Source organism: Bos mutus, chromosome 17 (genome assembly GCF_027580195.1).
Source record: "Bos mutus isolate GX-2022 chromosome 17, NWIPB_WYAK_1.1, whole genome shotgun sequence".
Classification (NCBI taxonomy): Eukaryota; Metazoa; Chordata; class Mammalia; order Artiodactyla; family Bovidae; genus Bos; species Bos mutus.
The window spans coordinates 21,561,904-21,820,589 of NC_091633.1; the positions used below are offsets into that span (position 1 = coordinate 21,561,904).

Here is a 258,686-nt window from a genome sequence, read left to right on the forward strand (position 1 = left end):
CCTCTCTGGAACGAGCCTAGATGTTCCCCCGCTAAGGGTTTTTCTGGCATCGCAGGGCACGTGCTGGTGTGCGGGACCTCTTTCTGGATGGAGCTGGGATTGAGTTGGGAGTAAACAAACTTTTCAATCTCAGATGCTCCAGAATCAGGACCCATCTGTATATTTGCTTGAAAATGACGTTCCTCAAAGCTGGTTTCCCCAGCATGATTTCCAGAAAGGATACAAGACAGCAGGAGTCTCTGGACTTCCCTGATGGTCCAATGGTTAAGACTACACACTTCCAATGTAGGGGACCCAGGTTCAATCCCTGCTCAGGGAAGTTCCACATGTCACACAGTGCAACCAAAAAAATAAGTAAAATAAAAATAAAGATGCACATACCTTTAAAAGGGGCTTCCCTGGTGGCTCAGATGGTAAAGAATCTGCCCACAATGTTGGACACCTGGAGTCAATCAGTGGGTCAGGAAGATCCTCTGGAGAAGAGAATGGCTACCCACTTCAGTATTCTTGCCTGGAGGATTCCATGGACAGAGGAGCCTGGCGGGCTACAGTCCCTGGGGTCGCAAAGAGTTGGACCCAACTGAGCAACTGACACTTTCAATTTACTTTCATACCTTTAAAGGTGGGGCGTAGCGGGGGCAGTATTTTCCTGGTGATCCAGTGATTAAGACTCTGATCTTCCAATGCAGGGTTCCCAGGTTTGATCCCTGCTCAGAGAACTAAGATCCTGCATGCCACATGGTACCACCAAAAATATATATGTATACATATATTTTTTAATTAAAAAAGAGAGAGTAGGAGTCTCTGACAAACAACAGTCATGAGTCCTGGTTAACTGGACCACGAGGAGATGCGCTGGGTGACAGATGAGCACGCATGCCCTGGACCCAGCTACTGAGCCTAAAATCTGGACTCTGACACTTAGCAGCCATAAGACCTTGGGTGTTTACTTATCCTCTCTGCACCTGTCTCATCTGTAAAAAGATGGTGATGATAAGAACGTTCACCTGGGTTATGAGGGAAATGAGACGCCCTCGTACGAAGAGTTTAAAGCAGGGCATGGTACATAGGAAGCATTCAGTTCATGTTAGCAGCAACCTGTTTCAGGAGATGAAACCAGTCCACCAGAGCCCGGCTCTGGGCCAAGAGTCCCCAGCATCTGCGATTTGAGTGAGGCTCAGGCCCATCTCTGGTGGGGCGGGGTGGGGGTGGGGGGGTGGTCAGCCATGAGGCCTGGAGCCACCAGGAGCCACTCTCCAGACCAGGTTGAAGGCACTGTCCTGGAACCCGGGCCACCCAGATTGAAAGAATCATAGTTATTACCCGTCAGCCAATCCGGCCCTCTGTGGACATTGCTAATTAATAACTTTACAGACCCTGTAACTTCACACGAGAATACTGCAGAGCATTTTTTATGTGTAGAAACTCTTAATATGTACAATGGAGAAACACAAGGAGCACAGGTTATGCAGCGCTGATCTGTCGATCTTTCTTCTTTTTCTTTTTTTCCACTCTTGAAAAAAAAAACAAAAACAAAAAACAAAAAACAGACGTGGCTCAGGCCCCTCTCAACTGCCAGAAAGGCCCAAGTTGAGCCCAGGTCTTTGAATACATAACCAGGAGCTGCCCTTCAGAGGGCGGGCCCATGGCGCCCCCTGGTGGCCAACGTCTGCACTTCCAGCATCTGGCGGGGCCCTGGGCGGGCTCTGGGGCTTCAACACAAGGTGGGGATGGGAGAGAGAAGGGAGGGGTGCAGAGCGAGGCAGCTGGGCATGCGCGGGCTCTGCACTCTGCCCTCCCTCAATCACATCTCTTACGTTCACCACTCCCCCATCATTCGTTCGTTTATTCCACAAAGCCTTTGCGCACCCACTTTCCTGCCAGGCACTGTGCCAGACTCCAGGAATACAGCTGGTACCCCCTACAGACCAAGTACATGCCCTCAGGAGCTTAGAGTCTAAGGAGGGAGGCAGAGCGTGATTAAATGCTTACACACACAAAAAAAGATCAAACTGCAAGGGCAAGACCTTGAGAGTGAAGAGCCAAAGGCAGACGGCCTCCCCTCAAGGGATCACCCAGGAAGCAAAAAAGACGAAGTAAGGAATGTGTTTCAGTTTCCCCACTGGTAAATCCGGCCTGATTCTCCTGCCCCGGCCACTCCACGAGCGCTCTGAGTGTTCCATGGCAAGGGCAGGGGGGAAAGGGAGGTTTTATAAACTGTAGCGTGCCTCCTGCCACCTATCTCTTCACCCACCTGTGCCCCCACCGTAATTTCCCACACAGCCAATCAGCGATCACCTTGCTGCCCAGCTTAAAACGCTCCAATGACTCCCACTATACTTAAAATCCAAACTCCAGGGCCCTGCCGGATTTAGCCCCCGCCCAGTTCTACAGCCTCCTCTGCCTCTGTGTTGGGTACACTCCAGCCACGCCCCATTCATTTCCTGTCTGTCTGCTGCTACCTCAGGACCTTTGCACGTGCAGACCTTCTCGATTCTTAAAGGGCTCTTTTTCCTTCAAATCCTTTGGGAAACAGCATAAATAGCCCTTCTCAGAGCACATCTAAGTAGCACCCTTCTCATCTAAGTAGCACTCCTGCCCCCGCCACACACACAACAAACACTTCCTCTCCTCATGTCACCTGTTTTACTTCTTTCCTGGCACCTGTCACTTCTGGTGTTATCTTACTCACTTACTTGTTCACTGTCGCCCCCACTAGAATATAAACCACGGGGCAGGGACCTCTCCTGCTTTGTTGACCTCTCCTGCTTTGTCCACCACCACACACACACACACACACACACACACACAGTTTGTGATTGGCCTGGGTCTTCCTTGCTGGCTTTCTCTAGTCGCAGGCGAGCAGGGCTTCTCTTTGCAGAGCACAGGCTCTAGGGTGCAGGGACTCAGTACTCGTGGTGCGTGTGCTTATTTGCCGCACAGCAGGTGGAATCTTCCCGACCAGGTGTCACACCTGTGTCCCCTGCATTGGCAGGTGGATTCTTATCTATTTACCGCTAGGGAAGCCCCCAACCGCTGTGTTTCTGAGGCAGATAGCACTGGTACTCTCACAGATCCAAACAGATCCCTTTTGACTGTTTCTGTGTTCCCCCTGGCTTCTGGGTACTTTCCCCCCAAAGCCCAGTGCCTGCTGGTCTTCCTTGAAAAACTACCCTCTCTGGCTGCTGGACCCCAGTTTGCCCTTCTGGGACACCCCTTGGCCAGGAGTCTCTGTGTCAGCGTCTCCAAGCAAGACAACTCCCAATGTGTGTACTCAAGCACCTGACACACAGTTAGCACCCAGAAAATATTAGCTGAATGAATGTATCCATCTACATAGCCCTTTGAGAGAGACTCCCTCTCAGTGCCCGCCCAGTGCTCTGCACACAGTAGGTATCTAATAAATGCTTGCTGGAGGCTCAGTAGCTGAGATCTTTCACAATAGTCCTGGACCCTGTATGTTCACACATTCATTTCTATTCCACCTTCATAAGGCTTCTCAGGAATTCATAGAGCAACAATCTTTACTCCCAAGGGCAGGAAACTCAAGGTTCAGAGAGGTTACAGTTCTCCAAGGCTGCCCAGCAACGGGTACAACTGAACTCGTGTGCAGGTGACCTGCCTCCAAGATCAGAGCCCTTTCCTCTTCATGTTAAGGAAGCATGAATATCCCATGAACCTAGTTTTATTTTAGGAGTCTCACTCTTGCTCAGAGGAAACTTGGAGGTCAAGACCCCTTTGAAAATCTGAAGAATATTAAGGAATCGCTTCCCAGAAAATATGGTTTTTCCAGTTGTCTTGTATGATGTGAGTTGGCCCATAAAGAAGGCTCAGTGATGAAGAATTGATGCTTTTGAACTGTGGTGTTGGAGAAGACTCTTGAGAGTCCCTTGGACTACAAGGATATCCAACCAGTCAATCCTAAAGGAAATCAACCCTGAATATTCATTGGAAGGACTGATGCTGAAGCTGAAACTCCAATACTTTGACCACCTGATGCAAAGAACTGACTCACTGGAAAAGACCCTGATGCTGGAAAAGATTGAAGGTAGGAGGAGAAGGGGACGACAGAGGATGAGATGGTTGGATGGCATCACCGACTCCATGGACATGAGTTTGAGCAAGCTCCAGGAGCTGGTGATGGACAGGGATGCCTGGCATGCTGCAGACCATGGGGTCACAGAGTCGGACATGACTGAGCGACTGAAACTGAGGCATAAAATGAAATTTCTGGAGGTTGCAAGTTTCTGAAGCCAGACTGTGACCTGCCGAGGTCCAGCCCTGGCTGATCCAGGGTATTCGAAGCAGGGACGGCGTCAGCGACCTATTTATTTATAAATATTTATCAAAGATACAAAGAGTAATAGAATGAGGATAGCTCAGTAGGAAAATTCAGTGGAGAAAAGAGGCTGAGTAGCTTGGTTTATGTGGGAGACCAATAAAACTTCAAGACAAGAAGTTTGCACCACTTACGTAGGCCACAGGCGTCCTTCCGTTCTCCCGAAGGAGAGGAGACACTGAGGCCTCCCTGGTCAGATCTTAGAAGCCCAGGCATAATTAGCAAGCATGGCGGATTCTGCGCTCCAGATGGAGACTCAGCCAGAATTTGAGAAAGACAGCAACATGGGGAGACCAAGTTTCGGTGAACAAGGCCCGCACTTTATTTTCCACAGTAGTTTTTATACCTTAAGTTGTGCATAGAGGATAATGGGGGAAGGGGTGGAGTCATGCAAGGACAGCAGTTCCTGGTTCTACTCGAAGCCAGGCTTTCAAACTTATCATATGCAAAAGTTCAGGTGATTTACATCATCTTCTGGCCAGGAGGCCTGTTAACATTTTAAGAAACTTATCTTTCTCTAAAGGTGATTATTCCAAAGTCAGGCACCAGCCTCCAAAAAAGCATTGGACAAAGCTGCATTCCTATAGGGCAAAGGTGAGGTGGGCTCAATCAAGAAAAGAATTAACTCAAGGGTCCAAGGTTATAAACATTGAGGCTACTACTTACATTTCTATACACCCATTGTATCAATCAATACACTGCCAAGGACACAGTAGGCAAGGAGTATGGAGACTTAGCAGCAAACATTGGCCCAATAAGTGAAAAACCCTTCACCAATACAATTTCTAATCAATCTTTTAACTACTCAAAGGAATCTGTGTTTAGACAGTTTAGAACATCTGCCTCTCACAGTTGGGAGGCTCTGAACAATCACATGTGGCTGGAAAAACCTATTCAGGCAGGCTAGAGGATTGCCAAAGGAGTTTGTAGGTTAAACACTGTCACACCCAGGAATTATTAACTGGAGCTGTAAGCTAACTCTTTTTCAGAGAGAGGTCATGGGGGACAGCCCCCCGTAAAGTCAGAGGTGTAGGTGAAAGCACAAAGCAGAAAGTAGGAAGACTCTGGTTTTGGGGGTAGATGCTCGAGAACTTCCAGGGGGACTCCTGAGGCTCGAGCCCGCCTTTGCGTAGGCCGAGCCTCCTTCCTCATGACCTTTGCCATGGGCGGAGCTCCTCACGCTGGCTCCTGGCAGTAATAGACTTCCAGCTGAGCTATTCCAGATCCTGAAAGATGATACTGTGGAAAGTGCTGCACTCAATATGCAATATGCACTCAATATGCAATATGCCGGCTCCCGGCAGTGACCCCTGCATTTCTCCCCTTTCATTGTAAGGAATTTAAGAGGTGATCTCAGCACCTCTGAGAATGAGAACCCAGACCTCCTAACCACCTGTGTGCGCAGCTCGCCCTCCAGTGGCCAAACCTGTAATTGCCCAGAAGCCCAGCATCACAGCCTGAAAAGGGGAAGGATTTTCCTATCAGCCTGCGAGAAGGGGACTGACCCTCCAGGTGGGGAAAAACCCAGTAAGGATTTAAACAAAAGATGAGTGTGGTGATAGTTTACATTTCAGGAGGGCCTCTCAGGGCTTGCTTGAGGAAGGGACCGCACAGGACAAGCGTGGGACCCAGATGGACCAGGCTGCCAGAGCCTCCTCCAGGCGAGAGACCCCAGGGGCTCTGGAACTGGAGGGTTGAACGCAGGGTCCCCAGCCCTGAACCCACAAATCGGGTCCACCCATTTTTTTGAGCTCCGCACTGACTTTGCCAAGAAGGTATTCTTCTTCTTCTTTTTTTAAATACTAGGAAAACCACCCTAATAGCTTCATTCTCAGTGTGTAGCAAACACTCCATAAATATTGGTTGAAAGAGTGACCATCTGAATGAGCAAAGGAATACATGGGAATGTGAGTAACCATCTTGGTTAAAACTAGTTTCTGGTGAGGTGGCAGGGCTTACATTACAGGCTCTCGGGGTTTAGGGACTCCAGTAACTGGGGTTAGGACTTCCAGTATTCTAGAACATTCTAGTATCGTCTAGGGTACAGACACAGCAACTCAGGAATCCCAAGCAGGGGGTTGAGGGGGGAGCTGAGTGAGCACAAGAGATCAGGGAGGCTTCCTGGAAGAGGGGGCATGGCTGGAATTGAGTCTTTGATGATGGCCAGGACTGAGCCAGACACTTATTCCTCAGGCAGAGTGAGTGGTAAGAGGAGGAAGTGGAGGACACAATAAGGCACAGTATAGAGTTCCTGAATTAGGCAGGTCTGGTGGTACCCGGATGAACATCTTTAAGCTTTAATAGTTAAGTATTTTTTAATATTTTTTCCGATTGTGGTGCCGTTGATGTACAATATTATGTAAGCTTTAGGTGTACAACAGTGGTTCACAATTTTTAAAGGTTATATTCCATTTATAGTTATTATCAAATATTGGCTATATTATCAAATATTGGCTATATGTACAGTATATCGTTGCAGCTAGTTTTTTAATACATAACAGTTTGTACCTCCTACTTCCCTAACCCTATCATGCCCCTCCCCCGATTCCCTTTCCCCACTGGTAACCACTGGCTTGTTCTCCACATCTAAGAGTCTGTTTCTTTTTTGTTATATTCACTAGTTTGCTTTATTTTTTAGATTCCACGCAGTTACGTCTTTGTTGGTGGCTCAGAAAGTGAAGAGTCGGCCCGCAATGCAGGGGACCCGGGTTCGATCCCTGGGTCAGAAGCTCCCCTGGAGAAGGGAATGGCAACCCAACTCCAGTACTCTTGCCTGGAGAATTCCACAGACGAGGAGCCTGGCGGGCTAAGGTCCATGGGGTCGCAAAGGGTTGGACACGACTAAGCTACTAACAACAACAACAAGAAAAATGTAACTTGCCTGTTGGACCCACAAGTTCAGATAAAACTTTTTAAAAGACCAAATTTTTTTAAAGAAAATTTCTTTTAAGTCAAAAAAGTGGATCAAATTGAAGAAAAATATTGTTAGCCAAGTCATATTGTAGGCGGGGTGGGGTTACAGTGTAAAGTGAGAGGGTAGGAATAAAGCCTGAGTCAAAGGCACTCCAAGAACTCCCGAGGCCCTGGCCGTGTTAAAGCCTGATGCTGTGTCTCTTAAGGTGGCCTCGAAGCCCATCCTTCCCCTGTGAGGCCAGAGGGCAATTCCTCTCTGAATCCTCAATGAAGTCAGTGGCTGGGTTTAAGGACCAAGCTTGTACCAAAAAAACAAATTAGCTTGAACTTTACCAAGATATTCAGAAGCAAGATGTTCACATAATGATATGCCTGGAGGCTTAATTCACCTCTTCCATCCTGTGATCACTTGGGGACACACACACACACACACACGGCAGAATGGTTTGTGGAGACTGTCTCTTTTTTCCTTCATGGGCACGCAGGGCTGAACGCAAAAGTTGCAAGTGTCTGTGATGAGGCTTGGACACGGGAAAGTCAGCAGTCTTCTCAGTGGTCCTCAAACTCAAGCTGAGGAATACTTGTCACCTGTGAGTCTCCCCAGAAGCAGGCAGCAAGCTCTCTTCCCTGGGCCCCTTCACAAGCTCCTCACTCTGAAGCAGGCAGGTGCAGCCCTTCCCGGCCATTCAGCCCCCACCAGAGGCACACTCTCAAATACTGGTTTCCAGAACTGATCTAAAAGACTGTGTAACCCTTTTGCAAGTCGGTGGTTTCCACTTTGTAGCCTTCTACGAATGTGAAGAAAGGTCAGATGGAGGTGTCAGTTGATAGATCATTAAAAATACTTTTTGGATGATAGATCACCACCCTATTTTTGCCCATTACTCAGCAGTCTAAAAATTGAGTGAAGGACCTCCTGTATAGCATGAGGAACTCTGCTCAATACTCTTAATGATCTACATGGAAAAATAATTTGGGAAAAAAAAATGCGTGTATGTGTGTGTATAACTGAATCACTGTGCTGTACACCTGAAACTAACACAGCATTGCTAATCAACTGTGCTCTAATCTAAAATAAAAATATCCTCATCTTTTAAAAATAAAAAAATGTAAATAAAAGAATTGAGTGACTCTGCTATCAGAATATTCCTTCTACTTCCAGCTATTTATTCATGTAAACAAGGCTTCTCTGCACTTATGCAAAACAAGAATAGGATTGATGACAAAATTGGTCCCATTCTGGCAGTCGCAGTCATTCATGGATACATAAATTAGCTGAGAGTGAAGAGGAAACCACCATCTCATTAGCAAATGTACTTCCATGCAAATAAAAATCACAAAAAAATGTGATACCACTACAAATGATAATGATTTTTTAAAAACCCAGAAGTACCAAGGTATACCTAGATGGTGGGAATGTAGAACGGCGCAGCTACTGTGAAAAAGGTTAAACACAAACTTATGTGTTACCATGTGACCTAGCACTCTCATGCCTACCTATTTTCCTTAAGAGAAATGAAAATCGGGAATTCCCGGGTGGTCCAGTAGTTAGGACTCTGTGCTTCCCCTGCTGTGGGCCCCAGTTCAATCCCTGGTTGGGGAACTAAGATCACAAGAGCAAAAAAAAAAAAAGAAGGAAAAGAACAAATATATGTTCACACAAAAACCTGTATTTTCGTGTTTGTAGCAGCTTTCTATGCATAATCACCAAAAACAGGACATATGTGAAATGTCCTTCAACTCACAAATGGTTGGAAACCTGTGGTACGTACCTATGAGGGAATTCTACTCAAAAATCAAAAGGTGGGTCAAAAGATGGGGTGGGGATAATGGTTCACATGGATGCTATTCTTTCTTAAGGGGAACTGAATTCATGCAGAATTTATATAAAATGTTAAATATACACAAGTTGGAATTCTTAAAACAGTGGAAAGGCAGGCCTGCAGCCCAGTCTCTGAGAGGCACTCATGGCAGTAACGAGAAATGAGATACTGGCTAAAAAGAGCCTGGGGCTTCCCAGATGGCGCTAGTGGTAAAGAACCCGCCTGCCAAAGCAGGGGATGCAAGAGATGCAGGTTCGATCCCTGGGTTGGGAAGACCTCCTGGAGGAGGAGATGGCAAGCCGCTCTAGTATTCTTGCCTGGGAAGCCCCATGGGCCAGAGGAGCCTGGCAGGCCACAGTCCATAGGATCGCACAGAGTCAGACACAACTGAAGTGACTTAGCACTCGAGAAGAGCCTAGAACTTCCAAAGGAACCGCACCCCCTCGCCAACCCAGCCTCCCATAAACAGGCTGTTACAGACTCAGGCAATCACTTTTTAAAAAGGTTTATTACTTCAATTGTGAATTATTTTTAAAAGATGATATTCAGTTTTTCTTCCAGTAGAAAAGAGACAAAGGCTTGTCCCAGAGACCAGGAGTCCCAGACAGATGGGTCTCCTGACCAGACACCCAGGCTGACGTCCCAGACGGAGCCTCTCTACCTCTGCCCTGGCACCTAGTAGCTGCAGACCTTGGTGGGGGGCAGCTCAGGGCACAGCCTCCTGCCACCCCAGTCAGGAAGTGACCAGCTCAGTATACAGGATGATGTCAGTTTAGGCTGGAGGGAAGGGACCCGCACACCCAAACCCATGATCCTGCAGGGGGTTTAGGATGCATCTCCGTTTCTGAGGCCCAGATGGCTGTCCAGTGGCTACAGCTTTGGTCCGGGCTGGGTGCTGAACCACAAAACCTTGCCCACCAGGTTCAGGCACAAGAAGTCAGCACTCCTAGGCTGGATTTGGGGACAGTGGCGGCCTCTCAGGGCAAATGCCCTGTCCTGCATGGATGAGCCACCAGGAAGGGGCTGCAGTGTTTCACAGATGGAGCGGGCCGCTGGGGAGAGGTGACGTGAGTCACTAAGAGCCTGGGCTAGGGGACCCCGTGCCCATAGCACCTACGGTCAGGCCTGTGGATTACTTGGAGAGCAGTTTCCAGAACAGTCCTTGTTGACCAGTCTTTCCCCCAAGTCTCTCAGCAGCGGCTCCATCCCTGAGTATCTGCACACACCTGTGCACACGTGTGGACACGTGCCAGGGGCATGTGTGTGTGTGTGTGTGTGTGCGCGTGCGTGCGTGCAATGTGCAGGAGGTGGGGGGCTCAGACTTTGGGACTGGTGGGCTGTCCACGGAGCGAGTCCTGAAGAAGCGGGGTGTAGGGGCTGGGAAGTTGGTCTGGCTGAGTGGCCAGACAGGGCTGGCTGATGGCATCTTTGGAACCCTGTGGAGAAAAGGCAGGGCACGCTGCATCACTAAGGCCGGCCACCAAGCCCCGCCCATGCCAAGCCCCGCCCACAACCCACCCCGCCCCTTCACATCCTCCACCAGAATGGAAACCCCCCTGGGAGTCCCCATCAGCAGTCCCCACCAATCAAGCCTGAGATGAGAAAAGACTGGAGTGACCTACAGACTCCTGGGCCGCAACTGCAAGGGTCTCCCCATCTCATGAAACACCATCCCGCCCTGCCCTCACCCCATTTTAGAGATGGGGAAACTGAGGTCCAAAGGGACTCGCCTAATACAGAGAAAAGGGCAGAGCAAGGTATTCAGGGCTTATATAAGCAATACTGTCGACACAGGAAAATTGGAAACCGCCTAAACGTCCACTGATATCATAATGCATCAAAACGTAGAGTCGCAAAGTGGTAGTCAACCTACACAGCTGTCACAAACAGAAAATCGAGAAAGGGAAAGCCAGCTGCAGAGTGATTCACATAGCATGCCCTCCAGAGATGTTTCAAAAACTGATCTGTTGCTCATGGATACAGATTTAGAAGGGGAAAACAGGCACACACCAAATTCCTAGAAATGACTGTCTTGGGATAGGGGGAGGGGCTGTGGGGCTTGGTGGGGTGGGGGCAAAGGGCACACAGTGAAATGGAGAACTGGGACAAGATGTGAACAATTAATGCTGCTGAGTCTGGGTGAGAGGGAACTCGGTGTCGTTCATCTAGCTTTACCTTTTTTTTTTAATTTCACAATTTAAGGAAATTTCATGAAATTAAAGAGACATGGATGGACCTAGAGCTGGTTATACAGAGTGAAGTAAGTCAGAGAGAAAAACAAATATCGTATATGAACGCATGTATGTAGAATCTAGAAAAAAAATGGAACAGATGAACGTATTTGCAGGGCAAGAATAGAGAAGCAGATGCAGGGAGCAGACATGCGGACCCAGGGGAAGGGGAGGGCGGGCCGAGCTGGGACACCAGGACCGATGTGGGCACTGCCATATGTAAAACAGATAGCCAGTGGGAAGCTGCTGCATAACACAGAGAGCTCAGTTCGGGGCTGTGTGCTGACCTAGACGGGTGAGATGGGGGTGTGGGAAGGAAGCTCAGGAGGGAGGGGATATATGCATGCATATAGATGAGTCACTTGGTTGTACAGCAGATACTGGCACAACATAGTAAAGCAATCATACTCCAACAAAAAAAAAAAAATTAAAGGTAAGCTGTGATAATAAAAACTGGGGGTAACTTTTCATCCCCCTAAGCCTTCTATCTTCATTCCCCTTGAAGAATGGAGAGAGATGCCTTCTTGCCCAGCAGCTGTGGCTGGAAAACCCCCAAAACCCCTGCCCGCTTGGACCTTGCGCACAAAGCCCAGAGGTCTGCTTCACTGCGGGGTGGGGAAAAATCAAACTCCACTCTGGGCAGGACCAAGGGGAAGGTGAAACTCCCGGCTCCTCTCCTGTGGGACTGATCTCAGGCTACCCAGACTGAGCCACATTCCAGCCAGGAGCAAGGAGGGGAGGTGGTGGGGGTACGGTGTCAGAACAAGACCAGTGCCCCCCGCTGACCCACACTCCCACATACAGGCAGCACGCGACAGTCGGGGTGGTGGGTGGAGGGCAGATTCTCAGCAATGTGGATCCAAAGAACTAAGACTGGAGACAGCCTCGCTCAAAAGTGATCAGTTCTAATGAGGTGGATGAAACTGGAGCCTATTATACAGAGTGAAGTAAGTCAGAAAGAAAAACACCAATACAGTATATTAACCCATATATATGGAATTTAGAAAGATGGTAACGATGACCCTATATGCAAGACAGCAAAAGAGACACAGATGTAAAGAACAGACTGTTGGACTCTGTGGGAGAAGGCAAGGGTGGGATGATTTGAGAGAATAGCACTGAAACATGTATACTATCATATGTGAAACAGATCGCCAGTCCAGGTTCAATGCATGAGGCAGGGTGCTCGGGGCTGGTGCACTGGGATGACCCTGAGAGATGGGATGCGGAGGGAGGTGGGAGGGAGGGTCAGGATGGGGAACACATGTACACCTATGGGTGATTCATGTGAATGTATGGCAAAACCCACCACAACACTGTAAAGTAATTAGCCTCCAATTAATTTTTTTTTTAAGTGAAAAGGGGAAACTGCTTTTTCAAGAAAGACACATGTAACAAACCCTCAAGGAAGCAGAACCTGAGACAGATTCCTCCTCCTCCTCCTGTTCCCTAACACTGTCCTTTAACTGAGGAATGAGGACTTGGAAATAATGAGACTCATAAGAAGGTAAGAAAGATCCAGGAACATGCCCTGCAGGGCTGCCTAGTACAGTTGTCCAGGTTGATCACTGTACAAAGGCACTCAGCCAAGGGGGCTATACATGGGTTGTATTCTGTGTTCTAAACCTTCAGTCCTAAAGCAGGCCATGTCTGCACAGAGGGGCTGTATTTTTCTTACTCACATAAAGACATCTTTCTGGGCTAGCAGCTAAAGGCCACCCCATGCCCAAGTGCAAGGCAAGGTGTGGGATCTCCCCCAGGTGTTCAAAAAAGGTTAGAGGCTTCCCTGAAGGGATTCTAGGTCTTCTGGACCACTAGCAACTTCTCAGGTGCCTGCCTGGCCCCCTAAAACAGCATGAACAGGACACTGCCTTCCCCAAGCACACATGACTGGGGATAGGGGTCTCATCTGGGCTCAGCCTTCCAGAAGGCAAGGCAATAGAACCTCTTTAATCAAAAACTTCTCTGGGACTTCCCTGGTGGTCCATAAGACCATGCTGCCAATGTAGGGGGCGCAGGTTCGATTCCTGGTCAGGGAACTAAGATCCCACATGCTGTGTGGTATGGGCAAAAGATTAAAAAAAAAAAAAAAGCCTTCCCTGATAACTTGAAGCTTGAATTCTGTTGGTAAAGTCAAGAGGAGACTCCAATGTTTGGTGTGGATTTTTTTTGGAGGGGGGCGGGGCAGGGAGTGGTGGGCAGGATGTCCTGGCTGCGTCCAGGGAGGCATAGCCACAGGGCTGAGACCTCACAATCACCAGCTCTATCTTTGCTAAAAGCCAATAACACCCTTCTAGGAAGACCTCACCCTTACACCCCCAGAACACCAAACAAGTTTCTGCAGAAGGGAATTTTGGCTGGAAGGGGGAGGGGTATCCAAGGGGCCAAACTGTACCTAAGAAGGCGTCCCAGAGGAATTCTGGGAGAGAGGAAGGAAAGCGGGGTACCCATCTCTGGCTAGGATGTCCTGCTCCCAAGCTCAGGAGGACACCCCCTTAACACTCAGCCCTGACGTGGTCAGGCTCTCTTATCCCCAGATTGGCAGGAGGAGCCCCCCAGAATCTGGCTGGGGACACAGCTGTCCCTCCCTTCTGCTCCTCGCAGGGACTGGCAGCGCCTGCCAGCAAACACACCCACGCCAGCACTTGGCGTGTTCCGTTTTCTCTCCTCCTCCAACCCTGGCAGTCGAAGCAAACTGGAGCAGCCAACTGGCCCCAAAGAGAAGGGCTGTCGACTCGTCCTCAGGCTTAGCTCTGAAGAAAGCTATTTAAACCCGGGCAGGCACAGCCCAAGAAGCTGGCGAGGGCGGCACATTTTTCAGAAACCAAAATAACAGCTATGATCAGAGGCACAACCATAGTGCGACTGACTCACTGCTGCCCAAACCCCAACAGTAGGGCTAAGAGCTCTGCCTGTCACCTCCCCTGGCTGGACTTAGCTCTCCTAAGACCTCAGACCTAAAGGAACACAGCCCAGAGGAAGGTGAACCCACAAGGCACCAGCCTACTTCTTCTGCAGGTAGGCTGTCAGATACAGGGAGGGCAGCTCGTTAAATGTGAATTTCAGGTAACCAACGAACAGGTTTTCAATATAAGCGTGTCCCGACAATTGCATGGGACACACTTAGGCAAAAAATCATTCACTGTTTACCTAAAATTCACATTTAACTGAGCATCTCTTTGCTGCTGTTATTTCTTGGGAGTTTTTTTGGTTTGTTTTTGCTCAATCTGGCAATCCTACCTTCAGACTGAGTCCTGGATATATAGTGGGTGCCCAGGTGATGCCTAAATTGTTTCTTCCTTGGTCAGTCATCCCAGATTCACTTAAACCAATCTATATCAGGGACTTCCCTGGCAGTCCAGTGGCTAAGACTCCACGCCTCCAATACAGGGACGTGGGTTCGATTTCTGGTTGGGGAACTAAGATCCTACACTCCGCAGGGCGCAGCCAAAAATAAATAAATAGACCAATCTACTCATAATCCCCTTGGTTCGTGTGCGCTTAGTCGTGTCTAACTCTTTGCGGCCCCATGGACGGTAGCCCACCAGGCTCCTCTGTCCATGGGGTTTTCCCAGGCAAGAATGCTGGAGCAGGATGCCATTTCCTTCTTCAGGGGATCTTCCCAACCCAGGGATCAAACCCACGTCTCCTGCACTGGCAGGCGGATTCTTTACCACTGAGTCACCAGGGGATTAAAATAACACATTCCCGGGGCCTGTCCATGATTCTATTTCAGGAGGTTTAGAAGAATGTCCTCAGATCTTCATTTTTAGCAGACTTCCCCAGAAGAGTCAATTGCACCGGAAGTCTGAGAAGCAGCTGACCTAAACCTCGATCCTGCCTTTTTAAGACAAACTTGAAAATAAGACACCGGCCCCACTAATCGCCCTCCATCCCCTACCACATCTGGGATCACTCAGAATGTAAGAAGACAGCAAAGTACACATTTTCAGTCTGTAGACAGGTGAAGTGCAGGCTGAAGAGATGGATGAGATCCAAAGCCTTTAAGGGTGCCAGAGTTCTACTCACTACGGGAGGAGGTGGGGAGTGGGGGGGCATTACCTGGTACCCACCTACAGTCTTGCTTCTTGCAGTACAGTCCCCTTGGGAGCTGATGTCATCAGGAATTCAGAATAGGCCTGAACGGCCTCCTTATCCTTTGAGCCCTTTTTAAAACTAATCCAAAATAAATAGCATTTCTCCTAGAAGATAACCAAGCTAATTTATAGTTGCCGTCGCAGCTGAACACACACGGGTTTTATAGGTTTCTTCAATTTGCAGGGTTCTTCAAAAAGCAGAGGGTGGGGTACAGAACTTTCACGTCCAACCACCATTAATGATTGCAATTGGGAGATCTGGGAAGTGATAGTGCCCTTCACCCAAGACACGTACACCAGCATCTTCAGGAAACACATTTGGTCAGATGGGCAAACTAAAAAGGGTCTTTCGGCCTGAGAATTTAGGCCAAGTTGAGCAGGGCAGATGGGCTATGGTGCTCATGGCGGCTCAGCCTAGTCTCAGAGAGGTGAGCAAGTGGCATGTGGAGAATTTCATGCTGTACTGACTGAGCCAGCAGGTGGCATTTTAAATAGACCAGAAACAGAGGTGTTTCTGTTTAAAATAATTTTTTTTTCAAGAATGACTTGAACAAAAAAAACGTCTTTGAAGAGAAATTAAAATATGTTGAGTTTAACGACGTGCCATTCTTTTTTTTTTCCCCCAGGGGAAATATATAAAAACACAAAAGGCCTAACCCTTGCTAAACCAAAAATTACACGTGTTTGTCATTCAGCTGTGTCCAGCTCTTTGCGACCTCATAGACTGTAGCCTGCCAGGCTCCTCTGTCCAAAACACACAATGGGATAAATTTCATTGATTGGGCCTCCACTATAACCTGCGGGGAAGGAGCCTCACCATAATTAATAGAAAGGATGAATAATCTTATGGGACTTGGGGGACAAGGATGGGGGGTGAAGCAGGGAAGTGTTCACATCCTGCATCCTCAGTCTCCTCCCCCTTCCCCTTCTAATAGACCATTAGGAGAGAGACAGAGGGGACAGAGGGCGGGGGCTGTCTGGCCCCGCCCTCACCAGCTGCTTCCCCTGGCCCCGTCCACCTCACCCCCACCCCCCGCCTGTGTGGCTGTGTATGTCTTCACTCCTGGAAACGCACAGTGATGCTGGGCCTGGGGAGTCATCCACAGACTGGGGGCTAGGGCCTCTGGTCCCCTCTGTCCTCCAGCATAATTCATTCCAAACACCATTGGGAGTTCCCTTCTGCTCTGGCTGGGACAGTGACAGAGGACAGGGTCCCCAACGTTCATTGGGGGCTCAAGACACCAGAGGCCCTGGTACCCTCACATCAGTGCAAACCTTTTCCCCCGAAGGATGGGGAATTTGGAAGAGAAATGGTGATAAAGGTCTGAAAGCCCAGGTTAAGAGCCTGGAAAGGTTTAATATCGCCCCAGCTACCAACAAGCAAGCAAGCATGCAATCTGCCTCCGAGAAAAAGGCAAAAGAGAAAAGGCTGTTTGCCAAAGCTAAAGCAAGAAAGCGGGTGTTGCAGGTGGCCCGAGGGGGCAGCAGAGAAGCTGGGCAACCCCCCTCCGAGGCCCAGGCCTGGGGCTCCAGGAAAACTTGGAGGGGGGTGCCCCACAGGGGGGTTTCTGGTTCATGGATTCAATATGGCCTTGCAAGACTCTGCCACTGAGTGGTGTCCGCTGTCTACCAGCTAGCTACTCACCCAAGTCCTCTGCCCTGGGGACCCTTGTCACCATGTGATGGCAGTAACCTGCCTAAAGCCCCCTGGTCTCCAGACCTCACATCCTATTCAGGTCTGTACCCCCCAAACTGTGCAGTGTCCCCTCAAAATAAGCTGTGAAAGTGTCAGTTAATGCCATGAATGAATTCCTGAATGATGCCAAATCAGAAAGGGGTTTTCCTTGGGACTTCCATGGCAGTCCAGAGGTTAAGACTATGTGCTTCCCCTGCAGGGGGCAGAGGTTCAATCCCTGGTTGGGGAACTAAGAGCCCGCATGCCCTGCCGCAAGGCAGAGGGAAAAAAAGACCAAGGAAGAAAGAAAAGAAAAAAAGAAAGGGGGTATTTGTTGTCCCCTGATCTTCTTCCAGACTTTGAATGGCAGATGCCCCAGGACTGGTTCTTCAGGGCTCTTGTTCCTGAATACTTGCTCCCATTCTGGTCCAAGCCAGAGTATCCTAGCTCACCTGGGCCTCCCCACTGGTCCCCCTGCTTCTGCTCTCTCATTGGAAGGCCTATTAATAGTTGCCACATGTCAACCGACCCAGTCACTCCTCTCCTTAAACCTATTATTGACCAGAGACGTATCAACATGTTTTTAGAGAGTGAATTAACATGTTTAAAAAAAAAAAAAACACATTAATACAATTAACATCACCATGCGAAGTTGTTAGAGCTTAAAATTGATTAAGGGCTCATTATACAGCTTATGATTGTCATTATCACTCACGGTTTGCTTCATTAAGGTTTTTGTTCCAATCCTGTTTATATTATAAACGTAAAATTTTCCCCAAAATGACACATTGTGAAATTTTGAGTGAAGAATAATTTTTTGGTGAATTTTAGGCAGATACTTTCTCTGACTGTCTGCACAACATATATACTAGTGTCTCAGAAGACAGAACATAGTTCTGATTCAGACAATGTGAATATTAGACCAACAAAGAGACAAAAAACCTTAGTGATTGATTTTGATGCAGAAAGTGAAAACATAACTCACGATGCTAGAGAATGCTCCTTTGTTTCTACAGAGGAGTGGGTTGAAGACAACATTTCATGAAAATGAGAAGACTGTACAGGTGTGTCAGGGGTAACTATTGATTGCAATAACCTACACACAGTCAAATAACAGAATTAATTTTTGGCTGGCCAAAATAAAAATCGCCGGCTACAGGCATTTGTTTCTGCAAAAATTCCCCAGTCAATAATGAGTTAAAAGCTTCCAGTCATCCCTTGGAATCAGTTCCAAGCCGCTCACCCTGAGTTACAGGGCCAGGAATGACCTACCTCTGCCTCTGAGATACCACCTCCCCTGCTGCCCCTACAGCCAATCTAGTGTGGCAGGATCCTCCAATACAGCCCCACCCATTCCTGCCTCAGGGCCTTTGCACTGGCCATTCCTCCACCTGCAGCAGTCTTTCCATGACTCTGTGCTGAGCATTCACATCTAAGCCTAAATTCAACCTCTTCAGAGAAACCTCTTCTGACATTATTGCTATCACTGTCCCCAACCTCCCTGGATACTGTGGAGCCCAGTCTAGCAGCCAAATGTGGCTGTGGAGGCTTTGAAATGGGGTGAGTCCCAATCAAGATCTGCTGTAAGTGTCAAATACACACCGATTCCAAAGACTGCACTCAAAAACATAATGCAAAAGTACTTAATTTTTTTATATTGATTGCAGATTGAAATGGTAATCTTTTGGATATATCCAGGTTAAATAAAAGATATGATTGAAATTAATTCCCTTTTACCTAACGTGGCTATTAGAACATTTAAATTTAAAATCACACATGTGGCTCGTGTGGTATCTGTCCTGGACAGCACTGCCCTGAGCCCATCACATTCTCTATCATCTTTATCATTGGTGAAATCACTTCTTCTGTTTAGTTACTTGACTCCCACCTGTCTTTCCAACTAGAATGCTGGTCCCCGCATGCCCATCAACAGGAACTGTCTTGTTCACTGTTGTACGCGCTGTACCTGCCAGAACCTGGCAGCCAGCAGCTGCTGACTAGAGGAACAAACCATTCGAGTACCAGGTCTCATGATCCAAAACCACTGCAGTGCCTCTAAAGTTGGGCCCCCTAGCCTCCCAGAACAGGCAGAGAAGTGGTAACAGAAGGTGCAGGAAAGGCAAGGATGCAGTGATGGATGGCTCCCCAGCCCAAGCAGAGACCTAGGACTGCTGCTCGAAGTGGGTGCAGGCTGAGGGTGCAGGCTGTGTCCATGGGCACAGCAGGAAGGGACAGTTGGGGAATCTGACTTAAGCCCCTCCTTCCCCCAAGCAGGCAAGCAAGGGACCACTCAGCCCAGGCCATGCTCTGACCACTACTTACTTGGCTCCGGATTTGGTAGATGATGGGGATGAGCAGTAGGACGCAGCCCAGGGCAACGAGCACATACTGGGCATAGTGTAGCACTTTGGGCATCAACACCAGCTGGATATAGAACGTCTCAAGGGTCTCACCCTCCATTGCTCCACTCTGGGGAAGAAGGACAAACAGATGGACTAGGGCCACATGCTATAAGCTGAGGGTGCAGATGCCACTCTATCCCTTCCCCATCCCAAGACCACTGGCCAAAGCATGCCATTAGCCAGCCTCTATGTCCTCCAGGGCCACACAACAGGACTATATTTCCCAGACTCCCTTGCAGCTAGGCAGGCCCATGTGACTTCTTCTGGCCAATGGGATGTGGGCACAAGGATGTTACAATTTCCACGCCTGGCTCCCATGTGATTCTCTCCATCTCTTTGCCAATTTACTGAATGGAAATGGATTCTGAGGATCTCCGAAAGGTCAGGACCAAACGATGGAAGGAGCCCAGATGTCCCCAAATGTCTGCATGGAGCAGAGCTCCACCTCCCCCCTCCATCAGACTGTGATGTGAGCAGGAAGCGAATTTGACATTTGGAGACTGTCTGTTCCGGCTGTTAGCTCACCCTAAATTAAAATGAACTAAGCCAGAAGGAATCTTGAAAAGCTGGGAGAAAAGGAAGTTCAATAAAAAGCTGACACACTGAAAACGAACTTCCCTTCATCTTTGGAGAAGTGGTCACATGCATTAGCAAAATTATTTTATACCCTGACCAGGGACTTTACAATCTCAGGCAGCTTCGTCTTTCTCATCTCAAGTGAGCCTTTCAGTCCAGTGGCATGATTGACATAAGGTGCTTGGAGAGGGTGAAATTTCTAATAGACTGTTCTGCATCACAGAGTCCAGCCACCCAGTCCCGCCTCCCCACCACACACAGCCTCTTGCCTCAAATGCCCACATCAGCTCCTCACTGAGGCATCAGACACCATGACCACAGGTACCTGATACCCAGGGAGAGGGAGGCAGCCTTACCTCTTCGAACCACATTAGCGGCAGGACCACTGGCTGGATGTTCCCAGTTTGTCTGGAAATAAGGGAGATCAAGCAAGTGAGAAGTTTTGTCAGGGTGCCTCAGGTCAGACAGCTCTGGACCTGTGATTCTACAACGACTATATCGGCGTGGTCTTGAGGAATGGGTATCTCCTGATGGGAAGCAACCTGACAATCTGACAATATCTTTTTAAATGAAAACTTCATGTCTTCTATGTGGTAGGTGCTGCCAGGGACCTAGCTGATGTGCATTTCTTCCTCTTTGAAACAGAATGCCAGTTTTTTGCAGGATGGCAATGTACCCAGCTAACAAACAATGTGGTTTATGCTGATCCCCTGCTTTCCTTCAGGGAGTCTGGAATTTGGGTGCATACCAGGCAGAAAGCGCCGATGTGACCAGCCCCCAGTAAACATCCCCTGGGAAGAGTTTCTACTGGGCATCCCTGGTAGGGGACACTTCACACATATCACAACTCATCACTGGGAGGAGGAAACATGTCCTATGTGACTCCCCTAAGAGAGGGCTCTAGAAGCCTCTGTCTGGTTCCCCCAGACTTCACCCTGTGAGCCTGTCCCCTTTGCTGGTTATGTTTTGAATATTTTCTATATAATAAATCACAGCCGAGTCTTCCCAGTGAATCATCGAACCTGAGAGTGGTCCTGGGAACCCCCGACACAGTCAGTTACCAACAAGCTGTGTGACCTCGGGCATGCCCCTTACCCTCTCTGTGCTTCCTCTGAAAAATGGGGATTATAATGAATTCCCCACAGGGTTCTAGTGAGGACTGAATGTGGATACATGAAAAATACCCAGCATATAGAAAGTGTTCAGTGTTTATTACTGTTGTCTAGTTGTTAAATGGCTTTCCAGGTGGGTGGTTCCATGGTAAAGAATTTGCCTGCCAGTACAGGAGACTCAGGAGACACAGGTTTAACCCTTGGGTTGGGAAGATCCCCTGGAAGAGGAAATGGCAATACATTCCAGTACTCTTGCCTGGAAAACTGCATGGACAGAGGAACCTGGAGGATTAAAGTCCACAGTGTTCTAAAGAGTCAGACATGACCTAGCGACTGAGCATGCAGCTGTTAAATGCCAGGAAACAACAGAACAAACAAATATTCCGTAACTTCACCTTCCTGAGTCTGCTTAAAGAAGGCACAGCTGGAGGGGAGATGGAACCCACTAGGGGGACAGGCACTAGAGTCGGCACAAAAGGCCCAAATCCTCAATCACAATTCTCAAAGATCACTTATTAAGGAGAGTGCTGGGTAGTGAAATGAATTTACACAGTATCACCTGCAGAGGAGACAGACATGGAAAACATTCTAGAAATACAAGGGGGGTCCACCTTCACTTCGGCCTCTTTCATCTGAGTTTCTAAGAACTGATGTCAATTAAATGCACAGACCGTGCAACCCTCGTGCCTCTATCTTGTGACCAAACAGCACAGAAGTTCCTCGGAGAAGTCACAGCTTGATGGCTCTGTTTCTGGAACAGCTGTGTTTCTAGACTTTGCCCACACTGGTTCCTCAACAGCCCTCAGGGATGTTGATAAACACCATCTTTGAGACCACCACCCCAGCCCACAGCAGCTCTGAACAGCTGGGGACACAGAGCCCCAGAGAGATCAAAGTAGCAGTGTGTGGCCACCAACAAGCAGAATCCAGCCACCCAGAGAGACTGACCGCTGGCTTGGGCAACATTTGTCAGAATGAACTCTCAACAGGTGAAACTGAGGTGTTAAAATCCAGATTCTGAAACCTGCGTTTGCAAATGCATCGGATGTGGCCACACTGAGCCCGAGGCCCCTGGTGCTCTACAGAGACTGGCCCTTGGCCCCTCCCCACCCAGCCTGTCCGGTTCCTCTGTCCTAGTCACCTGCCCGCCCTGAGCATGAAGTTAGCAGACCAGGCATTGAGTGATGGGGGGCCCTCCGGAACTCCAGCCTGAGCAGCAGACGCCTAAGGCCCAACATGGGGCTGTCTCACCAGCCACAAACACTTCAGGAACAAACTCTCTGAGCAGACTCAAAAGGTAAAGATGGAAAGCTTGGACTTGTTGGCGGTCCAGTGGTTAAGAATCCACCGGCCAAAGCAGGGGACACAGGTTCAATCCCTGGTCGGGAACATTCCACTTGCTGTCGAGCAACTAAGCCAGCACACCACAACTACTGAGTCTGCCCTCTAGAGCCCGAACTCTACAACAAGCTAAGTGACTGCAACGAGAAGCCTGTGCACCGCAACGAGACAGCAACGAAGACTTAGCAAAGCCAAAAAATTAAAAACTAATTAATTGAATTAAAAAAAAAAAAAAAAGCCAGCAGAGGAGTGCAGATGAGCTATACGAATGATCCCCAGTGCACTCAGACAAAGTGTTATTATTCTTTCCAGCTGAAAGACATCTCACAAAGCCAAACAGATGCTCACATTCCTGCAGCCCAGGAATCTTTCTGAAGGATTTTTTTTTTTTTTTAATGGAACCATTTCAAACACACTAAGTACAGACCCTGACAGAACAACCAATCAGCATGCTCCCTCACCCGGCTCTATCCTGAATGAGTGAGTGAAAGTTGCTCAGTTGTGTCCAACTCTTTGCCATCCCATGGACTGTAGCCCACCAGGCTCTCTGTCCATGGAATTCTCCAGGCCAGAATACTGGAGTGAGTTGCCATTTCCTACTCCAGGAGATCTTCCTAACCCAGGGATCGAACCCGGGTCTCCAGCATTGCAGGCAAGATTCATTCCCAAGTGATGTTATAGCAAGAGTTGGCGAGGACATGGAGATGCTGGCACCCTCCCACGCTGCTGGTGGGAGTGTGAAATAGTGCAGCCGCCCTGGATAACAGTCTGACGGTTCCTCAAACGGTTAAACATAGGGCCACCAGAGGACCCAGCAATTCTGCTGTAAGATATCTATCTACCCAAGAGAAATGAAAACATACATCCACATACTCAGGCATAAATATTCAGAGCAGGACTTCCCTGGTGGTCCAGTGGTTAAGAATCTGCCTGCCAATGCCGGGGACCCAGGTCCCATCCCTGGTCCAGGAAGACTTGACGTGCCAAGGGGCAACTAAGCCGGTACACCCCAACTACTGAGCCTGTGAGCCTAGAGCCTGTCCTCCACAACAAGAGAAGCCACCGCAACGAGAAGTCTGTGCAACGCAACCAGAGAGTAGCCCCTGCCCGCTGCAACCAGAGAAAGCCTGAACACAGTAATAAAGACGTAGCACAGCCAAAAACGAAAGACACAAACTTTTTTAAAGATTTAGAGCAGCATTATTCATAACGGCCAAAGAGCAGAAACAGCCCAAATGTCTATCAGTTGATGAATAAAAGCACGGTCTTGCCAGGCAATGGCATATTATTCAGCAGTAAGATGGACTGAAGTGCTGACACCTGCTACAACATGGATGAGCCCTGAGAACCCCAGGCTAAGTGAAAGAAGCCAGTCACATACAACTCTGTTCACATAAGATGGCCCAAATGGGTAAATCCAGAGAAATGGTAAGTAAATTAAGGGTTGCCTGAGGCTGAGGGAAGTGGGGAGTGACGGCTAACGGTGCAGGGTTTCTTCTGTGGGTTGATGGAAAAGTTTCAAAATGGACTGTGGTGATGTCGTCCAACTCTGTGAATATCCTACTGCACTGTATGTTCTTAAAGGGTGAGTTTGGTACCGTGTGAATTAAATCTTGATGAAGCTGTTACTGGAAAAACAAAAAAACAGAAAAAGAAAACCTGTGCTTAAAAAATTTCTCCTGTCTACCATATGACCCAGCAAGCCCACTCTTGGGCATATACCCAGAGAAAACAGTAATTCATAAAGATACATGCACCCCAGTGCTCACTGCAGCCAAGACACAGAAGCAACCCAAATGTTCGTCAATAGAAGAATGGATAAAGATGTGCTGTGTGTGTGTGTGTGTGTGTATATATATATATATATATATATGAATATTACTCAGTCATAAAAAGGAATGAAATTGTGCAGTTTGCAGAGACACGGATGGGCCTAGAGACAGTCACACAGAATGAAATAAGAAAGAGAAACACAAATGTTGTATATTAACACTTATATATGGAATCTAAAAAGATGGGACAGATGAATCTATTTGAAAAGCAGAAATAGAGACACAAACATTAGAGAACAAACGTATGGATTCCAAGGAGGGAAGGGAGCTGGAATCAGCTGGGAGATTGGGATTGACATAAATACAATGGATACTATGTGTAAAATAGATAACTAGTGAGAACCTGCTTTACAGCGCAGGGAACTGTACTCAGTGCTCCATGGCGACCTGAACGGGAAGGAAACCCAAGGAAGAGGGGATGAACGCACACACAGAGCTGAGTCACTCTGCTGTACGGCAGAAACAAAGCAACATCGTAAGGCAACTACACTGCAATTAAAAACATAAAAAAACACCTCTCCCCCCTCAGGTGAATGGTCTCACTAGAGAATGAGGTTGGCCAAGTTTCCATTTTCAAACACGGTTTTAATTTTTGCTACCCTGTCAAGGGAGAAACAGCTTGGATAGAATATTCTGACTAACGGGGGACAAACGTCAACAGAGAAAAGGCAAGGGTGTCAGGATGTGGTCTGGACTCAGCTCAGAGCTAAGATTCCCCTTAGGAGTTCAAGGGGCAGGGACCAAATCCCACATCCCTCCCCAGACTTCGAGTTCCCAAGAACAAGGCCAGAGTCTCCCTGAGTCCCCGATCTCTCAACCGCAAGGCAGCCCCTGCTCACAGACCCCACTCACCCGATGCCTTTCACAGACTTAAGGAAGAGGCTCAGCTGCAGTTTCACAGAGCAGTTCATGGGGATTCCGGTGACCTGCGGCAACAAGCACAGTGAGGGGCTAGCCCTTCCTGGACCCCCGAGAATCCCTTCTAATCCCCCTCTCCCTGGTCCCATTCAAGAAGGTGCATGTCCCAGGTGAAGTGCCCATCTGCTGGGGTCTCCTCTACCCACTCTAACCCCTGATGGGTAAAAACATATTCCCCAAATGGCTCTTATGTCCACAACGTTGAGGGAACCCCTCCAGAGAACCAGACTATCTCTGGATGGGAAAAAATAATCCTTTCCATCTTTCCACTCATACAAGGCATTCCTGAGTACAGAAGGATATTTCTCAGTCATTGCCCCTCCCTCCAGCCTCCAAATAAAATAGATTTGCACGTTGATAAAGTCACTATCTTCTCCAACCCCCCACCCCTCTCCATTCCCTCCTGCCAGCATCTGAAAGAGAAAGTCTGAATCAGGAAGCATGCCTGGTCCCTACTGTTTACTCCCTCAGTCGTGTCCGACTCTCTGTGACCCCGTGGACTATAGCCCACCAGCCTCCTCTGTCCATGGGATTTTCCAGGCAAGAATACTGGAGTGGGTTGCCATTTCCTTCTCCGGGGGAATCTTCCCCACCCAGGGATCAAATGCGCTTCTCCTGCATTGACAGGAGGATTCTTTACCACTGAGCCACCGGGGAAACGTGGCTAGTCCCTAGTGCCTCTGAAATACAATTTCATGGAATCTCTATTTCAACAGAGCTCATGCCAAGGGCAGGCGATGATATTTCACAGAGAGTTTAGTGATACTTTTTCTTTGTGTTTAATTTTATGTTAACCTTCTTAGAGAAAATTTTTTTCCTTTTGTTTTTTTTTTTGGCTCCACTGCACAGCTTGCAGAATCTTAGCTCCCCGACCATAGATCGAACCCCAGGCCACCACAGCAAAAGGGTGGAGTCCTAACCACTGGACTGCCAGTGAACTCTCCATTTGGAGAGAATTTTTTTTTTTTGGCTTTGGGATCTTAGTTCCCTGACCAGGGATCAAACCTGTGCCCCTGTATTAGAAGCACAGAATCTTAACCACTGGACTGTCAGGGAAGTCCTGGAGAAATTTTTAATTTCCAATTTGAAAGCTTCCTTTGTACAGGATTTTTTTTTTTTAATGAGATCTTGTTTTTTAAGCAGTAAGTCAATAACGGGAGAAGTGACACACATCTAGAACCAAAAACCAGGAAGGTGGTACCAGAATGGTGTCAGGAAATGAGACTGGAGGGACTTTCCTGGTGGTTCAGGGGTTAAGAAACTGCCTTGCAAAAAAAAGAATCTGCCTTGCAATGCAGGCGACACGGGTTTGATCCCTGGTGGGGGAACTAAGATCCCACATGCCTCGGGGTGACTGAACCCTCGTGCCACAGCTACTGAGCCCGTGCCACAACTAGAGAATCTGTGTACCATGAAGGACCACATGACACACCCAAGACCCAGTGCAGCCAAATAAATTTTTTTAAAGAAAGGAAATGAGAATGGAAAGGAATCTAGGTTTGAGGACAGACTGCTGCTTCTCAGCTGAGACTCTTTCTCATCTGAAAAGTGGAGACAGCTCTGCCCACCTCGTAGGGTTTCTGCAAGGGCAAAGTCAGGGATGCAAGACAGCCACACTCAGGGCCATAAACGCTGCGTCGTTATCACAGACACCAGTGGGAACAGGCATTATCTTCTAGCATAGCCCAGCATCCTGAGGTCTTCTGGGGCCCCAGGGCACAGAGGAACTGGCCAAAGGCCATGCTGCCATGGCCGGGGAGAGTTTGAACTTGAGAACCTGGCAGGATGTGAGTGAGATCCCCCATGTATGAAAAAGCGTTCATCCGGTGGGCCTGAGGCTGCCCTCCTGGCATGGTGGCCCCTGTTTGGCCTCTGGGATCCTAGATTTCAGGGGGCTCCCATCTCTCCCTGACAGATAAGAGGGGCTCCCTGGGCCTAGAGGGTTTGTAAAACAGGTTAGTTTATGCTGACACCTACTTTCCTTCCTGGAGTCTGGAGTCCGTGCCAGGCAGAGGGTGCCCGCAATAAACACCCTGGGCGCTGAGTCCTGACTGAGCGTCCCTGGCTGAGGACACCTCACACGGGGTGCGAAGTGTGCCCTGTGTGATGCCCCAGGAGAAGGCTCTGGGAGCCTGTGCCTGGTCCCCGCAGACTTCACCCGCCGTGCCTTCCCCCTTTACTGACTGTGCTTTCTGTCCTTCACCGTGACACATCACAGAAGTGAGTGTGACTACCTGCTGGGTCCTGGGAATCCTTCTAGCAAATCCTCCAATTTGAGGGTGATCCTGTAGACCCCGACACATCCTGCTCTCCAGACTCTACATGCTGAGGTCTCTGCTCGGGCCACTTCCTTCCCCAGGAAATATGTCTCCTTCCCTCCCTGGCTGTCCCTCCAGCTGCTGTCTGGCCACCTCTTCTTGAGCAAAGCCCTGCCTCTCCCCCTCATCCCAACCCCACAGAACAGATACTTGCCCCACGAGCCCACATCTGTCAGGGGTTTCCCTCCCCCAGTTTCCGGAGCAGAAAAGCAGGCCACAGAGAAGCCGCTGCCAGGAGGCATTCTGTTTTCAAAGCTAATGAGAACAGAAATCAGCAGATCCACCCCCATGCTCATCCTCCCCAAATCAACAACAAATCCGAGGCCACTTCCTCTCCCTGTCTGCCTCCGGCCTGAAACGAGAACTAGGAGAAGACTACTTCTGCATCTGCTGATTCACTGCTGCAAAATAACTCTTTGCATCTCTCCAGCCTCCCAGACTTAACTTTCTTTCTCAATGTGGGGGAGAAAAAGAAAGTCCATACGCTAAAATGAAAGTCACCAGTGAGAACAGAGAAAAGTCAGCAGAGAGAAAAAAAGGAATAGAGAGAGAGAAGCCGTGAAATGAATGAACTAAAAACGAACGTGGAAAACCATTTGTTAGATTTCTAATAAAAGCCTTTGTTTTTTCTTTCGGCCATACCGCATGGCACCTGGAATCTTAGTTCTCTGACCAGGGATCAAGCCTGTGTCGCTTGCATTGGGAGTGCAGAGCCTTAACCAAAGGACCACCAGGGAAGTCCCTAATAAAAGCCTTTTAAAAACTGGTTAAAAGTTTAAGACAATATGGAAAAGCCTTAACATGTCTAACAATAAAGACTGAATTTAATCTAGAACATGTAATAGAATCATATTAATTATGATCAACTTAATTCATTAATACCCACTTCATCAACTGAATATTAATACAGGACAGAAGGTAGTGGGCATTAAAAGACCTGTTTGTATAGTCAATACTTTAAATTAAGTAACTGTAAGTGTAGTATAAACTTTAAAAATTGTGAATCACTGTATTATACACTGGGGCTTCCCAGGAGACTCAATGGTAAAGAATCTGCCTGCCAATGCAGAAGACCCAGGTTGGATCCCCGGGTCAGGAAGATCCCCTGGAGGAGGAAACGGGAACCCACTCCAGTGTTCTTGCCTGGAAAATCGCATGGACAGAGGAACCTGGCAGACTACAGTCCATGGGGCCGCACAGTCAGACACGACTGAAGCAACTGAGCACAAGCACTTATTATACACTTGTCACTTGAATAATACGGTCTATTAATTATACTTCAGTTTTTTTAAAAGGTTACATCCTCGAGGGTTCCAACTATATGACATTCTGGAAAAGGCAGAACTATAGAGATACAAAAGATCAGCTGCTGCCAAGGGTTTGATGGGAGTGAATGTAGAACGTAGTCGGGGGATAAATCGATAGAACACACGGGATTCTGAAGGCAGTGAAACCATTCTTAGGAGACTGAATGGTGGACACAGGTCATCATGCATTTGTCAAAACCCATAAACCTGAACAACACAGAGTGAAGCGTAGTGTAAGCTACTGACGTTAGTTAATAACAACATTCATTCATCCATTGTAACAAACTTGGTGCCAGGGGAAAACGAGGTCTAGGAACTCTGTATTTTCTGCTCAGTTTATCTGTAGGCCTAAAACTAATCTAAAAAACAAAACAAAAACAAAGTGGGGACTTCCCTGGAGGTTCAGTGGTTAAGACTCCGTACTTCCACTGCAGGGGGCAAGGGTTTGATCCCTGGTCAAGGGAACTAAGATCCGACGCGGTATGGTCAAACAAAAAACAAAACAACATCAAAAAACAAAGTATATTATTTTTTAAAAGACAGACATATGCAAATGATACTCAGGTTTAAAGAAAAAACATTTTGAAATAATAAAAAAATTTTTAATTAAAAAAGAAGACCTATGTTTGAATTCAGCCTTATCCCTTGCTTACTCTCAACCACTAGGATCTCAGTAAATCAAACCCATGTTTACTGAGATATAAGTACTTCTGTGCTAACCGCTAGAATTCAAGCAATTAACAGGACAGAACAGCTCTTTCCCTGATGGAGCCAAGAACCCCATTTACTAGCTGGAGCACTTAACCTCTTTGGGCTGCAGTTTACCCATCTGTAAAATGGGAATGGCAATGCCCACCTCCCCGATTATTATGAAAATTAAATGAGTTGGTGCATGTGGATGAATAGGATTATGTCTGGAGCATAATGAGCATTCTAGAAATATGAATGTGAAGTGTGTGCAGTCATGGCTGACTTCACTAACCCAGATTTATTTTATTTTATTAATTTGGCCAAGCCATATAATTTTCGGGATCTTCGTTCCCCAAACAGGGATTGAAGACACACCCTCGGCAGCGAAGGCATGGAGTCCTAACCACTGGACAGCCAGGGAATTCCCAGTCTGGATTTTTAGTGAAAAAAGAAGAGAGAGCTAGAAGGTGGAGTGCTAGGGGCTGTGGGTTGAGTCAGTGACTAAGAAAATCTGAGTAGTACCAAGGAAAACAGCATGAAAAAGCATCAAGGAGAAGAGCTTCCAAAAAGGCCTATGGAGGGAGACCACGAATGTCCACTCCAGAAACAGAAACCCAAAGAATTTTTTTAACTAACGATAAAGCCACCAAGTCCAAAAGGGCAAATTTGCAGTGAATGGAGGCCCTAAGAGAAGAAGCAACAGGGTAAAGACATGCCCAAGGGAGGGTCACGTGTGCAGGTCTGATATGCTCCTGGTCCCTGTTTGTAGACAAAACATCACACAGGACAAATTCCCCCGAACCCAGTTTATCTGCAAGACGTGCCAGGTTCTTGTCGGTACCTAAAGATCTTTATGGTATGTTGGCACAGCCAGAGGGCTGCCTCTGGCTAATTTACAGGTTGATAACTCCTAATTAATTTACTGTATTATGATCTTTTTATAGAGACAATTCCCTTATGAAGAGATAATAAAGTCCTTGCACTATGGAGTTGGGCAAACTTTGATGACTTGATAGCCTAGAAGCTATCAATGCCAAAGAAACCCAGGCTTCCCATCCCCACCCTGGAACAGCCTGGTACCTGGCAGGGAGAGGAGAAAGTTGAGTGCGCTCCAAACAGAAATTCCCCCCACCCCCACCCACAGGCTGACAGGAAGGGGCTCACCGGGTGGATGTCCAGGAACAAGGAATGTTCTTTTGGGTTAGGATGGAGGCCAGACACTGCCTCTGCCAGGACTGGGTCAGCGTTGTAGAAGTGAGGATGGGAGAGAAACAAGGGCGCATCTGGAAAGCAAAGGGGCAGAGAGGGGGTGTCAGACAAAGGCAGCACGTTTGCACATCCAGAGACCTGCTCACGTCATGCCCTGAGCTGGGTGAAGGGAGGCACAGGCGACGAAAACACAGCCACTGCCCGCAGTGCACCCACTCATGATGATGACAAGATGCAAACAGCAGTAACTAGACAGAGCTCATTCGGTGTGTGATTATTTACCAAGCACCCAAGAGGCACCAGGAACTGGAACCCACCCAGCAAGGGACAAGCTCGGTGCCATAGGAATGGTAAAGGAGGAGAAATCAAAGCAAGGAGAAGATGCTGGCTCAAAGATACCGGCAGAGGAGTTCAGGGGATGGCATTCCAGGTGAAGGGACGGCAGAGGTGAATGCAAGGAGATGAGGAAACGCACAGTGCGTATGGAGCAGACAGTGCCTGGAAGGAATGATGGAAACTGAGGATAGAAAGACTTGAACTTGGGTGAGAGGAAGGGCCTCTGGATTGCCAAGCCAAGCAGCCTGGACTGTCTTCGGCAGGCAACACAATGATCAGAGTTGTTCGGGTGTGCACACCTCAGGTCTCCCTAACGTCCACGGGAGGGGAGAAGACACACCTGCTTCGTTCCTTCTCTCCCAGCAGCTGGTCTGTGGGATGAAGGCCAGTGTGTGAGAACAGACCCTGACTCGGATCCCTCCGAGTGAGGAATTCACACCCAGATACCTGAAGCTGAACCTCTCCGTCAACCGACCGAGAGAGGCAAACACCAGGGCATCCTCATGTGCTCAGGACAACAGACAAGCCTGACCGACAGTGAGTCAAGGAGGAAAAGAATAAGCCTCCCGCAGAAACCGGCAAAGGTCAAGAATGGGCAAATCACAGAGACAGAGCACAGCCGGCAGTGACAGGGGCCGGGAAGAGCAAAGATGGGGAGTGCTAAGGGGCACTGGGGCTCCTCTGGGGTTGATGAGAACGCTCTGGAACTAGACCGCGGCGGACGCTGCACGACATTTTGAATGTACTAAACGTCACCGAATCGTAAACTTTAAAATGGTTAACTGGATATTACAGGAACTTCACCATGATGCTAAAAAAAAGAAAGAACAAAACTCACAAGGTCTCGTCCCCTAAAACCAGCAGCCCATCAATTGCCAGCCAAGTGACCCACATTCCTGTTTGTGTGTGCCTGGCAACCTCAAATGTCTAGGTTCTTTCTGCTTTTCTTAGCAAAGCCAAGCACCGGTTTAAAATAAAAGCTGGGGTTTCACTGCTGTCTGACTTCATTTTTCCCAGAGTCCTTTCCCATCCATTGCCTTCAAGTTTCTCAACATTAATTTATTCTTCCCAGTATCTCTCTGATGTGTTGCCATATCCGGATACCCCCTGCACTGTTACATAATGTGCTTCTTTGAAGCAGCTGCTATTGCTTTATTTCAACAGCTATATTTTAAAGATGCTTGCTATCTGAGGCATAACTGGTAAACACTTGCTGGAATTAGAAAATAAATACAGGAATAAATACAATGTGAACAAATGAATGCTGTAGATTCTATCCAGAGACTGTTACCTGCATGAAAAGAAGAGTCTGGCACCCTCAGACTTGCTTTTTCTCTGTCAAAAAGGACACATGAGTGTTAGAAAGGCACTCAAGCCCTCTTAGCACCAACACTTTCTCCTGGAGATAGTCAGGAGGAGAAAAAGAATGGAAAACAGAAGTCGTATCTCACCCTATCTGCGCGCCTGCACACACTCAATTGTGTCTGACTCTGTGATCCCATGGACTGTAGCCCACCAGGCTCCTCTGTCCATGAGATTTTCCAGGCAAGAATACTGGAGCAGGTGGCCATTTCCTTCTCCAGGAGATCTTCCTGAGCCAAGGACCGAACCCTCCCCTCTTGCATCTCCTGCATTGGCAGGTGGGTTCTTTACCAGTTGAGCCACCCCAGAAGACCCCCTCGCACCATGTAAGTCAATTTTATTTAAAGCTGCCTCCTTGAACCTTTGGGGTCTTGGGCACCACCAAGGACAAGGTTTCACAATTTGAAAAACCTTGCTTCCCATTCTCCCATCTCTACCATGAGAGGAAATCAACGGAGCAAACACACGAGGAACGCCTCCCCCTCGGTAAGGGAAGCAGTCACTGAGCCAGGCCCTAGAAGATGATGAATCTCAAACAAGCTCCATCACGCCTGCAAGGCTCGGGGGAGACTGAGATGGGCTAGACCAATTTGCCATCACCTGCTCTTGCTTCAGCTTGCTTGGTTTTTTAATAGCATGTACGCATGTACATGTTTTTTCTATTTTATTTCCAAACAGATTGAGAGAGACAACGCCCAGGTAATAAGTGGTAATTAATTTATGGCTTTATGACACATCTAACCAGACCTAATTGCCCAGGATCACCATGGATTACAATTAAGGGGCTCCAGTGAGCAAGTTTCAGGACCTTACACAGCACGGAGGTTGGAGGAGAGACAGTTTTCTGAGTCCAAGAACTCCTCAAGGCCCAGAAAGGGAAATGAGTGGGTATTTCTTATCTTCAGATAAAAGACCACAGAAATACACACACAAGTGCACCCAAAGACATGTATGAGAACATTCCTAGCGCTACTAGAGTAATGGTCAATGAGCAGAGTCTTATTGGATGCCCATGAACAGTACAAGAGGTAAGGAAATGGAAGTGCGGTCCCACTGAAATACTATACAGCAATGAAAAGAGCTCTCACAACAATGGGGATGGTCTTCACCAATTCGAAAATGGGTGAAAGAAGCCAGAAATAGAGAACAAGAAATATATGCTTTATGACTCCATTTACATAAAGACCAAAGGCAGGCAAAGCCGTGGTGCTGGAAGTGAGGCCAGCGGCTGAGAGGATCACTCCTGCTCTCTTTCTCCATCCCTTTGTGGGCTTTCAAAGTGCGTATATCAGTTGGGTATCTTTCTTGTATATGTTATTTCAATGTAAAAGAAAAAATTGTATTTACATAATGCATACATAATTCCCTTGCACTTCTGAAGTTCTTTTGGCACACGTGCTAAGATGAGGCAGTGTAATTCTCAAGCCTAGCCCTTGGCAGTGGATGGATATGTTGTTTCTGCCTGCCCCGTATGCACCATCTCCTAGAACCTAGGCTTCAATTAAGCCCCTCCCCTACTTTCAGCCTCTTGCCATGTGGGTGCTGGCTCCACTCACTGGAACCAGGGGCTGAGCAGGTGCTACAGCCTGCCCAATCTGCATAGCCCACCCTTGGCCACTGATTGGCTCACAGCCAGTCATGTGATATAAGCCAGCCCAATCAGAGCAAACTCTGGGACTTTTGCTGGACTACAGAGGAGCCACAGGCCCCCTTTCTGCTGGGAGGAGGTGAGCCTGGACCCTGGAGCCAAAAGCCTCCCTGGCAATGAAACCAGTCCAGAGGAAAATCGAGCTGGCCCATGGCAAAAGGCAGCTTTGGACCACAGCTGAGCTCTGGAGCCATGCCTAATACAAAGATAAACCAAGAAGTGCCCTTTTCGGCCTAATCAAGCTGGTATAGCATCTGCCACTTGCTATGGCAACTGTGTAGCACACAGCCTACCAGGTCTCTGCACTGTCAGCTCACCTACAAGCAGAAATTCCCATAGACACCAGTGAAGAAAGAAGCAAACAGAGGAAAAGGGCAGGAGGGCCAGAAACGGCCATGCCAGAAATGGGCACTTCCAGGTCCCAGCTTCAAACACGAAGTACCTCATTCTGCCTGAACTTGGGGAAACCGTCCAACCTGCTGACAGTCCCTCCTCCCAACCCTCCTGCAAACAACCCCTCCCAAATCCCCATCTCCAGCTGACAACGTGGCTCTAATCAAACAGGCCCCAAAAGACAAGACCTAGAAAGATGAGGAATGGCTTCTTGTCCTACCAGCCCTATGAGCTCAGTCACACCCCAGCCTTGAGCCTCAATTTCCTAAGTAAGATACACCCACACATCCCTACGTTTACACACTGCGTGAGTCCCCACTACATACCGAGCACAATTCTAGAAGCTGAGGACACAGACCTGCCTACAGTGTTTACCGTCCAGTGGAGACACTTTCAGTGATTTCAGGGGGTGATGAGCACCAGGATGATAATAAAGGGTGAAAAGACAGAGTATTTGGGAGGTGGGGTGGGGAGAGCAACTTTAGAGTGGCAAATCAGAGCAGGCCTGCTGGAGGAGGTGCCATTGGAATAGACCAGGAGGAGGTGAGGGAAAGACCCATAGAGATCTACAGCAGCCTGGGGAATAGCTGATACAAAAGCCCTGAGGCAGGACCAAACAAGATATATCTTAGAAAGAGGGCAAAGGCAGTGGGGCTAAAGAATAGTTAAGGGGAAAGTACGGGAAGAAATCACATTAGAGAGACCAGCAGAGGCCACATCCCGACAACAGTGGGCCCCCCGTAAGGACTTCGCTCTACATGCATGGGTTGGACATTTAAAGAAAACGGTTAGGTTGCCAATCAGAGTCTCGGAAAGGCCCCCTGGGCGGCTGGCTGGAACCATGTCCAATAGAACTTCCTATGATAATGAAAATATTCTCTTTCTGTACTGTTCATCCCATAGGACAGTCATTCGACTCAGCACATGAAGGTGGGGACCATCTGAAATATGGCCAATGAAATAAGGCACTGCTTTTTTAATTTGATTTCAATCAAACCAATTTCAATTTATTGATTTCTTTTTTTGTTTTTTCTGGCCATGTCATGTCATATGCAGGATCTTAGTTCCCCGACCAGGAATCGAACCCACACCCCTTGGAGTGGAAGCCTTAACCACCGGGCCACCAGGGAAGTCACCGATTTCAATTTAAATAGCCACATAAGGGGAACACACTGGGAATTCTGAGAAATGGGTGGCACAGAGGGTAGCCACAATGCAAGAGGAAGGCCAACTGAAGGGCCCTGGACCATGAGGCAGCAGGAAGACAGGAAGGACTCAGGAATTAATTTGAAGGCCGGGCTTGCCAGTGACCTGGACGAGGGTCAGGAGAGGGAGATTGCGCTGACATCCAAGTCTCCACAGTAAGCACATGAGGCGGGGTGCCTCGAGGACTGGCACACAACCAGAAAACACTGACGATGCTAGAGGACAATGCGGCAGCGCCAGCGGCCACACCCAAGCCCGTAACTGCACGCCGCTGAACAAGGTTTTTTTAATTAATTATCTTTTGTGGTTTTTTGGCCATGCCATGCGACAGGCATGCTGGATCTTAGTTTCCTGATCAAGGATCGAACCTGAGCCCCCTGCAGCGGAAGTGCGGAGCCTTAACCACTGGACAGCCAGGGAAGTCCGACGCTGAACAAGATTTCATGGAACTCAGGCCGTTGCCAGCTTCCTTTCCTCCCCAGATGAGGGGAAAGGTCCTCCCTACGATGCCTCATTTTTAAGCTACCTATCATGGCCGGGGAGGCAGAATGATGCCCCTCCCAAAGATGTCTGCTTCCTAACCCCTAGGACCTGTGGATTACAAAGGTTACAAAGGGAATTAGGCTACAGGAGGGATGAGGGCTGCTAATCAGCTTAAAATAGGAGTGTGGCCTAGATTATCCAGGTAGGCCAGATATAGTCTCCAGGGCCCTTAAAACTGGAAAAAGGAAGCACAAATGTATCAGAAAAAGAAATGTGACCACAGGAGTGGGATCAGAGAGCTCTGATGTTGCTGGTTTTGAAAATGGAGGAAGGGAACCCTGAGCGAGGAGTTCTAGGGGTCTCTGGAAGCTGGAAGCAGTGACAGATTTTCTTTTCTGGGGCTCCAAGTCACTGCGGATGGTGACTGCAGCCTTGCAATTAAGAGATGCTTGCCCCTTGGAAGCAAAGCTATGACAAACCTAGACAAGGTATTAAAAAGCAGAGACATCACTTTGCCAACAAAGGTCCATCTAGTCAAAGCTATGGTTTTTCCAGTAGTCATGTACAGATGGACCATCCACACATGAGAGTTGGACCATAAAGGCGGCTGAGTGCTGAAGAATTGATGCTTTGGAAGTGTGGTGCTGGAGAAGACTTTTGAGAGTCCCTTCGAATGCAAGGAGATCAAATTAGTCAATAATGAAGGAAATCAGTCCTGAATATTCATTGGAAGGACTGATGCTGAAGCTCCAATACTTTGGCCACCTGATGTGAAGAGCTGACTCACTGGAAAATACCCTGATGCTGGGAAAGATTGAGGGCAGGAGGAGAAGTGGGTGGCAGAGGATAAGATGGTTAGATACCATCACCGACTCAATGGACATGAATTAGAGAAAACTCCGGGAGACAGCGAAGCACAGAGGAGCCTGGAGTGCTGCAGTCTATGAGGTTGCAAAGAGTCCGACACAACTGAGTGACTTAACAACAAAAACTAGAAGCTGGAAAAGGCAAGGAAACAGAGACACCCCTTCTACCTCCAGAAAGGAATGCAGCCTGCTGACACCTGGCTCTTAGCATGGGGAGGCCTGTGTCGGACTTCTAAACCACAGGAGTCCTTAAGATCGTAAACCTGTGCTATTCCAGGCCACCAAGTTTGTGGGAATTTATTACGACAGCAACAGATACACATGGCACATTTTTTTTTTGAGTTATCTTCCTGGCCCCTCACTATCTCTGGACTAATGGAATTATCAAAGGTACAGAGGCCAGGCATTAAAGAGACAGACAAGCCCCCCGGCACGGGCCCCACCTCCCGCCCTCCCACAGGGACGACACGTACTGAACCTGCAGGTGCTGACGTTTTGGATTCCGGACTCCCGGCAGGGGCAGAAGCCCTCGTTGGGCGGGTAGACGGACCCGTTGGCAAATAAGGTGCTGGGAGCCACGAAGCGAAAGGTGGGGATGCCTCCAAACACCCCCTGCTCCTTGTAGACGAGCTTCATGGACCTGCAGGGACAGATGATGTAGGATGACATCCCAGCAGGCGGTGACCGGAACTGGGTGGCCTGAGTAAACTCACTCCCCACAGGCACGGCCACCCCCGTTCCCCGCCTCGTCCCAGTTTGCTCCGTCTCTCCCTGGCAAATTACAACAACCTCCTTATGTGTCTCCCTGCCTCCACCACCTACACCAATCCATTCTCCACAAGCTTTAAAACAAGGACAAAATATATCACAACAACCCCGCATAAGACTGCAACTACTTCCAGTCTAGAATAAAATCCAACGTCATCACCATGGCCACAGGCTTCTATAGGATTCAGCCCCTGCTAACTGGAGAAGACTCTTGAGAGTCCTTTGGACTGCAAGGAGATCATCAGTCAATCCTAAAGGAAATCCACCCTGAATATTCACTGGAAGGACTGATGCTGAAGCTGAAGCTCCAATACTTCAGCCACCTGATGCAAACAGCTGACTCACTGGAAAAGACCCTGATGCTGGGAAAGATTGAAAGCAAAAGGAGAAGGGGGCCGCAGAGGATGAGATGGTTTCACAGCGTCACTGATTCAATGGACATGAATGTGAACAAACTCTGGGAGATAGTGGAGGACAGAGGAACCTAGCGTGCCGCAGTCCATGGGGTCGCAAAGAGTCGGACACAACTTTAGCAACTGAACAATAACCCGGCAACACCATGTACTGCACCCCAGGGGCCTCCTGGCCATTATTCCCACATGCTCCCTCCTGCCCCAGGGCCTTTGTACCTGCTGCTCCCAGTGCCTGGAATGTTCCTCCCTCTTATTCCCACATCAGACTTCAGTTCTTCACTCAGGTCCTGTTTCGGCTGTCACCTCCGCAGGGAGCAGCACCATCACCCACCCCCATTCACCCTCTTTCCGTTCACCTGGCCTTATTGCTCAAAGGCGCTTCTAAACTTGAACATGGCCTGTGGATCAGAACCAGCCCACCTGTCCTATCCACGGGGTCCACTCAGCATACATGGCCTTGGAGCCCTTGAAATGGGGCCAGTCCAAGTTGGGATGTGGCTATGTCAAATACACTCCAGATTCCTATGGCTTGATACCTCCAAACAATTGGGTAAACAATTGAAAACAGCTCTTCAATATTTTTCTTTCTCTTTTTTTTTTTGCCACACTGCATAGTTTGTGGAACTTCCCTGGCCAGGGACAGAACCCATGCCCCCTGCAGTGGAAGTGTGGAGTCTCAACCACTGGACCCCCAGGCAAGTCCATCTTTAGTATTTTACATTTGTTTACCCACTGTGACATGATACCATTTTGGATCTCCTGGGTCCAATAAAACATCATTAAAATGACTTTACCTGATTTTTCCTTAATGCAGCCATTAGGAAATTTAAAATTGTGGATGGGACTTGTATTATATTTTTATTGGAGAGTATCACCCTAGACAATAGTATCAGGTCAATGCTAAATTTTCTCATTATGGTGGTTTGAGGTGGTTACATAAGGAAATGCCCTTGTTTTTAGAAAACACCCACTGAAGTATTTAGGTGTCCAACATACTCTCAAAGGGTCCAGAAAAAATATACAGAGAGAACAGAGGGAGGGAAGGAGAGAGAGAGGGAGAGAGAGAAGTCAGGAGGATAAAGCTGATGGGGCAAAAGAAACAATCAGGAAAACTGGAGAAGGGAATGCAGAGAAACAGCTTCCCTCGTGGCTCCGAGGTAAAGAATCCGCCTGCCAAGCAGGAAATGCAGGAGACGAGGGTTCCGTCTCTGGGTCGGGAAGATCCCCTGGAGAAGGAAATGGCAACCCACTCCAGTACTCTTGCCTGGAGAATCCCATGGACAGAGGAGCCTGGCAGGCTACAGTCCACGGGGTGACAAAAGAATCAAACACGACTTAGCGACATTTTAAACAACAGCAAATGCAGAGAAAACTGCACTTTCTGGGAACACTTCTCTAAGTTGAAATTTCTAATTTCAGGAAGTGAACACACACAGAACAGAAACACCTCCACTCTCTGACCCTCCCCTGCAGGTCCATGGGCCTGAGTCCCCTGCCAGGACACAACCCCCAGGGACCAAGGACCCAGCCATCCTGTCTCTGCAGGGACCCCAGTGCCTCGCGCAGACAGGGCTGTGTCAAGATCTGCTAGGGTGGCAGGTGAGTCTCTTGAATTCACATCAGTGAAATCCCAAGCAAAGGATTTTTCCAGAGTGGCCTCAACAGAGGAGCCGAGGACAGGGAAACACCCAGAGAACGGCTCTAGGAGCCGCTGTCTCTTCTCATCCCTCTGCCGGGGCCACTGGAATTGTTTAGCCCCAAGCTGACCTCCGAGGCTGTACTCTGGAAAGTGGAGGGGCTGCAAGAGAGGCATCCGGGCCTCTCAGCACCCAACTGGAAACAGGGCAGCTGGCCCAGGGAGCCCATCGTTGCCTTATTCCACGGCCCCTTGCCATCTTGCCCATTTTCTGTCCATCACCACCACCAAGCCCCAACAACCGCCAGCAGCCTCCCTGGGCCTTGCAAAAGCACCACCAGTTGGAGTTCGGCTCTTCATGGAGCAGCCAAAGAGAATTCAAGCGGGCGCCAGGGGCCAGTGGACATGCAGAAGAGCCAGGCGCTTTCCAAGCACACGCCACAAGCCACTTGGTTCGGCTCTGAGCATCCACAAAGCAGAAGGAGGCCCTGTCACACATCAGGGCAATTACCGGCAGGCCTCAGGGCTGTAAAATTCCAGCGAGGATTCAGGGGTCATAAATGGTGCCCACATCTGCCCGGAAGTTCCGTTAATCATGTTGCACTGATCGGAATGCCAATAGTTGACCTGTGGGGAAGCATTTAAACACGGCCTCTTAGTCAAGCAAGAACTCATAAAGACTTGGACACTGCCCACGTGACTTGGAGCTCCGACTTCACACACCATGTGAAGTCACCACCCAATTGAGAGAAGCCAGTCCTCCTGGATAGACGTCCTGGTGCAAGGAGATCAGGCTGTGTAGACAGACAGCCAGAGAGACTATCGATGGCAGCTCCCCATTCCCTGACCGTGCGTCCCTGAACGTACAACTTTGCTGGGGACTCAGTAACTTCATCTGTAAAGCGGACCTGTCACTCACACCTCCAAGGAGCACAGTGAGCGGGAGAGACAGACATCATCACCTCTCAGACAGGAAGTGGGCAGACACGTCATCAAAACAGTCAAGTGAGAAGGTAGTTCCATAAGTAAAATATTTAAAATCATAATGGTCGCTACCAGGAGATTACAAAAACCGTAGTTGCTTCTGGAGAGTGACACTCGGACAGAAAAAAAAAAAACTTCTCACTTTTTACCCATCTGTCCCAGTAGAAGGTTTTTAAGCATATGTTCATATGTGTGTATGTGTGTATGTGTGTGTGTGTATATATGTACATCATATTGGGCCTCCCTGGTGGCTCAGTGGCAAGGAATCCACCTGGCAATGCAGGAGACACGGGTTTGATCCCTGGGTCGGGAAGATCCTCTGGAGAAGGAATTGACAACCCACTCAGGTATTCTTGCCTGGGAAATCCAATGGACAGAGGAGCCTGGTGGGTACAATCCATGGGGTCGCAAAAGAATTGGACATGACTTAGAGACTACACAACAACCACATACATATACACACACACATATTTTGGCCACACCATGCTGCATGTGGGATCTTAATTCCCCGACCAGAGACTGAACCCGGGCCCCCTGTAGTGGAAGCTCAGAGTCCTAACCCCTGGACCACCTGAGAAGTCCCTGTACATTTTTATCTTGAGAAAGCAAGCCAAAGAGAATTTCCACAGTGTCCATTCAGAATGGTTATTGCTGGTTGCGATGGTAATCCTGTCAGTCCGGGCCCTGATGGGGGATAATCTGTCCCCAGCCCTCAGCCCAGAGGATAATCTATTACAGCCCTCTCTGCAACCGTCACCCTGATGAGCGTTTGGAAGGTGTGGGCACCACCACCACATAATCATTTTCATGAGAAATGCTGAAAGGCCACTCAGGTGAAAAAAGCAAGTTGCAAAACAATGCACACAGTATGATTTCATTCTGCTCCTAGAAGAAAAAAAAAAAATCGCACCTCAAATGGATAAAAATACACAGGAAGAATATACCCAATACCGATAACTGTGGGTTTCCTCTGTAGTTCGGGTGGGAATGGGGCTGGGCGTGTGAAGACATACAAAGTGCACTTTATATCTGTCTCTATTATTTTATTTTTTAATGTGAATGTCTTCCTGTGTTTCTAGTGCAATTTTTTTTTTTACTCAATCTTTTAGTACAAAGGATGGCTGTATCTTCAGTGTAATATTTTTGAAGCATTCTTGTAAGTGAAGCACCAAAGGAAAGAAACAATGGGGTCCCTAGCATACAGTAGGTGCTAAATAAATGATATGCCCCACCCACCCACTGGGAACCAAGAACTAGTTTTCCTTTTGTTTCGTTTTGGCCACGCCTTGCTGCAAGTGGACAGAACTTCCCCCAGGAGGGATCGAACCCACCTCTGCTGCAGTGGAAGGGCAGAATCTTAACCACCGGGCTGCCAGGAAAGTCCTAGCTGAGGCTTTGCTTGCTTGCTCAATCCTGTCTGACTCTTTGCAACCTCATGGACTGCAACACACTAGGCTCCTTTGTCCATGGGATTTTTCAAACAAGAAAGAATACTGGAGTGGGATTGCATTTCCTTCTCCAGGGATCTCCTACTTGGCAGGCGCGTTGTTTACCACTAAGCCACCTAGAAAGTCCTGCTGCTGCTGCTAAGTCACTTCAGTCGTGTCCGACTCTGTGTGACCCCATAGTCGGCAGCCCACCAGGCTCCCTCGTCTCTGGGATTCTCCAGGCAAGAACACTGGAGTGGGTTGCCATTTCCTTCTCCAATGCATGAAAGTGAAAGTGAAGTCGCTCAGTTGTACCCGACTCTTAGTGACCCCATGGACTGCAGCCTACCAGGCTCCTCCATCCATGGGATTTTCCAGGCAAGAGTACTGGAGTGGGGTGCCATTGCCTTCTCTAGTTGAGCCTTAAACACAGATAAGGTCTGGGACTCAAGAGCATCTCCCCTACAGATGCAATCCCCTCCTCTGTTTTGTTTCTTTAACTGAAGCATAGCTGATTTATAATGTTGTGTTAGTTTCAGGTGTACAGCAAAGTGATTCCACTTTACATACACATGTATCTATTCTTTTTCAGATTCTTTTCCCATTTAGGTTATTAAGGAATATTGAGCAGCACTCCCTGTGCTACACAGGAGATCCTCGTTGGTTGTCTGTTTTAAATATACCAGTGTGTACACGTCAATCCCAAACTCCTGTTTTAAGAGGAAGAAGGTGCTCTGGGCGGTGGATCCCAGCCCTTGCCACCCCCACCTGGTCCCTGCACAGGATGGCTGTCACCTCTTGCCCTCACCTTGCTGACTCCATTCCACTTGTCCACGAGGTGGATCCTGCTGAAGTTTTTGACCCCTGTGAACACGGTGAAGAGGCCAGAATCGGAGTTGTTGAGCTGCAGACAACAGCAGAGAATGACATCTTTAAGCCCCAGGATGGAGGTAAAGGACATGGGGAGTCAATACTCAGGCCCCCCACAGGCTGCTCCCCCTTCACCCAGAGAACAGGGGCCTCATTGTCTTGTTCACCGCTGCAAGTCCAGCACTGGGGGAGTCGAGAGGAGGAGGACTTGAGGGCTTTCTAGGAGGGACACTCCTCTGAACACCACATCCGTCCTAGAAAACGTCCCATTTTCCCTTCCTAACTCCAGGAAAGTCTGGTTCTCCTCTCAGGTGAACGGTAGGGTCACCCCATCCCATTCCCCAGATTACAAGAAAGCATGGCCACGTGACCTCTTCGATCAGTGAAAACAATCAGTGAGAAAGGAGAGAAAGGATAATGTCACTTCCGGGTGGGAGCTTTAAGAGCTGATCATGCACATGTCACTGTGCTTTCTATCACTGCTATCGAGACCAGAGAAGCATGTATCCAGCAGAAGCCTCCCTCAGCCTGGGTCCCTGAGTGACCACAAAGAGCAGAGGAGCCCTGGTCACCCACACTAGAACTGGCATACAAGTAAGAAATTAACCTTTGCTGTTCTAAGCCATGGAGATCTGGGGGCTGCTTAACCTGGCCTATCCTGAAACATACAGGCAAAGAGAACTTGATGTTTATCAAGTTCTTTCCAGACAGAAAGTCCAGGCTTTGGCACCCTGAGGGAATTTCTTAGAAAAAGATTTCTAATTCAAAGCAAAACTGTGCAAAGCACACACAAAAAAATCAGTGGCCGCTGGGTAAAATTTAGAAAGCACCCTTTTACTTCTGAGGATGCGGTATAATGTAAGGTACAGCACCCGTGAGGAACTCAGTAGGGGTTGTTTACCGGCCAAATAGCTACATTGATTACTGACTGGGTAAGCCAACAGGGCCTAAGTTCAAAGCCTGCTCTAGCTTCCTGATATCAGTGTGCCCTGTCATTTGTCCATTCAGAGCTTCAAGAGCCCAAACTTCAGCCAGTATAAAGAGACAGTAACAGACACCACTACAAAGAGACACTGGGAGTGTTAAAAGACCTAATGTGTAAAAACTGTTCAGGATAGTGCCTAAGAAATAGTAACATCTCCAAATGCTAGCCTTTATTTTTATTATTGCTGTTATTATTATTAATAAATGCTCACCCAAAATAATACTATCATAATAATTATAACCAAATGTATCAGAGACTTCTAGTTACTCCCCAGAGTCCATTCTCCCCTTTCTCCTTCATATCAAAACCCAAACCTTACTCAGAGCATCAACACACTAGCTGTAAGTTAACATTTTCCAGCTTCCCTTGCAGCTAAGTGTAGCCACAGGTCTAGTTCTGGCTAACGGAAAACAAGTGGAAATTGGTTTTCTCTGTCCCAAAGAGGGAAACAGCCAGGACATGTTGCTTTGTCCTCAACTCCCCCGACTGCCCCTAAATCCCCTACCACTTCTTCCTTCCTGCTGCTACCTGGAAAGTGAGTGTGATAGCTGGTGCCCCAGCAGCCTCTTGGACCATGCAGTAATCTTGAGTATGGAAACCACACTCTAAGGTGAGAGCAGAGTAGTAAAATTCTAGATCCCTGAAGAGTGGGAAGCCACCACACCAACACTGCTGGGCTATTGCTTTGGAATTTCCACTATACCTAGTCAAAAATAGTTTATAAGCATGTGACTCAATCTCTAATAACTTTCATTTGTTTACCAGTTTACAGTTTGCTTTGACAAGAATCATGTCACTTACCTTAAACCTGTCAACTTATCCACACACCCAGAACCTGTCATCCTGCTCAAAAATGTACTGAGCAGCTATCACATGCCTATAACTGAATCATGATTTCTCCCTCCTACTACCCCCAACACCAGATCAGCAGAGCCCCAAAAGGAAACTCAGGCTGGAGCAACTCAGAGGGCTGTTTACAATCTGTGATTGAGGGAGCCAAGGTCAGGGATCAGAGGTCAGGGATCTAACTCTACATCAGATCATGACTCAGGATCCCAAGCACTGACACCACTAGGTTATGAGGGATCACGATTAAGATAAAGCAGGCAACTCAGAGCAAAGCAATAGTTGGCATTTTTGACCTGCCTCCCCAGCAGCCATTCCCCTTTCTTCCAGCACCAACCTCCAACCATCTAAGCTCAGCCCCAGTCACATCATTTGAGCCTGGATCAAACTGTGCCTGAATCTCCCTACAGTTTTCAGTTATATGAACCAATAAATCAATAAATAGAATTTAACTGAAACTGGCTTTGGCTTAAGCCAGTTTCAGTTAGGTTTTCTGTCACTGACAACCCACAGCTCCTGGGGCCTCTGCCAGCTCCAAAAGCAAGCTGGTAACTGGTTTCCAGGCTGTGTCAGTGGGGGACAAGACAGCGGCCCTGAATTTCTCACTGGGCCACACTTACCTCAGCAAATAAGCCGAACTTGCCCTTGAAGGGGAGCGAGTTTGGGAAGTACTGATTGATGAGGTGGATTAAGGGGTCGTCATAGCCCCACATGATCTCGCCAACAGTGCGGTTCATGAAGGCACGCTGGCCAAGCGTGCTGAACGCCAAGGTCATCATCAGCTTCAAGAGCCCGGGCCTGTTCTCCATCATCATCGATGCACTCTGCAGAGCCAGGGGACACCACAGGTTAGAGGCTAGACACAGCTTGTCTGCCCTCCCTGGACCTCAAGCCAAGCTTCAAGGCACAGCCATCCCGGGACGTGGTCAGGCCTAGAAGGATCCCTGCAGTGGGCATCTGGGGCATCCGGAACCATTCCCTGATCCTTCAGTAACAGGACCACCTGTGCTCTCGGGTTCAGGCTGACTTAACTCCACCCCGAGCCCCAGAGGCAGTCGTGTGCCTTAGTCCTGGTTAATCAGAAACCTTCCTCTCTCTGGCTTCAGTGATTGATCTGGGAATATGTATGCAGCCCCATCAGAACCAACAAGCCACAAGGAGCAAACCAGCTGGGGTTGTGGGGTAGAGAGGGAAGGTGGTTCTGGCTGCCTTTGAACGTGGTGTGTGTAAGACTGCAGCCACCCTGAGGGGTGGATCTACCAGAACATGGAACCGACACAGATCTGGGCAACCTCATTTGCACTCTGGATCAAGCCACACCTGAAACCAGGCCAACTCCTGCCCTTTCAGTAACATGAGCCCATAAATGCCCTTTTTACTTATGCCAATTTAGAGTACCTTTCACTGTCACCTTATAGGCAAAGAATCTTAATGCAGACTGTACTCTACTTCCTTAGCATCTCCCTTCCAAACTCCAAGAGCCCCAAGCACCAGTTCTACCTAGTATCTGGGTGCTTAGAATATGGGTAATTTATTTTGAATTTTTTTTTCCTCTGGAGATAACATCTTGGCACTTGGTTTACTTTTTAAAGGTGCCTCATCCAATGACTGTGTGGATCACAATAAACTGGAAAATTCTGAAAGAGATGGGAATACCAGACCACCTGACCTGCCTCTTGAGAAATCTGTATGCAGGTCAAGAAGCAACAGTTAGAACTGGACATGGAACAACAGACTGTTCCAAATAGGAAAAGAAGTATGTCAAGGCTGTATATTATCATCCTGCTTATTTAACTTATATGCAGAGTACATCATGAGAAACGCTGGACTGGAAGAAACACAAGCTGCAATCAAGATTGTCGGGAGAAATATCAATAACCTCAGATATGCAGATGACACCACCCTTATGGCAGAAAGTGAAGAGGAACTCAAAAGCCTCTTGATGAAAGTAAAAGTGGAGAGCGAAAAAGTTGGCTTAAAGCTCAACATTCAGAAAACGAAGATCATGGCATCCGGTCCCATCACTTCATGGGAAATAGATGGGGAAAGAGTGGAAGCAGTGTCAGACTTTATTTTTCTAGGCTCCAAAATCACTGCAGATGGTGACTGCAGCCATGAAATTAAAAGACGCTTACTCCTTGGAAGGAAAGTTATGACCAACCTAGATAGCATATTGAAAAGCAGAGACATTACTTTGCCAACAAAGATCCATCTATTCAAGGCTATGGTTTTTCCTGTGGTCATGTATGGATGTGAGAGTTGGACTGTGAAGAAGGCTGAGCGCCGAAGAATTGATGCTTTTGAACTGTGGTGTTGGAGAAGACTCTTGAGAGTCCCTTGGACTGCAAGGAGATCCAACCAGTCCATTCTGAAGGAGATCAGCCCTGAGATTTCTTTGGAAGGAATGATGCTGAAGCTGCAACTCCAGTACTTTGGCCACCTCATGCGAAGAATTGACTCATTGGAAAAGACTCTGATGCTGGGAGGGATTGGGGGCAGGAGAAGAAGGGGACGACAGAGGATGAGATGGCTGGATGGCATCACTGACTTGATGGACGTGAGTCTGAGTGAACTCCAGGAGTTGGTGATGGACAGGGAGGCCTGGCGTGCTGCAATTCACGGGGTCGCGAAGAGTCGGACATGACTGAGCGACTGAACTGAACTGAACATCCAGTATCTGAGCTTCCCTGGTAGCTCAGCTGGTAAAGAAACTGCCTGCAAAGCAGGAGACGTTGGTTCGATTCCTGGGTTGGTAAGTTCCCCTGGAGAAGGAATATGCTAGTCACTCCAGTATACTTGGGCTTCCCTGGTGGCTCAAATGGTAAAGAATCCACCTGCAATGCAGAATACCTGGGTTCGATCCCTGGGTTGGGAAGATCCCTTGCAGGAGGGCATGGCAACCCACTCCAGTATTCTTGCGGGGAGAATCCCCAAGGACAGAGGAGCCTGGTGGGCTACAGTCCATGCGGTCACAAATAGTCAGACGCGACTGAACAATAAGCACAAACACATCCAGTATCTAATCTCTACCTGTAGAAAGGGGAAGGGAACCAGCATTTTCTTAAACATAAAGGTCTGATTTCATAAGAATTCACAAGGGTCTCTTAACATTATAATTTTTAGGGTAATAAATAGATGGGTTTCATTTATTTTGTATGAATACTGGCATCGTGTTTCTCTAAGTCAGTATTTCTTCTTTTTCTTTCCTTTTTGGCTGTGTCAGGTCTCAGTTGCGGCATGCAGAATCTTTCGTTGTGGCGCGTGGGCTTAGTTACCCCACGGCATGTGGGATCTTGGTTCCCCGGCCAGAGATCAAACCTGTATTCCCTACACTGCAAGGTGGATTCTTAACTACTGGACCACCAGGGAAGTCTCTTAGATGGTTTTTAAAAATCGTAAAAGGATATAAAGTAAAAGTCCCTCTCTAACCTGTGACCCTCCTCTTCCTAATCTCCTCCCCCAAGACAACCCACTGCTCTGGGTTCTTGAGTATTCCTGGAGGAAACATCAACGCCAGAAGTCAGCAAGCCGTGGTCCACGGGCCAAAGCCAACCCATGGCCTGCTTTTTACAGTCCAGGAGCTAAGATGTTCTGTATGTTTTCAAATGGTTGAAAGAAAAACAGAAGAAGACCGTATGAAAAACATGAAAATTATATGAAACTCACATTTCAGTATATCCACAAAATAGGTCTCTTGGCATATAGCCACGCCCACTCATTTGTTTTTGTCTTGGGCTTCTTTTGCATTTTAAAAATATTTATTTATTTATTTGGCTGCTTCAAGTCTTGGTTGAGGCATGCAGGATCCTTCATTACAGCATATGACCAGGCGCCATCCCTGACCAGGGGTCGAACCCAGGCCGCCTATATTGGGAGCTCGGAGCCTTAGCCATTGGACCACCAGGGAAGCCCCTGCTTTTGCATTATAATGGCAGACTTGAACAGCTGCAACAGAGAACATCTAGCCCTCAAAGCCTAAAACATCTGTTATCTGGCCCTTTATAGAAAAAGCCCAGCTGGTCGAGGCATGTACAAGCACGTGTGTAAGTGAGTGTGTGCATGCATGCAAGTATTTCTCCTTCAGAAACAGTAAGTAGGGGCACTATGCTTGTGTTCGATTTTCCATAGTTAGACATAACTAAGAGACTGCTCCACGACACCCTCTGCAGCCCTGCCTCCTTTTGCTGGATGTATACTAATCCACTGCTCGTCTGCAGTAGATATCACAACATAACTCCCCATGATGATCAGTAGATGTTTGCTCTGAAAACGTTGCTGAAATAAACATCCTTGAGAACAAACATCTTTGCCCACATGTGTTATTCTACCAAGAGGACACATTCCTACCTATGGAAACTTCTGAAGTCAGGGGCACATGCAATTTACATCGAAAATCACTTCAATTTAAGTTGAAAATTACCTTCCAACAGCTCATACCAGTTCCGTTCCTAACGACAGTGTCTGTTCCCACAAACGCTCCTACGCCCTGGGCATTTATCACACAGTCTTTGCCAACCTAATTGGTGGGGGAAAGTGACTTCACTGCCTAAACACACACATCTGACTCTGAGGGAGGCAGCAGCAAGGCTTCAGGCTGTATTTATCTGAGCTTTCATCCTGTCCACCCAACAGACTTCGCAGGTGCATTCACATCTGATCCTGAGCCCAGACTGGGGCCAGCCCCGGGGCACACAGCTGCTGACCCTCAACTGGGTGGACAGAGGATTGAATGGGAGGCTGAGTGCCACAGAGTGGCAGCCTCATAGACCAAACTAGTTTCAAAACCCTAACCTGCTACCTGCTAGTTGAGTGACTTTAGATAAGTCACCTAACCTCTCTGTTCTTCAGTTTTCCTCTTCTACAAACAGAAAATAATAGTACCTAATGATCGTGGGATTGCTGACAAGTAAACAGGTAGTATGTGTGAAGCCTGACACACAAGTTCTAACACGTAGTGTCAGCAAGATGCTCACACAGCAGACCTGAGACAGTTCTCTCTAGAAAGGCCTGACCCTTGCTGGCGTCTGAGATCCTGATGTTAGGAGGGCTCCCACCGCTTCCTAACTGATAAGAGGGGTTCACTGTGCCTGGACTGTACCACCTGCTTTCCTGGAACGCAGATCCGTGCCAGACAGAGGGCATCTCCGTGACGAGCCCCCAATAAATACCCACTAGGCGCTGAGTCTCTGTAGTGAGCATTCCTGGTAGGGGAGACCTACCTGTGTGTGGTCATAAATCACCGCTCAAGGAATGAAGCGTGACTCCCCTGGGAGGTGGCTCTGGAAGCCTGCGTCTGGTCACCATCCCACGTGCCCTTTCCCTCTGTGGATTCTCTTCTGCCTCCTTCCACTCTACCAAACTACAGCCAAGAGCACAACCATATACGCCGGGTCCTGCGAGCGCTACGAATGAGTCAGCGAACCTGGGGGTGGTCTTGGGGGCCCCGGCACACATGGCAGGCAGGCAGTAAGCCCAGCTACTTCTGTGACTCTTACCTGCAGAGAATGGACATCCTGTCCACAATCTCCCTCCAAACACCACAGACAAGCACACAGCACCCCCATTCAGCTTCCCACAAGTACTCCCTTTTGGAGAGTCTAGATTTGTATTTGTTGTTGTTGCACACGATTAGGGGTTTAACCCGCGTACCCCTGCAGTGGAAGTCTTAACCACTGGACTACCAGGGAAGTCCCTAGATCTGCAGATTGAAAAGGGAAAGGCCATGACTTTGACCAATGCTCCCAACCAGAGACCAAGGTGCACCCAGGAAGCCCGCCGAGTCAACCCAGGAGCCACAGATTGAGCCCTCAAGGGACCGCCCAGTGCAAGGGGCAGGCGGAGAGACGACCAGGGGTATCTCACCAAGACCAGGATGTTGGGCATGACGATGTAGTCGCTCTCCTGGCCGAGGGACTTATCCGGCTGGAACTGGTAGCTGCGGTACTCCAGGAAGGACACCGTGTCATTGTTGTTGAAGGTGATGTTGCTCTTGTGCCTGAACTCCCTGTGGGGGAGGGAGCCGGTGGGTCAGCTGCCAGGAGCCCGGGGGCCCCTCGGCTGTCTGTGTGCCGAGCTTGACTGCCTCCTACACGTCTGTTCCACCACCCACCCACTGTGGTATGTGCTTAGTCGCCTCTTTGTGACCCCAAGGACTGTATGTAGCCCTCCAGGATCCTCTTAAAGTGAAAGTATTAGTCACTCAGTTGTGTCCGACTCTTCAGGACCCCATGGACTGGGGCCTGCCAGGCTTCTCTGTCCATGGGATCTTCCAGGCAAAAATACTGGATTGGGTTGCCATTTCCTTCTCCAGGGGATCTTCCTGAGCCAGGGGTCGAAGCCGGGTCTCCTGGGTCTCCTGCATCGGCAGGCGGATTCTTTACCACTGAGCCACCTGGGAAGCCCACCTACTGCAGGACAAGCACAGAAGCCTCTTGTCGCCAAACCCCACATGCTCCTCCCCCTGGGCAAGCTGCCACCATCCCTCCGTCCCTCATCACCCTCCCCCTGGGCATCCTAGCTTTTCCGAGGGAGGCGGCGAGGATGGTGGGTAGGAATATGCACTCTGAAGACAGAAGGTAGGGGGCCCGAATCCTGTCTCCATCACTTACTACTCAAGCCTGTTTTCCCATGTTTAAAATGGGAGTAATGGGACTTCCCTGGCAGTCCGTGGTTAAGGCTGCATGCTTCCGCTGCAGGGAGCATGGGTTCAATCCCTTGATGGGGAGCTAAGATCCTGCATACCACGAGGTGCAGCCAAGGAAAAAAAATAAAATGGGAGTAATAAGCAGACTTATGTCATTAGGTCCCTACTTGTGAGAATTGGTGAGCTAATGCATGTCAAGCAACTAAAACGATTGCCTAATGCACAGAGAAAAGCATGTATCAGCTGCAGTTTTTATTGCTGTTATGCTCTTTATTCCATCATGCTCTGCAATCCATTCTCTGCAGAGCATCCAGAAGAATCTTTGAAAAGGGGAAATCAGATCACGTCATCCTCTCCCCCAAACCCTCCTTTGCACACAGGATAAAACTGAGCTCCTTCTGTGGGCTCCAGGGTCCTCACCATCCGGCCCCGTCCAACTCTCAGGTCTCCTCTCTCCCACTCACTCTCCCCTCGCTCCTAACACACCAGCCACACACGCCTTCTCCCCTCCTAGACTACCCTCCCGCCTCAGGCCCTTCGCACCCGCTGCTTTCTGTCCAGGACTCACTTTCCCCCAGATCCTCACACTGCAGTGCCCGCTTCTCACCATCTGGGTCTAGGAAAGTGTCCCCCTTTGTCAAGGTCCTCCCTGACCCTGCAGTTAGACCAGCCCCCGCCAAGCCCTGCCTCCAGCACTCTCCACGGCTTGACCTGCTTTGTTGGCACCACGCTTATGCTGCTGGGTTTCCCCCCATCTGTTCACTTGTTCATTCTCTCCTGATGGGAATGTCAGCTCTGTAAGGCAGGGGCTCTTGTCTGCCTTTAACAGTGAACTGGCACAGTGTCTGGCATACAGGAGATGTTCAGTACTCCATAAAGGCTTATGAAATGAAGAGATAAGTAAGAACTTTGGCAAACCAGGCTCAGCTTCGATGCAGAAGTCTTTATGAGCTAAGCCAGGATTGCAGTTTCCTGAGGGCAGAATGGGCAGCACCAGAAATTGGGTCTTGTATTCCAGGGAGCCCCTTCCCCAATGTCCCTGTGGAGTCTGTGATGCAGGTTGGCACCTGGCAGCTCTTCTGGAGCCTTGTGGCAGAGCGTCTCTTGGAAAACTGCTCCAGCCAATGCCAGGCAGCCCAGTAGCCACTGGAGAGCTTCACCCTCCCAAAGAAAATGATCAAATGAAGAAGTTGTGACAGCTGTGGTCATAAAGAAAGACAGCAGGACCCTGTGGGGCCCTCCCAGGTAAAAATCCTTTTCCGTGTCCCCAGTTTTTGTGTAGGGAATACACTTCATTCAGCCTCTTTGACCTTCCCTGAGTTCCAGGGGGCAGATTCAAAGAGTTGTTTATCAGGGGAGGGAGGGGACGCAGAAGCAAAGGAGGGGCAGTCAGGAAAAAATAGTGCAGCCTTGGGGCAGGGTCCTGGCTCCTCCTCAAGGGATACACAGAACAGTATCTCTGAGTTCTTCTGCAGGAACTAAGGCCCCCACCAAGGTGGAGGATGGTACCCTCTGCCGAGCAGAAGACTCCCAGAACACCTCCCTTTAACTGCACCACCAACCAATCAGAACAAAGTTTTGCACACAGTGGAAGAAGATAAAGGCCCTGACCTTTTCTCCAAAAGATTCTCCCTTTAAAAACTTTCATGGTTGAGCAGAATCTTTAGAGTTGGTTTTTGGACATGAATCCGCCTTCTCCCCACATTGCTGGCCTCCTAAATAAAGCAATCTTTCCTTTCCAACCAGCACTTGCCTTTTTTTTTTTAAACTTTTTGGCCATACCTCGAAGTTCCTGTCTTAGTTCCTTGACCAGGGATCAAACCTGCGCTCCCTACAGTGGAAGTGCCCATTCTCAGCTGTGGGACTGCCAGGGAAATCCCAACACTTGCCTTTTGAGTGGCAAGCAGCCAAACTCAGGTAACGATAATGTGTTAATAACTAACATTTACTGATCACTTACTGCATGCCAGGCACTGTGCTGGGCTCCACATAATCTCATCCAATCCTCATAACCACTCCACCATGGATACGGTCATCCCCATTTTACAGAAGGGGACATTGGAGGACAGGAAAGCAAAGGCCCTTGCCCATAGTCAGAGACCTGCTGAGTGGCAAAGCCAGGCAGCCATTCCCAAGTCTCAAGCACTGGAGCACCAGATTGGAGCAAGCAGATTGGCCCTGAATGAGCCCTTCTGCAAGGGGCCTCAGTTTCCTCATCTGTAAAATGGGGTGATGACCTGAGTCCCAGCCCAACCCCCTCCATCCTCACCTGTACACATAAGGCCCGCGCTCCTGCACCTGTGGCTTCTGGCCTTGGATGATCCCCTCAGGGTTGACGATGTTGAAAAAGTAGACAGAGAGGTAGAAGGGGACAGGGATTTCCTTCCACATGTTGAAAGACAGGCTGTTGGGGTCGATGCGCACATTCTGTGGGGGACGAGACAAACAAGCTCATGAGGAAGAGGGCCAGGGCCCCCACCCACCCACCTGCCCTACCACAAGGCTCCAAAAGGGCTGCTTAGTGCCAGCCTGCATCACAGACTCCACAGGGTCATTGAGGAAGGGGCTCCCTGGAGATGTTCTAGGAGCAGGAGGAGGTGGGAAAGCTGTTGACACATGCTGCTCCAGAGTTGACATATGACATAATTAATGTTAATAGTTGATATTATTTGTATGCATTATTTTTAAATGTGTTATAATAACAACAGCCTGATCAAGAGACTGGGAGGTGGCCACTGCTCAACCACAGCTCATGACACCTGGTGGGAACTGAGCTCCGTGTGTCAAATTCATCATTCATTCATTCACTCATTCATTTAACACACATTTTGAAAAACTGAAGTATAGTTGATTTACAATGTTTCAGGTGTACAGCAAAATATTCAATTTTATATATATATATATATATTATTTTTCAGATTCTTTTCCACTATAGGTTATTATAAGATATTGAATATAGTTCCTTGTGCTATATAGTAAGTCCTTGTTGTTTATCTACTTATATATAGTCGTGTGTATCTGTTAATTCCTAATTTATCCCTCCCCCCTTCCCCTTTGGTAACCCTAAGTTTGTTCTCCATGTCAATACACATTTACTGAACACCTACGACATGCCAGACCCTCTTTTAACAGCTGGTGTTAGAAAAGCGAACAAGACAAACCCAGATCTCTAACTTCACGGGGCTTTTATTCCAGTAGAGGAAAGACAGGTCATCAACAATTAGGGTACAACATGTGGTGTATGAAAGGACATAGTGAAAACACAGCAGGGACTGGGAGGAGGACTGCAATTTTAAACAGAGGAGCCAGGCAGGTGAAAATGTAAGGAAAAACAAAGCAAAAAAAACTAAACCAAAATTAAAAACTAAAGGCACTGGAGGGATTTAGTGGTGGTGGGTAATTTCATGCATAAGATACAGCCTGTGCAAAGGCCCTGGGGCTGGGAGAACTGAGACAGAGCAATGGGGAACAGCCAGGAGGCCAGTGTGGTGGGGAGCAGAGCCTGGGAGTGGGAGGGCAGGAGATGAGAACAAGAGCAATTTTCAATGAAAAGCCAGATATACAGAAATTTATGTGCTGTGCTCTTGTGCTAAGTTGCTTTGGTCATGTCTGACTCTTTGTGACCCTATGAACTGTAGCCTGCCAGGCTCCTCTGTCCATGGGATTCTCCAGGCAAGAATACTGGAGTGGGTTGTCATTTCCTCCTCCAGGGGATCTTCCCCGACCCAGGAGTCAAATCCGTGTCTCCTGTGTCTGCTGCACTGGCAGGCAGGTTCTTTATCACTAGCGCCATATGAACTATAAATCTCCAGGTTTATAAAGCTTGGCAAAAACCCCTTGCCACCTAACCCCGCTCCCAACCTGACCAGCCCATCAGGTAGTTGCTCCATGTTGCAAAGCCAAGTGTCTGGAACAGCTTGCGTCACCTTCACTTTTTCTTTGAATGTGGCCTCCCAGGACAAGGACAGCCACTCCCACTGTCCCCAGACTGTCCCAGAACCGGTGGGCAGGGGCTCTGGAGAAGGAAGAAGACTGGAGCTGGCCAGTGAGGCCCAGCCCCATGTCCCTAACTGGTAGATTTTGGGAAGAAGTGGATTTGGAGAGAGTCAGACCTGAGGGCAAGTTGGCCAGCCCTGAACCTCAGTTTTCCCATCTGTGCAATGGGGCCAGTGACTCTGTAACCTCAACTGTGCTTCATTTGATCTACATGGCACTTCAATGAAGAAAAGTTGAACTCATTGTCAAGAACAACAAAAAAAAATGATTTAACATAAAACCTGGATTTCAAAGTTCTCTTGAAAATATCAGATTAGAGACTTGCCTTCGGGTGTAACAATCCTTTATTGATGAACACATCTTCCTACCAGCTACAAGAGTCACAAGGATCATTTTTTTTAAGGTTTTTAAAATTTATTTATTTATCTTTGGCTGCATTGAGTCTTCACTGTTGCATGCAGACTTTCTCTAGTTGCAGGGAGCAGGGGCTACTTTCTAGTTGCAGCGGTCAGATTTCAGTAGTTGTAGCACGCAGGCTCAGTATTTGTGGTCCACAGGCTCAGCTGCCCCACAGCATGTGGAATCTTCCCAGACCAGGGATCGAACCCACATCCCCTGCACTGGCAGGCATATTCTTAACCGCTGAACCACCAGGGAAATCCAGGATCATTTTTATAACCTGAGCATCGAGTACATGCAAATAAAGGTGACGAGAAAATGTGGTTTGTACAAAGCAACACACAAATGAGCGTTTCCTTGCTGAAGAGGGTGTGGAGAAAAAGGAACCCTCCTACACTCTTGGTGGAGATGTAAACTGGTGCAGTCACTATGGAGAACAGTATTGAAATTCCTCAAAAAACTAAAAATAAAATTACCATATGATCCTGCAATCCCACTCCCGGGCATACATCTGGACAAAACTCATTCGAAAAGATACATGCACCCCAATGTTCACTGCAGCACTATTTACAATAGCCAAGACATGGAAATTACCTAAGTGTCTACTCACAGATGAATGGATAAAGAAGTTATGGCATATATACAATGGAATATTCTCACCATAGAAAAGATGAAATAATGCCATTTGTGGCAATGTGGATCAAACTAGAGATTGTCACACTAAGTGAAGTAAGTCAGACAAAGAAAGACAAATATCCTATGATATCACATGAGGAATCTTAAAATATGATACAAATGAACTTATTTGTAAGACAGAAACAGACTCATAGACACAGAAAACAAGCTTATAGGTGCCAGGGAGGAAGGGTGGGGACAAGTATTTATTAGGAGGTTGGGATTAACACACAGACACTACTGCATACAAATTGCTGTGCTGTACACCGGAAACTCACATAACATTGTAAATCAACTTTATACCAATATAAAATTAAAAAAAAAAAAACACAAGCATTTCCCAGGGATTGCCTGTGTGTCAGGTGCTGTTCTAGGCTCGTCACATCATTGTCACCTCCCCAACCAACACCATGACCCCTCGAACCAAGAGGGTCATGGCCCTCACCTTCAACAAAGGCAGCAGCTGCAACTCCCTTCTGGGCCCCGAGGTCCCTGGGGCTCAGGTTTTTCCAGCTCCTCCCAAATTATGTGAGCTGCCAGAAACCCAGATGTTTCTATGGCATCTCCCGATTGTTTCAAGAGCAACACGGTATTATTCAAAATCAACACACCCGGGAGGCAGATGGCGCATCTTCAGGCCACGGCTGGACCCCAGGAGACCCCTTTGCCACACTTGCCAGAGCACCTCACCCAGACCATCTCCCAGAGCGGAGGACCTCTCCGTGTCACAGGCAGGGACACTGGGGCCCGGCGAGGCTGTGTGGCTCCTCTCCAGCCCCGCCACCCGCCCCCTCAGCACGGGCTTGGTGAATGAGGTGAATGCTTGCCCCGTCATGTCCGACTCTTTGCAACCCCATGGACTGGGGCCCGCCAGGCTCCTCTGTCCGTGCGATTTCCCAGGCAAGAGTACTGGAGTGGGTTGCCATTTCCTCCTCTAGGGGATCTTCCTGACCCAGAGATCGAGCCTGCATCTTCTGTGTCTCCTGCATTGCAGGCAGTTTCTCTACCACTTGAGCCACTGAGGAAGCCAAGAAAGTGGAATTCCGACCTCAGCCTGGAAGTTGTTGGTGGGTTTGGGGGTCGGATGGAAACCTTCAAATTTTAATACGAAGGAACAAAGACAGGCCCACAGGCGGAGGCAGTCTGTCGTGCCCTCTCTCCATCCCCTCATCCACAGAATAGCGGTCAGAAGAAAACACATCAACCCAGTTTCCTTCTTTTTACATGTTTGTAATAAAACACATAAGCTCTAACCTCTTAGCAAATATTTAAATATACAATGCAGTGGGTTTTCTATTTTTTGCTGTGCTTGTCAGACCGTAGTTCCCCAACCAGGGACCAAACCTGGGCCCTGGGCAGTGAGAGCACAGAATCCTAACCACTGGACCGCCAGGGAGTTCCCTACCATGTGGCACTGCTAACTCTAGGCACTATACAGATCTTTTATTCATCATGACTAATAATAATATTATATAATGTTGGAAATATAATTGTAAAAGACCCTGATGCTGCGAAAGATTGAAGGCAGGAGCAGAAGGGGACGACAGAGGATGAGATGGTTGGATGGCATCATCGACTCAATGGACAGGAGTTTGAGCAAATTGCGGGAGATAGTGAAGGACAGGGAAGCCTGGCGTGCTGCAGTCCACGGTGTTGCAAAGAGACAGACACAATTTAGCGACTGAACAACAACCATAAATAAAAAGGAAGGAAGGAAACTTTCAGAGGTGATGGACATGTTTAAACGTAGATTGTGGTGATGGCTTCACTTCTCTGTAAACTCATCCGGTTGTATACATGCTTAGTCGCTCAGTCGTGTACGATTCTTTGCAACCCCATGCACTACAGCCCGCCAGGCTCTTCTGTCCATGGGATTTCCCAGGCAAGAATACTGGAGTGGGTTGCCATTTCTTTCTCCAGGGCCTCTTCCTGACCCAGGGATTGAACCCCACGTCTTGTGTCTCCTGCATTGCAGGCAGATTCCTTACCCGCTGAGCCATTAGGGAAGTTGTATAATTATATACATACAACTAATTTATTATGTTAATCATACAGCAGTAAAGTGGCTTAAAATTAAAACAAAAAACAGTTTCCAGTTCCTGCCTCCCTCCCCCAGCCCTGTTTTTAAGCAAAGGTACAGTGACCCAGAGAAGCCTGGAGAAGCCTTTGAAATTCCGGAATTCTGCTGTGCTTTCCTAATCTCCTGGTCTTCCCACCTAATTCAGGGATAAATCAAGGTCGAATCAATGAATCACCAGATGAAGGCTTACGTTTCTCTCTTCAACAGAAGGGGCTGTGGGGTTCTGGGGCTCCACTCCGTTCGTGGGTACTCACTCACAGGGAATCTCCCATGAGCCAGCTTTGCCTTATGGATACGTTTTTAATCCTTTCTGTGCCTCAGTTTCCTCATCCATAAAATGGGTGCAATGATAGCATCCATCTCATAGGTCTGGTGTGAGGTTTAAATGCCTTTGTAAAATGCTTAGAAGAGGGGCAAGTAGAGCCTAGGGACCCAGCAGGTCAGCCAAGCAGTCACCTGGCACAAAGTGACCAGCCCTTCCCCCTCCCCCATTGCTGCCCCACCTCTGGTGGGGGTTGGACTTTGTACCGCTTACAATCAGAGGGATAACTTTCTTTCGGTCACACTGGACCAGAAGCATTAGGACCAGGCAGCTGATTAGATAACAGTGCGCAGGCCAAGCTCACGGCCTTTTGCCCAACATAGCTGATTCTATCCCTGCCCCCATCCCCCAAGGTCAAAGATCACAGCCCACACACAAAGACCAAGAGAGAAAGCCAAGGTGATCCCTTCCTGGACGCAGCTCCCTCTTATCCAACCAGATTCTCTGAGCTCATTCTGGACAGGCAAGAGGGCTGCCTGGAAGAGAGGGCATGTGAAAGAAAGAGTTGGGCTTTGTCATGAAAAAAAGACGAGGAGGGTGTTACTGGCAGGGGACACAGCCTGTGCAAAAGCTAGGTAGCTTCTAAGAACGTGATCTACCTTAAAATCCACCAATCCCAAATATGCTTTTAAAACAACTCAAATGTTCACGATGGATAAACCAACTCTGTGTATCTATACAACGGAATAGATAGATAAAAAGGAGAACCGATGCTTTCAAATTATGGTGCTAGAGGAGACTCTTGAGAGACTCTTTGCAACCCTATGGACTGTAGCCCTCCAGGCACCTCTGTCCATGGGATTCTGCAGGCAAGAACACTGGAGTGGGTTGCCATGCAGGGACTGAACCTGCATCTTTTACGTCTCCTGCTTGGCAGGCAGGTTCTTTACCACTAGAGTGACCTGCGAAGCCCTGTAAAGAGAATCATACAAGTCTTCAAATGTACCCATAATTCTCTATTTCTTGAAAACAAGCAGAGATACAAAAGACCATAAACGTCTCCTTTTACTTAGCAAAATATTTTTGAGGTCCTGATCATTAATCTTTTTAAAGCGTAGTTTGCTGACTCTGTTGTTGTTGTTTTAATGTGTTTGCTCCAGTCTCAGTTGCAGCATGGGTGATCTTTTAGGTGCAGCACGCAAACTCTTAGGTGTGGCACGTAGGACCTAGTGCCCTGACCAGGGATCAAACCCAGGCCCCCTGCAATGACAGCAAGGTATCTTGGCCAACGAGGAAGTCCCAGTTTGTTGACTTTTATCAAATGCACATACCTCACCTGTCTGGCAACAAGAAATGGGACATCTTCATCACGCCTTGCTTAAAAGGATGCGTATGAGCCTTTCTGTGCTCCTGGCAGCATTATCTATAAGAGCCAAAAGGTGGATGTGACGCGAGTGTCCACTGACAGATGAATGGATGAATGGAATGTGCTGTAGCCAAGGTTATGCAGCCTTAGGAAAAAAAAGGGAATTCTCCTCTGTGCTACATCATAAGGGAACTTTTAAAACATTACTAGAGGCAATGAGACAGTAGAAAAAAACACGTATTATACGATTCCATTTGTGTGAAGTGTCTAGAACAGGCAAGGGAGTTCCCTGGCAGGCTAGTGGTTAGGATTCCGGGCTTTCAGGGCTGTGGCCTGGGTTCAATTCCAAGTCGGGAAACTGAGATCCCATAAGCTGTGCAAGATGGTTAAAAAAAAAAAAAAAAAAAAAGGCAAATCTATAGGGACAGATCTATAGAAGAAGATTCTGGAGAGTCCCTTGGAATGCAAGGAGATCAAACCAGTCCATCCTAAAGGAAATCAAGCCTGAATATTCATTGGAAGGACTAATGCTGAAGCTGAAACTCCAATACTTGGGCCACCTGATGTGAAGAACCGACTCACTGGAAAAGACCCTGATGTTGGGAAAGATTGAAGGCAGGAGGAGAAGGGGACAACAGAGGATGAGATGGTTGGATGCCATTACCGACTCCATGGACATGAGTTTGAGCAAGTTCCGGGAGTTGGTGAAGAACAGGGGAGCCTGGCATGCTGCGGTCCATGGGGTCGAAAAGAGTCGGACTGAACTGAACTGAACTGATAGGCGCAGAAAACTGAACTGAACTGAACTGATAGGCACAGAAAACAGTCTGGGAGTTGCCAGGGGAGCATGGGGAGTGACTCCTTAATAGCTACAGGGTTTCCTTTTGGGGTGATGAAAATATTCTGGAACTAGACATGTGTGTAATGGTTATACAACATTGTGAATGTCCTAAATGTCACTCAATCGTATGGTTTTTAATGGTTTAAATGGTGAGTTTTTTATTAACTGAAACTTGAAAAAAGAAAGTGAAAGTGAAAATTGCTCAGTTGTGTCCAACTCTTTGGGATCCCATGGACTACTCCAGGCCAGAATGCTGGAGTGAGTAGCCTTTCCCTTCTCCAGGGTATCTTCCCAACTCTGGGATCAAACCCAGGTCTCCCACACTGCAGGAGGATTCTTTACCAGCTGAGCCACAAGGGAAGTCCAAGAATACTGGGTGGGTACCTCAGCCCTTCTCCAAGGGATCTTCCCAACCCAGGAATAGAACCAGGGTCTCCTGCATTGCAGGCAGATTCTTTACCAACTGCAAAATCAGGGAAGCCTTGACACAACTTTAAAAAAAGAAAAAAAAAGACTAACTGCAAATTAAAACAAGATCACTTCCCAAAAGATGGACACAAATTAAGTCACCTGAGAAAAACAAGCCCAGGAAAAGGTGTGGGGAGACAGAGATGCCCAAGAATGTGAGCACACCGCCCCCGCCTTCGTGACTGTACAGCGCCCTGCTTGGCACACTGGCTTTCAGACACTGCTGACCCTGCCCAGGATCACTGCCTGCACACATTGGGTGACGGAAACAAGCTTCAGGAACGAACTCCCGCCTTTCCAGCACGATGCTACTTACACTCCCAAAGGATTATCCGCTACTCAGATATTCTCTCCTCGTCCGTTTTGTTCTTACAGTGCTGGTCCCCACTCACGCCAGTCATCTCGCATCCCAAGATAGGATCGCATGCAGCCCAGAGCTGGACAACTGTGCCCTACAGATTCCCACATGCGTACAAGATGGCTGAAAAACAATCACTGAAGGACTTTCCTGGTGGTCCAGTGGTTAAAATTCCATGCTTCTCATGTATGGGTTCAATTCCCGGTTGGGGAACTAAGATCCCACATGCTTTGTGGCAGACAGAAACCTAAGTCAGAAAAAGACAAGCTGCAGAAAGATAACAGTCACTACGGCCTGTTCATGGCATCACCGACTCAGTGGATATGAGTCTGAGCAAACTCTGGGAGATGGTGAAGGACAGGGAAGCCTGCAGTCCATGGGGTCGCAGAGTCGGACACGACTGAGTGACTGAACAACAACTGCCTATTCACATGAATTTTTCAAACATACAAAATACCATGAAACATTTTATTTAAGTTGCCAGCACAGTGTTGGCCTAGAAGCCAACCGGCCTGGTCCCTGTGGCCTCTCCAGATCCGACATCCTGCCGTGTCCCTGTCACTCAGCCAGCCACGCTGGACTCCTTGCCATCCCTTGTACAAGTAGGCACAGCCCTGCCCCAGGACCTCTGCACAGGCTGTTCTCTCTGCCCTCAATGTTCCTCATGAGGTAGCAGCATAGCCAAATCTCTCACCCTTCTTAATCTTTCCTCACATGCCTCCTCTCAGGAAGACACACCCTATCTACCCCCAAATCCCTGAACCCCCTAACCTGCTCTATGTTTTCCAGAGTCATTGTTACCTTCCGGCATACTTATAATTAATTATGTCTACTGTTCTTCATCTGTCTCTCCTGTTAGATCATAAAGCCACCAGGACCAGATCCTCAGTTGCTTTATTCACTGATGGATCTCCCAGGCCTGGAACAGAGGTTGGCACCCAGCAGGCACTCAGCAATATGAGCTCAGGAACAAACAGAATCAGAGTAGAAATGTCTAGGGAGCAGCTATCTGCCTTCTCCTTTGTGTATGTTTTAAAAAGCTTGTACTTAAGGTACTACAAGGTAGGGGCTGGGGGCAGGGGTGGCACACTACGAGGTTTGCAGTATCTTAGTTCCCTGATCAGGGATTGAACCCAGGCCCTCAGCAGTGGAAGTGCAGTCTCAACCACTGGACCACTAGAGAAATCTCTCAGTTAAGTAAATCTTAAATATTACAATGCTAAAGGAAATCAACCCTGAATATTCACTGGAAGGACTTACGCTGAAGCTAAAGCTCCAATACTTTGGCACCTGATACGAAGAACAGACTCATTGGAAAAGACCCTGATGCTGGGAAAGATTGAGGGCAGGAGGAGAATGGTATGACAGAGGACGAGATGGTTGGATGGCATCACCGACTCAATGGACATGAGTTTGAGCAAACTCTGGGAGATGGTGAAAGACAGGAAAGCCCACTGTGCTGCAGTCCATGGAGTTGCAAAGAGTCAGACACAACTGAATGACTGACCAACAGCAAACATTATAATTTTAATTAAAATGTGATCTGCAACTTCACTGGCCAGGCCGCAGCCTTGAGACTGGGGTGAATGGATGCTGAGACTCAGATCAGCAGTGGTCCACCTCCAACAGCTCCCATTTCCTTTCTGGGTGGGGCAGTAAAGACCCTGCCTAGAGGGGGTGCGGAGCAGATGTCCTGAGGCCCAGGGGCAGAGAAGTGGGACCCCAGACCAGTCTTCTGCTTCACAGAGAGGCCCACAGAAGGCAGGGGAAAGGCCCAGGCTTCACGTAACTGTCCCTCCAAGGAACTCAGGCCAGCCAGGCAGGCCTCCAGCACAAGCCTGGGATGAGCTTGGAGTAGAGAAGCAGGCAGAGGCTGAGAGGGGCCCCACAACTCCAGGGGCCTCTGTCCTCACCCCTGGGAGTCAGCAGCCAGATCACAGGATCTCTGCTCACAGACGCCAGGAAAGCATCTCTCAAGGGGTCACTGGGGCCAGGAAGTCTGCGAGCCCGGTTAAACCACCCACCAGGAAACCTCCCCTTGCCCATCTCCAGAGCTGTAAGGCTCCTTGGGCTGCTGTAACAAAGCCACACTCTGGATGACTTAAAACATCTATCTTCTCTCAACTCTAGAGGCTAGAAGTCCGGAATTGAGGTGTGGGCTCCTTCTGAAGGTTCCAGGGGATGAGCCTAACTTGCTCCTCCAGCCCCTGGTGGTCTCAGGCATTCCTTGGCTTGTAGCCACCTCCCTCCAATCTCTGCCTCCATCATCGCATCCCCCTCCTCTCTGTGTGTCCTCTTCCTATAAAGACATTCCTGGTGGACTTAGGGTCCATCTGATCCATACTTTCATCACATCTGCAAAGACCCTATTTCCAAATAAGATCACATTCACCAGTAATGGGGGTTAGGACTTGGACATACTTTTTTTTGGGGGGTGGGGCAGGGGGAGACCCTGCTCAGCCCAATCCAGGGAGAAAAAGCCAGGGCAAAGCTGAGTGATCAGGGTGTTGATTGAACCACAAGTGCCTACTGCCTCCCGTTGCACTCTTCCCTGCTCCCAGGATGACTCTGACTGCCAATTCCAAAACCCCACTCTCCAGGTGCCACCTCCTCCAGGAAGCCTTCAGGGAACTACCTAAGATGAGCCTGCTCTGATCTAATTAAGACCTGGGTCATTCCATGGACAGTCACCCCATTCCATGCTAGATGCTATATTCTGAATTTACAGATAGATGAACAAGGGACTTCCTTGGTGGACCAATGGCTAAGAATTCTTGCTCGCAAGACAGAGGATGCCGGTTCGATCCCTGGTCAGGGAACTAAGATCCCACATGCCGAGCAGCAGTTAAGCCCTTCGTGCCGCAACTACTGAAGTCTGTGTACCACAACTAGAGTCTGTGCATTGCAACAAAAGATCCCACGTGACGCAAGGAAGATCTTGCATGCCACAACTAAGACCCAAAACAGCCATAAATAAGTAAATGTTTTTAAAAAATAAAGATAAATGAATAAGATGGGGTCCCTGAGAAGCTGGGGAAGGGCAGGGAAGCCAGAGAATCCTATCCACCATCTGTACAGCACTGGTCTGGTAACAAAACACTTCCGTCTCATTATATTCTCATATATTCCGCCCTCATTATATTCTGAAAGACCCACTGAACAGACACAGACACTGAGGCCTGAGGGCCAAGTATCACCTGAGGTCACAGGTGCAGGAAGAGACTGAGCCCCTGGTTTTGCATCAACATGCAGGCCTGTATCCTCATGTTTCTCTCCCACTGGGCTCAGAGCACACAGGACAGGAGTTTCACAAATTAATCATTAATCTGATCTGCCCAATGAATTGCAAAACGCAATCCTGCCCCCACCGGTAACAGGAAACACACCTCTAATAACCAGATGAGCCAAGACTCTGATTCACCTGTACGAGGCCGGGTTCTGGGACGAGACCAGACTCTTCCCGCTCCAGCCAGTCACTCTCTACCTCCTGGATCCCAGGATCCAGAGACACCCCCAGCCCCATAGGGCTCATTTTGTTGTCATTGTTCAGTTGTAGGGTCGTATCCTACTCTTTGCGACCCCATGGACTGCGGCACTCCAATCTCCCAGAGTTTGCTCAAACTCATGTCCATTGAGTCAGTGATGCCATCTAACCATCTCGTCCTCTGTCGCCTCCTTCTCCTCCTGCCCTCAATCTCTCCCAGCATCAGGGTCTTTTCCAATGAGTTGGCTCAACTCAGGGAAGACTGTAGTGTGGGCTGATTCAGTCTGGATTTGGGAATGCCATACCCTTGACTAAAGTTCTGACTTCCTTTGATTTTAAAGGCAAGAAGAATTAAAGAAAAGATTAAAAAAAAAAAAAAGGAAACCCAAGCACGTTGCTAAAACAGCAGAATGAGTTGCTTAAGCTAAGAAGTTGAGTCATGCTTGACTCCTCCACTTCTCTCCCACCCAAAAACCATCCATCAGGAAGTCTTGGCTGCTCTTGCTCTAAGACACACCCAAAATCCATCCACTTTTTTCCAACACCACCCCTGGCCCCTAGCATCATTTGCTTAGACCAATGCAGTCATCTCTTCACTGGTTCTCTCATGTTTGCCTTTGTCCCTAGGCTGTTCCCCACACAGATCAGAGCTACTGGTTTAAAAGGTATATCTGATCATGGCATCTTCCTGCTCAAACACCTCCCACAGCTCCCTACTTATCTAGGGATTAAATCCCAACCTCTAACAGTGACCTACAAAGTCTCACACCCTCTGGCTCCCTGCAGCTACACTAATCGTAGCTCCCTTTACAGTCCACCTTGCTCACTCTGATCCAGCCACATTGGCCTCACTGTTCCTGAGCCCACCAGCCAAGATTCTGGGCCTGGTAGGCATAGGGCTTATGCATTGACCATTTGCTCCTCCAAGGGCAATCTTCTCTCCAAGGTCCACATAGGTGATCCCTTCATTTCTCAAGTCTAAAGTCACCTTCTCAATGAGGCCTTCCATCAACAATATTTGCTGGTTTCTCACTGCATGTCAGGCTCTTTTCTAGGTCCTGGGGACTATAGTAGTGAATGAAATGGACAAAGAGACTATCCTTTCTAAAGCAGTCCTTCCCCCATCACATCCCATCCATCACCTGTTTTGTCTGCCCAGCATTATCAACACCAGCAATTCCTATGTATTTGTTGACAAGTCCCCCTTCCCACTGCCTGGAATGCAGTCATGATAGATTGAGCTACAGCAGCCACCCTGGGTCATGAGGCAGCCTTGAGAATGGAAGCCACACACAAAGGATGGTAAAGAAGAAAGATAGGAAACACAATCCCATGACTTCATGGAGTCACCCCATCATCCCTAGGCAGTGAGTCCTCAGAGAAAGGTCCATTCGACTCACAAAGAGATCCTATACCATATACCAAAAGGGCTAACGAGAAAAAGACCGACAGATGTCAGCAAGGATGTGGAGCCACCAGAATGCACACTGGTGAAAGTGCAGTTTGGTACAGTCAGTACAGAAAATGATGTGGCAGTGTCTCCTGAAGCTAAATAACACACATGTCCACAAATGAGTGACAAATGGCATGTTCATACAGTGGGACATCACCCAAGCAAAGAAAAGGAATGGACACAGATGACCTAAACGAGCACATCGATGACCAACAGAAACTCGACGCCCACTGATGTGATATTCCAGGGAATGGGCAACGGTAGTCTCTGGTGCTAGAGGCGGGGGTTGCAGCACCTTGGGATGACAGCTGACATGGAGGGATTCAGGACAGCCTTCCACAGGTGAGCGTGCCAAACACACATCCACGTAATTCCTCGACCTCTACACCTAAGGTTGTACACTTTCCTGCACTGATGCTAAATCTAGAATTTTTTTTTTTTTTTTTTTCAGCCTCGCCACTCAGCTTGCAGGATCTTAGTTTCAGGACCAGGGATCAAACTCATGTGCCCTGCAGTGGACGTATAGAGCCCTAACCACTGGACTGCCAGGGAATTTAGATTTTTTTAATGAAAAAAAATTAAAGCAAAAGAAATTTTAATATAAAGGGTGAGGGCTTTTGAGCTGTTTAGCACTCCCTCAAGAGGCACCTCAGCCCACAAGAGCTCAACAGGGAGACTGTATCCTGTCAAATCTGACCTCTGAAGCTCTCAGGCTGCCTCTGGGAGACCAGCAAGGAGACCACTGGAGACCCAGAAGGAAGGGGGGTCTGGAGGCCCTCCCTACAAGCAAGGGGACCCAGCTCTATGTCTACAGTCAGCCACTCCCCATCTCCTAACTTCCTGCCCTTCTCCATCTACCAGAACTTTCTGTGCCCTGGTTTCCTCACCTGTAAACAGGATTTGGAAACAGGGAGGACCAAGCTCAATTGGGGAGTCATATTGACATAATGAGACGAGCACAGCACTGAGCCTCTGTGCTCTTCCTGCCCAAACCCAGAACCACAATCTAATCACAAGAGGAACATCAGACAAATCCCCATGGAAAGGCATCCGACCAAACCCCTAACTAGTGCTCTTCAAAATCATCCAGGTCACCAAAACCAACACCACCTGAGAAACAGGCACAGCCAAGAGAGCCTAAGGAAACACAACGACTAAGTGTGGCATGGTGTCTGGACGGGATCCTAGGAGGGAAAAAAGGAGATGAAGGACTTCTCTGGAGGTCCAGCGGTTAAGACCCTATGCTTCCACTGCAGGGGGCGCAGTTTCGATCCTTGGCCGGGAAACTAAGATCCCACATGCCTCGAGGTGCAGCCAAAAACAATTGTTTTAAAGGGAAAAGATAAAGGAGATGAGATAGGAACTAAGGAAACCCCAAAAAAGTGCTGACAAGAGTTTATACTATTGGATCACCACTAACGGACTACACTAATTAAAGACGCTAACAATAGGGGAAGCCAAGTGTGGGAAACGAGGGCGCCCTCCGTACTGTCTTCTCCATTTGTCTGTAAATCTAAAACTGTTTTAAAAATAGGAAGCTGTCGAGACACACAGGGCTCCATGAGCGTCACACCAGTGCCTGGCTGAGTTATATCAGAGCTGAGAAGCAAAGGAAAAACGCGAGCCCCAGTAATGCTCCAGAACAGTAAATTCGTTGAGAAAATAGTGAAATGTTTAAAAGTAGATATATTAAAACAATATTGGGACTTCCCCGGTGGTCCACCGGTTAAGAAACCACCTTGCAATGCAAGGGAGCCCTGATCAGGGAGCGAAGATCTTACATGCCATGGAGAAACTAAGCCTGTGTGCACGGCAACTAGAGAAAGCCCACACACCACAACGAAGACGCAGCATAAAAAAATAATAATAATAATAAATAAATAAATAAAACATTAAGTTTAAATATTTTATTTAAACCCAAACCAGAATTTATTATAAATTTACCCCTGGCTTTTCTTTTTTTTTTTACTTCCCTAGCTTTAATGGAAGCAAATTCATTGCATTCGATTTCTATTGCCATGTAACAAATTATCAAACATGTACTGGCTTAAAATGTCACACATTTACTATCTAACGGCTTTGGAGGTCAGAAATCAAAAATAGGTCCCAGGTGGCACTCATGGTAAAGAACCCATCTGCCAGTGTGGGAGACCTAAGAGACATGGGTTCGATCCCTGGGTTGGGAAGATCCCCTGGAGAAGGAAATGGCAACCCACTTCAGTATTCTTGCCTGGAGAATTCCCACGGACAGAGGAGCCTAGAGGGCTATAGTCTATGGGGTCGCACAGAGTCGAACATAACTGAAGTGACTTAACAACGCACACACCATAACAGAGCTAAAATCAAGGTGTCTGCAGGGCTGGTTCCTCCTGGAGGCTTTCTAGGAGAATCCAGTCACCTAGCTTTTCCAGTTCCTAGAATCCACCTGCATTCCTTGGCCCCCTTATCACTCCGACCTCAGCTTTCATCATCACATCCTTTCTGACTCCCCTGCCTCCCTCTTACAAGGACCCTTATGATGATGTTAGTCCCATCCAGATAATTCCGGACAATCTTCCCACCCTGAACTCCTTAATGTAATCACATCTACAAAGCCCCTTTTGTCACATGGCGGTAACGCATCCACAGGTCCCAGGATTAGAACTTCTTTGAGGGGCCATCATCCTACTTCCCATACCCACTCAGACATGTGAGGCTTCCTCCCACACAGCCCCGTCCACACCCAGGAGCACCCCACTGCCGGGGCGGGGCGACCTTTGTTCCCCATGCGCCCCTTCCTTTCCAGGGCATCCTTGTCTGCAGCCACCAAGCAGGGACCCCGCCAGGACAAGGTGGACCAGCTCCCACTGCGGGAGGCCCACTGTCCTCCTAAAGTGCCCCTCCTTGTGTGAACTTCCTTAAAAGAAACAGACTGGGGGAGGGTTCCCTGGTGGCTCAGTGGTAAAGAATCTGCCTGCCAATGCAGGAGACACAGATTCAACCCCTGATCTGGGAGATTCCCACGTGCCGCAGAGCATGTAAGCCCGTGCGCCACAACTACTGAGCCTGCGCTCCGGAGCCCGTGAGCCGAAACCACTGAACCCACATGCCCCAACTACTGAAGCCCAGGTGCCCTAGAACCTGAACTCCACAACAGGAGAAGTCACCGCAGGGAAAGAGTGATCCCCACTCACCACAAGTACAGGAAAGCCCGTGCAGCAACGAAGACCCAGCACAGCCAAAAATAGATAAATAAAATTATTAAAAAAAGAAACACGGGGCAGAACAAAGTCTGGGTGGGTTTTCTTGCAAGTGCTGCAGTGGGGCGGGGTGGGGAGTGCCTTTGTTCTCAAAACTCAGGTCTGCGAGAAGCCCCTTTGGGGCCTCAGACAGGCCCCTTCCTCCTCCCAAATTCTAAGACCAAAACACAGCCTGGCCTGACAATGACACAGGGTGTCCATTGGAACAGGAACTGAGACACACCCCAAAGAACTCCACGAGCTGCACTGTCAGCCAGAAAGCTGAGGGCCTAAAGGCCAGCATCCCCTCTCCCCAGGGCAGCATCAGAATCGGGGAGGGGGGTATCTCCCAAAGCAACCCTCCAAAAGCCAACAGGTTCCCACAGGACAGATGGGGGCGCAAAGGTCAGAGGACAGACAGACTCAGGGTTCTAAGGGTCTCAGGAAGCTTCCTGGCCGGGCAGGGCCCAAGTGACCACTGAGCCACAGTCCCTCAGCCCCGCAAAAGGGACCCAAAGGTGGGGGCCCAGGACATTTCTAAACAGCTGAAAAAGTTCATCATTTGGAAAATTCCTCACTATACCTTGGAATTCTTTTTGACGGAATAACAGCCCGGTGGCAGCTTCAAAGGCACGGGTCCTTTGCTTTACATCATTGTTTACCATGCGCCTGTTTGAGCAGTGGTTCTCAAAGTGTGGTCCCTGGACCAGCAACATCACCTGGGAACCTGACAGAAATCCTGATTCTCAGGTCCGTCTCAAACCTGCCGACTCAGCATCTCTGGGGAAGGGACTCAGATATCTGTGCTTTAACAAGCCCTCCTGGGACTCCTGCCACATGAGACAGTTAGAGAACCAGTGTCAGAGACTAAGATGAACTGATGTCAGATACTTGCTTCAGAATAAAAATACTTGTGGTACAGATGAAACAGGAAGGCGGGACTCGATGTCTATTAAAGCAGGCGAAGGGCACGTGGCAATCTTGCTGTGATCTTTTTTTAAATGCACATTTGAAATTTTCATAACACATTCTTTTAAACCAGTTAAAATTTGCAACCCCTACCGCACCCCCAGAGAAACAGATCTTCTGTCTTCCTGAAGCCAACTCCACAAACTGTCAGATTTGGCCACTGGATGAGTTTGGGATCACACTGTACTTCAAAATACTTGAATTTGTTGACAACATCTTAAAAATGGCAGGTACGTTCTGGATTTCCAGCTTCTTCTAAAAAACCGGGAGGTGTGCTGGCTCTGGGTCTGCATCCCCACGTAGCCTAGCGTGCTGAGCTAAGGAGCAGCTGCTCCTGGCACAGGACTTGCAATCCGAATCACCACAGGCTCCATGGCTCCCTAAGACCTCACACCAGGCTGCTTTACTCACTGGCATTGTCAGCATGGCCCTTCCAGGGATCTGAGTTTGTAAGCCCTGACCTACAATAACACAGGATGAGAATATGGTATTCATTCATTCCAACTCTGCCTAAGCATCTACTATGCTCACAACTGGTCCTCAAGTGTCATGGGGAAGCAAAGTTCATCAGACAGAGCTGAGCAGGGATTAGGAAAATGACAGGTTATTCACAAATGATTCAGACACACAATAGGAAGAGCTCAGCTCATTAAGCATATCTACTGGCACTGGAACATCATTTAACACTGGCAGGACTGGGACTTCCCTGGTGGCCCAGCGGTTAGGACTCCACACTTCCACTACAGGGAGTACAGTTTCGATCACTGGTTGGGGAACTAAGAACCCGCATGCCACGTGATGTGGCCAAAGAAACAAAACATTGGCAGGACTGTCAATAGGCTGGGATACTGTTGGGGAATCAGCTACTAAAGCAAACTCTGGTATGAGTGATGATACACTCTGGTATACACTCTGGGATACTGCTGGGGAATCAGCTACTAAAGCAAACGTCCATGCCCAACACCCCAGTAATCCCATTCCTGGGTATTCGCTAAGAGAAATGAAAATCCACGTCCACACAAATGCTCCCAGCAGTTCTACTCCTGGTAGCCCCCAAACCAGAAACAACCCAATTATTAACCAGGACATCACTGTATATTCACACAATGGTATATTTACACAGCAGTGAGGAAGAACAGCCACATGCAATGTGGGTCTATCTCACAAGCCTAATGTTGAGCAAAGAAGCCAGACAATATCAGTACCCACTGTGTGATTCCATTTTGATAAAGTACAAAACCAGGTAAAACTAAGCTATGCTGGAAGAAGTCAGGGTAGCAGTCACCCTTGGGGCTGGGTGGCAAAGGAGTGGGGAGCACCAGGGGATTCTAAGATGCTGCTGGTTACTTGAGGATGTTCAGTTGTGAAAGTTCTGCCTGTCTGATATGATGATGCCAGCATTTACTGGGTACCAGGCTCAAAGGTCACCTTTATCCCCCTCTCCCACAAAACAAACCCTGACTTGCTTCCAGTATTGGGCACAAAGCCTTAAATCTCAGAGAAGATGGCCCCCGACTGTAGTCCAGGCCCATGAGCCTGTCTAGCTTCTGAGAAAAAAAAAAAAAAATCCTCTTGCAATAAGAGGATGAACAGAGCTCTCCCGTTGTACCATCCCTCTTTCTGGCTTTGAGTGATGTGTGTGACAGTGTGATGTCTGGCACTATGGCAGTCATCATGAGATTATGAGGGCAAGGCTCAGAAAGTCACATGGACACTGACCCAGTGCCCTGAAATAACTGAACTGCTGAATAAATCTGGAAACATCCACCACCTCCAGTCTCTCCTGAAGCACAATAATAAAGCTCCCTATTATACCAGCGACTTGGAAGCAGGTTTTCTGTTGCTTCAGCCCAAAGGATTCCATCTGAAGCAATGCTTTCATTTAAATCTGACAGTCCATGAGGCAGGTACCATTATCTGCTCTGTTTTGTTGATGAGAAAACTGAGGCACCCTGAGATTAAACCACTTACTTGCCCCCAAGGGCACAAACCCAGTAGTGACAGAGGGTCCTCAACTCTAGTCTGCACCCAGAGCCTGGGCCCTAACATTCTACTGCCTTGGTAAAGGCTCATCGTAGGTGTGGATGGGAAAGGATCACAGGGAAGGGAGAAGACTGCTGAAACACACACGCAGTTCCGATTCTATGACCCCAGGGGAATCAGGCACAATCTCATCCTCCACCGACTACACCACCATGATGGGAACTCCAGGCAGTGCTCTTTAAGACAAGCTCTTTAAGACAAGCACAATCTCCCCCAGGACTGACTTCAGCCCCACTTTCTCCACATAAGTCAGGCAGAGGATAGCCCTTCCTTCAAACATTCCAATTTCACCCCAATAAGGAAGTGGGCAATTTCTCAAGCATGAAACAATTCAGCAAACTACAGCCTGTGGGCCACATCTGGCCTGGTGCCTGTTTCTGGGCATCCTGGGAGCTAACAATGGTTTTACATTTTTATTTTTTAACTTTCTATTTTATATTGGAGTACAGCCGATTAACAATGTTGTGATAATTTCAGGTGGACAGCCAAAGGATTCAGTCATACATGTACATGTATCCATTCTCCCCCAAACTCTCCTCCCAACCATACATTCTTAAATGTTTGAAGAAAAAAAAGAAACAAGAATACTTATTGGCAACACATGAAATTTACATGAAATTCACGAGTTGGTGTCCTCAAGCAAAGCTGTTGTGGCACTTAGACAAGCCCCCACTCAGGGATGTCTCAAGGATGTCCATATAGAGGACCATGTGGAGGTGAGAGGCTGAGACAGAACCTGTTTGGCCTCTAAAGCTGAAAAATATTTACTATTTGTCCTCTACCACTAATGTGGTAACCCCTGTCCCCTCCCCCTCAGTCGCCATGGAGACGTGAGTACCTCCCCTTCCTCCTCGGTGGCAGCGCCAAGAATCAAGTGACCAAGGACATGCACTGCTCTGAAGAAGGCACCCGGGTGTAGAAAGGCCACACAACGATGGTTGCTAAATGAGGCTTCCTCCACTCACCTTGGCCCGGGTTCAAGAACGCATGGGGAAACTCACCAAGGTCTTGTAAGATGGCGCAATGGTGCTGTAAGCCTGGAAGAATCAGCGGCTCAGGGTTGCCTCCTTCAAAGACTTCATCTTTTGCAAGCAGCTGGGAATGCTGTAATCACCCTGGGGGCCGGGCAACCCGGTCTACCACCTACTGAACCCGATCCATGCCACTGGGATGAGGTTGGGGGGCAGGAAGGGGACAGGTACCAACCCTCCCTCAGGTTAAACTCTATCATGACTTTTTAAAATTGTGCTCCAGTACACATTAACATCGAATGTACCATCTTCACCATTTTTAAGTCTACAGCTCAGCAGCATGAAGTACATTTACATCATTGTGCAACTTCTCATCTTCCCCAACTGAAACTATATCCCCATCAGCGCCTGGTACCCTTTGTCTCTATGAGTCTGCCTCCCATGGGGACCTCCCATAAGTAGAATCAATCATACAATATGTGTCTTTTCATGACTGGCTTATTTCACTCAGCACAATATCCTCAAAGTTCATCCATATTGTAGACTGCATCAGAATTTCCTTCCTTTCTGAGGCTGAATCCCATTCCAAAATATGGATGAACCACATTCTGTTTATCCATCCATCTATGGAGGGACACGTGGATTGTTTTCACCTTTTGGCTATTGCAAATAATACTGCAATGAACATGGGTGTGTACCTAGCTCTTCAAGTCCCTGCTTTCAATTATTTTGAATATGTACCCCAGAGGTAAAATTGTTGCATCTGATGGCAATTCTATGTTTTCATTTTTTGAGGCACTGACTGCCAGACTTACCCCACAGTAGCTACACCACTTTACAATCCCTCCAACAGTGCACAAGAGTTTCAATCTCTCCACGTCCTGGCCAATCACTGTCATTTTTTTTTTTACTAGCAGCCCTTCCATCAGGCATGAGGTGATCACTCACTGTGGTTAGGATTTGCATTTCCCCAATGATGAGTAATGCAGGGCGCTTCCTCCTATGCCTGTTGGTTATCTGTATATCTTCCTTGGAGAAATCTCTAAGTCCTTGGCCCATTTTCTAATTGGGTTCTTTTTTGGTGTGATTGAGTTCTCCTACCAAGACTGTAAGTCCAGATTTATGCCCCATACTTTCCATCTCCTTTTATATATATACTTACTTATTTATTTGGCTATACCAGATCTTAGCTGCGGCACACGGGATCTTTTTTTTAGATGTGGCATACAGACTGTTAGGTGGGGCTTCCCAAGTGGCTCAGTGGTAAAGAATCCGCCTGCCAATGCAGGAGACGCAGGAGACGTGGTTCAATCCCTGGGGCGGGAAGATATACTGCAGCAGGAAATGGCAACCCACTCCAGTATTCTGCCTGGAAAATCCTATGGACAGAGGAGCCTGGCGGTGGGGTGGCAGTCAATGGGGTGGCAGAGTCGGACATGGCTGAGCGACTGTGCACGCACACACAAAGACTCTTAGTTGCAGTACGTGGGATCTAGTTCCCTAACCAGGGATCAAACCCAGGCCCACTGCATGGGGGGCATGGAATCTGAGCCACTGGACCACCAGGGAAGTCCCTCCACCTGCTTTTGACCACCCTCCTGTATATTTCCATCTGGGAAAACAGCTCCACCATTCACGGAGTCCCTCAGATAGAAACTAAAGAGTTTGACTTCTCTTCTGCCCCCACACCGCAAGTCTCATCTGTCAGCACATGTGGCTGACTCTCCCTGCAAAAGGGATCTGGACTCTGTTCACTCCTTCCAATTACACTGCCTCCTCCCCAACTCCCCAGCCCTTCCCCCCACCCCACCCCCGCTTTCTATTCACAGCACCAGAGGGCTCTGTAACACGCATCAGATCGTGGGCTCCCCTGCTCAGGAACACTGGCATCTCAAGGAACTGAAAACCATATCGAAACTCCTCCCCAGGTCCCACAAGCCCTCAGCCCGCCTCTCCCCTCTCACCACCCTCTCCCTGTCCCTGCTCCCCGAGCCCATGGCTTCCTCTTCCTCCAGTGTGGTAAGCAACCTCTCACATCCAGCCCTTTGCACTTGCTGTGCCCTCGGTCCACCCTGCTGTTCCTACGCCCAACTCCTCATCACCTCAACCAGCCCCTCCTCAGGGAGGCCCTCCCAACCACCCACCCAAAGGAGAAGGACCTGGCCTGAGGTGTCCACGACTGCAGCTCCCCTGCCCCGCACAATGCCCGGTTCACAGTACCGGCTCAGAAAACACGCACTAAAGTCCAAAACCACCAAAAGAGGATTCAAAAAACACCTCCCCACACTCACCCCGCTTCCCCCGGGTTGAAAGGACATCGAAAGCCTCAGCTGGACTCTGCCCCAGCCCCCGGCCTTTCTCCCTCCCCCGCCAAGGACACAGGTGGCCGGGACTGCTGACAGCTCTGCCCCACTTATCTGGGTTCCCAGGCCGCACATCACAGCTGCCAGAGCCCAAGGGAACTTGGAGGTCAGTGATGTCATCCTCTTGCAAGACAGGACAGAGAGGACCAGGATGCTCCCAGGGACAGGGTCCAGCTCCAACCCCAGCCCAGACCTGTGGCCGCAGCCACCTCGGCTCCCACTTCCCCAGGCCACACTATTCCATGTGCCCTGACACACACCCTTCTTTCCCATCCCCAGCACCACCACCCTCATCATCATCCCCACCACCACCCCCGATCCCCACCACTCCCATCTTCCCACCCCCTCCACCACCCCCACCATCCCCTTGGCTCTCTGTAAGGGTGGGGAACACTCGGAAGCACTTTGCTCCCTGAATCCCGCAGAGAGCTCCATGCCGTGGACACTAGCAGCATCTCATCTGACATTTGAGGAAACGGAGACTCAGGAAGATGAGATCACTGCCCAAGTATGGCCAGTTTTCTGAATCCTCACCCTCCCTATATATATACTGCCACATATACTATCAATAGAATGATAATTATAGTCATAAATTATATTTTTAAATTATTTTCATTATTCCCTCACTTAAGCAGGCAGAAAGCACAAGTACTGTCAGAGATACGGAAACCGAGATTTACAATGCACCTAAGGCCATAAGCAGCGCCAGAACCCTGAGGGGCTCTCAACTGCCCAGCTTCCCGCTACAACCAATGCTTCCATCACCCAGGACCCTGGACGACCTCCATGAACTAAGTCTGAATGTATTCCAAAAGAGGCTGGTGATTAACAGCTGGGCTTCCCTGGTGGCTCAGTGGTAGAAGAATTCACCTGCCAGTGCAGGAGACACGGGTTTGATCTGTGGGTCGGGAAGATCCCCTGTATATGGCAACCTGCTCCTGTATTCTTGCCTGGGAAAATCCCATGGACAGAGGAGCCTGGTGGGCTACAGTCCATGGGGTCACAAAGAGTCAGACACGACTGAGCATGCACGCATGCACATACAATTAACACCTACAAGGCCAGCCTGACGCAGCCACCTCACGGCTCACAACTGCAGCCAACAGCACTTACTCACTTCCCATTTATCAACCCACTTATCCCTCACAGCTATAACCCATGAGGCCAAGGCTATGATTATCCCCATTTTACAGAGGAGGAAATTGAGGCCTGAAAGGGCCAAGTCACTTCCCCACGGCCATGGAACTAGGATACATCAACCTGGCAAGAATGAGGCCTACCGAGGAACAGACCTCATCCAACAGGGACAGACCCTGGCCAATGGCTGCCGCGTAGAATTTCCAAACTGTCACCATTGCCTAGAAATCTAGATTTGTATCTATCATCGGCCCATCTTTAAACTTTAGTGACCAGTTTCATTTTTTTTAATAGCAGCATGGACCACACAAAACATCTCTCCAACCTGGTCTGAATTCTGGGAGAGGCTGGGCTGCAACCTTGGGACAAAAGTGAGGAGCTCAGGCACTGGTCCAAGTTCTGTCTACACCAGCTGTGTAACTTCAGGCAGGTGCCTCAGCCTCTCTGAGCCTCCATGACTCCAGCGGGAAAATAAACATTACTACAACTCAGAAGAGTTTGCTGCTGCTGCTGCTGCTGCTAAGTCGCTTCAGTCGTGTCCGACTCTGTGAGACCCCATAGACAGCAGCCCACCAGGCTCCTCCGTCCCTGGGATTCTCCAGGCAAGAACACTGGAGTGGGTTGCCATTTCCTTCTCCAATGCATGAAAGTGAAGAGTGAAAGTGAAGTCGCTTAGTCGTGTCCGACTTTTAGTGACCCCATGGACTGCAGCCTACCAGGCTCCCCCGTCCCTGGGATTCTCCAGGCAAGAACACTGGAGTGGGTTGCCATTTCCTTCTCCAATGCATGAAGGTGAAAAGTGAAAGTGAAATCGCTCAGTCATGTCCAGTTCTTAGCGACCCCATGGACTGCAGCCTACCAGGCTCCTCTGTCCATGGGATTTTCCAGGCAAGAGTACTGGAGTGGGGTGCCATTGCCTTCTCAGAAGAGGTTATGAGGATCCAATGAACCCATACCATAGGCAGCCTGGTGCCTAGCGCACAGGAAGTTCTGCCCCAAAACCTGTGAATATGGAGACTTCCCTGGAGGTCCAGTGGTTAAGACTCCCAAACTCCCAATGCAGGGGGCCCAGGTTCAGTCTCTGGTTAGTGAACTAGACCCACATGCCACAACCAAAGATCCTGCATGCTGCAACTAAGAGATTCTGCGTTCCACAACAAAGACCTGGCACAGCCAAATTAATTTTTTTTTAATTGTGAACATGACTTTATTTGGAGACAAGGTCTTTTTTTTTTTTTTTTGGCTGCATGCGCCATGCTGTATGTGGGATCTAGTTCCCTAACCTGGAACAGAACCTGTGCCCTCTGCATTGGAACACACAGTCTTAACCACTGGGCCACTAGGGAAATCCCAGAAAAAGATGTCTTTGCAGATGTAATTAAGGATCTCAAAATAAGATCATTCTGGATTACATGGGTGGACCTTAAATCCAATGATGAGTGTCCACAGTAGCAAAGACACAGAGGCAGACGCCATGGGAGATAAAGGCAGAGACCAGAGGGATGCAGACACAAGCCAAGGAGTGCCTGGAGTCACCAAAAGACACAAGGCTCCTTAGTGAGAGTATGGCCAACACCTCCACTGCAGACTTCTGGTCTCCAGAACTGAGAGAGAAGACATCTCTATTCTAAACCACCCATCTGTATGGGTCTCTCTGTTGGTCCAGTGGTTAAGACTCCACCTTCCAATGCAGGGGGTATGGGTTCAATCCCTGGTCAGGGAACTAAGATCCCACATGCCTTGAGGTGTGGCCAAAAAAGTAAAATAAAAGACATCTGTGATCATGTGTTACAGAAGTCCCAGGAAACACACTTGCCCTGAGAAAGTTCCAGAAGACAACATGGCCGTCACCAGCAGGAAGGTTTCTTCAGAATGGATCCGGACCTGTGTCTTCCTTTGTCAGGTCCCAAGGAACGAGTTCTTTGGTCACAGTTTCAGCAGTAAATAGAGAAACAGCCCCAGCCTTTACAGCGCTCCGTATACAAAGCCCACAGCTTTGTACACACAGAAACAGGCCCTCAGCCCAGGAACAGGAGGGTGAGTTCCGGGCTAGAACAAAGGTCTCCAAGATACCCCCTTGGTGCCAAACCAAGGTGGAGAAAGGCAAGCGGGGTCCTGGTGGGTGGACCTGACAGGAAGATATCCTGCTCCCAGTGAACACAAACACTATTTGTCAGGAAGGAACTATTAACCCAAGTTGCCTTTGCAGCCAGGACCGCTGTGGGGCAAGGGAGCTATAACTTTTTATGTACTGCCTTTTCTTTCTTTTTTTTTTTATTGCAGTTGTGACTCTTTTTCTGTATGCTTTCAATTTTTTTTTTTTTTAAGAAACTTTAATCTTTATTTATCCTGTCTTAGGCCAGGCTATGCATGGCATGTGGGATCCTAGTTCCCCAATGAGGGATGGAACCTGTGACCCCTGCAATTGGGAGCTCAGGGTCATAACCAGGGGGCCACCAGGGAAGTCCCCACTTTCAATTTTTTTCACTGTGCCCCTATTTTATTTTCCTTATTTCTGGTGCCAGTGGGGGCTGTCTTGGCAAGAGCCATCCTACCAAGCACGTCCCGTCCAGTTGTCTTAAGTGGCATGTCTTAAGCTGTCATGCCACATCCAAGGCCGCTCTACCTGTATTTTAGTTTGTGGGAGCTGAGAAAACCAGCTGCCAATTGCAGAGAGGACATTGACTTTCAGAAGAAAATCAAGTTCCTAGAGAATCCAAGAGCCAGGGCCTGGATTTGAACCTGGAGTTCTGCTGGTCCGAAGGTCGGACAAACACTTGGTTCTGGGTTGAACAGTATCCCCAAGAAGTCATGCCTAGCTGGAACCTCAGAAGGCAACACTGGAAAAGTGTCTCTGGAGATGTGAACAAGTTACTGATCTCCAGATGAGGTCCTCCTGGACTGAGGGTGGGTCCTAAATTCAGTGACAGATAAGAAAAGGCAGGGAGGGGACTTCCCTGGCAGTCCAGTGGTTAAGACTTCCACTGCAGGGGGCCTGGCTGTGATTCCTGGTAGGGGAACTAAGATCCTGCATGTACGCAGTGTAGCCCAATAAAAAAAGTGTGGCCAAAAGTCAAATAAAATTAGAGACAAGGACACAGAGGCATACAGAGGGGATGGCCACGTGAAGACAAAGCCCTCGGAAATAAAGACACACATGACAATTACACAGCAAGGTGACCACAGGACACCCTTAGCGGGAGGGGACCCCTATGCTGACCGCAGACAATAGCCCAGGGTACGTGGGGTCAGCTACAATCCCTCCCCATCCTGAATAAGGCTGAACTCTCCCACTGAGCCTCTATAGCTGAACAGATGCCCCTCGTATCCTCTGTCCTCTCCCTGCAGCTGACCTTGGTCACTGGGGACAAAAGATTTCTAATTAAACCAAGTCCAAATTCTGGGGTCTATCTCCAGTTTACTGTGTGTACCCTCCACGGGTCCCCCCAAACTCTGAGCCTCGACCCTGTACTCCCATTGGCTTACAAATTGAAGAAGGATTGAACACAACTTAGAAATGCAAAAGAAAACAACACCCATGGCAACCGCTGGCATTCTAGAAGGCCAGATGGTATCAGGTGCTGGAGGAGATGTGGGAGGGCACGGCAAGAACCCTTCTGGAAGGCACGTCTGATTACTCTGGCCCCCCTGCCTCCCCCTTCCCATGCGTGCCCTACAACCTGGCTGTCCCAGGCCCTGCACATCCCAAGGAAATACGTGAGAACTTTACGATGGGAAGTTCCAGGACGTTTGCTGCTTGGGGAGGTAGGAGTGGAAGGAACCAGACACCCGTCATAAAAGGAATAAATAAAATGAGAGGAATATAAACTCGGAAATCCAGGCATTAGAAGAAGCCATGGGCCAGATAAGAATACGTGGATAGATTTCCAGATGATGAAGGGACAAGAGCAGGGCTAAGAGCAGGAGTCGGGGACCAAGAAAGAGGTCTGCTCTCTTCCCAGGCTCTGGCAGCCCATGTGCTAGGCGTAGGACCTGCCTGGCCATGCCCAACTCAAAGCACTTGCCACCTATTAGCCCATTTGATCTTCATTTCAACCCTTTGGGAAGGCGTGGTTTGTACTATTTTATGGGAGTCTAACCAAACCCAGAGACTTGGGAAACCTGCCCCAGGTCACGCACAGGCAAAAGGCAGAGCCAGGACGGGCTTCCACACCTACCTTGCTCAAAACCAAGCTCCAGACCACTGTTCCAAGCAGACCCCCAGCACCACCTGTGGCACAAGGACATACATGTCCTATTTAAAGACATACCCCCCAGGGGATGGGTGCAGGGGCAGGGAGGGGTGAGACATGAGAAGGAGGAGGAGAAGAAGAAATATAAGGAGACAAATGGACTTCCCTGGTGGTCCAGTGGTTTAAGAATCTGCCCTGCAATGCAGGGAACATGGGTTCACCCCTGATCTGGGGAGATTCCACATGACTTGGGGCAACTAAGCCTATGCACCACAAGTACTGAGCCCGAGCGCTAGAACCCGGGAGCTGCAACTACTGAAGCCCGAGAGCCTAGAGCCTGTGCTTCATGAGAGAAGCCACCACAAGGAGAAGGCCAAGCACTAAAGAAAGCCCACGTGCAGCAACGAAGACCCAACACAGCCAAAAATAAAATATTTTTTTTTAAAGGAGACAATATTTTCAAAGGGAAAATAAACATGTGTACACACAAATCCCCAGCAGCACCATTCACAGTGATCAAAAGGTGGAAATAACCAAAGTGTCCCTCACCGATAGATGGATAAACAGAATGTGTTTCATCCACACACAGTGAAATATGATTCAGCCATAAAAAGGAGTAAAGCGCTGACACAGGCTACAACCTGAAGAACCTTGGAAACACGATGCTGAGGGGAAGAAGCCTGGCACAAAGGGCCACGCAGTGTAGGTTTTCATTTAAAGGGAATGTCCGGAATGGATACATCCTTAGAGACAGAAAGCAGACTAGTGACTGCCAGGGAACAGGGGAGTTGGAAGGAAGAAAGGATGGTGATAGAAACATTCTAGAAGCAGACAGAGGTGGTGGTTATACAACACCGTGAATGTGCTAACTGCCACTGAATGGATCACTTTAAATGATTCATTTTACGTTATGTGAATTTCACCTCTATACGTTATTAAATAAAAAGCCTGTAATGAAACTGAACACTGATTCGATCACTTCGGAAGTCTGGCACTTCTGGGAACCCGCAGGTTTGCCTCTTCTTGTGGACCCTGGAGGAAATCAGGCTCGTGCACTCCGAGGGCAAGGGCCAAGAGTGTTCATAACCTGGAGCTGGAGACGCTCACACGATGGAGAAACCAGGACAGCCTCATGGAATATTTTACAGATATGAAGATGGGGTGTGGTTTATTGTAACAACATGGATGGGTCTCACAAACATAATGGGAAGCAAGAACAAGACAAAATTAAAAAAAAAAATACAGAGTATGTGTCTTATTCCATCAGGGCTGGGCTGCTGTAACAAAACATCACCGAATGGGTGGCTTATAAACAACATTTATTTCATAAGGCGGCAGGCTGGAAGTCTGGGATCAGGGTGCTAGCGTGGTCCGATGAGGGTGCTCTTCTGGCGTGCAGACTTCTCACTGTGTCCTCACATGGTGGAAGGGGTGAGGGAGCTCTCTAAGGTCTCTTTTATGAGGGCACTAATCCTATTCAGGAAGGCTCCATCCACTGTCATAACCAAATCACCTCCCAAAAGCCTGACCTCCCAATGCTATCACCGAGGGTATTAGGTTTCCAACATATGCATTTGGGGGGGCCAGGAAACACAAACATTCAGGCCATAATGAATGCTGCCCCATATCCATGTCTCTCTCACAAGTCATCAACCCAAAAGTTGAAGTCCAAAGTCTCATCTAACTATATAAATCAAAAATGAGTGAGGGGGGTGTGGGAGGGAGGTTGAAGAGGGAGGGGATATATGTATACATATAGCTGATTCACTTTATTGTACAGCAGAAACTAACACATATTGTAAAGGAATTATACTCCAATAAAAAAAAATTAAAAATAAAATAAAATAAAAAAAAACCGGTGAGACTCCAGCTGTGAACCTGTGAAATCACATATGTTATGTGCTTCCAAAATGCAGTGGTGAGATAGGCATAGGACAGGCACTCCCATTCCAAAGGGAGAAATAGGAAAAAAAAAAAGGGAACAGGTGCAAGGTGACCCCCAAACCTAATGGGGCGATCAACATATACTCCAAGGTTCAAGAAAAACCCATCCTTGGGCTGATGTTCTGTCTTCCAGACCCACTATGGCTGTGGCTGGGCCCCCACAGCTCTGCGGGGGTAGCCCCAGGCCTAAGGCTCTCCAGGTGATACTCGCACCCTGGTGGCTCCACCTACCTGGGTTTGTTGGGGGGGGCAGCCCGGGCCCCATGGCTCCACTGAGCAGAAGTCATCTGAAACGTGGGCAATGACCCCACTTTTGAAGAGGAAGCCCTGGTGATCTCTGAATGGCCTTCTGGTCCTTCCTCCCTCATTTTAAACAGCATTTTCCCAGTCAAATAGCTCCCTAGTCCTGTCCTGAAAAATCTAAGAATCCCGACCTCCCACCTCATGCCTTCCCGTCTTCCCCTTCAGTCCAATCTGGCTATTTTCCTGCTCAGGTGGCAGATGTCTTGTTGACACACACACTAATCTTATCAAATTGTCATTACCCTTGGTCTTCTCTTCCCAACAGGCAGTCTCCTTTTCTTGGTTTTTGTTTTCCAATACAGATAGGTTGAGACTTTTCCAAATTTTTAAAGATCAGATTCCCCTTTGAGTATCAATTCTATCTTTAAGTCCTGTCCCTCTGCTGGCATTTGATCATAAGCATTCCAGAGCTACTGTGCTTAGAACCAGCTGCAGGCAGGTAGCCGCTTTCATCACCCACCAATTCTACCAAAAACGTTGCAACACAATCACAACTCAGCCAGGTCCTCTGCCATTTCACAACAAACATGGCCTTTCCCCCAATTTGCAAGTTCCTCTTTTTCACTTGAGATATCATCAGAGTGGCCTCACCAACATTCTGCTCACAGCCTCTTAGGTTTCTCTAACAAACCAGAGGCTTTCTCAACAACTCTCCTCTCTATCTGAACCCCCACGAGAATCACTTTATTCTTTTTTTAAAAAATATATATTTTCTTGGCCACACCACACAGCATGAGGGTGACATGTGGGAGCTTAGTTCCCCAACCAGGGATTGAACCCATGCCCCCTGCATTGAAAGCATGAGGTCATAACCACTGGACCACCAGGGAAGTTCTTAGAATTGCTTTTAATGATCTCTTCGTGGCAGTAATAGGCTTTTCCAGTAAGCACCTGAAGACTCTTCCAGCCTCTATTCATTGCCCAGATCCAAAGCCACTTCTGCGTTTTTAAGTGTATTACTGCAGAGCCCCTCCTGGAACCAATTTCTGTCTTAGTCCGTTTGGGTGGTTCTCACAAAATGCCACAGACCAGATGGCTTAAAAAAACAGGAGGCTGGAAGTCTGAGATCTTGGTTGGGTAAGGACCCTCTTCTGGGCTAGAGACTTTTACTGCGTCCTCACATTATGGAAGAGGCAAGGGAGCTCTCTGTGCGGCGGTGGCGGCGGGGGGCGGGCAGGGGGTTCTCTAAAGGGCACTAATCCTATTCATGAGGGTTCCACCCTCATAAGCTAATCACCTCCCAAAGGCCTCACCTCCTAACTTCATCACTTTGGACATTAGGATTTCAAAGTATGAATTTTGAGAGAATACAGGAAGTCAGATCATAGCAGTAAGATTCCACTCATTTAAAGTTCACAATCAGATAAAGCTAATCCCAGTGTTTAGGGATGTAGACATCATAACATGATAAGAAGCCAAGCAAGCTTCTGCAGGGGCTTCTGGAGGGCAGATGAGGTTCTGCTTTTTTATCTGGAGATGATCACACTAATGCTTATCTTAGATATTTATTTAACATGTGTGTCTTAGACACTTACTTTCAAGTATGTAATATTTCTTTTTTTTTATCAGCCTTATTTTTAATTTTATTTAATTTAACAATATTGTATTGGTTTTGCCATATATCAAAATGAATCTGCCACAGGTATACATGTATTCCCCATTCTGAACCCTCCTCCCTCCTCCCTCCCCATACCATCCCTTTGGGTCGTCCCAGTGCACCAGCCCCAAGCATCCAGTATCGTGCATCGAACCTGGACTGGCGACTCGTTTCATAAATGATATTATACATATTTCAATGCCATTCTCCCAGTAATATTTTACAATAAAAAGAAAGGGGACTTCCCTGGTGGCCCAGTGGTTAAGAATCCGCCTTCCAATGCAGGGGACTCGGGTTCGATCCCAGGTCGGGGAACTAAGATCCCACATGCTTTCGGGCAACTAAGCCCATGCACTGCAACTACTGAACCTGCGCTCTAGAGTCTGTGTGCCGCAACAAGAGAAATGCAGAAAAAACAAAATTCAAAGTTGAAAATCCAAAGCAGGAGACTGAAGCAGGTGGAATCCGCGGACCCTGGGAACAGGCAGTCGAAGGAAGTCCCGAGGCCTAGTTGGTCTTTCAAAGCTGCCAAGGGATTCCAGCGGCAGTGGGCTCTCAGCCGAGTAAATCCAGAGTGACCTGCATCTGCCAGCCAAGAGGCCAGATGGGGTCAGGGGGACCTGGCACAAGAACTTCTGTAAGGCTCAGAGGGACAGGCTGGGAAGACAAGAAGGCCCTCACCTGCCATCCCATCTCCACCAGGCAGGCTCTGGCACCCCAGAGTTGCAATGCCTTCCCAGGCCAGAGGATGAGGTGGCAACCCAGCCCACAGGGCATCATGTTTCCATGGTCCTGGGAGACGATGAGGGCTGGAGGGGAGCGGGCAGGCTGGCTGAGGGCGGCTGGAAGGATCCACACACCTGGGCGTGAGGGCAAGGAATCAGAGCTAAGGAAATTAGGAAGCAGATGGAGGAACAGCTGAAAGAGCCGAGGCCAGATGGAATCAGGGGCTTCTTCCAGTCCAACTGCTAAGCTGTTAAGTCGCTTCAGTCGTGTCCGACTCTGTGCGACCCCATAGACAGCAGCCCATGAGGCTCCCCCGTCCCTGGGATTCTCCAGGCAAGAACACTGGATTGGGTTGCCATTTCCTTCTCCAGTGCATGAAAGTGAAAAGTGAAAGTGAAGTCGCTCAGTCGTGTCTGACTCTTCGAGACCCCATGGACTGTGGCCCACCAGGCTCCTCTGTCCATGGGATTTTCCAGGCAAGAGTGCTGGAGAGGGGTGCCATTGCCTTCTCCGCTTCCAGTCCGTGGGGCGATTCAAACTCACCCGGGGGGGCCCAGGCTGGCTGCAGGAGGGGGCTGGCTGCCAAGCTGGGGGTGAGGGAGGAAAGTCCCAATATCCATCCCAACTCAGCCAGGAGGGCTCTACCCCCATCTGACTCAAACAAGGAGACTTTTGTGTAGGAATCTGTCAGAAGAAAATGTGCGCTCATGCAGAAACAGACAAATCCAAATTGAAGGGCATCCTGCCAAAACACTGGCCTATCCCTTTATAAACACTAGTGTTGTGAAGGGTTCAGTAAAAAGAACAGGGCTGGAGGACTAGTCTGGATTAGAGGAGGAGAAAGAAACAAGGCAACCAGACACAGGACATGATTCAAACAATAAAGGCAAAAAATTGTTGTAATAGTGCTCTTGGCACAGTAAGAGACTCTGAATGTCATCTGAGCATGAGATCAAAGAAGCAAACCAACACAAGCTTTCCTGAGTGTGACGGTGACTGGTGGTTACAAAAAAAAATATTTCTGTCCTTAAGACACGCACGCTGCAGTGCTCCAGAGTGAGATGTCATCAGGTTCACAAGCAACTCCCAGATGGTTTGGCCACGAGAGACAGAGAGTGCAAATGCTACAAATTGTCAGCATCAGTGGAGCTCGAGAGAAGGCTTACAGAAATTCACTGCACTGTGTTCACAACTTTCCCAAAACAAAAGTTTTCAAACTGAAACATCAGGGTGGGAAAAGAACACTACTGCTCATGGGAATGGCTGGTACAACCGTGGGATGTTCAGTCATCTAGATACCCACTGAGAGCTACCCAGGTGCCTGGGGAAAATTCAGAGAAGAGATGGAGTCAGAAAAGCAAGATGCTGGAAAGTGGGCATAGTGCAGTCCCATTTCGGTAAAGTGACCAACTAACTAATCCTACAATGGATGTGTGTATAAGGTTAATATGATGACAAGAGAAAAAACTCAGGTGACACTTGCCAAACTGTTATTCTAAGTCAGGGGTCCCCAACCTTCAAGATCTAATGCCAGATGATCTGAGGTGGAGCTGATGTAAGAAAAACAGAAATAAAGTGCACAATAAACGTGATGCATTGAATCATCTCAAAACTATCCCCCTTACACCTGGGTCCCTGGAAAAAATGTCTTCCACAAAACCAGTCCCTGGTGCCAAAAAGGCTGGGACCACTTCTAAGCACGTCACACGTGCCCACACCCCATCTTCATAAGAGCCCTGTATAGGAGATACTTTCATTAATTCCATTTTACGGAGGAGGAAATAAGGCACAGAGAGGTTAAGTCACTTGTCCAAAGACATACAGCTAAGAAAGGGCAGAACCAGGATTTGAACCCAGGCTGCCTGGCTCCGAAGTCTACGCTCTTGGGTCCACCTAGCTCCTGGATGCCAAAACTCTGGCCAGACCCTAGAGAGAATCCTGGGGGTTTGAGAAGCCATGCCTGACCTTGATGATGACATGTCAACACTGCCTGCCAGCTCCCCCTGTTCCAGTCTGTCCCATGCTTCTCATTCAGGTGGAAGGTTCTCACTCGGGCACACAGGGCACTCTCTGTGTGCAAGGGGATGCTCCCAGAGACCCTGGCTGTCCAGATGGGTCACTCCCACACCGACCTCCTCACTGTCCTAGGTGAAGAAGGGTATGTCCTAGGGTTTGGGACAAGGATCAACAAGGTTGTCAGGAGTTCATCCGGGGGACTGTTGATGACAGGTGTGCGGGTTCACAGAATATACCTGCTAGCTACAATGATTCCCGGTCAACTCCTCTGCATCTGTACCTGGGCAAGTTCTGATGAAGGTGAGAAACTTCGCTTATCTCTCTTCCACGCCACCCCCTCCAGTGCACACCAAGGTTGGCTCCCACCCGGGAAAGCCAAAGCCTGCACTTTGGCACACCCCAGCCCTGACACTTCTCCCAGTTTACAACAAACACCTCCTCCCAATCCTGCTTCCAGGAGGTGGGTGGGCAGGCATACAGACCAGGACCCTGGGAACTTTCTACCTGAAAAACATTAGCTCATGACTTGGTTTCACAACCACTGGGCTTCTCCCAAGCCCTGCTCCCCCAGCCCATCTGATCACCCACTTTCCCTCCCCACTTGACAACAGTCTTCCCTGACAGTGCTCACTCCTAATTTCCTCTCTGGCCTGACTTAAATCCTAGCTCCCTCTGGGTTTTTGTTTCCTCAAAGAATAAAAGATGGAACTGAGTGCCAGATCTAACAATCTGAGTTTATGAAACATTCCCTGACAGAAACAATTAGCTGATCAGTTAGTTACCACCCTCTCAAGCAGTCCAAGGTAGAGACAAAGAAAATAATCTCTAACACTACAATAGGCAGAGGCAGTGGGAGGCAATGAGATGAAGTGAGAAAGCTATTCTGGAGAAAAGCATCCATCAACCATTTCTGCTGCCTGTCACCCTTTCCTCCTTCTCCTAACAGTCCTTCCCACCCTTTTCCTTTAGGGCACCACCCACCCCACCTCAGTCTCCCTGCTTTAGGGGGGAAAAAGGCCTCCTTCTCCAACTCCAAGGACGGGCATCTAATCCAAGGTTGACCAATCAGAGCAGTCCATTTCTCAAGCTACAGTGATTGGCTCAGGGATAAGCATATGAGACAAGCCCTGCCAATCAGAGCCCATGAGCCTTCATACTGCAACTTTACCTGGCCACTGGGAAAATTCTCTAATTACCTCTGAAGGTCCCTCCACAAAGTTCCCTTTGGAGACTCATGGGGAAATTAAAAGCAACCAGTTTCTCCCCCATGTGGCGCAGGTGGCCATCTGAGCCCTAGGTTTAAAAATGAATATTTAACTCTTGGATTGCATTCAGGCTGGATCCCTTACAGGACCCACAGGAGAAACAACAGGGCCACAGGAAGCTCCCTCCCCACCGCCTCTCTGCACCCTCCAGGCCAATACTGACCCAGTTGACTTGTGGTTTATTGAGTGCAGGTAAATGATTTTGCATGGTTGAGATGACATGAGATCCTATACGTACAGAGGAAGTACGTATCACCAGCAAACTGGACCTGGGTCTCCCAACTCCAGCCTCACGCCATTTCTGCCCACAAGGACAAGAAACATAAACAATTCCACTTTAATGATGACCCAGGGCCTCAATGCAGTGGGAGGGAAATACCACCCCTCCCCCAATCCAAGCCACCCAGCTGAAGCCAAGATGCCAGCAGGAGGATCCCTTCTCCCTCTGGGAGGCAGAGTGAGGTGGCTCCAGGCCAGCCTCCACACCTCCCTGGGCCCCTGGGCCAAGACAGGTGCTGTTTTTTAACCTACCACCCCCAGATGGCCCCAATGACAACTTTCATAAACCCATGTCCCTTCGAATTGGGGCAGAGGAGGGATCAATCAGAAGACACCAACGCTCAGCCAGGAAAAACACCCAGTCACTGGAGTCAGAGAGATATCTCTGGAATACAAGCAGGACTTGTTGAGATTCAGGTCCTGAATCCATGACACACCACAAAGACCAGGCTCCCAGGTCCTCTCTGGTGCGGGAGATAGGACGGGAAGGAGGGGAAGAGCCAGCATTGAAGCCAAGGAGTCTGCCTTCCAAATCCATGAATTTGAAGATCCCGATTGGACTCCTCTCACTGGCTCGGCCTAAGGTCCCTTCCCAGCCAGGTCTCTGCCCTAGACCAGGGTTCCCAACCATGGGATACAGTCATGAACAAGACAGACGAGGCCCCTGTCCCGGGGAACCTCAACCAAGTGAACAGTATCATTCCAGAATGGTGACAGGTTAGAAGATAATAACATGGAATGCTTATAACACAGATAGGGTAGGTTCATAGGGTGGGGAGTGGGGGAGGAGAGGGGTAATCATCAACAGTACCATTTGAGTTTAAAAATGAAAAGAATCCAGCATAAAAGTCAGGAGGAAAAAGGCTTCTGGGGAGAAGGAACAGTCTGTGCAAAGGCTCTGATGCAGGAAAGAACACCTGTGCATGGGAGGAAAAGAAAAGCTCATGAGGCGAATTCTTTGGTTGTCCAGTGGTTAGGACTCCATGCTTTCACTGCCTAGGACCCAGGTTCGATCCCTGGTCGGGGAACTAAGATCCTGCAAGCTGCGTGGCGTAACCAAAAACAAAAAACAACAAGAAGAAAAGTCTGTGAGGCTACAACAGACAGAAGTGCAGGGAGTGGATGCAGGAAAGGGGCTCACAGGCCATGAGGAGCAAATGGGTTTCATACCACACCCAAGAAGGTTTTAATCAGTATTGTGAAATGATGCAATTTACATTATTTTTAAGAGCATAGGGGGACTTCCCTGGTGGTCCAATGAATAAGAATCCACCTGCCAATGCAGGGATCATGGGTTCGATCCCTGGTCTGGGAAGATTCCACATGCCACATGGCAACTAAGCCTGTGGGCCACAACTACTGAAGCCCATGAGCCCTAGAGCCCAAGCTCCACAACAAGAGAAGCCACCTCAATGAGAAGCCGGTACACTGCAACACCGCAACTAGAGAGCAGCCCCCGCTCCCTGCAACTAGAGACAACCCTTGCAATGAGGACCCAGTACAGCCAGAAATAGATAAACTACGTACATATATAAGTGCAGCTGGGCTTCCCTGGTGGTCTAGTGGTTAAGACAACATGCTTCCACTTCCAGGAGTGTAGGTTCAATCCCTAGTCAAGGAAGTTCCGCAGGCTGTGAGGTACAGCCAAAGAAAGAAAGAAATATCAAAAATAATCCCAAATAAGAAGACAAACAATAAAGAACATTCTACTGTGGCAGGGAAAATGGACAAGAGTGGCGTGAGTAGGAGCAGATGGCCCGGAGAGGGAGCTCCTGTAGTAGGTGAGAGATAGGACAGCTTCATGTGGAGTGGAGCCACACAGGGGGAGGGGAGCCCCCCACGTCACCATAGAGGGTGACAACTTGCCACTGGTCACGTACCTCCCTGTGAAACCACTCTCGTTTTCTAAACATCCATTCAGTAACTATTCGAGAACCTACCACTATGTGCTAGGCATCGTTCCAAGTGCTTGGGACACAGCAATGAACAAAACCCAAGGTCCCTGCCCTCATGGGCCTGACACTCTCATGGAGAGAAACAGACAATAAGCAATAAACAGGATACAAAGGTGAATTCTGCAGTATCTCAGCGGATGATGGGTCAACAGAAGAAAAACAGCAGGGTAAGGAAAGTTCGTAGCACCGGGGAAAGGGAAGAAAACTTGCAATATTCAAAAAGAGAAGGACTTCCCTGGTGGCCCCATGGTTAAGAATCCACACTTGCACTACAAGGGGCACAGGTTCGATCCCTGGTAGGGGAAGTAAGGTCCCGCATGCTGCACAGTGAGACCAAAAAAAAAAAAAAGAAAGAGATTCATGAGAAAGTGAGATCCGAACAAAGGCCTAAAGGAGGCAGGAGAGAGAATCACGCACACGTCACATCAGGGAAAGAGCTGTGGGCAAAGGGAAGAACTCAATAAGGCTGATGTGCCAGTTAGTCTGAGGAACAGCCAGCAGGGCCGGGTGCAAGGTCAAGCTGAAGGGGAGGACAGAAAGGGGTGAGGTTCGGATGGTACGGGCCTCAAGGGCCAACATAAGGCCTCACCTTGACTCGGAGGGGATGGTGTGGGCCCACTGCCGGGCTTTATTTAAGCAGAAGAGGCTGATGCTCTGATTGCAGATTTCATGGGATCCCTTTGGCTGCTGTGCTGAAAAACCTAGCCAGGGAGCAAAGGTGGACACGGAGATGTGCAGGAATCCAGGTGAAACTTGATGGTGCCTTGGACCAGGGTGGTGGCCCTGGGTGTGGAGAGAAGCTGGATTCTGGGTACATTTTTACTTTTGTGTTTTTCGGGTTATTTAGTATCTTACATTTATCTGTTTATTTATTTAGCTGTTCCACATCTTAACTAGGGCACAGGGGATCTTTGATCTTCATTGCGGCATGAGGGACCTTTTTTTTTCTAAGTTGTAGCATGCGAAATCTCTTAATTGCAGCATGAGGGATCTTTTGTCCTGGAATGTGAACTTTAAAAGTTGCGCCCTGTGGGATCTAGCTCTCTGACCAGGGATCAAACCCGGGCCCCCTGCATTGACAGCGTGGAGTCTTAGCCACTAGACCACCAAGGAGGTCTCTCTGCATATATTTTGAAGATGAGGCCAAAAACAAAAGGTCCCACGTGGGAAGTGAGAGAATCAAGGCTGACTCCAAGGCTTTCGGCCGCGGGAGCTGGCAGATGGAGAAGCGATGGCCTGAGATGGGAACGTGGTGGGAGGAATGAAGTTCTGGGGCAGGGGCAGTGATGGGAAGTCAAGCACTGGCTAGAGTAAGCATGACTTGCCTTTGAACACCCGGGCTGAGATACAGAGCTGGCCACTGGATGCTCAAGGCTGGAGTTCAAGGGGAAAGGCCTGGGCCTAGGATATAAATTTGGGAGGGGCCCAGACAAAGATGGCATTAGACGTGTGAGATCGTGTGACCTCAGCCAGGAAAGGCTTTAGTGCAGGGACGTGCCAATGGCCAGCGGTCAGGGAGATAAGGAGACACCAGCATCTGAGTTCAAGAGCAGCCCAAGAGACCACACATCAAAGTGTCTCGAGAGTCCTTCTAGCAGCTTCCAGAAAAGGTGGAAGGAACTTCACCCCAAATGCCAGGAAGCAAGTACAGGTTGGGCCACTCCTATTCCTTCCTCCTACCCAGCACGAAGCAATAAATCGGGGCACAGGAGGAAACGATGGGGTGGAGGTGGGGGAAGGAAGCCAGACAATGAAGCCAGCTGCGCCCAGGGTCACCAGGGGCCCGGACCTCTGGGTTCAGGGAGGTTCTGAGCAGAATGACTCTGAGCTTCAAATGTGGGTCCCAGGCACCCCTGGACAGGCTGTAATTCGCCAGCTCCAGGGCCCCAGAGAGCCCCAAAGCCAAGAATGAGCTTTTTGGTGTTGGTTTTTGTTTCTCTTTGCATTTCAGCTCCCATGGCCCCTCCAAGGGCCAGTGGAGGCCAAGGTCACATCTGAACCAGCGGGTAGGAGATGAGGTACATAAAAGAACTTCTCCTTTTTTTTTTTTTTTTGCTGAGTCCTACCTAGAGTTGAATTCTTTGCACTCTAAATGTGTTTATGGGGACAAAGCTGCTGGATCTCTATGGCACAGAAGAGGGGTTGGGGGAAGGGGAGTAGATGCTCTCGTAACCAAATTCTCTAATTCTAAGATGATGAGCCAGAGAAGTCAGCCTTGTGGCTGAAACCTGCCTTGGGGGGCCTCTCTGCCCAGGGGCCTCTCTGCTGCTGACCAAGCGCATAGGATCATGCTTCCAGGCACCAAGATCCACAGTCACTGATGGAGCAGACGTGCCTGGGCCCAGGTTCCAGCAGAATAAAACTGCCCAAGGGAAAATGAAAATCTTCAACAAGCAAGTCCTTGACATCCACGCACTTCCATCCCGTTTGCTACATGTTGAAGTCATAACAGGATGATTCCAGATAGCCAAGCTTCTCTAAATTCTAGCTAACCACATGGGTCACAGAGAGAAGGCCTGGCAAGTATGAGTCATCCTAGGAAGGCTTGGGGAACATGTCATGAAATGGGAAAAGCCAGGCACACTGAACCCAGGTCTCCCACACTGCAGGCAGACTCTTTACCATCTGAGCCTCCAGGGAAGCCCTCCTGAGATCCCCTGGAGAAGGAAATGGCAATCCACTCCAGTACCCTTCCCTGGAAAATTCCAAAGACGAGGAGCCTGGCAGGCTACAGTCCACGGGGTCACAAGAGTCAGTCACGACTAAGCGACTTCACTTTTTCTTTCTTTATTTCTTTCTTTAGGTGCACTGAACACAGCCCCGGGCCAGACCTCCAGAAAGCCAGACTGCAATACGACACATGGCCACGTGTGTGTATACACACCCCAACACGCTTGGAACACGTGTTACCATAGGTGTCCACATGTGTAACTATACGCCCAGCATGTGCCGACACACATGTGAACCCACGCATATACACATGGATAACAATAATACGTGTGAACCCATGTGTGCCAAGAACCAAGTGTGGGCACGTCAATGTGTGTGTACACATGTGTTCATGAGCATACATACATATGCTGTCACAAAGACACTGTGCCCCCATGCCAACACACAACATGAATGTGTGCATGCTTCAGCATATGGTCACACACAAGTGTGCGTGGGTGCGTGCCAACACATGTTCATGTGTCATACGTGTACTACCAGCACACGTATACATACATCAACATGTATATGCAGCACACTCTCAAACACACACACTGGTGAAGCAAATCCATGAGAAGCAAAGAGGGAAACAAAAATAACTGACACTCAGGGAAACTAAAAATAGCCCATGTTTTTCAGCCCTGGCTCTGGAGTAGTGGAAGCCGCCCTCTCACACACCAGAGGGGTAGGAAGCCCCAGGCAGGAAAGAGGAAGAAAAACACAACAAAATTGGAACACACCTGCGACCCCACTGCCCCCTGAGAAGGGAGTGCATCCCCTGCGATCTGCGGCCACAGGTCAAGTCTACAGCCTTATCCTCCATGGCCAGAGGCAGCCAGATGCAGTCAGCCCTCAACACTTTGACACCCTCTGAGACACGACCCCTGGGGCTTTCTGGAGCCCCAGACAGGGGACAGGGAACAGAGCTGGCCAAGCAGACCCTGCAGGACAGCAGGGCCACCCTGAGAATCGCTGGGACCACAGGCAGCTTCCCTTGGCATTGGTGATTCTAGAGCCCCCCCAGGCCTATCGGACAGCCATGGAGGGAAGGCGTCGGGAGGCACCCTGCACTCACAGTTTGAGGGAGGTGATGATCAGGAGAAAAGCCTGGGAAGGACCCCACCGCCCCACTGTGCAGGAAAAGGACAAGGGACGGTGGACCCAAGCAGAGACCAGGGGAAGGGTTTGCCCTGCCTCCAAACACCAAGTTGAGCTCTGAGGGATACGGAGAGTGGTGAAGAGGGGCCACAGGCAGCAGCCCACCCAGCTAGAATCTGGGGCTGCCGCTGCTGCGGTGCGGCCTGCGGCAAGTGTCTTTTCGGCTCTGTGCTTCCATTGCCCTCAATAAAAAATGAGGAAGCTATTTAGATACTAAATGAAGCGAATGACTGCAAGTTAAACACCTAGAAGGGTATCTGGTGCTTAATCAGTGTCTACGATCGTTATCTCTCCCCAACCCCCACCTCTGAACTGACACAAGAAAGAAATCTGCCAGAGGGCGAAAAGCAACTGGTGGCTTCCAGGTGGTTCCGTGGTAAAGAAATCACCTGTCAGTGCAGGTGACACAGGAGATGTGGGTTTAATCCCTGGGTCAAGAAGATCCCCTGAAGGACGAAACAGCAACTGGCTCCAGCATTCTTGCTGGAAAATTCCTATGGACAGAGGAGCCTGGTGGGCTACAGTCCATGGGGCCACCAAGAGTCACACACGACTGAGCACTTACGCCTTGGTGAGAAGCAACTGGGACACAGCATGGTGTCCTAAAGGTTCCTTGGGTGGCCCTTGCAGAGGGAGAGGGGGTAAAAATAGGGAGGCTGAGAGTGGGGGTGGGAAAAGGCCAAGGAAGAGCCCAACCTCAAAGCGCTCAGGGTCTGTTCATCCCACCATCCCATTGTGAACCCAAGCGCTGATCTGGTCCTGGGGTCACTACAGAGAGAGTGACAGGAGAGCCCCCACTCCTGCCCACGAGGGAGAAAGAAAATGCACAAATCAACATGTAACATAAGTGGGGGTGGCTTTTAGGGATGTGAGAGGTGAGCTATGCAGATATCTGGGGGGCGAGCCTTCAGAGCGGTGGGGAAGGGAAGCCAGAGAGTTTGGTGGAACCAGGCTCAGTGGGCTCAAGGACACTGAAGACTGGACACTGTGGCAGGTGAGCAGGGGGGCCAAGGCAGGGGGTGCAGTGAAAGAGGCAACAGGAGCTGGATCATGGCAGGGAGGTCACCACACTGACCTTGGTATTCACTCAGAGTGAAATGGGGATACCTTAAAGGGCTGTGAGCAGAGAGGACACGTGATCAGGTTGTCTATGGAGACCAGAGATGAGACTACAGCATCAGTCCAAGTGGTGAATGGAGGAGGCCAGAGTGGCAAAGATATTGACAAGGTGTCAGAATGCAAATATGTTTTGAAGGTAATCCTAATAGATTTTGCTGATGCAGCAGATACAAGGATACCACAAAAGGCATCCAGGATAACCCAAGGTTTGTGCTTGAGGGAACAAATGGAGGTGTCATTTATTGAGCTGGGGACACAGGTGAGGGAAGAATTTGGCAGCTGGAAAAATGAGTGGATAAAGCACCCAAGGCTGATTCCAACTATAAAACTTTAAAGATGGCAGAGAAGGAGCTTCCCTGGTAGTCCAGTGGCTTACAGTCTGAGTTCCCAATGCAGGGGGCCCAGGTTCGATCCCTGGTCAGAGAACTAGATCCCACATGCCACAACTAAAGATTTCACATGCTTCAACTAAGACCCGGCACAGCCAAAACAAATAAAATCTTTTTTTAAAAAAGAGAGATTCGGTTTCCCACTTCCCCCACCCCCGGCCGTGGAGAAGGCTACCAGGTCCATCACTACACGCAGTGGCCCAGCAGATAAGCCCCTTCCCCTTGGCCCAGCAGGACCTCCCCTGGTGGACCAGAGACAGCCAGTAATTTGGGAATACATGCCCAGAGACCTAGCCCAGGGTTTCTGGTCCATACAAACAGAGAGGGCCACGCATGCCAGGCTCCATTCGAGGCTATGGATACAAGCATGCCCGTCCTCCTGGGATTTGCCTCAGACTATTTACACACACACACACACACACACACACACACACACACACACACCAGCAAATTACTCTCTTAAGCTTTTGTTTCCCTAACTGTAGACGATGACAATGAAAGGTGTGTCCCAGAATTCTCCCAGGACTAATTGAGATGATTGACATTTACCAAGATGCCTGGCACGTAGTCATCCTTGATTACACTCCTAAATGTGTTCAGTCTGAATACCTCTCATCCAACCCTCCCCACTGGTGGGGAGAAAGGAGAAGAAATGAGTCTTCTTCTCCCTCAAGGCCTCTCCCAGGGAGCTCCATCCACAGGTCCCCTCAGCTGTGAGCCTCCCACACTCTGTATTGAACTCATCTGGCCATTCTTTGGGGGAAAGCTATGGATTCATAACTAACCTTTAACTAAACACATAATACATGAATATATTCTCCTTGTTTAAAAAGAAAAAGTCTGGGGGTTTGTGGCTAAGACTCCACACTCCCAGTGCAGAAAACCCAGATTCAATCCCTGGTCAGAGAACTAGATCCCACAAGCCACAACTAAGAGTTTGCATGCCGAAACTAAAAAAGCTCTGCACGCTGCAACTGAAAAAAAAAAAGATCCCATGGGCCAAAATTAAGACCTGGAGCAGACAAATTAATAATTAATTAATTATTAAAAAAAAAAGTATGAACTTCACAGATAAAGCATGTTTCCCCCCACCACACCCCCAGTTCCCTGAATAACCACTTTTGTCAGTCTGGTGCACCCTTCCACACCTTTTTCGGTGCTTTTACAAGCACTGATAGAAATCTAGTAAAAATACAGAATTTCATGGAGTGTTTTTTTTTTTTAACACAAAGAACCTTATGGCTTTTTTCAATTAGTCACATGTTCGTCCGCTTTGCTTTTCTGTGCCCAAATATATAAAGATCTTTCTCTATAATCTCTGCCCAGAAATCCACTGGATAAAAGACTTCTGCATTCCTTCCTATTCCCCTATTGAAGTGTAGACCCAGATTTGTGGTCAGGATTCCTGACCATAACTGCCATGAGCTGTGTGAACCCTGACATGTCTCTGGGCTTTGTATGCCTCAGTTTCCTTATCTGTAGGAAGGAAAAACACCACAACAGCTTACATGAGTGTGATAACCTTCAAATGGGAAAACGGGTACATCCAGGGTTACACACATGTCATCACCTTTGCACTTCATCATCTTGACAGGAGGCAAACTAGATCTGATTCCTGCCTCAGAGCTGAAGACACAACCCCTGGCTCAGAGGTGAAGTACCTGGCCTGAGGTCCCCAGCAAGCAAAGGGCACGCCCAGGTCTGCAAACCCTGAGCTCTGGAAACTGACACCAGTTTCAAAACGAGTGCAACCCCATCAGCAACCTGAGAAATGTAAATTACACGCATCAGATTAACCCGCCAAAATTATTCAAGATGCTAATACACTGGTCATCACCAATAATGGCAGAGATGTGGGGGAGTGAGTAGTTTCATACTCTGGATGGAATTATAAATGCTCTTGATCTTCAGAAAGGTCATTAGGCTGTGACCAAATTCAAAACGGACAGACCTTCTGGTCTAGAGGTTTCTCTTCTAGAAATGCACCCAGTGGAAGTGGTGATCCACATACACAGAAAGGTATGTATGAGAAAATTATCAGTCAGTGGAGAAACAGGTAAGTGTACAGTATTCAAAGAAATACTATGCAGCAGTGAAAATGTGACAGATATGGAAACATTTTCAAATGGTATCTGTGAATTGAAAAGCAAACTGCAGGCTGTTTAGACATAGTATAGTTCAATACGTGTAAGTATATATTACTATGTCTAAATACACATCCATGATGTGTATCTCTATAAAAGTCTTCTTACAAAGATAATCTGATGATAGTGGTACTATCGAGAAGGGGAATAAAATGAGCGAGGGGAGAGACCCTGTTTTCCCTCAACTTGAATTTTTTTTACAAACAAGAATGCATGTCCTGGGGCTTCCCTGGTGGCTCAGTGATGAAGAATCCACCTGCCAATGGCAGAGACACACAGTTTCGACCCCTGTTCCAGGAAGATCCCACATGCTGCAGAGCCGCTAAGCCCGCGCACCACAACTACTGAGCCTGCGCTCTAGGGTCCAGGAATCGCAAGTAGTGAGCCCACATGCCACAACTACTGAAGCCCGAGTGCCCTGGAGCCCCTGCTCCGCAACAGGAGAAGTCACCACAATGAGAAGCCCGTGCACCGGAAAGAGGGGCCCCTGCTCGCCGCAACTAGAAAGAAGCCCTCACAGCAGTGAAGAGCCAGCACAGCCACAAAACAAATAAATAAAATTACATTTTAAAAAAGAAGAGAAATAGTTTCTCGGTTAAAAAAGAATGCATGTCTTTTATATACATGGACTTCTTTCATTAACCCCAAAGCATAAAACAGTAGAAATCAAAGCACAAGTCCTCCCATTCAAGTTGTACATGGACACGTGCAGCCAAAGCAAACACCAACAGGCCATCCCTTCCTCTCCTAATGTACTATTCACTCAGTCTCCTGAACACACACTCTTCTTCTGACGGAAGGCTCTTGGCCGGAGCTTCGCCTGAGCTGTCCAAGAAGCTGGCACAGGCTGGGCTCGCCTCCATGTCTTCACACCACTCAGCCACAGACCAATCACCTTTGGGATATTTATGGTAGATGCTGGGTGACTCTCCCTCAAGTTTAAGCCTGGAAATCTTAGCTCCGGGACAACTGAGGACAGTGGTGCTTTCTTCTCTGGAAGCCCAGAGGAGGAATGAGAAATTAGGTAGGGCATGCATGTGTGCATGTACATTCACACAAACACATACACATCCTTCTGACTGCCATAAAAAGAAAACACCTGCATTAAGTCCAAGAAGGGCTGGGTTGACAAGATTCTTCATCAACTATAAATTCCACTCATTCCCCATCCCCCCACCCCCAAAGTAAGAGGCTCTTGCACAGGATCACGACAGGGTTCACCATGCATACAGACACGAGTGACCATCCCTCCAGGGTACACACAGCACAGAAACTACAAAATTGGCAGGCGTTTACAGCCAGCTTTCACTGAGATAAAGCTCTCACAGCTACCTTTTTTTTTTTTTTTTACAGCTACTTTGTAAAGCAAAGCAAAAACACCCATTGGCCGCCATGGGATAAAAAGAAGCAGTTCTGTTGCTCTGAGGTCTCCCCACAAAACTTTTTCCCGCCACTTCACAGGCAAAATTAAAAAACCACTAAGAGGAACTCAGAACTCAATGTCACCATTGGCCAGGACCTCCCTGCAATCAGATTACAGGACTTAATGGGACAAGATTTGAGAACAAAACAAAGGACATGCTGTGGCCAATATGACCCAGACAACCACTGGCCCAGAGACCTCGAGAAAAACCAGAAGGGTGTTGCTCCATCTTTAAAGCCAAAAAAATGGCAGCCGGGTCTAAGCAGATACAGCCTTCATTCATTCATTCATCTCTCAAGCATCTTGCATTGGGCATGGGGCATGGACATGAAATGTGACCCAGTCCTCATTCTCAAGAAACTCGCCTAAAGTAGGGGGAAAGAGCAATCAATTAGCAAGTGACAAGAGCCACATCTTTATCCCAGCTCTGCATCTTGGCTGTATCTGGGAGGCGCCAAGGTGAGCCTCAGTTTCCCCTCTGAGCCCTGCAGGTGCTGTGGCCTTGGCCTCAAAGCCCTGAATGGTTTTAGCTTGAATGTGATACTCTGGAATCTGCCTGTCCTTCAGTAACTCCAGGCTCATTCAAACAGGCTGCCCAGACACCCAGGGCAGAGTCTGCCGGTCTGAAGGCCAGCCGACAGCCTTAATTTGTCTCCCTGGTTGAAAGGGCAGTGGTGTATAAGGTTAGGATCAGAGGAAAACCCTCAGGCTGTGGGCTCCTGAAGGACCCTGTTTATGCAGCCTTGGGCTTATTCCTGCCCATGCGTGGATCTGGGGAGTAAAGCAGCTTATCACTGCCAATCTGCATCAGGAAGGCAGCGGCAGGGGAGGAGAGGGCAACCCATTCTGCCTTTAAAGAAGAGGTCTGCAAGGGGAGGTTTTGGAAGCAGGGACAAGTGGCGGCCTGGGCACCCATGTGAGCCTCACATGCACATGCTTGGAGGGTTCCTGTCCGCCTGCGCTCACAGGAAGCAAGCAAAGTGCAGTGCCGGTTCTACCAGACACCGTCAGAGGCTGCTGTACGGTAGGCAAGAAGCATGGAGTCTGCCCCAGGGCTTCTCCTGGCGGCATCAGAAACACGGCCACACTCCACGCCCGCCTTGGACCCCGAACCCTTCAGGTGAGGTCAGGCTCCCAGGTGGTCTCTACTTCAGGCTTTCCCAACCCCAGTCAAGTGCCTCCAGCAGAAGGCCCTGGGGGGCCTCCTTGGCCCCCAAACTCAGCCTGCGTCCTGAGTCGGGGAGGTTCCTGGGAAAGATGGCCAACTGGCTTGCCTCATGCCCTCTGGTCTCTCCGGTGCTCAGGGGCCCGGGCCCAGGGCACGCGGATCCCGGCACCAGGTCGCCAGCCCGCCGGCTGCGCGCCTGGCCTTCCCGGGCGCCCAACGCCCTCCAGCCTCGGACGGTATCCCGCGCATGGGTCCCAGGCCAAGCCCCTCACCCACCTTGAGGACCTGCTGCTTGATGATTGAGGGCACCATCACGATCATGATAATGCCCAGCACGGCGAAGAGGAGCCCGATGAAACCCAGCGCCGCGGTCACCCGGCGCGCTCTAGAGAGGTTGCCCATGTCTGCGCGCCCCGGCGCCCGCGCGGTGCTCGCGGGGTTCCGCGCCTGTGGAGGGACCGAGACGGGGACGGAGGTGATAGAGGCAGCGACTCCGAGGACGAGGCCCGCAGAGCACGGAGGAGCGGCCCGGCAGGTGGCCAGCGGTTTTATGCGCCATCACCGGGGCGGACCGCCCCCCGGGACGCCCTGGGCACCGGGATCCGGGCGGGCGCGGGCGAGCATGGGCGAAGGGGCGGGGCCTAAGTTAGTAAGGGGCGTGCCCGAGGCGGGGCGCGGATCAGACGGTCCGACTGGGGCGGGGCCACCGCCGGGAATCCGGCGCCCGAGCTTCCGTTTCTGGCTGAGGGAGCCCTGGGGCCCTCGTGGCCCGCGTGCAAAGTTGGACCTGGCTCCCCTCCACCTCCTAACCCTTCCCCGCTTCCTCACTCCCACCTGCTCCCTGCTTATCCCTTTCCATGAGCACCCCCATCTTCTCCCTCCCCCGCATCTCTCTCCCCCTCCTCCTGCTGTCTCCCTCCTCCTCCTCCTCTCATTTCGCCCCTCCTCCCCTCCCACTTCCTCTGTCCTGACCGTCATCATTTTTGGTATTTAGTAGAAATTTCCCAACTCTTGCAGGAACTCCAGAGCTTCCCCCCCCAACCCCGCACCCACCTCTGCGTCCTCAGCTGGCCCCACCCCATCCCACCCCCCCCCACACACACACACGTGCACACACATTCTATTCCAGCCTCTTTCTCCCTGGAACAAGCCTAGCAGACTCCTGCCTCAGGACCTCATACTCCCCACAACTTGGAATTCTGTCCGCCCCCAACCCGCACCCAGATATCTGCCCCGCTTCTTCCTTCACGACTGCTGGGGCCATCTTATCGGAAAGGCCTTCCCAGCCACCCTGTGTGAAATAGAATAGCGTCAGCTCTCCCCTCACCCTTATCAAGGGGCGCCACCAGGCATGTGCCACATTCATTTGTTCTTGCATTGTGACCATCGCCAGGCCCTAAAATGCTACGGGGCAGCTCTCTGCCCCCACCCTCCCCTCTCAGTAGCTTGACGGCTGCCTGGCTAGGAATGTCTGCTCACAAGGAACAGTTTAGAATGAAGCGGTGAGGAGCCTTCTGGGAGCCAGGTTCTGTGCTAAAAGCCTTTCCCACACCGACTCCATTTTGCACATAAGGAAACAGGCACAGCAGGTTAGGTCAACAAATCCAAGTGTCTGCTTTCTAATGAACAGGAAGACAGAGGATGGGCAAATGAGGAAATGAAGGATAGATTACTGACACCCCCTCCAAAATAGTAAAACATGGGCATGTGCTCCCCTGCAGTCCTCCATGAGGCCCCCCCGCCAACCTGCTCAGAGTGCCCGCAGCACCCCCACCCTGCACTGATCCTGGAACCCTGATGTAGGTCAGTCCCCTCATTGTCTAGTTGAGGGTCACGCGGGGATCCCCAACACCTGGGTAAGGCAGCCCAGTCCCTGAGGGCTCAGAATGAAATTCTTCTTCAACCCTGGCAGGAAGCAGCCTTCTCCCAGGCCCATCCTTAAGCAACAGCCTGGCCTGAGTCAGTATGTATCAAGCAGCTGCTGTGACTGCCTTGCCTAGCACTGTCTTCGCCTCGGGGGACCCAACATTGTCCAGGTTACCAGAAGCAGAGACCCAACCCCCGACCTAGATCAGGGTAGCTGGGGCAGAGGTGGCTGGATCAGGTGTCTGTGGTGTCATATGGAGACAGGCTCCAAGAAGTCCTTACTCCGGGGTTTCCTACCGTAGGGTCCTGGGAAAAGTGGCTTGGCCCTTTCTGCACCTCAGTTCCTTCACCTATCAAATGGAGATAAGAAGAGCTTCTCTCCAGGATTTCCTTGGCAGTCCAGTGGTTAAGACTGCACCTTCCAGTGCTGGGGGCTGTGAGTTTGATCCCTGGTGGGGGAACTAAGATCTTATATGCCTCCCAACCAAAACATAAAACAGAAACAATATTGTAACAAATCCAATAAAGACTTTAAAAATGGTCCATATCAAAAGAATACTAAATACATAAATAAAAATAAAAGCCTCTCTTCAGGGGCTGTTGTGAGGATTAAATGAGTGGGAAGATGTAACAGGACATAGAACAGTGCCCCAAGATGAAAGCACCACAAAGCTAACTGTTCTTGTTACTGCTGCCCAGAGGTCCTAACTGTGCTGGCTTCTGCCCACCTTTTTGCCTGCATCTCCCAACCTCACCAGCTTGTTCTCTGTACCTCAGGCTCCTAGCCCTTCTTTCTGTTTCTTAAACAGCTTATTCCAGCCACAGGGCGTTTGCATAAGCTATTCCCTCTGCCTGCCCTTGCCCAGGTGTGACTCTTTCTCCTCCAGGTTTCACTTCAAACCTCACTCCTTAGAAAGACCTTCACTGTTGAATCTGTCCAAAATGAAACTCCCAACCCACCAGTCACTCTTTTTTTTTTAATTTTTATTGGAGTATAACTGCTTTACAATGTTGTGCTGGTTTCTACTGAACAGCAAAGTCAATCAGCTGTACATATATGTATATCCCCTCTTCTGGATTTCCTTCCCATGTAGGTTTACCATCACTCTATCAACCCACCCCATTTTATCTGAAATTGTCTTCTTCATTTATTTGTTTGCCTCTTTCTCTCTCCAGCTCCCAAGAGAGACAAACTGGTCTGTTTTTGCTCATGGATGTATTCCCGGCACCTGGAACAATGCCTGACATCTCGTACATATTCATTAAAGGCTTGAAATAATTACTTCTTTAATTAATCGACCAATTCATTAATTAGTTAATATACTTGCCTTGAATTCTTTAAGGCCTTCAGCGGCCATCAGCTCTGGGGATTGCCTTATGTTTGCTGATTTTTGGAGTTCTTGGAAATTAATTAACTACAATCTGGGGTCTGTCCTCATCCTGACACCACCCTCTTCTTTGATACCCAGCTTGCCTCAGCAAGGACTGACTCGCCTTGACCATCTCACCCAATCTAACTTTCAAATCTTCAAGGTCCAAATGTACGTGACGCTTACCCAAGAGAGCCCCCAAGGCCGCAGCAAGAGTGTTTTCATGTCACGCCACACTGTCACTTGACAAGAGAAAGACAGAGATGAAAGGATATTTGAGACACGTGACCAGCCATGACCTTGCTAGGGGGTAGTCACATCCGATGGGGGGAGGTGGGCAGTGACCTAAGAAGTTGGAGAAAAGATGTTCCATCATGTTTCAGGGAAAGGCTTTGCCAGGACAAGGCAAGACAAAGATACAGGAGAAAAACAAAGATAAAAGACAGTACAATATTATCAATCCTGAATATTCACAGGAAGGACTGATGCTGAAGCTGAAGCTCCAATACTTTGGCCACCTGATATGAAGAGCTGAATCATTGGAAAAGACCCTGATTCTGGGAAAGATTGAAGGCAGGAGGAGAAGGGGGTGACAGAGGAGGAGATGGTTGGATGGCAACATCAACTCAATGGACACGAGTTTGAGCGAGTTCTGGGAGATGGTGAAGGACAGGGAAGCCTGGCATGCTGAAGTCCATGGGGTTGCAAAGAGTTGGACATGACAGCAACTGAAAAACAGCAACAAAATATAATCAACATCGATTTCCGAGACATCCTGTAAACACCAAGTCAGACGATGTTCCTCCTTAGCTCAAAATCCTCCCATGAAGAAAAGACAGTTGGTGAGAGTGTCGACAAAGACGTGGAGAAATTGAGACTCTCATACACTGCTTGTGGGATTGTGCAATGGCCCAGCCACTGTGGAAAAGAGTCTGGAAATAGCTCTTCAAAAGACTAAGTAAAGGACTTCCCTAGTGGTTAAGAATCTGCCTGCCAATGCAGGGGACCAGGGTTTAATCCCTGGTCCAGGTGGATTCCACATGCCTCAGGGCAACTAAGCCCCTGGACTACAACTACTGAGCTTATGCCCTAGAGCCCAGGAACTGCAACTACTGAAACCCATGTGCCCTGGAGCCCGTGCTCCGCAACAAGAGAAACCACCAAGTAAGCCTCTGTGCCACAGCTAGAGAGTAGCCCCATTCGCTGCAATTAGAGAAACTTCGAGTGCAGCAGTGAAGACCGAGCACTGCCAAACACAAATTAATTAGTTTTCTAATAAAAGACTAAACACAGAATTACCATAAGTCCCATTGTTCCTCTGCTGGGGATACACAAGAGAAATGAAAACTGTGTCCACACAAAAATTTGCACACGTCAGCACTATTCACAATAGCTAAAAAGTGGAAACAACCCAAATATCCCCCAGCTGATGCACAAATAAATAAAATATGAAATATCCCACAATGGAATACTAGCATTAAATAATGAAGTGCTGACACAGGCTGCAACAAGGAATGAGTTTGGAAACATTACCCCAAGTGAAAGTGGCAGTTACTAAAGACCATGTACTTTGTGATTCCATTTCTGTGAAATGGCCAGGGTAGGCAAATCCATAGAGACAGAAAGCAGATTGGTGTTTGCCTGCGCTTGCAGGGGAGGGGAGGCGGGGCAGAAAAAACCAGGAGTGACTGCTAAGGATTCTTTTTGGGGTAATAGAACATTCTAGAATTGATTGTGGGGCTGGTGTACAGCTGTGTGAATACTAAATTCATTGACGTGTACACTTTCAATGAGTGAGTTGTATATGATATGAACTATAGCATCATTGAAGTATGTGTCAATAAAGCTGTTACAAAGCAAACAACAACAGAAGTGTCCTATATTTCCCACCTCACTCAGAGTAAAAGTCAAAGTCCTTATCACAGCCCACAAGCTTACCCTCATCTCCCTGACCTCGCTTTCCCCTCTCCCTCAGCACAGACAAATAAATAAATAAATAAACCTACCTCTGCACCTGGGCTTCCCAGGCAGCGCTAAGGGTAAAGAAGCTGCTTCCCAATGCGGGAGACTAAGAGACTCATGTTCGATCCTTGGGTGGGGAAGATCCCCTAGAGAAGGGCATGGCGACCCACTCCAGTATTCTTGCCTGGAGAATCCCATGGACAGAGGAATCTAGCCAGCTACAGTCCATGGCGTCGCAAAGAGTCTGACAGGACTGAAGCAACTTAGCACACACGCACACACCTCTGCAGCCAGGTTGCATAGCTGGCTGGCTTTGGGCAAGTCACTTAATCTCTCTGTGCCCTGGCTTCTTCCTTATTTAGGCAGTACAGATCCTCTCAACAGTGCCCACTGCCTGTTGTGAGTTAATCCTGGTTACATGCTTAACATGGTGCCAGCAATACAGGGGATTAACACTCCGTGCAGGCTGTCACATGTTGTCTGCTCCACCCCAGCCCAGGTAGAATCATTAGTCCCCAGAGCAAAGCATGAGAAGTGTTGCTGGGAAGCTGAATGACTTGATTCAGAGAATCATAGGCAGTGAGTGGCAGAGCTGGGATGGAACAAAGTTGCTTGGCTCCAGAGCCCAGATGTGACTTACTACTCTCTTTGCTGAAGAAAGAGTGGAGAGAGGGAAAAGAGGAAGTAGCTGGGTAGATGGTGGGAAGAGTGAGAGAAAGCACAGAGAAGAAAGAAAAAGCCAACCAGGAAACAAAAACTATCACTTTGGGCCACATCCTGAGCCTATGTCACTGCAGCACGTGGGATCTTCTTTGCAGGATGGGAACTCTCAGTGGCGGCACATGGGATCTAGCTCCCTGACCAGAGGTCAAGCCCCCGGGGGCATCCTTCACTGGGAGTGGGGAGTCTTAGCCACTGGACCATCAGGGCAGTCTATCACTCAGTTGATGAACACCTACTGTGAACACCTATTATGTGTCAGTCACTCTGTTAGTGACTAGGGACCCAGCAGTGAACATGACAAAGCTCCCTGGCCTTGTGGATCTTCTGTTCCAGGAGACAAGCAAGATCAGTAAATGGTAAACGTAATCACTGGTCAATTATATAACATGCCAGGGCTGCACTATTCAATATGATAGCCATTGACCATGCATGGTGACAGGGCACTCAAAATCATGTTTGCCCCAAGTGAGAGCTGCTATGTCCTTCATACACGCCAGGTCTCAAAGACTTACTGTGAAAGAAAGATCACAAAATATCTCAATATCTTTATAGTGATTACACAGTGAGATGACAACATTGAGATATGTTGGGCTAGATAAAAATATACTATAAAAATGAATTTTGCCTGTTTCTTTTTCCTTTTTAAAATGCACCTACTGGAATTCCCTAGTAGTCCAGTAGTCAGGACTCTGAGCTCACACTACTCAGGGTCGGGTTTGATCCTTGGTCAAGGAACTAAGATCCCCCAGGCTACGCAGCATGGACAAAAAAAAATATATACATATATATATATACACACACACACACACACATATATATGCAGCTACTAAACTTTTCTTAATATCGTTTCTGTTGTATTGAACTGTGTTAGAGCATGATACAGGCTTTAGAAGGAAAAATACAAGATAAGTGCTCCCAGTGGGAAGGGTTGCAACTTAAAGGGAAGTGGTTGGGGGAGGACCTCTGTGAGATGACATTTGAGCAAAGACCTAAAGAAGTGCCGAAACGAGCCATGTAGATACCTGGGGAAATGTTTTTTCAGACCCTGGCAACAGTCAGTGCAAAGGTCCTGAGGAAGAAGTGTGTCTGGATAGATTTTCCTTAAGATGCTGATTTCTCATATTGTTGCAAATGACTTCTTAGGAGCTGTTTCTCTTCAGTAGGTGAAAATGACCCCTGCATTTTTTTTTCACAATCTGAAAACACTTATTTAGAATTTAGGAAAGTAGACTATTGTTGTATTTATCAATACAATAGGGCTGCAGGAATAGCAAACTGAAAAAACAAAGGAGGAGAGACACAATTCTATGGAATAATTAAGTAACGGCGGGGGGTGGTATGGGACCAGTCATTAAACGAATAACAAAACAGTTGAACCTCATGGAAGAATTCCCTTTTTCTAGGGCCCACACTCTTGTGATTCCTGCTCTCTGTTGTCTAATGAACACATCTGCTGTGTTTTGTTTTGATTTTTGCGGCTGCACTACCCCCACCAGGGATCAAACCCATGCCCCCTGCCATGGAAGCTCAGATCCTTAACCACTGGACTGCTAGGGAAGTCCCACACCTGCTGTGTTTAAAGCAGCAGGAGATACAGTGGTAGTGTTCACAGACTCCCCATGCCGCAGTGCACTCTTCAGAAGTAGTAGACGCCTGGTTGGCTTGACATTCTATGCGAGGATCCACAACATGGTTCCTGCAGGTGGCGTGGTTACCAACCACAATAACCCAGGCTCAGAGCACTCCCATCTTCCCCTTTTGCACTTCAAAGTGTTTCTTGCCCAAGCTGATGCTGGTGTCACCCTGGGTATTCACATCCTTCACTGATGCCATTTTGGAAACACAAAGACTCTTGCAATTGTATGAATATTAATATTAGTGGAGGTCTCCAAACCACTGCCCCCCACATCCCCTAGGAGACTCAGTCAAGCCCCGCTTCCTGCAGAATCATCCCCCACCTTGGGCATCTCCAGACACCTTCCTTCTCAAAGAGCTGGCAGTTGAACTTGACCTTTGCCCCCGCCTCTCAGCACTTGAGACATGCCTCCCTGGCAAGAGCTAAGCCTCCAACACAAAACCATCTTCCAGATCAAAGGTATAAGTGTGTGGGAGGGCTCAGCCAGATACCAGGGGCTAATAACTCTGCTCTGTTTCTGCCAGATTTCAAGAGAAGAGCCTTTGTCTGCTCCCACAGCCCACAACAGTTGGAGATGTGAGAATGGTTCCAGTCCTAGGACCCAGAAGGTTCCTCTGAGGTCACTTGGCCCTGCCGGACTGGCCCAGAGAAGGGATCTACATCCATCCATTCATTTACATAGCAAATATTCAGCCAGCACCCACTCTGTGCCAGGCCTACTGTGTACAAAGGGCTGGAACAGAATAAACAAGACAGTCTTCCCTCTGGCCTGGCCTTGCGTTTTAGTAGTGGGGAGAGATTTTAAAACAAAACAAAACATGCCTAAGCAAGTAAATAAGGATGTTGATGATGCTAAAGTGCCAATGGGAGAAACAAATAAGGTAATAATACCACAGAGAAATGAGGGGGTGGAGGGGTGATACCAAAAGGATGAGACAGATCAGGGAGGATATTCTGGCAAAATAGCCAGCAAATGCAAAGGCCCTGTGGCAAGGAGATGTCCCATCTATGCAAGGATCAGATAAGCAGAGATGGCGCCATGGAGGGCTGGCCCCTCAGCACAGCCACCCAGTTTATATCTCTTGTCCCAGCATCATTACTGATAGCAGCCCCCTCTTACTCTCAAAGTCTGTGCAATAAATTTAGTTGTCATGTTTTTCTTAGGCAATTAGCCACGTAGGTCTCGTAGCAGGAGAGTAACTGACCTGATTTAGGTTTTAAAATATCTTTCAGGAATTCCTTGGTGGTCCAGTGGTTAGGACTTGGCACTTTCACTGCTGAGGGTGTGGATTTGATCCCTGGTCAGGTAACTAAGAGCCTGCAAGCCACACAACGCAGCCTATAATATATAGATATATATATTTCAATGACTGCTAATTTTGAAGAGGTGATAACAGCATTATGGTTTTTTGGTTTTTTTTTTTTTTTTTTGGGGGGGGGGCCACATCACACAGCATGTGGAAGATTAGTTCCCCGACCAAGGATCAAACCCATGTCTCCTGCTTTGTGAAAGGGTGGAGTCTTAATCTCTGGACTTCCAGGGAAGTCCCTGTTCATACTTCTTAGAGGTACATACTACAGGAGGTAGGGGGAAAAGGCCATCATGATTAAGCCTAGCTTCAAAATAATTCACTAAAAGAATGGATGAAGCAACTTTAACAAAAAAACTTGATAATAATTGAATCTGAGAAACAGGTACATGTGAGTTCATGGTATGATTTTCTCTACTTTTGTGTATGTTCCTACCATAGACAGAATGTTTGCATCCCATCTCCCTCTCCCCATCCGAAAGTTCAAATATTAAATCCTAACATCCAGCGTGATGGTATTTGGAGATGGGGCCTCCAGGAGGTGATGAAGTCATGAAGTTGGAGCTCTTTTGAATGAAATTCATACTTTTATTAAGGAAACCCCAGAAAGTTCCCTCACCCTTTCAGCCATGTGAGAACCAGGAAACCTGTAACCATCTATGAACCACCAAGAAGTGGGTTCTCACCAGCCACGGAATCTGCCAGCCCCTTGGTCTTGCACCTCCAGCCTCCTGAACTGTGAGAAATAAATGTCTGCTGTTTAGAAGTCACCCAGTCTGTAGTATTCTGCTACAGCAGACTGAACAGACTAAGACAATTTCCTTTTTAAAAATAGTAATAATAGAAATACATCTCCCTGATTGCTACTTGAAAGTCAAGAGTAAAGGCAGGCACAGTACTGGACTGGGGGAATCCAATGGTGGGCAAAGCAGCCATGGTCCCAGTCTTCTTGGAGCTCTCGGTCCTGAAGACTGATGACAGATAAATAATCACAGAGGTCTAGAATTAGAAATCGCGCAACAAAGGAAAAAGAGTTCTCGCAGAATTGAGAGTGGGAGGTCCTATACCAGGATATTATCCTCTCCCTCAAAACCACCTTCTGCTTCTCCCCCCTAATGTCTTCCTTAAGAAGAGGACCCACAGGAACCAGGTCAGCAAGCTCCCTTGTCCTCTGTTTTTTAGCTGGTTCTGGCCAGTGGGAAGTAGGAGACTCCAAGAAGGTGAGTAATGGAAAACGAGGTGTTCTTCAGCCTCCTCTAGCTATATTTCCGTAGATTAAAGATACCCCTGGGACTTCTGAGGTGATCCAGTGGTTAAGACTCCACACTTCCAATGCAGGGGATGTGGGTTTGATCCTTGGTTAGGGAACTAATCCCACATGCCACATGGTGTGACCAAAAATAAATAAATAAATACAATAAAAATGAAAGGTTTGAATTTAACAGATAGCTTGTTATCCATGCTAATACAAATAAATACTTTAAAAAATTTATACTGCTAATCCCCTTCTGACTCCTCTTATTGAGAATCTATTTTCCATCCCCCAGAATCTGGGTTGACACTGTGACTGGTTTCAATCACAGGTTGAACTGTGGCAGAAGTGACCCTGTGTCACCTCCAAGAGTGGGCCTTAAGCCATCAGAAGCTTTTGCCTTCACCTCCTAAAACATTCCTTTAAAAAAATTTTTTTTATTTGTTTGTGCCAGGTCTTACTAGTGGCTTGTGGGATCTTTAGTTGTGGCATGCAGGATCTAGTTCCCCAGGGATTGAACCCAGGCCCCCTGTGTTAGGAGTGTGGAATCTTAACTGGAGACTACCAGGGAAGTTCCTAAAACACTCCTTCTTGAACTCAGCCACCATGTTGTAAAGAAGCCCAAGCCTTGTAAGTGAGGACCTCGCATTCAGACAACAGCCCAGCTGAACTCCCGGCTAGCAACTAGCATTTGTGAACCTGTCAGGCATTTCAGCATTCCAGAACTATTCAACCCAGAAGATAATAAATACTAAATTTTTGTTGCTTCAAAGTCACTACATTTTGGAGTGTTTTTTTTTTTTTTCAGCAGCAACAGATAACAGAAACACTCAGGTTGGTAGTGATCCTTTCCAGGCAAGGCAGACCCTCTCCTTCCAGTTTCCAAAATCATTCCCTCCCCTCCAATCTTCAGCCCGAGGACGGAGAACAGCATCATGACCTCTTTTGTTTTCCTAATAGCTTTAAAACAATCCTTGTATTAAAGCCTTTTCAAAATCTTCTATTTGAGGTGCACTGTTCTCTTCCTTCTTGGAACCTGACAGATACAGAAACTGATACTGTGGTGAAAAAGGAATTAGTTAGGAAAGAAGAAGAGAATCCTAGAGACAATGTTCTGCAGGCGAAAGCCTGGAAGTAAGAAAGCATAGTCATGAAAAACAGCAAGTCTGTATCCAGAGAGTCCAGGTTCAAATCTTGGCTCAACTTGACACTTACTCCTCTGGACTTCAACTGCCCTATCTGTAAAATGGGGCTAATAATACCTATTTTGGAGGGTTGTGGTGTGGATGAAATCAGCTCATATATCTGAAGATGAAGATTTCACATGCTGCACAGTACAAAACAAAACTAAGCAGAGGAAAGGACCTGCTTGTCCACTAGATGTCAGTTTAGAAAGCCTTCCCTGGCTCGTCCAGATGGGGTCAGGTACCTCCATCATTCATTCCACAAACCATGGAATGGGTTTGCATTGGGCCCTGCTGTGAAGACAAGCGAGATCTTTGCCTTCGTGGTGCTTTCATAGCGGTGGAAGAGGCAGACAGAAGCAATCAAGCAGGGTAAAGTCAGAGTGTCATGAAAAGAAGATAAGAAGATGTCGACAGGAGAGTTACTTGAGGTGGATCGGCCAGGGGAGGTCTCTCTGTGAAGGTGTCATTGGAGCCAGACTTTAATGCAGACCTGTGAAAAGTGTTTAGAGCAGTGAGCACAGCACATAACAAGGTCCTGGGGTAAGCACAGCCTGAACACAACAGATGATCCACACAAGAGGCTAGGAAGCTTGCATCTCAGGGAGTGGCAGGGACCTGGGCCAGGGCCAGAGCTTCAGGGCTTGTGAGCCCTGGGGAGGGGTCTGGGCTTTATCCCTGGGATTTAAGCAGGAAGTAACTTGATCCTATTTGCTTTGAAACAGGTCCACTCTGTGACCTCTGTGATATACCCTCCCCAAAGCAGATTTCTTTCCCTGAGAGGATTTTTCTCAGGTGGCATTATAGACTCATTGATGTGAAAATAATACTTTTGTCATCACAGGTCTGGGACCTGTGTGAGACTGTGTCCCCCTCACCCATAGCAAATTCTCAGCAAACACAGTTAAAAAGCCCTGTGAGTGAGTGTTGAGGGGTCCCCCTTGGTACCACCACATCTTGCCTAAAGGATTTTCTGCAGCTGGCTGCAATGTGCAGAATAGTGTCGCCATCCATTGGTTGCCAAACAATATTTTTGGAACCTGCTTGTACCTAGGTTTCAGGCACCTCTGACACACACATCTCAGCCTGGTGCCCAGAAACAATGTTCCCCTTAGGAAAGAAACTGGCAACTTTGCTGTTCTGAAGTTGAATGAATTTTTTAAAACAGCAAAGGACTTAAAGGAGTCTTTGTACCAACATTGGCCTCAACAACATTCCTGCCTGGCCATCCTCTTTTTTTCTTTTTCAAATGATTTTATTTATTTATCTATATTTGGCTGTGCTGGGTCTTCGTTGCAGCACGGGCTTTTCTCTAGTTGCAGTGAGTAGGGGCTATTCTCCAGTTGTGGTGCATGGGCTTCTCACTGCAATGGCTTCTCTTATTGTGGAGCATGGGTTCTAGGGTGTGTGGGCTCAGAAGTTGCCATTCCTGGGCCCTAGAACTCAAGCTCAATAGTTAGGCATAGTTGTTCCACATCATGTGGAATCTTCCTGGACCAGGGATCGAACCCACGTCTCCTGCATTGACAGGCAGATTCTTTACCACTGAGCCACCGGGAAAGCCCTAGCCATCTTCTTGCTCTGATGCTGTGAGATATGGCCCCAGGCCTCAGCAGGCCCCAGGCAAAGGAGGTAGGTATTGGAAAGGAAGGGGCCATGACAGGAGCTGAAGTTTTCTGGGCAAGACAGAAAATGTTGCTCTGGCAGGAAAAATAGCAAAACAGACGGAGACTTACTGCAGATGGAGCCGTTTAGATAGGCTGAAGCACAGACACCTGGCTTTCACTGAAAAAAACCAGTGTACAGCAGACCACACACAGTGAGAGGTTAAGTGGTTCTCTTGAGTTAGGAAGAAAAGCCTGAAAAACTCCACTCAGATTTCAGCAAACCAGAGCTCATACACTTTGGGCCTAAGAACAAAAGCCCTAAGAAATTGAGACAGAAACTTGGACTGTGGAGCTTTTGTGTGCTTTTAGCTACTTCCCTGAAAACCTCTGCCATAATCATGCCACCTTCACAATCCACATTTCACATGCTTGAACAAAGTTCACTCCCACCCCAGGGCCTTTGCACCTGCTGTGTCCTCTACCTGGAATCCTTCCTGCAGGGATGTTCACATGGTTGGCTCTTCTTCATTCAGTTGTCTGCTCAGATGTCACCTTCCCAGAGAAGCCCCAGTCTCCTGCACTCTCAAACCACTCTATTTTCTTTCTTGAACATTATCTGAAATTATTACTTTCGTGTCTGTCTTCACCCACTGGAACGCAGCTCTATGACAGCAAGGCCCTCTCTCAAGCTCTCCACTACCCAGAACCATCCTGACACACAGAATGCCCTCAGTAGACTTTCACTGAATAAAGAAATCAATAAAGCTGTTGATTGTGGCTGCTGGCTCCTTGCCAAAAGATTTCACATCTGTAGCAACTGTAATGCTTTCAGTTGAAAGTACTAGAAAGCACCAACCCATGCCGTTTAATAATAAAGACATTTATTACTTCCACATCTCAGGAAGTCCTGAGATGGTGCAGCTTCGGGGTTCTCAGTTTCAGTGGTCAAGTATGGACACCACTGAGAACTCAGATTCTTTCCGTCTTCCTGCTGTAGTATCTTCTGCAATGCAAGACAGTGGTTATTAACCCAGAAGTCCCCCAGCAACCACCCCCTTGTCTTATTGTCCAGAATTTTGTCACTGTGTCTACTGCTCAGCCAATCATAGTGATAGAATGATGCTAACCTCAAACCTGGCTATCCTTTAGAATCCTGGGGTACTCTAAAGTCAGAGGTAATGCTCCATCCTTGAAGATTCTGGCAGTCTGGGATCCAGCACTGGCATTAGTATTTTTAACTCCCCATATCCCTGGGTCAGGAAGATCCCCCGGAGAAGGGCATGGCAGCCCACTCCAGTATTCTTACCTGGAGAATTCAGGTAACCTGGAGGTTACAGTCCATGGGGTCGCAAAGAGTCCAGCACAACTGAGCAACAAAGCACAGCACAGCACAGTGACCCCTACACGCAACCAGGGCTGAGAGCCGTTCATCTCTGGCTGTGGTTCTCCATTCTCAGAAATGGAGAACTTTGGGTTCTCCAAATGCAAACTTTGGGTCCTTACCCCAGACCTGCTGAATCAGACACTCTGGGGTGAGGCCCGGTAATCTGTGTCTTCCCACGTCCTCCAGGGCATCAGAACCTCTGAGCACTGCAAGAAAGGAGGAAAAGAAGCTTCCAGGAGAGCAAGTGCTTTGAGTCCGGCCTGAGTCAGAAAGGAGGGACTCCCGCACCCACTGGTCCTCTAGATGGTCCTCCTTGAGAAAGGCCCATGGTCTCCCATTCCATCCTTTCTTTGAGGCAGCTAAGACATGGAGCAGCTTCAGGTGTCCCCAGCACTCTGTGATCTTGATTTTGGCTTTCCAGTGTGTTCTGAATTGAAGTTAGTGCGATCAGCCGGGGACTCCATGGGCAAAGGGCATGTGCTCTTCCAGCTCCTCCCTCCCCAGACCTGCCCCACGGGTAAGGGAGACAGGCTCTCAGGCAGAAAGTTTATTTCAGCAAGATGTTTACTGATCCCAATATATTGGAATCAAGTTCCTGAAACCCTACCCTAAGGATCTCATTCAGAGAGGAGCAAGACACCAGCATCACTCCAGGCTTTGTTATGTATGTAACAGTATTTGAGTCATTTTACTCTTTGTTCTGTTTTCCCTCCTTCCTCCCCCCAAATAATCATTAAGATTTCTCTTGTTTTGATATTTCTCGAATCCCTTCATTTCTCTCCATATGTTGTGTGTGAAATTGTGTGCCCTGAAAAAGGTTATGTTCAAGTCTTAATCCCAGGACCTGTGAGTGTGACCTTATTTGGAAACAGGGTCTTTGCTGGTGTGATTAAGTGAAGATGAGGTCATCTAGGATTTGGGTGAGCCCTAAATCCAATGACTGGTGTTCATACAACAGGAGAGGGGGACTTCCCTGGTGGCCCATTGGCTTAAGACTCCATGCTCCCAATGCAGGGTGCCTGGGTTCAATCCCTGGTCAGGGAACTAAGATCCCATATGCCACAACTAAGACCTGATACAGCAAAATATATTCATTCAGTTCAGTTCAATCACTCAGTTGTGTCCGACTCTTTGCGACCCCATGAATCACAGCACACCAGGCCTCCCTGTCCATCACCAACTCCCGGAGTTCACCTAAACTCATGTCCATCGAGTCGGTGATATCCAGCCATCTCATCCTCTGTCGTCTCCTTCTCTTCCTGCCTGCAATCCCTCCCAGCATCAAGGTCTTTTCAAATGAGTCAGCTCTTCACATGAGGTGGCCAAAGTATTGGAGTTTCAGCTTCAGCATCAGTCCTTCCAATTAACACCCAGGACTGATCTCCTTTAGGATGGACTGGTTGGATCTCTTTGCAGTCCAAAGGACTCTCAAGAGTCTTCTCCAACACCACAGTTCAAAAGCATCAATTCTTCAGCGCTCAGCTTTCTTCACAGTTCAACTCTCACATCCATACGTGACAACTGGAAAAACCATAGCCTTGACTAAACAGACCTTTATTGACAAAGTAATGTCTCTGCTTTTTAATATGCTATCTAGGTTGGTCATAACTTTCCTTCCAAGGAGTAAGCATCTTTTAATTTCATGGCTGCAATCACCATCTGCAGTGATTTTGGAGCCCCCAAAATAAAGTCTGACACTGTTTCCACCGTTTCCCCATCTATTTCCCATGAAGTGATGGGACCAGATGCCATGATCTTAGTTTTCTGAATGTTGAGCTTTAAGCCAACTTTTTCACTCTCCTTTTTCACTTTCATCAAGAGGCTTTTTAGTTCCTCTTCACTTTCTGCTATAAGGATGGTGTCATCTGCATATCTGAGGTTATTGATATTTCTCCCGGCAATCTTGATTCCAGCTTGTGCTTCTTCCAGCCCAGCGTTTCTCATGATGTACTCTGCATAGAAGTTAAATAAGCAGGGTGACAATATACAACCTTGACGTACTCCTTTTCCTATTTGGAACCAGTCTGTTGTTCCATATCCAGTTCTAACTGTTGCTTCCTGACCTGCATATAGGTTTCTCAAGAGACAGGTCAGGTGGTCTGGTATTCCCATCTCTTAAATAAATAAAAAAGAAAAGAAAAAAAAAAAGAGTCACTTGATGGGGCTGGGGGCAGGGGAGGGGTTGAGAGTACTGCCCCCTGTTACCCAGGGTGCCAAATTCAGTAGGTTTTAATGAGCTTATAATTTTGCATTTCTAGCAAGTTCCTGGGAGACACTGATGCTGTTACTTCGAGGACCACACTTTGAGCATCACTGAAACACCGTCATGCTGCCTGGATGACCGACTCATCCCCCGACTGGCCTAAAGTGTCTACTCCGCCCTCCACCCGCAGGCAGACAACTTTTTAAAACTCACCTCAGAAACAGTCATTTTCTAATTTTAAACCCCCAGGAGCTTCTCAGGGCCTTCAGGACAAAGTTCAAACACCTTCAAAAGCCACTTTCACTATCTGGTCTCAGCTGTGCAAACTCACCCCAGACACAGGAAGAAATAAATAAAGAATCACTTTTCTTTGAATTTATCAAATAATTTTGAATAGATATAGTATTGCTCTCCTAGGCCTGTTGTAACAAAGTATTTACCACAAAAGGGGCTGCTTAAAATACAGAGATGTATTCTTGGGCAATTCTGGAGGCTAAAATCTAGAATCAAAGCGTGAGCTGGGCCTTACTCCCTCGGAAGGCTCTTAGGGGAGGATCCTTCCTTTCTCTTCCAGCTTCTGGTGGTTGCTGACTTCCTTGGTGTTCCTTGACTTGTAGACACATCTCATCACGTAGCCGTCTTCTCCCTTTGTGTCTTCAGAGGCCTTGAGCAAAACATCCAGCTAAGCTGTACCAGAGTGCTGACCCACAGACTTGAAAAAAGGTATCTGTCTCCTCTCCCATAAGGACATCAGTCACCTTGGATTAGAGGCCCACCCTATTCCAGTATGACCTCATCTTCACTAATCCGCAATGACTTTATTTCCAAATAAGGTCACATTCTGGGACTTCCCTGGTGGTCCAATGGTTAGGACTCTGTGTTTCCAGTGCAGGGGATGTGGCTTCAATCCCTGGTCTGGCAGCTAAGAGCCCATCTGCCTCGCAGTTAGTTCAGTTCAGTTCAGTAGCTCAGTCATGTTGGACTCTGTGACCCCATGGACTGCAGCATGCCAGGCTTCCCGGTCCATCACCAACTCCAGGAGCTTGCTCAAACTGACGTCCATTGAGTTGGTGATGCCATCCAACCAGCTCATCCTCTGTTGGCCCCTTCTCCTCCTACATTCAATCAAGCATCAGGGTCCTCTCCATTGAGTCAGTTCTTTGCATCAGGTGGCCAAAGTATTGGAGCTTCAGCTTCAGCATCAGTCCTACCAATGAACATTCAGGACTGATTTCCTTTAGGATGGACTGGTTTGATCTCCTTGCTGTCCAAGGAACTCTCAAAGAGTCTTCTCCAACACCACAGTTCAAAAGCATCAGTTCTTCGGTGCTCAGCCTTCTTTATGGTCCAACTCTCACATCCATACATGACTACTGGAAAAACTGTAGCTTTGACTAGATGGACCTTTGCTGGCAAAGTAATGTCTCTGCTTTTTAATATACTGTCCAAGCTGGTCATAGCTTTCCTTCCAAGGAGGAAATGTTTTAATTTCATAACTGCAGTCACCATCTGAAGTGATTTTGGAGCCCAAGAAAATAAAGTCTGTCATTGTTTCCATTGTTTCCCCATCTATTTGCCATGAAGTGATGGGACCAGATGCCATGATCTTAGTTTTCTGAATATTGAGCTTTAAGCCAACTTTTTCACTGTCCTCTTTCACTTTCATCAAGAGGCTCTTTAGTTCTTCTTCACTTTCTGCCATAAGGGTGGTGTCATCTGCATATCTGAGGCTATTGATATTTCTCCCTGCAATCTTGATTCCAGTTTGTGCTTCATCCAGCCCGGCATTTCACATGATGTACTCTGCATATAAGTTAAATAAGCAAGGTAACAATATATAGCCTTAACGTACTCCTTTCTCAATTTGGAACCAGTTCGTTGTTCCATGTCCAGTTCTAACTGTTGTTTTTTGACTTGCATACAGGTTTCTCAGGAGGCAGGTAAGGTGGTTTGGTATTCCCATCTCTTGAAGAATTTCCCACAGTTTTTTATGATCCACACAGTCAACGGCTTTAGCATAGTCAGTGAAGCAGATGTTTTTCTGAAATTCTCTTGCTTTTTCTATGATCCAACAGATGTTGGCAATTTGATCTCTGGTTCCTCTGCCTCTTCTAAATCCAGCTTGGACATCTGGAAGTTCTTAGTTCATGTACTGTTGAAGCCTGGCTTGGAGAATTTTTGGCATTACTTTGTGCAGTACTGCCTCCAAATAAACAAACAAATAAGGTCACATTCTAAGGTATTTGGGGTTAGGGCATCCACATGGCTTCTTGGAGCACACACTTCAATGCATAACAGATGTTGATCATAACAATAGCTGACACTTAGGGACCCTGAACTGTGCCGGGTGCTATTCTAAATGCTTTACATCTTAGCTAACTGAATCATCACACTGGCCTTTGGATGTCAGAACCCATAGTATTCCTACCTTCCGGATGAGGAAACTGAGGCACAGAACAGTGAGGTGTCCTGTCCAAGGTCACACAACCAAGAAGTGACGAAGCCTGGATTGGAAGCCAAGTCTTCAGATTTTAGGGCCTGAGTGCTACAAGATTCAAGATAAACATAAAGGCCTATCTGATGAATTCAGTCCCCTCCCTTGCCTGTCCCCCAGCTACTTGTTCCATTCTTACAAATTCTGAGGGACTTCCCTGGTGGTACAGTGGATAGGAATCTGCCTGCCAATTCAGGGGACACCGGTTCAATCCCTAGTGGAAAGATTTCATATGCTGTGGAGCAACTAAGCCCGTGAGCCACAACCAATAAAGCCCACAGGCTCTAGAGCCTGTGCTCCATAACGAGAGAAGCCAGCACAGTGAGAAGCCCGCACACTGCAATGAAGAGCAGTCCCCACTGGCCACAACTGGAGAAATCTAGCTTGCAGCAACAAAGACCCAGTGCAACCAACAAATATATTTTTTTTAATTCTGAAGAATTTGGTATTTATTATTTTTAAAAACACATCAAGGTGGCCAGCATGAGATTATTATAAAGCTGTTAGAGGACTTCCTTGGAGATCCAGTGATTAAGACTCTGGGCTTTCACTTCAGGGGGCACAAGTTTAATACCTGGTCAGGGAGGTGCCACATGCCACAAGGTACAGCCAAAGAGACAAAAAAAAAAAACAGCTGTTAAACTTGCTTTACCCACTTTACTATTAAACCATGGGGTTATTTTGAATCACTTCTTTGCCCATAATTTTTTTGAGTTTTAAACCTCCAAAAGCTTCACTCCAAACTCCAACAGCACAGGTCTACCCAGCAGCCATTCCTCATCCCTTCCTCCCCATCTCACAGAATCCTAACAGTATTTAACCAGCAGAGTTTGCTAACCCCTCCCCAGGCCTAGGATCTGGCATCCTTATGATATTATACTACTGCTACTGCTAAGTTGCTTCAGTCGTGTCCGACTCTCTGTGACCCCATAGGTAACCATTATTATGCTAAGGTAAAAGCAATGGAATTTTTTTTAATTTTTCATTTTATATTGGATATAATTGATAAACAATGTTGTGTTGGTTTCAGGTGTACAGCAAAGTTGTTCAGATATACATATATATGTGTCTATCCTTTTTCACATTCTTTTCCCAATAGGTTATTACAGAATATTGAGCAGAGTGTCCTATGCTATACAGGAGATCCTAGTTGGTTATTTATTTTAAATATAATAGTGTGTATATGTCAATCCCAAACTCCCAATTTATCCCTCCCTGTTAAAAAACAATGGAAGTTTTAAAACACACAAACACACAGTTTGCATCTCTATATATTTGTGCGCATTTGCACAGTGCAAGCAAATTATTTTTTTAATTTTTAAATAAAATAATCAACTTTTTTTTTTTTCTCTTTTTCTGGCCATACCATATGGCATTCAGGGTCTTAGTTCCCTGACCAGCGATTGAATCTGTGCCCCCAGTAGGGGAAGTGCAGAGTCTTAACCACCGAACCACCAGGGAAGTCCCTTAACTTCCTCTTTTAAAAAACAATTTTATTCATAAAATTCAGTCTTTTAAGGTGTATAATTCTGTGACTTTTAGTATATTCATAATGTTGTACAACCATTACCACCATTTAATTGCAGAACATCTTCACTTCCTCAAAAAGAAACCCCAGCATACCATTTCAAAGTCATTCCCTGCTCCCCCCTTCCATCCTCTGACAACCACCACTCTACTTTCTTTCTCTGTGGATTTGCTTATTCTGTACAGTTCATATAAATAGCATCCAGTTAACTCTTAAAAGAACATAAACAGACCTTGTATGGGCCAAATGATGAGACTGTGCTATGAACCATGAATTATGGTTCATTCACTTCTGTGCCCTGACATTCAACTGAGAAAGACCAGTACCTGAGTCCTTGTGGTGATATTCAGATACTAAATTAACCCCCACTGGAGCAGCCTCATTTCTGGCTTCTTGTTATGCAAAGTAACAAGTCTCTTAAAAAATTGTTTTGTTTATTTATTGGCTGTGCTGGGTCTTAGCCGTAGCATGTGGGATCTAGTCCCCTGACTAGAGATCGAACCTGGGCCCCTTGCATTGGGAGCATGGAGTCTTAGCCAGTGGACCACCGGGCAAGTCCCATTTTGATTGGATCTGTTCTTATTTGCCACCCAGAGCCCTCAAAGTGATACAGCCCTGCAAGCCACACCCCTACAGCTACTACTCCTTCCAACCATGAGCCTCTGTATGCACTATTCCCTCTGCCTGGAAACACTCTCCAATCAGCTGTGGCTTCCCCATTCTTTTTATTTTAGCCTGTGTTTAAAAGTGACCAGAAAGTCTTATTTTAGGGGCTTGTTGGAGGCCCTGCTTACATCTTGCTGGATGGGCACATCAGCATTCACACAGATACATGCCTTGTAGAGGAAAGAGTTCTGCTCCAGAGGAGGCAGAAGGAGAACAATTCTGTCAGCAACTATACTCCAATAAAAATTAATTAAAAAAAAAGATTCTGGTGGGGCAACCATCAATGCCACCTAGGCTGAATACCCAACTGTGAGCCCGCTGGATCCAAAGTATGCACTTTTTTCATCTTGAAAAACTTTCCCAAGCCAGTCTCCAAAAAGTATCACTGTTTATACTTCCACCAACAATATATGCAGTGTTTTCTCTGTATCCTCAACAGTTGAATTATCATCAAACTCTTTATTTTCACATACTGGATACACAAAAGATTACTAATGGCTTTGCTCTGCACTTCTTTTCATTATAAATGAGGCTGAACATTTTTTAATATAGTTATCAGCCATTTGTGAACTTCATTTTGACCTCCCGTGATTATTTGTTCTACTGGCTTGTTTGTTAGTGCTCACTTTTTGTATATGAAGGACATATACAATTCTTTGCCTAACACAGGAATTCTGAATATATTTTCCAAGCTGACTTTGCTTTTGATATTTTGCAAAAGACGAAATTTTATTTTATTTTATTTTATTTTTTTATTTTTATTTTTTATTTATTTATTTTATTTTATTTTTTTTTAAACTTTACATAATTGTATTAGTTTTGCCAAATATCATAATGGATCCGCATACAGGTATACATGTGTTCCCCATCCCAACCCTCCTCCCTCCTCCCTCCCCATACCATCCCTCTGGGCCGCCCAGTGCACCAGCCCCAAGCATCCAGCATCGCATCGAACCTGGACTGGCAACTCGTTTCCTACATGATATTTTACACGTTTCAATGCCATTCTCCCAAATCTTCCCACCTCTCCCTCTCCCACAGAGTCCATAAGACTGTTCTATACATCAGTGTCTCTTTTGCTGTCTCGTATACAGAGTTATTGTTACCATCTTTCTAAATTCCATATATATGCGTTAGTATACTGTATTTATGTTTTTCCTTCTGGCTTACTTCACTCTGTATAATAGGCTCCAGTTTCATCCACCTCATTAGAACTGATTCAAATGTATTCTTTTTAATGGCTGAGTAATACTCCATTGTGTATATGTACCACAGCTTTCTTATCCATTCATCTGCTGATGGACATCTAGGTTGCTTCCATGTCCTGGCTATTATAAACAGTGCTGCGATGAACATTGGGGTACATGTGTCTCTTTCCCTTCTGGTTTCCTCAGTGTGTATGCCCAGCAGTGGGATTGCTGGATCATAAGGCAGTTCTATTTCCAGTTTTTTAAGGAATCTCCACACTGTTCTCCATAGTGGCTGTACTAGGTTGCATTCCCACCAACAGTGTAAGAGGGTTCCTTTTCTCCACACCCTCTCCAGCATTTATTATTTGTAGACTTTTGGATCGCAGCCATTCTGACTGGTGTGAAATGGTACCTCATAGTGGTTTTGATTTGCATTTCTCTGATAATGAGTGATGTTGAGCATCTTTTCATGTGTTTGTTAGCCATCTGTATGTCTTCTTTGGAGAAATGTCTATTTAGTTCTTTGGCCCATTTTTTGATTGGGTCGTTTATTTTTCTGGAGTTGAGCTGTAGGAGTTGCTTGTATATTTTTGAGATTAGTTGTTTGTCGGTTGCTTCATTTGCTATTATTTTCTCCCATTCTGAAGGCTGTCTTTTCACCTTGCTAATAGTTTCCTTTGATGTGCAGAAGCTTTTAAGGTTAATTAGGTCCCATTTGTTTATTTTTGCTTTTATTTCCAATATTCTGGGAGGTGGGTCATAGAGGATCCTGCTGTGATGTATGTCGGAGAGTGTTTTGCCTATGTTCTCCTCTAGGAGTTTTATAGTTTCTGGTCTTATGTTTAGATCTTTAATCCATTTTGAGTTTATTTTTGTGTATGGTGTTAGAAAGTGGTCCAGTTTCATTCTTTTACAAGTGGTTGCCCAGATTTCCCAGCACCACTTGTTAAAGAGATTGTCTTTAATCCATTGTATATTCTTGCCTCCTTTGTCAAAGATAAGGTGTCCATATGTGCGTGGATTTATCTCTGGGCTTTCTATTTTATTCCATTGATCAATATTTCTGTCTTTGTGCCAGTACCATACTGAAAAGACGAAATTTTATTTTCTCATGATCAGATTTATTTCTATGAATTCTTAGTTTTGAGTTATATTCAGATAAGGCTTCCAGGACTTCCCTGGTGGTCCAGTGATAAAGAATCTGCCTGCAATGCAAGGACATGGGTCCAACCCCTGCTCCAGGAAGATCCCACACACCAAGAAGCAGCTAGGCCCCTGCATCACAACTACTGAACATACATGTTGCAACTACTGAAGCCTGAGAACCCAAGAGCCAGTGCCCTGTAACAATAGAAGACACACCACATGAGAAGCCCGCACGCTGAAACAAGAGAGTAGCTGCCACCCACTGTGACTAGAGAAAGCCTGTATCCAGCAACAAAGACCCAGCACAGCCAGAAAGAAAGAAAGAAAACAACGTTCGAAAAGACAGTCTGCTAAAGAAAAGAAAAGGCTCCCAAACCAAGAATTTTTTAAAAATCTACATTCTCTTCCAGTATTTAGTAGGTGTTTCTATTTTTAAATCTCTGCTCTGTAAAGCGAATTTCCCCTCACTATTCTCCATTTCCCACTTTTCCTGGCAATTCTTATGCCAGGAAGAGAATGGAATTCTCTTATGGTCCACTGGCTAAGACTCCATGCTCCCAATGCAAGGGGCCCAGGTTCGATCTCTAGTCAGGGGACTAGATCCCACATGCTACGCTAAGACCCAGCACAGCCAATAAATAAACGAAACAGTTTTTTAAGAGACTTGCTACTTTGCATAACAAGAAGCCAGAAATGAAGCTGCTCCAGTGGGGGTTAATTTAGTATCTGAATATCACCACAAGGACTCAGGTACTGGTTTTTCTCAGTTGAATGTCAGGGCACAGAATTGAATGAACCATTCAGTTCCTTATGTTGAGGAAGGAACCTTATGTTCACTTTTTAATATATTTCAGCATCATTTTCTCATATTCACCCATAATTTTCTGTTGATTATTTAATTGGGATTGTATCAATTTCTGGCTAAATCTAGGAACTGACATTGTTCCAAAAAATTCTCTAAGAACAAAGATCATCTAGCTATTCATCCAAACTTTCTTTTATATGTGACAGTAGAATTTTAACATCTTTTGTATTTATATCCTCCACATACCTTGAGAAGTTTGCCACTAAATATTTCATCATTATGGTTGCTATTGTAAATTGGATCTTTTCTTCCATGATAAGTAAAATTGTATATTTATAGCCAAGTCGAAAGATTGATTCTGCAGGTTTGAGTCAAAACTCAAAAAATTCTGTACTGTTAATCCAAGATGCAGTCCAGCATGATGCTCCCTGACTGGAGCCTGAGAAACTTTTTATTCAACACTATGAATCTCAGATTGGGGAAGAATTTTAGGGCGGAGCAGCAGATTCGTTTTCTTCCTGTGCCATATTTCACATCCTTTGTAATTTCTGAAAAATAAGAACTGAAATGAGAGTTTCGCCCAGCACAGAACTGAAGAACTGACAAGAGGAACTGTTCTCTTATTTAAATGAAATGAAACACAGCCTCAGATTCTCACATAACAGCAACTCAGACTCTGCTCAGAGTGAATGCTTTCTCCTTTAAGAAATCACCTTCCAAGACAAGCCCAAACTTCCATCAATCGAGTGAAAGGAGGCTCAGAAGCTTGTGGGAAAGCACTCTTGCCCAGCATGCGGCCCATGTTCACTCAGGATGTAGGGTATTTACAAATCACCCACTCCAACTGTCCTGTGTTACAAATCAGCATTATGAGGTTCAGAGAAACCTGTCACAGAGAAGCCAGTGTCTACTTCACAGTTCACTTTGCATGAATACAAACTCTGCACAATTTCTAGAGACATTACATCCCAAAGCCTCAAAGAAAATCTCTGGAAAGCTTCACAATAAATCGGTAACAGAGGTGATCTCAAGGGAGGGCAATCAGAACACAGCAAGAATTTTTCTTCCCCCAAACTCTTTCATGTTGTGGTGACTTTAAAATATATTTGTGAATTCTTGGACATTTCTCCATTAAAGATGGGAGAGGTTGTGAAAAGACAATCTCTCTTGCCTGGCAAATCCCATGGATGGAGGAGCCTGGTAGGCTGCAGTCCATGGGGTCGCTAAGAGTCGGACACGACTGAGTGACTTCACTTTCACTTTTCACTTTCATGCATTAGAGAAGGAAATGGCAACCCACTTCAGTGTTCTTGCCTGGAGAATCCCAGGGATGGGGGAACCTGGTGGGCTGCTGTCTATGGGGTCTCACAGAGTCTGACACGACTGAAGCGACTTAGCAGCAGCAGCAGCAGCAGAATGGGAGAGAAAATATTGGCAAATCCTACATTTAGTAAAGGGTTTTCTGAATGTTGAGCTTTAAGCCAACTTTTTCACTCTCCAGTTTCACTTTCATCAAGAGGCTTTTTAGTTCCTCTTCACTGTCTCCCATAAAGGTGGTGTCATCTGCATATCTGAGGTTATTGATATTTCTCCCAGCAATCTTGATCCCAGCTTGTGCTTCTTCCAGCCCAGAGTTTCCCAAGATGTACTCTGCATAGAAGTTAGATAAGCAGGGTGACAATATACAGCCTTGAATACTCCTTTTCCTATTTGGAACCAGTCTGTTGTTCCATGTCCAATTCTAACTGTTGCGTCATGACCTTCATACAGGTTTCTCAAGAGGCAGGTCAGGTGATCTGGTATTCCCATCTCTTTCAGAATTTTCCACAGTTTATAGAGATCCACACAGTCAAAGGCTTTGGTGTAGTCAATAAAGCAGAAATAGATGTTTTTCTGGAACTCTCTTGCTTTTTCCATGATCCAGCGGCTGTTGGCAATTTGATCTCTGGTTCCTCCGCCTTTTCTAAAACCAGCTTGAACATCAAGAAGTTCACGGTTCACGTATTGCTAAAGCCTGGCTTGGAGAATTTTGAGCATTACTTTACTAGAGTGTGAGATGAGTGCAATTGTGCGGTAGTTTGAGCATTCTTTGGCATTGCCTTTCTTTGGGATTGGAATGAAAACTGACCTTTCCCAGTCCTGTGGCCACTGCTGAGTTTTCCAAATTTGCTGGCATAGGAAATAGATGGGGAAACAGTGTCAGACTTTATTTTGGGGGGCTCCAAAATCACTGCAGATGGTGATTGCAGCCATGAAATTAAAAGACGCTTACTCCTTGGAAGGAAAGTTATGACCAACCTAGATAGCATATTGAAAAGCAGAGACATTACTTTGCCAACAAAGGTTTGTCTAGTCAAGGCTATGGTTTTTCCAGTGGTCACGTGTGGATGTGAGAGTTGGACTGTGAAGAAAGCTGAGCACTGAAGAATTGATGCTTTTGAACTGTGGTGTTGGAGAAGACTCTTGAGAGTCCCTTGGACTGCAAGGAGATCCAACCAGTCCATTCTGAAGGAGATCAGCCCTGGGATTTCTTTAGAGGGAATGATGCTGAAGCTGAAACTCCAGTACTTTGGCCACCTCATGTGAAGAGTTGACTCATTGGAAAAGACCCTGATGCTGGGAGGGATTGGGGGCAGGAGGAGAAGGGGACAACAGAGGATGAGATGGCTGGATGGCATCACTGACTCGATGGACGTGAGTCTGAGTGAACTCCGGGAGTTGGTGATGGACAGGGAGGCCTGGCGTGCTGCGATTCACGGGGTCACGAAGAGTTGGACACGACTGAGCGACTGAACTGAACTGAACTGAGTAAAGGGTTAATATCCAGAATATAATCTTACAACTCCACATCCCTAAAATCAAATAACCCAATTTAAAAGTAGACAAAGGACTTGAATAGAAATTTCTGAAAAGATGATACACGAATAGCCAAACATCATATGAAAAGATTCTCAGCATCACTGTCAGAGAAATGGAAATCTAAATCACAGTGAGATAGCACCTCACATCCATTAGGATGGCTACTGTATTAAAACACACACACACAGAAAATAACAAGTGTTGGGAAGGATGTGAAGAAATTGGAAATTTTGGGACCTGTTGGTGGGAATGTAAAATGGTACAGCCATTATGGAACACAGTATGGTACTTTCTCAAAAAATTAAAATAGAACTACCATGCATGCTAAGTCACTTCAGTTCAGTTCAGTTCAGTTCATTCGCTCAGTCGTGTCCGACTCTTTGCGACCCCATGAATCGCAGCACGCCAGGTCTCCCTGTCCATCACCAACTCCCGGAGTTCATTCAGACTCACGTCCATCGAGTCAGTGATGCCATCCAGCCATCTCATGCTCTGTCGTCCCCTTGTCCTCCTGCCCCCAATCCCTCCCAGCATCAGAGTTTTTTCCAATGAGTCAACTCTTCACATGAGGTGGCCAAAGTACTGGAGTTTCAGCTTTAGCATCATTCCTTCCAAAGAAATCCCAGGGCTGATCTCCTTCAGAATGGACTGGTTGGATCTCCTTGCAGTCCAAGGGACTCTCAAGAGTCTTCTCCAACACTTCAGTGGTATCCAACTCTTTGGGACCCACCAGGCTCCTCTGTCCATGGGATTCTCCAGGCAAGAATACTGGAGTGGTTTGTTGCCATGCTCTCCTCCAGAAGATCTTCCTGACTCAAGGATCAAATTTGTGTCTCTTATGTCTCCTGCATTGGCAGGCAGGTTCTTTACCAGTAGGCCACCTGGGAAACCCAGAACTACCATATGATCCAGGAATTCCACTTCTGAGAATATACCCAAAAGAATTTAGAGCAGCATCTCAAAGACATATTTATACATCCATGTTCATAGCAGCCAAGAGATAGAAGCAGCCCAAGTGTCCATTGACAGACAGATAAGCAAAACGTATACACATAAAATGGAATACCATTCAGCCTTAAAAATTAGGAAGGAAATCCTATCATGGATGAAATTTCATGATATTATGCTAAGTGAAATAAGAGAGTTACAAAAAAAAAAGACACATTCTGTAAGATTCCACTTACATGAAGTATCTAGAGTAGTCAGACTCTTAAGGACAGAAAGTAGAAAGCTGGTTACCAAAGGCTGGGTGGAAGTGGGTGGGGAGTTGTTATTTAATGACTTTTAGTTTTATGAGATGCAAATGTTCTGGGCTTCTGTCATAATGATGTGCATACAGTTAACAGTACTGAGCTTCTTACTTTAAAATGGTTAAGATGGTACATTCTATGTTATGTGTTTTTTTAACCACATTGTGGGGGTAGGGGGAGGCAAAAAACAGAATAAAAATGTAGAAACTGATTATCTTCCCCTTGAATGTGGACAGCTGCCTCACAGCTCTGCCACTCCCTCCCTGGGGTCAAAGCTGGCGCACTGGCACCCTGTTAACAAGCCCAAGGGAAGAAGGAAAGAAAGGGTGGAGGACAACCAGTTCTTTTTTAATAACGTGACCTTGAAGTTGTACCTTCTAGCTGTACTTGATTCTAATGCATAGAATGTGGTAGAAGTCATGCATTGTTCACCTGGCTCTCAATGGCGGCTGGCTCTTGGAAGCCAGCCGCTGTACTGGGAGGAACCCCCAACCACATGCAGCTGATCCATGCAGTGTTCTGGTAACAGCTGCCACTGAGGTCTCAGCCAAAACCAGCTCCCAATGTCAGACGAGTGAGTGAGGAAGCTTCCCTGATTCCTCTAGCCATCTTCCACCCCAAGCACATGAGACATCCCTGCAGTAACCACCCTGCTGAGCCCAAAAACCATGCGATATCATCATAAACAATCATAATTATTTTCCACCACTAAGTTCAGAATGGCTTACAAAGCAGCAATAGATAATCAAAACCATACTGTTGATCTTTTTTTGTGTGTGTGTGTCGGGGGGGGATTGCTGCGCTGGATCTTTCCTGTGGCGCACAGGCTTCTCTAGTTGTGGTGCATGGGCTTAGTTGCCCATGGCATGCAGGATCTTAGTTCCCCAACCAGAGATCAAACCCATGTCCCCTGAATTGCAAGGCAGATTCTTAACCACTGGACCCCCATTGTGCTCATCTGTGTCCAATTCTTTGTGAACCCATGGGCTGTAGCCCACCAAACTTCCGTGGAGTTGCCATTTCCTCCTCCAGGGAATCTTCCTGACTCAGGGATCAAACCCATGCCTCTTTTGCCTCCTGCATTGGCAGACAGATTCTTTACCACTGTGCCACCTGGGAATAGGTAGGCTTTTAACTTGAAAAAGATAATCAAAGCCTTATTGCTCCTTTTAAAGTCTAAGGATTTACATAAAAGCTAAAAGGATTCTAGTTCACAGTTTTTTGCCCATGTGTCCTAACGAACTACTTTCAGAGTTTTTTCCTAATTGTGGAATATTTTAAACATTCAAGAAAGGACAGAGAATAATATAACCAGCATCCATCTCTAACAAACCTCAATGTGCTCCGTGCTAAGTTGCTTCAGTCATGTCCAACTCTTTGCGACCCAATGGACTGTAACCCACCAGGCTCCTCTGTCCATAGGATTTTTTTCAGGCAAGAATACTAGAGTGGGTTGCCATTTCCTTCTCCAGAGGCTCTTCGGGACCCAGGGATAGAACCCACATCTCTTGCCTCCTGCATTGGCAGGAGGGTTCTTTTACCACTAGCGCCACCTGGGAAGCTCAAACCTTAATAGTACATGTTTGCTCTGCTTGTTTTTTGAAAGTACATTAAAAATTTTTTTAATTGTAATTTTAAAAATACACACAACATAAAATGAACCATCTAACCACTTATAAGTGTACAGGGCAGTGGTGTTGAGTACTGTGGTACAAAGCCCTTACCACGGCCCCTGGTGGCTGTTGAAGTTTGCGGCTGACCTTGGAGAGAACTGGACTCTCCATTTAGGTTGTAAAGCTTTTCACTAGCACCCTCTTCCACCCTGATGCTCCATCCCCTTGAGCATCTGGGAGAAACCTATACATGGGGGTAATCACAGATGGTTCATTTTCCAGACAACATTTTAAAATCTTCCCAGGGAAGTCCCTGACTGTCTGGTGGTTAGAACTCAGTGCTTTCACTACAAGGCCAGGTTCCATCCCTGGTGGGGGAACTAAGATTCTGCAAGCCACTTGGCCTGTCCAAAGAAAAGAAAAAAAATCTTCCCAAGCAAGAGCCTCTATGACTATTTTCTATTTTTCCACCTATTTCCTAAACACTTTTCCATGTATATACACGCACGCACACAGACATATAAATAGCCATTTTAATATGTTCCAAGTGTACAGTTCAGTGACATTAAGTACATTCACGTTTTTCATGAAAGCATCACCATGATCTCCATAGGTGACTGAAACTCTGTCCTACTTAAACAACTCCCCATGCCCCCTCCCCCAGCCTCTGGTAAACCCCCATTCTACTTTCTGTGTCTATTAATTTGACCTCTCTAGGACCTCATATTGGAGAAGGAAATATTCTTGCCTAGAGAATCCTGTGGACAGAGGAGCCTGGTGGGCTGCTGTCCATAGGGTCACACAGAGTCAGACACAACTGAAGCTACTTAGCATGCATGCATACATTGGAGAGGAGATGGCAGCCCACTCCTGTATTTTTGCCTGGAGAATCCCAGGGACAGAGGAGCCTGTTGGGCTGCTGTCTATGGGGTTACATAGAGTCAGACATGACTGAAGTGACTTAGCAGCAGCAGCAGCAGGACCTCATATAACCGGACTTGTACAGTATTTGTCCTTTTATGACTGGCTAATCTCACTGAGTATAATGCACTCCAGATTCATCCATGTTGCAGCCTTTGTCAGAATCCTCTTCCTTTTCATGGCTAAACAATATCCTAATGTATGTATATACCACATCTCGTTTATCCATTTTTCTTATTGATAGACATTTTGATTCTTTCCATTTTTGGCTATGGAATAATGCTGCTATGGACATGGGTGTACCATAATTATCTTTAAATGTTACACAGTTTGGGGGTTTTTTTATTACTTATAAAGTTTTATAGAAAGAACACATTTGAGTATCATTCTATTGGTGATGACAATTGAACAATACTCATAAAGCAACTGTTCTTGAGTAACTAATAATTATCAAGATTATAACTGTACAATATTGAGAAGTATAGAACAAAATGCAAGTATTGGAGGCCAATCGCCCTACAACACTGTGCTGGTTTCTGCCACACATCAATACAAATCAGCCATAGGTATACATATGTCCCATCCTCTTGAACCAACTTTCCATCTCCCACCCCATCCCACCCCTCTAGGTTGTCACAGAACGCTGAGTTGAGCTCTCTGGTTTACACAGCAAATTCTCACTTGCAATCTATTTTACATATGGTAATGTATGTGTTTCCATGCTATTTTCTCAATTCGTCTCACTCTCTCCTTCCCTCGCTGGGTCCACAAGTGTGTTCTCTATATCTGCGTCTCATTTGCTGCCCTGCAAGTAGGTTTATCAGTACCCTCTCTCTAGGTTCCATATGTATCCATTAATATACAATATTTGTCTTTCTCTTTCTGACTTACTTCACTTTGCATAATAGGCTCTAGGTTCATTCACCTCACTGGGGTCTTGTTTTTTTTTTTTGACTGACTGGCATGTGGGATTCCAGTTCCCCAATCAGGGATCAAACCTGTACCTCCTCCTGCATTGGAAGCACAGAGTCTTAACCACTGGACCACCAGGGAAGTCCCTATACAGTTTAAGAATCAACAGTCCTAAAAATCAACAACAGTCCTGTGTATATGTCTCTGCAGATTTGCATTCTAAGAGCAAGTCAGTCAACCACTCAAGAGGATAAGAATCAGGTGATAGCCCCTTATCTGTCCAGTTACAAGCTGTTTGTGAAATGGAATGTCTTATGAGAAACATACTCTTTTTAAGTGACAGCCAGGCCCTTTTATAGTTTCATAGCTCTGGGCATTCCATATCCAATTTTGCCTTTCCCTCTGCATCCACCATAGCTAATAATTAGCAGCACACAGTTCAAAACCAGTGATGGGTGAGGCAATCAATATAAACAGTAGACACTGTCCTGAAGGACAAAGTCCCCCACTAAGATACAAATGACTTGGAAAAATGTTTGTCATGTTGAAAGTACTTTTGTCAGTGGAATAATGAATGAGGTCCTAATGGTGTTAGGAGAAACTTAAAATAATTTCCAAATTAAAACTATTATATCATTATTCACCTAGTGGACAAGCAAAGATCAAAGGTTGAGAAGCCCCAGTTCTGGCCAGGCTGTGGGTGTTGATTCTTGTTGGCTGAGTAAATTTGAGTAACCTCTTTGAAGGGGGACTTGGCAAAGTCTAAATGTAAAATGCATGTGCCCTTTTACCTACAAGTTCCCTTGAGAAGTGTAGCTATCAGACATACACGCACACATGGGCAAAGATCTGTGTGTAAGAAGTCTTACAGTGAATTCCCCAGCAGTCCAGCGGGTAGGACTCTGTTCTCTCACTGCTGAGGGCCTGGGTTCAATTCCTGGTCAGGGAACTAAGATCCCACAAACCACAAGTGGAGGACAAAAAAGAAAAACCAAAAACCTTTATAAAAAGAAAACTTTATTTTAATGAAAGAATAGTTTTATAATCTTGTCACACTGATTATAGTAGCAAAATATTGGAAGCAACATGAATATCTAATAGTAGAAGAATGCTTAGCTAAATGATGGTCCATCTGCACCAACACCATTCCACGGGATTTTCTGCCATGATGCGAACATGCCCACTAGTCACATGTTTCTACTAAACTTTTTTTTAATTTTGGCCAGGCCACAAGGCTTGAAGAGATCTTATTGATCTTATTGGCCAGGGATTGAAACCAGGCCACAGCAGTGAAAGGGTCAAATCCTAATCACCAGATCATCAGGGAATTCCCCCATCCCAAACTCTTAATATGTGGCTTGTGCAATAGATGAACACATTTATTTGATTTTAATTAATTTAAATGTAAATAGCCATATGTGGTTAGCTTCTTGAAATTGTGCTACAAACTTCTAACAAGTTCGCTTTGACTTTCATTTATCTACACCAATGAGTTATGCCTGAGACTTCCCTGAAGCTGTTCATTCTCCTAAACGCGTGACCTGGCTGACTATTCCTGAGGCCCAGAGCGTGCTGCAATGGCTCCACCACCCAGCCCAGCAAGGAGATAAAATGCTTCTTCTTGGAACTGTACCCGGATTCAGACATTTTAGGTTCTTAGCACTGAGAGCCAAGGTCAGAGCAATAAAACAGAAAAAGCCTCAATCTTCATGGTGCTTCCACGGGGATCTGAGAGCACAATGGTTAAGAGTGGGCAATTCCACTCCTGGGTCTATATCTGAAAAAACCAAAGACACTAATTCAAAAAGATTACTCACACCCCAATGTTCATAGCAGCTTTACAATGGCCAAAATACGGAAGCAACCTAAGTGCCCATAAACTGATGAATGGCTCAAGATGTGGTATACTATATATATACAATGGAATACTCTTCAGCCATAAAAGCAATGAAATAATGCCATTTGCAATTACATGGATGAACTTGGAGGGCATTGTGCTAAGTGAAATAAGTCAGACAAAGACAAACACTGTATGTTATCACTTACATGTGGAATCTAAAAAATATAACAAACCAATGAATAAAATCAAAAAGAGGCAGATTCACAGATACAGAGAACAAATTAGTGGTTACCAGTAGGGAGGGAAGGGAGGAAGAATATGTGGATGATAAGAGAGGTACAAACTATTGGGTATAAGACAGGCTCAAGGATGTATTGTATAACACAGGGAATATAGCCAATATTTCATAATTATAAATGGGAAGTAACCTTTAAAAATTGCATAAACATTTAAAAATACCAAAAAAATCAGTATAAATATGTAACAGGAAAAAAAAAAGAGCATGGAACTGGAGCCAGACTGTCTGGTGCCCTCCCTTTACCCGCTATGCCTCAGTTTCTGCATCAATAAAATCTGGAACACATTTCTTGTCTTCCAATTTGCCTTTGCCGCAGAGTCACTAAGAAGTTTCAGATTGAGGGACTTTCTTGATGGTTCAGCAGTTAAGACATCCTTTTCCAATGCAGGGTGTGCAGGTTCAATCCTTGGTTGTGGAACTAAGATTCCTCACACCTCATAGCCAAAAACAACAGAATGAAATAAAACAGAAGCAGTATTGTAACAAATCAATAGACTTTAAAAATGGTCCATATCATAAAAAGCTTTTAAAGAAAATTTCAGATTGAAGTGAGCCCAGTGCATGGTGAGGACTGAGTTATCAGTATCCTAACGGGTAGGGGATCTTACCAGATATTCAACTGGTGCCTTGGCAATGAGAGAGTGGATTCTTAACCACTGGACCACCAAGGAATTTCCCTTCTCTTAATCTAGAACAACCTTATGCTTTTTTTTCCAAAGACAGACTTTGAAGAACCAGACCAGCAGACTTAATAAAAGTCTCCCATTCTGGATTTGTCTGTTTTCTCATGCATGTGGACCATTCTGAAAGATATATAATAGAACACATTTACTGTCTTCAAATTTGCACATCTCCACCTCTCATCTTATCATTTCAGCTAGTACCTCTTCCGTGTCTTCTTGTTCCAGCCAAAGCCTTAATCTCTTCTTTCCATCCATCCAGTCCCTCCCAATGAGGAGGAGGGGGCAGGGAGTGTGTAAACCAGTGTGGAGGGATCAGCATTTCCTTTAAAGCCTGTATGACAAGTCTGTTCTGCATTGTATATTACCCTCTAGGAAGTCCACTTGCCAGTTCCCCTTTCCTGGTATTTTTGGGGGTTTCTGAGGAATACTTATACTTTCCACAAGTCTGTGCTGATAGTCACTTGTTTCTCTGCCAGCCTCCTGCCCCAGGAAATTCTGCCAGTGACCTCTTGCCATCCTATATGTGGCTTCTCTGAGAAGCTACTTAATCTCTCTGTGCTGTCCCAGGAACCCAGCTCTTTCCTCACCACAGCCAAGGATAAAGATTTTAAGTCAGAGATAGGGTAATGGTGGTATATTAGGAAAAGGGAACAGCTAGAATGGAACCAAGTGGAAAATGTCAGAGAGCATATGGAAAAAAAAGAAAGTGACCAGCAGTTAAGAGAAGCAGGCAGAAGAGTATTTTAAGGGGTCAGACCTGATGAGATGCTGTAAGAAACGGAGTCTATGTTGAATAACAGCTACATTAGATGCTGTGGAATCATTCCAGCTGAAATCGAAAAAGAGATGGCTTCAGGACTGGCAGAAAAAGGATAAAGTAAAAGGAAATGGAAGAACAGTAAGTTAACTTTTACTGATGAGTAAGCAACCTTCTGAGAAATACAGAAGTATTAAAAGCACAAACTGCCTGGCCAACCACAACCGCTTGAGGGCGTTGCAAGCTACATGACTAAACCAAAAATCTGTCCCCGTAGCTCCCTCTTCCGGCAGGTAGGCGCTACACACTAAGGATGATATCACTTTAAAAAGCGCTTGCCAATCAATACACATACCTCTGTGAGAACCATATTTATAATAAAGCGACGAGGATTTTGCTGTGCTTTCAGACAAAAAAAAGAATATTAAAAAATATGAGCCACTCATTTTTCTTCTGGTTTATTCAACATTCACATGATCACATCTATGTAACTGAATCCTTCAGTTCAGTTCAGTTCAGTCGCTCAGTCGTGTCCGACTCTTTGTGACCCCATGAATCGCAGCACGCCAGGCCTCCCTGTCCATCACCAACTCCCGGAGTTCACTCAAACTCACGTCCATCGAGTCAGTGATGCCATCCAGCCATCTCATCCTCTGTCGTCCCCTTGTCCTCCTGCCCCCAATCCCTCCCAGCATCAGAGTTTTTTCCAATGAGTCAACTCTTCACACGAGGTGGCCAAAGTACTGGAGTTTCAGCTTTAGCATCATTCCTTCCAATGAACACCCAGGGCTTATCTCCTTGCAATCCAAGCTCTCAGGAATCTTCCTCAACACCACAGTCCAAAAGCATCAATTCTTTGGTGCTCAGCTTTCTTCACAGTCCAACTCTCACATTCATACATGACCACAGGAAAAACCATAGCCTTGACTAGACAACCTTTGTTGGCAAAGTAATGTCTTTGCTTTTCAACATGCTATCTAGGTTTTACATAGTATTAACTCATGTGTGAAACCTCACTTTGGGGTACTTTTGGATTTAGCAATCATCCAACTTTCAGAAACTGAACAAGTCTAACATTTCTGTTCTCTAACTAGAGACTAGATCCCTTGATATTAGAAATGCTTCTCATTCATCACCTTATCATTATTGTTCCCCACAAGCTTATATTTGTTGGAGAGTCCTGTAAATATTCACTAGGGATTGTGTTGCTCTCGTGGTCTTTGAGAAAATCACATGAAAAGTGTATTTTTCCTTTATACAGAATGAAAGGGTGTAAGAGCTCTATCAAACTATAAAAGATATAAAGTGAAAAAGCATGGTGCAAGAGACTGTAAACCAGTTTATACCTTTTGTGTACAAACTGTGTATATATATATATATACACACATATATATATACACACAATTATACACATTTCCCTGTGTATAAAGAGAAATCAGTAGTTGCTTGTTGTACATGCATGGGGAAACTCTGAAAGTATATATATATATACTAGGGCAGGTGGAGAACTGGGAGAAAAAAGTGGAAGAGCTTGCACTATATACTGTTTATATAACACATGCAAAAATTACTCAAAAAAGTAGGAAAATATGATAATGGTATTTATAAAACTGTTTTGACTGATTTTTAAATTATCACCAAGAACTTCATTAAATAGAAATCTTGATTTTATACTATCCAAGTATTAGCATGTGAAAAATACATGTATAAGGATGTACTTCACCAGGATCTTAACAGCAAAAACCTAGAAACAATGTTGGTGAGCAGGTTAAGTAAATCATAGGGCATCTATACAATTGAATACTAGAATATTAAATAGAATGACAGCAATATTGATATGCTGTCACAGAAAGATGTCCACAATTGCCTAGTTAAAAAAATAGCTGAGAAACACCATGTGAATTGTCCTACTTTATTTGTATGTATGTATACATATATATGCATATATGTATTTACTACACAGGAGTCCAAAATACCACCAAACTAATTTTAGTTATCCCTAGCAGACTTCCCTGACAGTCCAATGGTTACGATTCTCTGCTTCCACTTCAGGGGGCACAGGTTCAACCCCTAGTTGAGGAACTAAGATTGCCACATGCTGGAGTGGTCCAAAAAAAATGTCGTTAACTGGTAAGATGTAGTTAACTAGTCAAGAATCCGACTGCCAACACAGGAGACATGGATCCCCTGGAGTAAGAACGACAACCCACGCCAGTGTTCTTGCCTGGAAAGTTGCATGGCAAGAGACTGGCAGGCTTCAGTCCATGGGTTTGCAGAGTCCAACACAACTGAGCACACACACACACTTTGGGACTTACATGGGCTACCTTTGACTTTGTAAAACACATGCGTAAACATTTTAACTATAAACAGAGGCAAATATACTAATTTCCACCCCCACCCCCCACCCCCCTGAATAAGCTTATATGGAACTTTCAATTCCTACATCAATTTTAATGTTTGCACTAACCTGTACTTGTTTTTCAAAACTTTTCAAGTATTTACATTTGTGATTAACAATTTCCTTCATTAAACTTGACAGAAGGAGCCACTGTGTTCTTCCATCTCTCCAGTAAGCATCCCCACCCTGCAATACCCACAATTGCTTCAGAGCCAAGACCCTTCCAACTGCAGTGCACATGTGTCCCGGTGAAATGACCCAGCCCCACCTTCTCGAGTGCTAACTAGCCATTGACACACTCATACTTGAAGACAAAGAACTCATCATTTGATAACACTGATGGAGGAATTGTGCAAAACCTATCCCACAGAATGGCCATTTTCAAGATGCTATTGAAGTTTCCCCCCTAGTTATGACCACTCATTTTCAATGAGTAACACAACTATACAAAACCTATTCACATAGTGACTAGATGTAGTTACAGGTCTATTCACATTGACCAGATTCACATAGTTGACTGGATGTGTGAAGTTCCACATACTCTTGTCATATTGCTTCTTGACCTATGTATTCATTTGTATGGGTGAGTCATGGAAATCCAATGAAATATACAGGCATACATGACAAATGAAAAACTTTAAGTAATGAATTTGCCTAATTTACAAATTTACCAAATGGCATTTCTTGTCCCCCATACCTAGGCCTTACTTAGCTATCTCAGTAACACAAATTTTTCTCTACACAGATTCTACATGTGCATACCCTAAATATGGGAGAGTGGAAAGGAGAAATTGGAGTAAATTTGTTCTTTGGAGTAAACAACCTCTTAAACTCCTTCCAACTTTCAAAAACCTTTGGCTCTCGTTATGACTTAAAAAGTATACCAAGAGCACCTATTTGGTAAATGTCACTACTATAGAACACCAAGAGCCAACTGCTTTATCCAGCACAATTAAGCTGTATATAAATTCTTTATATAGTCATATAAAATTAAGGAATCTTGACACAGCAAAAATGACAATAGCTTTAATTACTAAATCCCAAACTTTATAGCATAAAGTCTATTGAGATTATGCCACATCTTTTTCAAAAATCTGGTCAAACGATTTTCTAGGCACCTCAAGGTGAACTTGCAACTATGTACTAAAGGTGATTTTTCTGCAGGCTCTCTTCCACCATTCCCACCCTCTTTTTAATACCACCTCCCTGCTGGTATTCCAGAAACTTTCCCACGCTTAAGCACAACTCCCAAACGTGTGCTTTTAAAAATCAGTAGCTTATAAGTAGATCTACGTATGAGTGTACATATGGAAAATTCTAACTACAACCTCCAAATTTTTTATTTATACTCACCCACTACAGTTCTAATTAAGGCCATGTTTTCTTGACATTTCTTATCTCCAGGTTACTACTAAAACATCTGGTAGAACAAAAACCTTGACCTCTAACCCACCCCTAACTAAATAAATAAATTACACTATTTGGAATGCAACAACTTTATTGAAAGAAAAGTGCAATGTAACTTATCGAAAGCTTAAAAGGGAGAACTTAAAACACCTCCCCTTAAGCGCAGGACCAAGTGCAGAGTGGACTCTTTCTGGATGTTGTAGTCAGACAGGGTGCGGCCATCTTCCAGCTGTTTCCCGGCAAAGATCAGCCTCTGCTGGTCTGGGGGGATGCCCTCTTTGTCTTGGATCTTGGCCTTGACGTTCTCGATGGTGTCACTGGGCTCCACCTCCAGGGTGATGGTCTTGCCGGTCAAGGTCTTCACGAAGATCTGCATCCCACCTCTGAGGCGGAGGACCAGGTGCAGAGTGGACTCTTTCTGGATGTTGTAGTCAGACAGGGTGCGGCCATCTTCCAGCTGTTTCCCGGCAAAGATCAGCCTCTGCTGGTCTGGGGGGATGCCCTCTTTGTCTTGGATCTTGGCCTTGACGTTCTCGATGGTGTCACTGGGCTCCACCTCCAGGGTGATGGTCTTGCCGGTCAAGGTCTTCACGAAGATCTGCATCCCACCTCTGAGGCGGAGGACCAGGTGCAGAGTGGACTCCTTCTGGATGTTGTAGTCAGACAGGGTGCGCCCATCTTCCAGCTGTTTTCCGGCAAAGATCAGCCTCTGCTGGTCTGGGGGGATGCCCTCTTTGTCTTGGATCTTGGCCTTGACGTTCTCGATGGTGTCACTGGGCTCCACCTCCAGGGTGATGGTCTTGCCGGTCAAGGTCTTCACGAAGATCTGCATCCCACCTCTGAGGCGGAGGACCAGGTGCAGAGTGGACTCTTTCTGGATGTTGTAGTCAGACAGGGTGCGGCCATCTTCCAGCTGTTTCCCGGCAAAGATCAGCCTCTGCTGGTCTGGGGGGATGCCCTCTTTGTCTTGGATCTTGGCCTTGACGTTCTCGATGGTGTCACTGGGCTCCACCTCCAGGGTGATGGTCTTGCGGTCAAGGTCTTCACGAAGATCTGCATCCCACCTCTGAGGCGGAGGACCAGGTGCAGAGTGGACTCCTTCTGGATGTTGTAGTCAGACAGGGTGCGGCCATCTTCCAGCTGTTTCCCGGCAAAGATCAGCCTCTGCTGGTCTGGGGGGATGCCCTCTTTGTCTTGGATCTTGGCCTTGACGTTCTCGATGGTGTCACTGGGCTCCACCTCCAGGGTGATGGTCTTGCCGGTCAAGGTCTTCACGAAGATCTGCATCCCACCTCTGAGGCGGAGGACCAGGTGCAGAGTGGACTCTTTCTGGATGTTGTAGTCAGACAGGGTGCGCCATCTTCCAGCTGTTTCCGGCAAAGATCAGCCTCTGCTGGTCTGGGGGATGCCCTCTTTGTCTTGGATCTTGGCCTTGACGTTCTCGATGGTGTCACTGGGCTCCACCTCCAGGGTGATGGTCTTGCGGTCAAGGTCTTCACGAAGATCTGCATCCCACCTCTGAGGCGGAGGACCAGGTGCAGAGTGGACTCCTTCTGGATGTTGTAGTCAGACAGGGTGCGGCCATCTTCCAGCTGTTTCCCGGCAAAGATCAGCCTCTGCTGGTCTGGGGGGATGCCCTCTTTGTCTTGGATCTTGGCCTTGACGTTCTCGATGGTGTCACTGGGCTCCACCTCCAGGGTGATGGTCTTGCCGGTCAAGGTCTTCACGAAGATCTGCATCCCACCTCTGAGGCGGAGGACCAGGTGCAGAGTGGACTCCTTCTGGATGTTGTAGTCAGACAGGTGCGGCCATCTTCCAGCTGTTTCCGGCAAAGATCAGCCTCTGCTGGTCTGGGGGATGCCCTCTTTGTCTTGGATCTTGGCCTTGACGTTCTCGATGGTGTCACTGGGCTCCACCTCCAGGGTGATGGTCTTGCCGGTCAAGGTCTTCACGAAGATCTGCATCCCACCTCTGAGGCGGAGGACCAGGTGCAGAGTGGACTCCTTCTGGATGTTGTAGTCAGACAGGGTGCGGCCATCTTCCAGCTGTTTCCCGGCAAAGATCAGCCTCTGCTGGTCTGGGGGGATGCCCTCTTTGTCTTGGATCTTGGCCTTGACGTTCTCGATGGTGTCACTGGGCTCCACCTCCAGGGTGATGGTCTTGCGGTCAAGGTCTTCACGAAGATCTGCATCCCACCTCTGAGGCGGAGGACCAGGTGCAGAGTGGACTCTTTCTGGATGTTGTAGTCAGACAGGGTGCGGCCATCTTCCAGCTGTTTCCCGGCAAAGATCAGCCTCTGCTGGTCTGGGGGGATGCCCTCTTTGTCTTGGATCTTGGCCTTGACGTTCTCGATGGTGTCACTGGGCTCCACCTCCAGGGTGATGGTCTTGCCGGTCAAGGTCTTCACGAAGATCTGCATCCCACCTCTGAGGCGGAGGACCAGGTGCAGAGTGGACTCCTTCTGGATGTTGTAGTCAGACAGGGTGCGCCCATCTTCCAGCTGTTTCCCGGCAAAGATCAACCTCTGCTGGTCTGGGGGGATGCCTTCTTTTTCTTGTATCTTCCCCTTGACATTCTCGATGGTGTCACTGGGCTCCACCTCCAGAGTGATGGTTTTACCAGTGAGGGTCTTCACAAAGATCTGCATTGTCTGTTGGAACAAAAAAGTAACACAAAAAAGAGCCCCACCATTTAGCAGTTAATTCACGGCTCAACCAACGCCTAATGTTAAAAACTTCACTACGTACCAGCCAAACAACTAACTTGCCCAACAACTCACAAGCTTAACAAGCTCAAAAACAGTTTCAGGTACTTGAGAGAGAGAAGCAGGGAAGCCTGACCCAAATCAATTAATGGGCCTCACTTATCCTCCCCCCTCACTGGATGTCTGTCCTTTGTCAGCACTGCAGCGTCCACCCCAGGCCCAAACCCTGTGTCCCAAGACGAGTAAACACCTCCCCACATACACGCCGGGAGATGGCCCCACCCTAGATTATGAGCCCACAGAAGGGCTGATGTCTCCTAACTGCGGTGGCCAGCGCGTCCCCTCCCCCATCGCGGGCGTAGGACGGCTCAGTGGCGTCTGCAGTAAGTAGCCCCCGAAAGACAAGAAAGCTTGTCGTGCTGTAGCCCATAGGCTTGCAAAGTAAGACACGACTGAGCGACTGAACACCACCACCACCACTGCGACGGGAAATCGAGTAGTCGCACCTGTCAAACCGTGACCTAATATTCGACTCCCTCACACGTCACTCAACCCTCGTCCCACAGAAAGCTGAATCCCGCCGCCATGGAGAGATTACGGGCCTCTCGCGTTCACTTGACACTCGCAGTCCCCTCCCTACCCCCCATCCTCGCGTCCCACCTCAGAACCACCTTCAGAGCCTGCCTTCTCCCACTGAGGGATCAGGGACGGCCGCCATTTTGCCGCGTTCCTACCCCTCAGGGCCACCCTGTTGCTCGCGCGCCCGGGGGAATTGTAGGCCCCGAATGCCCCTCGGCCCGCGGTGGGCCGGTGAACCACCCGCGTCCCCAGCGGCTGCGCGGCCGCAAGACCCCCGGGACCCCTCCTCACCAATTAGTGGTGGTGGCAGCAGCGAACACAGAAGAACGAAGACTGAACTCCCGGTCCGGACGCAACTGCCTGCGCCACACCCGGGGCTTCCTTATATAGTCATGGGTAACCCCACCCCGATGGATTCTTCCGCAAAAAGCCAGGAAGGGACTACTTTTCGCAGGCCTCCCACCCTCTAAAGAGAAAAGCAGTCCCCAAGAATCGACTCATTCTCCTCTTAAGATGCTCTCTTATGAAGACTGGGGCTTTGGGACCGATTCTGCTAGGGAGCGGGCGGCCGTCCTGAGCGGCCGAGCGGAGGGATCAGCGCGTTCGTTGAACAGAAGACAACGGAAGCAGCCGGACCTCGACTTGCCCGGAAGGAGGCGGGGAGCGGCAGGCGCGAAAACCCGGCACGGATTTATCTGGGCGTCCGGAATGGGCTGTCCAGCCAACCGGACCCGTTACCCCCTCCTCTCAGCCCGGACGGGTCCCGCCGTTCGCGAGACCCGCCCTAGGCGGACAGTGGTCCCGTCAAGCGCCTCACGCCAAGCCAGGGTCCGGGTCCCCAGGCGCGGACGCCTCCCTGCCCCTCCCCCCACCTCGCGAATAAAGAGGGGTCTTTATTCTGGATCTACTTTAGACAACGACAGTATTTCCCTAACCCCCTTATCTTCAGCCCGTCGCGAGGCCTCCCTGGGGGTCCAGCCCCCAATTTATGGCGGCCGAGCCCGTCCCCCACCGGGCGGGCACCGGGACAAGGTGAATGACTCGGCAAATATCAGGGCTACGGTCTAAAGCTCGCCTCAGACAGGTCGTCAGAACCCTCAGGAATTCCTCCGAACAGGAATAAAAAATAAGTTTCCAAGGGAGAAATCCCTATGGCGGGTGTACATTGAATTTTGAAAAGAAAAGCACAAATTGCACACAGCTGTGTAAAACTCTTTGAGCTGGACCTGGAAGCTGATAGAACTTTCCAGATTGCTCTTTAGGCTTCCTGGTTTGTGCTTCATTTGTAAACAGGGAGGCGTCAGGATTTGAATTCTGTTGATATTTATTTGAGCTCAGAAATCAAAAATCAAACCTGTTTAAGCCCAAGACTTTAAAAAGATATAAAAAGATATTAATTGAATCTAAGTCCTGTTTATTCCTGGGGGTGAAATTAATATCCCAAACATAAAACTTAATTCTATAGGCAAATTTCATTTGGGTAAAAGGATTACCAGTTAGTCTTTTTTATTTTTTATGACAGTGTATTTTGTGGTTGATTTCTATGTCATTTCTGTAGCAGATTTTTAAACGTATTTAAACCATATGAATATAATGAAACCTTAAAACACTTTTAACATGTTTACATGAAATTTACAGTGAAAAATCTTCCTCCTGTCTGCAATTCCCCAGCTACTGTTCTTTCTGGACTCTTCTAGAATATTTCCTATTTCTATAAATGAGAGAGAGTGTTAAGTTTTTACCACTAACGCCTTCAAAAATATATGTATATAGAAAAAGAGGCAACCAACTAAGAAATATTCTGCCATTAGGAAAAGACTGCATTCCTGTATTACATAATTTAAAGATTATACATAAAATGTGAATAAAAACAAAACTGGTATATATTTTCTTTGGTAACCCATATATATGTAGTTACGAAAAAGATCCAAGCAGTTTTCTTAACAGCCTCTGTCAATTTTTAACATTTTTCAGGATGAGTTTATTACTGGGAAGTTAAAATTTAAAATGTCATTTTTCATGTTAGTAGACCCTAGGGACTAAGAGACAAAGTTGGTGATTAAATAGTTAATCCCCTAAGGGGTTATAAGAGAAAAGAGTAAGGGAGATCCTTATAAATTAAGGGGTCTTTCACTCAAGAAAGCAGCTATACTTAACCACGAAAGCAAGCAGGCTTTCTCAGCAATAAAACCATGCAACAGAAGCATCAGGCAGGCCCCCAAACCAATGAAACAATGGTAGAATGAGACCGACATCCTGCCCACTGAGCTCAATAACATTGATTCCTAGGACATGCTCCTCTGGGCACACTAAAAAATATAAAGAAAGGGTGACATTATACTGAAACCTGACGTGTTTTACCATTTTTAGTATATGTTACCACCTTTTTTTGCTCATCTCTGTCATGCCATGACCATCCTGACTCGACCACTTAGGGATAAGAAAACTACACTGCCCGATGTGGAGGAGGAACTGATGATGGAAGCTTTATGTCTACGTGAGAATGAGGAAGATGGTTTTCTCCCCCTCCCCAATTTTCTTTTGATTATAAAACTGTAGCCCACTAAGTACCTGGCGTGCAGCACCTCTCACCCAGCCACTTGTAAGCCTTACAATCATCTTAGTCTAATAAATCACTTTTTATTTATCACTTTGCCTCTCACCAAATTTTTTTCTGTACTGAAACTTACAGAACTGGAGCTCCTTGGAGCCCCTTCTCCCTGCAAACCACATTTCTGTGGTTTCACAACGACTTCTAATACAGATTTCTGTGAAAGTTATTTCTAAATTTTTGGAAAGGGGATTTAAAGGAACAAAACATTGAGGCTCTAAGTTTTTGTTTTTGTTCCCTCCCCGCCAGGCTCCCTAAATTTCAGAAAGAAATTTACAGAAGAACAAAAAGGTGAGGTTCTTTCTCAGATGACCAGGCCTGGCTTCAAACCACACCCTGTTTGCTTTGGGCTGTTCCTTTGCTGCAAGCCTTGTGATTCATGCTGTTTAAAGCCTGAGTCACAAATTTTTTTTAGAATCCAAAAGGTACAGAGAAAAACAGGCCTGATTTCAGAGACATGGGAGGAAAGAAGGATAAAGAGGAGAGAGAAGAGAGGCTCAAAGGAGGGGGAGGGGAGGGGAGGCGGGAATAGGCCAGGGGTTATCTCCAAAGAGAAAACTATATTCTTATGAACTGAAAACACGGATGTTGTCTCTATCAGAAGAGTTCTCTGCAATACCTTTGCAGTCTCTAATTTAAGTCTAATTGTGGGTTTGGTTGAAGCAAATAGAAATAAAAATTTGCCCAAGGTCTAGCCCTGAGGTAAGAGGGAGGGGAGAGAAAAATGACCTCTCCAAAGACAGGTGGCTGCTATTTCTCCAGAGCGGTAGTTTTCAACCACGGGAGATCTGGCCCCTGGGTGGACACTTGACAATGTCTAGAGACCTTTTTTTTTTTGTCCCAGCACTAGGCTTGTAGCATCTCAGTTCTCCAACCAGGGATTGAAACCAGGCCACAGCAGTGAAAGCACAAGTTCTAACCAGTGGACTTCCAGGCAGTTCCCAGGAGCCATTTTTGGTGGTCACACTATGCTGTTGGGGTTGAGGGGTGCCACTGATATCTAGTGAGAAAGGCCAGGGATGCTGCTAAACAATCTGCAGTGAACATTCCCCCACGATACAGAATTAACTTGGCCCCCAATGTCAGTAATCCACTGTGTTGACAAACCCTGATCTACAGAGGATTATTGTTGTTGTTACAACTGCTTTTCTTTTTGCTGAGAAGGGCTCCCAAGATTTAAATGTCCCACTTGGATTCAGTAATCCAAGTCACGCTCCTAAAATCCCCTGACCTAGAAAGCAATGTGCTAGAACATGCCAGAAGCAGGATGAGTCACCGGATCCATTTTCAGTCTCCTCCACCCACTTATCCGTCCTTTGCAAGCACCCCAGAAAGGACTGCTTCAGAGCTGGCACCAGTGGAAGAGTGACAGAGGCCCAGCAACAGGGCAGGATTGGCAGGCAGGCACGAGCGTGTGATGAGCTGAGCTCACACAGGGCCTGGGTGTTGGGCTGCAGGAGATTGGACTGCCTGCCTTTCCTCCTCCCCCAACAGATTCAGTCCCCCTTGAAGGTCACAACACTGTATGGGACTTAACTCAGCATCATGAGAATGTCCACAAAACAACCAACAAACATTTTCCTCCCAAGAGAGAGGGTGAAATCGGAGAGCTAAACGGGAAAGTTTTGCCTTGCAGTGTCATCAGTTATATAACTATAAAAGGAAGTCAAGGAAACCTACTGCTTGGGGGAAAAAAAGAAGCCCTAGAGACTCTGTTCCTTTCCCTGCGTACATGTGTGCATTTGCATTGTGTGGGCAGAACACGAACTTGCCCAGCTTCAAAACAACCCATTTCATAACCCACCAGTGAGAAAATCATACTGAAGTTCCAGTCCCCAATTTTGCCTAGTATAGGAATGTTAAGCAGTTAGTTAACTTATTGGGTCTTTGCTTTGTTTTGTGTTTTAATTTGTTGTTTTTAGATTGTGGCAAAATACACACAGAATATATCCTCTTAACCACTTTTAAGTGTACAAGTCAGTAGTGTTAAGTATATTGCAGGGGAGGAAAAATTATTTTCCTTTTACCCTTCTGAGTTCTTAGCCAAAACACCTGTAATGAAAGATTTAGCAAGAGATATTACAGACAAAAAACCAATAGTTTATTAACATGCACACCTCGTGTATGTTAGGGAGATACTCCAGAGGGAAAATGTGTCACTCAGAGAGGAGACTTTAGAATTTAGGCTTACATACCATTTTAACAGGCTTCCCAGGTGTCTCAGATGGTAAAGAATATGCCAGCAGTGCTGGAGACCGGAGTTTGATCCCTGGGTCAGGAGGATCACCTGGAGAAGGCAATGACAACCCATTCCAGTATCCTTGCCTGGAGAATTCCATGCAAGAGGAGCCTGAGAGGCTACAGTCCATGGGGTCCCAAAGCAACTAACACACGCACATTCTCTTAATATAGAAAGGTCTCTTAAGGGAGAGTAAATGATTTTTACTGGGAGAACAGAAGAATAGATAGAGATATGATAGTTTGTGACAAAGTTCAGTGTCATTTTAGTCTCTCCTATGTCAAAAGCCATCTTCTCTGGTTAGTTAAACTCTTGGTAAGAGGATCTAGGACCACTGAGTTCCTTTTGAAGGATCTGTGTTTGGGCAGATAAGGGGAGTTCTGTGAAAACCTTGCTTTGCTGTTTTTCAAGTGCCAATGGCTCAAAATAATATCAAAGGAACATATTTTCGGGTGGTATATTCTACTACCCTTCAATTTTCAGTTCACGTGCAACCATCACCACCATCTGTCTCCACTCTTCATCTTGCAAGACTGAAACTCTGTACTCATTAAACACTAATGCTAATCCTTCACGCCCAATCCTTGGCCACCATCATTCCTTCTGTCTCCATGAATCTGACTGGTTTTTTGTTTGTTTTTAACTCCTGGCAGAGTGTATGCAGGGATGTTAGTTCCCTGGTGAGGGATGAAACCCCTGCCCCCTGCAGTGGAAGGATGGAGTCTTACCCAGAGGACCATAAGGGCAGTCCCATGAATGTGACTACTTTTGGTACCTCAGAAAAAGGGCTTTGATTTTTTTAAATTGTGAAACCAGATCTAATGATTGGAAAACATTTTTTTTCCCAAAGATTCAAGACGTCTTTTCTAGAAAGCTCCATTTCCCAGCACAAGCCTTGTTCTTTCTTCCTTATGGTGTTTTTTTCTTTATCATTGTGCCATTAGAAATATTAATCATAAGATACACAATAAAACAGAAGCATATGATTCATTTCGTGTGAGGTCTGATAACTTTAATCTCAACTTTTTTTTTAATCTCTTAAAACCTTGTTGACATTTAGGGAGAAATAACCTTCATGGAATTTCCTTACAAAGAGAAGCTGTCACCGGTATTTCACACCCCAACTGGTGAGTCATTTCATGAATTTCAGTTTCATCTCAAAACATGAGGGCTGTGCAGAGTCAGATCCCGCCAGCTCTAAGCTGAGCTGTTCTTATGATTTAAAATATGAGGTCAGATCAAATGAGAGAAAGGATTTGATGGCTGACAAATTCGTTATTACTGCAAAGAACCGCCAAGCCCACAGAGTGCAACAGGATCCCTTCTTTTAATAAAATAGCTTTTATTTTTAATGATAAAGTACAGTGTACAAATATAGGTTGAAAAGGTTTGTGCACCAGAGCCATTCATGCATTCATCTGTGGCCTGTTAGGGAGGAAGCGGGAAGCAAAATGCCACCTCCTCGAACTGCTGGTTTCCTTTTGGGTGGCTGCCTTTGAAAAATGGTCGTTACTGAGAGCAGAAAAAAGGGCAAAGGCCAGCACAGTCGCTCAGACCTTTGAAGGACTTCCAAGCTTGCCGTCTCACGGCCTGGAATGAGTCACCAGGCCTCTAACTGCAGTCAAATGCCAGGAAGCAGGGGGTAAACTCCCTAAATGATTGTTCTCACTTTTGCCGTGGTTTCAGTCATCACCTTAGGTTTTGCCTTGACATGTTTCTTGTAACTGTTTCCTTTTGCCTCTTCTAACAAAATTACTTTGGGAGTGTTAGGGAGTTAAGCAAGGGGAGGTCACATCTATTGTAAAAATCTCATTTTCAGGTAGTGACTGGAGGAGTAATCAGTTCAGTCCCTCAGTCCTGTCCAACTCTTTGTGACCCCATGGACTGCGGGACGCCAGGCTTCCCTGTCCTTCACCATCTCCCAGTTTGCTCAAACTCATGTCCATTGAGTCAGTGATGCCATCCAACCATCTCATCCTCTGTCATCCCCTTATCCTCCTGCCTTCAGTCATTCCCAGCATCAGGGTCTTTTCTAATGAGTCTATTTTTCACATCAAGTGGCCAAAGTATTGGAGTTTCAGCATCAGTCCTTCAAATGAATATTCAGGGCTGATCCTTTAGGATTGAGTGTAATACCACGTGTTATAATCACATCCGAGGTGTTTGTATGGTGAACACTTGCGTAAATTGAAGTAAAATGAAATCACAAAGAAGAATAAACGACACTGTAGTGGAGATGCCGGGGATCGAACCCGGGGCCTCATACATGCAAAGCATGCGCTCTACCACTGAGCTACATCCCCCTCCCTCCTCGATATGGTTTCTGAAATTCTCTGCTATAGTCTATTCTTTAGATTTTTTTTTTTTTCAAATAAAAGTTTGTATATTTACATGGGTTTCCAGTTTAGCAAAAACAAACCGAAATAAATCCGGACTTGACTTTTATGTTTCTGAACTAGGCCTGTGGTTCATAGCTCTACAGCCGAAATTCTAACTGATACCAGAACCAAGAACCAAAGGGAGACAGGCCTATTTGTGAATGTTGCTCCTCACAATCAGAAAAGAAGGAGAGGAAAATAGAGTTTCTTTCCAACGAATAAGGACTTGCCCCCACTATACCCCCACCCAGAAATCTCTGGTTTCTTGTTCTTTACAATCATTCCAACTTTCAGTGACTTATATTTTTATCTATGTATAACTGAAAAAGAATATATATATATATATGACTGAATCACTTTGCTATACACTTAAAACTAACACAGCACTGTAAATTAACTATACTTCGATGAAAATGGAGTGTCCTTCAAGTCAACAAGTTGCCATTCACCGGTTAGGTGAGAGACAAGGAGAATGCAGAAAACAGGCTTCTTCGCCTTTTCCCACCAGCACTTGAGATTTCCTGGCAGAAAGAGTCACTTACAATGATGTGCAGAACACACCTGAAAATACCCTGCTACCTCAATCCTCAACTGATCATCTCTCTTCCAGTCTGTGGATACCTGAAACTCTTCACAGTAAAGTCCAAATGAACTGGTACCCAGGACACTGGAGCCAGCAGCTGTGATTTCATTACCTTACCTCTCCGGGCCTCCTTTGTGAAATGGAGATTTGAATAGTAACTACTTCATAGAGTGATTGTGACCATTGAATGAGTTACACAGAGAAGGTTGATCTTTTTAATTATTTTTTCATTTTTATTTTGACTCCAGAAACAATTTGTATTGGGTTATAGCCAATTGACAATGTTGTGTTAGTTTCAGGTGAACAGTGAAGGGAGGCCGCCGTACATGTACCCATTCTCCCCCAAAGCTCCCTCCCGTCCAGGCCAGCACATAACATTGAAGAGAGCTCCATGTGCTGTACAATAGGCTTTTGATTGTTATCCATTTAAAATATATACTGTGTGCATGACCTTCCCAAACTCCCTAACTATCCCTTCCCTGTGGCAACCATGAGTTCATTTTCTAAGTTTGAATCTCTTTCTGTTCTGTGAGTAAGTTCACTTGTATCATTTCTTTTTATATTCCACATATAAGGGATGTCAAATGACATGTCTCCTTCACACAGAGAAGGTTTAGAACAGTGCCTGGTACAAGACCCGTACCCTAAAATGCCAGTTCTCATTATTAAAAATGCTGTTATTTGAACTCCAGCAAAGGCCTATTGCTTTGCATAATCACCCCATGTGTGGACTGATGCTTTGCTGATGCTGTTTGGTGAAACAGAGAAAGAACATGAGGGCACTGGGGTGAGGTGTGGAATGGGGCTCTGTAGAAAGCCATCGTCTGACCTTATTCCCGTAGCTCAAGGGGACAACCACAAGAGCGACCTTACCTGAAGAAAGGAAGAGGATGGTGGCTTAGGCAGAGGTATTCTGGACCTGGCTCGGAAGCCAGTTGAGGGGTTGTAGGAGAAGGCAGTGGCACCCCACTCCAGTACTCTTGCCTGGAAAATCCCATGGACAGAGGAGCCTGGTAGGCTGCAGTCCATGAGGTTGCTAAGAGTCGGACACGACTGAGCGACTTCACTTTGACTTTTCACTTTCATGCATTGGAGAAGGAAATGGCAACCCACTCCAGTATTCTTGCCTGGAGAATCCCAGGGACGGGGGAGCCTGGCGGGCTGCCGTCTGTGGGGTCGCACAGAGTCGGACACGACTGAATCGACTTAGCAGCAGCAGCAGTCAGTTCAGTAGGTGTCCCTGAGTGCTCTGCTCCAGACAAGTCCAATCACGTTTCCTCTCTGTGTAAAACTTAGAATCAAAACCATACTCCTAACTGCGGCCTTTAAGGCTCTCAGTGATCTGGCATCTCTGTGATCTGGCATCTGGGGGCCCCTGCCCCGCCAGTATCCCTCCCTTACTCCCCTCCTCCTCTCTAGGAGACTCTAGCCACACACCTGTCTTTGCTGTTCCTCAGGCAGACCAGACTTCCTGCACCTCAGGGCGTTTGCACTTGCCATTCTCTTGGCATGGAAAGCAGATACACTCATGATCATCTTTTTCTCACTGTCAGGGTCCTCAGAAAGGCCTTCCTGACTACCTCTCTGAAAGGATCTGAGGGGACATCCCTGGCGGTCCAGTCCTTAAGATTTTACCCTCCTACTTCAGGCGGGTGAGTTCGATCTCTGGTCGAGGCAATAAGATGCCACCTGATGTGCTGGTGGCCAAAAAAATTTTTTTTTTAGGTTTTTAATAAAAAAGGCACCCATGAATCCTTTGCATTCACTTTGTTTTGTTTTTCTTCATAGTATATATCGGTCTCAGAACCTGTTTTTACACTGTTTGTTTATCGTCTGTGTCCCTGACTTGGTAGGTTCATGAGAGCAGAGCCTCCTCTGTCTTGCTTTCTGCTCTAACTTCTGTGTCATGAACAGTGCCTGACAGACAACTACTCAGTAGATATTCATAGAATTAGTGTGGGGGAAAAAAAAAATGAACAGACAAATAAATGAATGAAGACCAAGAGCCTGGGGAGAATGATGGCTATATTCAAAAAGTTCAGTCTGCAAGTGAATTAAGACGAGAAAACAGTTCGGTTTAGAGTCACTCTGTTTCAAATCCATTAACATTTTCTGAAGGCCAACCTCTGGGCTGGCGCAAGACCTAAGAAGATGAAATATTTGCAGCAGAGTGAGCATCTTCTCCGAGAAGGCAATGGCACCCCACTCCTGTACTCTTGCCTGGAAAATCCCATGGACGGAGGAGCCTGGTAGGCTGCAGTCCAGGGGGTCGCTAAGAGTCGGACACGACTGAGCTACTTCACTTTCACTTTTCACTTTCCTGCATTGGACAAGGAAATGGCAACCCACTCCAGTGTTCTTGCCTGGAGAATCCCAGGGACGGGGGAGCCTGGTGGGCTGCTGTCTGTGGGGTCGCACAGAGTCGGACACGACTGAAGCGACTGAGCAGCGGCAGAGCATCTTCTGGTTTTAGAGGGAAACAGTTTTATTTGGGGAAACCATTATATAAACCAAACACTTGATAGCCGCGTTGTGGCATGCCGGAAATGGAAAATTCCGCTTCAATGTGAGAACTTTTTCTTGTAACCAAGGGAAGAAGTGAGGGCGCTCGTGGGTGACTGTGACCAAGCAGTTAATAAGACAACTGCCTGACCAAATCTCGCTTGCTTGCCAGGTTTATTTTTTTAGAGAAGAGTAAGGAATTTTTATGAAAGTTGAAGAATTCACTTGAAAGAGAAATGAAAATAAGATATAGGCGATAGAAAATAAGTTGCCTCCCCGTCGGGGAATCGAACCCCGGTCTCCCGCGTGACAGGCGGGGATACTCACCACTATACTAACGAGGACTAGCTCTGCCAGTAGCTTTTCAGCTCAGCCCTTAAAGGTATAGTGTTCCTTAGCGTTCCTTAATTAGTGACATGTTCTAAACGGTTAAATATCTCATCTTTTCTTACAAAATACAAAAAGGCAAAGTTCCACTTCATTTAATTCTGTCTTCAAGAGTCCGTTTCCTCCTCGGCTCATGATTTAGTCGCGAGGGTTCTGAGAACAGAAATTAATAAGCAGCAAAAAATAACCCGCAAAAAGTAACCAACAGACGTCAACAAACGTTTAACAGAGGTAGTTTATGAAACGAAAGAAATGGAGTCAAGTAATTCTTGGACTTGGATTTTTCCAGTCGGAGAAGTGCGAGGAAGTTCCCATACCGTCTGGCTTCCCTTTGATAGTACTCGAAGCTGTTTTAAACAAAGAAAATTAAATCCTTTTATTAATTCGAAAGAATCGTTTCGTCTTGTGTTTCTCCGACACAAGAGGAAAGGGGGAAAAAAAAGAAAAAACGAGCGCCGCTGCCGAAACCCGGGATCGAACCAGGGACCTTTAGATCTTCAGTCTAACGCTCTCCCAACTGAGCTATTTCGGCTACTGGTGGCATTAAGCTGCATTTCTTTCCTCCTCGTGATCTAAGGGCCCCGCGTCATCGACCAGGAGATCCCCTGCTGGGGGACCTGGATCAGCTGGAATGCTCGCATTTCAGGATTGCCCCGCACCTACCCCTCTCATCCTTCAAGGTCGTCGCCTCCGAGAAGCTTCCCCTGATCACTCCTCCCACCACTACCCCAGCCCTGTATTGTTTATTGTTAGCCTAGGTACTGTTTTCCTTGTCCATCATCTGTGGCCTCCCTTCCCCAGCTAGAATGACAGATCCACGACGGGCAGAGAAGTCATCAGCCTCGGTCACTGCTGTATCGCTTAAGGCCGACAACAGTGCCTGGCACTTAATAGGTGCCTAAAAATATTAGTTGAATCTTACCTTTCTCAGAGTTCCGCTTTCTCAGGATCTCTTCTCTGAGCAAAAGAGTAAGGTCTCCCCTTGGGTGCAGCTCCCGGAGCAGCCCAAGGCACAGCAAGGATGCTGACCACGCCAAGGCGTGGGGATGCCCTATGGGCCAGATTGTGGCTTTCCTCGCGGCAGTAAGTGACTCAAATCCAGACTCTAAGCATAGCCACCTCACCCGTGACACCCGCTCAGCTTCAAGACACCAAGAAATCAGCAGGTCGGCATCCAGGTTCGGCTCTCTCTGCTTCCCTGCCCTCTGGGAGATGGGTGGGTGGGGAGTACTGTTTGGGAGAGATTGAGCAAGTGGGTAGGTCCTTCATGATGTGAAGTCGTTTATTAAGTGTTTGCGAAGCACTTAATATCTATGTGATCCAGTCACAAATACGGTAACAAAATAGCTCCTTGTGATAGGAATGCTAAGAAGCAAAATAAATGGTAGTGCGGGGGTGGAATACCTGGTTATGGGGGCAGTAAGAGGAAGGGAATGCTGGGAAGACTTGGAGAATGAAGAGCCCGCTGAGGAAGAGCCTCTGGGGTAGAGACAACAGCTGATGCAAAGGCCCTGGGGCTGAAAGAGTCTGGCTATTTGTAGGAATGGAAAGGAAGCCGGTATGGAAGAGGCAAAGAGGGTGAGGGGGCAGAAGGTAGGAGGCAAGAAGAAAGAGGTGGACAGAGGCCAGGTCTTGCCCACCTTGAAGGCCATGGTAAAGGGTTTGTACTTTCTTCTGTGTGGGAAGGCCTCTGGGGAGAGAGTGATATTATTTATGTCTTAAAGTCTCCCTTGGCTTTCTTGTGGAGAATGGGCAGGAGGGACTCAAGTGGCAGCAAGGAGACCAGTGAGATGCTGACAACTCAAAATAAACAATACACCAAAGCAGCATCTCCAGAATTCCTTCAGGAGAGAGGGGATATGGCAGGAGACCCTGCTGCTTTTCACGAAAGCATAGTAGTGTATCAACTTGATAAAAATCCAGTATGGAAGAAAGGAAGGAAGGAAGGGAAGGAGAGTGAAAAAATTCACGGAAGTACAGAATTTTGGAAAGGCAGAGTCACTCCCACCTTATCCCAGTTTCCCCAGAAGTAACCAGTGTCTAGACCAGATTGTGATTTATGTGAGCAATGGCACCCCACTCCAGTACTGTTGCCCGGAAAATCCCATGGATGGAGGAGCCTGGTAGGCTGCAGTCCATGGGGTCGCGAAGAGTCAGACACGACTGAGCGACTTCACTTTCACTTTCCACTTTCATGCATTGGAGAAGAAAATGGCAACCCACTCCAGTGTTCTTGCCTGGAGAATCCCATGGACGGAGAAGCCTGGTGGGCTGCAGTCCATGGCGTTGCACAGAGTCGGACACGACTGAAGTGACTTAGCAGCAGCAGCAGCAGCATCAGCAGACCAGTTATTGAACCCTTTCTCTGTGCCTGCATTTGATCTGTTTAATATCATAAACTGACCCCCACCGGACTTGCTGTGAGGACTAAATGAGTGTACACCTACTAAGCGCTTCTGCAGATAAATTTATATAGTCTGAAATTAACCACAGTACAGTTTTTCATTATCTGACACAATAACCATTTCTTTTTTTGTCATGATAGCATGTGAAATCTGCTCTTTGAGCAATTTTCATTTTAAACTATAGTCATAATGATGTGTTAAAATAAATTTTCTTAAACATACAAATATGAATACACTCACTGCGTATTTATTCTTACATAAAGGAGAGCTTGTTTTACCTCTGGTTGAGTACCAAATCCTTTTCGCTATGTTCTTGGGGCCACGGACATCCTTCGAGATTTACACATACTGGTCACAAACGCGATTAGCATGCTTTCGTTTAATTTACCTGTACGTCGTACACTATTATAAGGAGACCTTTTGGAGATTGTAGTGAATTAAAACGTCTTGTTGGCCTCCCCGTCGGGGAATCGAACCCCGGTCTCCCGCGTGACAGGCGGGGATACTCACCACTATACTAACGAGGATGCAACTTATACAGTGTTCTCCAGCCGGACCCATAAAGAAACACCGTTCTTCCGCTGCCACATCTACTCCGCGCTACGATCTCCACCCGCTCAGTGCTGGGCGTCCCTGGCTAGCGGGCTCCCCGGGATGTGGACCTATTTGAATTGGTAAAGGCACTCACGGACTGAATTCTGAGTGTCCAGAAAGAGCGCAATGTTTGGGAAAAGAGAAAATACGATTTTCTATATCCTCATTCCAAGAACAGAACATCCTAAGAAAGGGGATGTAGCTCAGTGGTAGAGCGCATGCTTTGCATGTATGAGGCCCCGGGTTCAATCCCCGGCATCTCCACATTTTCTTTCTCTTTTTTTGCCACCTCCTCTGGATCAGTCACACAGCAAACCAGGAAAGGGGACCTAAATTCTCCGTACCATCTGACTTAAGAAGTGGGCTTCATTGGAGAGGGCTGCTGCTGCTGCTGCTGCTAAGTCGCTTCAGTCGTGTCCGACTCTGTGCGACACCATAGATGGCAGACCATCAGGCTCCGCAGTCCCTGGGATTCTCCAGGCAAGAACACTGGAGTGGGTTGCCATTTCCTTCTCCAATGCATTAAAGTGAAAAGTGAAAGTGAAGTCGCTCAGTCATGTCTGACTCTTCGCGACCCCATGGACTGCAGCCTACCAGGCTCCTCCGTCTATGGGATTTTCCAGGTGAGAGTACTGGAGTGGGGTGCCATTGCCTTCTCCGTTGGAGAGGGCAGTACTAGTCAAATGCCCCTGGTCTCAATCACAGATGCCCCTGTCCCCTCCCCTGAAGATTCCCATTTAGGTCAGCAGGGAGCCTGCGATTTTAAACTAACACTCCTAGTGATTCGGGTCATCAAGCAGTTAGAAAACACTAACTTTCTAAGGAGGGTTTTGCAACTGGCCATTCATTCATTCAAGGACTCCTAAGCACCTAGTGCAAAGAAAAGTGGACACATTGAGCACCTACTGTGTGCTCCCTTGTATCCCCAGATATGGCATGCAAGATTTCACACCCCTCCCAGACTTGGTATTCTAGTTTAGGAAGCTAGCAATAAGCAAGGAGCAGTGAATCTTATTAAGACAGTAATAGTGATGACATGGAGACAAAAGGGGGAGGATGTGGGAGCTGCCATAGATAAAGTGTGTGGCGGGACACTGTCTGCAGAAACAGAGGGCATAGCAGATGCAAAGGCCCTGAGGTTGAGAGCAGTGGGGGATGGAATTTGCCTTCAGTGAATGAGAGTAGGAGAGAGTTCACTTCCACTGTATAATTGTAAGGGATTTGATTTAGGTCATATCTGAATGGCCTAGTGGTTTTCCCTGCTTTCTTCAATTTAAGTCTGAATTTTGCAATAAGGAGTTCATGATCTGAGCCACAGTCAGATCCCAGTCTTGTTTTTCTTGACTTTGTAGAGCTTCTCTTGGCTCCTGTGGGTAAAGAATCCATCTGTGTGCAATGCAGGAGAAGCAGGCAGACATGAGATGGGTCCCCAGGTCAGGAAGATCTCCTGGAGGAGGGCATGGCAACCCACTCCTGTATTCTTGCCTGGAGAATCCCATGGACAGAGGAGCCTGGTGGGCTACAATTCATAGGGTTGCAAAGAGTCAGACAAAAAAAAAAAAAAAGAGTCAGACATGACTGAAGTGAGTGACTATGCATAGAACTTCTCTATCTTTGGCTGCAAAGAATATAACCAATCTGATTTTGGTATTGACCATCTGGTGATGTCCATGTGTAGAGTCATCTCTTGTGTTGTTGGAAGAAGGTATTTCTTCTTGACCAGTGTGTTCTCTTGGCAAAATTATGCTAGCCTTGGTCTTGCTTCATTCTGTATTCCAAGGCCAAACTTGCTGGTTACTCCAGGTATCGCTTGACTTTCTACTTTTGCATTCCATTCCCAAAAAAAAGAGGATCTTTTTTTGGTGTTAGTTCTATAAGATCCTGTAGGTCTTCATAGAACCATTCAACTGCAGCTTCTTCAGCATTAGTAGTTGGAGCATAGACGTGGATTACTGTGATATTAAATGGTTTGCTTTGAAAACAAACCGAGATCGTTCTGTTGTTTTTGAGATTGCACCAAAAACTGCATTTTGAACTCTTTTGTTGATTATGAGGCCTACTCCATTTCTTCTAAGGATCCTTGCCCACAGTAATAGATATAATAATCATCCACTATTTGTCACAGTGGAATTGACAAATAGTTTCAAGGGATTAGATCTGATAGAGTGGCTGAAGAACCATAGACAGAGGTTCATAACATTGCACAGGACGCAGTGATCAAAACAATCCCCAAGAAATAGAAATGCAAAAAGGCAAATTGGCTGTCTGACGGGGCCTTACAAATAGCTGAGAAAAGAAGAGAAGTGAAAGGCAAAGGAGAAAAGAAAAGATACAGCCATCTGAATGCAGAGTTTTAAAGAATAGCGAGGAGAGATAAGAAAGCCTTCCTAAGTGAACAATGCAGAGAAATAGAGGAAAACAACAGAATGGGAAAGACGAGAATACTGGAATGGGTTGTCATTTCCTTCTCCAAGGACAAGAAAGTTAGAGATACCAAGGGAACATTTCATGCAAAGATAGGCACAATAAAGGACAGAAATGGTATGGACCTAGTAGAAACAGAAGAGATTAAGAAGAGGTGGCAAGAATACACAGAACTAAACAAAAAAGATCTTAATGACCCTGATCACCACGATGGTATGATCATTCATTTAGAGTCAGACATCCTGGAGTGATAAGTCAAATGGGCCTTAGGAAGCATCACTACAAACAAAACTAGTGGAGGTGATGGAATTCCAGCTGAGCTATTTCAAATCCTAAAAGATGATGCTGTTAAAATGTTGCACTCAATATGCCAACAAATTTGGAAAACTCAGCAGTGGCCACAGAACTGGAAAAAGGTCATTTTTCATTTCGATCCCAAAGAAGGGCAATGCCAAAGAATGTTCAAACTATCGCATAATTGCACTCATTTCACATACTAGCAAGGTCATGTTCAAAATCCTCCAAGCTAGGCTTCAACAGTATATGAACAGAGAACTTGTAAAGGCAGAGGAACCAGAGATCAAATTGCCAACATCAGTTGAATCATAGAGAAAGCAAGAGAACTCCAGAAAAACATCTACTTCTGCTTCATTGACTATGTTAAACCCTTTGACTGTATGGGTCACAACAAACTGTGGAAAATTCTTCAAGATGGGAATACCAGACCACTTTACCTGCCTCTTGAGAAATCTGTATGCAGGTCAGGAAGCAACAGTTAGAACTGGGCACAGAACAACAGACTGGTTCCAAATTGGGAAAGGAGTACGTCAAGGCTGCATATTGTCATCCTGCTTATTTAACTTGTATGCAGAGTACATCATGAGAAATGCTGGGCTGGATAAAGCACAAGCTGGAATCAAGATTGTCAGGAGAAATATCAATAACCTGATATGTAGATAACACCACCCTTATGACAGAGAGCAAAGAGGAAATAAAGAGCCTCATGGTGAAGGTGAAAGAGGAGAGTGGAAAGCTGGCTTAAAACTCAACATTCAATAAAACAAAGATCATGGCATCTGGTCCCATCACTTCATGGCAAATAGATGTGGAAACAATGGAAACAGTGACAGACTTTATTTTCTTGGGCTCCAAAATCACCGTGAATGGTGACAGTAGTTATGAAATTAAAACACTTGTTCCTCGGAAGGAAAGCTATGACAAACCTAGACAGCATATTACAAAGCAGAGACATCCATATAGTCAAAGCTATAGTTTTTCCAGTAATCATGTATGAATGTGAAAGTTGGACCATAAAGAAGGCTGAGTGCCAAAGAATTGATGTTTTCGAACTGAGGTGCTGGAGAAGACTCTTGAGAGTCCCTTGGACTGCAAGATCAAACCAGTTGATTTCAAAGGAAATCAGTCCTGAGTATTCTTTGGAAGGACTGATGCTGAAGCTGAAACCCCAATACTTTGGCCACCTGATACGAAGAACTGACTCATTGGAAAAGACCCTGATGCTGGGAAGGATTGAGGGCAGAAGGGGATGACAGAGGATGAGATGGTTGATGGCATCACCTACTCAATAGACATGAGTTTGAACAAGCTCCAGGAGATGGTGGAAGACAGGGGGAAGTCTGGCATGCTGCAGTCCATGGGGTCACAGAGACTTGGACACAACTGAGCACAACAGGAGAGGGTTGACTCTTCCAACACACTGAAGACCTGTTGCAGGGGAAGGATGTGATATGTTTTAAATGGTTCCCTCTGGCTGCCATGTGGAAAATTCATCATAGTTGGGCAGAGGGGACCTGAGACCAGCCAAGAAGCTACTGCCACGGCCCAAGTGGGAGCTGGTGGTGGCATCCTGGCAGTGGAGGTGGGGGTGGCCCAGTAGTAGAAGTGGAGAGCGCAAGGGGCAGATCCTGGAAGTGAACCAATAGACAGACCTGGCAGATGGCTTAGATGTGGGCAGAGGAGTAGGGGAGACCTCCTGGTTGGGGAACACTAGGGCCATGCTCGGAGAAGGCAGTGGCACCCCACTCCGGTACTCTTGCCTGGAAAATCCCATGGATGGAGGAGCCTGGTAGGCTGCAGTCCATGGGGTCGTGAAGAGTCAGACATGACTGAGCGACTTCACTTTCACTTTTCATTTTCATGCATTGGAGAAGGAAATGGCAACCCACTCCAGTGTTCTTGCCTGGAGAATCCCAGGGACGGGGCAGCCTGGTGGGCTGCCGTCTGTGGGGTCGCACAGAGTCGGACACGACTGAAGCGACTTAGCAGGGCCATGCTGTGAAGAAAGTGAATAGTTTTGGAAATATTAACCCCCATGTATCTTTGTTGTTTTGTCTTCTGTATATATATTATGGAATGTATGTTTATTTTTTTGGCTGCACTGCAAGTCTTGTAGGATCTTAGTTCCCTGACCAGGGATCAAACCTGGGGCCCAGCAGTGAAAGTGCACACTGCCTGTGCCCTGGTCATTGATAGTGCAGGGAGAGGAATCGCCGAAAGCCTTTCCCCGTGTTTGGAGGGTCCAAAAAAAAAAAAAAAAAAAAAAAAAAGAAAGTGCACAGTGCTAACCACTGAACCACCAGGAAATTCCCGAATTTATGTGTTTCTATTAGTGCAAGTTGATTCAGGGCAAAAACCTAAGTAAAAGAAAAATGATCAACTTCTATAGGCTCACTGTGCCCTGTATCACCACTAAGATGTTTGTGAGCATTTACCCAGACTAGTTTCCACATGTGTGCGTGCATGTGTTGAGTGCACGCACAGGCAGGATGTTCCCAGGCCCCTCTCCCCCTGCTCCCCCCAATTTGGAGATTCACCAAAAGAACTCACTAGACTCAGTATATAGCTGTTGTCAGTTAGGATTTATTACACAGCAATGTAGACGGCGGGGAGCTGACCCCGCCAGCTCCACAGGAGCCAGCTGGAGCCCTGGGGGCCCTCCCTGGCTGGGGCAGGGGAGGGGCTTGCACCATACCGGCAGGGAACGAAGAGCAGAGGAGGCCCTGCTGCTCTACAAGGGACTAATGTAGTCCACAGAGCATGTTTAAAACAGGACCAGCATGGGAGATAAAACCATTATCCATTTTGTAATAAATAGTTAAAAAAAAGTCACCCTGGGTTGGACTTCCCAGGATGGCAGCAAGTTGTGCCCAGGATTGAGCCAAGAGGGTGTCCCAGGGCTCCACCTGTTTCCTGGGTGCAGTCTGGATTCAGGGTGGCCACAGTGGACCCTGATCGCTGCCAGGCCCCCTTGGCCTGCAGGCAGGCGCCGCATCAGTGGTCACGGGTGGGTGGCCAGGCTTTCTCAACATCAGTGTGCACGGCCTGTGGGAGCCACTCAAGGTACTCGGTCAGCAGGTCTGCAGAGAAGAGAGGGAGGGCGGTCAGAGTGGCTGTGTGCCCGCCTACCAGTTGCAGGGCAGACCCTCCCACCAGCCCCAGGTCCCCTGGGTGGCCCCATCCCATCTTCCCCTCAACCCTCCTGCTGTGGGACACCCGCCCTGATCAGGCTTACATTTGGGGTTTTTGCTCCAAGCCACCAGCAAGGCATCTCGGCAGTTGGCTTTCTTGGCAACAAGGGCTCTCAGGAGGCTCTCTGTCCTGGGCTGCAGCCTGTGGATGGGATGCAGGACATGGGGCCTCTTCAAGTCCACTGCCAGGCCAGCCCCGCCCATGAGGTCTCCTTCCCCTCCTCTCACTAGGGGTGCCGGGTGCATGAAAGGATCTAGACTCCATCACCTCCTACCACTTGCCTCTGATCCACCCACCCAGGCTGCTTCTGTACTTGCTGCTCATCCCATTTAGAACCTTCCTCCAGACCTCTGCCTGCCTCACAGCCCTGCCTCCCCTGAACCTGCTCAGTCAGGCTTTCCTTTTCTTTCCCTGCCCGGTGCCTCATCCCCACGTCCTGCTCTGTCCCTTCGTGGCTGGGCCACCACCTGCCCCTTGTACTAGTTGTTCAACCTCCCTGCACTGGAACATCGCACAGGACATGGTCGTGGCTCGATCCCAGCACGAGAACACCGCTGGCACAGAGTGGATGCTCAAAACCAAGTGCTGGTGAATGACCTGGTAGGCAGGGGCTCCTGGAACCACAGCCCCATCCTGAATCCCCGGGGGGTGCAGGTGTGTGTGCCTCAAGCCCCTTGCCTGGTCTGGGGTGCCAGCCTCAGGAAGAGGGAGGCAGCTTCTTGGGACTGTTCCATGGGCAGAAAGAAGAAAAAGACAGGAGTGTGTGTGCTTAGTCGCTCAGTCATATCTGACTGTGACCCCATGGACTATAGCTGGCCAGGTTCCTCTGTCCATGGGGATTCTCCAGGCAAGAATGCTGGAGTGGGTTGCTATTCCCTTCTCCAACTGATCTTCCCAACCTAGGGATCGAACCCAGGTTTCCCACTTTGCAGGCAGATTCTTTATCATCTGAGCCACCAGGGAAGCCTTAAGAGAGGAGCAGGGATAAGCAGAGACCAGGAGGAAGGGCAGGAGTAAGATGATGGGTGGGGTCGGGGTGGCTTCATGCTCAGTGGGCAGAAGCCCCCAGGGGCACAGGTGTACAGGGTGCCTCCTGCTCAGACCTGGCAGCTCTATAATAGGCTGACTTGTTTAGTCACTAAGTCGTGTCTGACTCTCTGCAACCCCATGAACTGAAGCCCACTGGGTTCCTCTACGCATGGGATTCTCCAGGCAAGATTACTGAAGAGGGTTGCCATTTCCCTCTCCAGGAAATCTTCCTGACCCAGGGATTGTCTCCAGCATTGCGGGCAGATTCTTTACCACTGAGCCATCTGGGAAGCAAACAGGTTGGCTAGTATCTCCCCCAAAGACCATGTCTGCCTAGAACCTCAGTATGTAACCTTATTTGGAAGGAAGGTCTTTGTAGATGTAATTAAGACAAGGTCAAACGGGAGAGAGTGGACCCTGGATCTGATAACCTGAGAAGACACAGAGACGAGGGAAAGCCATGGGAAGAGAGAGGGAGAGACTAGAGGAATGTGGTGGCCAAGGAGTGCCTGGAACCACGAGGGGTGGGAAGAGGCCAGGAGGATCCTCCTCTGGAGCCTGCAGAGGGAGCACAGCCCTGCTGACACCCCAACTTTGAACTTCTAACCTCCAGGACTATGAGAGAATACACGTCTGCTGCTTTAAGCCCCTCAGTGGGTAGGGATCTGTTACGGCAGCCCCAAGACACAGCTCCTCCACCACCACCTGCCTGATCTGATGCTCCCAAGGGAAGCCCATACCTGGCCCATGTCTTCAGCATCGTGCTGGGGCTGGACAGCAAACAGCCCTTGTATGAGGCCAGCTTGGGGAAGACCTGGGGAGAGATCACAGGACGGTGGGGAATCCAGGGCTCATATCCTGCCCATGGTGCCAAGGAAGAGGCCAAGGGAGTTGCTGGGCTGCCTACCTGCCCCTCCAGCAGAACCCGGGCAAAGTGTTTGTAGCAGTCAAGGCCTTCTGGAAAATCCACCTGGACGGCTGGGAGCGGCCAGCCAACGCGATCTGGAGCACAGGAGCTGGTGAGCGAGGGGCCGCGATGGATCCCCATGGCTCCCCACTCAGTCCCATCCCCACCCATCTGCAGGGTCCTGCAGCCTGGGATGACACTGCCCAGGACGCAGACACTTCCCAGGGCACACAGGATGGGGAACCACGTGTCCACTGGAGCCCAAGGCCACTGGGAAGTCACCCTGACTCACAGAACACGCTGGCCCGGTGACACAGCATCCGGCCCTTCTCGGGGCAGTAGGCGGGGGGTGGCTCCTCCAGGGGCTTGTCAAACTGGCAGTAAGAAGGCAGCAGGACTGGGATCCACTGCATGTCCACGGTCGATACACCTGGGGGCCCAGAAGATAAGGATGGGGTCTCAGCGAGGGGCTTGTGGGCTCTCCCCACACAGGTCCGGTGACACAGCTCACCAGAGCAGGGGGGTCAGGTGAGGGTCCAGCCAGTTGCACTACCTTTCATGTACATCTTGGTGGTCTCCACGATTTCCTGGTAGACCACAAACTCAGGGAGCTCCTTGAAGAGCACAGAACTGGGGTGGATGAAGACAGGATCATCGAGGAGAGGGGTCTGCAAGAGAGATGGTAGGTGGGCATGAGTCTGGGAGATACGTGAGCAGCGCGTGAGGCTGACCCCTGTGAATTCAGTTACATCCTCGGCCAGAAAAGCAGGACAGCATCCATCAAAAGACAAATGGCTATACCAGCAGGGTGTGTCCACCGATGGAGCGGGCAGCCTGCTGGGAGAGGTACAGACACAGGCCACAGTTATGACCCGCCCAAAATGGGAGACTGAGCTAAAAAAGCCAGTGTAAAAGGCTACACAGGGCAGGATCCCATTCATGGGAAACGCGTTAGAAAAGCAAATCCATGTAGACGGAAAGCAGACTCAAGGGGTGGATACACCCGTGGCGGATTCATGTTGATGTATGGCAAAACCAATACAATATTGTAAAGTAATTAGCCTCCAGTTAAAATAAATAAATTTAAATTAAAAAAAAAGGGGGGGTGTGGAGATTCAGGGAAAATGTGGAGTGATACAGTGATGGGTACAGGGTGTCTTTTTTGGGGTGATAAAAATGTTTTGAAATTAACTACGGTAATGGTTACACAACTCTGTGAATAGACCAGAAACCTCTGAATTGTACATTTTACAGTGGCGAGTATGGGATGTGCTTTCTGTCTCTGTTCAATGAAGCTGGGGGAAGCTCACGCCCAAAGGGAGAAGCGGCTGCATTGTCATTTCACCTTGGTCCTAGGTGGGAACTTTCCCAGGGACGGTGGGACCAGTGACCAAGGACGAGAGGCCCACCCAGAGCCAAGGGTCCCCCCAGCTGCCGCTCACAGGCATCCTGACACTGTCCAGGGCCAGGTGTCTTCAGCGCCCAGGCTGCTAGGACACGAGACAGATGGGAGGATGAGGAGGGCAGGGGCCCTAGGCGCGACCGCCCTGCGGGCCACTCCCGAGACAGCGGCGAACCTTGTAGGCATTCCTCCACTTGTCGTCCACCAGGTCCTCGCTCCGGACTTTGCGGGCCAGGTGGTCACCCAGGCCGGCTGTCACAACCTGCCGCAGGTAGGTCACCTGGTCCTCGTTAGGCGGCTGCATCTTAGGGTCCACGAAGAGCCCGGCCTCAGGGCACATGGCGTTGGCTGAGAGGGGAGCCAGTTGTCAGTGCAGCCGGGCCCGGGGCTGGCTCTGCCTGGCCTCAGCCACTTGTGCATCTAGGCCCTGTGCACAGAGCTTGCCGGGAGACAAGGCCCCCAGTGGGACAGAAACAGCTGCTCACACGTCTGCTCCTTCCTTGGGACAAAACCCCAGTTTCCTTGTGGGCAGCAGACTATGCTGAGACAGCCTACACCCGCCTCCCTGTCGGCCTCGGGGCAGGGAGCACACCCACCCAGGAAACCCAGTGCACGGGCCATGCTCTCCGAGAAGGACAATGTGGAGACAGACCATCTCTCCCGAGTGCCCTGTGCTGCAAGGCCCTGGCGTGAGACCCAGGGCGAGGCTTCCTCCTTCCACATAAGAAGGATCTGAAGCCCACTGTGCAGCAGGGAGGAGATGGGGCTTTGGGCCTTGCTGTTTGCGTGGGAGGGAGCAGAAGGGTGAAAACAAGAAGGACCAGGAAGGCAGGAGGGAAGAGTGGGCTTGTGGATCTTAGTTCCCTGACCAGGGATGGAACCTGCACCCCTTGCAGCGGAAGCCCCAAGTCCTAACTGCTGGACTGCCAGGGAATTCAAGGGCTTTCTGTTATGAGGTTTGCAATGTAAATCTGTCTTCTCTAGAAAACCTTCAGTGAAACCCATGTTGTTTAACTTAAAAAAGAAAGAAGAAGAAGGAAAAAAGGGGAAGGAAGCAGATCCCTGGGCTGGACAAAGATCTGCCACCCACGCCAGGCCCTGATGTGGCTTCAAACAGGTCTGGTCCTCACAGTTCAGACTAAAGGGGGGTGGAAAGTGGAGGGCTGAACCGCCACCTGCTCCCCAACTTCAACAAGAGGGGCCCCTTCCACTGCTGGAGAAACAAACCAGGATTGGACCCTACTTGAGAGTAGAGACCCCTGGATGTGGCCACTGGGCAGGAGGTGCAGCCAGCAGCTGGTCCACACTAGACCTGGGACAGAGGGCAATGAGAGGGACATCATCAAGGAAAAGATGAGATTGACAGACAACCTGATGAGAGAGGGTCCACGTATCACTGCCCTGCTTGTGTGTGTGTCCTCAGAGGATCACAGAAGTGCCACACACTATAGTAAATTTTACTGAAAATGTGAATCCGCAAATACTGAATCTATGCATAATGAGAACCGACTATATGTAGATGACATGGCTCAGAATGTCAACAGGGTCAAGTTCTCTGCCGGGTGTTGCCCAAGGATGGGAGGAGGCTGGAGGGTGGGGGGTACCTGCGGTGGTCAGCTGGCCCCGCAGGCGCCGGATCTCCATCATGGCCTTGTACCGCAGTCCGTTGGCCTCACAGAACTGGGGTGAGCAGCCTGCATACTCGCAGGCTCCCACGGCGCCTGTGCAAAGAGGAGGGGAGCGCTTGCTTGGTGCCCCGCCCCGCCCTCCCACCCTCCCCACCACCCCCAGGCCACGCCCACGTTGGGCACTCACCCAGCAGTACCATGAGGTCTCCAAGCTTCAGAGAAGCTCCTTGCCCTGCCCAGATCCTCTTCATCTGAGCCACGCGGGCCCGCTTGCCCTTCAGTCTGGCAAGCTCCTCGTCACTGGCAGCTGGCCTATGAGCACACGCCACTTGGGCTTTTTGCCCTGATGCTTGGGCCACAGGGGCAGGGGACCTGCCAGTTACTCAGAGAGGGCCCAGAAAATGCCTGGTGGGGTCTCTGATCACCATGATCGTGGTCTTGGGAATTCCCTGGAGGACCAGTGGTTATGACTCTAGGTTTCCACTGCAGGGGGCACAGGTTCGTTCGATCCCTGGTCAGGCAACTAAGATCCTACAAGCCTTGTGGCAGGGCAAAATAAAAAACAAACCACACCCCCCCTACCCCCCAACCCAGAGATCTGTAAAGACTGGAACACTGGCAGGGCGCAGGGAGGATGCAGATTTCATATAAGACCACTCTCTGAGTCAGTTATGCCCCAGGAGGCTGGATTTCACAGCATTGCTCAGCCCGTGGTGGGCTCCCCCCACCCACGCACCCCGATCCCTGAATGCCCGTCCCACAGCCCCCCACCTGTCCAGCTCCTCGAAGAGCTCCCGGACGGTCATGGCAGCCACAATGGTGATGGTGTAGGGCAGGCAGCCATGTTGCCTGCTCAGCGCCAGCATCTTGGCGTAGCGTGGCGCCACAGGGAACGTGGCCATGGTCCTGCCCAGCTCGGTGATGGGGCAGCTCAGCCGGGACCTCTGCAGCTGCTTCACCCTGGAGGATGGAGGGTCAGCTCGGAGAGGGGTCAGAGCCGAGAATGGGGCAGGAGCTGGGCTCCCCGCTTCCCTCAAGTCCCTCCCCTACCTTTCTGTTTTTGGGGGAGCCTGCAGGGCACCCAGTGCAATCAGCAGCTCCTCAGCAGCGATGAGGGCCTCCACGGAGGGGGGTGTTGGAAAGGGGAAGTTGATGACCTAGGACACAGGGAGCCATGGCGGGAGACATGTGAACGCAGTGGAGGGCTGGAGGAGGGGGCGAGGGCAGGTCTGGTAAGGGGATGGGGCTCCCACTGCCTACCCTCCAAGCACCACTCATGCTCAGAACATGGGACATGGGGGCCTGGGCACACTCAAAGTCCCTGTGCCAGGGGAACCCCAAAGGCCCTCTTTGTTCATTCATTCACATCATCTCTTACTCAAGAGCATGTACTGAGCACTTCGTGTGCACCAGGAGCTGTTCCTGGTGACAGAGGTTGATAAAACAAGACAAGGGCTGAACGGGGATATTGGGATTGACATGGAAACACTACTGATACTATGCATAAAATAGCTAACTAACAAAAACCTACTGTATAGCAGAGGGAATCTACTCAGTGCTCTGTGGTGACCTAAATGGGAAGGAAATCCAAGCAAGAGGGGAGATACATATACATATAGTTGATTCACTTTGCTGTACAGCAGAAATAAACACAGCACTGTAAAGCAACCACACGCCAATAAAAACAAAATGAAAAAAATAATAAAAACAAGACAAGGGCTCTGGCCCCACTGAGCTTTCATTCCAGATGAACAGTGAGTATACATGTGAATAAACAGTCTCACGGGAGAAAATGTGCCCAGACAATGTGATGATCAGGGCACAGAGTGACCGGCCTCAGGGATTGCCTGAGGGTTGTTTAGAAAGAGTGACCAACTCAAAACCAGTGCTCAAATAAATAGTTGTACACAAATGTTCATGGCAGCATTAGTTGTAGGAGCCAAAAGGTGAGAACAACCCAAATGTCTATCAACAAGTTCTTTGACAGTGAAAAAAAAACCCAAACATACTAATGTAATGAAAAGCATGATCCTCTCTTTTATGATGTTATCTTACTGTGAATTGAGCTGATTGATAAATGAGTTTTAAATTGGCTAAAACAAACAAACAAAAATCCACAACGTTGACTGAAAGAAGTCAGATAAGAAAGAATAAGTATCAAAGGATTCTATTTTTATGAAATGTCCAAAATGTAAATTCCACAGAGATTAAAAAGTAGACTCATGGTTGCCAGGGGCTTAAGGGAGGAAGGCTTGAGAGTGACAGCTGATGTGGAGGGGGTTTCTCTGCCTACACCACCCCTCTGGGAGCAGGGGAGAGGCGAGTGACCCTTCCCTTAGAGGACCAAGTGGGCAGAACATCCCTTGAGCCGCAAGGTCACTGACCGCCCTCTCCTTAGAAGGCACAGTACTGGGAAGGTGGGGGTCTCACAAGAGACCACCAGGGAGGGGCTGGGTGAGCACCACAAGGCTCAGCTCTCAGGGCCACAAGGAATGGGGAACAGCCCAGGAAAGGGGAACAGCCCATGAGGGGGCTCAGGCTGCCCAAGAACACCAGCCTGAACCCTGGGACAATGGCAGGTCAGTGGCGCGAGGGCAGGGCTGTGGCTACAACTGACCTTTTCGATGTTGAGAGCTTTCATCTGAAGGATCAAATCCTCCACCGGCCTCCGGGTGATTTCAGGAGGGGGGTACTTCTCAAAGTCACCGAAAACCGCAGATGAGTAGAGTCTGAGCAGAGGGAAGCATCAGAGATTTAAAAAAATGAAGTAAAAAAAGAGACTCAGCCAAACTACCTGGGATTGAATCTTGACTCCACCACCTTACTAGGCAAGGTATTTACCCTCTTCCTGCCTCACTTGCCTTACCTGTGAGATGGGCTAACACAGCAGCTACCCCATCGAGACTGGGAAAGATACTTTATTATTTAAAATTATTATTTATTTATTTGGCTGAGGCGTGCAACATGTGGGATCCTAGTTCCCTGACCAGGGATCGAACCTGCGGTCCCTGCACTGGGAGTGTGGTGTCTTAGCACTGAACCACCAGGGAAGTCCCCAGTGAAGATACTTTAGGTGTCACACAGAGTGTTTGGAACTGTGCCTGGCACATGGCACTCAACTACTTTATTTCTTACTACTTTTCTTTGCATAGTTTCTCAATTTTCTTTTTTTTTTTTTTTGTAATTTAAAGCAAGGTTGAAAAGAATGGTGTGAAGTTAGTTATTGGAAAAAAAAACCAGCACATAAACTGGGAGAAAATTATCTGCCAATGATACCTCTGACAAGGATCTAACATCAGGATCATCAGGGAATACTTAACAACTCACCAATCAAAAGATAGACAGGACTGAAAAATAAACAACACGTACAAATGGCCTATAATCATGTGAAAAGATGCTCACTGTCATTAGAGAAATGGAAACCAAGACCACTGCGAGATACCACCTTGTACTTTCATTTTCATGAAGTGGAAAATAGCAAGCATTGGAGAGACGTGGAGAAATTAGAACCTTCACACACTGCTGGTGGGAATATAAAATGGGGTGCCTGCTGCAGAAACAGTCTGGCGTGTTCCTCAAAATGTCAGCATCACCACATAACTGTGAGATTCTACTCCCTAGGTATTTACCCGAGAGACATGGAAACAGACATTCAAATACTTGTACATGAGTGTTCACAGCGGCACAATTCACAAGGGCCAAAATGTGGACGCAATCCAAGTGTCTATCAGCTGATGAATAGACATGGGAAATGTGGTCCATCCAACGTGCAACAGAATGTTGTTCTGCCATTAAAAGCAACGAAGCACTGACACAGGCTGTGGATGAACCTTGAAAACATGATGTGGGGTGAAAGAAGTCACATACAAAAGGTGACATACCGTCTGATTTCCTTTACAGAAAATGTCCGGAATGATCAGATCCATACAGGCAGGAAGGAGAGAGTGGCTGCCAGATCCTGGGGGTGGGGATGGTAGGGAGGTGTGGGGAGAAACTGATTACTGGGTATTGGGTTTCTTTTGCAGTGATGAGAATATGTGAAAATGAACAGTAGTGGGACTTCTCTGGTGGTGCAGTGCCTAAGGCTCCACACGCCCAGTACAGGGGGCCCAGGTTCACTCTCTGGTCAGGGAACTACATCCAACACGCCACAACGAAGACCCGGAACAGCAAAATAAATAAGATACATTTTTTTAAAAAGAAAATAGTGGTGATGGTTGTACAACTCTGAATATATTAAAATCCACAGAACTGCACATTTCAAAATGGTGAGCTTTATGCTATGGGAATCTGATGTCAATAAAGCTATTAATAAAATAAAAACAAAGGTGCTAATAAACACAGGGCCTGCTATCAGCAGCAGAATAATGAATAATGAAGTGCCTGAAAGCCAACAGGAAAGGGTGTGTGGACCCCAAGGAAGGACAGTCTCCAGTGGGACATGGGACCCCCTTTCCCCGGACGAGGGTGGGTGACCAGTGCACAGTAGCCCAAGGACACTGGGGGACCCCAGGGAGCCCCACCTGTAGCAGTGGCCAGGCTCTGTCCGGCCCGCGCGGCCCGCCCGCTGATCAGCTGAGGCCTGGGAGACCCAGGTGACGCGGAAGGAGGACACGCCAGTGACACGGTCGTAGTGCCGCTTCTTGACCTTTCCACAGTCTACCACGTACTTGATGCCCGGGATGGTCAGGGACGTCTCGGCTACGTTGGTGGCCACGACACACAGCCGTGTCCCCTCTGGGGGAGGTTGGAAGACCTAGGATGGACGGGAGGGTGGCAGCAAGAAAACTGATCACTGTCTCGCCAGTCAGGGAAGAAATCATGAGACTGAGGTCAGAGGAAGTCAGCAGGCAGGGCAGGGCCCGGAGGTGACGAGGTTGATAGGTTCTCTCCTTGCCTACAGCCACTGCTCCCAAACTGAACGTGGGCATGCTCTCCAAGTAGGAGACCCCAAGACCCTTTCAAAAGCCTGGAGTGTTGATCTAACAGCTGATGGGGAGGTGACCCAGGGCCTGACCCGCCCCCATCTCAACATCCTAGGAACCCCTGCTGGGCATCCATTCCAGGGCCCACCCGGTTACCTGCGCCTGCTTCTCCGGGGCCAGCAGCGAGTACAGAGGGAGCACGTGAAGGGGGAGACAGGCATCGGGCTGCTCACCTGCAGGGGCAGCAGAGGTCGGCTGTATCTTGTGCCCCCAGCTGCTGGCACCCCTGCCTGCTCTGCCAGAGAGGCTCCCCTGCAGCTCCACTGCCAGGGCTCAACCCCGGGCACTGGCAGAGAGGGTGGGCACATTGCAGTCTCTCCTCGGGAAAGCCCCTAGTCCTGCATGGGGATCCCCAAGGGCTTGATCTCAGCCTCTCTAACCCCCCACTGCCTGCAAAGCCGAGCCTGGGAGCATCGCCCCCATGACAACCAGCACAAGAGATATTTGAAGGCCTCCTCTGTGCTCCGTGGTTTCAGGAGCTCAGGAGACAGCAAAGGGTGGAGCAGGCAGAAACCCCAGCTCCCCTGCGGGTCGTGCCCAGGGAGGATTCCTCGCTCGACCCCAGCCCGTGCAGCAGGAACCAGCCGAGTCCCTGCCAGGTCCCACCTCCATCCGCTCCATGGTCCCCTAAGTCCAGGTCCAGGTCGGAGGCCAGGGCCGCCTCCTCCTCGTCGTCCATTTCTGCCTCCCTATCCTCATCGCCGTCGCCCGCTGGCAGCACCGAGTAACTGTCCAAGCTGATCTGCGGCAGGGTCTATGGTAAAGAAGACGTCGGCATGGAGGGCTGCAGGTGGCCCTACGTGGAGACTGGCGTCACGAGCAGAGTCCGAGGCCACGTGACCCCAGGCTGGTCACGTGCTACCCCTGCCTCAGTGTCATCTGGGAGTCAGGGGTGGTCACAGGACTGCTTGCAGGGCTGCCCTGAGGACGCAGAGCTAACACACGTGAAGCCCTGAGACCGCTGCCTAGCACGGTGTAGAAGCAATAGTGAAGTCTTGCAAATGCCCTGGGGTGAAAGTCCCCAGTGCCCGGCCCGCCCACCCCCAGCTCTCCAGCAAACCCCAAGGGCCGCTTTCTCTGTCCCACCCACCCTGGGCATTTCTGCAGGCCCTGCTCAAGGCCCCAGGGCTGGGCCTTCCAGAAGCTTCCTCCCAGCCCCCAGCATAGGGAGCCTGGAATGGGAAATCCCAGCCCACCCTCCAGGCCCTGAAGCAGCACCAGCCAACCACTCTCTCTTCAGCAAGAAGGTTCTAGATCCCTGCTGCCCAACAAGGTCACCAGCAGCCCTGGGGGCCCACTGGACACCTGAAAAGTATCTAAAATGACCAAGGAATTGAATCTTAATTTTATTTGGGTTTTCTTCTGGCTATGCTGTGTGGCTTGCAGGATCTTAGCTTCCTGACCAGGGACTGAACCCAGGCTCTCAGTAGTTAAAATACTGAATCCAAACCACTGAATCACCAGGGAACGCCCTTATGTGGTTTTAATTAACTTTACATCTGTGCAGGTGCACAGGGCTGGTGCCTACCACGCGGACAAGGCAGCTTCAGAGTCTGGGCTGCCTTTTCTGGCCTCTACGTACCATGGCCTGGGCCTTCTTCGCCCGTGCCCGTGACTTCTTAAACCTCCTTGTTTCTTCTACTGAATCTCTTTGATCGTCCTTTTCTGGGAAAAGATGAACCAATTAGGAAGAAAGATATCTCCAGGCTCATGCCAGGTAAGCAGGATCCATCATTCACTGTCCAGGGTCATTGATCACCATTCACGGGGAAGGGAGGGCAAGCAAGGGACTGGCTCCTTTAGGGAGGCTCCGAAGGCCAGGCCGCCTGCCCCCAGCCTCTTGGGTGATGGGCTTGCACTTGGGGTTACCTGGGGGCCTGTGTCTGGTGAGGGGGAAGGCTCTTCTCAGCCTGCGGCACAGCGCGTGCACCTCCGCCTGCCCCGTGAGGAACACCAGGATGCCGCCTGCAGGGAGAACCAGACCCGCCGTGACCCGCTTGTTCACGTGGCAGACGTGGCCTTGGTGATGACCATGTGCCAGGCCCTCATCTGAGAGCTGGGGCGCAAGGAAGTGCTGGTCAAATCAAGGCTGCAGAGGCCCACACGAGCAACAGGATGAGCTGGGACAAGGAGCTAAACCTATACCATGGAAACAGGCATTGAATTCCTGGACATGAGCACTGGGAAAGCAGGTCTACTCCCAGGAAGTGGGCGCAACCCAAGTATCCATCACCTGGTAAATGGATAAATGGAACTATCAGAGTATGTGTCATGGGGATGTGGAGAGAACTGTGAGGGCGGGGGTCAGGAGGGACACTCAGGTGAAACACACCTGTCCACTTGCTCTGTGTCTGTGGGGACAAAAGGCACTCACAGCCCCACTGTCTGGTTAGTCCCTGAAGCCTTGCAATCCTTGGGGCAGAACAAGGCAGGGCAGGTGCGGTGAGTGCCCTGGGACCATTGCAGACACTGTGGTACAGAGAGGCCAAGTGCTACCCCGAGCCCCCACTGCCTGCACCCCTGGGTCTGGAAGGGGAGGACCCCGCCCCAGCCCACCAGGGTCTCACCTGCGGGCAGCATGCGATGGATCTTGCAGACCTTCCGGAAGCACTCCCCGCTGTAGTCTTCCAGTGGCGTCCGCTTGTTGAAGTGCACTGTCACCGGGAACTGCCGGGACTCGACCTACCGGGAGGCACAGGGTCAGGGGTGGGAGATGACCTGAGCCAGACCTGAGCCCTCCCCCTTCCCTGAACTCTGACCATGAAGGCTGCTACCATCCCAACCCTCAGGCAATCCCAAGCTCTGCTGTGGCTGACAGAGGGGCCCTCCTCCCCGGCAGCCCTGAGACCCTGGCCTGGATGGTACCTTGATGACCGGGGGTGGCTGGGTGAAGAGCCGCTGGTTCTGGGTGAAGTCCTCCACTCGCAGCGTGGCCGACATGATGAGCAGCTTCAGCGGCAGGTGCCTCTGGGGAACGAGAGACCGGGGACCCATGACCACCTGGGGCCAGGAACACTGATGGCGGGGTCAGGGGAGACTTCTGCCCTCTGGGGAACAAGAGACTGGGGACCCACGGCCACCTGGGGCCAGGAAAACTGACGGCAGGGTCGGGGGAGACTTCTGCCCTCCTGGTCTCATCTCCAGCCCCACAAACCTGCTCCTCAGCCCCTCTTCTGGATGCCAAAGATCCAAGAAAAAGTTGAAGTGGATGGTAGTGGCCTGTTAAAGGAGCCCTTAAGATCCCCCCTGAGGGACTTCCCTGGTGGTCCAGTGGTTAGGACTCAGCACTTCTACTGCTGAGGACCGGGGTTCAATCCCTGGTCGGGGAACTAAGCAGTGTGTCATGGGAAAAAACAAAGGCTTAAAAAAAAAAGATTCCCGAGTAAGCTCTGATGATGTTAGGCGAGACAGGAGGGCTTAGCTTGGGGTCCACCCCACACATGGGAACAGTGGGTATGGCTGCTGTCAGCCCCCGCCCGACATCATGACTGTCTGTCTGTCCCCAAAATGGACAAGGAGGTGCAGCCTGACTCAGGGATGGGTGCAGTGGGTGTGCCTGGTTTTCAGCCTCCTCAGCAGCACCTGCTGTGCCCCCCGTGGTGGGCTCTGCTCTCAAGCCCGTGGAAGCTGTCTTCTGAAGCTTATAAACTGCAAACCCCGGAAGTTCAGTGTCTTTGGTAAACAAAAGCCAAGATGAGAGGCACAGTGTAGACCAAAGGTTCTGCCTCCTCCCCAACACAATCTCCTCTGTGTGGCCCCACCACATGCACCTCTATGACCCCATGCGTCTCCTGTTCTTCCCACCTCACTCTCTCTGCTCTGCCACCCTCAGCTGCCTGACCATCCTCAACGCACAAATCAAGACCACAGTGAGATGCTGCTAGAATGGCTGAGGACTAAAAACATGCAAAATGTCAAGTGTGGGTGAGGATGTGGAAGGCAGCCTGTACATCGTGGGCGAGAACACGGGAGGCGTGACCACTGCAGAAGCCAGTCTGGAGCGGCTCAGATGATTACATGAGGAGCCCCTGTGGGACCTGGCAACCCTGCTCCTGGGACAGGCCCAAGAGAAAGAAAACGGCCCTTGGACAGACATTCACGAGAGATGGAAAGTGGGAAGAGCCCAAGTCTCCAACAGTAGATGAATGGGTATGTGAAATGTGGTCCAGCCACACAATGGATGATGATTCGGCCATAAAAAGGAATGAAGCACTGACACACGCGACAATGGGGATAAACTCTGAAAATGTGCCAAGTGAAAGAAGCCAACCACAGAAGGCCACGTGCTGGGACCGCCCTGGTGGTCCAGTGGCCAAGGCTCTGTGCTCCCAATGCAGGGGTCTGGGTTTGGACCCTGATCAGGGAACTGGACGCTGCACACTGCAACCAAGAGCAGAGATCTTGCGTGCCACAACTGTGACCTGGTGAGCCAAATAAATAAAGTTTTTAAAAAAACACGCATATTGTGTGATTTCATTTATGTGAAACATATGGAATAGATAAATCCACAGAGATGGGAAATAGACTATGGATACCTTGAGATGGGAGAGTGGGGGAGGACCATGGAGATAGCTAATAGGTTTCTTTTCAGGGTGATGAAAATATTTTAAAGTTGACTGCAGTGATGGCATATAACTCTGAATATGCTAAAACCCACTGAATTGCACACATTAAATGCATCAATTACATAAAGTTAACAAAAAAACCCAAACGAAAACCCGACACAAGCCCTACACCTGCCCCAGGGCCTTTGCACCTGCTTTTCTTGACATTTAGAATCTCCTCCTCTCAGCAGCTGCTTCTCACTCCTTCCCTTCCTCCAACCGCCCCACTCAAAGGCCACACTCTCTGTGAATCTCATCACACTACCAACCCTCTACCTTCTGCCTGATTTTGCTCTCTCTTCCTGGTTTTGTCCACCGGGAATTCACAGGCTTCTGAGTGGCTTACTGCCAATTGCCTTCACTAAAATGGAAACCCCATGAGGGCAGGAACTTCTGTCTTGTTCACTGAGAGCCCTGCACACAGCACACACAGAACTGATGTCTGATGACAAAGGTTCTGCACTTCTAAGAAGGGGGTATGAAAAAGCATCAACTTCTCAGTGGGACTGGCGGGAACTGTTCCATGGCACCCCATCCTAGCACAGCATCCCTTTGACGACCATCCCTGCCCAATCGAGGGAGGGGGCAGGTGGAGGGAAAAGTTGACCCCAAGCCGGACGCAGGGTGTCTCACAGCACATGGAGTATATGGGCTTGGTGGCTGGCTCCACCAGTTCTGTGGATTTCAAAGACCTGGCTGGTGTCTTAAAGCCAGATACAGTGGGGTCTGGCTAAGTGCATGCATGCTCAATCATGTCCAACTCTTTGTAGCCCCATGGACTATAGCCCGCCAGGCTCCTCTGTCCATTGAATACTGGAGTGGGTTGCCATTTCCTTCTCCAAAGGATCATCCTGACCCAGGGATCAAACCTGCATCTCCTGCATTGGCAAGTGGGTTCTTTACCACTCAGCCAGCCGGGAAGCCCACAGTGTCGCCTGGCCCACAGTGAACTCTTTGCTTGAGCCTCTTGCTCTGACAGAGGGAAAAGTAACAGATGACGAGGAAGCTGAACCTAGGGTTGGAATCTGTTTACACCAAGACCCAGAGCCCCGGCTCCTGGCCTGGAGGAGGCTGTTCTAGGAGACCCTCTCACAGCAGCAGTCCGGGTGTGGATGGGGGTGGGCTGAGTGGGCCTCGGGGTCCCCCGGCACCTCCGCCTACCTTCTCCCGGAGACACACAATGCGGGACAGGAGGCCGATGAGGATGTCAGTGTACACGCTCCTCTCGTGGGCCTCGTCGATGATCACCACCTTGTACTTCAGCAGCAGGAAGTCCTAGGGAGGAGTGGGGAGGAGGTCCAGGGATGAGGACGGCCATCTGGGCTGGAGCACCCCAGGATGAGTGTGCCTCCCAAAGCACCCACTCAATGAACCCCTTTGGTAGCTGACACAGATTCAAGAGCACTTGGCCTGCAGGGGGTCGTCGCCTACGACCCCAGGCCTACTTCTTCATCTGTAAAATGGGACAAGAGGACCCATCTCAAGAGGTCATGGAGAAGTTTCGATGACAATTACTGTTTGTAAAGCAGACAACACAGAGCCTGGGGCCTGGCAGAGAAACTGCTAGAGAAAAGGCAGCTGTGATCTATTAGAGCCGAGCTACCAATGCGGGTGGTGGGGAGGCAGGCAGGAAACAGGGACCAGGGGATGTTGGGCGGGGACCAGGGCAGCACACGCCACACAGACAGGGGCCATCAGACCCCAAAACACACTCACAGCCGCCTTCACAGTGATCTTGGCTGGCCTCGAGGCAGAGGAGGCAGGAGTCACCTCTGCCCTCCCCAGAGACCCCTGCCCAGGGGAACCTCAGCCAGCCAGTGGGTAGTAGTGTGCTTCTGGCTAATGCATAAAGTCTGTGAACCAAACTGCAACAAACATACAAGCTCACATGTAATGAACACCTATTAGGTGTTTTGCTAAAGTGCCTTCATGCTTCACATGATTTAAAGCAATTAGGAGGAAAGTACCAGCTTGCAGATCAAGAAACCAAGGCCCAGAGAGGTTAAGTAACTTATTCAAGGTCACACAGCAACACAACAGTAAATGCAGTGCTTTGCCAAAATTTGTCACGCTGGCTGCTCACACCCTGGGTGACATCCTATCTTCCCACTCTTACGCTTAGCAGCCTTGCTCTGTGACATGAGAAAAGCAACCAACCTTCTGGATTTCCTTGAGCAAGACACCATCAGTCATGAACTTGATTCTGGTCTCTTCGGTCACGTTTCCTTCATATCGGATCTGGTAGGAGACGACCCTGCAGGCACAAGCTACGGATCAGTCCCCTAGAGCTGCGGCTGCTTGGGGTGGTGGCTACTCCAAGGAGACCAGCAGAGCAGGCCTGGTCCCTCTAGGCAGGCGGCTAAGGGTAGGGCCCACCAGCTCACCTACTAAGGCCCAGACACTGGGCCACTCTGCCTCCCTCTCTAGGACCCTGGCCTCCAGTGTGAGGGGTGAGGGGAACTCACAGACAAGTCCAGAGCATATTAATCACACATGCACACAGATCTTGGCTGGAGCCTGATGTAAACAATCAACTCTAAACACTTTTTAGGAGGCAATCCAGGAAATGGGAACACAGAAGGAACACACTCAGGAGTTAGGACATACTTTTTAGTGATGGTTACAGTACTACAATTATGTTTATAGTTGTCTTAAAAAAAAAAAGTTACAGGGAATTTCCTGGTGGTCCTAGGGCTTCCCTGGTGGCTCAGACGGTAAAGAGTCCACCTGCAATGCAGGAGACCCGGGTTCAGTCCCTGGGTTGGGAAGATCCCCTGGAGGAGTGCATGGCAACCCATTCCAGTATTCTTGCCTGGAGAATCCCCATGGACAGAGGAGACTGGTGGGCTACAGTCCATGGGGTCGCAAAGAGTCAGACAAGACTGAGCAACTAGGCACCCTGGTGGTCCAGTGTTTAGGACTCCGAGCTTCCACTGCAGGGGCCCAGGTTCAGTCCTCAGTTGGGAAACTAAGATCCCCAAGCTACGAGGGGCAGCCAAAAACAAACAAAAATCCCCAAAACAGAGTCTTGATCTTTCAGACCTACACGATGAAATATTGAGGCTGAGATGATAAGACATCTGAAACTTGCTCCCCAAGAACTGAGGGAGAGCATGGGGCACAGATGAAACAGAGCTGGTCACGAGGTGACAATTCCTGAAACCGGGTCTCGGGTACCTGGGGGCTCGTTATACTAGTCTTTCCACTTTGGCATGTGGTTGGAAACTTAACACTAACGAGTTAAATAAAGAGGATGAAAGAAAGTGGGGGCAGCTTTGTGTATACTATAAATTTCAAGATATGCAGTGAAATGGCATAGGAAAGATACGGACATCTGTGAACGGCCTCCAGGGTGAACGAGGGCGTGTGTCACGGCTCAGCTTGGTGGGCCTGGAGGGCCATCTTCAACCCTCCTCCATGAAGCAGAGCACTCACCGTGGCGACAGATTCATCTCCTTGGCTACCCGCTGGGACATGGCCACGGCAGCCACTCGGCGGGGCTCCGTGACGCCAATGATGCTGTTGTCGCTGTGAGGGGGAGAACACAGGGCTGAATTTCAGGCAGGAAGGAGCTGACCCAGCAGGCCCGAGGCTGCTGTCCCTACAAATGTCCCTGGCTGGTGTCTGGGATCCTGGATTTCAGGGGGGCTCCCACCTCTCCCTGATGGATAAGAGGGGCTCCCTGGGCCTGGACTGTCTGTACAAACTACATGGTTCATGCTGACAACTGCTTTTCCTTCAGGGAGTCTAGAATTTGGCAGGTACCAGGCAGAGAGTACCCACGTGACCAACCCCCAACGAAGAACCCTGGGCGCTGAGTGTCTACAGGCATCCTGGTAAAGGACACTCATACGTGTTATCACAACTCGTTGCTGGGGGAATGAAGCACGTCCTGTGTGACTGCCCAGGAGAGGGCTCTGGGAGGCTGCGCCTGGTTCCCCCAGACTTCACCCCACATGCCTTCCTCCTTTGCTGATGGAACATTGTGTCCTTCACTGTAGGACCTGGAGTCTTCCAAGAAAATTGCTGACTTGGGGGCGGTCTTGGGGACCTCAACATACACGGGTCAAAAGGGCTAACAGGAGACGACACACCGCCGCTCCCACTAGGAACTGATCTAAGTGTTTTACACAAATCCAGTCATTTCATTTACATAACAACCCTATGAAGTAGCTGGCAATGATGAGCCCCCATCTCACAGCTGAGGCAACTGAGGCCCAGAGAGGTTAAGGAGCTTGCCCCAAGTCATACAGCATGTCAACCACAGAACTGGAATCAGATCTCCAGGAGCCCGTGCTCCTAACAACTTTGGGGAACCACGTCCACTGTCAGCTGAGAGACCTGCGGGGGACCCTGTGGCCAGCCCTCACCTGCTGTAGCCTGCTTCGTAGAGAAACTGCGGCACCTGGGTGGTCTTCCCGCTGCCGGTCTCACCACATATGATGACGATAGGGTGCTCAGCCACTGCCTCCATGATCACTTGTTCTTCAGAGAGAATCGGGAGCTTCAGCCGCTCTTCCTGGTGAGAGAGAGGAAGTCAGAACTCAGGGAATGAGGGGTAGAGGGGGGTTGCAGCTGCTGCAGAAGGGCAGACGGGATGAGGGGTCTTTGCTCAAAGCAAGACTATACAGGTGATGTGGTTCCTACAAAGGCAGCAGCTGGCACCCAGTCAAGGGGGAACAGGAGGGCCACTCTGGAGGATGGAAGCCTTGACGGCTGGGGAGGGGGCCCAGAGACATGGGTTGGGTCCTTTGGAATGTCACACCCGGCATCCAAAGGGTCAGCCTGGTGCAGAGAAGCCCCTGTGCGGCACAAGACCCCTCCGCTGCTGCTGGGGGAGTTCACACTTATGGAAGAGTCAATTCAGCAAACAACTGGCTGCTAATTTTACCAAAATTCAGGATGTGAGACACAGCATCACATCCTAGGTGTGATTCTGCTAGGTGCTCACACATGAGTGTATGCACATGCACACACATACATGCACACACAAGTATTCCATAGTGAGGGAGGGGTTTTGTGAACCCCTGCTTGCTCTGATTATGTGTGAAGCATGCCTAATTTTAAAAATTCTGTTCTCTACTTCTATTCTATTGGTTAAAAAAAGCAGCACTGGCCATCTCATGACCCCATGATGGCTGTGACCTCCAGTTTGCAAACCCTGTCCCCCAAAGTTTTGTATCTGTGATGACGAGAAAAGGACAAGAAAATGTAAAGCAGCAGAGAAGATGGGAGTAAAAAGCAAGAATATTTCAAATGTCCAGCCGGAGATGACTACTTAAACCGAGCTCTATTCAAGCAGAGGAATACTCTATAGCAGTTTCAAAACCGAAACCAAACCAAACGGACCTCAGTGACATACATCTTCACAAATAAGTAAATCCCAGGAACATAATGCTGATTAACAAAAAAACAAAGTGCAGGAAAACATATATGATACAAGGCCACTTACAAACCTAGCCTCAGTAATACACTTGTGGAAAAACCACAGTGAAAGGCCAAGGGAGGAACCCCGGGGGGCACCAGGGACGCTGGATGGTGGAGCCTGGGTCGCTGAATCAGTGTGTGGACCAGAATCCCATACCCCTCACTTGCCAGTGGATAGCATCAGGCTCTGACATCACCTACAAGGAAACCTTTGTGGCGTGAAGCCAGTGGCACTTCAAGGTCTGTTATAGCAGTGAGCCCACCCTAATTCTTTATATGTGTCCAGGGAATTTGTAATTTCCTCAATTCTGTCTTATTCCAGCAAAAATTTGAAGCCCTTGGATGGACCAGGGTCAAAAGCCCTTGGATGGACCAGTGTTACAGCTCAGTTTTATTCAGAAAGTAAAGAAAAATACATCTTCAAAGCGTGAGGGCATGCAACCCAAAAGACGAGAAGAGAAGAGAGGCCCCCGGCCCAATTTTGGCTCTTCTTTTTATATGTTTTTTCCTCCTCCCCCTGGGCCTGCCCTATGTAAACTGGGCTAGCCAGAAGTGCCGTTTGTTTTACCTGAGGTCTTCACTCTGGTCCTCGGACCTTCCTTTGTTCTATTTTCATGGGCTTTTCCCTTCCTTGTCTTTTTGCTACCGCCATTCTGGACTCCTTTTTCCTATTCTAACTACCTAACGTATATAAGCACACAAATGTACCTGTGACTGGAATTGCAATCTCATTAAACTGTGTATGTTAAGTTGCTTCAGTTGTGTCCAACTCTTTGCGACCCTATGGATTGTAGCCCACCAGGCTCCTCTGTCCAGGGATTCTCCAGGCAAGAATACTGGAGTGGGTTGCTGTGCCTTCCTCCAGGGGATCTCTCCGATCCAGGGATCAAACCTGCGTCTTTTACGTTTCCTGCACTGGCAGGTGGGTTCTTTACCACTAGCACCACCTGGGAAGACCTCTCAGTAAACTACTACTTTTCGTATGGAACAGTGACTAATATTTTCTATTCTTTTCCATTAAAAAAAAAAAGCTGGTCACAGCCCACGTTTCCACAATCTAATCTGTGGTTTGAAACTGCTGCTCTGAGACCCATGAGCCCTCTTGCCTCAGGGCCTTTGCTCACGAAGTTCTCAGTATGGGACGGCCCCCCTGTTCTCAGCTGGTCACCGAGCTCTTATCCCAGAAGATACTTTCCCTATCGAGCCTATGTACTCCTGCACTTCCCCTTCATGGTACCCGATCTTCCCCTCCGTGGCTCTTGTTCCTCCCCTTGTGTGACACTGTGTTGTCCATCTTGGTCTCGTCTGCTGGACTGAAAGCTCCAGAGGCTGTAGACTGCTCTACTTCCTGGGCTGGCGGGTGGACGGAGTAACCACCATCTACAATGGGCCAAACCCTGAGGCATCACCAACCTCAAAGCAGTCTCATTAAATGACTTATTCTTTTTTTTTTTTTTAAATAAGAAATAGGAATGAAAACATAATCTGCAAAATTTAGGGGATTTTTTCAATTTAGAGGCATGATCCTCAAAGGGCTTTATTGCATTACTTTATATGACAAATATTTTTTGAATGCCTGATACATGCTGGCACTATTCTATGTGCTAACAAGTAAAATTGGAACAATGTACTAATATTTTCTATTCTATTCTTCCATGGGCCTTGAGCTTCCTGTCCCTTAATCTTGTTGTTGTGACAACCCAGTAAGACAGTCACTTTACCAGACAAGGAAACCAAGTGCAGAGAGGTGGAACCCTTGTGAGTAGACAGGTACTCCCATTCCACAGATCAAGAAAACGGGGCCCAGGAACGAGCTGGGCAGTGGAGGGATCAGCACTCCGTTCCAGGCCAACTGACTCCATAGCCTAAGCTCTTGTCCCGAAGAGTGGACACTTGGGCCAGGAACCGTGGTCAGAGGCTGCAGGGGACAGTGACCAGAAGATGAGAAAGGCAGCTGACACCCATCTCAAGAGCCCCACCACAGGCCAGGTACTCATTCATCAGCCTGACAAGGCAGGTACAGCTATCCCCCTTTTCCAGATGACGAAACCTAGACACAGAAGGCGAGGCAACCTGCTCAGATCCCGAGATGCCTTCTCGCTGCACCCACAGCCCCTCACTGTACTGACCTGATCCCCTAAGCTCTCCATCAAACACTGGAGCGACCAACCTGCATTTCGGGGGAGCGGTTCACGGGGATGAAGACTGCGGGCTTCGATGGGGGCCTGACCAGGGCAGAGGCTGCCGTGGGAGTAGCTGCTGGAGGGGCAGGAGTCTCAGCTGGGCCGCTGGGTGCTGGGTTCTGGCCCCTGGCCCCAGATGGAGCTGGTGGCACGTGTGCTGGGGCCGACCCTGCACTGGCCTCTGACCGATTGTCTGTTGGGGCCTCCTCGGGTTCAGAGTCCACTGAGGATTCAGACTCCTCTTCTGCCTCCTGGCGGCGGCGCTTCCGGTGGGCTCCACTGAGGCTGCTGATCTTCTCTGAACCCTGGGCTGCCACATCATCTGGTTTCCTGCAGGGAAGGCACAAAATCAGGCTCTAGGATGGGCCAGCCAACCTGAGGCAGCTCTGAGTTGCTGAAGGCTCATCAGAGGCAGGACTCAGGAGCCACGCCCCTTCCTGCCTCAAGGCCTTTGCACCCGCTGTCCATGGTCCCTGCAGGCAGCTTCTCCCTCACTTGACTCAAAGGTCGCCTCTCAGGAAGACTTCCCCTGACTGCAGCCTCAATCACCTCTCCCACTGCCTCCATCCTCTTCGCCCTGTTCTTTGCTACTGAGCAAAAAGCTCTTTCTACTATTTATCTAACTACTGCCCATCTCCCCACTATCAGAACGTAAGCTCCTTATGGGAAGAAACTTTATTTTTGTGCACTGCTCTATTTCTAGGGCCCAGAGGAGAGCCTGAGATGCAGTTTGCATTCAACAAGCAGTCATTAAATGTGCCACAAGTCTTATGGTACGGTACTGGAAATGAACACAGTGGGCCAAGTGTGAGAGAGCAGGGAGCAGGGGCCTGAGCTGAGGGAACACATGGGCCCCACCTAAGGCAAGCTGCCCTGTGGGAATGCCAGCTGGTGTGGCCACATCCTTCAACGGGTCAAGACTAGGGCAGGAAGGGGAACCAAGGATTTTAACATGAAATCTCCTAATTCTTAAATATTGACTGTGGAAGTATCTGTCTTCCCCAAATTCGTGGCCACCCAGATACTCAAAATGTGATCTTATGTGCAAACGGGGTGTTTGCAGATGTCATGAAGATGAGGTCAAACTGAGTTAGGGTGGGCCCTAAATCCAGTGCCTGGTGTCCTTATAAGAAGAGAAAACTGGGACCCAGACCCAGACAGAAGAAAGCCATGGAAGACTCAGAGAGACACACGGAGGACACTGCAGTGGCACACAGACTGGGGTGACATGGGCTGCGGAGCACCCAGGACTGCTGGCACCACCAGGAGCTGGGGGACAGAATGGAACAGATTCTCCGGCCTCTGGCAGGAAACAACCCCACTGACACTTTGACTTTGGACTTCTGGCCGTCAGAGCCACGAGAATAAATTCCTCTTGTGTTAAGGTACCTGGTTTGTGGTGCCTGGTTACTAAAGCTCTAGAAGACCCACACGTGGGCAAAAGATACCAGCATATTAAGCAGCATGTGAGGTCTCTACCCATTGGACGTATTTTAGCACACGGGTCATTACAAATGTATTTTCTCATAACCCCAGAAGACCCCATGACTCCCAAGACATTCCCCCGCCCTGGGAGCCCTGGAGGGAGGAACGGGCTTCCGAGAGGAACCTGGTGACTTACTCTTTGGTGTGGTACATGCGTTCTCCAGTGCCCAGCTTGGACGTGGTGTAGAAGAGTCTCATCTCAGCTTCTGAAACCTGGACTTCACTCAATTTCTGTAGCATCTCAGCTCGCTGGGGAAGGAAACGAGTGTGTTATACATTTGGCATCATGAGCCTCTTTAGAAGGGAAGTTGAGACTCTAAATAAATTTACAGCATCTCTAACACCCACAGTCTTTTTTAAACCAAAGGCTGAACTTCAATTGCCTGGCATCACAGTGTTCTTAACATTGACAGACATGTGAGCTTGGGCTTCTCGTCCCCTTACAGAGTCTGTGGTTGGATAAACAAGGTTCTCTTTGCCCCATGGTTTGTCATGAGAGATTATCGACTAGCCAGATGCCCATCAAAGGGAGATGGAATAAATAAAATAGGGCCCATCTGTATAATGTAAGACTCCCCGGCAGTTACTACAAGGGAGGAATAGCTCTTTGTGTGATGGCAAGTAGTCCCCACGCTATCTGGAATAAAGCAGTGAAAGATGGGCCCAGTTGGCTTCCTTCCTCTGGGTGAACGAGTCACGAGTATTTGTTTCACTATTCTTGAAATTATACAGATACTTTAATATGTGCTCATATTTGTGTATATATGTACACACACATATATACACGCGTGCACAAATTTCCTAATTGAGAAAAGAAAAAACAACATACAAAACAGCAAGCAAAGATGCTCGCAGGATGAAAAACAGCACACACTCACAGGCCAGTGAGTCCTCCCCTGGATGAAGAGCTCCAGGGACTGATGGCAGAGCTGCTAATGGCAGAGCTGCTAATGGCAGGCCTGTGTGTCCCCTGGTGGTCACGGCACCCTGTGTGGTCACCCTGTCAGAAAGACTAAGGAGGGATGGGAGAGAGGCTCAGGAGGGAGGGGATATATGTATACTTATAACTGATTCACGCTGTTATACAGCAGAAACTAACACAGCATTAGAAAGCAATTATACTCCAATTTCAAAAGACTGTCAGGAGGCAGTCTCCTGAAGCCTTTAGATCAAGTTTCTTGGTCTCCACACACTAGCATTTAGAGTCAGATAATTTTTTGATGTTCTGGGCACTGCAGGCTATTTAATAGCATCCCAGGCCTCTACCCTGCAAAATGCTAGTACCATCCTCCAAATCGTTACAACTCCAAAAGTCTCCAGACTTGGCCAAATGGTCTCAGTGGGGGCAAAACTGTCTCTGTTGAGTCACTGCCCCGGACCCGAATACCAATTTATAGGAAACTGGACAGTGGAAGAATACTTTTTAAATTACAGAGATTAAAAAAATTTAATCCAGACCATGGGAAAGTCTTTGAGACAAACAAACCAATCTCTGCAACAAATGATAAGGGGGAAAGACAAGAGATGGGGTGGACAGCGCAATGAAATGGTGCAAAGTTTGACTATTTACTGGCTATTTGATGGTGTTTTGAAAAAATCTGGACGTGTTAAAGGCACTGCAGTTATTGGAAATGGTCTTTTATTTTAGAGATGCAAACTGAAATATTCAGGGATACAATGCTACATAATGGGTTGAATGGTGGCCCTTCAAAAACATACATCCATGTCCCAGTGCATGCTAAGTTGCTTCATTCATGTCCTACTCTTTGCGATCCCATGGACTGAAGCCTGCTAGGTTCTTCTGTCCGTGGAGATTCTCCAGGCAAGAATACTGGAGTGGGTTGCCATGCACTGCTCCAGGGGATCTTCTGAACTCAGAGATCACACGCAAGTCTCTTATGTTTCCTGCACTGGCAGGCGTGTTCTTTACCACTAGCGCCACCTGGGAAGCCCGTGTCCCAGGATGGGATCTTATTCAAGTTAAGGGTAATTAAGGATCTCAAGATGAGACACTGGATTAACCAGGTGAGTCCTAAATTCAAAGACAAGTGTCCTTATCAGAGATACACAGAGGAGAGACACACAGGGGAGCAGCCCATGTGAAGATGCAGGCAGAGAATGCAGTGATGTGGCCACAAGCCAAGGAAACCTGGAGCCACCAGGGTTTGGAAGAAGCCAGGTACTGCCCTCCCCTGGAACCTTCAGAAGGAGCACAGCCCTGCCCACCCTTTGATTTCAGACTTCTGGCTTCCAGATCAGCAAGAGAACCCATTTCTGTTGTTTAAGATACCCAGCTGGTGGTCATTTGTCAGGATAGCCAAAGAAACAGTACAGACTGAGGCTGCCTGGGCTCTGATCTATGGGGTAGGAAACTGACTGGCCGTGGAGATGATTGAGGTTGACCATGGGCTCGACAACTGTTGAAGTTGGTGACTGGTAGGTACATGGGAGCTCGTGACCCTAATGTCTCTACTTTTATATATGCTAGAATTTCTCAACATAAAATATTCTCCTTAAAAAAATATTAAGTAAAAAAGGTCAAAACTCTCTAGGATAAAGTTTAAAAAATAAACAAAATGAATGTGGGGTGGAGAATAAACAGTGAGCACGTTGATCGACTGACTCCTGGTTCAACAAACACGGTCTCTACAAACCTGAACCCATTCCAGACCGACAGACACCCCAGAAGCATGTCCTCCTTCGAGGGCTGGAAGGTTCTGATTCTGCGTGTCCCACAAGGGGCATTAGTTATATGTGGCTATTTGCATTTAAATTAAAACCAAATCACATTAAAAATTCAATTCCTCTGCAACTTCCCTGGTGGTCCAGTGGCTGGACATGCTCCCAATGCAGGGGGCCTGGGTTCGATCCCTGGTCAGGGAACTAGATCCCACATGCTGCAACTAAAGATCCCGCATTCTGCAACTAAGACTGGGTGCAGCCAAATAAATACATTAAAAAAAAAAAATCAATCTCTCAGTCTGACTGGCCACATCTCAAGTACTCAACAGCCACACATGGCTGGTGACCACCATATTGGATACTGCAGACAAAGAACTTGTCCTTCATTCCAGAAAGTTCTATCTGATGGTCCTATTGAAGAGATCATGTCAGGGGACACAGACCCCTTCCATCCCCATCCCTTGCCAGTCTGGAGGGCTGAGTACAGACGCAGAATGCATACCTGGCTCTTCTTCTCCTTCTGGTCTAAGATTCTCTGCAGCATTTTCCGTTCTTTCTTGGTCAGCGGCTTCTTCTCCTTCTTGGACAGGGGAGGGGCTTTGGTCTTTTTCTTCTTCTTCCCGGGAAGGACAAGAGCGTTGCTTGCATCGACTCCTTTCAACGTGTCCTTATCTGAAAAGATATGCTCGCCTGACCCACAGCCCTGGGGCTAGAGAGCGAGGATGCCTAGGGTCTCAAGACGCTATCTTAATGCTGTTTTCCTCCGGGGGGGCCCTTCTGCCCTCTGTGCGAGCCATCCAAGCACCTGCACAGGAACGGGGATGTAGGGCCGCCGCACCTTCACCACACTGTCCATCCAGCACCTGCCACAGGTCAGCCTCCGCCATGAGTCGGGTACCTCCACCCTTGTGTTTTGGGAAGACAGAAGGAGGTAGAGCAAGGAGGGAATAAACTACACCAGTGCGTTCCTCCCGTAGGGTCCTGCTTTCAGAGAGTCTGTGAGATCAAAACCACTTTTACAATAACTCTAAAAGATACTCTCTTCTGGGTGTACAGTGAACTAAGTACTGAGCTTGTGTTATATTTATTTTTAAATGTCGGCGTTTTTGGGAATTCCCTGGTGGCCCAGTGGTTAAGACACCATGCTTTCACCGCAAGGGGTGCAAATCCATTCCTGGTTGAGGAACTAAAACCCCCCTCACAACTAAGCTCGCGTGCTACAGCTGCTGAGCCCATGTGCCGCAACAAGAGAGCCCCTGTGCTACAGTAAAGATCCACTGAAGCCAAAAATCAGTCAAAAACAAAAAAAACCCCAAACCCCTACATCTCTGTTTTAATTTCTACTATGATAAATTTCGATAGAACTCACACTAACAAAAGCACTTTGGGGTCTTCAATGTTTAAGAATGTTAAAAAAATGTCCTTAGAGGAAAACATTTGAGAACCAATGTGCCATAGGAAGGAAAAAGGGGGGACATGCTAAAAATAAAAATAAGAAAGAGGGTAACAACATTGGATCAGTGATCAGAGAAGGCTCTTTGCAGAAGGCAAGCTGCTTTATAATCTTATAAGGTCCCTCTGGCCCCTAAAAGTCTCAAGGATAAATGGAGATGTCTTGTTCTAGGGTGAGAAACTTTTCCCAAATCTTTGGGTCTAAAAGACCTCAGGCTCCTCTGCATTCACTTCACTGTCAGTCTATCTCACCTCCTGAGCTGTCACTGCTGTTAGAATGAACAGTGCCCATCACAGGACAAGTCAGTAAAGACACAGCCTGTCTTTACTTTTCAAAGCATTCTCAGTTACAAACATATTCTCCCAAACTACCACCCCCATGAACAAGTATGTAACTGCTGGATCCATGTGACAGCTGAGAAAATTAAGGCATGGAGATATCAGGTGAGTTACTTCAACTCCCAGCCAATCCCTGCAACTTCTGAGGAGGGAATTCAGATTCCAGATTCCCACCTTGACAATCTTTCCCATAACTTCACTTCCTTCAGGGTCCAAGAGGAGAGTGTGGAAGAGGAGGCTGGTTAGTGGGTGAAGTGAAGTAGGCTTCCCCATCGGGCCTGGTTCTCTCTCCCTCCACCTCCAGAATCTAGGCTCACTCTTCCCTCATGCCTAAATCAGCTTGAGCTTCAGGGATCCTATACAAGCAGCCGGATGAGTTTAACTTTGGAGTGTGTTCAATTTCAAGGGCCAGCAAGACAACTGAACTCACTCAATAACTTCATCCTCAACTCTCCTGCGAAACTGGACCCATCAAGGCCACTGATGGCCTCCCTGGTGTTACATCCAGGGGTCTTTCTCTCCCTCCCTGACCCCACAGCAACATGACACAAATGGTGGGTCTTCTTCATGGTCCCTGGACAACCACACTCCCAAGGGGCTCCTCCCACCTCACTGGGCTAAACTCACTGCTCAGTGAGAGCTGGTCCAGTCTTCAGACTTAAATAAATATCATCTATACACAGTGATGATTCCAAACTGCTATCTCCCCTGGACTTGCCTCTTCTAAGCATCTGAGTCAACAGCTGCCTGACTATCCCTCTACTTGGATATATAACAGGGCCCCCAAAACACACATATCCAAAACCAAGCTCCTGGCCTCTTCCCAAGCTGGCCCCTCCCCGCCTTCTCCAGCTGCCAGCCACTGGACCCCACACCTGGGATTCATTCTTGACATCTCCTTTGTTCTTGTGCACAGTCAGCCAGCAAATCCTATTAGCTCCATCTTCCAAATACATCTTGAATTCAACCACCTCTCACACCCTCGGCTGCTGCCGCCCCGGACCAAGCATCAACTTCTGCCCTACTGACTGTACTCGGCAGCCCCCTATCCAATCGCCCTGATTCTTTGCCCTCTACTGCTCTTCCTCAACACAGCACCAGAGTTATGCTGTTAAAACCTAAGCCCATGCCTTGTTCCTCCTCTGCTCTAAACCCTACAGGTTCACTGTCCTCACCATGACCCACCAGGTCCTACCCATCCTGGCCCCACTTAATATTTCATCTCCACTCAGCCATTCTGATGGCCCTCAGGTCTTAAGGATCCAATGCTTTCTCAATGGGGTCTTCCCCCTCTACCGCACGAAACTCTGCAACTCACCAAACACCTCTTGTACTTTATCTGTTTAGTATGAATGTATGCAAAATATTCTATATATTCTGTGTTTTTCTTTACTTGTCTCTTCCCAAAAGCATATAAACTGTGCACGACAGGGATTTTTTTCCGCCTTAATCTCATCTTCTGTTACTCTCCTAGACTGGCACACCAGTCTTCCCTAACAAAACGGAGGGGTCTTAGCAGAAATGTCAAGCAGCCTAGAGCTAAACAGACAGATCTGGGCTGAAAAATACAAACTTAAAAGTCGCTGGTAGGGAGGATATAATTGATGCCATCAAAATGAATGGAATTACCTTATTTTCTTGTCCAAATTCCCCACGTTGCTATACTACGACCACACTGGAAAGAAACTCCAGGTATTGTTCCAAACTCAGTTAAAACGAAAACTGTCACCATTCCCCCTTTCTTTGGATCATCTGAGGTGGGAGGCCTCTCTCCGGGAGCGTTCCGGAGTCGCAGACGCAGGACATAGTCCGGGCGTCCTTCAGCCCCACTAGCCAGCCCTGGCCTCAAGGCCCTGGTTGGTCTCTCACCCGAAACCCAGCCCCTGTCCAGGGCCTTCTTACCCTCCAGTTCCAGCCGCACGGGGGGCGGCTCGGGAGGGCCTTTAGAGGTGCCGGGGGCCGTCTGCTGGCGCCCCTTGATGTTGTACCTCCGGCGCAGCTTCCCCATGGCGCCCGAACTCCTGCTCCTGAAGGTAGGGTAGCAAGACCCGAGCACTTCTAAGCCCAACTCACGTGGGCCCCCACCAAGGTTCAGGACGGAAAACTTCCGGGCTACGCTCTCGCGAGAGCTGGTACTAACAGATCTCCTGCGGGCGGGGCTAGAGGCGGGGTCACCTTAAAAACCAAGGCCGCTGGGGGCGGAGCGAGGCGGGGCCAAGTTAGGGAGGGGCGGGGCCTGAGGTGCCCAAGAGTCTTCTGTTTCAGCCCAGGGCTGTTCGCAGGAATGAAACCACTAAATCTGAATTATCTACTAATATTAATTTGGGAATGAGAGTGTTTTGTCGGCTTTAAAAATATAACCTACTCCTAATACAGTCTTCTTCCCTCTTTTTTTGGCTTATCTGTACTTTCTGATATTCTTACAAGCAACATTATTTGTGTAGTAAAAAAGGCATTAAATATTTTCATTACAAAGACAGAAAAAGTAAAAGAAGGCATCAATTAGACAACTTTGCATTTTCATGACCACATCAAATTTTCTGCATTGCACTCGGAAATATTGTATTTTCTGAATTCTGTAATTATTTTGTGAACAGAACAGCTATACTGTGTCTTCACTAACTCAACATTCAAAAAACTAAGATTATGGCATCCAATCCCATCACTTCATGGCAAATAGATGGGGAAACAGTGGAAACAATGACAGACTTTATTTTCTTGGGCTCCAAAATCACTGCAGATGATGACTGCAGTCACGAAATTAAAAGATGCTTGCTTCTTAGAAGAAAAGTTATGACCAGCCTAGGCAGCATATTAAAAAGCAGAGACATTACTTTGCCGACAGAGGTCCATATAGTCAAAGCTATGGTTTTTCCAGTAGTCATGTATGGATGTGAGAGTTGGACCATAAAGAAAGCTGAGTGTCGAAAGGAGAAGACTCTTGAGAATCCCTTGGACTGCAAGGAGATCAAACCAGTCAATCCTAAAGGAAATCAGTCCTGAATATTCATTGGAAGGACTGATACTGAAGCTCAAGCTCCAATACTTTGGCCACCTGATGCGAAGAATTGACACATTGAAAAAGACCCTGATGCTGAGAAAGATTGAAGACAGGAGGAGAAGGGGATGCCAGAGGATGAGATGGTTGGATGGAATCGCCGACTCAATGGACATGAGTTTGAGCAAGCTTCGGGAATTTGTGATGGACAGAGAGGACTGGCGTGATGCAGTCCATGGGGTCATGAAGAGTCAGACATGACTGAGTGAACTGAACTTGTGTCTCCATTTTTTTTTTTTTTTTTTTAGTCATGATGTTGGCCAGGGATGGAGTCACATCTGAAGCCACGACTGGGGAGAAAATGCTTCCAAGCTTGTGTTGATGTTGGCAAGATTTATTTCCTTGGAGACTGGTGGACTCAGGGTCTCAATTCCTTACTGGTTGTTGACCAGAGGCCACCATTTGTTCCTTGCCACGTGGGCCTCTTTATATAGCAGCTTGTTTGATTAGAACCTGTGTCTCCATTTTTTTCTATTAAAAGCATAAATGGTTAAGGCTAAATAAATTATATCATCAAAAAAAAGTGAAGGCGCTAGAAGTTATTTTAGAATTTTAGAGAGGATAAAGTTATTTTCAAGAATTAAAGTCATTGCCCCAGGAAAAGCATTTGAATAACCCAGAACAGCAGCTGGCTGCCAAGTAGGTAAGTAACAGTTGTCGAAGGTAAGAATGAATGATAACTATGATTAATCTGGACAAGCTCCCTTCTTCTTCAGAAAAGCAAAAACAAATCCCACAAACACACAGGTGGAGCATGAAAGGATTTTGATAGCATATATATGAACATTCTTTTAATTAATTAAAAAGGATTTGGGGGGGAAGTTAAAATGAGCAAATCAAACTTGTATTTTCATGGATTTTATTGCTTAGGATAATAGCAGTCTACAGTTTCTTTAAATGGGCTTATTTAAGTAAATAAAGTTATTATTAGGTAGGTAATAGTACATTCTCTTATATTTTCTTCTAAAATATTATATACCAAAGGATTACATCCAGAAGATATAAAGAACATTCTATAAAGTAAAAGGAAAATACACAACAGCAGGGATCTCATAAATATAATGTTGAACAAAAGAAGCCAACCACAAAAGATCATATTTTATGATCCAATTCACAGAAGTTCAAAAACAGGCAAAATGAATCCCCTAAATTTTGGAGGGGGTGTAGTGAACAGGAGAGGGCAAAGGAAGCCTTTTGGCAAAACTGATAATGTTCCTTTTCTTGACCTGGGTACTGGTCACCTTGTATGTTGTTTAAATTCATAGAGAAGCACCTATGACTGAGTATTTTCTGCTTGTATGCCACTCAGTTGTGTCTGACTCTTCACCACCCCATGGACTGTAGCCCACTGGACTCCTCTGTCCATGGGATTCTCCAGGCAAGAGTGCTGGAGTGGGTAGCCATTCCCTTCTCCAGGGGATCTTCCCAGCCCAGGGATCAAACCCTAGTTCTCAATTGCAGGCAGATTCTTTACCACCTGAACCACTAGGGTGTCTTGTATACTGTACTTCATTTTAAAAAGTTTACTTTAAATACAATATATTTTTTATGATGATGAAATATACACCAGTGAATATATGAAAACCTCACCAGAAATCTAGAAAAATGTAAGTTCAAAACAAGATACAGGGACTTCCCTGGTGGTCTAGTGGCTAAGACTTCATACCTCCAATGCAAAGGGACCTGGGTTTGATTCCTGGTCAGAGAAATAGATCTCACATGCTGCAAGTCAGAGTTCGCATGCTGCAGTTGAAAGATCCTGCCTGCCACAATGAAGACCTGGTGCAGCCAAATAAATGAATAAAGTAAATATTTAAAAAGATAACTTTTCACTCTGGGTTGACAAAAGTTAAGTTTTATTTTTATATCATTTACTTATTGAAGAAACTAAGGTTGTTTATCCTGTTGAACGTTCCACATTCTGACTTTAGCTTCTGCTGTTTCTAATTTTTCTGCTTCCATCCCCCATGTTTCCTGTAAACTGTGAGTTAGATGTGGAGGTCACATCAAGTTAGGGTCCAAAATGTTTTGGGAAGAATCCATCACACAGGTGGCTTTGGTACTTCTACCACCAAGACTGGTGGGTCCAGGCCCCTCCATTTTCAAGTTCTCCACCAACATGTCACCTTTGGGTTTCAGTCTGTTGATGATCATGGCCTGGATCCATCATTTCATTAAGGAGTGCAAACTTATTTTCTAATCTCTCTCACTCCCTTTTCATTTACTACCTGGATTTCCTAAAAAGAACTTCCAGTTCTCAACTATTTTCTGAGTCTGAAATAGAGTTCGTTCAAGAAGGGCAGGAGCGAGTGCTTAATGCTTTTCTTTTAAATATTTCAGAATGAATGAGTAAGCTGGTGCCCCTGCCATCGGCAAAAGTGGCCAATTATTGGGTGTTATAAATTCAACGATATGCAAAATATATATAATTCATATTTCCCGATCAATGGTAGTCATTGTTCCTGTTGGGGCTGTTTCACCTCTATAATCTTGAGTTGCTTTTTATAGAAAAGTTTAAGATAAAGTTTTGGTTTTTTTTAAAGGAAAGATTTAAAGGCCCCAGGTCACAGAGGGCTTGGGTGGGGAGGGCGGCGGGGAGATCGGTAACCTGCCAGTTGTCCCGCGCTCCCGCCAGGTCGTCCGCAGGTCCCGCGTCCGGGGGCGGGGCAAGGCGTAGGCAGGGCCGTCGCGCCTTTGCGCGCGGGGCGGGGCAGGTGGCGCGGCGGCGGCGGCGCGCGGGCAGAGGTGAGGCGCGCGGCCCCCTAGCGCGCCAACGCGATCCCCGCCGGAGCCGCGGCGTCCCACCGTGCGGCCCTCATCCTTCTTCCTGACCCGACATCCCGCCGGCTCCAGGATGGGCGCGCGCGCTTCGGGAGGACCCCGGGCCCTGACAGGGTTCCTGCTGCTGCTGCTTCTGCTCGGGCTGGTGGCCCCGGGCGCGCAGGGGGCGCGGAGCCGCGGCGGCACCGAGAAGAACAGCTACCGCCGCACGGTCAACACCTTCTCGCAGAGCGTCAGCAGCCTGTTCGGCGAGGACAACGTGCGCGCCGCTCAGAAGGTGGGCGCTGGGCCCGCGCCCGCGGTCACCTTGCCTCGGCCGCCGCGCACCTGGCGCCCAGGGCCCTCCTGGGCCGTGCGCGGCCTCCGGGGCTGCAGGCCGGCCGGGGCTCAGAAAGAGGGAGGCCCGGGTCTGGGGCGGGGGGTCCGGGCCTGCAGCCTGTGGCCCGAGCCGGGCCAGGCCAGCGTCGTGTCTGGGGGCGAGTTCCGGCGCAGGTCTAGTGCGCAGGGCCTCGGCGCGCCCTGTGTTCCATGCGGTACTTCTCCTTGAACCTTGCTCCCGGGGGCACTCGGTCCGGGCCTGCCCTCGGCAATTCTGACGCCGCCGCGCCTCTCATTCATTCATTCAACACGTTTGAATGAGCGCCTACTGTGAGCCAGGCACCGTGGCGGCTGCCCAGAGGGCGCCCTGCTCGCCGGCGCCCTCTCCCCACGCTGCTGCGCTCTCCCCAGCAACCCCGAATTTCCTGTAGCCTTAACGCCGACCCACTTCCCCTGAGCACCTTAGGCCCTCCTCCTTCTGCTTTGAAGATATTTAGGCTTTTTATTACTTTACTGTTATTTTTTTAAGAATGAGAGTAATGCAGTCTGCTCCGTTGCTTTGGCAACCTGGCAGAGTAACCCTTTTAAGCACCTACTGTGTTCTGGGCCTTTCACTTAGAGCGTTTTATTTACTTTGGAGCTGTTGAGGAGCCCCTGGCCCCTGGGGATGGTGTTGAGCGCTCCGGAGAAGCCCTTTCTCTCCCTGCTCTGCCCTCGGCAGCTGGGTGAGCCACTGTGGGTTAAAAAGTCCACCGAGCAAGGGGAAGTGAATAAGGGGGACTGTTGAATGTGGTCAGGCGGTTCCTGGAGTACAGCCCATACTGTTCCTTCTCTTAAGCGCTTTGCTCTGCACCAGCCCTGGGCTTTTGGAGTGGAGAAAAGTTCCACCTCTGACTGGATGGCTTCAGGCAAGTGGCTTCACTTTTTTGAGGCTCAGTCTCTTTATTCCTTCAATGGGGATAGTAATCATACCCTCTTGTAATTATGAATTGTAGGTCCCTTCTTGGCCCAGAGTCATGGCTGAATCAGTGTCAGATACTGTTGTTAGTTATATCCTGGCCAAGGCTCAAATCTCAATTGCTTAGCCCTGCTGGCAGTGCTTTCAGGTTTTTAAAAAATGCTTTCTGCTGCTTGAGATGAAGGGGAAAGAAAACATTAAACCCCAAATCAGACTGACTGAACATTCTAATTGGATGAGATGAAATATAGGTTAATTTGTTAGGAAAGCTGTTAACTTCTGAGCGTCCTCTCCTGTGGGTGTTCTGAGAGGCCGTAAAGGTTGTGGGTAATGGGGCGGGGGAATATCTCTTTGTAGCTGGCTACAGAGGGAGAGCATAGAACAACTGAGTGCAGAGAAGTGGCCTCCAGACTGCCTGAGTATGCAGGGTGAATCTGCACCTCCCTCCTGCTGTGTCCCTTAGCCATTTGAAGGCAGAAATCATTTGTTTTACAGCAAAAAGACCTTCCCTTGTGGCTCAGCTGGTAAAGAATCCACTTGCAATACGGGAGAGCTGGGTTCGATCCCTGGGTTTGGAATATCCCCTGTAGAAGGGAAAGGCTACCTACTCCAGTATTCTGGCCTGGAGATCCCATGGACTTCCATGGGGTCACAAAGAGTTGGACATGGCTAAGCTACCTTCACTCGCTCACAGCAAAAAGAAGTCTGGCCTTTTTGGGGGAGGGTTAAGCACAAGCCACCATGTCTAGGCTGATTATTCTATCTGGGAATCTGAGATTCATAGACATGAAATACAAAGTAGATATTTAGGGGTTCAGATGTGGGTTGGTATCAATAAGACAGCTGTATTCTAGCAAAGTATCTGAGAATCTTGAAATCAGAATTCCTTTTGAGGTAAACCAAGGTTTGTGCTTTCAATAGAGATGACCATAATACTAACTGCTGCTAAGTCACTTTAGTCCTGTCCGACTCTGTGTGACCCCATAGACGGCAGCCCACCAGGCTCCCCTGTCTCTGGGATTCTCCAGGCAAGAACACTGGAGTGGGTCGCCATTTCCTTCTCCAGTGCACGAAAGTGAAAAGTGAAAGTGAAGTCTCTTAGTTGTATCCAACTGTTAGTGACCCTATGGACTGCAGCCTACCAGGCTCCTCCATCCATGGGATTTTCCAGGTGGTAAAGAACCCATCTGCTAATGCAGGAGACATGAGAGACATGGGTTCGATTCCTGTGTCAGGAATATCTGGAGAAGGGAATGGCAACCCACTCTAGTATTCTTGCCTGGAGAATTCCATGGACAGAGGAGCCTGGTGGGCTACAGTCCATGGGGTCTCGTAGAATCAGAGACGACTGACGCAACTTAGCACGCACATTTGTTTAAAATACACCTCCTTTTTTTCTGGCCAAGCATCATGAGGGATCTTAGTTCTCCAACCAGAGATCAAACCCATGCCCCCTGCAGTGGAAGTGCAGAGTTTTAACCACTGAACCGCTGGGGAAATCCATGCCTTTTTTTTTTAAGATCTAATTGGCTTTAATCAGCAATTTGTGAATTGGGCGACATCCTTTCTAGCATATAAGTGCTCCCTGTTCTAAGTTCTTTTATAAATAGAATAACTCACTTCATCCTTAGAACAGGCCTATAAGGTTGGTACTGTTAATATTTCCATTTTACAGATAGGGAAACTGAGGCACAGAGTGGTAAAGTGACTGGCTTCAGTGCAGCCTGGGTGGCAGAGCCAGGATTTGAATCCAGGCACCGTGGGGCTTCCCAGGGGGTGCAGTGGTAAACAATCCACCTGTCAATGGAGGAGATGCAGGTTCGATCCCTGGGTGAGGAAGATCCCCTGGAGTAGGAAATGGCAACCCACTCGAGTATTCTTGCCCGGAGAATCCCATGGAAAGAGGAACCTGGAGGGCTCCAAAGAGTTGGACACGACGGAGTATGCACGGATACATGTACACAGTAGGTCTGGAGTCCACGCTGGTACCTTCACTGGTCTTTTGGTGTCACGACCCTCCCTGAGCCCCTCAATCAGTGCAGCATCCAAAATGAGGCTCCCTGACATTTCCTGTGGAGTGTAGCTTAGGCCAGCCAGGCTTAGGGAAATTGCTCTGTTAATTATAATTAAAGGAAAACTGAATCTGCTAGCAACTATAGTTTTCAACAAGCCAGACCTTCTTAGTGGGTTGTAAAGTTTGAGGGTATTTAATGAAACACTCTATGTTCTATCTAGGAATTGTCTAAAATTAACCCCAGCCCTTCTGGTTCAGAGCCTAGGCCTTGCTCTCCCACAGACTTGGGTTCAAATCCCAGCTCTGCTTCTTACTAGCTCTGTGACCTTGGGCCGGTTGCTTGACCTCTGTGTGTCTCCTTTGTGCAAAGGAGATAAATTGGCAGGTTGAATGTGACTAGTCATGGTGTACAATACCAGGCACTGAATAAGTATTTAGTAAAATGGTAGAAGATATAAGAAGGATTCATCTGGTGTGTGTAGTATAAAGATGTACCCTCATTTAACCAACTCCTCCTGATGGTCCATGTTTTGTTAGTTTCCGATTGGATTGGATTGGCCACTCCAATCCTGGCTGCAGTAAAGGTTTTTCTATCTAAATTTTTGGGAGTGCGCATATACAAGTTCATCTGTACATTGTCAGAAATTCAATTGCTGAGCCAGAGGGTCTGTGTATTAAAAAAATTTTAATTGAAACATAATTAGTGCACTTTTCTGTGTTAAGTATACAGTGAAATGAATTGTCATATACCAAACATGCCCATGTGACCCACACGTCGCACTGGAAGTATAGGGGTCCAATCCCCTAGCTCCAAGATAACCTCTCTCCTAACTCTGACAACATAAACTAGCTTTGTCTGCTGTGTCCTTTATGCACAGTTCCAGTTCATATACATTTTGAGTACTGAGAGATGTTACTGAAATGTTTACCAGTTATACCAGTTTCCATTCCTGTCATACATGTGAGGGCTGCTTTCCAACACCTCTCTAACGAGGTGTCAGTAAACTATTTGGTTTTATTATTTTATTGTGAGATAGATGATCTTTTCACTTTTTCGGAATCCAGTGGCATCTTTACTGGGAACTGATTTTTGTTTTCCTTTGCCATTACTGAAACTGTTAGTCTTTTTCTTTTTAAGAGGCTGGCATTTTTTTTTGCTTTGTAAGAAAATATTTCGAGCAGAATAACTTTGACACTTTCCAGTCTTCCCCCCCGCCCACCAACATTTTAACAGGTTTATTGAGGTGTCATCGACATAGACTACACACATTTAAAGTGGAACAAAAGTGTACGCGTTGGTAAATTTTGACATATGGATACACCCCTGAAAACATCACCATCATCAAAATAATGTTGTCTGACTTTTTCTTTGAAAAGCTGGAAGAATTTAATAAGTTAACAGTGAGACATTCTACCTGGGATAACCATATTCTCCCCAAACTGTTTCTTTTTCTCTACAAACACACACACATACACTTTTTTTTTTTTTTTGAAAGTAAATTGTGGACATGATGATATTTTCTCCTCAGTTCAGTTCAGTTCAGTCACTCAGTCGTGTCCAGCTCTTTGCAACCCCATGAATCGCAGCACGCCAGGCCTCCCTGCCCATCACCAACTCCCGGAGTTCACTCAAACTCACGTCCATCGAGTGAGTCGGTGATGCCATCCAGCCATCTCATCCTCTGTTGTCCCCTTTTCCTCCTGCCCCCAATCCCTCCCAGCATCAGAGTCTTTTCTAATGAGTCAACTCTTTGCATGAGGTGGCCAAAGTACTGGAGTTTGAACTTTAGCATCATTCCTTCCAATGCACACCCAGGGCTGATCTCCTTTGGAATGGACTGGTTGGATCTCCTTGCAGTCCAGGGGACTCTCAAAGAGTCTTCTCCAACACCACAGTTCAAAAGCATCAATTCTTGGGCACTCAGCTTTCTTCACAGTCCAACTCTCACATCCATACATGACCACTGGAAAACCATAGCCTTGACTAGACAGACCTTTGTTGGCAAAGTAATGTCTCTGCTTTTCAATATGGTATCTAGGTTGGTCATAACTTTTCTTCCAAGGAGTAAGCATCTTTTAATTTCATGGCCGCAGTCACTGTCTGCAGTGATCAGAACCTAATACCATGGCCCCTTCACCCCAAAACTTAAATTTAGTTCAATAACATTTTGTAATATACAGCCCATATTCACATTTCCTTTATAGCTTAAAAAAAAATACAGCACCCAATCAACAGCTCATTGCAATTGGTTTTAATGCCTCTTTAGTTCCTTTTAATCTATCAAAGTCCCTTTACCCTTTTGGGAATGGGAGTCGGGGGTGCTTTTATGACATTGATGTTTATGTCTTCTTTTTCTTAACAGCTTTATTGAGCTATAATTCAGATACTATACAATTCATTCACTGAAAGTTCAGTGGCTTTTATTATACTCAGCGGGGTTGTACATCACCACATTCTGTATATTTTACCACATTTCTGTACATCACCACAATCAGTTTTGAACATTTTCATCACTCCTCCCCGCCTTAAACCCTAAATTTCTTAGCGGTCACCCCATCTCCCCCAATCCCTGGCAGCCCATAATCTTCTTTGTTCTTATGGATTTGCGTATGTATTCTGGACATTTCCTGTAAATGGAGTCAGCCAGTAGGTGGTCTTTTGCATCTTGCTTCTTTCACGCAACATCTTGTTTTCAAGGTTCATCCATTTTGAAGCTTTTGTCAGTATTTCATTCCTTCTTAGGATTTTCCTTTGATCCATTTATCAGTTAATGGTCATTTGGGTTGTTTCCACTTGTTGGCTACTATGAATAGTGCTGCTCTGAACATTCATGTGCAGGTTTTTCCAGGAATATATGTTTATTTTGGAGTATGTACCTAGGCATGGAATTTCTGGGCTTCTCTGGTGGCTCAGACGGTAAAGAATCTGCCTGCAATGCGGGAGACCTGGGTTCCATCCCTGGGTTGGGAAGATCCCCTGGAGGAGGGCATGGCAACCCACTCCAGTATTCTTGCCTGGAGAATTCCATGGACAGTCCATGGGGTCTCAAAGAGTTGGGCAGCTGAGTGAGTAAGCACACGGCACAGCATATGGCAGCTCCGACATCTCAAGGAGTTTCTGTTCAGACCATTTGACGTTCCTATCAGCAGTATATAAGGATTCCGGTTTCTCCTCATCTGCGCCAACATAAGTTCTTGTCTTCCCCACCACCCCTTGGATATATTTAATTCAATTTATTTTTAATTGAAATATAGTTGATTTACAATATTATACTAGATTCAGGTATACAACCCAATGATTCAGTATCTTTGGACTATACACCGTTTATAGCTATTATAATAGGATATCAGCTATATTCCCTGTACTAGGCAGTATATCCTTGTGACTTACTTTATACATAGTAGTTGTATCTCTTAGACCTCTACCCCTATCTTGTCCATCCCCCTTCTTCCCTTTCCCTGCTGGTAACCGCTAGTTTGTTCTCTGTATCTGTGAGTCTGCCTCTTTTTCGTTATATTCATTACTTTGTTATATTTTTTAGATTCCCCACAAAGTGTTATCATACAGTAGTTGTCTTTCTCTTTGGCCTTGCCTCACAGCGTGTCAGGTCCTAGTTCCCCAACCAGGACCTGCACCCCGTGCAGTGGAAGCTCAGAGTTGTAACCACTGAACCACCAGGGACGTCTCATTATTTGTCTTTCTCTGTCTGACTTATTTCACTAAGCAGAGTACCCTCCAGGTCCATCCAAGTTGTTGCAAATGGCGAAATTTCATTCTTTTTTATGACTGATTAGTATTCTGGTTTATGTGTGTGTATGTATATCACTTCTTTCTCCATTCCCCTGTTGACGTAGGTTACACTTTTTGAGTGTAACCATTCTAGTAGGACTGACATGGTTTCTCCCTGTGGTTTATCTTACTTTTTGGCCTCAGCATATATCACATGGTACCTCAGTTGCCCAGCCAGGGATCGAACCCTTGCCTCCTGCATTGGAAGCATGGAGTCTTAACCACCAGACCACCAGAAAAGTCCCTCTCTCTGTGGTTTTGACACCCTGTTGGTTTTTCAGTTGTCCCATGATGCATCTAATCTGTTTCCCCAGGGTTAGATTGAGGACCTAGCATTCCAGTAAGAATTCTACCTGAGGGCCTTGTGTCTTTAAGAGGGCAGCATGTCAGGACATATGGTGTCATTTAGTCCCATTGCTTTGACCCACCCTCCCAGAGATGCCTTTTCCCCTTTGTAATTCACTCCTGATCCTCATGTGTGTTCCAGCACTTCAGTTCCCATTAACTTTGTCTTACTTCCTGTTTCTCAGATCCTTAGGCAACCTCTAAACTGCTCCTTTGCTGCTTTTCTTATGAAAATGCTTGGGCGCCAGTTTAAATATGCTTGGGGGTAATGGGGGTGAGGAGAGTTTAGGACGCCCTCCAGATTTAGGACGGGGTGATGAAATGCTGAGCTGGAGTAATTGTGTCTTCTCCCTTGGACTGGCCACGGCCGCGGGCCTCCTGAGTTGGCTCACTTGAATCTTTTTCATTTTAGCTGTTCATCCTGAATATTGCCCAGGAGACACAAAGGGAGAAAGAATCGTATGATGAACCCCTGTACCCTTCACCCAGTTTTGACATTCTTGTTGTATCTCTTCCCCCATCAAAAAAATGTTTGAAGCCTGGCATAGTGTTTTAAAACTAATCCAAGACATATTGGTTCACTTTTGAATATTTCAGTCTCTGTCTTTAACAGATAAACATTTTGCAAAAATGTTCTCCACAATACCATCATCACAGCTCCTGACAATTTTTTAATAACCATCCCAAATCCATTTTCCTATTTCCCTGACCAACTCAAAACATCTTTATGCAAAAGTGCTTCATTTGAATTGGGATCCAGTTTCCTGACCAGGGATCGAACCTGGGCTACCACAGTGAAAGTCTGAATCCTAACCACTAGACCACCAGGGAATGCCCAAGCTTGGTTTGGTTTGTTTAATTCTATTATTAAATTTTTGAATTGAGGTAGAGTTGATGTACAGTAGTATATGATTATACAGTGCTGTTCCTGGTATACAACATTCACACTTTCTATAGGTTATACTTCATTTATAGTTACTATAAAATATTGGCTATATTTTATAGGTTGTAGGAAAAACATACAACCTGTGCCGTTGGTTTGGCTTTTCACCTATTTCTGTGAACTGCTTCAGGCTCTGGGCTTCGCTGAACCTCACCTTAGTCTGCAGGGCTCCCGTGAGGAAGGGCCACAGTCTGGCTGGCTCACCCAGAAATACCGTCTGGAAGTTCTGGAAGCTGGAAACCTGAAATCAAGGTGTAAACCAGGCTGCTGCTTTCTGAGGCCTCTCGCTCACGGATGGCTGTCTTCTCCCTGTGTCCTCACGTGATCTTTTCTCTGTGCATGTCTGTGTCCCCATTTTCTTTTTTTCTTTTTCCTTTCAACAATTTTTTTTATTGGAGTATGGTTGGTTTACAATGTTGGGTTAGTTTCAGGTGTACAGCAGAGATTCAGTTAAACATGGGCATGGTGGTGCCTGACTTTGCAGCCCCTTGGACTGTAGCTCACCAGGCTCCTTCGTCCATGGGATTTCCTGGGCAAGAATACTGGAGTGGGTTCATTTTCTTTCTTTTAAAAACATTTTTTTTTCCCATCAAATGCAGTGTTAACTTTTTTTTTGCCACGCTGCACAGCATGCGGGATCCTAGTTCTCTGACCAGGGACTGAACCTGTGCCTGTAGCACTGACCACACCGAGTTCTAACCACTGGGGGACCTGCGGGGAAGCCCCCCATCTATTCTTGTAGGGCCCCCAGTCCTGTTGGGTCCAGGTCCTCCACATTGGCCTCATTTCACCTTCACTGAGATTTGAGGAACACAGTGCTGCCCACAGCACCCCCTCAGGGCTCCTGTGTCTTCACACAGACAGGGAGCCAAGGACTAACTTGCTGGAGCAGAAGCCACAGTGAGCGGTGCCAGCCCCAGGGGGCAGAGTGTTCCCACCCACCCGGTCCAAAAGGCCCCCGCTGAGCCTTTCCATGTATCACCCTTTCCTGCCCTGGCTGGTCCCCAAGGTGGGCCTCACCTTTCCTCTGAGCACAGCCAGGTCCTATTTGGGCCTGTGGGTTTCCCAACACCTGCCCAAAGACAGTTGTTTGGTGGGAAGGAGATGACTCCCTTTGGAAAGAGGACTGGACCTCCAACCTTACTGGGTGCGCTGGGTTGCCACCCAGCTGTCCTCAGATCTGACACAGGCAACCTAAGGGGTCCCCACATCGTTTTTTTTTTTTTTTTAATTTAATATTTATTTATTGGGCTGCACTGAGTCTTAGTTGTGGCATGTGGGATCTTTAGTCGGTCGCAGCATTCAAACTCAGTTACGGCATCTGGGATCTAGTTCCCTGACCAGGGAGTGAACCCAAGCCCCCTTGCATTGGGAGCATGGACCCTTACCCACTGGTGGACAGGGAAGTTCCCTAATGTCCATTCTTCCTTAGTCCCATTTTACAGCTGAGAAAACTAAGGCACAGAGAAGGTCAGCGGCAGCAGAAGCTGTAATGTCCCTTCTTCCCAAAATAGCTACTTTTTCACACCCTTTCTAGGGGAGCTGGTACCCTCGAAAGGCCTGCTAATTTTTTTCCCAGGTGCCTCAGGGAGTCCTTTCCCTTTTCCTCCACTTGAACAAAATGTAAAAATTGCTACCTATGGAAAAATGGGCACAAATTGTGATGCTTTTAAAGAATAACGAGAGGAGGAACAAAGCGTGGGGAACCCTGGAAGGGAGTGCTATTTGGCAAGAAAGAGGAATTAAGTACTGATTCACGCAGCCACATGGGTGAAGCCAGACATTATTATTTTGAGTGCAAGAAGCCAGGCACAAAAGGTCACGGATTGCCTGATTTCATTTGTACAGAAAGTCCAGGAAAGGCAAAACCGTGGAGACGGGAAGAAGATTAGTGGTTGCCTAGGCTGAGAGGGAGAAGGCACTGGCAACCCACTCCGGTACTCTTGCCTGGAAACTCCCATGGACGGAGGAGCCTGGTAGGCTGCAGTCCATGGGGTCGCTAAGAGTCAGACATGACTGAGCGATTTCACTTTCACTTTTCACTTTCATGCATTGGAGAAGGAAATGGCAACCCACTCCAGTGTTCTTGCCTGGAGAATCCCAGGGATGGGGGAGCCTGGTGGGCTGCCATCTATGGGTTGCACAGAGTGGGACACGACTGATGTGACTTAGCAGCAGCAGGCTGAGGGGAGGAGGGAATGAGGAGCCGCTGCAGATGGGGACAAGACTCCTTTTGGGGAGATGAAGATGTTCTAAAATTCAATTATGGGGGATTTTTTAAAAAAAAACAACAACACTGAATCATGCATTTTAAAGACGAGAACCTTATAGTATGTAAATGATACATCAGTGAAACTCTCTAACAAAAAAAAGAATTATAACTAAATGGACACCAGTGTGTCTTCTCTCCAGGGGATGGTACATTCTCCAAAATGCCCCCACCCACGTACCCCTATCCAAGAGAGGTCCAGGGACCCTTTCTTCTCCCTGACATAAATTCTTCCTTCTGTCATTCCCACATGATTTTTTTTAATGTCAACTGTTCCATTATTATTATTTTTTACTCTTTCAGTTAAAAATTTTTCTTTTAAAATAGAGGTATAGTTGAGGACTTCCCTGGTGCTCCAGTGGTTAAGAATCCACCTGCCAATGCAGAGGACATGGGTTCCACCCCTGGTCCAATAAGATTCCACGTGCCACAGGGCAACTAAGCTTGAGTGCTACAACAAAGATGAAATGCAGCCAATAAATAAAGGAAGTATAGTTGATTTGCAGTGTTAGGCTAGTATCCTTCTGGTTTTCAAATAGCAACTTATTGAGGAATAATTCATATATTAATACTATACAGTCCTTCCATTTAAAGTGTATAATTTAGTAGGTGGGGGGTGGGGTCATTTCCTTTTTATCTTTTGGTCACACTGCAGGGCAGGCAGGATCCTAGTTCCCTGACCAGGAATCAAACCCTGGCCCCCCTGCATTGGCAGCTCAGAGTCGTCTTATCTGCTGGACCACCAGGAAGTCCCTGTCTGTGCCATTCTTCACCTGGGCATATAAGGGAAGATCCATAAGCGAGTGGTAACAGTGCTGTCTCTGGAAGGGGATTCAGGTTGTAGGAAGTGAGACTTTATACCATATCGCTATACCATGCTGCTATACCATGTGTATAGCATATCGCTTAAAGTGATATGAAGCTGCACCTTGTGTTCATACTGGGAGAGCTACTGCAGCCCTCCAAGGCCCCTGGGTCCTTAAAACTGGGATGGAGGTGCGTCTCTGTCGTTTGCACGTGCCCGAGACGTGACGATGGGACTCAACTGTGAGAACCGCCGTTCTCGCCCTTTAGAGTTGCTCCCATGCAGCAGCACCCGGCCTCTGGGTGAAATAGGTTGGTTGCAACACCTTCACCATTTAGAAATGAGAATTCAGGCAGGGACTTTGACAAGAGTCAGCAGAGGGCTCTGGGAGTAATCAGAAGTGTAGTGAGCACTTTTGCAGAGGGCTTCTGGCTTCTCCGATGGATCCCTCCACCTGTAGAAAGAAGACCTTTTTTTTTTTTTTTGAATATTTATAATTTTTGGCTATGCTGGGTCTTTGTTGCTGCAGGCAGCTCTTCTGTAGTTTCGAGAGCTGGGGCTACTCTAGCTGCAGTGTGCAGGCTTCTCATTGCAGTGGCTTCTCTTTTTGCAGAGTACGGGCTCTAGGGCTCATGGGCTTCAGTTGTTGTGGCACACCAGCTTTGTTGCCCCACAGCATGTGGGATCTTCCCAGACCAGGGATCGAACCCATGTCCCCTGCATTGGCAGGTGGGTTCTCAACCACTGGACCACCAGGGAAGTCCAGGAGGGAGATTTGACCATATTCACTTGGTTCTTGGCGCCCCAAGCTAGTCCTATGCTCCATTAATCCACAGGGCGATTTGGCCAAGCCCTGGGGTTGGCCTTTTTCACCAGCTGGCTGAGTTTTCTCATTCAACTGTAAACTTGGCCAGACTAGGAAGAAGGAAGCTGTGGCCGAGTTGGTAATGACTTTTCTCTCATTTCTTCAGTTCCTGACAAGGCTAACCGAGAGGTTCGTGCTGGGAGTGGACATGTTTGTGGAAACCGTGTGGAAAGTTTGGGCAGAGCTCTTGGAAGTTCTTGGACTCGACGGTAGGTGTTGGGGGGCATTCATTTGAAGGCAGTGTTTCATTCTGGTGCTTGTCAAATTATGGGAGTGGTATCCAGGGTGGGTGGTACAGGAGAAGACTACAGGGGTGGAGGGGATACAAGAGAACCTATTTTATTATCGTAGTTATGTTTGTATGTAGCTGGGATTCCCAGATGCTACTTAGAAGGTGTAGGTGGGTATTGCCAACTTGTCTGTCCCTAGACTTGCCTGTTGGCTCAGATGGTAAAGAATCCGCCTACAATGCAGGAGACCTGGCTTCAATCCCTGGGTCAGGAAGATCCCCTGGAGAAGGGGATGACAACCCACTCCAGTAATCTTGCCTGGAGAATCCCATGGACAGAGGAACCTGGTGTGCTACAGTCCATGGAATTGCCAAGAGTCAGACACGACTGTCACTCAGGCAAACCTTGGGGACTGGAGGTGGAGTCTCTGAGTGGTCGGGGTCCGTAACAAACTGCTCCAGTTACTCAGACAGGAAGCGATTTAATACAGAGAATGAGGTGCTCACAGAATCATTGGAAGGAGCAATGTGTGATTCCTAGGAAGTCAATGTGCTGGTCCAGGAATCAGGAGGCAGCTGCTGGAACCCTTTGAGTTCAAGCTCATGGCCCTGGTCCAGGCTGCTGCCTCTTTCCAGGAAGCCTGCAGCAATCTGTGTCAGGGTCACCAAGACCACCCCCCGCCCCCAGGTCCCATGCATCTCTAGAAGGACTCCCAGGACCCAGCATTTGCTGGTACGCTCAGCTGTGATGGTTACAGGGAAGGACACACAGCACTCAGCAAAGGGAAAGACATGTGGGGTGAAGTCTGGGGAACCAGGCACAAGCTCCCAGAGCCCTCTCCAGGATGGGGGTGGGAGTGTCACACAGGACACGCTTTGTTCCCCATGTGAGGTGTCCTCAACCAGGGACATCCAGTCGAGACTCAGCACCCAGGGTATTTATTGAGGGGCTGGTCATGTAGGTACCCTCTGTCTCATACCTTCTAAATTCCAGACTCCTAGAAGGAAAGCATATATCAGCGTGAACCACATTGTTTGCAAAACCTCCAGGCCCAGATTGAACTCAGTTCTGACCCTGCCTCCCTGGAGGTAGCATCTGATCCTACGGGTCAAAGGCTTAGTCCCACAGTTGCCCCCACTTCAGACACTCGTCCAGGTTGTCGCCAGTGCTTCTGACCGGCTGGCATAGATCAAGAGTACCAATGACCCGTCCCCGCCTTGGGTTCAAGTAACTTGCTCGAGCTGCTTGTGGAACCCAGGAAACCTGTTTACTCAGTAGATAACTTTTTTAATGATAGGATGTAATCCAGGAACAGCCAGGTGAAGGCGATGCATGGGGCAGGGTTTCTGGGCAGGACTTGGAGCTTCCATGGTCCGAGTTCTGTTGACTCATTGGCCACTGGTGATCGATTCAACCTTCACCTCCTCCCAAGAGGTCAGGAGGGTCAATCGAAAGGCTCAACCCTCTAATAACCAAGTTGGTTCCCTTGGCAACCAGCCTACATTTTTAGAGGCTTTTCAGAACCACCTGATTAACAAACACAGGTATGTGTGAAAGGGGCTGTGAATTATCAAGACACCTTTACTGCTCTTATCACTTAGGAAATTGCAAGGGTTTTAGGAGCCTGTGCCAGAAATGGGGATGGAGGCCACTTATTTGTTATGCATCCCAATCTCACACTCCAGAAATCCAAGTTCCCAGATGCTGGCCAAGGGCCCAACTTGCAAACCTTTCTGGAAAGTGGCCTTAGGCCTGCTGGCTGAGCGCTTTCGTGCTTATCTCCTAACAAGATCCCTTTCAACAAATCAGCTAGAGTGATTTTTTTTTTTTTTTACTACTTTTTTGGTTAGTGATTTTAAAAAAACAAAATGTAAAATGTAAAAGTCAGATTAAGTCACTCTCGTTAAAACTGCCCAGTGATTTCCTGATGCACTTTCAATTGACAAAGTTCACACCAAGGATGCTGCCTAGCCCCTGGATATACCCAGCTTGACGCCTTCCAGTCTCTGTGTGTTCCCTGCTGGGGACGATCTTCCCAGCCCTTTGCCTGCTCCCGTCTTTCCCATGCTTGGTTCTCTGGTAAATGGCACCTCTTCCAAGCAGCCCCTCCTAACCACCTTGTGTGAGGAACCTCATGCTCAGTTCTCACACTCACATTCTTCCACCTCCTATCCTTCTCCCACGTGTGTGTGTTTGTTACTCATCTCCCCTCTGAGATCCGTGAGCAAGGTCTTGTGTGCCTTCTCCAGGCTGCAACCTTGGCCCCGGCTCTGCCCCTGGTACAAAAAGGCCCATTGTCAGTAAGAGTTGGAGGCCTGTTGGCCCCACTGCTTCATTCTTTGGTGAATTGAGTTGTGTCCCTCTCCAAAAGTGCCCCTCAAGACCCCCACACCTGTGAATGTGAACTTACTGGGGAATGAAGTCTCTGCATATGTAATCAAGCTGAGGTGAGGTCATCCTAGGTTAGCGTGGGCCTTCCATCCAACGTCTGGTGTCCTTATAAGAAGACGAAGGGACTTCCTTGGTGGTCCAATGGATGAGACTCCGAACTCCCAATGCAGGGGTCCCCGGTTTGATCCCTGGTCAGGGAACTGGATCCCACATGCTGAATCTAAAGATCACGCGTGTCCCAATGAAGATCGAAGATCCCGTATGCTGCAACTGAGACCTGACGCAGCCAAATAATAAATAAAAATAAATATTTTTTAAAAAGAGGGAAATTTGGACAGAGACACAGACACACAGAGATGATGGCCATGTGAATGTGAAAACGGAGACAGAGAAGGAGGGGTGCAGTCCATGAGCCAGGGACCAGCTGGAGCGACTTGAGCCAGAAGGGGCAGGGAGAGAGCCTCCCCTGGAGCTTTAGCTGGAGTGCAGCCCCACCCACACCTTGACTTCAGAATTCTGGCCCCCAGAACAGTGAGGCTCCATTCCTGTTGCTTGAAGCCACCACGTCTGGTCATTTGTTACAGAAGCCCGAGGAGACCAATATACTCTCTGAGTTCCACGCACCGTCTCTTTGAATCCACCTACCACCCCCAACCCTCTCCATTGGCCCTGACATTCCCACCTTACAGATCAGAGACCGAGGCCTTGGAGTTGAGCTGGCTGCTGGCCCAAACCCATACCCTGGTACGCGCCCACTGTCATCCCCTCCGTCCCTGGGAACCCACCCTCCAGCTTTGAACCACCGAATTCAGTCTCTGAGAGGCCTTAGGCAGAGAATCAGAGGCAGCAGCATCGCCATTCGAGAGGCTGCTGTGCAGCTCCAAGCCCCCTGGGGCTACGAGGGCCCCTCCTGGGACTCCGGCTGAGTCAACACGGAACCTGGCTCCTGCAATTGAGTGCAATCCCGCTTGGAATCCATTTTCACCGCCTGCCCAGATCATTAAACTCTTGGTATTTCCATCCCTGACCAATGAGCCCTGGAGAAACAAACCTGACTGCAAGAAATTGCACTAGGCTTGAAATGAAAGACTGGAGTCAAGTAAGCCTCCTGGTCGGGGAACCAGATCCCACATGGTAAAACTAAAGATCCCGCATGCTGCAGTGAAGATCAAAGATCAGAGTTCTTCCACAGCCAAGAGGCCCTGAATACTCATGTTCATGAGAAGGGTGGCTGGCACATTCGGAGGTGAAAGAACTCACTTCTGTGTTGTGGTATTTTTCCCCTTGATGCGTTAAGTTTCAAAGCATCTGAAGACCTCTGGAGTCTGTGTCTTACCCTGAGATGTTTGAAGGTGCAAAAGGTTTTGCAGGAAACTGGACTCCAGAGTTGGATTTTCTGGTACAGAATGCATCCATGAGCACAATCCTTTAATTGCCTGCTTCAGAATGTTTCAAGGTACTGGTTAAAATGGAGAGTCCTTAGCCTGGAGTGGTTCCGTAGAAATAGAATGCCAGCCACATATGTGACGTTAAACGTTCTAATTGCCATGTTAAAAAGGTAAAAAGAAACCAGTGGAATGAATAAGGTGTTTTAGTTAACCCAACAGATTAAAAATATTGCCATCTTGGTACTTCTCTTGAACCTCCACGCTTCCACTGCAGGGAGTGTGGGTTTGATACAAGCCACCAGCACAGCCACAAGAAAAAAAGAATGTTATCTCATCTTGGAATCAATAGGAAATTATTAATGAGGTGTCTTACATTTTGGGGCACACTAATGTCTTGGAAATCTAGGCTGTATTTGGCCCAGCACATCTCAATTCACACTTGCCATGTTTCCCGGGCTCGGTGTCCACCATAATGACAGCACGGTTAGCTCCACCCTTGATCTCCTGGCTGAAGGCACTTTTCTGGGAAATAGCATCCAGAGTCAGAAGGAAGGATTTCAGTCTCCCATCTTCAAGTTGTTGACTTTCTCTGAAGCCTTGGAGCCCTTGTGACATTGTGACAAAACGGGGGAAGTAGGGAGTCCTCTTGGAGGCTGCCTCAGGACAGGGCAGGGACTGGGTGGCTCTGTCAGCCAGACTCTACCTTGGAATACCGGCTCCACTGTGCCCTAGGCGTGCGACTGAAAAAGGTTCCTGGACCAAATTCCAAAGTGTGTGTGTGTGTGTGTGTGTGTGTGTGTGTGTGCTTCCCCCCACCAGCTAGCAATGTGCAGATACCATGCGGTGACAGAGAATTCAACTCAGTTCTGACACTGTCTATCTAGAGGCAGAATCAGACTCCACAGGCAAAGGGCTCAGTCCCACAAGACCACCCTCCACTTTGGATGCCCAGCATGAGTCCAGGTCATCACCCGTGCTTCTGAGCAACCGGCTGCAAACTAGCAGTTCCCATGACCTCCTTCTGCTCAGTTAATTTGCTAGAGCAGGGACTTCCTTGGTGGTCCAGTGGCTAAGAGTCTGCACTTTATCTGCAGGGGGCAAGGGTTCAATCCCTGGTCAGGGAACTAGATCCCACATGCTGCAACTAAGAGTTTGCCTGCCACAACTAAAGATTTTGCATTCTTCAATGAAAATTGGAGATTCCCTGTGCCATAGCTAAGACCCGGTGCAGCCAAATAAGTAAATAAAAATATATTTTTAAGAAACATGGAGCTTAAAACAGTATAGTATTGGCATAAAAACAGATACATAGACCAGTGGAGCTGAGAAATAAAGTCATGCACATACGGTTAGCTGGTATTTGACAAAGCCAAGCATGCTTAATAGAGGAAAGACAATCTCTTCAATAAGTTGTGCTGGGAAAACATTCACATGTAAGAGAATGGAATTAGATCTCTGTTTCACACCACTCATAAAAATTAACTCGAAACGGATTAAAGACTTAAATGTGAGACCAGAAACCATAAAACTCCTGGAAGAAAACAAGCAGTCAGCTCTTTGACCTTGTCCTTGGCAGTGATTTTCTGGATTTGACACCAAAAGCAAAAATAAACAAGTGGGACTACATCAGGTAGAGAGTTTCTGCACATCCAAAGAAACGATCGACAAAATGAACTTACAGAATGGAAAAATATTTGCAAACGTATCTGTTAAGGAGTTTATATCCAAAATAGATAAAGAACTCACACTACTCAATAGCAAAAAAAAAAAAAAAAAAAAGAGAGAGAAAAAAAAAATGGACAAAAAGGAATTCCCGGATGGTCTAGCGGTTAGGACTCTGAGCTTTCACTGCTGAGGGTGCGGGTTCAATCCTTGATCAGGGAATGGAGATCTCATGTGCTACATGGTGCAGCCAGGAAAAGAAAAGGGTGGGGGGATGACAAGGGGCCTGGATAAACATTGTTTCCCAAAAAACGAAACATATGAATATGAATGTTTTCATATTTATTAAAAAAAGGAAACATATTCCTTCAATATGAATGGTCAACAGGTACATGAAAAGGTACTGTATTACCAGTAATTCAGCATTGCTAGTCATTAGGGAAATGCAAATCAAAACCACAGTGAAATGTTAATTTGGTTATTAGAATGACTGTTACCAAAAAGATAAGAGGGAACAAATGTTGCTGAGGATGTGGAGAAGTTGGAACGCTTGGGCACTGTTGGTGGGAATGTAAATTAGTCCACCACTGTGGAAAACAGTATGGAGGTTCCTCTTAAAAGCAGAGAACTTCCCTGCTGGTGCAGTGGATAAGAATCTGCCTGCCGGTGCAGGGGACACAGGTTCCATCCCTGGTCCGAAAAGATTCCACGTGCCTTGGAGCAACTAAGCCAGTGGGCCACAACTACCAAAGCCCACATGCCCTGTAGCCTGTGCTCTGCAACAAGAGAAGGCACCACGATGAAAAGCCCGCACGCTGCAGCCCAAGAGGAGTCCCCGCTCGCCACAACCAAAGAAAGCCTGCATGCAGCATCCAAGATCCAGCACAGCCAAAAATAAATCAGTAAAATTAAAAAAAAAATTAACAGTAGAACTACCATACGATCCAGCAGTTCTACTTCTGGGAATATATCTGAAGGAAACAAAAACACTACATCAAAGAAATAACTACGCCATCACTGCCAGCCCCCACCCCCACCCTGTCCCTGGCCATGTGCATTGCAGCATTACTTAGAATAACTAGGGCATGGAATCAACCTAAGTGTTCACTGACAGGTAAATGGATAAAGAAATTTTGGTGTGTCTATATATGATGGAGTATTCTTCAGCCATAAAACAGGAAATCCTACCATTTGCAACCACATGGATGGACCTTGAGGGCATTAAGCTAAGTGAAATAAGTCAGAGAAAAGCAGATACTGTATAATCTCACTTATATATAGAATCTTAAAAAAAAAAAAAAAGACTCATAAGTTGAGAGATCAGATTTGTGGTTGCCAGAGACAGTGAATGGAAAATAGGGGAATTGGAGGAAGATGGTAAAGAGGTACAAACTGCGGTTATAGGATAAATGAATCCTGGGGGTGTAATGTGCAGCATGATGACTGTATTTAACCCTGCTGTGCAGTATAGTTGAAAGTTATTAGAGTTAGGAGATCCTCAAAGTTCTCGGGAAAAGGAAAACTTTTTTTTCTGTCTGTGAGATGATGGACATTTTTTTGTTTTGCTTATGTATTTTTAATTGCAACACATTTGCTTTACACTATTGTGGAGATGATGGATATTAACAAAACTGATTTTGATCGTTTCACAATATAAGTCAAGTCATTCTGTATACTGTGAACTTAAATAGTGCTGTATGTCAGTTATGTCTCAATAAACATGGGAGAGAAAGTTGCATGCTGAAGTATGATGTGTGCCTCTTTCAAATGGTTTGGTTAAAAAAAAGGGGGGATTATGTGACTAGAGATGGAGCAAAATGTTAAACGTTAAACCTAGATGATTTCGATAGGAGTATTTATATATTATCATCCTTTTAACTTTTCTGTTTGAAAATTTTCTTAAGTCGGGCACACAGAAGATGCACGTTCTTCATTTCACTCAATTCTTAAGATGGAACTTCATGTGTGGGTACCAGTTACGATTAGGTTTGGCTGTGAGTAACAGAGACCCCCAAATTACAGCAGCTTATACAAGATGGAAGCTTATATTTCTCTTATGTGAAAAGTTCACAGGTAGGTGGCTAGGCAGGTAGGTGGCTTTGCAGCACATTCTCCTCAGGTCCGAGGCCCCTTCCATCTTATTGCTCCCCAATAGGTGACTTCCCTTCCCTCATGACCCAAGACAGCTGCTCCTATACCAGCCATCGCATCCACATTCCAGCAGGCAGAAGAAGAAGAGGTAAAGGGCCTATTCCTACTACTTTTAGGAAGCCATCCCAAAACATTTCTGCCCACCTCTCCTTGACCAAAACTTAGTTATGTAGCTAGCTTCAAGGGAGGCTGGGAAACACCCTTCTCCTAGGCAGCTGTGCACCCAGCCTAATGCTGGGTATGGAAGACAGGAAGGAAGGCAGCTGAAGGCCAGTGTGCAGGCTCTGCCCTACCTGAAAGGTGTTTTAAACCCATGATAGAACAGTGTTGCCCTGTCTTCTCCCAGGGTTCTATACCCAGGCAGCCAGCTTTAGTTTCTCAGGGTGTGGAAGAGGCCCAGCCAGTGAGCTGAGCCACCCAGCCCAGCTCGCAGAGAAGCCCCGTGACTCCCTGTAACTGGCCGCTGTCCCTCTGTTCTGTCCTGCAGTCTCGAACCTGTCCCAGTACTTCAACCCCAGCTCGGTGGCCAGCAGCCCCGCCCGGGCCCTCCTGCTGGTGGGCGTTGTTCTCCTGGCCTACTGGTTCCTGTCTCTGACCCTGGGCTTCACCTTCAGCGCCCTGCACGTGGTGTTTGGCCGCTTCTTCTGGGTGGTGCGAGTCATTCTGTTCTCCATGTCCTGCGTGTACATCCTGCACAAGTACGAGGGCGAGCCTGAGAATGCCGTGCTGCCCTTGTGTTTTGTGGTGGCCATCTACTTCATGACCGGTCCCATGGGCTTCTACTGGCGAGGCGGCCCCAGTGGCCCCAGCGTGGAGGAGAAGCTGGAACAACTGGAGAACCAGGTCAGACTGCTCAACATCCGCCTCACCCGTGTGCTGGAGAGTCTTGACCGCCCCAACAGCAAGTGACAACCAGCCAGCCGGCCGGCTCCCCCTCCACCAGCGCCCTCTCTCCGGAAACAAAAAAGAAGAAGAAAAAAAAGAACGCCAAACCCCAAACAATCTTAATAAACATGCCTGAGCAAGAGAGGGGCGCTTTGTGAGGGTGTTTCCGGCCACGTGTCAACTCTTAGGACATCTTCTGGGAGGAATTGACAAGATCGTTGTTGTAGGACTACCCGCCAAGTGTCGTTAGTGGAAAAAAATATTTTTTAAACAAAGGATATAACCATATTAGCTGTACAGTAAGAGAAGTTTATCTGTGCATAGAGCATAAAGTTAATTTTTTCAAGCATTTAAATACATCTTTTGTAAGGTTTTTTAATAAAGGCAGATTGAGTTGAGTTTATTAAAACTTTACACAGAGGGGAAGAAATTGCTAATTCGACCTTTTGGGAACGTTTCAAGGCAGGTGTTTGCTTTTGCAGCACAGGGATTGGTGGGTGAGGTCTGTGTGCGTTCTTTTCATGTTCCAAAGCTGTGACCTTCATTTCATGTTGTTTTTGGTTGATGTTGATTTGATGAATCGTGTCGCTTCTGAATGTGGACTCTTGGGTTTCAAGGTTGAAACTCAATGTCTTTGAGATCCTAGATGATTCAACCAAGCCCCCATCAATCAGATTTCTGAATGAAGAAGTCATTATTTGTAGAAAACCTAAGATTCCCTCTCCTTTCTGTACTTTGATGTATTTTAACCTCCACATTTTCTAAAGGAAAATTCAAGAACCAGACAAAGAAATATCATTGGAGTTTGATACCAAGAACTGCCTGAGTGAGCATCGAAGCTCATTCAGGTATCTAATTTGAGTCCTAATTTTACCATTGGCCAGCTAGGGGGATATAGGAAAGCTACACTCTGCAGGGTTTTTTGTATACTTATTTCATTTTGGTTTTTGGTTGACTCAGGACCTTAGAAGGAAAATCAACCATAGCAGCTAATAACCTTTCAAGTCTGTTGCTGCTTATAAAGCATTCTCAGGAACAATAAGCAGAAACCCACAAGACTTGGAGAAGATACGATTTATTCTATCTGAAATTTTTACAATATATGTGTTAGGTGCTTTTGGTTTGAATCTGTGGTGGCTTCATTTTAGGTGGTCTCTAGTGGTGAAGAGAACTACATGGGGGGCAGACAGCTGTGGGGGTCCTGAACAAAGGGGGCTTTGCAAGGCTTGGATCAGGCGCTAGTGGAGATGCCCCTTTCTGGGTACCAAACAAGCACAGGAAATCAAGGAAAGGATGACCCAGGTTTTGCTACTAGGCTTCATGACTGTCTCCATCGGCCTTCCTTGCTCACCGCGTATCCTGGCAGCCCTTTCACAGAGCCCCTGTACACAGGTTTTCAGAGACCCCTGTCAGATAGGGTAGAACCAAGACTTTCTGGTCCAGGTATCCTTTCAGGGAAAACTCAGCCACCTGCCAACTCTTCCTGTGCTGCTTTATTTGAGGTTGCAAGTACCTGGAAAAGAGAAGCAGATGTTTTTCAAGAATGTTTATGAAACTTCTGTTTTTAAGGTGCATATTAACGGGACCCAAACTCTCTTGCATTTGCAGCTCACTTCTTGAGATTATGTACATGTCCTCTAGAATTTGCTTGGGCAAATCTTTATCCATGGGCATTGGAAACCCCTTTGTTTCTGCATTGAAGCCGTTCCAGTTTTGTCAGTGGCACCCCACTCCAGTACTCTTGCCTGGAAAATCCCATGGACAGAGGAGTCTGGTGGGCTGCAGTCCATGGGGTTGCTAAGAGTCGGACACGACTGAGCGACTTCACTTTGACTTTTCAGTTTCATGCATTGGAGAAGGAAATGGCAACCCACTCCAGTACTCTTGCCTGGAGAATCCCATGGACGCAGGAGCCTGGTGGGCTGCCATCTATGGGGTCGCACAGAGTTGGACACGACTGAAGCGACTTAGCAGCAGCAGCAGCAGATACTTAGAGACAGATCTGTTTTCACACAGGGTATAGAGAACTCTAGGGAGGTTGTGTTTGCCTTCTTTCCCCTTGTGCATTTGGCTTCTATGTTTCTGGCATGTTTGGGTGTTTGCTTTGCTCATGTTAGGCAGTGGGATAATTGACATTCTCTGCACAAAGATTTTAAGTTTTAAATTACTGTGTGGGTACAACATCCACCCTTCTCTCGCCCACTCTCACACCTGGAAACCTGATGGAACTGTGCTGTCTTGAGACCCTGGCAGAAAAATCATTTTAACTTCTAGTAAATTGAGGAAGGCTCACATATCTGAGTACTGGTAGACTGAGGCCTCATCATCAACTGGAAATTATTGTTAAGAATATATACACCTTGGGATTTCCCTGTGGCCCAGGGGTTAAGAATCTGCCTGGCAATGCAAGGACATGGGTTCAATTGCTGGTCCAGGAAGATTCCACATGCTGTGAGGCGACTAAGCCCATGTGCCACAATTAAGACCCAATGCAACCAAATATGTGAATAAATAAATACTAAAAATAATATGCACCTTGTTTTCTGGATTGGCTAAGTGTAGGCTATGAAGCCAGTTGAACAATCTGATACACCCAAATGAAAGATGTCTTTATTTTTAACAAAAGTTAATTAGTTCCTTAAGAGTGTCTCTTCAGGGTAGAATAGTCCTTGAAATTCTGATGAAAGTCACGGAGGTTTGATATGCGTAACTCCTGTCTTTTAATGCGTAAATTCGACTTTTGCTTGGACGTCCTCTTATCCTCAGATAGTTTGGATTTTTTTTTTTCTTCTTTCCATGGAAGCTTGTAGGATAATTGACCTCCCCCAGGACCCCTCATCTCCTTTTCTCTCTCTTTTTGTACATGAGAAATGTATTTTTGTATCATATCTCATACCTTGAGGAGAATTTTTTTTATATCTTCAGGGCTGTAGAATATATTAGTGTAACATCATTCGATGTGATATGAAAACATCCTGACGAAAACTACTGTGAATCTCTCTTATAGTTAAAACTCATTTTTTTAGATATCTTCAAGTTCATCAGTGTTAATTTCCCAATGCTTCAATATCGCAGTAAATACCAAGAGCAGAAAAGAGCCCAGAAAAGAAAAAGAATCTGTTATCTCCACCTTGCTGGATTTCCGTGGATATTTTGGGATCAATGTTTGGAGCAATCTCTTCCTTGACATCCTGGCAAAGATGCTTTTGTGGCACATCAGCCTTTCATATTTTCCATTTTTGTATTTTCCAATACCAATCAGCATTATTTGCCTTCTGGGGTTTTTTTGGTTTGCTTGCTTTTTTTTTTTTCCCCAACCCCATATCATTTCTTGTAGCAAAATGCAACAACAGAATTTCCTGAAAGCTGGCCTTGTGAATTATGCCAGGGTCTTTAATTTATGAAGGGGACCGAGTGACATCATGGAGAGAGGTTAGTGCCTTTAAAAGAGATTTTAAATACCCATAGTTGCCCAGAGACAACAGGCACACCATGCCTCTCAAGACCACAGGGAGCCTGTCACACATGGGCTCAAGAAGCAGACAGGAGAGCAGGATCTGTGCCCTGCTGACTGGCGGGGGGTAGCTAGTTGGAGACATTGCCTGTTGGCACTAAGGGTGAACATGCAGGGTGGCGTCAGTACTTGGGAGGGTTGTGAAAGGACTTTAGTACACCCACCCACCAGGGCTGGCTTGTGGGGAAGATGTAAACCACTTTGGTGGTGTTTCAGTAGCCTTCTAGAGAGGTTAGGAATATGACATCAGACGTCCAGTGCAGAATCTAAAGCATGGACAAGACACCTTCTCACTATCGGGAATCCTGCTTTATTTCATCCTCTTGCTTCCTGCTACATTTTGTTTTTTTTTTTTTTTTTTTTTCCAGCTGCACTGCATAGCTCATGGGACCTTAGTTTCCCACTCAGGGATGGAACTTGGGTCCTCTGCAGTGAAAGCATGGCATCCTAACCACTGGACTGCCAAAGAAGTCCCTCTGCTACTTCTTAAGATGCTTTTGAGGAAGGCTATCTGCCTTATAGGCTGATATCCGATCACTTCTCCCAATGGGTTTTTAATTGACTGAACCAAAAAGCCAGCTCTTGCCATCACTTCTCGGCCTTTTGGCTAAGATCAAGTGTAGTATGGGGGCTTCCCTAGTGGCTTAGTGGTAAAGAATCCTCTTGCTGGTGCAGGAGATGCAAGAGTTGCAGGTTTGATCCCTGGTTCAGCAAGATCCCCTGGAGTAGGAAATGGCAACCCACTCCAATATTCTTGCCTGGAAAATCCCATGGACAGAGAAGCCTGGTAGGCTACAGTCCATGCGGTCACAAAGGGGATGCAACTGAGCACACACACAGCCATCATCTAGCTCACTTTAACAGGCATTTCTGGGGACTTCCCTGGCAGTCCAGTGGTTGAGACTCCATGCTTCCAATGCAGGGGACATGGGTTCAATCCCTGATGGGGCAAATAGCATGGCCAAAAAAATAGAAGGAATTTCCAAGACCTAAAGGTGTCACCCGCCTCCCCCAGCTTTTTTTGGATAATATATCACTATTCTGCAACATTTTTATTTATGGCCATTTGAGTACTTCAACCTTTGCTCCTTATTGTGAATAATAGAAGCATATACTTTTGCAGAATCTAACACAGTAGCCTTCAAATTAGACTTGGACAACCATCAATGTGATAAATAGGATCTGGAATAAACAAAGCTTGTCCAGCCTATTGAAATCTGCACTCTGCTCTTCACTGATTCCTTGATAAGTAGGAGATACACCAGGACCAGTATTTCCCTGGTGGTGGTATGAAAAACCTGATTGCCCTTTGCACCATCTACTGAAAATCTGTGGCAGCTAGTGGTGTTATCAACCATATGTTCTAATGTCTTTTGCAGATTTAAAGATTTTATTGTAGTGTCAATTTAATATCCGCATGTGTGTTAACTCTTTGAATACTGTAATTGATTTCTTTGTGATGGTGGTGGTGATTAGCGCTCACTTAAAATCCAGCTTAGCACTTATTTCCCTCTTCTCAACTGGAAATTATATTTGTGAGGTATGGTACCCATGATCCACAGTGTATTCATGAGTCAACTTCACATTTCGTGTATCTGGTTATACATTTTACATGGCATTTAATTTGATACTCTGAATCCATCTGATTCTAATATAGTGGTGTGTGCGTGTGCCTATGTGGCGTGTGCTCACTTTAGTTTCATGAGCTTGGGAAACTGATTCTACAAATATCATAAATAAGCATAAATGTATAAGGCTTATTTTTTTGGCAAAGCAATCCGTACATTTCTCTTATTTATTAAATCACTGGCTTTGGTGTTATGTAGAGATATTTGTAGACCAATTTCAAAACAATTAAAATATTGTGAAAATTACATCTTAATAAATGTTTATTGTAATTTTGGTGTACAGACTTCTTAAATATATTTCATTACTTCCAACCAAGCCTGTGTGCAGTTTTCCCAATCCTGACATGTCATGCTGATTCCATGATCCTGTTCCCCAGTCTGAAGAGTGGTCATACCATCTTGAATTCAATTGTTTAACTGGAGGTAGGGTTGCCAGATAAAATACAAGATACCTGTCTATTTGTCAGATAGACAACAAATACTTTTTTAGTATGTGTATGCCCTGCAGTATTTAGGACACACTTACAACAAAGGGAGAAAAAAAAGAGCTGTTGCTTCTCTGAAATTCAAATGCAATGGGGTGTCCTTTATTTTTATTTGCTAATTCAGGCAATGCTAGCAGGGTATAGCAACTGATGTACGCCTCTCCACCTGACCCTGAACTGAGATGCTCTCATGGGCGCTAAAAATTATTTCCTTAGCGTTAGCCAACATTCAGGGACAAATGTTCCCACAGTTAAGACCCGCAGTTCCCCAGAGACAACAGGCATACCATGCCATGTGAGACCACAGGTGACATTAAATGCGCTTATCAGTGGAGTGTATTGCTCCTGAGAATATTTATATTGCAAAGAAAATCTCACAGAGGTCTCCAGAAGACAGTTGAGGCTAGTCATTGTGACATTACCTGGAGGCCCGCTGGCTGGCCTGGCTGGGAGAGAGAACACCTCAAAAGCCGGGATTCCACATCGTGAAAGACAATGTAGCAATGAGCCACAGCATCAGTGCTGGGTGAGAAAGTAGGGACCAGAAGGAGAAATGCTAATATCACTCATTTGAGTGAGTTAATATGTGTGGTTCATCATTTTGCAAGAGCACACATCTTTTTAAAATAAAGATCCATGCACCCTAATATTCATAGCAGCACTGGTCACAATAGCCAAGACATGGAAGCAACCTGAGTGTCCATCGACAGATGAATGGAGAAAGAAGATATGGTACATATATACAATGGGCTATTACTCAGCCATAAAAAAGAACGAAACCATGCCAATTGCAGCAACATGGATAGAACTAGAGATTATCACACTGACTGAAGTAAGACAGAGAAAGACAAATGTATGGTATCACATATATGTGGAATCAATATTAAAAATTATATAAATGAAGTTATTTACAAAACAGAAACAGACCCACAGATTTCAAAATCAAATTTATGGTTACCAATGGGGAGGTATGGGGGGAGTGATAAATCAGAAGATTGGGACTAACATATACTCACTATTATTTATAAAATAGATAGGGACTTAGTTCTCTGGTGGTCTAGTGGTTAGTTTTTTAGTGTTTTCACTGCTGTGGCTGAGGTTCAATAACAGATCCCACAAGCTGTGAGGTGCGGCCAAAAAATAAAATAGATAACTAGTAAGGACCTAGTGTATGGCACAGGGAACCCTACTCAATATTCTGTAATAACCTATATGGGAAAAGAATCTGGAAAAGGATGTATGTGAGTATTTGTACAGCTGATTCACTTTGCTGTGCACCTGAAATTAACACGACATTGTGAAGCAACTATATTCCAATTAAAAAATTTTTAAATGGAGCTACTAAAATATTTTATTTAAATAGGCTGCATGGCGTGTGGGATCTTACGTCCCCTGACCAAGAAGCCTGCAGTGGAAGTGTGTAGAGTCTTAACCACTGGACCAACAGGGAAGTCCCTACCTGGAAATTTAAATTGCACATGTGGCTTGCATTTGTGGCTTTCATTATATTGAATTATATCATTGAATTATATTAATATAAATAGTGCCAGAATACGGCCAGCATGAATCACTCAGGTTCTTGTGCTCATGACATTGAAGCATCTTGGTAGTAATGCCTGGCTCTGTGAGCTTATGTGGTCCCCAGGGAGGGGAGAAATGTGAGTTTAGGGATCTTTATGCAAGACATGGGCTCAGTCCGTGTGGCTCAGACCGTGAAGAATCTGCCTACAAAGCAGGAGACCTGGGTTTGATCCCTGGGTCAGGAAGATCCCCTGGAGAGGGAAATGACAACTCACGCCAGTATTCTCGCCTGGAGAATTCCATGGACAAAGGAGCCTGGTAAGCTACGGTCCACAGGGTCACAAAGAATTTGACACTACTTAGCAAGTTAAAACAGAGGTTCAACGCCAGACACAGAGCCTCAAGTCATATTTGTTGGGAAAAAAATGAATCTCATAATTCAGGACAGTATTTCATCTGCACAATACAAACTATACTTGAGTCTGTGTCTAGAAATGGTCTCATTGTGGGATAATCTACCCTGATAACAAAACAATTAAACACACCATCAGTTTTCCCAGCTTGATAGTAGTCCTCCGTTCTGCAAACCACTGTCGAATGGCCAGAGGATCAGATAAAGATGAGGCTGGAGGATTTCCAATTATAGAGCTAGAATTGGACAAATGCAGGTGTGCGTGGCAGGGGAGGATAGCCCTAGGGAGTGATGATGTGATAGTATCAGTTCAGTTCAGTCGCTCAGTTGTGTCCAACTCTGTGCAAGCCCATCGACAGCAGCATGCCAGGCTTCCCTGTTCATCACTAATTCCCGCTGCTGCTGCTAAGTCGCTTCAGTCGTGTCTGACTCTGTGTGACCCCACAGACAGCAGCCCACCAGGCTCCTCTGTCCATGGGATTTTCCAGGCAAGAGTACTGGAGTGGGTTGCCATTGCCTTCTCCGACCAACTCCTGGAGCTTGCTCAAACTCATGTCCATCAAGTCGGTGATACCATCTAACCATCTCATCCTCTGTCGTCCCCTTCTGCCTTCAATCTTGCGCAGCCTCAGGGCTTTTTTCCAATGAGTCCTTCACATCAGGTGGCCAAAGTATTGGAGCTTCAGCTTTAACATCAGTCCTTCTAATGAATATTTAGGACTGATCTCTTTTAGGATGGACTGGTTGGATCTCCTTGCCGTCCAAGGGACTCTCAAGAGTCTTCTCCAACACCACAGTTCAGAAGCATCAATTCTTCAGTGCTCAACTTTCTTTACAGTCCAACTCTTACATCTATGCATGACTACTGGAAAAACGATAGCTTTGACTGTATAGACCTTTGTTGACAAAGTAATGTCTCTGCTTTTTAATATGCTGTCTAGGTTGGTCACAGCTTCTCTTCCAAGGAGCAAGCATCCTGTAATTTCATGGCTGCAGTCACCATCTACAGTGATTTTGGAGCCCAAGAAAATAAAGTCTCTGACTGTTTCCATTGTTTCCCGATCTATTTGCCTTGAAGTGATGGGACTGGATGCCATGATCTTCATTTTCTGAATATTGAGTTTTAAGCCAGCTTTTTCACTCTCCTCTTTCACTTTCATCAAGAGGCTCTTTAGTTTCTCTTCACTTTCTGCCATAGGGTGGTGTCATCTGTGTATATGAGGTTATTGATATTTCTCCCGGCAATCTTGATTCCAGCTTGTGCTTCATCCAGCCTGGCATTTTGCATGATGTACTCTGCATATAAGTTAAATAAACCGGGTGAAAATATACGGCCTTGATGTACTCCTTTCCCAATTTGGAACCAGTCTGTTGCTCCATGTCTGGTTCTAACTGTTGCTTCTTGACCTGCATACATATTTCTCAGGAGGCAGATAAGGCGATATGGTATTCCCATCTCTAAGAATTTTCCACAGTTTGTTGTAATCCACAGTCAAAGGCTTTGGTGTAGTCAATAAAGCAGTTCAGTTCAGTCACTCAGTCGTGTCTGACTCTTTGTGACCCCATGAATCGCAGCACGCCAGGCCTCCCTGTCCATCACCAACTCCCGGAGTTCACTCAGACTCACGTCCATTGAGTTGGTGATGCCATCCAGCCATCTCATCCTGTCATCCCCTTCTCCTCCTGCCCTCAATCCTTCCCAGCATCAGGGTCTTTTCAAATGAGTCAACTCTTCGCATGAGGTGGCCAAAGTACTGGAGTTTCAGCTGTAGCATCATTCCTTCCAAAGAACACCCAGGACTGATCTCCTTTAGGATGGACTGGTTGGATCTCCTTGCAGTCCAAGGGAGTCTCCAACAGCACAGTTCAAAAGCATCAATTCTTTGGCACTCAGCTTTCTTCACAGTCCAACTCTCACATCCATACATGACCACAGGAAAAACCACAGCCTTGACTAGACAGAACTTTGTTGGCAAAGTAATGTCTCTGCTTTTTAACATGCTGTCTAGTTTGGTCATAACTTTCCTTCCAAGGAGTAGGCGTCTTTTAATTTCATGGCTGCAGTCACCATCTGCTGTGATTTTGGAGCCCAAGAAAATAAAGTCTGACACTAGTTTCCACTGTTTCTATTTGCCATGAAGTAATGTGACCAGATGTCATGATCTTAGTTTTCTGAATGTTGAATTTTAAGCCAACTTTTTCACTCTCTTCTTTCACTTTCATCAAGAGGCTTTTTAGTTCTTCACTTTCTGCCATAAGGGTGGTGTCATCTGCATATCTGAGGTTATTGATATTTCTCCTGGCAATCTTGATTCCAGCTTGTGCTTCTTCCAGCCCAGCGTTTCTCATGATGTACTCTGCATATAAGTTAAATAAGCAGGGTGACAATATACAGCCTTGACGTACTCCTTTTCCTAATTGGAACCAGTCTGTTGTTCCATGAACAGAACCTTGTGCACCAGGACACAGGAGAAAGGAACATGACCCCACAGGAGACTTGCCTGTGGGTGTCCGGGAGTCTCCGGCAAAGGTGTGGGTCGGTGGTGGCCTGCTGCAGGGTTGGGGGCATGGACTGTGGCAGTACTTGCCTGGGGTCTTTTGAGGGAGGTTTCCATTATCTTCATTATCTCCACCATAGTTTGGCCACAGGTAAATAGCAGGGAGGGAAAACAGCTCCACAGTCAACAGAAAATTGGATTAAAGATTTACTGAGCATGGCCCTATCAGAACAAGACCCAGTATCTCCCTCAATCTATCCCATCAGGAAGCTTTCATAAGCCTTTTATCCTTCTCCATCAGAGGGCAGACAGACTGAAAACCACCATCACAGAAAACTAACCAGTCTAATCACATGGAGCACAGTCTTATCTAACTAAATGAAACTATGAGCCATGCTGTGTAGGGCCATCCAAGACGGATGGGTCATGGTAGAGAGATCTGACAGAATGTGGTTCACTGGAGAAGGGAATGGCAAACTACTTCAGTATTCCTGCCTTGAGATTCCCATGAACAGTATGAAAAGGCAAGAAGATAGGACAATGAAAGATGAACTTCCCAGGTGGGTAGTTGCCCAGTATGCTACTAGAGATCGGTGGAATAATAACTCCAGAAAGAATGAACAGATGGAGCCAAAGCAAAAACAACACCCAGTTGTGGATGTGACTGGTGATGGAAGCAAGGTCCGATGCTGCAAAGAGCAATATTGCAAAGTTTTCCCTTAGATGAGTTCTTAAGACCAAGGGTCCCACAGGTCGACATGAAAGGTAACAGGAGAGATGATGATGACACGCCACCTTAAGTGACAGTGGTGATTCTGACAAACAGGCCTTCTGTGTTTCAGTTCTGCTCCACCTGCACTGGCTTCGTGAAGCTGCATTCTCTCTCTGCCAGCAGAGATGAAGATTCTGCTGTTTTCCTTAAGTGAGACATTGTTGTTGAGTCGCCAAGTCATCTCTGCCTCTTTTCCACCCCATGAACTGCAGCACACCAGGCCTCCCTGTCTCTCACTATCTCCCAGAGTTTGCCCAAGTTCATGTCCGTTGAATTGGTGATGCTGTCCAGCCATCTCATCCTCTGTCAGTCAATCCTAAAGGAAATCAACCCTGAATATTCATTGGAAGGACTGATGCTGAAGCTGAAGCTCCGATACTTTGGCCACCTGATGCAAACAGCCGACTCATTGGAAAAGACCCTGTTGCTGGGAAACATCAAAGGCAAAGTGAAACATTAGAGATTTGTAAAAATGGAAAACAATGCCATTCTTCTAATTTTTTTTTTTTGTTTAACAAAGTGTAATTATTTTTCCAAAAATACGTTGTTTACAGTACTATGGAATGAACTTATCATCAATTTTTAAAAGTTTTTTTAATGTGGACCATTTTCAAAGTTTTTATTGAATTTGTTACAGTATTGCTTCTGTTTTATGTTTTGATTTTTTTTTTCTTTTTTTTTCCCTTTGGCTGGGAGACTTGTGGGATCTTAATTCCCTGACCAGGTATTGAACCTGCACCCCCTGCACTGAAAGGTGAAGTCTTAACCACTGGACTGACAGGGAAGTCCTTATTATATTTAAATAAATATATTGGATTAGCCAAAAAGTTTGTTCAGGTTTTTCTATATGATTTTCTACACAGAAAAACCCAAAAGAAATTTGGTCAACACTGTGTGTGTGTGTGTGTGTGTGTGTGCGCGCGCACACACACGCATGTGTAGGTTCTCAGTTTTTATTCTAATTTGGTAATTATTTCTAATTTGATTGTTAATTCTGATAGATTCTAATTCTAATTAATAAAGCACAAAAACAAAACCTTTCAGGGTCTTCAGTAAGTCAAAGTATATATGTATATATAAAGCTCCTTGCCTTAGTCTGTTTGGGCATCCATAACAAAAATACCATCAATTGGGTGGCTTGCGCATTTATTTCTCACAGTCTGGAAACTGAGATGTCTGAGATAAAGGCACCCACAGATGTGGTGTCTGGTGAGAACCCGCTTCCTGGTTCAGAAAAGGCTGTCTTCTCTCTGTGTCCTCACATGGTAGGAAAAAAGCAAACTAGCTCTTCTTATAAGGGCACTAATCCCATTCATGAGGGCTCCACCTGCATGACCTACTCACCTCACAAAGCCCATCACATTGGGGGTTGTGTTTCAATATATGAATTTGGAGGAACACAGACATTTCATCTTTAGCAGTCCTGAAACCAAAAAGTTTGAGACCTGCTGGCAAAGGTAAGTAATCAGGGACTTCCCTGGTGATGCAGTGGCTAACTCTTCTTGCTCTCAAAGCAGGGGGCCTGGGTTCCATCTCTGGTTAGGGAACTAGATCCCACGTGCTACAACTGAAGATCCCAAATGCCAAAACTAAGACCTGGTGTGCCCAAATAAATAAATAAAAATTTAAAATAATAATAAAATAAAAAAAATTTTAAAAGATAAGTAATCACATAGTACACAGTTCAGAGGAACAGAAGGGGGTTGGGTGAACAATATCTAGTGGTCTTGCTCCCATGACCATCACATTCTCCTGCCCAAGGCAAACCTCTTCATCAGTTTCTCGTGACTCAGGCAAGGGAGAGCCAAGGACTACAGGAACATGTATGTGTGTACCATTATCTAACTAACAATAGCACATTATGTACACTTTCTGAACCTTGTTTTGTTTTTTTGTACATATATCTCAGAGTTCTGTACCATTCTTTGGTGTATTTTTATGGATATACCACAGTGTATTTAACCATTCCTTTATTGATGGACATGAAGAATGTCAGTAAATTTGTTCTGATCAACAGAAGCTGCCCTTGTTTACTTGTTCACAACAATTAACTTATTGACCTTCAGTCCCCATACTAGGGACTTCCCTGGTGGTCCAGTGGCTAAGACTCCGAGATCCCAATGCAGGGGCCCTGGGTTCAATCCCTGATCAGGGAACTAGATCCCACATGCTATATCTAAAAGATCATGCATGCTGCAACTGACTTGATGCAGCCAAATAAATAAATATTTTTAAAAAGTCCCCATTCTGGCTAACTTCACTCTGTATAATAGGCTCCAGTTTCATCCACCTCATTAGAACTGATTCCAATGTATTCTTTTTAATGGCTGAGTAATACTCCATTGTGTATATGTACCACAGCTTTCTTATCCATTCATCTGCTGATGGGCATCTAGTTTGCTTCCATGTCCTGGCTATTATAAACAGTGCTGCGATGAACATTGGGGTACACGTGTCTCTTTCCCTTCTGGTTTCCTCGGTGTGTATGCCCAGCAGTGGGATTGCTGGATCATAAGGCAGTTCTATTTCCAGTTTTTTAAGGAATCTCCACACTGTTCTCCATAGTTGCTGTACTAGTTTGCATTCCCACCAACAGTGTAAGAGGGTTCCCTTTTCTCCACACCCTCTCCAGCATTTATTATTTGTAGACTTTTGGATCACAGCCATTCTGACTGGCGTGAAATGGTACCTCATAGTGGTTTTGATTTGCATTTCTCTGATAATGAGTGATGTTGAGCATCTTTTCATGTGTTTGTTAGCCATCTGTATGTCTTCTTTGGAGAACTGTCTATTTAGTTCTTTGGCCCATTTTTTGATTGGGTCATTTATTTTTCTGTATACACATACAGTATACTAACACACATATATGGAATTTAGAAAGATGGTAACAATAACCCTGTGTACGAGACAGCAAAAGAGACAGTGATGTATAGAACAGTCTTATGGACTCTGTGGGAGAGGGAGAGGGTGGGAAGATTTGAGAGAATGGCATTGAAACATGTAAAATATCATGTATGAAACGAGATGCCAGTCCAGGTTCAATGCACGATACTGGATGTTTGGGGCTAGTGCACTGGGATGACCCAGAGGGATGGTATGGGGAGGGAGGAGGGAGGAGGGTTCAGGATGGGGAACACATGTATACCTGTGGTGGATTCATTTTGATATTTGGCAAAACTAATACAATTATGTAAAGTTTAAAAATTAAATAAAATTTAAAAAAAAAAAAAAAAAAAAGTCCCCATTGTGTTTCTATGACTTTTATGCAAGTGGTTGCACTTAGTGCAACTATACCACTTTGTAACATTAATATATAACACAACAAAATATTATTATATAATAGAATAGAATAGAAGGTCATTAAGTATTTGGTTCTGCCTATAGTATTCTAGGAACCAGGCTGTTAATTTCATTTTACCCATCTTTCCCTTGCTGCAGAAAATTTGAAACCAATCTATGGAGATTGAATGAAAAGGTGCATTTACATCATTAGTCTAATGGATAAACTTGCTTCCCATTCCCCCCGTCCCCCCACACTTTATTTGTCCTACCTATGCCCATTGTGAGAAGGCAATGGCACCCCACTCCAGTACTCTTGCTTGGAAAATCCCATGGACGGAGGAGCCTGGTAGGCTGCAGTCCATGGGGTCACGAAGAGTCGTACACGACTGCTCGACTTCATTTCCACTTTTCACTTTCATGCATTGGAGAAGGAAATGGCAACCCACTCCAGTGTTCTTGCCTGGAGAATCCCAGGGACGGGGGAGCCTGGTGGGTTGCCGTCTATGTGGTCGCACAGAGTCGGACACGACTGAAACGACTTAGCAGCAGTAGCAGCAGCATGCCCATTGTAATGCAATGAGGATAGCATTATTAGCCAGAGTGAAATAAGAGCAGTAGTGTTTAATTCCAGGGATCCCTAAGGTGGGCCAAGTTCATTTGGGGCCCAGGTTACTGTTCAGTGGTGTAGGTGGAGTAGGATGTTATTTGTTCTGTGGCAGAGGTACGCATGCCCATATCCTGTCTCTGGTTGAGTGTTTGAACTGGATGTTGATTAAATCATAAAACGTCAGCATTGGAAAATGTAAATCATAGACCATGCAATAAAAAATGAACAGAATTAGCAAAAGAAACTGCTACAAGAAGCTATCTCATAAGAGAGCATGAAATCAGCATTTGTGTCAACCAACTGGAGTAAGAAAAGGGATCTAAAGAAAGGATGAAATGATCAAACCTGTTCAGGCCTAGATAAGGCCCCAGTCCTTTAGAAGACTGGCCTGAATCTTCAGAAAGGCCCCAGTCAGTCGGAAAAAGACTGTCCCCAACTCTATTTTGTGTTCAATCAGATTTCTGGGTAAAAATGCATCTGTGAATAAATAAATATTGAGTGTCTACAATTTGCCTGCATTATGACAATGGATTCTCTCCTCTCTTACATTTTGTTTCTCAGTGTCAAAATTCTTCCGGGAGTGTTTTATCTCAATGATTGCAAGTCTCTGTTTATAAGACTGATTATAAAATAATACCATCATTAAAAAGGGCAGATTTTAGGACTTCTCTGGTAGTCCAGTGGTTAAGAATCCACCTGCCAGTGCCAGGGTGTGTGTGTTCTCAGTTGCTCAGTCATGTCTGACTCTGTGACCCCATGGACTGTAGCACTGCCCGGCTCCTCTGTCCATGGGATTTCCCAGGCAAGAATACTGGAGTGGGTTGCCATTTCCTATTCCAGGGGATCTTCCCCACAAGGGACTGAACTCCCGTCTCTTATGTCTCTTGCATTGGCAGGTGGATTCTTTACCACTGTGCCAATTCTTTACCACAGGGAAGCCAATGCAGGGGACAGGAGTTCAATCCCTGGTCCTGAAAGATCCCACATGCCCTGGGACAACTAAGCCGGTGCCCCATTACTGCTAATCCTGCGCTCTAGAGCTTGTGCTCTGCAGCAAGAGAAGCTATAGCAACAAGAAGCCTGAAACTAGAGGAAGTGCTCGTGTGGTAATGAAGACCTAGGGCCAAAATAAAGCCAAAAATAAAGAAATAATAAAATTTTTAAAAAGTGTTGATTTTAGTAATTGGAGAATTCAAATATAAGCTCTATGCAAATATTCTATAATCTATGTTTAGAAAATGTTTAAAAGAACAGAACTGGAGAAAATAACAGAAAAGGAAACATCATTATGTAACCCCTACCAGAATTAGAACTATGAGCTTAGGTTAGATTATCTTTTTATTTCTGGAGTTATATGATTGGAGTGTCATTTTCCTCCTTCTTCTACTTTAGTATTTCCAGTCATATTTATATATTTATTATAATTTGGCTCTGGCTCCCATCTTCACAAAAGCCTAGAAGTAGCCTGTGTATTTATCTCTAAGAGTGATTATTTCTACAGTCACAGATTCACAAGGTTTTCTGTTTAAAGTTGCATTTTTATCATGCAACTTAATATACGTATCGAATCAAAATCTTTAATCCCGAAAGTTTCCTCTAACACAAAACATTGCTCTGTGTACATATTCTAACATTGTCTGAGGACTTCTTTGGCAGTCGGTGGTTGGGACTTTGAGTTTTCCCTGCCAAGGGTGTGGATTCACTTGACTGTGGAACTAGGATCCCACATACCCTTCGCAAAAAAAAAAAAAAAAAAAACCCAAAATGAACAAAAATAATAACATTGTCTGAATTAAAATAATTAACATTAATTAAAAGCATTATCTTATTAAATATAAACATTTACATCATAACCCAATTTGAGAATTTCTTCACTTTTTTTCCTATAAAAAAAAAAAAGTAAGTGGCTTGGTCCTTTTTCAGCTTCTGAGTTTGGGTTCAGTTCAGTTCAGTCACTCAGTCGTGTCTGACTCTTTGCAACGCCATGAACCACAGCACGCCAGGCCTCCATATCCATCACCAACTACCAGAGTCCACCCAAACCCATGTCTGAGTTGGTGATGCCATCCAACCATCTCATCTTCTGTTGTCCCCTTCTCCTCCTGCCCTCAATCCCTCCCAGCATCAGGGTCTTTTCAAATGAGTCAGCGCTTCACATCAGGTGGCCAAAGTGCTGGAGTTTCAGCTTCAACATCAATCCTTCCAATGAACACCCAGGACTGATCTCCTTTAGGATGGACTGGTTGGATCTCCTTGCAGTCCAAGGGACTCTCAAGAGTCTCCAACAGCACAGTTCAAAAGCATCAATTCTTCAGCACTCAGCTTTGTTGATAGTCCAACTCTCACATCCACACATGACCACTGGAAAAACCATAACCTTGACTAGACAGACATTTGTTGGCAAAGTAATGTCTCTGCTTTTTATTTTTTTATTTTTATTTATTTATTTATTTTTGTCTCTGCTTTTTAATATGCTCTCTAGGTTGGTCAAAACTTTCCTTCCAAGGAGTAAGTGTTTTTTAATTTCATGGCTGCAATCACCATCTGCTGTGATTTTGGAGCCCAGAATATAAAGTCAGCCACTGTTTCCACTGTTTCCCCATCTATTTACCATGAAGTGATGGGACCGGATGCCATGATCTTCGTTTTCTGAATGTTGAGCTTTAAGCTAACTTTTTTACTCTCCTCTTTCACTTTCATCAAGAGGCTCTTTAGTTCTTCTTCACTTTCTGCCATAAGGGTGGTGTCATCTGCATTTCTGAGGTTATTGATATTTCTCCTGGCAATCTTGATTCCAGCTTGTGCTTCCTCCAGCCCAGAGTTTCTCATGATGTACTCTGCATATAAGTTAAATAAGCAGGGTGACAATATATAGTCTTGACATACTCCTTTTCTTATTTGGAACCAGTCTGTTGTTCCATGTCCAGTTCTAACTGTTGCTTCCTAACCTGCATACAGGTTTCTCAAGAGGCAGGTCAGGTGGTCTGGTATTCCCATCTCTTTCAAAATTTTCCACACTTTTGTGATCCACACAGTCAAAGGCTCTGGCATAGTCAATAAAGCAGAAATAGATGTTTTTCTGGAACTCTCTTGCTTCTTCAATGATCCAGCGGATGTTTGCAATTTGATCTCTGGTTCCTCTGCCTTTTCTAAAACCAGCTTAAACATCTGGAAGTTCATGGTTCATGTTTTGCCTGGCTTGGAGAATTTTAAGCATTACTTTACTAGCATGTGAGATGAGTGCAATTGTGCAGTAGTTTGAACATTCTTTGGCATTGCCTTTCTTTGGGATTGGAATGAAAACTGACCTTTTCCAGTCCTGTGGCCACTGCTGAGTTTTCCAAGTTTGCTGGCATATTGAGTGCAGCACTTTCACAGCATCATCTTTCAGGATTTGAAATAGCTCAACTGGAATTCCATCACCTCCAATAGCTTTGTTCGTAGTGATGCTTCCTAAGGCCCAATTGACTTCACATTCTAGGATATCTGGCTTTAGGTGAGTGATCACACTATCGTGATTTTCTGGGTCGTGAAGATCTTTTTTGTACAGTCTGTGTATTCTTGCCACCTCTTTTTAATACCCTCTGCTTCTGTTAGGTCCCTACCTTTTCTGTCCTTTATCGAGCCCATCTTTGCATGAAATGTTCCCTTGGTATCTCTAATTTTCCTGAAGAGATTTCTAGTCTTTCCCATTCTGTTATTTTCCTCTATTTCTTTGCATTGATCTCTGAGGAAGGCTTTCTTATCTCTCCTTGCTATTCTTTGGAACTCTGCATTCAGATGTTTATATCTTTCCTTTCCTCCTTTACTTTTCACTTCCCTTCTTTTCACAGCTATTTGTAAGGCCTCCCCAGACAGCCTTTTTTTTTTTTTTTTTTTTTTGCATTTCTTTTTCTTGGGGATGGTCTTGATTCCTGTCTCCTGTACAATGTCACGAACCTCCGTCCATAGTTCATCAGGCACTCTGTCTATCAGATCTAGTCCCTTAAATCTATTTCTCACTTCCATTGTATAATTATAAGGGATTTGATTTAGGTCATACTGAATGGTCTAGTGGTTTTCTCCACTTTCTTCAATTTCAGTCTGAATTTGGCAATAAGGAGTTCATGATCTGAGCCCCAGTCAGCTCCCAGTCTTGTTTTTGCTGACTGTATAGAGCTTCTCCATCTTTGGCTGCAAAGAATATAATCAATGTGATTTCAGTGTCGACCATCTGGTGATGTCCATGTGTAGAGTCTTCTCTTGTGTTGTTGGAAGAGGGCGTTTGCTATGACCAGTGCATTCTCTTGGCAAAATTCTATTAGCCTTTGCCCTGCTTCATTCTGTACTCCAAGGCCAAATTTGCTTGTTACTCCAGGTGTTTCTTGACTTCCTACTTTTGCATTCCAGTCCCCTATAATGAAAAGGAAATCTTTTTTGGGTGTTAGTTCTAGAAGGTCTTGTAGGTCTTCATAGAACTGTTCAGCTTCTTCAGAATTACTGGTCGGGACATAGACTTGGATTACCGTGATATTGAATGTATTACTGAGTGTATTACTATTTAAAGAAGAAATGCTCCATAAATGTTGAAATAATGAATTCCTGTAAGGTGAAGCAGGAATTCAATCATTTTTTTAAGGCGTTGTCCTGGGGGCTTTGTGGCATTCTGCAGTGAAGGTATGAAGTCTCCAACAAGACACAGCATTGGTTTGAATTGTTGTGTTTTGGGATCTGACCACAATCACCTTCGCAAGATCTCACAGATCCTCAGACCTCACCACAAGGCAGCACAACTTAAGTAATGGACTGGCCACACACATATCCTGGTCCTGCTCTGAAGAAACAAATTGATAGCTTCTCACAACCAAGTCTTCAGGAAGGGTAATGAGTCTGGTGGGACCAACTGAGGCAGTTGTTGTTCAGTCTCTCAATTGTGTCCGACTCTTTGTGACCCCATGGACTGCAGCATGCCAGGCTTCCCTGTCCTTCATCATCTCCCAGAGCTTGCTCAAACTCATGGCCATTGAGTCGGCCATGCCATCCAACCATCTCATCCTCTGTCATCACCTCCTTCTGCCCTCAATCCTTCCCAACATCAGGATCTTTTCTAATGAGTCGGCTCTTCACATCAGGTGGCCAGAGTATTGGAGCTTGAGCTTGAGCTTCAGCATCAGTCCTTCCAATGAATATTCAGGATTGATTTCCTTTAGGATTGACTGGTTTGATCTCCTTGCAGTCCAAGGGACTCTCAAGAGTCTTCAACACCACAGTTCAAAAGGATCAATTCCTCGGCGCTCAGCCTTCTTTATGGTCCAACTCTCACATCTAAACATTCAGTTCAGTTCAGTTCAGTTGAGTCGCTCAGTCGTGTCTGACTCTTTGCGACCCCATGAATCGCAGCATGCCAGGCCTCCCTGTCCATCACCAACTCCCAGAGTTCACTCAGACTCACGTCCATCGAGTCAGTGATGCCATCCAGCCATCTCATCCTCTGTTGTCCCCTTCTCCTCCTGCCCCCAATCCCTCCCAGCATCAGAGTCTTTTCCAATGAGTCAACTCTTCGCATGAGGTGGCCAAAGTACTGGAGTTTCATCCATACATTACTATTGGTAAAACCATAGCCTTGACTAGAAGGACCTTTGTCGGCAAAGTAATGTCTCTACTTTTTAATACGCTGAGGCAAGGAGACGTGAAATCTCCTTGTAGGCACCTGTGTTTGTGGAATCCAGCCTTCAGGTCCCATACCTGTGCTTGCCCCATAGCCAAGTAGAGGGGATGGTTGAAAAGGTGCCTCCTGGTAAAGATCACAAAGCTCCAATACTTTGGCCACCTGATGCGAAGAACTGACTCACTGGGAAAGACCCTGATACTGGGAAAGATTGAGGACAGGAGAAGATGACAGAGGATGAGATGTTTGGATGGCATCACTGACTGAAAGAAAATGAATTTGAGCAAGCTCCGGGAGATAGTGAAGGACAAAGAAGCCAGGGGAGCTGCAGTCCATGGGGTCGCAGAGTCGGACACGACTGAGCAATTGAACAACAAGGATCACAACTATAATTCTAAAGTATCCAAATGTTAACTCAGGCCATGTCCGCATCAAAAGTAGCCCCCCTCCTCACCTCCGCCCTCAGCCACTCTCTGTTCTGTGACTTTATTATATTTGGACATTTCTCACTAACTTGAGTTACCTGATGAATTTGTTCACTTTCTTCCCTCCCGACTTGGTCGGGTTCCCTCTGATTCCCCAAGTGCATTGAGTCTCGCAAATATTAGGAGCCCTCTATAAGCATCTGCACGTCTCGTGAAAGAATAAGCCTGTCCCAGACAGTTTAGAAGCAAATCCTTCCTTTACTCGAGGCTGTGACTCAGTGAGGTTAACGTTGAATATTTCGGGACTGGGGGAGACAAACAGTTGGTGCAGGGTGACCTGCCTGAGACAGGTTGTCAAGGTGACAGCACTTCGCCTTAGCGGTCAAGGATGACCCCGCCCCCCTGCCAAGCGCCAATTGGGCACGCCTTTTTCTGAATCCCTTTTACAATTGGCTGAGAGGCGTGGCCTCGATGCAACGGAACGCCTTGCGATTGGTTGGAGCTCAAGGCCCGCCTTTCTAAGTGAGACCGACTGAGCTGATGTGAGACCAGCTCCCAGACAGCCAATCAGTGTGGGAGTTAAGTGTGGTTCGTACTTGCAGCTTGGATCCTTCCGCCGCCGCCTGGCGCGGGCTCCTGGAAGGGCGGGTCCTGCTGGCCCAGAGTTAGTGGAGGGTCACGGGGCGTTGAGGAGCATCTGGCGAGGTTATCCTGGAAGAAGCCTACACGAACGCAGTCGTGCCAAACGGAAAAAAAACAGCAGAGCCGGACAGCTTTATCCAGAGTGTCCTTTCCCTCCTTCTAAGGAACCCCTCCATCAAACTCTTTCCTGGCATCCTAAAAAATTTAAAATCAAAACCAAAACAATCTTGACTACATAAGTAAAAAGATCGCTAATAAAAATAAATGAAAGATTTAGGTTGTCCGATATTGCCAAAAGAAATGCCCAATAGAGACATAATATAGACAGACAAATTCTGAACCCTCAATTCTGAATCTCTCCGTAAGTGTTTATTGAGCCGCTTCTTTCTTCCCAGAACCGATGGGCAAGAACCAAGTACTGCTCTGGAGCTTGCTGAAGGCACACCAAGGACTTCCTTTCACAATGTGATTAGCGCTGTGAGTGGGGGAAAAAACGGCCATGGGGTGGAGAATCTGGGCAGTATTTTGAATTGTAACCACCAACAAGGACATGGGGTAATGTGATGGGGGAAGGTTTTCAAGCAAAGGGCAGCCTCCTGGAGGCCTTTTACTGTGCTCACAGGAGACTGTATAAAAAAGGGAAGGGAAATCTGTGTGTGTGAAAATAAGATTGCTCTGCAAAAATAAAAAAATTTTTAATATAAAAATAAATTTTAGAAGATTTCTCTCCATCTTTCACACCATCTAGCCCACTCCTTCAACATTTGCGGTGTTGAATACACTAGAGACTGTTTTTCATGAAATTTGGTCCTTTTCCTTGGAAGCCTGGTTTCTGAAGAATGAACTTTGCAAATACATAAGGAGCCAAATCAAGCCAGAAGGTGGAAAGTCACCTCATCTGGTCACCATTTCTTGCCCTGTTAAAAACAGTCTAGAAGGGAAACCATAGGAAATCTTGGATGACTTGTAGGGCTGGTCTAAATCTTGGGTTAAATGAGGCTTCTTGTCAGAATACCTCTTTCACCAGAAGCACTCAGCTAATAAGGATTAAGACTGTCTTAAAACCCTTGTAGACAGTGAATCTCCAGATTGTGGATGGTGTTGAGTGACTGAATGTCGTACAGAAAGCACAAGAAAGTGGCCCATGTCCTCTGTTTGCCGTGAGCCTACAGTGGTAGAGATCATTGAGCTGTAAGGGACATTTGTGTTCATGTGACACATTTCCTGAGTGCCTGCCATGTGCCAACACAAGGAGAAGACTCCCTGCTTTCAAGGAACCTCGTGGAAATGGGGGAAGACAGAAGATAAAAAAGTAAAAAAATTAATAATCAGAATAAGGGACTTCCCTGGTGGTCCAGTGGTTAAGAATCCACCTTGCCATACAAGGGATGCAGTTTTATTCTTGATCAGGGAACTAAGATCCCACAGGCCTCAGAGCAACTAAGCCCCTGAGCCACAACTAGAGAGTCCATAACAAAAGATCCCTTATGATGCAACGAAGACCCATGTGCCACAACTGAGACCCAACACAGCCAAATAAATAAAGAAATACTTAAAAAATAAATCAGAATGGTTTTTTCTTAGACTATGAAGAAAGCAGAGTAAAATAATCTGTAGCTGGGCAAAGAGTGGGAGGAAGGTTTATTGAATTGTTGGCTGCCTGGGGAAGGCCTTTTGCAGGGAATGACATGTGAACTAATAACAAATGTCTATGTCAAGTGATCCCAGAAATGGTCTGATTCATCCAAAACCAATTTGCCAAAAACCAGTGTGCCAAATAAGCAGTTTACTGGATTTGCAGAAATGGGTATATGCACCAATTTATCAGAAAATTGGTGACTTTATGAAAAAGTCACTGATAAAATTTCATCCCATTCTCCTATTCACAATTTTTCTAACCAAATAAGCCTTGTATCTTCCTAGGCTTCAGTGCATGCCTCTTGGAAATTCCCTGGCGGTCCAGTGGTTGAGACTCCATGCTTCCAGTGCAGAGGGCACAGGTTTGATCCCTGGTCAGGAGAACTAGGATCCCACTAGCTGCATAGCGTGGCGTGGCAAAAAATAAAAACTTATCATCTTTGTTTACCCATCCATGATCTGGCTCCCCTTGAGAATGTCAGCTCCACAAGGTCACATCACAACAAATATCCACCCACCTTTCATTTCTATGTATTTGCCTTTCTTCGAGTCAGCTCAGTTTAGTTGCTCAGTCGTGTCCGACTCTTTGCGACCCCATGGACTGCTGCATGCCAGGCCTCCCTGTCCTTCACCAACTCCCGGAGCTTGCTCAAACTCATGTCCATTGAGACAGTGATGCCATCCAACCATCTCATCCTCTGTCGTCCCCTTCTCCTCCTGCCTTCAATCTTTCCCAGGATCAGGGTCTTCTCCACTGAGTCAGTTCTTCACATCAGGTGGCCAAAGTATAGGAGTTTCAGCTTCAGCATCAGTCTTTCCAATGAATATTCAAGACTGATTTCTTTTAGGATGGACTGGTTGGATCTCCTTGTAGTAGAAGGGACTCTCAAGAGTCTTTTCCAACACCACAGTTCAAAAGCATCAATTCTTCGCTGCTAAACTTTCTTTATAGTCCAAGTCTCACATCCATATATATGCTGCTGCTGCTGCTGCTAAGTCACTTCAGTCGTGTCCGACTCTGTGCTACCCCATAGACAGCAGCCCGCCAGGCTCCCCCGTCCTTGGGATTCTCCAGGCAAGAATACTGGAGTGGGTTGCCATTTCCTTCTCCAATGCATGAAAGTGAGAAGTGAAAGTGAAGTCGCTCAGTCGTGTCCGACTCTTAGCGACCCCATGGGCTGCAGCCCACCAGGCCCCTCCATCCATGGGATTTTCCAGGCAAGAGTACTGGAGTGGGGTGCCATTGCCTTCTCCGATCCATACATGACTACTGGAAAAACCATAGCCTTGACTAGATGGACCTTTGTTAGCAAAGTAATGTCTCTGCTTTTTAACATGCTGTCTAAGTTGGTCATAGCTTTTCTTCCAAGGAGCAAGCATCTTTTAATTTCATGGCTGCAGTCACCATCTGCAGTGATTTTGGAGCCCCCAAAAATAAAGTCTGACACTGTTTCCACTGTTTCCCCATCTATTTGCCATGAAGTGATGGGACCTGATGCCATGATCTTCGTTTTCTGAATGTTGAGTTTTAAGCCAGCTTTTTCACTCTCTTCTTTCACTTTCATCAAGAGGCTCTTTACTCTGTTTTCTGTCATAAGGGTGGTGTCATCTGCATATATGAGGTTATTGATATTTCTGAATCTTGATTCCAGCTTGTGCTTCATCCAGCCCAACATTTCACATGATGCACTCTGCGTATAAGTTAAATAGTTAGGGTGACAATATACAGCCTTGACATACTCCTTTCCCGATTCTGAACCAGTCTGTTGTTCCTTGTCCAGTTCTAACTGTTGCTTCTTGACCTGCATACAGATTTCTCAGGAGGCAGGTAAGGTGGTCTGGTATTCCCATCTCTTTCAGAATTTTCCACAGTTTGTTGTGATCCACACAGTAAAGGCTTTGGCGTAGTCAAAGCAGAAGTAGATGTTTTTCTGGAACTCCCTTGCTTTCTTGATAATCCAACAGATGTTGGCAATTTGATCTTTAGTTCCTCTGCTTTTTCTAAATCCAGCTTGAACATCTGAAAGTTCACGGTTCACATACTGTTGAAGCCTGGCTTGTAGAATTTTGGGCATTACTTTGCTAATGTGTGAGATGAATGCAATTGTGCAGTAGTTTGAGCATTCTTTGGCATTGCTTTTCTTTGGGATTGGAATGAAAACTGACCTTTTCCAGTCCTGTGGCCACTGCTGAGTTTTCCAAATTTGCTGGCATATTGAGTGCAGCACTTTCACAGCGTTATCTTTCAGGATTTGAAATAGCTCAACTGGAATTTCATCACCTCCAATAGCGTTGCTTGTAGTGATGCTTCCTAAGGCCCACTTGACTTTGCATTCCAGGATGCTCTAGGTGGGTGATCACACCATCGTGGTTATCTGGGTCACGAAGATATTTTTTTGTATAAGTTCTTCTGTGTATTCTTGCCACCTCTTTTTAATACCCTCTGCTTCTGTTAGGTCCGTACCATTTCTGTCCTTTATTGTGCCCATCTTCACATGAAATGTTCCTTTAGTATCTTGAATTTTCTTGAAGAGATCTCTAGTCTTTCCCATTCTATTGTTTTCTTCTATTTCTTTTCAAAATGTATGTCAAATTCAACGTCTCCATGAAAGCTTTCAGTTCTGAAGGAAATCATGAAAAAAGTGCTTACCTGGCAATTTTACATGAGGAAAATACTGCGAAATAATATTACCAATTTCTTAAAAATGTGTCCTTCATCTGATATTATTCACAGTTTCTGTGGTCACTTTCAGAATAGTGATTTAATCCAACCACAATGCAGTTTAATAAAAATATTTAGGAAAAAAATTTTTTTTAATTTAGGAATAGTTATGTAAGTTCCTAATAAATAGCAATGTATTATGTTTAAAATCAGTAATCATAGCAAATAATCATTCTTTGCATGCAGATTTAATTTTCTGCTAATGGAAAATTGCCATGAAAATTTGTAACCAATAAAAAGTAATCAAGATCTTAAAAAATCAAACAAACAGATTTTATGGCTTCATCTTCCTTTCCTAAAAAATACTTATTTATTTGGCTGCACTGGGCCTTAGTTGCAGCATGCAGGATCTTTAGTTGTGGCACATGGGATCTAGTTTCCTGAGCAGGGATTGAACCTGGGTCCCCAGCACTGGGAGTGAGGAGTCTTAGCCACTGGACCACCAGGGAAGTCCTAGTCTTCATCTTCTTAAATTAGCTTCAGTGAGTAATATAGTCTTCTGATTTTTCCTTGAATATAGAAAATATGCTTCATAACATATTTTCATTCAGTCTATTGAGGAACATCCAGCCAGAGAAACTTGAGTGTTAGCCTTGAGGTTCCTCATCTAATTCTAGCCCCTGACTCTTGTGTCGGGGCAGGGGTATGCTGTGATTGCCCTGTTCAGTCTCTTCGCTCCTGGCCCATCCCATTCTAGGCTTTTGTGTGGGTCAAAACCAGTTTGTAGAAGACCTAATTCCATGTCCAATTGTGCCAGTGGAAATCTTCCTTTCTAGGCTGCGGGAAAGAGAAGGCTTGAACTGGAGGGTTCTGCACATGGATGGACATTTGGAATGGACATTTACATACACTATGATCCTTCATGTATTTATTCTGTATATCTTTATGGAGCATCCTCAGGGTGCCAGGTTATGATACTGAATAAATCTGACAAAGACCCTGACCTTGTGGAGCGAAGATTCTCAAGGGGAGCCAGATCATGGATGGGTAAACAAAGATGGTAAGGCTTTGTTTCTTTTTTCTTTTTTTTGCCACATCACGCAGCATGTGGAATCCTAGTTCCCTGACCAGGGATCAAACACATACCCCCTGCACTGAAAGTGTGGAGTCTCAATCACCGGACTTCCAGGGAATTTCCAAAGATGATACATTTTAACACTGCAAGCAATAACTGAATACATTCTCCCTATTAAAAGAGGAATACAGGAAACAAGATTACAGCATCTTTCAACATCTCTTCTGTGGATCCCATCAGGTGACTTTCTCACTATTTACTTAGTCCTTTTCATGGTGAGAATCTTGGACTGTGGCCACATCTTCTCTCCTCTCTCCTGGGTGCTGGAGAGGAAGTAGAGAGGTTGAACTTTGGATGATCACTTAAGGCACATCTGGGTACCATTCACCTGATTTCCACAGACCCATGGGTGGGTGGGGATGGTTGAGGCAATCACGCCATGGAGGCCTGAACAAGAACTCCCTTGGCCTGGTAAACTCAGCAAACTTGGCTGAGTCCCCGTTTGGAATCACGCTTTCACCTCTTTTCTGGAGCAGCCTGAAGGACCTGCTTTGCAGTAGTCGCTGGAAATGGAAATGTGCCAGCCTCTCAGGCCAGAAGGTATTCTTTCTTCTTCTTTGAGTCTTACTTCATGACTCCTTTGATTAGGACTTGGGGAAAATCAGTTTCCTGTTAGACAGCTTGTTTTCATCTTCTCTGGGCTCCAAGGACTGTGTTAATTTTTTTTTTTTTAATCGGAATTAAAGCTCTTAATGAGACATATGGACCATCTTCTTTTATTTATTTATGGCCACTCCACACAGCATTTGGGATCTTAGTTCCCCAGCCAGGGATCGAACCTGCACCCCCTTGCATTGGAAGCACAGACTCTTAATCACTGGACCTGCAGGGAAGTTCCTAATCCAGCAACACATCCCCTTGGTTCTTCCAAAATAGCTCTATGCATATAGACATTTCAGTTCAGTTCAGTCACTCAGTTGTATTTGACTCTTTGTGACCCCATGGACTGCAGCACGCCAGACCTCCCTGTCCATCATCAACTCCCAGAGTTTACTCAAACTCATGTCCTTTGAGTCTGTGATGCCATCCAACCATCTCATCCTCTGTCATCCCCTTCTCCTCCTGCCTTCAATCTTTCCCAGCATCAGGGTCTTTTCAAATGAGTCAGTTCTTTGCATCAGGTGGCCAAAGTATTGGAGTTTCAGCTTCAGCATCAGTCTTTCCAATGAATATTCAAGACTGATTTCCTTTAGGATGGACCTGTTTGATCTCCTTGCTGTCCAAGGGATTCTCAAGAGTCTTCTCCAACACCACAGTTCAAAAGCATCAATTCTTTGGTGCTCAGCTTCCTTTATAGTCCAACCGTCACATCCATACATGACTGCTGGAAAAACCATAGATTTGACTAGATGGATCTTTGTTGGCAAAGTAATGTCTCTGCTTTTTAATATTCTGTCTAGGTTAGTCATAACTTTTTTCCAAGGAGCAAGCATCTTTTAATTTCATGGCTGCAGTCACCATCTGCAGTGATTTTGGAGCCCCCCAAAATAAAGTCTGACACTGTTTCCACTGTTTCCCCATCTTTTTGCCATGAAGTGATGGGACCGGATGCCATGATCTTAGTTTTCTGAATGTTGAGCTTTAAGCCAACTTTTTCACTCTCTTCTTCCACTTTCATCAAGAGGCTCTTTAGCTCTTCTTATTTTTCTGCCATAAAGGTGGTATCATCTGCATACTGGAGGTTATTGATATTTCTCCAGACAGTCTTGATGCCAACTTGTGCTTCATCCAGCCCAGTATTTCTCATGATGTACTCTTCATAGAAGTTAAATAAACAGGGTGACAATAGACAGCCTTGCTGTACTCCTTTCCCTATTTGGAACCAGTCTGTTCTTTGTCCAGTTCTAACTGTTGCTTCCTGACCAGGATACAGATTTCTCAATTGGCAAGTCAGGTGGTCTGGTATTCACATCTCTTTAAGAATATAGACATGTAGGTGGTGCAGAATTCTCTCAGCTTTTGCTTGTCTGAAAAGCTTTTGATTTCTCCTTCATACTTGAATGAGATCCTTGCTGGGTACAATAATCTGGGCTGTAGGTTATTTTCTTTCATCATTTTAAGTATGTCTTGCCATTCCCTCCTGGCTTGAAGAGTTTCTATTGAAAGATCAGCTGTTATCCTTATGGGAATTCACTTGTGTGTTATTTGTTGTTTTTCCCTTGCTGCTTTTAATATTTGTTCTTTGTGTTTGATCTTTGTTAATTTGATTAATATGTGTCTTGGGGTGTTTCTCCTTGGGTTTATCCTGTTTGGGACTCTCTGGGTTTCTTGGACTTGGGTGATTATTTCCTTTCCCATTTTAGGGAAGTTTTCCACTATTATCTCCTCAAGTATTTTCTCATGGTCTTTCTTTTTGTCTTCTTCTTCTGGAACCCCTATGATTCGAATGTTGTAGCGTTTAATATTGTCCTGGAGGTCTCTGAGATTGTCCTCATTTCTTTTAATTCGTTTTTCTTTTATCCTCTCTGATTCATTTATTTCTATCATTCTATCTTCTAATTCACTAATCCTATCTTCTGCCTCTGTTATTCTACTATTTGTTGCCTCCAGAGTGTTTTTAATTTCATTTATTGCATTATTCATTATATATTGACTCTTTTTTATTTCTTCTAGGTCCTTGTTAAACCTTTCTTGCATCTTCTCAATCCTTGTCTCCAGGCTATTTATCTGTGATTCCATTTTAGTTTCAAGATTTTGGATCACTTTCACTATCATTATTCGGAATTCTTTATCAGGTAGATTCCCTATGTCTTCCTCTTTTGTTTGGTTTGGTGGGCATTTATCCTGTTCCTTTATCTGCTGAGTATTCCTCTGTCTCTTCATCTTGTTTAAATTGCTGAGTTTGGGGTGTCCTTTCTGTATTCTGGCAGTTTGTGGAGTTCTCTTTATTGTGGCGTTTCCTCGCTGTGTGTGGGTTTGTACAGGTGGCTTGTCAAGGTTTCCTGGTTAGGGAAGCTTGTGTCGGTGTTCTGGTGGGTGGAGCTGTATTTCTTCTCTCTGGAGTGCAATGAAATGTCCAGTAGTGAGTTATGAGATGTCTGTAGTTTTGGGGTGACTTTGGGCAGCCTGTATCTTGAAGCTCAGGGCTGTGTTCCTTTGTTGCTGGAGAATTTGCTTGGTATGTCTTGCCCTGGAACTTACTGGCCCTTGTGTGGTGCTTGGTTTCAGTGTCGGTATGGAGGCATTTGATGAGCTCCTGTCAATTAATGTTCCTTGGAGTCAGGAGTTCCCTGGAGTCAGGGTTTGGACTTAAGTCTCCTGCTTCCAGTTATCGGTCTTATTTTTTACAGTAGTTTCAAAACTTCTCCTTCTATACAGCACCATTGATAAAACATCTACATTAAAGATGAAAAGTTTCTCTACGATGAGGGTCACTCAGAGAGGTTCACAGGGTTACATGGAGAAGAGAAGAGGGAGGAGGGAGTTAGAGGTGACCCAAATGGGATGAGGTGAATCAATAATGGAGAGAGTGGGGTAGCCAGTAGTCACTTCCTTATGTGCACTCCACAACTGGACCACTCAGAGATGTTCACGGAGTTATACAGAGAAGAGAAGAAGGAGGAAGTTGACAGAGGTGGCCAGAAGGATAAAAGGGGGGAATGAAAAGGAGGGAGACAGATCCAGCCAGTAATCAGTTCCCCTAAGTGTTCTCCACCGTCTGGAACACACAGAAATTCACAGAGTTGGGTAGAGTAGAGGGGTTAGGGAGGAGACACAGGCGACCTGGTGGAGAAAAAGGAGAGTCTAAAGGGAGAGAGAGCAGTCAAGCCAGTATTCTTGCTCCCTAGTGAAAAATGGGTCCTGAAGATTGGGTTCTTAAAGGTACAAAATTGGTAACAAATACATAAAATCAGTGGAATAAAATAGAAAGCCCAGAGATAAATCCACGCACATATGGACACCTTATCTTTGACAAAGGAGGCAAGAATATACAATGGATTAAAGACAATCTCTTTAACAAGTGGTGCTGGGAAATCTGGTCAACCACGTGTAAAAGAATGAAACTAGACCACTTTCTAACACCATACACAAAAATAAACTCAAAATGGATTAAAGATCTAAACGTAAGACCAGAAACTATAAAACTCCTAGAGGAGAACATAGGCAAAACACTCTCTGACATATATCACAGCAGGATCCTCTATGACCCACCTCCCAGAATATTGGAAATAAAAGCAAAAATAAACAAATGGGACCTAATTAACCTTAAAAGCTTCTGCACAACAAAGGAAACTATAAGCAAGGTGAAAAGACAGCCTTCAGAATGGGAGAAAATAATAACAAATGAAGCAACTGACAAACAACTAATCTCAAAAATATACAAGCAACTCCTACAGCTCAACTCCAGAAAAATAAATGACCCAATCAAAAAATGGGCCAAAGAACTAAATAGACAGTTCTCCAAAGAAGACATACAGATGGCTAACAAACACATGAAAAGATGCTCAACATCACTCATTATCAGAGAAATGCAAATCAAAACCACTATGAGGTACCATTTCACACCAGTCAGAATGGCTGTGATCCAAAAGTCTACAAAATAAATGCTGGAGAGGGTGTGGAGAAAAGGGAACCCTCTTACACTGTTGGTGGGAATGCAAACTAGTACAGCCACTATGGAGAACAGTGTGGAGATTCCTTAAAAAACTGGAAATAGAACTGCCTTATGATCCAGCAATCCCACTGCTGGGCATACACACTGAGGAAACCAGAAGGGAAAGAGACACGTGTATCCCAATGTTCATCACAGCACTGTTTATAATAGCCAGGACATGGAAGCAACCTAGATGTCCATCAGCAGATGAATGGATAAGAAAGCTGTGGTACATATACACAATGGAGTATTACTCAGCCATTAAAAAGAATACATTTGAATCAGTTCTAATGAGGTGGATGAAACTGGAGCCTATTATACAGAGTGAAGTAAGCCAGAAGGAAAAACATAAATACAGTATACTAACGCATATATATGGAATTTAGAAAGATGGTAACAATAACCTGGTGTACGAGACAGCAAAAGAGACACTGATGTATAGAACAGTCTTATGGACTCTGTGGGAGAGGGAGAGGGTGGGAAGATTTGGGAGAGTGACATTGAAACATGTAGAATATCATGTAAGAAACGAGTTGCCAGTCCAGGTTCCATGCGCGATACTGGATGCTTGGGGCTGGTGCACTGGGACGACCCAGAGGGATGGTGTGGGGAGGGAGGAGGGAGGAGGGTTCAGGATGGGGAACACATGTATGCCTGTGGTGGATTCATTTTGATATTTGGCAAAACTAATACAATTATGTAAAGTTTAAAAATAAAATAAAATTAAAAAAAAAAGAATATAGACATGTAGGACACTTATTGAGCGACTTCACTTTCACTTTTCACTTTCATGCATTGGAGAAGGAAATGGCAACCCACTCCAGTATTCTTGCCTGGAGAATCCCAGGGACAGCGGAGCCCGGTGGGCTGCCGTCTATGGGGACACACAGAGTTGGACACTACTGAAGTGACTTAGCAGCAGCATCAGAGATGTATAGACATTTAGAGATGTATATCTACAGATTCTGATATTTATATAGAAGTATATAGACCTCTGGGACTTCCCTGGTGGCTCAGATGGTAAAGAATCTACCTGCAATGCGGGAGACTTGGGTTTAATCCCTGGGTTGGGAAGATCCCCTGGAGAAGGGAAAGGCATCCCACTCCATATATATATGGGCTTCCCAAGTGGCACTAGCGGTAATGGCACCATCTGCCAATGTAGAACACATAAGAGATCCAGGTTGTGGGTTCAATCCATGGGTCAGGAAAATCCCCTGGAGGAGGGCATGGCAACCCCCTCCAGTATTCTTGCCTGGAGAATCCCATGGACAGAAGAGCCTGGTAGACTATAGTCCATGGGGTCACGTAGAGTTGGGCATGACTGAAGTGAGTTATCAGGCATGCAGCACATACACATATATATATGAATAGAGACAAGTAAATGACAAGATAGTCATCCAGTGGAATCCATGGAGGAGATGTCAAAAGATGCTGTAATCTTGTCTGCTGTGTTCCTATCCATGATATGTATATACAGTCTCCCCTTTTTTCAGCAGCTCCATGTTTCCACCAATATCCGCCTAACAGGTTTCTCTGCTTGCACTCCATCCTGCCCTCCCAAACCCAACCCTATTCACGATGTGATCACAGAACAGCTAGAATAATCCTTTGGAAATGTAGATCCCTATCCTACTCAGCACTTTCCAAGTGGCTTCTGATTGCACTTTGAATGAAATCTGAAGTCCTTACCCTAGAGCTTCCCAAGGCCCTATACGGTCACTACCTTTTGACTGTGCCAAGCATGCCTCAGGCCTTTGCACTTGTTAAGCCCTCTGTCTGGGAGGTTCTTCCCGAACATCATCAGGTGAAGAATCTTCAGTTCTCATCCTCTTTGTCCTTGTGGAATCCTGAGACACAGGAGCTGTGACAGAGGGTGTCCTGACTTGGGGATCTGACTTTCCTTAGTTATTGCTGATGGCTTCATATGGTCTAGACTAGGGGGCCCCCAACTTCTGGTGATCTGAGGTAGAACTTATGTAATAATAGAAATAAAGTACATAATATATGCAATGCGGTTGAATCATCCTATAGCCACTCCCCCGGCATTTCACCATCCATGGAAAAATGGTCTTCCATGAAACCGGTCCCTGGTGCCAAAAAGGTTGGGGTCCCCTGGTCTAGACTATCGCACATGGGTGATGGAAGTTCCAAAATGAACAGAAACCTTTCAGAGTGAAAAGTGAAAGTGATAAGAGAAACATGAAATTCATGTTTCAAAAACATATGCACTTTCCTCTGATAATCTTGGCTCCTATGTCAAGTGTGGATGCCACTTCTCTTCCAGATCATCGGGGTTTTTGCAAATGCTCATGCCTTTCACATGAAACTGCTTTCAACATATTCCAGAGGACTCAACATAACTTATTCTATCGGTTAAAGGTCAAGCATTTAATAGTGAGAACTTTGAAACATGGAAAATCTACTTGAACACATTCCACAGTGGGAAAAATAAAAATGAACACAGGTGAAGTTAAGGAGAGACATAGGGAAAATTCCAAAGCAGTGACTGGAAGGTCAGCCTCTGATAATAAGATAAGTGCATTTCGTCTGGCAAATGTCTATATTCTTTCACTTTTTGTTTTGTTTTTTTGTTTGTTTGTTTTTGTTTTTGGAAGCAGCTAGACTAGCCTGGAGAAGCACAGGTCAGGACAGTGGTGTGTAAATAGTATCCATCTGAATCCTTAAATCAAACATAAGCAACTGATGGGACTTCCCTGGTGGTCCAGTGGTTAAGAACCCACCTGCCAATGCAGAGGACACGGGTTGGATTCCTGGCCCAGAAAACTAAGATTCTACATGCCACTGGGTAACTAAACCCACGTGCCACAACTACTGAGCCTGAGACCTAGAGTCTGTGTTCTGCAACAAGAGAAGCCACCGCAATGAGACGTCCTCACACCACAACTGGAGAGAAGGCCCTGCTCACCCGAACTAGAGAAAGTCCGCACTTAGCAACCATGAGCCAGTGCAGCCAAAAAAGAAAAAAGAAAGCAACTGGTAAGATGGGGAAGATGGGAATTTCAGAGACCTAAGAGGGGTTACCCACAGAAAGTTTAAGATTCTTGGTAAAGGAAAGTCCTTCCAGCTCTGTTCCCATTTTATTTTTTAACTTAATTTTTATTTTACATTGAAGTATAGCTGGACTTACGATGTTGTGATTCAGCTAGTGGTTCAGTTACACATACACGTACATTCCTTCTTTTTCAGATTCTTTTCCCATATAGGTTGTTACAAATATTGAGCAGAGTTCCCTGGGATCTATAGTAGGTCCTTGCTGATTTTCTATTTTCTATATAGTAGTGTGTATACGTTAATCCCAAATGCCTAATTTATCCCTCTCCTTGCTGTTCCCATTTTCGATGGGAAGAACTTTCTTGAATCTTTTCATTTCCCCCACACCCTCCTAAGCTTGTTAAGAAGCTTCCCTGGCGGTTCAGTGGTTAAGACCCTGTGCTTCCAATGCAGGGGAGCAGGGTCGATCCCTGGTAGGTGAACTAATCCCACATACTACATGGTGTGGCCAAAAAATAAAAATATAAATAAATAAATTTTTTAAATTCAAAAAAGAAGACTATGAGGCAGCAAGGAGGGGCCTGAAAAGGCACAACCAAGGTGTGTCTGGGAGACAGTCAAGGGGTGAGGACAAATAGCCAGTTATTTTGACTGTAGCTTACTTCTCCCTTGGCTTCCCCTACAGGTCCTGTGCCTCTATGGGGGTGGGGGTGGGGGGCTCTGAGCTGAAAGAAATAAGAATGAACCAAGTAGCTGTCAGGTGTATCAAGCCAGCACCTCCTCTGGCTTCATGACAAATGGTCAACCTATGTGTTCAGTTCAGTTTAGTCGCTCAGTCGTGTCTGACTCTTTGCGACCCCATGAATCTCAGCACACCAGGCCTCCCTGTCCATCACCAACTCCCGGAGTTCACTCAGACTCACGTCCATTGAGTTGGTGATGCCATCCAGCCATCTCATCCTCTGTCGTCCCCTTCTCCTCCTGCCCCCAATCCCTCCCAGCATCAGAGTCTTTTCCAATGAGTCAACTCTTTGCATGAGGTGGCCAAAGTACTGGAGTTTTATCTTTAGCATCATTCCTTCCAAAGAAATCCCAGGGCTGATCTCCTTCAGAATGGACTGGTTGGATCTCCTTGCAGTCCAAGGGACTCTCAAAAGTCTTCTCCAACACCACAGTTCAAAAGCATCAATTCTTTGGCGCTCAGCTTTCTTCACAGTCCAACTCTCACATTCATACATGACCACAGGAAAAACCATAGCCTTGACTAGACGGACCTTTGTTGGCAAAATAATGTCTCTGCTTTTCAATATGCTAACTAGGTGGTCATAACTTTTCTTCCAAGGAGTAAGCATTGTTTAATTTCATGGCTGCAATCCATCTGCAGTGATTTTGGAGCCCCAAAAAATAAAGTCTGACACTATTTCCACTGTTTCCCCATCTATTTGCCATGAAGTGATGGGACCTGATGCCATGATCTTAGTTTTCTGAATGTTGAGCTTTAAGCCAACTTTTTCACTCTCCTCTTTCACTTTCATCAAGAGGCTTTTTAGTTCCTCTTCACTTTCTGCCATAAGGGTGGTGTCATCTGCATATCTGAGGTTATTGATATTTCTCCTGGCAATCTTGATTCCAGCTTGTGCTTCTTCCAGCCCAGCGGTTTTCATGATGTACTCTGCATATAAGTTAAATAAGCAGGGAGACAATATACAGCCTTGACGTATTCCTTTTCCTATTTGGAACCAGTCTGTTGTTCCATGTCCAGTTCTAACTGTTGCTTCCTGACCTGAATATTGGTTTCTCAAGAGGCAGGTCAGGTGGTCTGGTGTTTCCATCTCTTTCAGAATTTTCCACAGTTTCTTGTGATCCACACAGTCAAAGGATTTGGCATAGTCAATAAAGCCAAAATAAATGTTTTTCTGGAATTCTCTTGCTTTTTCCATGATCCAGTGGATGTTGGCAATTTGATCTCTGGTTCCTCTGCCTTTTCTAAAACCAGCTTGAACATCAGGAAGTTCACGGTTCATGTATTGCTGAAGCCTGGCTTGGAGAATTTTGAGCATTACTTTACTAGTGTGTGCTGCTGCTGCTGCTGCTAAGTCGCTTCAGTCGTGTCTGACTCTGTTTGACCCCATAGATGGCAGCCCACCAGGCTCCCCCATCCCTGGGATTCTCCAGGCAAGGGCAAGAACACTGGAGTCGGTTGCCATTTCCTTCTCCAATGCACGAAAGTAAAAAAATAAAGTGAAGTTGCTCAGTCGTGTCTGACTCCTAGTGACCCCATGGACTGCAGCCCACCAGGCCCCTCTGTCCATGGGATTTTCCAGGCAAGAGTACCGGCGTGGGGTGCCATTGCCTTCTCCGTACTAGCATGTGAGATGAGTGCAATTGTGCAGTAGTTTGAGCATTCTTTGGCATTGCCTTTCTTTGGGATTGGAATGAAAACTGACCTTTTCCAGTCCTGTGGCCACTGCTGAGTTTTCCAAATTTGCTGGCATATTGAGTGCAGCACTTTCACAGCATCATCTTTCAGGATTTGAAATAGCTCAACTGGAATTCCATCACCTCCACTAGCTTTGTTCGTAGAGATGCTTTCTAAGGCCCACTTGACTTCACATTCCAGGATGTCTGGCTCTAGATGAGTGACCATACATCGTGATTATCTGGGTTGTGAAGATCTTTTTTGTACAGTTCTTCTGTGTATTCTTGTCACCTCTTCTTAATATCTTCTGCTTCTGTTAGATCCATATCATTTCTGTCCTTTATCGAGCCCATCTTTGCATGAAATGTTCCCTTGGTATCTCTAATTTTCTTGAAGAGATTTCTAGTCTTTCCCATTCTGTTGTTTTCCTCTATTTCTTTGCATTGATCGCTGAGGAAGGCTTTCTTATCTCTCCTTGCTATTCTTTGGAACTCTACATTCAGGTGTCTCTATCTTTCCTTTTCTCCTTTGCTTTTCGCTTCAACCTATGTGTAAAGCTCTGGAATTCCACTCCCCTAGAGGGCTGTGTGCATGCTAGATGGCTTCAGTCTTGTCTGACTCATTGTGATCCTATGGACTGTAGCCCACCAGGCTCCTTTGTCCACGGGATTCTCCAGGCAAGAATACTGGAGTGGGTAGCCATCTCCTACTCTAGGGGATCTTCCCAACCCAGGGATTGAACCTGCATCTCTCATGTCTCCTTCATTGTCGGGCAGATTCTTTACCACTAACACCATCTGGGAAACCCCCATAAGGGCTGCTGCTGCTGCTGCTAAGTCGAGTCAGTTGTGTCCAACTCTGTGTGACCCCATAGACGGCAGCCCACCAGGCTCCTCCATCCCTGGGATTCTCCAGGCAAGAATACTGGAGTGGGTTGCCATTGCCTTCTCCGCCCATAAGGGCTAGGTCTATGCTTTACACAGTGACCCCCAACCCTCTCCCTTGCTAGCCAACACCAGTTACTTGCTGGACATTTCTGAATGAATGAATGAACATTTCTTAAGCTCCTACTATGGCTCAGGCTCTGGGGACCCTGTGGAGACCAGTTAGACAAGGAGTTTGCTCCCGTGGGATCTGCAGTCCAGTGTTAAAGGGATGAACATATAAACAAGAATCCCTCCAAGATGAGCCTTCTGAGTTGAGATGGACTCCTACCCTTCTCTGGGCTTCCCTGGTAGCTCAGACGGTAAAGAATCCACCTGCAATATGGGAGACCTGGGTTCGATCCCTGGGTTGGGAAGATCCCCTGGAAAAGGGAATGGCAACCCACTCTAGTATTCTCACCTGGGAAATCCCCAGATAGAGGATCCTGGTGGGCTACAGTCTATAGGGTCACAAAGAGTTGGACATGACTCAGGTGACTTAGCACGGATGCAGCCGCTTTCACAAAGGAGGTGACTTGTGGACAGAGCTAGAATTGGCCCCAGAGCTTGGAGGTCAGGGGAAGGGGAAATTCTGGAAGTTGTGTTAACATAGTAAGCACTCTGTTCTAAGCTAGCACCTCTGTTTATTTGTTGTGACTGGGAGATGGGAGCTATTTAAGATTAAGTGGTGGAGGGAAGAGGTTGCTTCCTAAAATGCCAGCACTGCAAAAAACTGTTACTTGGGAGAAGCTGACTGGGTTGCTGTCAGAATAAATAATGAGGAATATGGGAAGGTCCCCAGAACAGTGCCAAGGTGCAGTAAGAGTACAGCAAGTGAGACTTCAAAATAATTCCCATTGCAGGTTTCCCTGGTAGTCCAGTGGTTGAGGGCCTGCCTTGCAATGCAGGGGACATGAGTTCCAAAGCAGGTGGTGGTGGGAGGGCAGGATCCCATTGCAGGGCAAGTAGGCCTGCGCACCACAGCTACTGAAGCCCACATGCCCTGCAGCCTGTGCTCCACAAGAGAAACCACTGAAATGAGAAGATCGCATGCTAGAGAGAGCCCACGGGCAGCAACGAAGGCCCAGTGCAGTAAAAAAAAAAAAAAAAAGATCCTATGGCAGTTTCCTCTCCATCTCTATAACAGTCATCATCTCTGGAAACATCACCTTAATTAGTCCTCCAGCTTATTCCCTTGCTTCCTGAAGACTATTCGCAATGCTGCAGCCAGAGTGACTCCTATGACAGTTATAGTCAGAGTATGTCCCTCAGCTGACAACCTTGCAGTGGTCTCGTGTCACGCAAGGTAAAAGCCAAAATCTTCACTGGTCTCCAGGAACCCACCTGAGCTTCCCCCTCTTCCTTCATTGACCTTGTCTTCTACTCTAGGTCTCAAGTGAAAAGATACTGGCCTCTCAGCTAGCTCAGTAACCACATCCAACACTCTCCTGCCTCAGGACCTTAGCACCTGCTGTTCCCTCTGCCTGGAAACTTTCCTCCAGGTTACTAAGTAGCTCACTCCTACCTCAAGTTATTGATATAATTACCTTTTTAATGGGACCTTCCCTGACAACCTTTTTCAAATAGAAACACTCCTCCCATGTTGTCT

The 258,686-nt window shown here is 47.1% G+C and overlaps 4 protein-coding genes, 1 long non-coding RNA gene and 7 other non-coding genes across 13 annotated transcripts; 4 read left to right on the plus strand and 8 right to left on the minus strand.

Annotated features, from left to right (window-relative positions):
- The first annotated feature begins 246 nt into the window (after window positions 1–246).
- TRNAG-UCC (transfer RNA glycine (anticodon UCC)) lies at window positions 247–319 on the plus strand. Its single transcript has one exon. It is a non-coding gene; the product is annotated as a tRNA-Gly (tRNA).
- A 9,245-nt stretch (window positions 320–9,564) lies between these two features.
- Window positions 9,565–102,749, minus strand: SCARB1 (scavenger receptor class B member 1). Of its 2 annotated transcripts, XM_070386326.1 has the most exons (13): window positions 102,397–102,749; window positions 53,919–54,076; window positions 50,869–51,010; window positions 45,627–45,830; window positions 43,114–43,209; window positions 40,406–40,521; window positions 37,551–37,717; window positions 30,739–30,857; window positions 25,194–25,267; window positions 20,413–20,464; window positions 19,401–19,547; window positions 15,380–15,508; window positions 9,565–10,511 (listed from the first exon to the last, which is right to left on the minus strand). In XM_070386326.1, exons 1-12 carry the CDS (start codon window positions 102,520–102,522, stop codon window positions 15,380–15,382), a joined length of 1,530 nt encoding a protein of 509 aa, XP_070242427.1. In that variant the 5' UTR covers window positions 102,523–102,749; the 3' UTR covers window positions 9,565–10,511. The 2 variants fall into 2 exon arrangements, with proteins under 2 accessions (XP_070242427.1, XP_070242428.1); XM_070386327.1 differs by lacking the exon at window positions 15,380–15,508 and having other exon boundaries at window positions 102,397–102,748.
- Window positions 102,750–141,460: 38,711 nt separating this feature from the next.
- Window positions 141,461–145,118, minus strand: UBC (ubiquitin C). The gene is given in 10 exon segments (XM_014479128.2): window positions 141,461–142,419; window positions 142,422–142,747; window positions 142,749–142,791; window positions 142,794–142,871; window positions 142,874–143,188; window positions 143,191–143,211; window positions 143,214–143,246; window positions 143,249–143,551; window positions 143,554–144,037; window positions 144,962–145,118. Coding segments are annotated over 9 exon segments (2,505 nt in total). The 5' UTR covers window positions 144,035–144,037; window positions 144,962–145,118; the 3' UTR covers window positions 141,461–141,514.
- Window positions 145,119–151,751: 6,633 nt separating this feature from the next.
- TRNAA-UGC (transfer RNA alanine (anticodon UGC)) lies at window positions 151,752–151,823 on the minus strand. Its single transcript has one exon. It is a non-coding gene; the product is annotated as a tRNA-Ala (tRNA).
- A 3,317-nt stretch (window positions 151,824–155,140) lies between these two features.
- On the minus strand, window positions 155,141–156,609 carry LOC138991439 (uncharacterized). The gene is made up of 2 exons (XR_011467384.1): window positions 156,293–156,609; window positions 155,141–155,717 (listed from the first exon to the last, which is right to left on the minus strand). It is a non-coding gene; the product is annotated as an uncharacterized lncRNA (long non-coding RNA).
- On the minus strand, window positions 155,256–155,327 carry TRNAD-GUC (transfer RNA aspartic acid (anticodon GUC)). The gene has a single exon. It is a non-coding gene; the product is annotated as a tRNA-Asp (tRNA).
- Window positions 155,830–155,902, minus strand: TRNAF-GAA (transfer RNA phenylalanine (anticodon GAA)). Its single transcript has one exon. It is a non-coding gene; the product is annotated as a tRNA-Phe (tRNA).
- A 1,621-nt stretch (window positions 156,610–158,230) lies between the features above and the next one.
- Window positions 158,231–158,302, minus strand: TRNAD-GUC (transfer RNA aspartic acid (anticodon GUC)). The gene has a single exon. It is a non-coding gene; the product is annotated as a tRNA-Asp (tRNA).
- A 259-nt stretch (window positions 158,303–158,561) lies between these two features.
- On the plus strand, window positions 158,562–158,633 carry TRNAA-UGC (transfer RNA alanine (anticodon UGC)). Its single transcript has one exon. It is a non-coding gene; the product is annotated as a tRNA-Ala (tRNA).
- A 5,022-nt stretch (window positions 158,634–163,655) lies between these two features.
- DHX37 (DEAH-box helicase 37) lies at window positions 163,656–194,522 on the minus strand. The gene is made up of 27 exons (XM_070386329.1): window positions 194,308–194,522; window positions 191,117–191,286; window positions 188,069–188,181; window positions 186,435–186,777; window positions 183,208–183,356; window positions 182,273–182,365; window positions 180,995–181,091; window positions 179,999–180,112; window positions 177,099–177,200; window positions 176,801–176,915; window positions 176,103–176,198; window positions 175,816–175,898; window positions 174,840–174,987; window positions 174,330–174,406; window positions 173,772–174,004; window positions 171,866–171,977; window positions 170,299–170,405; window positions 170,020–170,208; window positions 169,436–169,560; window positions 169,225–169,341; window positions 167,796–167,968; window positions 166,772–166,886; window positions 166,511–166,648; window positions 166,219–166,313; window positions 166,052–166,125; window positions 164,326–164,423; window positions 163,656–164,170 (listed from the first exon to the last, which is right to left on the minus strand). Exons 1-27 carry the CDS (start codon window positions 194,411–194,413, stop codon window positions 164,085–164,087), a joined length of 3,468 nt encoding a protein of 1,155 aa, XP_070242430.1. The 5' UTR covers window positions 194,414–194,522; the 3' UTR covers window positions 163,656–164,084.
- TRNAR-UCU (transfer RNA arginine (anticodon UCU)) lies at window positions 177,490–177,562 on the plus strand. The gene has a single exon. It is a non-coding gene; the product is annotated as a tRNA-Arg (tRNA).
- Window positions 194,523–198,174: 3,652 nt separating the features above from the next.
- Window positions 198,175–224,092, plus strand: BRI3BP (BRI3 binding protein). Its single transcript, XM_070386330.1, has 3 exons — window positions 198,175–198,521; window positions 210,658–210,760; window positions 218,861–224,092. The coding sequence occupies exons 1-3, from the start codon at window positions 198,318–198,320 to the stop codon at window positions 219,280–219,282; spliced, it is 729 nt and encodes a 242-aa protein (XP_070242431.1). The 5' UTR covers window positions 198,175–198,317; the 3' UTR covers window positions 219,283–224,092.
- The last annotated feature ends 34,594 nt before the right edge of the window (window positions 224,093–258,686 follow it).

Coding starts and splice junctions, on each gene's coding strand:
- SCARB1 (XM_070386326.1), bottom strand. CDS start 102,522: ATGGGCAACCTCTCTAGAGCGCGCCGGGTGACCGCGGCGCTGGGTTTC. Junction 19,548..20,412: donor CGCTAATGTGGTTCGAAGAG/GTAAGGCTGCCT, acceptor CTTCTTCCCCAG/AGTGGAGCAATGGAGGGTGA. Junction 15,509..19,400: donor TCTACCAAATCCGGAGCCAA/GTAAGTAGTGGT, acceptor GTTATCTTCTAG/GAGAAATGCTATTTATTTTG.
- DHX37 (XM_070386329.1), bottom strand. CDS start 194,413: ATGGGGAAGCTGCGCCGGAGGTACAACATCAAGGGGCGCCAGCAGACG. Junction 191,287..194,307: donor CGTGCGGCTGGAACTGGAGG/GTAAGAAGGCCC, acceptor ATATCTTTTCAG/ATAAGGACACGTTGAAAGGA. Junction 174,005..174,329: donor CCCCGGAGAAGCAGGCGCAG/GTAACCGGGTGG, acceptor CGTCCATCCTAG/GTCTTCCAACCTCCCCCAGA.
- BRI3BP (XM_070386330.1), top strand. CDS start 198,318: ATGGGCGCGCGCGCTTCGGGAGGACCCCGGGCCCTGACAGGGTTCCTG. Junction 198,522..210,657: donor ACGTGCGCGCCGCTCAGAAG/GTGGGCGCTGGG, acceptor TCATTTCTTCAG/TTCCTGACAAGGCTAACCGA. Junction 210,761..218,860: donor GGAAGTTCTTGGACTCGACG/GTAGGTGTTGGG, acceptor TCTGTCCTGCAG/TCTCGAACCTGTCCCAGTAC.